Source organism: Dama dama, chromosome 20 (assembly GCF_033118175.1).
Source record: "Dama dama isolate Ldn47 chromosome 20, ASM3311817v1, whole genome shotgun sequence".
Taxonomy (NCBI): Eukaryota; Metazoa; Chordata; class Mammalia; order Artiodactyla; family Cervidae; genus Dama; species Dama dama.
Window position 1 is genome coordinate 51,122,386 of NC_083700.1, and position 288,358 is coordinate 51,410,743.

General features: G+C 41.1%; 1 protein-coding gene, 1 long non-coding RNA gene and 1 other non-coding gene across 5 annotated transcripts; 1 reads left to right on the plus strand and 2 right to left on the minus strand.

The window, feature by feature from the left end:
• Positions 1 to 25,424: 25,424 nt before the first annotated feature.
• LOC133041054 (uncharacterized) lies at positions 25,425 to 29,846 on the minus strand. Its single transcript, XR_009689114.1, has 3 exons — positions 29,605 to 29,846; positions 27,553 to 27,731; positions 25,425 to 26,722 (listed from the first exon to the last, which is right to left on the minus strand). It is a non-coding gene; the product is annotated as an uncharacterized LOC133041054 (long non-coding RNA).
• A 94-nt stretch (positions 29,847 to 29,940) lies between these two features.
• TGFBR3 (transforming growth factor beta receptor 3) lies at positions 29,941 to 223,778 on the plus strand. Of its 3 annotated transcripts, none has more exons than XM_061121401.1 (17): positions 29,941 to 30,156; positions 53,357 to 53,536; positions 105,381 to 105,565; positions 149,109 to 149,246; positions 172,375 to 172,558; positions 177,316 to 177,484; positions 180,392 to 180,539; positions 186,239 to 186,428; positions 188,078 to 188,412; positions 188,822 to 188,974; positions 191,853 to 191,993; positions 192,152 to 192,310; positions 197,129 to 197,428; positions 200,305 to 200,425; positions 209,523 to 209,558; positions 211,917 to 212,024; positions 220,346 to 223,778. In XM_061121401.1, exons 2-17 carry the CDS (start codon positions 53,476 to 53,478, stop codon positions 220,459 to 220,461), a joined length of 2,544 nt encoding a protein of 847 aa, XP_060977384.1. In that variant the 5' UTR covers positions 29,941 to 30,156; positions 53,357 to 53,475; the 3' UTR covers positions 220,462 to 223,778. The 3 variants fall into 3 exon arrangements, with proteins under 3 accessions (XP_060977384.1, XP_060977382.1, XP_060977383.1); XM_061121399.1 differs by having other exon boundaries at positions 29,942 to 30,156; positions 209,517 to 209,558; XM_061121400.1 differs by lacking the exon at positions 29,941 to 30,156 and adding an exon at positions 31,877 to 31,891 and having other exon boundaries at positions 209,517 to 209,558.
• Positions 87,814 to 87,886, minus strand: TRNAG-ACC (transfer RNA glycine (anticodon ACC)). Its single transcript has one exon. It is a non-coding gene; the product is annotated as a tRNA-Gly (tRNA).
• Positions 223,779 to 288,358: the final 64,580 nt, after the last annotated feature.

A 288,358-nucleotide genomic window follows, 5' to 3' on the forward strand; every position in this document is an offset into this window, starting at 1 on the left:
CACCTCTCCTGGACCTTGCCCCTACCCTGCTTCCCCTGCCTCAGTTCCCACTTGGCGTGTGTCCTCCTGTGGCTCACACATGAACACAGCCTCTTCCTCCAAACGCTGTGGCTTTGGCTCCAGCTCTCCTGCATTTGTGTATTACCTTGTGTTACCTTTTTATGTGCATGCATTTTATCTCCTCAGATATATCTTAAGTGCTTTTAAGGTTAGAGTCCTGACTTGTAACCCATAGCGAACTTTTCAGGTCACCTGCCTATAGTGGACATTCAGTAAATATTTCTTCTTTGAAGAGTGTCTTGAGAATTTATGTACCATTGTCATAAAAGCATTTTTTTTTTTTTTTGAGACAATCAAATAAAAATAGCATAGCTTTGGCTTGCCTGACTTAACTTGTTTCCGTATACAGATGCTATGCATTCTTCCTCTATAACCCTTCTTGTGAGTTCCCTTAAAAGAGCTGTTTTTATAAACTTTTTGAAAAATTTATGTTCTTATGGGAAACATTTCTCTCCAGGCATTCCATTAAACCTGTCTGTCAGGTTATTTGGAATTTTATGTTGTTAGAGAGTTACTCAGAATTATTAGGTCATTCCACTACTTAAAACCCTCCAATGCCTTCCCGTCTCACTCAGAGATCCCAATGCCAAGTGTGAATTCCTATGCTGAACTGGCATCCTTACCATCTCTCTGACCCTGACCCCTACCTTCTCCTTACTCTCTGCTCCATGGGCCTGCTTGCTGTTCTTCAATCACATCAGGTATCTTCCACCTCTAGGATTTTGCACTATTCTCTTGGCCTGAAACACTCTTGACCCCCAGATATTAGTTTGATTTTTCCCTCCACCTTTTTCAGGTTTTGTTGTTTTGTTTTGTTTTAATTGAGAGGTCTTCCTTGACAACCCTATCTGAAGTGGAGCACATACTGCCTTTCTGGTCACTCTTAAGTCCCCCATTCTGTTTTGTTTCTCTTCATAGAATTCATCATCAACTAACATATTCCATATTCATCCACTGGTTGCCTTTCTCCCTCACTATAGTGTAGGCTCTGCTGGCAGCTGGCACTTGGCTTGGTTCTAGGCTGTACCTCTGGCAAAAAGTGGCACACAGCAATTACTCTCAGGGTAAATGACTATGTGCTGGGGAAAAACAAACAAACAAACAGATTTGACTTGAAAAATTGTGTTAGATAACAAATTTAGTTCCAGTAAATAACAGTTATGTAATTATGTTGCTGGTGAGTTTTTTCTGTTGTATCAGTAATATAACATTGATCAAGTCAGTAAAAGCTGATAAAATTTTGATATACTGAGAAGACTGATTCAAAAAATTTAAAAATATTAACAAAATTTATTTTGTTAATTTTATCTTAATATCAATAATGGTAAGTTAAAATAATTTCTTTGTGTGGCCACTAGGTGGCAGAATATACACACATACTTTGAAAATGGACGTTTGTCTCAGGTTCACCTTTTTGGAGCAGAGATCCTAATCTCTCATGGTTGAAGAATGCTTTATAGTAGACAGAACACTTTCACAAAAACTATCTCATGAACCCCCTGTGAAATAGAGAAGACAGGTATTTGTGTTGTTGTTGTTCTTGTTTATTTTTAATCCATTTTCATTTTTATAGGAAAACTAAGGCTCAGAATTTAAGGGATTTGCCCAAGGGAGAAAAGAAAGCCTAGAACCCATATCATGGGCCTTCTAGTCCAGGGCTCTTCTTATAATTCCACTCAAAGAGGGGGAAGGTGACCCTCCTGAAAATTTGCTATTGAGTCTCCACTTGCTGTGATGACAGAGCCTGAAAATACAAATCCTTTTAAGCTTTTAAAAAGTAAATGAGAACTGTGGATAAGAATCTGCCTGCCAATGCAGAGGGCGCAGGTGTGATCAGTGATTCGGGAAGATTCCATGCGCCTTGGAACAATGAAGCCTGTGCCCCACAACTCCTGAAGCCTGCGTGCTCTAGGGCCCGCCAGCTACAGTTACTGGGCCCTCATGCTGCAGTTACTGAAGCCCATACACCTAGAGCCGGTGCGCCACCAACAAGAGAAGCCAGTGCAATGAAAAGCCTGTAACTAGAGAGTAGATCCTGCTCTCTGAAACGAGAGAAAGCCTGAAGACAGCAAAGAAAGACCCAGCACAAACAAAAATAAAACAAACAAATAAATAAATGAAGTACACATATATAGGTTTCCCAGGTGGTGCTAGTAGTAAAGAACCCCCCCGCTGATGCAGGATACCAAAGAGACTCCAGTTTGATCCCGGGTCAGGAAGACACCCTGGAGCAGGGCACGGCAACCAACTATAGTATTCTTGCCTGGAGAATCCCGTGAACAGAGGAGCCTTGCGGGCTACAATCCATAAGGTTGCAAAGAGTCAGACATGACTTAGCACTCATAAGTCAATGAGAAAGCTTCCTAACCTTCCCTTTTGACTTGGGATAGATCCTAAAATGTATCTCTATTTTGGAGGGAAGTCTCCCCAGACTTAAAAATATGTTTGGGGGGAAAATAGTTTAAGTTATGAAGCTTTCACACTGTGTCAGCAGATAGTCTCAGTGGGTAGCAGGGTGCCAAGGCACGTGACAACATGAACCTGATTCTTGGAAGTTTCCACCTCCGAAATGGTTGGTGGTTTGGGGTGTGTTTTCTGTGAACGGTTGGGGTGTGTGATCCCCATTAGTATCAACGGGAACTGCCTGTGTGCTGAATGGATCTGGAAAAACATTCAAGGGATATCGCCTGCACCAAAAACTATCACTTAAACTCATTAAATATTGCCTTAGGTTTTCTTTGGTGTATTTTTAGCACAGGTAAAAATATTTTCTATTGGCACAATTGTGATGTAACAAAATGAACTTTACTAATTGCACCTTGCTACAGTACCATGAGCCATGTGGCGTTTTAGAAATAACAGGTTTTAAGGCTAAATTCTGGGCTTCCCTGGTGGCTCAGTGGTAAAGAATCTGCCTGACAATGCAGGAGACTTGGGAAAATCCCTGGAAAAGGACATAGCAACCCACTCCAGTATTCTTGCCTGGGAAATCCCATAAACAGAGGAGCCTGGTGGGCTATAGTCCATAGTGTCACAAAAGAGTCGGACATGACTTAGCGACTAAACAACAAGGCTAAACTGTGGATTGTGGTTCTAGTTTAGCCACTTGGTGGTTGTGTAATCTTTAGAGAGTGATTCAGTCTCTCTGAACCTCACTCTCCTTGTTTGGGAAATGAGTAAAATAATACCTGCTTCACTGAGTTGGTATGAAGATGAAATGAGATAGTAATTATGCAAAATATTTGTAAAACTAAAATCCTTGTACGTAAAGTGATTGCTTTTATCAGCGAGATTGAGTGGGGGAGTATGCTTTTTTTGTTGTTGTTTTGTTTTGTTTTGTTTTTTAAAGCTAGAGGTCTTGGGCTTTGTCATTACTAGCTGCTGAACTTGAGTGGTTACTTTATTCAAATCGCTGAACCTCTGCTTTTGTGGGGAGGGGTGAAGTAATCAGTAACTAATTTATTGAGGAATTCCAAAGTGTCCAGCACTTGTCTAAGTTCCTTACATACTAACTGACTTAATCTCTACATTCACTTCTAAAGTAGATTTGCTAAAATTGATTGATTATTAACATCTTGGTACTTTAGAGCTAGAGGAGACTTTAACTAACGTGCTCTACCCTTTTGTTTATCCATGAAGAAAACAAACTCGAGAGATGAGGTAAAGTGTTCCAGGGCACATGGCTGGTTGTAGGTGGAACTGAGACTAGAAAAATAGCCAGTGGCTGGTTTCCAGGACATTCTGTTGTCTCAGTTCCTATAACGTCAATTCAAAAAAGTGAAAAACAGAGAATTATTCTTGTATCTTTTAGTCAGGTTGGAGGAATGAGTGGCAGTGAACTTGTGGAAGAGAGCAGAGGGGTGAGAGAACAACAGCGGTGGAGGTGGTGTCAGAGGGCTTCCTGGAGGAGAAGAGATTTGATTGGTTGTAGAAAAACAACTAAGATGTGGGAAACAGAAGACGGGAATAGATATTGCAGAAGGAGAAAATGGTATAAATCAAAGAGGGGAGGAAGATAAAAATATGGAATATGGAACTTCCCTGGTGGTCCAGTGGTTAAGAATCCACCTGCCAAAGCAGAGGACACAGGTTTGATTTCTGGTTCAGGAAGATCCCACATGCCTCAGCACAACTAAGCCCCGGATCCACAACTTCTGAGCCCTTGCGGTAGAGCCCACAAGGTGCTACTACTGAAGCCCGAGCGCCCTGCAGCCTGAGCTCAGCAACAAGAGAAACGACCGTAATGAGAAGCCTGAGCACCACAAAGAGAGTAGCCCCCACTCGCCACAAGTAGAGAAAGCCTAGGCATAGCAACAAAGACTCAGCACAGTCATAAATAAATACATAGAGTATGGAATTTGCAGGTACCAAAGCTTCCCCTTTAGGAGAAGTTGCAAATGAGGGTGGATGGATGATATATGGGAACTGGAGGCCAGGGATCTGGGATACCAATCAAGTTATGTTCTTAATTCTACAACCAAGGAGAACCATTAATTAAGCAATTCAATTGTTTAACAAAGGTTTATTGGGCATCTATTGCATATGTGTTCAGTTGGGCACTGGACATACAGTGCTGATCAAAAGGGGCTTGGTCCTCCTTCTGGCAAGCGGAGGGGGGATTCAGTCTAGTTTGGAGAGATGGATGATAAACAGGTAAATCAATACAAACTGAGAAATGCTAATGGAAGTCCTGGACAGGGTGCTGTGTCAGCAGTGGAGAAGGCCTCCTTAGGGAGGACAGACTCTGAGCAATGAAAGAGTCCCATGTGGCTCGGACACTTAGTATGGGGGCTGGAGGACAGATTGGGGAAGGGGGCTGGGGTTAAGTAATGCTGGATTTTGTTCTAAGTGCAAAGGGAGTTTTAAAAATTTTAGAAATTTTAAAGCAGGTTACTGATATGGTCTGACATGAAAATTTTGTCATTCTTGGGTGCTCTATAGGGAATAAACTATGGAAGAGTTGGGGGAAGAGACAAGAATGGAAACAAGGGGACCAGTGCTGGTAGGGGACCATGGCAGAAATTCTCAAGAAAGACAAAGGTACCTTGAATTGGGGTCATAGCAATGAGGCCATGAAGTATGACATCTTCAAAGCAATGAAGACAGATGGACTTGGCTGAGTGAGAAGATTTGAAGTTAGGATCTCCAGAACTTGTTGATGAATTGGCTATGAGGGAGTATAGTGGGAGTATAGTGGTTGAATGAGGGCCCTTGAAAAGTTTTGATGTTGTTCAGTTGCTCAGTCAACACTTTGCAACCCCATGGACTGCAGCACGCCAGTCTTCCCTGTCCTTCACTATCTTCCAGACTTTGCTCAAATTCATATCCATTGAATCGGTGATGCCATCCAACCATCTCATCCTCTGACATCACCTTCTCCTCCCATCTTCAATCTTTCCCAGCATCAGGGTCTTTTCCACTGAGTCAGTTCTTTGCATCAGGTGGCCAAAGTATTGGAGCTTCAACTTCAGCATCAGTCCTTCCAATGAATATTCAGGATTGACTTCCTTTAGGATTGACTGGTTTGATCCCCTTGCAGTCCAACGGACTCTCAAGAATCTTCTCCAGCACCACAGTTCAAAAGCATGAATTCTTCGGTGCACAGCCTTTTTTATTGTTCTACTCTCACATCTGTACATGACTACTGGAAAAACCACAGCTTTGACTATACGGCCCTTTGTCAGCAAAGGAATGTCTCTGCTTTTTAGTATGCTGTCTAGGTTGGTCATAGCTTTTCTTCCAAGAAGCTAGTGTGTTTTAATTTCATGGCTGCAGTCACCATCTGCAGTGATTTTGGAGACCAAAAAAATAAAGTCTGCCACTGTTTCCATTGTTTCCCATCTATTTGCCATAAAGTGATGGGACTGCATGCCATGATCTTTGTTTTTTGAATGTTGAGTTTTAAACCAGCTTTCTCACTCTCCTCTTTCTCTTTCATCAAGAGGCTCTTTAGTTCCTCTTTGGTTTGTGCCATAAGGGTGGTGTCATCTGCATATCTGAGGTTATTGATATTTTCCCCAGCAATCTTGATTCCAGCTTGTGCTTCATCCAGTCTGGCATTTTGCATGATGTACTCTACATATAAGTTAAATAAGCAGGGTGACAATATACAGCCTTGACTACTCTTTTCCCAATTTGAACCAGTTCATTGTTCCATGTCCAGTCCTAACTGTTGCTTCTTAACCTGCAAACAGATTTCTCAGGAGGTAGGTCAGGTGGTCTGGTATTCCCATCTCTTGGAAAAATTTTCCACAGTTTGTTTAATCTCTGTAGCCTGAGATTGTGACCTTATTTGGGAAAAAAAGATCTTTGCAGATGTAATTAAGGATCTCCAAATGCCAACATCCTGGATTATCTGCATGGGCCCTAAATCCAATGACAAGTGATTTTATAGTAAACACAGAAAAAAGAGGAGAAGGAAACATGAAGACAGTCATAGGGACTGGAGTGATGCCGCCACAAGGAATGTCTGGAACCACTAGATGCTGGACCAGGCAAGGAAGGATTCTCACTGGAGCCTCCAGAGGGAGAGCAGCTCTGTTGACACCTTGTTTTCAGATTTCTGGCCACCAGGGTAGTAAGAAACTAAGTTTGTTGTTTTAAGCCATCAGGTTTGTGGCAATTTGTTAAGACAGCCACAGGAAACTAATACAGAAAGGGAGGCATCCAGGATGACCCTCAGGTTTCCGGGTGTTTGATGTTGTCATTTACTGAGTTGAGGAAGTGTGGGCTTGCAGGTTGTTCGAGGGGCATCAAAATTTCTAGTTTGGTAAAACAGATCAACAAGTTCTTTCAACAAGGTCTAGCACAGGGAACTATATTCAATATCTCATAATAACCTATAATGGAAATGTATCTGAAAAAGAATATATGTATATATAACTGAATCACTTTGCTATACACCTGAAACTAACACAACTTTGTAAATCAACTATACTTCAATTTAAATTAAAAAGAAAAGAAAAGAAAAAATAGCTAGTGTTGGCAAAGATGTAGAAAATTGGGACCCTGTGCACTGTTGATGGAAATGTAAAGTTGGTGCAGCTATTATGGAAACAGTATGGTACCTACTCAATTAAAAATAGAATTATCATATGATCAAAAAAAGTTTTAATTTGGATGTATTCAATTTGAAGTGCTTGCAAGATGTCCAGGCAGAGAAAGGTCAGTACGCAGATGGGGGGAGAAGTCTGGAGCTCAGAGAAGGGATCAAGAGGGAAGGTATAAACTCATTGTCAGCATACAGATTAAATTTAAACCACAGGAATTGATGCCTTGTCTTAAAGAGCGACCATAGAATCTTGGAAGATTTGTGAACGGCTGTGTGTGATAGTTCAGTCCACTTGTGGGAAATTCCTCAATCCTTTGCCTCAAGTTTTTGTTTTTGTTTTTTTTATTTTTTCCCTCACCTCTGCTGCCCACTTGTTGGAAGAGAGGCAAATGATAGAAAGAGCAGGGTTGACTGGGAAGGCAGTGTAACTTCAGGGCAAAACAATGCCATTGTACCTTCCCAGATAATTTATCTGTTGGCTGATGGGGGGCTTTTCATTATTAGAGATGTTTTTAGGTTTTGAAATGAAAAGAATCTTTGGTAGAAGTCCTGTGCCATCTTTTTCTTTATATCCACCTCAGTGAGCATTTGTTTATCAGATGCTTTACTCAGAGCAGGTTATGATCTGGTAGCGACAGGAGTGTGAGAGAACAAAAGCATAAAGCCTGGGGCTTAAGCTGGGCTAGCTAAGTAGAAGCAGGCAACCAGAAAAGGGAAACCCCGAAGCCTGGCCGTGCCTGCTCCATTGCATTGCCAGGAAGGGGGAGAGCAGTGAAAGAAAATTCTTTCTCTGCCCCCAGACTCACATTCAGACTTCCTTCCTTCACCCCTTGGTGTACCGCTGGTGGAATCTGAGCTGACGTCTCCTTCTCCAGAAAGAAGAGAAAAGTCAGAGAAACACCAGTGGCACACAGCAGATGGTTTCCCACAATTACAAGAGGAAATCTATTGCATGGGCTCCGCAGCCTTCTGATAAGGACTGTTCTGATGTTTCTGTTCTCTCCAAGGTGAAGGTGACATCCACGGGCCTGTTGATGTTATCTTCTCTTGTCTCCATGGCTACCATCTTCTGTCCAACATCAGCCTGCGGGGACCTCCAAGGTGCTCAGGCCTGGCTGGACTCCCTGCAGACCCTCCACCTGCCCCAGAACTTCCTGCTAGTTCTGCTGTCAGAGGGAGGTATTAACACAAAGCTCGCTCCTCAGCCTTCAGCGTCTTCCCACTGCTCCTTGCAGAAAGACTGTAAAGCCTCTACTTATGGCTTCATACCTCCTCCCACTCCTACCCATTCTGCTGTCTGAGATCCAGCCGCAGGGACCTCCATTCAGTTTTTTCAGCTCCATAGCTCTCTCCTTGCCCCATGAGTCTGGAATGTTCTCCCTACCTCTACCTCCTCTCTCCCCCTCCCCCACCAATCTCCCACCCCCACCCTCAGTACATAGCATCACCACTTCATTAGGGAAACTGTCTTGACCTCCCCCTCTACCATAGCAAATCCCCCTATTTTTGGCTTTAAAGCACTGTATACCTTTTCTGCCTAGTCCGTCTGATAGTTGTAATTGTGTAGATAATAATTTTTATAATATATCTGTATTTTTGTTAGTGAGATGATTTGATTAATGCCTCTCCCTACTGGACTTAAAATCTTCACGAGGGCAGATCTGCTGTCCTGTTCTTGGTGGCCTGCCTGGTATCAAGTCACCCTTGGCCTGTGACATAGTCATGTTGTGTGTTGGCTGAAGAGAAATGAATGGACATGTATTACGACTAATGGTTGAGCTGCCAGATGAATTCTAAGAATGATCAGGTTAGGTCCTTCCTATGTGGCTCTTTAGAGTTTGAAAAGTGATTAGTAATGATGTTGAGTCTGATTCTCTGCTCTTGGAGAATGCTCATTCCCAGAGCGCAGGAAGGAGAATAATGTTACCTATCAGTTTTCACTTATGAGCAGTTCCTACCCCCAAAGGGAAGAAGAGAAATTCTTGATAGCAACCAGCAATCATTTATGAATGAAAAGAAAGCCCCAGTGAAGGGTAATATCCCTCCACTCTGGAGGCACCCCCACCCCCCTCACACCTTAACAATTACCTGAGAATATATTTGGCCTCTCTGAAAGAAGAAAGAAGATGATAACCAAACTCAATCACTTTAAATAAAAAGAACATAGGGACTAAGCTTGATAAAACTACCAAAAGCCATTAATTTAGGGGGAAAAAGTCAGTTATGTCTCAAATGTGGTTTAAACGTTTTCTCTTTTGAATATTAAGTCTCCAGTACGTGGCTCTAGTCCACAGAGTGATGAAAGTATGGTGTACATCTGTACATTTGTTTTCTCATGGCTTGTGTTTAATTATCCACAAAGAAAAAGGATTCACAAAATGTTTCGTGTTCTTCTTTTAACTGCCAAAACAGGAACTTCTGAAGCTGCGACAGAATTGGTTGCAATCCTTTGAAAGTTTTATTAATGTAGCCAGAGTATGTTTTTAATCTTCTGTATTTTGATCACTAAAATATGTTTTCTGTGATTCGTTCATTCTTGTCTCAGCCATATTTTAAGTAAACAAGAGGCAAGCAGTTCTTTACTTGTAAAATATATTGGACTTTTAAAAAAAAATGCAGAACTGTGATGATTAATGAACAAACTAAGTATTAAATCAGAGGATTCTTCTTTGTCTAGGACATAAAGGAAGTCTTGAGAACCTTTGAGAGATCAGTATCTGCACTCATTTTAATGTAAACATCAGAGACATTCCTCTGTGAACATATTTCTTTCCTCTAAAAAATTCTGTATATAGATGCTGTATTTTCTATGTATTTGTGAATATATAAATGTAAATAAATGAAAGTGCTTATTTTTGTGTCTCAATTGATAGTTTTGAATCAGCAGCTGAAACTTCAAGCACGTGTTTTTGGTAGAGTACTTTAAAAAGTAAAAGTGTGCATGAGAAAACATTGAATGCTTACTAGAGGGTCTCTAGTAAGAGTCAGAATTGAATGAGCAACTGAACAACAAGAAAGAGGGACTCTATTATCATAATTGTCTTTATTATTCACATTTTTAAAAGGCTTATTCCAGTTTCATAGATCTCATTGTTTGGGGCCTAAGTGTTTGGAAGATAAATAGCAGGCTACTTATCAGTGGTTGCCTGAACAGAAAAACAGAAAAGAAATATGTCTTGTCTTCTGGATGAATTTGTAAGGAGAGTTTAACTCAAACAAAATAGAATTCTTGGGTTAACAGTCTCAAAAAGACATAACTAAGGTAGTTTTGATGCAGCCCAAACAAAAAGTGTCTAGTGGAACTAAAAGTCAAAACACTTGATTGAAATAACGTAATTACATCTTTTAAAACTAAAAGTTTTTTTTGGCATGCCATGTAGAATCTTAGTTTCCTGACCAGGAACCGAACCCATGCCCCGTGTTTTAGAAGTGCAGAGTCTTAACCACTGGACTGCCAGAAAGTGAAAGTGAAGTTGCTTAGTCGTGTCCGACTCATTACGACCCCGTGGACTGTAGCCTACCAGGCTCCTCCGTCCATGGGATTTTCCAAGCAAGAATACTGAAGTGGATTGCCATTTTCTTCTCCAGGAGAGCTTCCCGACCCAGGGATTGAACCCAGGTCTCCTGCATTGTAGGTAGACACTTTACCGTCTGAGCCACCAGGGAAGTCCCTAAAAGTATTAATATATTTTTTATTTAGTTATTTTTGACTTTCCAGAGTCAAAGTCTCAGACTTTGTTTCTTGTTAAAATCATACTATAATCTGCACATACAGAAGTTTTGTGTTTTTTGATGTACTTGAACAGATCTCACCTGTACTACTTAGGTTTATAGCAACATAGACCCTAACAGACATAGACCCTAACATTTAAGGATTGAAGAGAATGCCTAGAAATGGAAAGATAACAACTTCAAACATCAGGCAATCTGAAATAGAAGTCCATGTTATAAAGGACCATTTTTCATCCCTCTTTTATTCACTAATTGAACAAATACTTAAGGGCTTCCTACATATCAACCACCATTCAAGCTGTTGAGAATACAGAAATGAATGAACTGAGGAGATAAATCTAGCCTTAGGGATCTTCTATTCTGGTAGGTAGAAGTGAAATACTTCAATTTAATCACATCTTAATCTAATAATCAATCACATGCTATGAAAATATCTCTAGATTTCATCATGGATTAAGTTCAAGAACACCTATGGAATAAATATACCATAGTATATTACTCTTCTCATTAAAAAACTGAGATTCACCCTGTTAACTCACTTAAAGGTTACTATATAGTTGATAACTTTATAACTGAATTTGTCTACATCTTGGAAATTTATGCTTTTCTCTGTAGTTTACAAAGGAAAGCCAAAAAGTTTGTTACCCAATTAGTTAGTGGCAGAGCTAGTAATAGATTTTGATGTTTCTCTGCTACTCTTTGATCTTATTAGTCCTTTTAAATTTAGAATCCTGTTACAGTGATCTGTATTGAATTGGAGAGTGAGAACTGACATTTACTTAGTATCTACTATGAGCTGGGTACTTGACATATGTGGAGAAGCAGCTATGATCAGACACAATTCTTAAAGGAGGAGATTTTTCTGAATACAAATAGATAATAGGTAATAAGACTGATCCCCAGTAGGATGCACAGTGAGGTGAACTGTTCCTTTCTTTCCAGCCCTTGGATTCGTTCATCTGATTCAAGGAGATTTAAAGAAAGGAAGCTTCAGCTGGAGACTGGCTGTGGTAGATTGGGTGGATGAAGTGAGGATCTATAATGTGTTTTGTTGTTGTTTCCAACTCTTTTGTAACCCTACGGGCTGTCGCCTGCCAGGCTCCTCTGTCCATGGGATTTCCCAGGCAAGAATGCTGCGGTGGGTTGTCATTTCCTTCTCCATGGGATCTTCCCGACCCAGGGATTGAACCCATGTTCCTGCCTTGGAGGGTGGATTCTTTACCACTCAGCCATTAGGGAAGGCCAACGATGTGTTTACCTCAAAGGTAACAGAAAGGAGTAGTTCTCTGTGTACGTCATGAGCATTTCCTAAATGTTCCAGTGAAAGAACAAGACATAGTTTCCTCACATTTGCACAGCAAGATGGGAGTTAGCGGCAGTGTAAGTGCTAGCTGAAAATATGTGTTGGGGACAGTATCTTCTCTTTTTTGGTACCTTTTCAGGGCTTTTAGTCATTTGCTGAAGGAATACTTTTTGAACGCCTAGTGTAGAAGTGGCCCTGTGCTACAAATTGGAGGACATAAAGGTAGACTTTGCAAGAAACTGGAAGTGAAAAAAGGCTACAACAGATCGAATCTTAGTCCGAATTTAAGTGAAGTAAAAAGTCTAAATAAAAAATGAAACAGGGAGTTTACAATGAAATTAGAATTAGAGAAGAAACTTGATAATTCAAACAACAGATTTAACATAGAATTATCTAGGATAGAATAAATATCTAACTTAAATACATTGACTGAATAGATTGCACAGTCAACTTTTCTTATTATTTCTTTTAGATAACATCACTGAAAGATATTACATTTATGCCCTATTGTGGTAATTTAGGATGGCATTGGTAAGTTACTGAAATTCTCATGTTAGAGCTTAGTAAATACTTTGAAATACTAGAGGAAAAACTAGATTTTAATAAAGTGATTCTAGTAAACTACCACATATAATACAACATACAATGTCCATTCTCCTTTCAAAGGGCTCTGGATATAAACCAAAAAAATCTTGACAATATTTCATTTCTTGAATGCCAATGTATTATATATTAATTAATTAGTTAATGTTTGAATTTAATGCCTTCCAGATGAGATTTTTTTGTCATTGTTAAGGCAAAATATAAACATAGACTTTGTTAAATGCTGCTCAATTTTCCAAAGAAGATCTTTCATTACATAACAGTTTTCAACACAACTGCAAATTAAGAGATTGGCATCAGATGAGGTTTTTTACACAATATCCTGGTGATTTAGGAATATACTCTAATGTTATCAGGAATAAATTTTCAAATTTTGGGTGTGTCGCTCTTGGGAAAATATCTTCAGATGGCTCATCTCATTCTTTTTTGTGCTTACATTGCAAAAGATGTCTTTGCTTTTTTCTAACTCCCTGTATTCTGTGACGATTCCCTATTTGGATTGTTTACCCCTATATGTGAAGTTCAGAGAGTACATATATAAATATAGTGTGGATTTCTTCAGGGTTTTAAAAAAGTTGTATTATGGAGCTTATGTAAATATTTTCCTTTTTCTCCTCCCTGATCATAAACTTGCCCTCACTCCTGGATTTGAAACATGACCAAGCTGAAAGATGAGATCATGTTTGTAGTGCACACTGAGGTCTCAGCAAGAATCTTCTAATTTGAGAGGCATCAGTATTTTACCCACTCATGTGCTGAAAAACTAAAGAATGAAATCAGGAGTTTAAAAGTTATTTTCAGCATCTGGACTAAATAAAGGAGATAGAGTTTTCATTTTTTTTTTAATAAAAATAACAATTTCAGTTGCAAACATAATTCTGTTTCACTTAGAAAAATTGACTCAATAGTCATTTGGTGATGCAAATAATGCTAATGTCTTCCTTTTATTTTGTTTTTAGTATTACATAAATTGCTTAGAGAATGTTATTTTGACACTGGCAAGTTTTCAGACTATTATTTAATAGTTGTCTGATTTGCATTTTTAATACAGTGAAATTTTTTTCCTTTTCTCTTTTTTGCATAACTGTACATGATTATTATTTGTTAATGGTCTTATTTACTTTTTCAATATGGAAAGGTAAATTTCCCCTCTTGTTTCATGTAATTACACATACTATACCACTTAGGATGGAGAACATGTGCGGATAACTATCCCCCCCCTTTTTTTTTTTTTGCAGATGTTTACCACATGTGGAGCTTAGCAAGAAGAATGAGCATGAATCAAGAATGCCCCACCCCAATGCCCCCTTTGAAACATTTTTAAGTGGTTCCATGAAATAACATGTATTTTAATAGTTGCTATGATGGCCATGCTGAAGTCTTTAGTCTCAGACAACCCAACTCAAACTCTCTGCTGTGGGCATCTATTGTTTTTACCTACTCATTCTACCACCTTCATCTGTCAGGTCTTGATTTTCTTTTGGAAATCACATCTCCCTAGGCCATGTGGTCCTAGTGAAAAGACTACTGTGCCCCACCTGCTCTGAAACAAGAAGAATCTTCTCCAAGATTTGTTTCTATAAGATTTATAGCTGCTAGGAGAGAGAGGAGTTCTTTTTCTCTGGGTTCTCAAGCTGAAAGAATCACATATGCCTGAAGCTTACGGTCTTAACCCCAGGCTTCATGGAAGAAGATCTCTGCAGAATGCTTGCCAGCACACAGAGAGAACTAGAGCTCTGGTAGCACTTAGCACCATCTGAAGCTAGATCAACCCTTAAAGTGTCCAGTTACTGGAGCCAGTACATTCGCTTTGGCTTAAGCTAGTTTGAGTTGTATTTCTATTATTTTCAACCAAAAGAGCTTTGGATATTGTTATCTATCTAAAGGTGGGAATGATCAACTTGGTACAAGCAAAAGGAACTTGCCAGCAGTTCTAATAGAAAATCCTATCAAAATCTCTTTTGGATAAGTAGTAAGTGTTTGTTGGTTTGGGATCCTAAATTTAGAAAGCTCAAATAACTAACATTTTCTTGTACCCTAGAGACAAGTGTTAAATAAACTAACTGATCCCAAGGATTATTCAAAGATGTAATTTCAGGGTATGTCAGAGTGCCATTATAGATTCAACTTAATCACCTACATTTTCAACATTAATAGGATTATTTTATAGGAATTGATGCCATGAAAAATGATCCAAGATTTGGTGCTAATAATAGCTACAACATACTGGGACATTTTATGTGCCAAGAAGTGTGCAAAGCCTGTCATTATTTTTTGTTTAATTCTCACAGAAATTCTAAAAGGTAGGTGTTATTGTTTTCCTTTTACAGATAAGAAATCTTAGAGAAGCTCAACAATGTGCTCAAGCCCAGGTCTGTCTAACTTCAAAGACTGTGCTTTTAACCACTGTTTTCTCTTTAAGTTTCCAAAGTTCATAAGTTCATTGTTGATTTTTTCAACACATTTTGGAGATACACCTGGCTAATGATAGACATTATATCTGTATAGATATATAATATATAATATATATATAAGTTCTTATGAATACACACACACACACACACACACACACACACACAAATATATGGGCTTCCCCGATGGCTTAGCAGGTCAAGAATCCACCTATACAATGCAGGAGACACAGGAGACGCAGCTTTGATCCCTGAGTTGGGGAGATCACCTTGAGGAGGAATTGGCAACCCACTCCAGTATTCTTGCCTGAAAAATCCCATGGACAGAAAAGCCTGGCGGGCTACAGTCCAAGGGTCACAGTCGGACACAACTGAACATGTATAAAACATATGTGTAGTCTACCTTGAGCCAGGTATAAGAATTACTAATTCACATGGCAGTCTTATTTCAAAACTCTATGAATAAATCATAATTTGCCATCAAAAATTCAATATCTGAATTTTAAATTCTTCCTGTTATGAGAGAAAGAGGCCCAGAGAGGCATTTAAAAAAAAAGTCAGGCAACCAATCTAGTAGATTGCTGTCAGAATGTGGGGTTGCTGCTTCTTCCCAGAAAGCACAAACCTTTGGTAGTTTTGAAAGACTTGGAGGGCCTCTCTGCCGGTCTGATGGGATCCGAGGCATAGGAGGCAGGGACGGAGTGGAGAGCCTGGCCTGGCCCTGTTCAGAACCTTCTTGGCTGGTCCAAGTCCCATGTGGGGATGTATGCTTCTGACCTGCGTGTGGACGTGTGACAGTGCCTTGTTTTCATGTTGACTCTCACAACTGGGAGCTGTATTGGCACCACATGTTTGTTTTAACTTTCCACCCAGTCCAAAATGTAATTAATTGAGCCCTTACTTGAAGAAAAGATGTGTTTTGTGTATTTAGAGACCCCAAGATTATATAAAAAGAAATTTCAAAATTGAACTAATTCAAACAAAATTATGTTTTCTAATAGGGGAATGAGAAGAAGTAGGGATTTGGAGAGAGAACATCTAGCTTTGACCACTTATTAAATATATATCTTCGCTCAGATTGTTGTATCTCAGCTTTCCAATTATGATATTTAGCCCATAAAGATGCTGGAAAAATCAAGTTAATATTGACAGGAAAACTTCCTAGAAATCCCTGGAGTATTAGGGAACACACACACACACACACACACACACCACTCATTATGATATGTTTATTTCCATAAAGTCTCATGAACAGTTTAAAAAATCAGTTTAAAATTTAATATCTTTAAACACATTACATGGCTCAATCAGTAAACAATATGCTTTCAATGCAGGAGATTCAGGTTCAATTCCTGGGCCAGGAAGATCCCCTGGAGGAGGAAATGGCAGCCCACTCCAGTATTCTTGCCTGGAGAATCCCATGGACAGAGGAGCCTGGCAGGCTATAGTCCATAGGGTTGCAAAGAGTCGGACACAACTGAAGTGACTTAGCACAAACATATTACAATGCAGAATACAATAGTGTTTGCAGTGTTAAAATATACAATGCTATTGTTTAAATATCTAAGTAAAAACATTTAAATCCTTGTCATCTTAAACATATGGCAATTGCAAAAATCATCCTGATTTTTGGGTGTAGATTCCCTTGATTACATATTTGTAGATATTGGTTCTTACTGTGCTTTTCTTTCATGCTGGAGAAATAACTTACTTCTCTTTAGAGACTACTTGTTTGTGTTCCAGGTAATTAAATATTTAGATTAAAGAAGAGCTATTAAATATTTTTCTCAGAATTAGAACCAATAAAAATACACCTAATAAAACTATATATGACTATCAAAAAAAAAAAGCCAGAAAATAAGTGCTGTGATCATGTGGAGAAAATTGGAACCCTTGTGTACAGTTGGTGGAAATGTAAAATGGTACAGCTGCTATGGAAAACAGTGTAGAGGTTTTTTTCAAAAAATAAAAAATAGAATTACTGCATAGGCCAGCAATTCCACTTTTGGGTATACATCCAAAAGAATTGAAAGCAGAATCTCAGAGAAATAGTTGTACACTCATGTTCATTGCAGCCAAACGGTGGAAACAACTCAAATGTACATTAGTTGAATGAATGAATTAAAAAACTGTAGTCCACACAATGGAATATTAGTCTTAAAACAGAATGAAATCCTGTCACATACTACAACATATATGGACCTGAAATAAGCCAGTCATGAAAAGACAAACACTGTATGATTTCATTTTTGTGAAGAACATAGAGTAGTCAAATTAATTGAAACAGAAAGTAAGATGGTGATTGTCAGAGGCTGGGGGGAGGGAGAAATGGGGAGATGTTATTCAGTGGGTAGAGAATTTCAGTTTTGCAAGATGAAAAAAGGTCTGGAGAGCTGTTGCACAACAAAGTGAATGCACTTTACACTACTGAACTGTAAACTTAAACGTGGTTAGGACGGCAAATTTTGTGTGAAGTGTTTTTTACCACATACACACACACTGTGTGTATGCACACAGTGCATATGTATATGCATATAACTGTATATGAATGCAGTTTAATGTAGGAGGTGATTCAGAATGCTCCTTTATTATCTTTTCAGGCCTGATGGTAATGCATGTTCACATGGGGGCCCAGGAGAAGCAGCTCAGATATTTGTGTCAGATTACAAGGGACAGAAGATTCTCTGGAGGAGGAAATGACAATGCACTCCAGTATTCTTGCCTGGGGAATCCATGGGCAGAGGAGCCTGCAGTTTTAGTATTTGTTGTTTTGAGATACGGTAAAGCTATATGGTGATTCAACTTTTCTTTAACTCTGGCTGTTTTCCAAACAGAGCATTAATATTGGACAACCTTGCAAGGGTGTCAACAGAAAAGAGTGAGCAAGAAGAATACATATTGCAAGGTGAAAATGGTCAAAGTGTGTAGTTTCTTCAGTGGGATACTTTTTTGTTTTATAGGAAAAAGCTAGCTACTGCATTAGGAAGTTATAGTTGGCTTATTTTGAATTCTCATTCCAGAGATTTTAAATGTGACTCTTACTAAAATGATGATAGCTCAGAAGTGGTCCACTTAACAGTCAACAGATTAATTAAAACTGAGTTTAATATGAATGGACTAATCTCTAGAGGGAGGATATTCAAAAATCTCTTTTTTTTTTTTTTTCCCTCCAAAATCTTAAAGAAACAACCACTACCAGTATCTGCATATAAAATCCAAGTCAACTGAGCAAGAAGAGAGTCAAAGCAGTTTCTTGATATTATCAGAGTCCTTACATGTGTTACTTTTTCAGCTGAAAACTCAGAGTTGCTATAACTACACTCAACGTTCTTTGTTTTATCTGTAAGCAAAGCCAGGACACGCCATCAGAGGCCAGGCAAGGAAGCCTTGTGTGTAAAACTTTGATGATAAGTCCATGTAAGTCATCTTGGCTAAGACATTAGCATTAGAAGCATTTGATTTTGAACCTGAAAAGTGGAACCATGAATTTAAGTGATTACAAGAGATAATGTGATTAGTAGAAAGAAGTATAAACTGTGTATTTTTTATTCTTTTTTAAGTGTATAGTTTTATCTTTACTAGAGCACTAGTTCTGAAATACTCCTTCTAAAATTACCTCTTGCCCTACTCCTTTTATTTTTCAATTTAGCAGATGTTTATTGAGCACCTACTATTTGCCAAACATTGGGTGGAGCACTGAAGATATTTGTTTTGCTACCATATCTAAGAAGCATATTTTTATTTGTATTAAGAAAAATTAAATCACCTTATTCCCCATGATGTAATAAAATGAAGACAAATATGTTAAATGCCAGTTTAAACAATAACTACCTATATATCAAAGTTTTAGTATGATATCTTTTCGAGAATCTAGTTTTCAAATTCTTTTGAAATTTGCCTTGTCTAGAAAATGAACATATATCTCAGTGGAGGAAAACTAGTAGTTAAACATATGAACCCATGTTCAATTTTACTAGGAGTCAGAGCGAAACAAATCACTTTTCAGATTGAAAGAAATTGGAAAGTTTAATAGTATTAACTATTGGCAAAATTTTGGACAAGCAGCATGGCTCATTCCATCAGTGGGAATCTAAATTAACATACTCCCTGTGGGGTACACAAAGTAATACTTATAAAATTTTAATTGTTCATACTCTTCAGCCTAACAATTACACTTATGCATCATAGACTAGAGAAGTTGTCACATGTGTGAAGTGGGAGGCAGATACAACAATCCTTGTTTGTTGAAATCTTGTAATAACAGAAAGTAGAAACAGTTCCAATAATCATCTTCAAGGAAACTTGAAACTTAAATTTAAAATGGTATAATAATTCTGTGGACTACTATTATCTTATCTATGGATATTCTATTAGAGAGACTATTCTATTATCCATCAACTAGAAGAAATGCTTCAAAGATAGATTTAATGATCATAATGTTGAATAAAAAAGGCAAGTTGTAGATTATATGCTACTTATGTAACATTTTAAAGTGGACAAATATGTTCCCTCATATTATGAGGAATTGCTTTCTATCTATGTATATATATATGCATGCTAGTGTGCATGCTAAGTTGCTTCAGGTGTGTTTGACTCTTTGCGACCCTATGGACTGTAGCCTACCAGTTTCCGCTGTCCGTGAGATTTCCCAGGCAAGAGTACTGGAGTGGGTTGCCACGCCCTCCTCCAAGGAATCTTCTGGACCCAGGGGTTAAATTCAAATTTCTTGCATTGTCTCCTGCATTGCAGGCAGATTCTTTACCGCTGAGCCACCAGGGAAGCCTACATAGACGCATATGACTATACAAATACACATACACATATATGTATATGCAATGTACATTTCAGCCCACACAATGGTTATGAATGAGTCTTGCAATAAAACGTGTGTAGTCCTCTGCATAGCAGCCCAGCACATTTTTACCAGCCTAAAAATAACTGAAGAATAAAAGTAGGGTTGGATAGAGGGTCCCTTTGTTGACCTTCAGGACTTTTGGATTGTCCATCAATTAATCTTGTCACAATCACATAATTATGAGGCTGCTTTGAATTGATGAACCAACATATACAAGGAAAATATACTGTAACCAGAATTATGCCATGTCAAAGCCCTTGGGGAAACGATGCTTCTCTGGTGTTTCTATGTGAGGTTTTCCTAAAGATAACAAAGGCTTTAAAAACTTGCTTTTCAGGCATATCAGCCTTTCCAATGAAACACCTCTTCTCCAAGCCAAGTTGTATATCCCCCCTACCCAATACTGATGCTGCATGTCCATCACATAAATACCCAAATGTCACATCATATCTTAGCAGGCTACAGGTGGATAGTACAATACCTTTTAAAGCAGTAGGGTTGTAGAATTCTGTTAAAATGACCATTATATTCTCCTCTGAAAGGGAATCTCGTAAGTTGAAATACCAGTTAGTAAAAAACACAGGAAAGAGAAAACTAACTGGGCAAAGACACAAGTGCACTCAAGCGATACTCAAAATTCCAGCTGAGTTGAACTGAAGAGTTATTTAAGAAAAGTCAAATGTTTGAAGAACTAGTTTGGGAGTCTCAGTGTGGCCCCCACCTTTTTTTTAAGGTGCATACTACTTTGCTCTCTGAAAAAAAAAAAAAAAAGTTGAGAGGGGTTTCTATCCAAGAGAATGAAATCTGAGACTGACGTCTCAGGTCAAATGCAAAGTTATAACTCAGCATTCCCAAGTTAAGCTTTCTTCCCTCCTAACTTTGTATTTTGAAAAACTTCAGGCTTGAGAAAAGTTGAAAGAATACCCACTGAAATTCTGAAGGCACAACAAAAGACTGGAAAATAATTTATATGAAGGAAAAACATCTATAAAATTTATTAATTTGTATGTTTATTTTTACAAATGTGCACAAAATATACATACATTTATTTATTTGATGGGAGTATAATTGCTTTACAATGTGTTAATTTCTGCTGTACAAAGAAGTGAATTAGCTTCGTGTATACAAAATGTGTCCCCTCCCTCTTGAACCTCCGTCCCACTCATGCTTGGCATTTAAATTTAGTAAAATTACGTTTAAGGAAAAGTAGGAGAAAATTTGGTCAAGAGAAGAAACAGGATTGAGGAACAAAAGTCATGTAGAATGCACAAAACCTGTGAAGCTTTTGATTTTCAAACAGGGCCTGAACAACTGGTTTACTTGATTTTTAAAACAGAGTTGAAATTGTTTCTACAGAGAAAGCTGAAGGGGATCCTGGTGGGACTGTGTAGTGTCAGAGACCAGAGGCAAAGAAGGAAATGTGTTGTCCTTTCTCAAAGGGAAAAGTGAGTGGGAAGGGAGGAGACTGTTTAAGTTAATGAATGCTTCCTTCCTTTCTCTCTCACTTCAGGAGCAGCCAAAGACCAAAGATCTGTTTCATTATCCTTTAGTATCCACGCCTTTGGCATTTCAAGAGGGCCAGCATTTTCCAGCAATGATAATGGTAGTGTGGATATGATTTTTTAAAAGTCTCTATCAACATAGTATAAAATACGAGTGACACGCAAAGGCATTGCTTATTATTTCTGCTCTTAGTGGCTCCTGGCTCTTTCCCTCCCTTCAGCTAACTGGATTCAGCAGGCTTATTTGCTTCAGTCGGGGCACCTGGTTTACCTACACCTTGCTAACAGGTCTGGCCGAGATCAGGAAGCCCCTTCCTTATGCTAAACCTGTGGCTTCCAGGTGAAGCTTCATCCGTGCTGCTTATACCACAACCTTGCTTCCTGCCTGGGCAAGTTGGTGCTGGTTCTTCCAAGTCAGATGTACTCTGCTGCTTTCTGAGTCAGCGCCTTGTTGAGTCTCTAGAGTGGCATCTATCTCAGTGGTTGTTATAAAACTTCACTGTTCTTGGTCTCTAGCTGTGGATATCTATCTGGAAGCCATCCATTAATGTTTATTGGATACTTGTTAGAGGCAAGGAGCATTGTGCTCTGCTAGGAGCTGGGAACACAATGTTGGTTAAAACAGCCGTGATCCCCGCCCTCCTGGTTCTTGTAGTCTAATGTGAACTCTGACAGCCTGCTCTAAAGAGGGGCTGGGTTTTAGTCACCAACATGAATTGTACATGGAAAGCACTGAGTAAATATGTGTGTGCACGTCTGTATATTAGTGGGTGGGAAGCAAGATGACAAATGTAAGAAGACTAGAGCTATCATACTTGTATAAGAGAAAAAACTGTATAGGTTAGATAGTATAGGTAGTCAATTTTTTTAAAAAGCAAATTTATTCGTTTGGCTGTGTTGGGTCTTAGCTGCTGAACCCGGGATCTGGGTTGAGGTGTGTGGCTTTAGTTGCTCTGCGGTGTGTGGGATCTTGGGTTTCCGTGATAGTTTGATGGTAAAAAATCCACCTGCCAATGCAGGAGATGCAGGTTCAATCCCTGGGTCAAGAATATCCCCTGGAGAAGGAAAGGGCACTCCAGTATTCTTGCCTGAGAAATCCCGTGGACAGAGGAGCCTGGTGGGCTATTGTCCACGGAGTCACAAAGAGTCGGACATGATTTAGTGACTAAACAACAACAACTGATTGACTGAGATGAGGGGATAGAAGATGTGTTCATGGGAATCAAGAGTTCAGTTTTTCACATGTAACTTTCAGTTTTCCTACTGGACACATCGAGTAAAGATGCTGAGAGGTCAACTAAATACACAAGTTTGGAGTTAGGGGAGAGGTCCAGGCTGGAGACAGAATTTTGAGGATTGTCAATGTGTGCTTGTGTGTATGCTGAGTTGCTTCAGTCGTGTCCCACTCTTTGTGACCCCATGGACTGTAGCCCGCCAGGCTCCTCTCTCCATAGGATTCTGCAGGCAAGAATACTGGACTGGGTTGCCATGCCGTCCTCCAGGGGATCTTCCCGACCCGGGGATCGAACTCATGTCTCCTGCGGCTCCTGCATTGCAGGCAGATTCTTTACTGCTGTGTCACCAGGGGAGCTTTATCAATGTGTAGATACATTTAAAGAAAGAGGTCTGTGTGATAACACCTTGCGAGTCTTAATAGAGAAGGGGACCAAAGACACTGCCCCAGGACAAGCCAACATTTAAATTCTGGGAGCAGGAAGAGGAGCTAGCATCGATAACTTAGAAGGTTCAGCTAGGAGGAAGGAAAGAAATATTATTAGTGCTCTGTATTCCTGTAGCCAAAGAAAATGTCTCAGTGAGGAGAGAGTGAGTTCCTGTGTCATAAGTTACTGAGTGACTAAATAAGATGAAGACAGAATTGGTGACTGGTTTGGCCACAAGGTGACCTTGACAAGTGTGGTCTGATTAGATCTGGTTGAGGAGAAAGTGATGGGTGAAGAGGCATGGGCAACAAAGGTAGACATCTTTTTTGGAGTTTTATTATGAAAGGAATAGAGAAATTGAAGTGAGACGGGTGTGTGAAGTCAAGTAAAATTTTCTAAGGTGAGAAACATTATAGTATGTTTATAAGTTGACTGGAATGATCTAATAGAGAGAGGGAAAGGGGGAGAGAGAGGAAGAAAGACATCTGAGGATGCAAGTGAAAAAGGAATTACTACAATGTAAAAGTCCTTGAGTAGTTAAAGAAATAATCCAGGACACAGGAGGGAGAAGGGCCAAGAAGAGAGAACTTCAGAGCAGAGAACAGACACAGATACACTGGCAGAGGTGTTGGGGAGCTGGGGATATTTTCTTCAGAGGCCTCTGATATTCTTAGTAAAAAAGAAATAAGAAACAACGTCATTAGGTAAGGGGTAGAAGGTACTGAAGATTTGAGGAAAGAGAAAGAGAAGTAAAATAAACCTCCTGGAGAATAAGAGAGTGAGCTGATAAGGAAAATATAGTGGGATTGCTGAACAGTGCTAAGAATCTATTGAGGATTGTGGTCATAATTTAAAGTGAGAGCAATCATGGTTGCGGATGGTAAAAAAAAGTAGTAGGGATGATGGATTAGAGATCCTGATGGGCTTAAATCATGTTTGAAATCAAGGTACAAAAGGCAATGATTTGAAACAATAGAGACTGAAGGTTAGAGAAGAATCCTTGGAATTGAGATTTGGGAGGTGGAGCACTTATTTCTGATGGAAACGACCTGGACAAGATCATGTTTCTAGGCTACTGAAGTGGGATGGAAGAACAGATCCCGGGAGGGGAGAAAGTCAAATAACTTTCATTTTTGGTGACTAAATTTTCCAGAGGTGAATATACAAGGGATTTTGCTGGTAATTTGTCATAAGTTCCAGATGCAAACTGGAAAGATCTGGAAGGTTGAGAAAATGAGAAAGATAGAATAAGTTAGGAAATGTTCAAAGCCATGTGGTGGTAAGAATCCAGGTGATGAGCAATGACTAAGGAGGCTTGGATTTCTTATTGACACTGAAGGAAACGGGATTTTCAGACTATGAGAGGTCCTCTTAGTCTCTTTAGGGGAGGTGAATAGGCTGTTCTTACTTTAGCGTCTTTCTTGGGACCAGTCTCTTAGGTGCTTCTGCTTTATAGCCTTAGCATCCCTTTGCCATTGTTCAGAATGTTCCTTCCCTCTTCTGCATCTGCTGCATCCTTGGCTCCCTTCTCATATTCTCAGATCAACCCAGACCAAGGATCATCTCAGTTCTTTAGTACATAAAGTCACAGTTGATACTTCACATATAATACTTTCCTATTCCTTAGTTATCTTTTTATTGTATTTTGTATCACTTCTATATGTATCTTTCGACCCTTTATGTGGCTTAACAAATGTCAGTGAATATTGGTTGGTTTTTCATGAGAGAGTATAACATCTTCCAGAAATTATATGGGTAAACTGGGGAAATGGTAAAGGAAAATTTAATTTAAAATTCTGTAGCAAATTTTTGAAATGTTAAGAAGTTAAGGACCCTTAAAAAAAAATTCTTAGGCACCTCCAGAAAAGAATTTCCACTTCAAAAGAGAAAAAACATTGACCTGAAAAATAAGAATCTTTTATTATGGGAAAGTCTATTGTTTTTTAATTATCCCTGTCCCCCTTCCCCCAAAAGAGGATTGACACAGCTTTTTAAGATTATCATTAAAACAAAAAATGCAAAATGAAAGCAAATTTCTTACTCAACTTATTACTAAATTCTAAAGACTATGTCTCCAGGACTCAGTTGAGAAACTCTCCTCCTTAGATTGCATGAAAACAAACAAACATTGTGAGAGTAACCTAAAAAAATGTTATAACAGGTAATTTAAACAAATACATGGAGTTATTCATTTTCAAAGTATGTTAGGAAATAAATTTTATAAGGCTAAACTTGTAACAAGGGCTTACACAGAGTGAGTGCTCAGTAAAGGGTAATGATAACAATGAGAACAGAGGAACAATAGCAATGGAAATATTAAATTTTGGTATTTTTACAAGTGGTGTTTCAGCATTTCTCATATTCATTAAATGAAAGTAATAAGATTTGTAACATTCACAGATATTAATATATGTGCACGGGGCTCTTGGTCTTTTTTTGGTCCCCCTGTCACAAAATAAGATGTTTGTGATTTTTTCTCTTCTCTAGGCCAAAACGAAAGTTCTCTGCAGGGCACCTATGGAGGTGGGGGCCGGGGAGAAGCCTTCCCTCTGGAGTCTCCGCACCTGAGGCAGGGGGAGCAGAAGCTCGGCCTCATCCCCTAGGGAGCTAAGACCACAGGGATCTCAGTGGGGTTTGCTATTCCTTTGAAATGGTGTGAGGTTTCCTGCTTTTTCAGAAGACCCGCTGAGAGGGAAATTGAAGGTGCATTGTGGAAACTGCCATTGGAGGCTCCGCACAGGCACAGGAAATGACAAGTTTGCAGGAACTTGGGCTTACTGGAAGGGAATTTGCTTTGGATTTTTATTTCCAAATTCTCTGAGGAATCCACCAGGCCTGAATCAGGTGTCTGTTTTGGGCTCTGCTCTGCAAACAGGCTCATCTGAGAGTATTTTTTTCCTCATTAATTTGAAATTTGCCAGCTGCAAATTTTATCAGTGAAAATCATATTCTAATCTTGGATATAGATATAGAAAATGTGGCTTTAGATTATGGCTTTTAGGTTATGGTGATATATAAAACACCTACAGGTATGAATTGGAATCTTTATGGGCAAATTTTAGAAATAAGGTCGTAAATCTTGCTGTAATAATAGGTCAGCCGAGCAGAAAATAGGAGCAGAGACTGTAGTTTGTAGACCAGTCTCCTGTCACAACAATTTTGGAACAGTTGGTTCATGTTCTGTCACACATTCTTAAGAGGAGTTATGCAATTGCTTCCAAGATCTTGGCTATTTCAGACAAACTTTAAAGTTAGTGTCTCTTCTCCTCTTTCCTGGGTGAAAGGAATTGATTTTTATGTGGTGGTGGAGGGTAATATTTCTCAACAAACTTTATCTTTTGAAACTTTTAAATAATTGAGCTTTAAAAAAAAAAAGAATTGAGCTTTAAGAATATGACTCTTGCTTTGATGGATGGGGCTCTATTTTCACCTGTAGCAGCATAAAGTGGAGGTTCAGAGCACACTCTGGGTCAATCAGCCAAGTTACACTTGCTGGTTGTTTGACTTTGTGCAAGTTTCTTCACTCTCTGCATCATTTTCTAATCTGTAATGAGGATGACAGAGTGTCATAAGGATTGAATGAGCTATGATTTGTAAAGTGCAAAGCATATGCTAAATACTAAAGGAGGACTTAGAAAAGAAAAACAACCAAATGATTTTCTAATGATACAGTCTTTTAGCATTTCGAGTTGTTGACTTCTGCAAGGAACACAAGCAGGTTATTTTGAATTTGTTCAGTTGTCTGTTAAACAACAGAATCTGGGGACATGCCACCGTTGTAAAGAAGTGGGTCCACATCTATAGGAAGGGTGGTTCCTTGCAAGAAACACAGTCTCAGTAAATTTCGACGCTCTGCTGTCAAACCTTTTTTCTTTGCAAGTAAGATAGAGTGCACCTCTTTATCTCACCCCTCTGCTTGCAATTCTTTTTGAAAAAATTTGGAACAAATGACTAAGACACCACCTTGAAACAAAGGAAGTTTGTATCTTATGGGAATAAATCCTGTAACTTGAACAAAGTCCTAATTTGTAAGAGACCAATCAAAAGGAGAGGATTTATTCCCTCTAGAAATCAGTGAATATTGTATTATTAAAATGTAAGGGAACTCCTTTTCTGGAGAACCCCTTGGCTGGGGAACCAGAATTTTGTTTAAAACCTTTGCTCTATGCTTCAGGTGTCTGTATTTCTGCAAATAATATCAAATTATTAGCATAAAGATTGAGAGAAAACACCTATGTAGACATTGTTAGTTTTGCAAATACTGACATAATTTTTTGGATTTTTCCATATCAGCTAGAGAAACTAATTAAATAGCCTTAAATTTTAAAGATGTTTTGAGGAAAAAAAAATCCCAATGGAATAAACTCCTCAAACCTTTGTTAATTTCGCCAATAATGTAAAGCTTCTGATGACAGGTAGTACATCCAAGGAGATCAAACCAGTCAATCCTGAAGGATATCGACCCTGAATATTCATTGGAAGGGCTGATGCTGAAGTTCCAACCCTTTGGTCACTTGATGCAAAGAACCGACTCATTGGAAAAGATCCTGAGGCTGGGAAAGATTGAAGGCAAAAGGAGAAGAGGGGACAGAGGATGAGATCTTTAGATAGCATCACCAACTCACTGGACATGAATCTGAGCAAACTCCGACAGAGAGAGTGAAGGACAGGTAAGCCTGGCGTACTGCAGTCCATGGGGTCACAAATAGTTGGACACGACTTAGTGACTGAAGTGCAACAACAACAACAATGTCCTGGTGGTTGAGGACTTGGGCTCTGAGCTAGACGGATGTGGATTTGAATTCTGACTCTCTCATTTAATATATGTACTGTCTTAGCAAATTCTAAGGCCTTAAGGTTGGTTTGCACATAGGCCTCAGTTTGTATACAGCTTTATAGGGCTTGAGAAGTAAATGTGTTTAGGTACATAGAATGTTTAGAACTCTGCCTGGCACAGAATAATTGTCCAGTATTGAGTTACACATAATTGGTTACACTATTGAGAATCTGATTATTGTGAACAGTTACTTCATCACTCTCTGAAGACAAGACTGTTATCTAGGACTTGGTTTTTCTCTCTCTACTTCTACGTCATTTTATTTAGAAATTAAAAAGCTTTAACATGATTGATATGTTTAAAGGTAGGATTAAATATTCAAACCCAGTTTAAGTGTTCATGTCTGCTCTGGAAGCTAAAACTTGACAGTTTGAGGCACGAATGCTGTGTAATTTGAGTCTATGAGAAGTCTAAGTCCTTGAATCTAGAGAGACTCTATCACAGCTGAGATAACTCTACCTAGACTGTTGGCTCCAACAAGGCATTAGCCCTATATATTTCTCCAAGGCTTCACTCAAGCCTCTCAAACAATAGGTGTTCAATAAATATTGGTAAGGAATGAATTGTTCATTTTAGAGATTTTTGCAGTAATCCAGGTGATTCAATAATGATTTGGCTTTTGTGGAAATATCTCCAATTGAGTGAGTTCTCTATGTATAGGTACAAGAGAAAAAAGAGGAGAAACACTTCCTCTTCTCTCAAAGCAGGAAAACCCAGTAACTTTCCAAATAATAATATTGCAGAAGTAATAATATAAGAAACTTTCCCATTCTAGTCTCTAGCGATTAAAAGCCTAGGACCATAACCTTTTAGGACCTGAAGAAGTCTCCTAGGCCAAGCTCCTCATTTAACAGAGGAGAAAACAGACGTGGAGAGTTTAAGCCGATAGTCCAAGGTTCCACATCTAGTCACAGGGCAGAATCAAGACAGGACGTCTGGTCTCTGAAACCTGTCAGCCTAGAGTTACTTTACCAGCCTCTTGGTAAAACAGTGTCCTTTGGTTTAAGAAATCTTTTAACAGAAAAACCAGGTGTAAAAATGGAGTATCAAAGTGGTGTTCTGATGACAGCGTTCATCAACCCCTGCAGCAGTCAGTCCACCCGGACTTGAACGCAGGAAGCAGCGTCAACACCTTCACTTACATCGCGCCCATCTGGAGATAATGCCAGTAATGCTGACCAAGCTCCTTCATTTGTATCATCTAGTGAGCAGGGGGTAATGGCTGGGTTATGCACTCTCAGCTGTTAGGAGCAGGCAAGACCCACCATCAGAACGCATCTTGCTATACAGCAAGCAGGACTGCAGGTGGGAAAAACAAGCAGGGACAGAATGAATGTGCGCGTGGGGGCCTTTGCTAGGGTGTAGGCAAGAGGGTGTGATCAGATTACCCGAGGTTTTAGAAATTTTTTATCAAGACGGAGGGAACCAAATAACCCAACTCTTCCAGAGAGCTCTGAAAAGTTGGAAACACCTAGTTGGAGGATGGGAATCCCTGCCGCTCGCGTCCACGTTCCACCCCTGCCCCCTGTTCCCTTCCCCAATGCGGCTCTTCTCCGAGGACCCCCTCCCCCACGGCCGACCGTCCCAACCTGGGCGCGCAGCACCCCAGACGTCCCCAGTACTCCTTTCCTCTCCCTCCCTCCTCGGTCCGAAGGGAAACGCAGGCTCCGGCCGCGCTCGGGGTTCATCCATCAGCCCGAGAGGAAAAGGGGGAGGAGAGCGGGGAGACGGGCGGCGGGAGGAGGAGTTTCTCGGCGGCCCGGAGCTCCGGTGGGGACCGCGGAGGAGGAGCGCCCTTCCCCCCGCGCGCTGATTGCTGTGGCGTCCTGCCCATCCCCGCCCGCGTGTGTGAGGGGGAGCGAGTGCGCTGGGTCGGCCCGATGGGGGTAATCGAGGGTTTCGGGGACGCCGAGTGGCGCTTTCCTCTTCCTAGTGAGTGAGGGAGGGAAGTCGGAGGCTCTCGTGCTCGGCCACTTTCCCTGCGCGATTCCCCGAGCTCCCTGCAGGAGGAGAAAGTCCCCGGCGGGTCGGGATGGCGTAGTTGCGGAGCTCGCGGCCGCCGGGCGCTGGGCGGGGAAACTTTGCTCTCCTTTCCTGCAACTTGCGGCGGGTGGATCTCCGTTTGACACACCGCCTCCGAGGTACGTGCGGGCTCAGCCTAGCGGCGCTGCAGCCCGCGCCGGGACGCCCTTGGCCGCCAGGCTAGCCCAGCACCCGTGCCGGCCGAGGGCTCTCCAGGCTGCGCGGTGGCTGTTGGCGTTGCGCTGGGTTCCGCGCCTGTTTCCCGGCCGGGATCGCTCCGGCCGCCCGGACCCCTGGGCTTCTTGGGGGCGGTGTTGGTCGGCTGGTGTTTACGCTGTGAGGTGCACAGGGGAGCGGCCGTCCCGGGTGGGCAGCGCTCCGGGCGATGCGGTGTGCTGGGGAGGACATCTGCTCCGCGCCTGCCCTCACTCTTCCTTTCCGCGGTTTCTTCTGACCTCCGCGGGGCGCGCTGGCCACTTCCCACTGGGCGCGTGACAGCGTCGGTGGGAAAGACTTGTTGTGGGTTTATACTCAGTTGCCATTGCAGAGGCTGCGGCCCCGGTACCCGCGCACCAACAGGAGCTTCACTCCCCGCGGGCCGCGCCCTCAGGGTGCACCGCGGGTGGCGCCGAGCGCTGCAGCCCACAGCCCCGCAGAGAATCCTCCCTCCCGCTTTAACTTATAGCCACCTTTCCCGGTTTATTTTGAAGGATTCCCTTAGCATGTTCATTTGGTTAGAATAATCTGGAAACTCTTGGACTGTTGCTAGGAGAATCTTCTTGCAGTCTTGTTCTTATTAGGGCATTTGCTTCACTTTCCAGAATCATTTGGTGTAGGGAACCAGCTTGTCAAACGTGAATTACCTTGACAGTGTGTGTGTGTTAGATGCTCATTTATGACCGACTCTGCGACCCCATGGACTGTAATGGACCGTGGCTAGCTCCCCAGGCTCCTCTGTCCATGGAATTCTCCAGGCAAGAATACTGGAGTGGGTTGCCATTCCCTTCTCCAGGGGATCTTCCCGATCCAAGGATGGAACCTGGATTTCCTGCTTGGCAGGCAGTTTCTTTACCATCTGAGCCACCAATACTGGCTCCCACCTTGACCGAGTAGAACTTAATGGATTTAGTGTCTACAAAAAAGAGCTGAGAGAAGAAAATCACTCCATTTCCTTAGCTGTGAAATGGGAGTGATAATAGTATTGGCCTCAATGTTACTGTGAGGATTGAATGATTTAAAATATGTAAAGTACTAGAGCAGTGTCTGTGCCCCGCTGTTAGCTGTGGTTGTCCTGAGCCTCGTGGAGACTGGAGAGGAGCGTGGGGGGTAAGGATGGTAGGCATGACAGACTGAGATGCGGAACCAGACTTTTTCTGAACTCTGCATCCCTTCCAAGAGAAATAAGCGATCGGTTTGGGAGGAGATAAGTCTCCCACAAGTAGCAAAGCACATGTCAAGACCTTTTAATTTTCCTGGAACAGTACTTCAGGTTGCAAACAGGTACTTCAGTGTGAAATTAGCTACTTTCTTTCCGGAAATAATAAAAGTTAACGTTTATTGGGCCCAAACTCTGTGCCAGACACTCTCCTAAATGCCTTATGGACACTTAATCGTTACACCAACCCTCTGGAAAAAACACTATTAATAGCCCTAATTTGCAGATAAGACACTAGAGGTTAGTTACTTGCCCAGGCTATTACACAACTGTTAGTTCTGTCTGAGTCCAGAGCTAGCTTAGCCACTCAGCAGAGAGCAGCAAGTGCAGTCAGATTTGTGTGCGCTGAGTCCGGGCAGCTTTTCCCATCCTTCAACTTCCCGCTGAGTTCAACACACATCTCTTGAAACACAAATCAGGTATCCGTGATTAATTTAGGTGATCTACCCATGGGGGTGCCAAATTTCAGCTTCTCTGAAGCTGGCTCCAAATAATTATAAATAGAACTCTGATTTATATTAATTAATTCTGATCTTTAAACTTCATTTCTCATATTAATTCTCCAGACATTGTTGGTCAGTGTTAACTTGGCTTCCTTAGGAAACAGCTTGGGGTTGGCACAGGAGGCAGGGAAATAATTCTTACCCCCTTAAGGGCTATTAAAATGAAATGGATTTCATGCCATTGTGTCAGTTAGAGGATGTTGCTCTGTTTCTTGATGTTCTCGGCTTTTGGCTTCAATTCTGCATTGTTTAGTGTTTCAAGGCTTCAGCATGTTTTCAGCCCTTCGGTTTGTCTTTGTCATTTGTCAACTTTAATTTTTCCTGTTTTGATGGAATCTGACCATTACATGGCACCTTTGCTTAACAACTGCTGACCCACCTCTTGTTTTTAAACATAAAAATCACCAACTTACTATTGAACCCCAGCACTTCAAAGGCACCCCCTGGGGAATTCATTGTTATTTTGAATATTAGCCAATAGGGGGAGCATAGCACACTGTGTATTGATGTCTGTTAGGCACCTAAACCAGTTTTTTTAGAGTATTCATACATTTCAGGAATGGAAAATGTTGTGGCTTTATCTAGCAAAATAACCAAGTTGCTTTCTGACTTGACTATGGAGAACTGGGTTTAATTTCAACTGATGAGTGTAAGAATAACTTTGAGGACAGGGCCTATATATTGGATATATGTCTAGAACTCTGTGGTGTGTGGACAGATATTAAATACACACACAGTTTATTTCCATTTGTTTTCGTTAAGAGGCATATGTAAAATAATTTTGTGTAATAATATTTCAAACTATCTAGGAGAACTGGGAGTCCAGAGAGATGCATTGTGAATTCTTTTGTAATGAAGCTCATTTGTCTCTTGTAGAAGAGTGGATATAGTGAATTTGTTCTCAGGAAGGCTGGTGTTCTCACAATCCTGTCATTATCATTTTTCATTAACATCTGAGTGCCAGACAATAAGGAATTGTTATGTTGAATAGCAGCATTTCTATTCCAGTGCATTCTTCAGAGGCTTATATTTTAGTATGATAATAGTCCAGAAATAACATGTTTGTTTAGTATAGATGCAATGTGTCTATAGATAAATATATAAGCAATATTTAGGAATTAACATGCTTGGAAAAGCAGTTAAACTAAGTTTTTAAGAAAGTTTTTCATCTCTGCAGTTTTGTAGGTCAGTTTCCTTTCTTGCTTCTTGAGTATCAGGTACTTTATTTCATTTACCAAGTTAGGGTCAAGTGGATTTTATTTTAAAGTAACTTTCAAACTTAGTCCTTTCTTTCTAAATCTCAGTACTACAGTTACACTTCAGAGTAGCATTTTATTTAGTCTAATTTAGTTTTCCATGGTCTTTTAGTTTACTTATTTAGCAAACATGTAGCAACCCCCAACTCCCTAATAGGCTTAAGGTTCCTGGTGTTGGAGTTAGCCATCCTCTTTCAGTCCTCTGATAGCAGGATGCCTTAAGGCTTCCTAGGGTTTAGGAAAGCCTGTTTTTTTTTTTTTTTTTTAAACCACCATTATTGACAAAATTGGTTTGCTTAAAGAGAAGTATTGTCCCATTCTTTTGAAGCCTCAAAGGAATTAATCTTTCTTTTTGCATGCAAACTTGATTGTATCTTGTAAAAGTCAAGTGATTCTTGCTTTTCTGAGGGCCTGCTCTGGGCCTAAGCACAGGGAGAACTCAAATGTCCTTTGAGTACTGAGAAGATGGTCTCTGCAGACTCTTTAATATCTAACTGTTGACCAACTTCCCAGGATCATAAATTTGTGGAAATTTCTGACTTTACGTTTTAAGCTTAACAGGCAGAACCGTTAACATTTAGAGGATCACTGGTAAATATCAACTTATTTTTTTACATAATTTACATTGCTGTAATATTTTTCCTGGATGAATTTGATCTGTGGTCATTTTAAATTACCCCTGTTCTTGATAATCCATTTTGAAAATGTATTTTTTTCTTCCCTCATTGCTGTTGGACAAAAATTAATTATAATTGTCAGGTTCATTAGTTAATGAGGACACTCTGGCTTTTCTTCTTCTTTTTCTTTTAATTCAACAGTTATTTTATAATTGATTTTATCTCTGTTTCAGTCTCTCCCCTGGAGCGTTTTGCTTATATTTTTAAACTTCTTTTGAAATTTTGAAACTTAAAATGTTAACTACTTTTTGAACTTTGCATGATTCAAGTTAGATAGTGATTTGGGGGTCTTTAACTTAGGAGCAATCTTGTATTGCCTTTAGGAACATGGATAGTTTGGAATATAAAAGAGTGAATCTAGGGCATTTGAGGCTTCCTCATCTTCAGAGTAACACTTGGAATGATAGCATTGTCTTTTTGTAGCATTTCGTAAAACACAAGCTATTGCTGATTTGTTCGGTTTCTAGTCAAGCTGAAATAAATCACAACTTGGAAGTGCCTTACAAAAAAGGATTTGGGTCCATTTCCTGGGCTCTGTCCATTTCTAGATTTCTTGTTTTATTTCTTTTGAAATAGCACATTTGTTTGTTAACGGACATTGAGATTTATTTTCTCTGTTTGCAAAGTTTTAAGATTTAGCACAGATTTCCGAGCCTCTTGCCTTCTTTTAGGAGGAAATTGTTTTTATTTCTCCACCAAGACATGCAGTATTTAATGTCTGAAGCAACATTCTTAAATTTTCTGCATGGGCCCCCTCTCATTTGGACCTTCTTCTGCATGTTTTACTCTTCAGTTTTCTGGGTCAAACAACAAGACTTAGTAGGCTGACAACTAGAGGTATAAGGGATGGAGACCATAGTTAAAATTGAGATTATCCCCCAAGGTCTGAAACATGGTCTCCAGTAGCACACCCTTAGGCTACCTTGATAGTTCCTGCTTAAGATAATTATAGGAGAAAAAATGTTAAGTCTGTTGCTAGTGCTGGTGATTCCTTTAGCCTGACAAAGTTCATTTTTAGGGTTTAATTTTAAATTGTTGCCACAGTAATAATTTAGAATCTAGTCTGAAGTGTCAGTCCTGTCTTCACTTTAAGAAAAAGGATGGTGATCCGGAGGCATATACTTTCCCTTATTTCTTGGACACCGGGCTCTGGGAGAAAGGGGACTTCAGGGTTGGGTACTTTTTGCAGAAGAAGGAAGAAGCACCTGCTTGTTTGTGCTTCCAAGCTCATAATTCATTTTCCTGGTACAGGCTGAAGGTCAGCTTTTTGTTTGAATTTGCCGATGGACCATTTGTACAAACACATTTAAGTTGATTAGTCCCTGAAAAAAAAATGATCTTTAGAAAACAGTCTTTACAGATACTGGTCCTTGAGCTCTCCTGTGATCAGATTGCCTGGGGAAAAGGTCTGGGGTTTACAGGTGTGATGACTAAGCACCAGTGATGGGTAAGAACACCAAGTGGACCAGGTGGAGGGCCCAGCAGAACTTAGGGTTTCTTTTTTTAAATTCTGATTATCCTATTTGATTAATGGAAACTTGATGAATACTTAATTCCATTTGGTGTGTGAAAAGATTCCCTTTTGGGAGTATAATTCTGTTAGCATTTTTAGTGATTTATGTGTTTTGACATATGAAATTGTTCATTGGATGCAAAAATACACTGGTGGCTATTTGCAAATTTCATTTTAGAATTAACTGCATGATGATTGCTGGGATAGAATGTTGCTTTTTTTTTTTTTTTTTAATACTTGGCAGGTTATTTGAGGTGAAATATTTAGATTCCAATCTCAAAACCTTGTGTTCATGTGGTACCCTAAATATTTTTGTGTGATACTCCCCTATGTTGTTTTGAGTTATCTCTTTTCTGGTATTTTTCTTTAAAACAAAACATACTCAAACACAAAACTCTCCTTCTGAATGTCCATAAAGAATAAATATCTCATTTTATTATATGACACTTTGTGCAATTGACTGGCAAATGAAATTCAACTTTGAGGGAAAGCACCATTGACTCATTACATACATTTTGCATCACTGCATGTAAGGTCTTCCCTATATGTGTGGGAGAAGTTTCTGATCTTCCAAATGGGTATGTTTACTATTGTTGGTCTCTATTTGTCAAAGCCTTTCTGAGCAGACATTCCTCTTAGTTTCTTATTTTTGTGCCTTTATAGAGATAGTTAGGGCTTCCTGGGTGGCTCAGTGGTAAAGAATCTGTCTGCCAGTGCAGGAGACATCGGTTTGATCCCTGGGTCGGAGAGATCCCTTGGAGAAGGAAATGGCAACCCACTCCAGTATTCTTGCCTTGTGAACCCCACAGACAGAGGAGCCTGGCGAACTACAGTCCATGGCGTCACAAAAAGAGTCAGAAATGACTTAACGACTAACCAACAACACAGCTATTTGCCGTATATTTATAATGTGCCCTCTGAATCATGAAAAAATACATAGCAGCTGCTTTTTTTGTTTTGAATCCATCATACTCATCCATTACAAAGCTTTGCAGCCATTGGATGCATCATGTTTTTGACACAGTAGCCAGGGGAACAATGACCTACTTGAAACATTTCATATTTTTGGGGGGTACATTTGCTTTTTTCAGTTTGTGGCCTCTTTATATTTCATTTCTAGAATGGCTGCTAAGATATTGAAGGTTTTAATTTTATTCAGTGTGTGGGCAAACAGGGAGATTTCCCGTAGAAGCAGTTCTACCAAATTAAAAAAAAATGCTTCCAGAAAGTATCCTATATAGATACCTTGTTAGATAAGGCTTTGATGATGTTCAGATGGGAGATAACTGAACACAAAGCAGGATTCCACTTAGCTTCATTGAGTAGGGAGGCTAGGAGAGAGGGGGGAGTGTCTAATTTGTCAGGAGAAAATTCACTTTTGCATAATATAAGGCATTTAAATTTAACTTTTTTGGGGGGAATTAATATATATTTCTAATAGTTACATAGGTAATAGGTTTGCAAAAGAAATTTTGCTAAGGTTGAGATTCTGTAGTTGGCAACTCTTATAACCCTGAAGATCCTGTTCCCTGAAGCCAGGAGAAAGCAGTCTGTTTCCAATTATAAATCACAAAAATAGGGAAATTAGGCCAAGAAAAATGATCATTTTGGGGGTTGGGTTGATTTTTTTCAGAGGGTAAAGGAGAAAGGACCATAGGCGCACAGTAAAAAAAAAAAAAAAAGAAAGAAAATCTGCTAGTTATTCTGTTGGCTTTCAATTTTTTTTTCAAGCATTCTGTATTGGAAATTAAGAATAATTTTAGGTTTAAAGACACTTCCTCCTTCAGCTCCTTTTTGTTTCTCAGAGTGCAAATAGAGGAGCAGTTAGGCGGCTTCTGCTGATACTGAGGGGCTTGGTCCCAGTGTTTTGGGACCCAGCTGGTATTACTGGTAAAGCCTTTTCCTGTCTGAATGGTGCCAGATTATGGCTTTCCAGCATCATCCCAGCTAGTTGGGGCTATGGTTTATTTATTACACTTTATACTATGCTTTGTGGGCTTCCCTCCTGTCTCAAACCGTAAAGAATCTGCCTGCAATGGAGGAGATCCAAGTTCGACCCCTGGATGAGGAAGATCCCCTGGAGGAGGGAATGGCAACCCACTTCGGTATTCTTACCTGGAGTATCCCTGGACAGAGAAGCCTGGCCAGCTACAGTGCAAGGGGTCGCAAAGAGTTTAACAGGACTGAGCCACTAACACTTTCACTTCTTTCTTTTCCCCATACTATACTTTGAATGAAGATGTAGTCCCTGTGGATTAGTATAAAGCTGCTCTGGGAGAAAGACTAGGTTTGCTAGTGTGAGAACAATCGGAGGTGAGAAGCCTAGCTGGGAGTTGGGTGACGTGTGAGTGAATCTATTGTCCTCAGCACTTGTCAGAAGCAACTAGCCTTTCTTAAATAAAGCCTGCTGCTAGTTTCAGGATTAGTGGTCCCATGAGACCCAGGTGTTAACTAAGAAATCTCCTTTCTACCGCCAGAAGATCACCACCAACAGATCTTAGTTCCTGTTTCTCACACCTTAAGCCTCCAGAGTGTTGAATAAAACTTTCCTGATGGTACAGAATCTTTCATAACAACGTCGTCCTTCGGGGCTAGTGGTGTTCAGCGATTGGCTCCTTTCTTCTCACCTCTGGCAAACTCCTCGGCCTTCAGCGGGTGGGCTCCCACGCCCACTGCACCGCCACCCAAGATGGGCGGGTGCCAGAGAAGGTGCGAGGTGCAAAATTCCCAGCCTGTTTTCAGTCAGCATCTGAAGTGTCCTCTCTCTGGTGCCTTACTCTCTCCCACGTTTTGTTACCTTGGTTTCCTGGAACTACGTTGCCCTGGTTTCCCCCACTCCCTGCCCGATCTCTTCAGGTTTCCTTCTCAGTGCTTGTTCTGTGTAGGTCGTTTTCCAGCTTCCATCTGCCCGTTTCCCTCCACTCCTCGGCCGTTCAATGACTCATATTTCTATGTCTCCGTGGTCACCTAACTCCCGGTTTCATGCATCTGTCTCCTTATTTCCAGCAACTACCTGGCTATTCTGTCGGTTTTTCTGTTAAAGCTAAGATCCATGGCGGTCCAGTGGTTGAGACTTCCTGCTTCCGTTGCAGAGGATGTGGGTTCCATCCCTGTTTGGGGAACTAAGATGCCAGATGCCCCTGGTTATGTGCGCAGTTGCTCAGTCGGGTCCGACCCTTTGCAGCTCCATGGGACTGTAGCCCGCCAGGCTCCTCTGTCCATGGAATTTCCCAGGCAAGAATACTGGAGTGGGTTGCCACTTCCTACTTCAGGGCATCTTCCCAACCCAGGGACTGAGCCTGTGACTCTTTGCATTTCCTGTTTTGGCAGGCAGATTATTTACCACTGTGCCATCTGGGAAGACGCTACATGCCCCTGGAGCGGGCTGAAAAACCAAACAACAACAATAAAACCAAAAAACGAAGTCCCAGTCCCAGTATACGATTTCTCTGTGGTCTCCAGCCCCCAACTCCTGTATTTCCCCTGTCAGTAAGTGGCACCAGTGCCAAGCTAGGATCCTCAGGCATACTCAATTTCCTTTTGTTTACCTCCTCCAGCCGACTCACACCAATCTCATGGTGTCTTACTTTTAGCAGATCTCAGTTGGTGTTTTCTTTATTTTCCCTGAGTTCCAGGAAACTTTATTTATGGACACAGAAATTGGAATTTCATATAATTTCCAATGTATCATGATGTTTTATCATTCCTTTAACTTTTCTCCATCATTTTAACATGTAAACACCAATCTTAGCTCTACAAGAGAGATTGGCTAACTAGGTCTATAGGTCAAGCCCTGAAATTGGCATGTTCTTCTCAATTTCCAAATCATCACCTCACCTGGACTATTGCGGATGTATTCCAGTTGGTTTTCCTGGTTTCAGTATCTCTCTCTCAAATTGTTCATCCATTATGCGTGGTACCTTCTAAAATACAGATCTGTGTTTTCCTTTCTTTTATTTACAATGTCTGCTGTTCCATTATCCTTGGCGTGGGATGTCTGGTCACTCACAATGCGGCTCAGCCTACTCTTTAGCTGTTTTCCTTCACTTCTCCCATGAACCTCACTGTGCTCCTACAAGACTCCTTCTGTTTCCGGAGCACACCCTGGGCTGTCATGCCCTGCTCCTTTAGGATTGGGCTTTTCTCTAGCATCCCCTCCTTTTCCTTCTTTCTGGTGGCCCCCCGTTTAACTCTATCATCACCTTCTCTGCTGAAGTTTCACGTGGCTCTTCCTGGCAGGTGGTTGATTGCTTCCTCCCTTTATTTCTCTTTGAGTCTTTCTCCTGCTGCCTCCTGAGAATTTACTTTCTTCCTCTCCAGACTTCCCTAGAGCAGGATTGAGTCTTACCATCTTTGTAACCTGGGTGTGTGGCATGGGCATGGCCATATATGTTGTCAAGTGGAATTCTTCAACTTGCTTCCACTTCTGTTAAAGCTTGAGGGAAAGGTCAAGTTTGCAGTTGATATGAATTGTAACTGTAGAGAAAACAAAGGAAATCAACTCAGAATCATATAGTTTAGGATTAGATTGGGGCTTAGAAATAATCCTTTCCAAGCCCCTCTAAAGATGAGGACAGCCAGGTACAGAGAGCTTGGATGGTTGCCCCAGATTTCAGGGCGAGGAGCAGAGCTTCAAGATTGCAGGGTGGGGAGCAGTGCTTCCCTCTGCCCCTCTCCAGTAGTCTCCCCCCAGTAGCCAGAATGGCCCTGATAAAACCTAAGTCAGATGCTGTCATTTCTCTTATTAAAACACTCTTCTTGTTCCTGTCTTTCTCAGAGTAAAAACCCAAATCCTCATAAGGATCCATAAAGCCTTAACCAGCCCATGACTCCCTTGCCTGTTACCTCTTTGACTTCACCCTCCATTTTCTGGCTTGCTTACTCTACTCTAGCTACTTGACCTGCTTTTCCTTTCCCATTCCAGACACACTCTGTCTCAGGGCCTTTGCATGTGCTGTTTTCTTTGCTTGTAATGTTTTTCTCCCAGGTATCTACACTGTTCACTTCTTAGGGTTAGGGTTAGGGTTAGGTCCTTACTTGAAACAAACAAACATGCACATAAACAAACCTTCCTGCCTTGCTTCTCTGTTTTATTAATTTTCTCAGCATTTACCTCTGTCTCATGTATAATTATATACCTTGTTTATAGTTTTGGTCTCCCCCAACTAGAATGTAAGCTGCATAAGGTCAGGGATTTTTGTATATTTTATTCCCTTTTGAATCTCCACACAGACCTGGCACTGACTGAGCAGGCAAATAGATAAATATTTGTTGGATGAATATATAAATGAGAGGAAGCAAGATTTGTGGTTTCTTGTAGATCCAGTTAAATGTACACTTATGGCATTGAAAAGGGAACACTATCAGGTATGTCTGGAGGGAGAATCTGATTTTTTTAAAATCCCCATTCATGACCTGTCAGACTAGAACACTGACCTTTTTAATTGTCTGACTTGAAGCAGTGATAGTGGGTTCTGCTCAGCCTTAAAGTGGTTTGGGAAGACTCCCATTTTACCTCTGACAGGCTAGGGCTTGCTGTGGTTTCTCTCTGCCTCTGGTTTGCCCTTTAACCCATGGGACTACGAAGATGAAAAGTAAACACGGCATTAAACAGAAGAGCTGGGGGAGACGGTATGGGGCAGAGGAGCAGAATTTCCTTGTGGCCCTGACATCTTCCCTTGGCTCTGGGCCCATGCACAGGGCCGCTCACTGAGCCTTCTAGGGTTGCTTCGGGGCTATGCCCTAAGGAATGGTCTTGAGACTGCCAGGCCAAACTCCTGAGTTTTGCTTTGATGTTCTAATTTCTTTGAAAAGAATTCTTTAGTTTAGACAAAAAGGACATTGGAGTATGGATTTTTTAAAAATTAAATTACTGTCTTAATTTTGAAGAGAGGTTTTAACCCTTTGCAAGACAGCAGTTGAAATTACCATTTGCACACTTCCCTAGTGGTCCAGTGGTTAAGACTGCGCTTCTACTGCAGAGGGCACCAGTTCGATCCCTCATTAGGGAAGTTCTGCATGCTGTGCAGTGTGGCCAAGAAGAAAAAACAAAAAAGAAATTACTACTTGCTTTTGTCAGTAGTGCTGGTGGGGGTATAGTCCTTTGAAACTAATGACTTAAACCCAAGGGGTAGTAAATTATACTTCTGAAGAAGCATCCAATTCTTGTGGTAGGGGGTTGGGTTGAGTATAGAGCTAATTTATATTAGTGTAACCGTCCTTTTAGAGTTACTTACCTCTCTCTCTTTTTGTGATAACATCAGCATGGTTTCTACAGAGCCCGCCTCATCAGGACAGGAAGCTCAGCCAAGGAAGTCAAAGGCTTAGGAGGATGTTATTGGCCCTATACAAAGCTGTAGCATTATTTAACCCTGGGATTCAAAACCATCAAATTGAAAGTAAATTGTCTTGAATGGAGCTGTTGTCAGTGACCTAGTTAAAAATCAAAGCTACCGTTTCCTGAACACTAAAAATGTATGAGCTGTCTGAACAGTCTCTAGTACATGGTGGTTGTTTAGTTGCTAAGGCACATCCAACTCTTTGCGACCCATGGACTGTAGCCCGCCAGGCTTGTCTGTCCATGGGATTTCCCAGGCAAAAATACTGGAGTGGGTTGCCATTTCTTTCTCCAGGGGGTCTTTCCAACCCAGGGATTGAACTTGCGTCTCCTGTGTCTCCTGCATTGGCAGGTGAATTCTTTACCACTGAGCCACCAGGGAAACTCTCTGGTACATGGTGCTGCTGCTAAGTTGCCTCAGTCGTGTCCGTCTCTGTGCGACCCCATGGACTGTAGCCCACCAGGCTCCTCTGTCCATGGGATTCTCCTGGCAAGAATACTGCCCTCCTCCAGTGGATCTTCCCAATCCAAGGATTGAACCTGCATAAGACCTAAGACCATTGGCAGGCGGGTTTACCACTAGCGCCATCTGGTACTTGGTAGGTGGTAATAAATAATGAATGAATGAAATAAAATAAAACTGCTGTGATTGAGCATGGTTACAAAACAAAGTAACTTCTCCCTATGTCAGATCTAATCAGGCTGCCACTATCAGAAAGTGACTGTGTGGGGCTTGGTTGGTGTTCACAGTAGACAAGTTCCTGTTTGTAGTAGTTAAGATCATAGACTGTGGAATCAGACAGACCTGGGCTCAAATCCTGGTGCTAGGATATACTAGCTTGGGGGTGGTTTAACATCTTAAGCCTCACTTTTCTCACTATAAAATGAAGTTAAAGAAATCTGTCTCCTTGGGTTTTTGAGAGGTTGAAATGAGAAATTGTGAAAAACAGAGATGGTGCCCCAGAGATGGTAACTGAGACATTTTGTGGGGTCCAAAGAAGGTGGCAGGGTGTTAGCCTCTAAAAGGAAGGCGAATGTTGTAGAAACACATGAACGGCCCCAGAATAATTACAAAGCAGCCTGTGGACAAGTCTTGGCTGTGCTACTAACTAGCTGTGTATCAGTGGACCAGTCATTGAGCCTTTTTAATTCTTGGTTTGCTAATCTGCAAAATTAAAGGGTTGGAGTAAATGTTATCTATTTCTAACATTCTGAGTTGTCTCTAAGTAGAGGATAACATGGAACAAATTATACACAAAATGTTAAGGAAACAGTGTTTACAGAGGAATGGGAGTAATCAGAAGTGACTTTTGAAATGAGGTGAGGAGAACAAGTAGAATTCATGGCGTTTGAGGAGTAAAATAAAAATGGCAATTTTGATAAAATAGGCAGATCTGACAAAATTCAGCTTTTGTGATTTCTTTTCTTGCTTATAAGATAATTTGTTTAAATATTTTTTGTTTATATAAGTTGTACGTTAAAAAATGTAGTATTAATACTTTATTTACACTTACATTGTCAAGTTGAATGTTTTTCTAGGATAATACTTTGCAATTTTGTTGTCATTCCAGCTAGCTACTCCATGATCATGTGTTTCACATTTCCACAAGTGTATTTGAAGTCTCATTTTATAGGAGAGATTCAGGATTAGTTTTTAGCTCTTATAATGACAATTATAAGTAAGGTAGAGAATAAAAGATTTTCTTGCTTAATCTCTTCATATTAGAGATGAAAAAATTAAAGCCCAGAATGAAGTGACTTGTCTGAGCTTGTGAAATGTGTTGATACCCAAATTCTTGTCTCTGCTGTTCCTTTGAGGCTGCCTGAGGTATAGGGTCTTTCTTAAATACAATTCTTAATTGTTGGAAAGTGAAAGAAAGTGTGAAAGTGTTAGTTGCTCACTCATGTCCTACTCTTTGCGACCCCCTGGACTGTAGCCCACTAGACTCCTCTGTCCATGTAATACTTCAGTCAAGAATACTGGATGCAAAGCCATTCCCTTCTCCAGGGGATCTTCCCAACCCAGGGATCAAACTCAGGGCTCCTGCACTGTAGACAGATTCTTTACCGTCTGAGCCACCAGGGAAACCATTCATTTATTATTGAGAGATGTTCTGATAACTCACCGTCTTTTCATACTACTTTTAATGTAATGTACAAGATAGTATTTTATACTTGAGATCCATATGGTACCTTCACTGGTTGCCGTCTATATGCTGAGTGAGCCAGGGCAACTGTCATCTCTGTTTCTGAAATGGACAGATGAGTAGGAAAGCCACACCTGGAAGGAAGTAATTGCATGGAGATTTACTTTGGGGGTGGACTGCACCATATTCTAGGTGTCCAAGTTTAATTTCAAGAGACTCAGAGGAGGCTTCCTTAAAGAAGTAATGCTTATACAGAGACCTGAAGCCTTGAAGATGTTAGAAATTGGCTATGTTAGGGGAACCATGGCGGGTCATTGAATTCCAACACAGTGAAGGTCACTTCTGGAAGCAAGGACTTGACCCTTTTGTAGAACTGAATTAAGGTGAGCATGGATGGAGCATGCAGAGGATGAGGTGAGACTAAGTTGGCAACATCCAGCAACCACGCAAAATATTTTGGTCTTTATCCTGATAGCAGTGGGCAACCATCAAAGGGTTTTAATTCTGAATGTTTCACAAGCCTGGGTGGCTGAACCCTTTCTTTACCAAATAATATCTGTTAAGTGATCAAAATGTATCTGTTGAGCGATTATCCCCACCCAAGAGAAAGAATTTTATCTTGGAAGTCAGTGAGAGGAATAAAAAAACGTGCTTAATTGTGATTAGCAAAATAGCCTTATTGCTGGAGTGTTTATCCTGAATTCATATATTTGCAGAATCCCTGCATATAAAGATGTGAATCAAATGTTTTGGTAAATTAGTATATGTTGTACAAAATAGTCTGTTGGAGGTCTAGGAGATGTAGCACTTTTTATTTATTTTTTGGCCATGCCACACAGCATGTGAAATGTTAGTTCCCTGACTAGGGATCAAACCCATCCCCCCTGCAGTGGAAGTGTAGAGTCTTAGCCCTTCAACTGCCAGAGAAGTCCCACCCCAAAGCTTTTTTAAATGACTTGGTGCAAGCTAGGACCTGAGAATATTCAGCTGTGCTGCTTTGGCTGGAATGATTGCTGCTTTGTGATTTAATAAAGCCTTTTGGTGATAGCTGATTCTTCCCTCTAGGCATCTGGGTTAGTTTGGTGCCAGGCTGAGCTCCGAAGCCCCCTGGCTAAACCCCTGAGGCTAATTGAGAAGGGCCATGCAGCCAGATCTTTGTAACTTATACAAGAGCTGTTGAGGCAGTAGCTTTACTGCCTTTTTGGAACAGCATTGCAATATTATAACTGTCTTTAGGACTTTTGTATTAGGTTTGGAATCATTACTTTTTGGTGATAGAGGGAATTTCTGAAATTCTAGGTGACAAAGTCTAATCCAAAAATAAATATAAACTTTGATGTAAACTGCTGTTTATATTATACTGTGACTGGTAGTTTGCCTTTTTTTTTTTTTAAAGACTATATATTTTAACCATAGAAACTTCGATGACTATTATTTTTTTAAAACGTACTGGATGGAAAAAAAAATGTACTATGTGGGCCAGGTATTGTTTTAGGTATCATGCCCATATTCTGTCTCATATATTACAATCAAAATATCATTACTATTTTGCAGATGAGGGGTTGATGGAGGCTAAATGACTGGTCCAATGTAAGACATCTGGGTAAGCCAGATTTGGAACCCCCAAGAATAGTTCTCTGTGAATTCTAGCTTAAAATTAAAAAGCAACTGAAATCTTTAGATAAAGAAATATTAAATGTGAAAGGTGGTTCTTGGAATACTGCAAGGGTGAGTTAAAAATATCAGTCCTAGTTTGTTTGAACTTGAACAAAACCTGATCTTTTACAACCTTGTGAGATGTATTCAGGCCCACCCTCCTCTTTATGCTGTATTTTGCTTGGGCAGTGAGATCTCTTGTGCTTGGGATAGACAGAGGGCTCTTAAGGACTGACTGAAGGTCAGCCCCTAGGAAATTAAGGTTGCTGGGGCCAGAGATGTGTTGGTTACACTCTTAACCAAGAGTGAGGGTGGACCAGGCCCTGGAGGGGTATAGGAGAACAGAGCCCAGCTTCTCTGTACTTCTTGTGCCCTCTCTGCATCCTGCCTTCTTTTACTGGGTCTTCATGTAGAATTCCTACCTACAAGTATAGGTAGCTCAAGAGTGAAGTGAAAAGTAAAAGTGTTAGTTGCTCAGTTGTGTCCAACTCTTTAGGACCCCATGGACTGTAGCCCACCAGGCTCCTCTGTCCATGGAATTCTCCAGGCAAGAATACTGGATTGGGTAGCCATTCCTTGTCCAGGGGATCTTCCTGACCCAGGGGTCGAACCTGCATCTCCTGCAATTGTCAGGCAGGTTCTATACTGTCTGAACCACGTGAAGCCCAGGTAGCTCAAGAGTGGTCTTCCTTTTTTCCTTTCCACTGGCAGGCACAGAATATTGAAACTTAATCTTTAGGCTTCAGGATAATAATTCCCTGTGATAGAGACAGGCTGCTAATGATAAGTAATACAGCTTTTGGGCTGTTACATGTACAATTTCATTTGATTCCTTGTTACCACACTGTGATGTAGGTAAGGTTAGTTTCAGTTCAGTTCAGTCGCTCAGTCATAGCTGACTCTTTGTGACCCCATGGACTGCAGCATGCCAGACTTCCCTGTCTATCACCAACTCCTGGAACTTGCTCAAACTCATGTCCTTTGAGTCAGTGATGCCATCCAACCATCTCATTCTCTGTCATCCTCTTCTCTTCCTGCCTTCAATCTTTCTCAGCATCAGGGTCTTTTCCAATGAGTCAGTTCTTTGCATCAGGTGGCCGAAGTATTAAAGTTTCAGCTTCAGCATCAGTCCTTCCAATGAATATTCAGGACTGATTTCCTTTAGGATTGATTGGTTTAATCTCCTTGCATTCCAAGGGACTCTTAAGAGTCTTCTCCAACACCACAGTTCAAAAGCGTCATTTCTTCAGCGCTCAGCTTTCTTTAGTTTATTTTCTTACAAATGAAGAAACTGAGGTTCCATTCTAATCTAAACCACCTTTCTTGTCTGACTGCTGTCAAGAGTTTTAACTGATCATCTTAGCACTCTGGGCTCCCTTGGTGTGTTCCCCACATGGTACCCAGAGAAGTCTTTATTTATTTTTAATTAATTTTTTTCAGTTTTATTGAGATTTAATTCACACGTAACATTGCATAAAATACAGCATAATGATTTGTATATTGCAAAATGATTACCACAGTAAGTTAACATCCATTACCTCATATAGTTAACAGCTTTTTTATAACTTGTGTTAACTTTTAAGATTGATTCTCACTGACTTTGAAATGTACAATACAGTATTGTTAACTATAGTCATCATGTTGTACATGCCATCCCCAGAAATTATTTAGATAACTGGAAGTTTGTACCTTTGGTCTACATTCACCCGTTTCCTCTACCGTTCACTCCCACTTCTGGCAATACCAATCTGGTCTCTGTTCCTGAGTTCAGTTTTTTAGATTTCACAGATAAGTGAGCTCATATAGTATTTGTCTTTCTCTGACTTACTTCATTTAGCATATTGACTATGAGATCTGTCAGTTTTGTTGCAAATGGCAGGATTTCCTTCTTTTTTTGGCTGAGTAATATTCCTTTATAAACACACCACATTTTCTTTATCCAGTCATCCATCAGTGGCCATGTAGTTTGTTTCCATGTCTTGGCTACTGTAAATAATGCTGCAGTGAACATGGGGTTGCAAATATCTCTTTTGCAGTGATTTAACTTCCTTTAGATATATAGCCAGAAGTGAAATTGCTGGATCATATGGTAGTTCTATTTTTAGTTTTTTGAGAAACCTCCAGCTGTTTTCCACCTGGGCTTCCCTGGTGGCTCAGTGGGAAAGAATCTACTAGCAATGTGGGAGGTGTAGGAGACCACCTGCAATGCAGGAGATGCAGGTTCAATCCCTGGGTCAGGAAGATTACCTGGAGAAGGAAATGGCAACCCATTCCAGTATTCTTGCTGGGAAAATTCCATGGCCAGAGGAGCTTGGCAGACTAGAGTCCGTGGGGTCACAAAGAGTTGATACAACTGAGCAACTAAACCACCCCCATACTGTTTTCCTCATTGCCCGTACCAGGGACACTTTAAAAACCTACTGGGCTCATGCCACTTTCCTGCTTAAACTCCTTCTTGACCCTGTTCCTTTCCCTTCCTGTTGACTCTGCAGCCAACCCTTCAGCATCAGTGACTTGTAATGGTTCCTGTATCTGTAATGTTATCCTTCACCAGAGCTTTTAAATCTTTACTTATCCTTCAAGTGGTGATACTTTTTTAAAGAGCTCTTAAAAAAAAAAAAGAGTTCTTATCATAGCCTATAATTACATTTTTTTGGTGATTATTTGCTGGTTATCCCACCACACTTTAAGACTACAAGGGCAAAAGAATATGTCTCTTTTTGTGGCCATTATATTCCTATTGCCTCTCATGGAATAAGCAATAAAGATTTACTGAAGGGAGAAATGAGGCTCAGGAAATTAAATTCTTGCTTAATGTAGTAGATGGTGTTACTTTTACTAGAATATAAGCACCATGAAGGCAGGATTTTTGGCTCCTTTTTCCCCTGCTATATCTTTGATATCTTTAACAGTGCCTGGCTCCTCATAGTAAATATTTATCGAATATTGATTATACTTGGATGCAATTCCAAAGATTTCTTATCCACATCCAGGACTTTTCCCCTCTTTGTGCCAAGTCTGTCTGAAAACAGGGATTTGGGATTAGCCAGTTTCTCTGTGTTGTAGAGAAATGGGAGAATTGCTGTTGTGACTCAGTAAGGTGGTTTTGCTGTCTCTGTGTACAGATCTCAAAGGGCATCCAAATGTCATCAAACAATAGTATCTGTTCTGTATCCTGTACACACCTTTTTTCAGGCTGCCAAGCTATATATTGATGTCATCCATCCTGCCTTTTTTTAAAATCCCCTGAATAACATGTTTAATATCCATCAGAGTAATTCTTCTACCAGCTTTTATTTAACCATTTGCAGACTTAACAGTATACCTTTCTCCAAAAAAATCACTTAAATGGCAGACTAGAAACATTTTAATGATCTGCTAGAAAACCTTTTCATGCTGAAGGACCAGAAAATCAGGTGTTCTTACCTATTTGGGTTTAGGGAATGGGTCATTTTTTATTCCACTCAATATACACATCTTTAAGATCTTCACATTTGATGAATATTTTCCATATTGGGGGCTGAACAGTCATAGTGTTAAGATACGACGATGCAAAGATTTGTGCTTTATCTTCAGAGAACTTAGTCATACAGCATCACCAAGGATTGTTTATCTATCATGACTACCACCTGCAGTCCGGAAGTCAAGTCTTAGTTTGTGATCAGTAATGATTTGTGCAAAGTGCACAAGTCAACATGGAAGTACCGATGTCTGATGGCAGCTATGGCAGGCTTCCCTCTCTCTTGGAGAAAACATTCTGTTTCTAGAGGTTGAGCACTGAGGGAGAGAAAACGGTTCCTAGTTTGTGGCAACAGACCTCGAACTGCAAGGTGGAGTGCTGTCATGGGAAGACCCGGTTTCTAGTCTTGACTCTGCCTTATTGTTAATATTTTGGGCAAGGGCTGGTCTTGGAGATTGGGCTCCTCTTCATCTATGAATTCTGTTGAGCTCGTCTAAGTTTAAAAGCTGTTCATGTTATCTTTAGCAGGCTAATTCTTTTAATTGAGAAACTGATTGGGTGGAAGCTAATTGTAGGTTCTGATTTTGAATAATCTCATGTTCATAGCCACTGTGTTAGCTATCTAAGGGGAAGTTACCAATTTTTTTTGCTGGCTGTAAGCTTATTGCCAGGCGTTGTTTCACCACGTTTTCCCTCTAAGATAGAGCAAGGTTTGCTCTTAAAAAAATCCTGATCAACCCAGGAAATACCAATTGTTCCCAACCAATTCCTTTTGGCTATTAGTTCAGAAAACTATGATGTATTTCAGGACTCATTTGGGTAGGGGTTTTCAGCTTATCCTGGTCTTTCCCTGTGAACTCCTTGTATCACTAGAGAATGTGGGGCAATGCTCTAAGTTTAATGACCTTAGAAATAGACTCAGGGGAAATTAGAAGAATTAGTATCACATTCATTTTTTAAAAACTCCATTAAGGTCTCACTCAGAATTATTTTTTGTTCATTTGTGGATACTGTAAGTTTTGGTACCCTTTGGATGGAATACATTACTTTGAAATATGGGCAAAATGACTGTTTCACAGTATCTTTCAAATTGTTCTTTTAAGATTTCGAGCACCCTATTTATATTTCTAAAGAAAGCTATTTGTTCTTAAAGTCCAAAGAGATACAGAGAGGTCAGAAAACCAGGGTTGAGTCCCTGGTCTGTGCAGATTGAGTGTGATATAACCTCAGAGAAGGAAAAGAATTGGTATTTCCCTAGTTTTGTTCCAGATCTGTGACTTTTTCGAAGCTTTTGATCATCCTGTGTTCTAGTTAGGGAACTGATCCCCAGGTTGTGTGTTCAGCTGCTGATATGTGCAAGTCTTGGCCAAAACTGGAGTTCCAGTGAATGGAACGACACACTTCCCTTTTTATTCTCCTCTGCCTTAGGATCCTGTCACCACATTGGGAAGATTAGACAAAAACTCTCTGCAGTTTATTTTCTCTTTTGAACAAGTTACATTGTGGAGGGACTTTTAAGCTAAAAGAAGAAAAGCTCCTTCTTTGTTCCAAGCAGCAGTGTGTAAGTTTCAACTTGTCTTGGACTTCCTCGGAGATGTTTTAAGATCCGGTGTAAACTTGCTGTGGTTTGCCTTTGGGCATCAAACTGTTTAGCTTGGCTCTATTATATCTGTAATTGCTGCATTTTAATAATTACCCAATATTCTTGTCAGCAATTTGCAGTCTATATTTTTAATAGAACCGTTTGCCTTTCTTGTCCAGGTTCATTCAGACTTGGTTTAAGCCCTGGATTAAGGTGCACAGCCCCATAGACCCTCTGCAGCTGCGGGCAGGGGGTGACACAAGTTCATTAAATATCCCTACAAGCCTCGTGCTGGTTATGTGGTTTGTGTGCACCATAAAAATCCTCTGGGAAGTCATCTTCTGAGGTCTCCTTATAGGGTTTTGCTTTATAAAAGTTGCCTTTTTAGTATTTATTGAAATGGTATGTTCTTCTAGAGTTTTCCTTATCCATCCATTCAGGAAATCTAATTTTTTGAAGGGAAAAAAATAGGGACAGATTCCCTTTGCTGGCATTGATTTTTTTTTTTTTTTTTTGGTCATTGATTTTTCAGATAACCGAGGAGACTTCCATTACATCTGAGGTGATGTGGAATTATGGTGACAATCACTTTAAGCAGTGATTGGAAACAATTTTATGGTGTCCAGAGTTATGTCAGTTTTGGAGATAAGACCATTGTGCCACCAATGAACTGTGCCTCAATTTTGTCGATAACTTTGTTTTCTTAGTGATCTGCTCTTTAGCTTATCTCCTTTTGGTGTCCATTGTAATGTTTATTTTGTAGTATTTTTCAGTAGCTAAAAATTATGTAAATAGCTATACCCTAATTTTTCTGCTTTCTTGGTGTAAATATACCTCAAAGGGAATGGACCAGTAATGATAATAATAGCTAACATTTATTCATTGCTTATTATGAGCTAGGCACTGTTCTTTTTTTGTTTTTTTTGGCTAGGCACTGTTCTAAACAATGTATCTATGTTAACTCATTTAATCCTCACAATAGTTTGTAGGATAGTTTCATCCATGCAGAATATCCAGTCAACATCACCCATTTGGGAGGTGGCAGAGTGGATTCACACCTGTGCAGACCTTTTACTGCCACTCTAGCCTGTATTTTACTCATACTAGGCTTTTAAAACCATTTTCCTACCAAGACTGGACCACAGTGCCTCCTGCATATGTAATAGTTTAGTTTTAAGGCATATATAAAAATTATCTTTGAAATTCGAACTTTATTGTTATTATTGCTGGGTAGGTAATACTTGTAAAACCCAAATGGGAGTTCACTGAAAAGGTTCCCTCCCTCTCCTACCTCTGTACCCCAATCACCCTATTGTTTTTCCTTCTCCAAGGCCATTAGTATTACTCCTACAGAGATGCATTTTAAATATCTTTCTCTTCACACTTGATGCAGTGAACTAAAACCATTTAATTCAAACTCATTTTGCCATTGTTTTTATATATTTGTACTGTGTCTGCAAGTGCCCAAACTAGCTTTGTGTCTGAAGGTAGCATGCTTTTTCTGGGGATGCATTTATCTGACTCTGGGTAACAGGGCTGCAGTCTCTAGCTGTTTGAGGTGGATCCTAGAAACGCGCGATCCTGCCTTGCCTGAAGCTTAGATCAGGCAGGGTCTTCATACTTTTATCCGGTTGTCAGATAATTTTTATTCCTGACACCAGGAATCATGTCCTAATGCAACACCTGGAACACAGTAGGTGGTCAATAAATGTTTGTTGAATTGCAGCTTCTGTGAGTTGTGCTAGACTCAGGGAGATAAGGTAGGAAAATTTATCAATACGTTGCAGTGTCTAAATGAGGTAATTTTTAGGGTCATCGGAGAATATTCCAGTTAATCCCACCTTCACAAAACTTGTCATTTCAAGGCTCTAGATAGGAAAAGTCTTAAAAAAGCCTCTTGGATCCTCTAGTCAAGTAACCAGATAGTCTCAGATGGAGTTGAGAGACAAGTTTTCACATGTTAAAATGTTGGCAAACAGTTGAAATAAGAATTTTGCTTTTTAATGGTTCCTTATGTTTTCAGATTGATTCTAAATTAATATTTTAATTTGATCCTTGTGATAGGTCTGTCACTATAACATTAGATTGAGTTCTTTTTAAAAAATTTTATTGAACTATAATTGATTTACAATTTTATGTTAAATTCTGCTGTATAGCAAAGTGATTTGGTTATACACATATATATTCTTTTTCACATTCTTTTCTGTTATGCTTTATCATAGGATATTGATAAAAAATATAAAAAAATAAAATAAAAATATTAAAAAATTTATAAAATAAAAATAAAAATATAAAAAATATTTTTATATGTGCTTTATCATAGGATGTTGTTGTTTATCTATGCTATATATAATAGTTTGCATCTTAGATTGAGTTCTAATCAGAGTTGGTCTTTTTTTTTTTTCCTGAAGTTCACTTATTAAGTGTCATTGCTTAGTGTTCCAACATAACTGATGATGTTATGTTTAGGTGTACCTTGAGTTTATTCTATACTCTTGAAACTTTAATATAAAACCAAAGATTTAAAACATCAAAGCAAACATGTATTTGCAAAAGTATTTGCTGTAAAAATCTTTATTTGGTCATTACTGCCTGCCCCCCCCCTCCCCCCCACAGTTTGCTTGAGTGCTATCTAGGCATCTTTTAAGGTAAATTTCTTATACTTTTTAGGAATTCTTCATTTCACTTTAATATGTATTTATGAACAGAAATTCCTGCATTAAGTTTTCTTCTTAAAATGTGTATTTTTACAGGCAATTTGAAAATTGGAAAGAAGGATTTTAAAGCCACTTTTGACTTGCAAAGATTGTCTATAACCTGAAGCACTACAGGCTGAGGTGACTGAACAGGACACACTTTTGGAGAAATAAAGATGACTTCTCACTGTGTGATTGTCTTGTTTGCCTTAATGAGTTCCTGCTTAGCAACTGCAGGTAAGTTGCATAATACAAATTGCATGTTCATTGTGTTCTTTGGATATATTTTTCTTCATTCTAGAAAAATTTAGAATATGTGATGTTTATGCAGAGCTTGAGTATTTACATTCTTCAAGGAATAAAATACTTGACTCCTCTACAGATACATAATGTGTTTGCCTATATTATATCTTACTACACTAGTGCTAGATATTCGAATGTTGGCGACGCAGATACTTCAGTGTGGAGGTGGCTAGGGAACAAATATGCTGTTTAAACCCACTTAAGTTTGTTACATGCAGAGATTACATTTACTTTCTTGTCCTAAATAAGAATTTCAAGAAAGCCCTTTGGTTCTTTATTGTAAAATAAATAGATCTTTTGTATAGAGGTGACACTGCTAGCACAGGCTACTTAGGAGATATTTAATTTTGCCTATTTCAGGTATTTTAGGATGTGATTTTTAAAAAACTACAGAGGGGATTCCCTAGCAGTCCAGTGGTTAGGACTCTATAATTTCATTGCCAAGGGCCTGGGTTGGGGAGCTGAGATCCCACAACTTACATGGTGTGGTGAGAAACAGAACAAAACAAAATATAAAAATGAAAAAATACGGAAATATACTGTGCTTCCTAGAGGCCATCAGAATGTGAGATTGTAGATGAGCAGAAGCAAATGGTTTGGTTGGAACACTGTTCCTTAAATAAGAGTATAGGATCCCTCACATCAACATCTTAGTGTAGGCAGTCAGGGTTACTTAACAAGTTTAGAAACTTAATTTGCTCTATTTTGTTATAATTTGCTTTGTGTCTCTTTTGTAATGAGCTATATTAGAGCTAATTTGTTGGGCCAGTTTTGAAAACTGGCTGGCCTTAAGAAGACACACATTGACTTAAAAAATGATTAGCTTCTTGGTTTTGACTGTTGAAGTGCACATACAGGTGACATGAGAGTGATAATAATAAGCATGCATTGAGTGTGCAATACAGCCAAGTACTGTGACAAACAATTATAGATTAACAATGAATATTGTTAGAAGGGTATTCTTAGTTTATGAGCTCACTTAGTCACAACTCTACTATTCACCTCTGTGGTATACTGAAGAAGCTGGACCACCATTAAGGCTTCAGTTGACTCAGACCAGGAGTCATATGTAGGCAGAATGAGTGGAAGTCACTTTGCAGAACTTGGTTTATGAGATTGGAAAGCAGAAAGAATGACACTCTTGTTGCAAATATCTTGAGGGAAAGTTTTTTTTGAATGCTGGTGTGTGAATTTGAACTGCCCATTCTCTCTACCAGCAGTTTCACTTTGTCTCATGATTGCAAAGTTATTTTCCTTTTAGCTGGTACATTAAAAGTGATCTTAATTAAAATCTCATTGAAAAGTAGTAGGAAAACAAAAGAGAGAAATATCTTCTGCTTCTGTTAGGTCCATACCATTTCTGTTCTTTATTGTGCCCATGTTTGCATGAAATGTTCCCTTGGTATCTCTCATTTTCTTAAAGAGATCTCTAGTCTTTCCCGTTCTATTGTTTTCCTCAATTTCTTTGCACTGATCACTGAGGAAGGCTTTCTTATCTCTCTTGCTATTCCTTGGAACTCTGCATTCAGATGGGTATATCTTTCCTTTTCTCCTTTGCCTCTGGTGTCTCTTCTTTTCATAGCTATTTGTAAGGCCTCCTCAGACAACCATTTTGCCTTTTTGCATTTGTTTTTCTTGGCAATGGTCTTGATCACTTCCTCCTGCACAGTGTCATGAACCTCCATCCATAGTTCTTCAGGCACTCTGTCTATCAGATCTAATCCTTTGAATCTGTTTGTCACTTCCACTGCATAATCATAAGGGATTTGATTTAGGTCATACCTGAATGGTTTAGTGGTTTTCCCTACTTTCTTCAATTTAAGCCTGAATTTGGCAATAAGGAGTTCATGATTTGAGCCACAGTCAGCTCCCTGTCTTGTTTTTGCTGACTGTATAGAGCTTCTCCATCTTTGGCTGCAAAGAATATAATCACTCTGATTTTGGTATTGACCATCTGGTGATGTCCATCTGTAGCGTCTTCTCTTGTGGTATTGGAAGAGGGTGTTTGCTATGACCAGTGTGTTCTCTTGGCAAAACTCTTATTAGCCTTTGCCCTGCTTCATTCTGTACTCCAAGGCCAAATTTGCCTGTTATTCCTGGTATTTCTTGACTTCCTACTTTTGCATTCCAGTCCCCTATAATGAAAAGGATATCTTTTTTGGGTGTTAGTTCTGGAAGGTCTTGTAGGTCTTCATAGAACTGTTCAGCTTCTTCAGCATTACTAGTCGGGGCATAGACTTGGGTTTCTGTGATATTGAATGGTTTACAGAGACAGAGCACTTAGGGATATACAAAGAGATATAAGATTCATCATTTTTAGTTGCTTGTACTTTAGTTAGGCATATAGAATATAACCATGTAACAAAATAATCAATGCATGGTGAATAAAAGCCAAATGACCCTGGTTAGAGCAGCTTGGGAAGGCTCTGTAGAAGTCTATGTCTTGAGCTATGTTTTGAAGACCAGGATGACTTAAGAAAGGGGAAGACATTGAGGGTGAGCAGAGGGCAGAACAGTGGCACTTAGGTGTCTGATGTTGTTTTTTTCTGTTTGTCTGTTTTTGCCTTTTTTGACTGTTCCATACAGCATATGGGATCTTAGTTCTCTGATTAGGGATCAAACCTACTCCCTTTGCAATAAAAGTGTGGAGTCTTAACCATTAGACTGCCAGGAAGACTCTTGATGTTGTTTTAAGAAACAGATGCCCCAGACAGCTGCTTGGGGATGTAGAGGATGTCTGGGGGTGTCTGAGGATGTCTTGGGGATGTTAGAAGGAAGGATGGGGGTGCATTTTAGAGGACCTTAAATGTCAGAACAAAGCTGTGGATTTCATTCTGAGGTTTGGATTCTCTCTCTTTCCATCCCCCCTGTAGTCAAAAGCATGCATTGTTAAATCTTAGTATTCAAACTGCAGCCTCAGAAAGTAAGGCTAAGAATGTGGCCTCCTTGGCCACAAAGGCCACAGTGCCTGGCACGTAGGCTGACATTTAGCTCAGGCTTGCTCTCTGCCAGCTAATTTTGTCTTTATAAAAGAACACTGTGAGGTGGTATTAGTATTATTATCGTCATCTGCATTTTTCCTCACAAGAAAACTGAGACTCAATAACTAATAAGTGGCAGAGTGAGGACTTGAACCCAGGCAGTTTGGCTGTAGAATCCAGCCCATCCACCAGTCCACTAGAGCCTCTATGTAGGAGACCTTCCGTGTGGAATGAATGAACCTCTTCACTTGATTGATTCAACACCAGATGAGTAGCCACCAATGAGGCATCCGGGAACCAGTTAAACCCCTTTGTTCTTAGGGGAGACGTATGTAAGTCATCAGAGTGAAAGGACCCTCAAGTAATGAGCCTTCTTTGTTTGTATTCTTATTCCGCGGACACGGCTGTGAAGCTCTATTATAGAGTTCTTGCCAGCAGAAGTGGTGAAGGCTTCCTTCAGATATGTAGCCAGGGAGCAGACGAGCCCAGCACAGCACATAAAATGAGCCTGAGATGGAATAGTAGATGCCTGCGTGTGGGCCTTCATTGAAAGCCTTCCTTCTCTGCTTGTGGCTGAGGGTGAAGGAAGCAAGCCACATCCCGGCGTTAGTGGTTGCTTTGACAGAACTCACACTTTTCCTTCCCTCCCTTGTTCCTTGGTTATTATACACCATTGTGCAGAGGGAGGGCCATGGACTTGAACAAGAGCTGTGTAGGGACCCTAATGCCTCCTGAGTATAAATTACCTTAGGCTTTTATCATGAATTTTATCTTCTCTTCAATCCTAGAATGTATCTGAAGAAAATGGGAAGTTAAAAAAAGTTAATGCTTGCTCCTGAGGGCTTAAGCTTCACTAAGTTTTCACTTGAAAAACTGTTCCACTACACATCTTTAAAAATTATTAACTGCTGCCTCCGTGGCTGGCCAGCGTTAGGTAGGGCTGTGTTCCCAGGAGCCTTGGTAACGAGAAAAAGAGGCATGCAGGGAGAACTCAGGGAAATCGGTTTGGGAGAAAGAGATGGACTTGTCTGTGTTTTACCGGTCCCTTGTGTCAGGACAAAGGGGTGCTGTTGAGGGGAGCTCTGCGGAGACACTGCTGGCCTCTGTGCCAGCGGAGTGTGGTGGGGGTTTGGCTATCTTCCTCATTCCGCAGTTGCCATTTGGTGCCTAGATGTATCCTTTTGGAGGCTTGCCTGTGACCCAAACACATATTTCTATTGAGCAAACACATTTCTTTTCATCTTTATTGGATGTACCTGGAATTCCAGGTATAGTCCACAGGAGAATAGAGATGTTTTTAGTTGGAGCTATTTTCCTGCTAAGAAAGCTTTGAACTCTTTGGGTTCATAGGACAGCAAGCAGAGGTTTTAATACTAGCTGGTTAATACTTGGTTTGGAATGGACAGGCAGACAGCCTTGGGTGGAGGCTAAACATAATAATACCACTTTATTTTTATTGTTTTCAAATGCCTTCATGCCTGGTGTTTCATTTGATTCTCATAGCAGTCCCTGGATGGGCAGGGTTGTTTTTTCATTTATGGAATGAGAGTAAGGAGCTTGAGAGCAAGTAATTAGTTTAGAAAGCTGGTCTGCCTCTTGACTGAACCTGAACCCAGCACACTTCTGCAGACAGACTGCACCGATGAGTCAGGGTGATTTTCCTGCAGCACGCCCCTCAGCACCTCTTGAAACCATGCTGCCAGGCGCTCTGCTGGGTACTCTGCACCAGTCAGTTCATTTAATCTTCACGGAAACCCAGTGAAGTAGGTGTTCGTTATTATCACTGTTTTTATAATTATTACTACTGCCACCACTCCTAACACTATTATTAGAATACTAATTTTACAAATGATGCAACTGAGGCTTAAGGAAGAAAAATGTCATATATAATGAGAGTTAATTTTTAAAAGGTTGAAATGGTCCTTTGTGTAATAATAGTCATATGACAATTAAGTGCGGCAGCATGGCAGCAGACCCAGAGTTCATGTTCTTTCCGTTGTGCTGCCCAACGGGAACTGGCACTCTTTCTCTTGGGCTTGAGATCAATGGCCTGAGGACCGCAGAGGTGGTTCTGCCACAGTTTTCCCTTCTCTGCCAACTAAGGGCTCAGCGGCTGTAACTCATAATGGCAGGAGGGTAGGGAGGGTGCCAGTGGGGGCTGCCACCAGGGAAAGTAAACGTAGGAGGAATAGACTTCAAGGTTCAAAACAAATACCAAAAAGATCTCTTGCTAACCCCTAAGTCTTTGGACACAGCTAGTTGATTTGGCTGGTGATTATTATAGTTTTCAGGTGGTTATTATAACCACCTTTGTGTTTAATTCTACTTGTGGATACATAGGGAAAAGATACTGTCAGTTGTGATGCCAGCTATCACCAGGGTGCCAGTTTTCTATTTATTTTAAGGAGCAAAGAACTATTATTAAAAGACCCAGAGTGAATACAATGGCCTTCATTTTAGGTAGTGATCCCTCTGGAGATACCATGCACACCCAAGTGTAATGAGGTCCCTGTTTCCCTTTCTTTAGGTTTTTGCACAGAAACAACACACACACACACACACACACACACACACACACACACACACACACACACACACAGAGTTGGGGCAGTTAGCTAGTCAAGAAAGATGAGTTCATTTCTCAAAGATTACCTTGCCTTGCATAATCTACCAGTAGGGGTGGGATATGATATGATATCAAATAAAAGGCCTTTTTCTTTTTTATGTGCAAGGAGAATAGATAGTTGGGTAACCAGATGTGCATATAGATTAAGAAAGATACATACCAAGAGGGTGCTACCTGCAGTGTAGGAGACCTGGGTTTGATTCTTGGTTCGGGAAGATCCCCTGGAGAGGGAAATGGCTACCCACTCCAGTATTCTTGCTGGAAGAATCCCATGGACAGAGGAGCCTGATGGGATATAGTCCATGGGGTTGCAAAGAGCTGGACATGACTGAGTGACTAACATTTTCACTTTGATGTCACAAGTTCATAGAACCCAGATTTCTCTCCTTTGCCTCCTTATCTTAGACTGTATAATTGCCACCCAGTTTTCTGGATTCTTGATCTGGGTTATTTTAGGATACCAGTCACGGTGCATTTTTGTAAATGCTGATCCACTTTCCCATCAGGACAGAGCTATCTGTGTGTGACCACGTAGCAGTTTAATTACACAAGGCTTATATTCTCACACACTGTGGATATGGGAAATTAGGCATTCTCAGCTTATTTGCTTTGATAGCTAAATCCTCCTATTCTTGGGCCACCTTGAATCATTGCTAGAGCTCCAAGTGCTGGTTTTGGAAGTGTTTTAGAACACGGAGTATTCTGGGCAGTGTCACTGTGAGGCCTTCCCTTAGGACCAGCTCTGCATGTAGGGGCATCAGGGCGCGGAGGTGCTTGCCTGCCTCAGGAGATTGGCCCACCTTACACTGCATTCACATGAACTGCTGACTTTCATTTTCTTTGAAACGTTCTCTGCCAGAGCGACTTAAAAAAGATTTACCCTGAAGTCTAATGTGGTCTTATTTTTGTTCTCTGAGAGGACACTGTAAATCAGGTGGCATTCTAGAGAGCTTACCAGTGTGCTTGCCCTCAGAACATTCCTTCCAAAGACCAGGCAGCAGGTGCTCTGGGGACAGAGGCCCAGCTCTTCTGCCCTGTCCTGCCAACACTTAGAAATCTTAAGGAAAAAAAAGAAACCAAACTAGTTTAAACTAGAATAGAATGTGGAAAAGCTTACTGCCTTTAAAGGAAAATGTTGATTAAAAAAAAAAAAGATATTCTCCGTTGGCAGTGAAAGGAATCCTATAGTTATAAGTGGTGTGGTTATGGCAGAAGGAAAAGGTTCCATTAAGACTGCCCTGAGTTCTTTGTGTTGCTTCTTCCCTCTGTCCTTGCATGCCTGAATAACTTCATTCTGGTCTAGACGATAGACTAGCCACCAGGAGTAACACCTCCTGTCCTCCTGCCCTCTGGCCCCATCCACAAGGATGCTCAGGTAGCAAAGGCCTCAGGAGAGAGCAGAGCCCCCACTTCTGGAGTCAGTTCCTTCTCTGTTGTTTTCATCAGGGGTGCCACTGAGCTGCTGGGCACTTTGCTGCAACGAGCGTTTCCAGCAGGACACATCTGTGCGGCCCTCTTTGGCATTGTGTTGTTGCATGGTGAAGCAAAATGCCGCAGTGCTCCCATTTGCCCCTTTATCCCATTTATCATTTCACCGTTTCTTTCAGTGTTTAAATCCTGCTGTGGTTAGATGGGCGCTTGTAGTCTGGTGAATTAGTTTTGAGTGTATACTAGGGCTCAGGTACTTTGCTAGCTTCTGTGGCACAGAAAGGGGAGACTTTGTAGTGTGAACAATGAGTTTTTGCCACCTTCTTACATGGTTAAGTTTCCTAAAACGTTGATTGATTTATTCAGCAAGCATCTCCTGAGCATTCTAGACACCATTCCAGCTGTTGCAGATATAGCAGTGAGTAAAACAGTCAAAAATCCTTGTGCACCTGAAGTTTACATTTTAGTGAAGAGAGACAGAAACCAGAAACAAACGAAAACTATGAGCATTTTAGCAGGGTTAGTGGAGAAAAGGCAACAGGGCTAGGGATTATTAGTGGGGAAGTACAGTTTAAAGTAAGGTGATCCAGGAAGGACTTCACTGGGAAGATGAATTTTGAGCAAAGATTGGAAGGAGGTGCGCTAAGTGGATATCTGGGGAAATGAGCATTCCAGGCAGGAGGAAGAGCATGTGCAAAGGTCCTGAGGTGGGAGCTTGTCTGAAGTATTTGAGCCTTAGTAAACAGGCCAGGCGGCTGCTGGAGTGGAAAGTCAGAGAGTTCCTTGGGGACAGATGTAGGGCTGCATATAACCTTGTAGACCACTGCAGAGTTTTTACTTTAGTGAGACAGAGCCATTAAGCAGCAGAATGATGTGATCTGAAGGATATTTTAGCAAGATCACCCTGGCTGCAGTGTTGAGAATAGACTGTTGGGCAAGGGTGAATTTGGGAATACTGGTTGGTGGCAATTGTAATAATTGAGGCAAGAGATGATGGTAGTCAGGATCAGATTGTAGAAGGAAAGAACCTTGGAAGTGAAATGCTTGTGAAATTAAGAATGACTTTGTGGTTTGCTTTCAATTTGTTCCCTTTGAGGGGGAAAAGGACAAAGACCAATATCTCATATCAGTGGAATACTAGGCTGTAGCCTAATAGTAAAGATAGTTACTTTTATGTAACAGTGAAAACTGAATATTAAAAAACAGAACAACCTTCCAAACTGTCTAAAGAAAATTTCTTTGCACTGTGAATGACTTTCCTTGAAAAATCACTGTCTGAAAAGCCTTGACCCTCCCTTCCCAACTTATTTACTGTCCTGATTTCTAAATCTCATCCTTTTCATTCCCCATGTGGTCTGTTTTTCAGGAATATGAATTTTTGAGGGTCTTAATCACATTTTGCAAAGTTGCCTCTCATAGCAAAACTAGTGTTTCAGAGAAATAGAATTGAATCCAGTTTTACATAGTAAATAAGTGCATAAATACATTTTATAAATTTAAATTACGTGCTAGATGTCAGCAAGGAGCTGGATAATTATAGCATACTTTCTTTTGTTCTAGTTTTTAGCTCTGGCTTCCTCACTGATTCCTATTTTATTCCTGTAATCAGATTCCAGGCTAGAACTTTTAAAAAATTAACATTTTTTAGAAGGGAAAAAAAAATTCCCCAAAGTTGTTGTTGATATTTATTAAGTACCCAACATCATATTTATTAAAAATTGAGATAAGACACCAAGAAGGTTTAACCTCTGTGCTTGAAAAGTTGTCTTTTAGAATAATTTCTATTTATTTATTTTACCACTGAGTAGTTTATGAAGTTTTCTGATTTGCTTTCTCAGATCTCATCACTGTCATTGGGGGGTGGGGGGCGGGCATTGGGCAGCTTGAATCCGGCCCTGTGCTCACCAAGCCCCAGGTGGTGGTCTTTCTGTTTTTGAAACTAGAACAGGAAAGTCCAGAGGAATGCAACTACAGTTTTACTTCTTGCCTCCTGCAGGGTTTTTTCTAGGCCTCCCCAAAGTGTGTTTATCTTGCTGACCGTGCATGTAGAGCAGCCTGGAATTCTGTGGGGCATTAGTGAAAAAAATAGAAAGATTTCCCACATGGCTGAGGTTATGGGAGTGGGAAATCTTGGATTATGCAGGACTCTTTGATTGAAAGAAGATCATTTGGGGGTGAAATTTATTTTAATATATACGTTTAAAAACTATTATTCATCCCTCTCTTTTAAAAAATGAAAACCCATATTTTTGGGGGTAGAGGTATGGTCTTCCCTGGCGGCTCAGTCAGTAAAGGATCTGCCCAAGATGTGGGAGACCCAGGCTTGATCCCTGGGTTGGAAAGATCCCCTGGAGAAGGAAACGGCGACCCACTCCAGTATACTTGCCTGGAAAATTCCATGGACAGAGGAACCTGGCGGGCTACAGTCCATAGGGTCACAAAGAGTCAGACACAACTGAGCAACTAACAGAAGTGTGGAGGTATAGACTAGAAGCAATAAAAACCTTCTAAGTATCAAATTAAGAATTTCCAGTCATTAGAAGGAAAAAATATCTTTAGGGTGGAAAAATAATTTGAACTTTAAGAACCTGATAATGATATAATTTGAGGGCAGGGTCTGACATATTGTGAGGACCCTGAGGGCTTGACTCCAGCAGCCCCCCACTTTGTCACTGCAGGATCGTTTTGCATGGGTGGCCTCACTGCCACCAGCCAGGTCTTTGCCTGGCTCTCTTGAGTGTTTGGGGAGTCTGTCCTCTGGTTTGTCACAGTTAATTAGCTCTGGAAATATGTTATCAAAGGCTGTCTGGCAGTGTTTCATTGATGGTACAGGGTGAATTCGAAAGCATAATTAATTGTTTTAGATTATTTGCAAAGTCCATGCTGAAAAACCTAATGACTGTAGGAGAAAGTTGGCAGAGAGGCTGTTTAGAGATTAGCCTGGACCTTACCCAGCTCAATTGCCTTTTGGAGTTGGGCCAAGAGAGGAGTTGTTTTTCTTTTTGGAGAAGTGTTTGTGGCCACATTGTTCCCTAAATTCCTAGTTTACTGCTCCAGGCTCGTGGCTGATGGAGATCATATGGACCTTGCAGAGCTAGGGAGCTCAGAGAGCATCTTCTAAAAGTTTTTGTTTGTTTTTTGTCTTGTGAGAAAAACACAATTACTTAACTCTCATTAACTAAATAAATACTTCCCAAGGGCCTCTTCTTGGAGGGAGGAAAGGGAGCTCTAGTTTGTTATGAAACAATTCAGGTTCTGAGTGTTAAATGTTCAAAGGCACCAGGATCAGGCCTTAAGTAGTTTTTTTTTCTTCCTTTTAAAATAAAACAAATCAGATTCCTCATTTCCTCCGTTGGGCTGGCTCAGAGTAGCAAATAGCCACTGCATTTGGAAAATAGTGTTCAAAAATCTCAATTTGAAATCAAAATCAAGTGCACACAGTATAATTTCAGAGTATACTGTATGTATGAAGGGGGAAAATAGACTTGCATTATTTTGTTAATTTGACATATGTTATAGAATAAGAATACCTAGAATTAGCTCAGCCTGATGAATTATAGAAAAATAATGGAGAGAAATAATGGAAGTCGCTGCCCTTTAAAGATGAGAGAGATTTGAGGCTTACCGAGTCAAGTGCCGGTTCTGACTCTGAGAACAGTGTAGGCAGTTGAAGATGAAAGCAGAGAAGAGTGTTTCAGTCTTATCTCAGAGCCAGTCAAATATAAAGGAGCACTTTTCTAAGCAATATATAGCTTCGTTGGAAAACATCTATCTAGAAACCTTGCGATTCCTGGGCCTGGGTCTGGCCCTGCCTCTTACTCATAGGCTTTAGCGTCTTTTCCCATCCTTCTGGGCTTGAACTGCTTGTGAGTAAGTAGTTACGCGTGAATCTGAGGCCAAATTGTACTTTATTAACATGATTCAGGAGAAAAGAATTCTAATGAAAAATTTCAGAGAACTGTGCTGAGCTATTTCATGATATTGTCAGATCTTCCTGAATTCAAGGAGGGCCCAAGAAAATGTATTATGCCTGTTTATTACTCAACTTGGAATCTATTGGAAAAAACTTACATGAAAACCTCAGGAGAGTATGTGCTGGTTGAGGAATTTATTACTGAGTGCACAGCGGCCTGTGTTTACTCTGTGTGAGGCTGGCTGTCCTGAGGTTCTGGGCAACCTGCCTCCTCCTCAGCCAGCAAGCCTGAAGTAGCTACTTTGACTTTTAACACTTTCTACAGATGGTCCCCAGGCAACTTGATGGAGTTGATAAGAATTCTGGTCTCAGAGCTGTGAGGAGTCATGAAAGATATTTTAAAAAGTTGAGAATAAAGACTTTAAACCAATAAATGATTGATTTTTCTTTGCTGCTCTGTTTTTCTCAATCTCATTACATTTTTATTTTAGAAAGTAATGTCATACTACAGTGTCAAGACTTACTGTATATCCCATTTAAGTTGTAAGAGATCATGAATAATGTTACAACTAAGAGTTAAATTGATGACTTTAAAGGGTGATTTTACTTTATAAAGACAGAATTCATGTTTACCCTAACCATGGTTATTTGCATTTAAATATATTTGAGTGTGAGAGAGAGGGGTTAGGATTGCCATTGATAGAATGAAAAGAACACATAATCTGTAGCATGTCATATCTGTTTTGCCATCCATGAACATGGTATGCCCCTCAGTTTGTTTAATTTCTTTCAGTACTCCTTTAGAGTTTTCAGGAATTTATTTTGAAGACTGTGTAGTGTATTCAAATGTGAACAGTGTTCATTAAGCGTGTCTGTTTCATTAGGATTAAGTTTGAGAACCTCTGTTTTAGAGAGATAATTCTGTCTTCTTTAAGCTACTCTTGATGAACAGTGATAAGAACTAGTACTCCTGGCCATCTGGAGAGTGAACTCAGTCCCCAAAGCTAAGGCCAGCTGATAAAGAATTATTGGCTTGCTAGCTTTGCTCTTTGTTGTAGGAATTCAGAGCTCAGTGCATACTATAAGAACTATGTTCTTTAGCTGAGGCTCAGACTGGTGTTGCTGAGCAGAGGAAAAGCCACTGCATCTCTTCACTATGGTAAAGCGAGCATACTTGTTCCTTCAGACAGTCTCAGGACCCAAAGATTTAAAGTTGTGCCCTTTTTCCAAGCCCTTGGGTTTTCCAGCAGGTTTTTTGCTGGGGCATAATCACCAATGAGGGCTTCTGTGGTGGCTCAGATGGTAAAGAATCCAATTACAGTGGAGGAGACCCAGGTTCGGTCCCTGGGTAGGGAGGATCCTCTGGAGAAGGGAATGCTACTCACGCCAGTATTCTAGCCATGGAGAATCCCATGGACAGAGGAGCCTGGCATTAAGTCCATGGGGTTGCAAAGAGTCAGACACAACTGAGGGACTGAGCACAGTCACCAGTGAAGCTTTACTTTAAGTAAAGGGTTTTGTAGAAGTGAAAGTGAAAGTCACTCAGTCACATCAGACTCTTTGTGACCCCATAGATTATACAGTCCATGTAATTCTCTAGGCCAGAATACTGGAGTGGGTAACCTTTCCCTTCATCAGGGGATCTTCCCAACCCAGGGATCGAACCCAGGTCTTCCATATTGCAGGCGGATTCTTTACTAGCTGAGCCACTAGGGACACCCAAGAATACTGGAGTGGGTAGCCTATCCCTTCTCCAGTGGATCTTTCCGATCCAGGAATTGAACCAGGGTCTCCTGCATTGCAGGCAGATTCTTTACCGGCTGAACTACCAGGAATACTTGAGCAATGCCTGAGGATTCCTGTTATACTTTTATGTAGGAAAAGTAATTTTGTACCACAATGTCCTATCTTGACAGAGATGTATTAAAGTCAGAGTCAGGATCTTAGTTGTGACATTGGACTTTGGATTCAGACACAGATTCAGGCCCCGGCTTTTCTATTTGTAGGCTGTATGACCATATACTCGGTGTCCCCATATATAAAATAGATATTGATTATACTCATTGTACTGTGTCCTCATTATAGATGATATAATGCATGCAAATCAGAGGGTCATGTTTATTTAAGTGAAACTATTGAAAATAATGTTTTACCTGTCAGTAATTTTCCCCATCCATGTAGCACTCTGAGCTCAGTCCCACCCTAATCACCTTATTTAAAATTGTAATCCCAACTCCTGGTATTCCCATTCTTCTAATCTTGCTTCATTTTTTCCCTCATAGCATGTATCACCTTAAAACATGTTTATGATTTATTTTTGTTTATTACTTATCTTCCTCCATGGAAGTGTAAGCTCCATGAAAGTACTCAGGTTAGTTTGCCTTTGCTCTGGTACAGCTTTTCCATCTATATGAAAATTCTCAAGTGGAGGAGTTTCTATGTCTTTGTCTGACTCTACTTGAATGTGATCATTGAGTGAGAAGATGGGGACAGTTGAGTGATAAATCCTCGGTTCCCAGCACCTAGCGGGTGCCTAATGTTTATTGAATAAATTAAAACTTAGAACTCATGTTCATAAAGTACAATAAAGAGAAACAAGTTTGCTAAAATAATAAATTGGAATCTTACTGTGCATATTATGCTTTTGGGGAAAGAGGCAATGGTGGAATGAAGGTTACTCCATGAAGACTGGGCGAGGGTCACTATCTTTTCAGATTAAACAGTGTCTGAGTGACCTGTGGGCATTGATTTAAAAATAGATGCTGGATCTGTCACTAGATTGTTATATGAGTCTTTGGCATCAAGAAGCTATTATTTCTTGGTAAAACTTCTGTAACTCTTAGCATATAATTCTTTTTAGTACTTTAGTGTTGGCTAAAGTAGTAGTGGTATATTTCATTCAGGAGCTGAAATTTAACTCTTTAAATCAATGCTACTCAAAGTGTGAATTATGGATCTGGGATCTTTTCAGGATGTCTGTGAAGTCAGGACTATTTTTATAATTCTAAGATACCTTTTTCTCTGGGTTAATATTGTAGAAAAGGAAAAGAAAGATAGTGCTAAGTCGTGTCTGATTCTTACGATCCCACAAACTGTAGCCTGCCAGGCTCCTCTGTCCATGGGATTCTCCAGGCAAGAATACTGGAGTGGGTTGCCATTTCCTTCTTCAGGGGATCTTCCCAACCCAGGAATTGAACCCAGGCCTCCCACATTGCAGGCAGATGCTTTTTACCGACTGAGTGGTATAAAAGCAATATTGGATAAAACTGCTGGCGCCTCATCAGGAATTGAGGCAGTACTTCAGTACCACACACCTGCTTTACTTAAGGATATTCTTGATGAAGCAGTAAAACCCTTCAAATACCTTTTTCATATTCTGTATGATGAAATGGGAAGTAAGTAAGGAGCACTCCAACACTCCAAAGTGCAGTGGTTGTCCTGAGGAGAAGCAGTTGTGCAGTTGCTTCAGCTGTGAGCTGAACTAGTCTGTTTTTCATCAGATACCATTTTGCTTGAAAGAACGAGTGACAGACAAATGGTGGTTATCTAACCATAGGTATTTGGCAGACATTATTAAAAAATAAACAGAGGGAGCGTATTGTTTCAAGGAGAACAACTGACAATATTTGTTACCAATGATACAATTTTATTTTTCAAGCAAAAACTAAAATTTTGGTAATTTGCATCTATCACTGTGACCATGGCAGTTTCTCAATAATTAAATGCTTTTCTTATAAGGTCGATGGAGAAATTAACAAATGTGATATTTTGATATCATGTAAGACATACCTCAACATTTGGCATTTTTGCATAACTCAGTGAACCATTATTTTCCAAATGACCAATACAAGATGTTATAAAATCATGTGTGAGTAAAGGATCCCACATCTTGATAGTATAAGATAGAGCAATTGATTTTTTAAAAAAACTTTATATCTTGAGATAATTTTAAACTTACAGAAAAGTTGTATATACTACTGAGAGTTCCCATAAGCCCTTCACCCACCTTCATCTTATAACATCTTCTGTACCCATGGAGCAGTTATCAAAACTAAGAAGTTAATCTTGATATCATATTGTTAACTGAAGTATAGAATTTATTTGAGTTTCACCAGTTTTCCCACTGATGTACTTTTTATGTTTCAGGACCCAAGTCAAAATCTCACATTTCATTTAATTGTCATGTCTCCTTAGTCTCCTCCAATCTATGATGGTTCTCTGTCTTTCAAGTGGCCTTGACAGTTTTGCAAAAGTACTGGTCAGTTTTAGACAACGTCCCCTGATTTGGGTTAATATGATTATGATTGCATTGAGGTTGTGTGCTCTTGGGAAGTTTGCAACAGAGGTAAAGGTTCCCTCTCAAGGCCTCAAGTCAGTGTTACATTACGTTGGTGTGTCTTATTACTGGTGATGTTAGTCTTGATCACTTGACTAAAGTGGTGTCTACTAGAATTCTCTGCTGTAAAGTTATTATTTTTCCCTTTATAATTACTCAGTATTTTGGGGAACAACATGGATTTTATTGTAACAAGGTATGAGAAGTTCATTTTATGATTCAGATTACACTTTGAAATTAATCTCTAAGAAATGACTGTTTATGTGTTGCATTTAGGTTTAAAGTAAAAGAAGAGGTAGCCACAAGTATGTGAAGAGACTAATAAGATTTGCATCTCCTTTCCAACTACATATCAGTGTGAGGCCGGATTTCTTCATCTCCTCCAACCAGAGCAATATATCACAATAAATTGAATGCGAAAGTAGATCTGAAAACCCAGCTGTCTTCTATTAAGCCAGACATTAAAGAGATTTGCAAAAATGTAAAACAATGCCACTCTGCTCACTACATTATGTTTTATTATGGAAAATAGTTATTTTTCATAAATGATACCACTTATGTTCACATGCGGTGGGTTTATTATTATTGGTTTTAAATGAATTAATAGATATTTAATATTTTCTTTTTTAAAAAACTTATTTATTTTAATTGGAGGCTAATTACTTTACAATATTGTAGTGGTTTTCCCATACATTGACATGAGTCAGCCATGGGTGCACATGTGTTCCCCATCCTGAACCCCGCTCCCACCTCCCTCCCCACTTCTGTTGTGGTCACTGTTGATAGGTAGAATTCATATCAGCAAAATCTCTTTGGAGCCCTCAGTAATTGTGAAGCATAAATAAATCCTATGGCCAAAAAATTTCAGAATTGCTGTTGACTGAATACTAAAGGGGTGCTCTCTTGGGGTGAGGGTGTGTAGTGCCTGGCAGATCATATCTTCTGGCCCAGATGAATATTCACAGGAGACCTGAGGGAAGTCACTTAGCTAGTATCTGTGTAACCAGTTTCCTCACCTGTCAGATGAGGGAGATTGACCTGAGGATCTCCAGGTTTCTTTCAGCTCCCAAACTATGATTCTAAATCACTGTCGCTGTTAAGGAAGCCATGCTGGCAGCATGAGCATTATGGAGCAACACAGGTAATTTTTAAATATTCACAGAGCTAAAGATAAAGATCTCATTTGCAGGATGTGGTCTAGAAATATTTGTGAGGACCTTGTTCTGACTTTTTTGGCCCATAAAATTCTTTCGTCGTCCCCTGCAAAAAGTTTTAGTTGTAATTATTACTGAATTTTCCTAGAATGAGTGAAGGAGAGATTTAAGTTATTGCTGAATATTTTTGTCAGTTTATGTATATCACCAATTAAGAAGTGCATGATTTTCTAGAATTTTTCTGCTATAATGTTCTTTCTCTCTCTGTATATGTGTAACTTATTTTGTGTAAATATTTATAAGTATGCATGAATCATTTTTATTTGTTTTGGGTTCTTGATGTACCACTGGTATCTATATTGAAGCAGACTCAAGTTGTATATCCATGATAAACTTACTGGTAGTCTTCATGAAGTTGGTTACTTTAATACTTTGGTTTTTAAAAATATGATTATTCAGACTCTTTAGACATCATGATATTTATAAATACAGACTTAGAAAAATGCCAAGTGGAATATACTAAGAATCCCAAACTTTGGAACTAACACTTTCCTTTTTTAGTTTAAATGGAAGGAAACTTGATGGCTTAGTTTTTCAAGATGAGGAAACAAAAGGGAAGGAGAAACCAATAGTAAATTGTCATATTAAGAATAGTGTAAGTCAGTTTTTAAACAGGATCCTGCATTCCTGTGAAGTGGATTTTGTAATGGAAACTGCCACATTTGAGGGCCAGCTCTGTCATAATCACCAATTTGGGCATCTCTGATGTTTAGCAGAAATATAAATATATCTAATTCAGTGTGTGTTTGTTACACAGTCATAGGAAAACTTTGTGACTGATTTTGAGCCAGAATCTTCTCGTGTTTAAGTTACTACTTGGAAATAAGATATGGAAGCTGAGCTAACTTTCTGAGCACTTTTACAAGTTAGTAAATCATAGTAAGGTGAATTTCGTATGTATTATATATGGAACAGAAATTTATGATTATCTTATATCAGAAAAGTTTCATTCACCAAATTTCAAAGATTCCTTTAAGTAATTAACTATTTTAGAATATTCATGTCTCTCTGTCTAAGAGGAAAACGCTCCCCAGCTCCCAACAAGACAGTGTAGGAGAGTACAGTGCTTCACATCACAGACCTGAGAGCCAGCTGCCTGGGTACAAATCTCAGGTCTGCCGTTAAGTAGCTGTGTAGGCTTGTTTGCTTCAATGTTCACCTGTAAAATGGAGCTAATAATAGTATCCATCTCAATGGGTTGTTTTGAATATTTCATGAGATAATATGCTTCAAGTGCTCAAAACACTGCCTCGCATTTACTAAGCGCCAACAAGAAGGCTGAAGCTATTAGTCTTTGTCTGCTTTTGAAATTATTGCTTAGTTAATACATGGTATATTTTTAGTTACTTATTTCTTCATGACATCTGAATTTTTATTTCATTAGTGACATTATCCTCAAGAAATGTTTTAGGATAAGTTACACCTGGAAAGGTTTTACATTTATAGGGCACACCAGAGTTCTAGATTTGTGGTATGTTGCTGGTATTTTAAGGATCCTTGGGGAATACCTGGTCTAACTCAGCTTGATGTATAAATCACCTTTCTAATATCCTGTTGACTGAGCCCCCAGCCTTTGCTTGAATTTAAAATATCTCTGATTCTTAGGAAATTCTTCCTTGTGTTATGCAGTCCACCTGGCTATAACCTCCACTTTCAGCTCAAGTTCTGCGCAGTAGAGCTGCATAGAATTTAGCTAACAAATAACCCACCCAAATAGTGACTGTGAAACAAATGGGTTCTGTATGATTCAGGGTTGTCTAGAAGTGACAAGATAGTGTAATTCAAAGTTGAGGGGGCTCAATGGATTTATTTGTAGGTGGAGTTGCCCTGAGTTAGTTGGGAACATATTTGGTGTAGAAGTTTGTCCCATTGATCCTGTGGTGGGCTCTGAACCAGAGAGGAAAGCAGTGCCAGGGTCTCTGGCCCCCGCTGGTACAAAATACTCCCATGAATTGTTGTACATGACCTTTCCTGGAGGTGGAACTTCTTTGTGTTTTAAAAACCTGATCTTCCATATTTAAAAACTTATGTCTGTTCCTCCTCTAATGTATAATGGAAGCACCATGAAAGCAGAAGAGAAACTGCTTACTTTGTTCACTGCTCTATCTCTAGCAGTTCCAAGAACTGGGAATATAGTGGGTGTTCAATATTCAAATGATGGAAGCAAAGATTGAACACACAAATGTGAATTTATTTTCAATTTAACACAGTTAACTAAATGTCATATTCTCTTTACTGTCATGGGCCATTCTTTGGGCCTGAGCTGAAGGAGAAACTGTTAGAGGATAGGATTGAGATCTCATGAGGGGAAGATAAGATATCTGTTATTATTATTTGCAACTTTCAAATTGCAAATTTCAAATTGCAACTTTCAAAAAGTATCTTTTATGTTTTGATATGTGAGGATTTTCTAGAAACAAAATAGAGGTTTCTAATGTTATCAAAGCCAGAGGTATACCACGCCATGAGAATTGGGTTTTTAAATCAGCCCAGCTGGATAGCAACTTCATAGTGTAGCCTGGGCAATGTTATATGAACTTAGCTCTACTCTGAGTGCTAATGAAACAAGTTTGCCAGACATATGAATTGTAAAAAGCCATCAAAACATTACAATGTAGAAGAAAAATGTAGTGAAAATTCCAACATATAATATTTAAGTAGTTCCTTTTTCTGAAGACTTTTAAGTTTTTTCTTAGGTAATTTGCAAAGCCTATCTGAAGTTGTAGAAAATATATGTAAAATTAAAATAATATTAGTTGAAAACTTTGAACAGATAATTTAAGGAAATCTGAGTGTCCTCCTTGCATTTTGGGTGTAATGGTGGCTCAGAGGGTAAAGCATCTGCCTGCAATGCGGGAGACCTGGGTTCGATCCTTGGGTCGGGAAGTTACCCCTCAAGAAGGAAATGGCAACCCACTCCGGTACTCTTGCCTGGAAAATCCCATGGATGGAGAAGCCTGGTAGGGTACAGTCCATGCAGTTTCGAAGAGTTGGACACAACTGAGTGACTTTCACTTCACTTCAGCATATTAAAGAGAAGAGAAAGTGAAGTCACTCAGTCGTGTCCGACTCTTTGTGACCCCATGGACTACACAGTCCATGGAATTCTCCAGGCCAGAATACTGGAGTGGGTAGCCTTTCCCTTTTCCAGGAGATTTTCCCAACCGAGGGATCAAACCCAGGTCGCCCTCATTTACCAGCTGAGCCACTAGGGAAGCCCAAGAATATTGGAGTGGGAAGCCTATCCCTTCTCCAGGGGATCTTCCGGGCCCAGGAATCAAACTGGGGTCTCCTGCATTGCAGGCACATTCTTTACCAGCTGAACCACCAGGGAGCAGCTGGATTTTCTATAGTTTGAGGATACATATTTAGGTCAAAACTCATTGGCATGTTCCTTGGTGTATCTTGAGTTTGCATCCTCTCTGGGAAGAAACACTCTTTGATTTTGGATCCAGAAGGCTACTTCGTGCATTCTAATCCAGGTTCCCTGCCCTCATGCTGGTCTTGGTTTATTTATTTGACTAAGTCTGTAACTTATGAAGTCAATAACTTTGTGACATTGAGTGAGTTACTTAACATGATTCTACCTCAAATTTTTCATCTGTAAAATGGAGGTAATACTACTATGTCTCAAGGTTGTTATAAGGAATAAATACATAAACACATGTAAAGTGTTTAGAAGAGAGTGTGGGATATTGTAATGTAATATTGTTGTCTAGTGTGGATATTTTGAAGGTAATACAGTGGAAAATAGATAAAAGAGCTTTGGAAATTTAAAATATCTATACAGATAGAAAGGAGTATTGATTAGTATTCACAAAGTTATTTCACACTTAGGGCCACTCACTGTGGTTCCATTCACATGTCTCTCTTCAGGGTGTGGAATTAATTCCTAGGGTGCTTCCTTAGGAACCAGGAGTGCTCTGAGGAAAAGAAGTTTAAGTACCGACTAGTTAGAAAATGAAGGGACTGAATTTTCTAAGCTATATCTTTACTTGGAATTTTAACTTTGTGAATTTCTAAGTAAGGGGATAAAAAAGACTATTAGAATCACAATGTTCATAGCCAAAATGGAAAAAAAATAGACAACTCAAGGAGAAATTTTTTTTTGGCCATGCCACACGGCTTCTAGGATCTTAGTTCAGTGCCCAGGGCTTGAACCCAGACTCTTGGCAATGAAAGCGTGGAGTTCCTAACAACTGGGCCACCAGGGAAGTCCTGAAGGACAAAAGTTATGAAGGGAAAAGTTTAAAAAATAATTGTCTACGTTAATCAAATTCCATGCATTTTGAATCTTAATTATCACTTTGTCTTTGCAGAGAATGGAGCAAATTTTGAACATGCCTTTTTTCCCCCTTAAAATATATCAGCATTATATTTAACAGGATTTATGTATTTTTTAAAAATAGAGGTAATTAATTGTGAAATATTTTGATGTTCAGCAGGCAAAGGAAACACATTACTTTGTGTAAACAGAGGTTAATATGGAGTCTTTGAAGTCTAAATTATTGAACTATTTGCCTAAGGACAAGCTTCTTAACTGTTTAGGTTTCCTCTGGCCTGTAATAAACTATAGGGGTGGGAATACACAAAAACATTCTATGTGTAAAACGTTTGGGTTCTGTTTGCAAAGCATGTTTGTATCCAAATTTGTATCCAAATTTTCAGGTTTCTCTTTGAGTTATGCTGATGAATTAGGGAACTTTCATCCCATTTCCCTCTCCTTGTACCAGTCAATTGGCTCTTGGTTGATAAAGACAGAATCATGTGTTTCTGGGAAAGGTAAGCTGTCATTTGTTTAAGTTTTAAATGATCACTTGCCTCTGGAACTGGCACAGGGACCAAAGAATGTTTATTACTTTCATGTTGTTAACATGGGAGTGGATCTGAAAGATGTTAAGTGAGGTTTATGTCCAATTCTATTCTATAGCTTCCTTGGGCCCTGGCCAAGGTGACTTGTGTTTGTATGGGCCAAGGAGGCTGTGCTTAAAGAGAAGACTCTTTTTCTATAGCTGTTTTTAATCTGAAAATATCTACCTTGAAGACAGGGCTCTGCTTTGGAGAGTAAAAAATAGCTGTCACTGATCTTAGCCCATGGACAGCCTCCAGGGAGGTGGGCAGGAGCACACGTGTTTCTGGACACAGGTTGTGCCTCACTCTTGCTCTGCTTATGTTACTGGTCAAGCAGATCTTGTGGCCTTTGGACAGGGTTGCCTTGGGAAGGTGGAAACACAGCAGTATTGGTTTCTAAATTAGACCTCTGGGACTCCAGTCTAGAAGTTCTTTGATCTGTGTGTGCCAGGTGGGAAGTAGGATGTGTGTCCTGCTGTGGGGGTGGGGGGAACGGTGTCCCACCCTCATCGGGAAGGGTGAAAGCTCTGATTGGCACGTGTGATTCAGAAAACTCACTTCTCAAGTCCGCATGTACTTTTCCAAGATCCTTCCCTTTACCCTGAGCTCTGGCCCTGCCTCCTTTCTTGGCTCTGGGGACCGTGGGAGCTGCCGGGAGGAAGTCACCATTCTTGATTTTCTTTATTCTTTTTGTGCCCCCCAGGCTGACATCTGTCAGGACCCCACCCCAAATCACATTTGTATTTTGCAGCCTGCTTGGCAGTTTGCTCCCAGGACCTGGACTCCTGTCTGAAATCCTGGCTGGCGTGACTGCAGCTCCTGTTGACCCTCTGTTCACAGAGGCCTAGGAACTGATAGCCCCAGACTGGAGAACCCAAAGAAAGCTCTGGGTGACCTCTGCTATTTAGCAGCTGCTCCTAGCACCAGTCACTGTGGCAACTGGGCTCTGTTTATGAAAATGAATGAAGGCCTCAAGCCTGGGGCATCCACACCATGGACAGAGCTCCCCCTGGAAATACATCGCCTGCCAGATTGCCAGGGCTAAACCAAAACAAAGATGAACCAAACAAAAGTAGCCAGGGAAGTGTTCTGCCCTCGGGGGACATACTCCATGGCTTGATTGCCTAATTATCCTCCCTTACCAAGCAGAACCAGCCAGAGTGAGCTTATCTTGGTTATGCTAGAGGAAGACTAAGGCTAAGACCCTGGAACTGGTCTGGGCAGTTTTCTGAACTTATCCTTGCATTGCACTGGCCTGGCCTCTAGCTGTGGATTTAGAAGGAATCAGTGTTTAGAACTAAGGATCTGACTTTTCGAAAAACTTATTTTAGGTCCTGCCTTTATGTAAACTGTAAAGCTATTTTTGGGGTCTGCACCTTTGGAATGGACCTTTATCTGGAACAACTGAGATTGGAGTCTGTTCTCTTTGAGTCCTTGCTTTCATAGAGTCCAAAGCACCCTTTGTAGTTATAACTCTCCATGGGAAATGGAGAGTTCACCGTGGACATCTTTGAGAACATTTTGAAACTGGAGCTTCCTTTGAGGGGACTGTTATGTTCTGCGTGGTGCTAGCATTCTTAGATTTTATGATTCCATGGCTGGACCCATCCAGCATATGTGTCCTTTGGCCTCACTTAGATGCTCACTGGGGTACTTCACTGAAGCATAGATAGATATGGAGCTGGGAGGACCTGTAGAAATCGTCAAACCACACTCCCTTATTTTAAAGGTATTAAACCAAGGCTATAGTTCACCTGGTTAGTTAGGCAGATCCAGAGCCAGTGCGTGGGTCTTCTGATGCTGTTCCAAAGCCTCCTTCTCTGTACTGGACTTTGTCATGGTGAGGATGTGCATGGGCTGTAGCTGAGGTGTCCTAGTGGAGGAAAAAGAGTGGGGAAGTTTGAGAGGGCTGGCATCAATGGTTCTCCAACAGAGCAGAGATGCTTAGAAACGTGGTCAGAGAAACAGGGACTCCTCCACATCCTTGTAAGTCAGCTTTAGCTCTAAATTTTGAAACACACATTTGCTGCATTGAGGAGGCCTTGAGATCCCCACCTGCTCTTCTTGATGACAAAGAGTTGGGGATAAAGAGGGAGAGGGACCTGGGAGGGGGTGCTACAGATTTTGATGGCAGCGAGAAGAACATGGACTTGAACCAGAGCTCCATCCTAGAATTCAGGTCTGCCTCTGCCCCAGCAGCCCTTTACCCCTAACTTCAGCTGCATGTCATGGGGTTTGAACAGTTCTGCCCCTGGTGAAGATGACCCATCCAGAGAGACCCTTGCCTCCTGGGAAGGGAGTGAAGTCCTTGAGTTCTCAGGCCTGTGCAGTTACTGGGAGGCTGCTGCTGTTTGCCAAAGATAATCCCTCATGAACTCTGCTGTTGATAAACCAAACCAAATCAGTGGTCGTTTTCCTTTAACTGAGTATTTAAGTTAACGTATAACTACAAGTATCCAGTTGGTTTTCATTCATGTCAGCACTGAACATTTGTCCACTGAGCTGTGGATTTGATGTTTCTGAGCTGTCCTGGCTGAGATACATATGTGAATTGTGAGTTTGCAGTTGGCAAACTCTTTTCTCCTCTGGCTGGTCAATGAAGCTAAAATAGGTTGATTGGTTATGTCTGAGAGATCATCACGGTCATGAAGACTGGTACAGGTGAATCCTGTGTTTCATTCTGAGTAATTGTAATCAGGGGAAGAAGGAAACTTTTCTAGGTTTGTTCTGTAATTATCATGACATTCAGGTTCCTTGAGGAAAGGATAACAAAGGGGATTGTTAGAGGCTGTCCTGCACTTGTGCTGTCAACACCAGCAGACCTCAGGCTGAGCTGAAAAGCCAGCACCCTGGACCAGACGAAGTCATCATTAACCAAAATGATGTTCTGGACAGTCTGAAGTTGAACAGGTTTCTCCAGTGTCTATTCACAGTTAACCAGTGAGGTTAATAGCAAGGTAGCTGGGAGTCAATGCCTGCACTGGTCATAACCCACTTGTATTCTGGGTGGGGGTCAGAGAAACTGAATAGATGTATTCATTCAGCAAGCAGTGAGTAACAGCAGCCTTAGCTACAGAACCAGCTCTTTTCAGCTTCTTGATGACATGTACTATTATTGCTGTTAACAGGTTGGCTAAAAAAGCCAACCTGGAAGAGTCAAAGCTTTGTTTCTTTCTGTCCCACACTCAGATGTTTTCTCCTAGTATCCTGCAGTTATTCAGTAAACATTTACCAAGTACCTACTGTGTGCCAGGGGCTGTGTTATCACAACCAGTAACTTATTCTTAGTTAATGAATGACCTCATGCAGCAAGCAAACAAAGAAGCCTTAAGGAGAGGAGGATAATTGGGATCTTGTGTGTCTCTTCCTGCCGTCCTTTGGTGCCTTCCCACCAGGGAGAGGAAGCGGAAGTCAATGTAAATTAGTTTACTTTGGTCATGACAGTTTTAGAAGAGTTTGGAGAAGGAGATTGAAACTGTTGAGACATAGGAGGTTTGGGGATTACTGTTGGAGTTTTCTTTCTTATTCCTTCTAGCCCAGGAACTCTGTCCCAGTTACCACTGATAATGGACCTTTTTTATGTTTAACCATCTTGTCAGTAAGTCAGTAACACATGCTGAGAATAGAAACTAGTGCCGTTCCATGTTGTAATCGCCAGTCCATACATGCCCCACGGGTTCTGTTGTTGTGATTGTTGCTATGATGCTTCACATCAAATGCCAACCATTAGTCCTCCACTTTATAGCACATCTGCAGGGTCCCTATTCCAAGCAGCTTACCTCCTCCAGAAGCCCAAGACTTTCCCACATTGGCACACAGGAGGTGGTTGAGGGGATGGGACAGGAACCTTCCCTTTGTGAAATGTGGTCCTTGCTTGAATCAATAAAGGGAATTGTGTTCATCTATTTTAATAGGGAAGGCTTTTATTTAGGTTAAATTTTTTCATATTAAATTCTGCCTTTTAAAATGTCTAGGGTTGAGTGTAACAAGAACAGAATAACAATTCTGTTCATCGTTTCTGTTCTCTCAGAAGATGTGACTTGCAGTGGTTGACTACATGCTAGATTCTGCAGGAGGAAATGAAACAAGAGATGTCACCTCTAGTCTCTGCTCTGTAGGTGCTTCCTGAGCAGTAAGGGAAGAAAAAGCATCAGGTGGTGTTTTCAGGAGCATCTTAAGTGGACAGGAGAAAATGGAAACTTGACTAATTTCACTGTTTTGTCTCCATTGTCCTGGCCAAAGGGTTATTGTAACTCAAGATGGATCTGCTGGTGGATGTAGGGATCGCTGGCAGTAGGTATTTAGGGCTGTGGGCTTGTTTATAGTTCAAGGAAGAGTGATGCTGCCTTCAGCTTTCTTAATAATGTGAGAGCCTTTTCCCCTAAACTCCCAGTGTGCCTCTTTTTGCATTCTGTGGCTGAATTGACTTAGCTCCACCCGTCTGTGAACCAGTCACTGGCAAAGAGTCATGGAGTTGCTGTGATTGGCTTAGACCGATAAACTGGAGAGTCAATCACACTGCTGGCCACAGTGGCCTCCTACCAAAATAAATATGGTGGTACCTTGCAATAGAGGAAATGTGAATTCAGTAGGACCCTGACAGAGAAATAAGAGGTCAAGGACAAAGTAATGGAGAGAAGATCCTGGCCCTAATCTGTGTTCCCTCAGTTCCCTAGACATGCTTCTATGGGGCCCTCTAATGTGGTGCTATAATGTAGACCTGCCTATCTTCCCTCTCTTAGAGTATAGTTTCTTAAGACTAAGTCCGTCTTAATAATTGTGGTCCCATACCTGGCACATTGCAGGGACTTAGTACAGGGTTTGAATATCCTGAATGAAAAGGGATGCTTCAGATTCCTTTGTATTTGTTGTCATTCAGTTGCTAAGTCTCTGCGACCCCATGGACTCCATCACGCCATTCTCCTTTGTCCTTCCCTGTCTCCCAGAATTTGCTCAAATTCATGTCCATTGAGTTGGTGGTACTAACTAACCATCTCATCCTCTGCTGCTCCCTTCTCCTTTTGCTCAATCTTTCCCAGCATCAGGGGCTTTTCCAGTGAGTTGTCTCTTCACATCAGATGGCCAAAGTATTGAAGCTTCAGCATCAGTTTGTCCAATGAATATTGTATTTAACTTTTATTAAACATTCCTTGAGATAAGTGGTCCACTGACATCTTACTGTTCTTTATTTTATAACAGCTTTATTAAGATGTAATTCACATACCATACAATTCACTTGTTTAAAGTGTATAATTCAATGGTTTTTAGTATATTCACAGAATTGCCCAACCACCAGCACAATCAATTTTAAAACATTTTCATTACCCCCAGAAGTAACTCTATACTCATTAACTATCACTCCCTACTCTCACCTTCTCCCAGACCTGGCAACCACTAATCTGCCTTCTGTTTCTATTTTGGACGTCCCACATAAGTGGAACTAAGCAGTATGTAACTTCTTGTGTTTGGCTTCTTTTACTCAGCATGTTTTCAAGATTTATCATGTATCAGTATTTCATCCCTTTTTTATGGCCAAATCATATTCTGTTGTATGTATATACAACATTTCATTAATCCATCATCAAATGATGAACATTTGTGTTGTGTCTAGTTTCTGGCTATTATGAATAACGCTGCTGTGCACATTTGTGTACAAGTTTTTGTGTGAACATATATTTTTATTTCCCTTGGGTATGTATATACTTAGGAATAGCTGAATCATTTGGTAACTCGATGTTGAACCTTTTGAGGAACTGCCAAACTGTTTTCCAAAATGTGCTCTTTTTCATTCCTCACAGCAATATTTGAGGGTTCCAGTTTCTCCACATCCTGGCCAACCCTTGTTATTGTTTGGTTTTTCATTATAACCATCCAAGTGGATGTCAAGTGGTATCTCAGTATTTGTTCATCAATTGAAAAAAAATAAACAATTTGCATTTTCAGAAACTCTCTGTTAGGTAAGAAGACTGAGTAACCTTTGGCCCTTTCCACCTCCTTTCTGGTCTCATCTCTTTCATGTATTTTTCTCTTAATTCATATTCCAAAGACATTAAATTGTTTTACAGTCTCCACACTACTGCACTGTTTCTTACCTGTAGGTGTTTGCTGGTGCTTTTCCTTGTGCCTGGAATGGGGATGCTAATGCTAAAGCTAATAGGGCCTCCCCGGTGGCTCAGATGGTAAAGAATCTGCCTGCAGTGCAGGAGACCCAGGTTCAATCCCTGGGTTGGGAAGATCCCCTGACAAAGGGAATGACTACCCACTCAAGTATTCTTGCCTGGAGAATCCCATGGACAGAGGAGCCTGGAGGGCTACAGTCCATGGAGTCGCAAAGAGACACAACTGAGCAACTAACACTTTCAAATAATGCTAATACTAATAATGATACTGCACGGTTCTTACACAGCCAGTAAGTCATAGAGCCAGCAGTCTGGCTCCAAATCTGTGTTCTTTTTAATTAAATTAATTAATTAAAAATATTATGTATTTATTTATTTGGCTGTGCCAGGTCTTAGTTGAGGTGTGCGGGATGTTCGATCTTCATTGTGGCATGCAGGATCTTTAGTTGTGCATGTGGGATTTCATTCCCTGACCAGGAATGGAACCCGGGCTTCACAGAGTATTAGCTGCTGGACCTCCAGGGAAATCTCTAGGGAGTTAATAAATTCTCTCATTCTTTACATTTTTTTTTTTTCAGTTTTTATAGAAATTTCACAATGTGATATTAAGATATTTTATCAGTACTAATAGACTATTTTAACTGCAGCATATGTATTTCTTGGTACAGATGTACCCTCATGAATGTTTACATTATTTCTAGTATGTCTCTGGTGTATTTACAATTATACCAATTATAATTGGTGTGATCTCATTACAGTTATGGTATAATGCCTTTACAGGGATGTTGGGCACTTCAGTTACTCCACAATCCTATCTGAGAAGGTTGTAACAGGTTCAAAATGTTCCTATTGGCCTTTTTGAAATTGAATGATCAACTCTTTGAAAGTATTAATTGAGCATTATCATCATTTTATAGGCAAAATTTAGTAAACTTTTTAACAAGTGCTTGCTGCTGCTGCTGCTAAGTCGCTTCAGTCATGTCCGACTCTGTGCGACCCCATAGACGGCAGCCCACCAGGCTCCCCCATCCCTGGGATTCTCCAGGCAAGAACACTGGAGTGGGTTGCCATTTCCTTCTCCACAGTGCTTGGTACGTTCTTATGTATTATCTCACTAAAATCTTTTATTAATCCCGTGAAAAATGTGCTACTATTTACTATTTTCTGAAACTAAAACTTAGAAAGATTGTGACTTGCAAAAAAGTGACATGGCTTTAAGAAACCAGTTCAAATTTGCACCCTCATCTTCTGATTACCAATTCAGTGTCTGTTTCCCCATTGTTCTGAAGCTGGTCTATTCCCTCCTAAGAGACTTAAAGGAGAAAAATTACAGAAGGTAAAATGTCTATGAAATAATGTATTATAGCATGAAGAGAGCAAGGAAGAGCAAGCATCTCTAGATTAAGGGTTGGAGTTGGTGGGGAAACCTCTGCCCCTGTCATCAGGCTTGGAAGTGAGATTCATGACTTCAGGGAGGACTCCTAAGAGGCCTTGGTGCTCTGACAGCAATGTCCTGCTATTGTGAACTGTGGATTTACTATCATGCTGAGAAAAATCAATCACCACCAGGAAAGGCTGTGTGCTTAGATGCAGCCGACTCCTGGAGGCCCTCTCCCAACTGGAGAACGGCCCTCAGTGGATGAATTGTCTCAACTTCCTTTGAGTTTTAATTTCTATATAGATCAAAGGGTTTGCCTGTGGGATGGCCTGGCTCTTTGAAAGTGGCCCCTTTTATAGGGACTAGAGTGAGGTGATGGTCAGGGTTGAAGGGTTGTTTCAAGCTCTTCCTAGACCCTGCGTTTGCAGGTCCCCTGAAGTACAGAGGTAGAATTTGAGCAGTTTGGGTTAGGGGAATCAGTTCTGTTCTCCGGCAAAGTGACTTATGTCCATCAAGCCTATTGGCAATGAAAAAAAATCGAAAATAAATCCTCAAAGTTATTTGAGGAAGAAAACTTAGAAGTCTGAAAACGAAGCACAGTATAACAGAACACAAACCCATAATAGAGTAAATGACATTCTTAGAATGAATGTGTCAGCACATTTAACAGACACATAGTCAAGTAGGTGGTGATGCAGTATGTGTATAAAAGTCAAAAGCACAAATGTAGTCAGTGTTTACATTCAGCCTCCCACCTCCAAAACACAGCCATGAAAGGTCCCGCTTGTGGATGTGGAATTACATCTCTGAATAATCCCTTGGTCCACTTTCCCCCCTCCTTTCCTCAAACACATATTTTGGTTTACTTCCCTAAAGATACATGATATATATGAGGAAACATAGTCTCACACCTCTCTGAGTAGTGTGAAAATATAATGTTTTGAAATACCAGGGACTCAGGTCCACCAGGAATCCGAAACGCTGGTTTCCAGCCACAACTGTGCTGGAATGAAAATAGAAAACAATGAGGCATGTGCAGAGTCAGCTTTACTTTCTGTCTCAGCTCAGCAGTTTTCCCGCTGTCCTAAACTTTCCTTAAAAAAAGGGGGAAAAAGAGGAAATGATCTGGCTTAAAAATAATCTTAATTGTGAAAAGTGAAAATATCAGATAGCAGCTCAGACTGTGAGGACATTTATTTTTTAAAACAATCAAAACTGAATCAATGGTGAAAAATCTCACTGTTCTTTGCTGGGTTGCACGACATGGTACACACCTCACCACACATGTAAATACAAATGCAGTCATGGATTTTCATGGCGGGGTGGTACAAGCTGTATTTGGTCATCATGAAGCACTAGTTTTATTTTTGCTTCTGCTGCCTGCTTGCTGTGGAATCTTGGAAATGTCACTTTTATTCATTAATCAAGTAGTTCCACTTAACAAGTATTTCTTGTATGCTGATTATATTTGAGGCTGTGACTATGTGCTGTGAGGATTAGATCAGTTAGATCAATTTTCTGACTTTAATATACTTAGATGCTCGGGCAATCATGAAGAAATGCTCAGTGTTGCAGCTTGCTGTGATGGTGTGTGTCCATCTGGGAAGAAGCAGCTTGCCGTAGGAATCCAGAGGAAATGTCTAGTGAAAGAGGCTTCTTAGAGGCTGTGAAAGCCACTGAGGTAGTCTTGAAAGGCCAGATGGCTTCTAGACAGTGGGGAGTAAAGATTAGGTGCCAGAGCTGGGGAAGCACTTGGCCTTTTGGATGACCAGAACCTAGGAGAATGTGGGACTCTGTTTTGATAGAAGCTGACTGCCAAGTGAAACTGTCTTTTAATTTCTCTGGGTCTCAGTTTCCTCCTCTGAAAGAAAAGACAGTTGAAAAAAAATTTTTTTTAAAGAAGGATTTATTTATTTATTTTCTTTTCTGGCTGTGGTGGGTCTTTGTTGTTGCACACAGGCTTTGTCTAGTTGCAGTGAGTGATGGGTACTCTTTCTTGCAATACACAGACTTCTCATTGTGGTGGCTTCTCTTGTTGCAGAGCATGGGCTTTAGGCACCTGGGCTTCAGTAGCTGTAGCTCATGGGCTCAGTAGTTGCAGCGCGTGGACTCTAGAGCACTGGCTCAATGGCTGTCGCGCACAGGCTGGGTTACTATGAGGCATGTGGGATCTTCCCAGACCAGGAATTGATCCAGTGTCCCCTGCACTGCAACAGGGAGTCTTAGCCACTGGACCACCAGGGAAGCCCCTGAAATTTCTTTCTGTTTCAGTGTGCCAAAGAAAGATGGGATTAAAAAGAAAAAGAAAGAAAGAAAGATAGGATTATGTTTGTGGCCAGGTATGCCAATTGCCACTGGTCTTAGGCAGTTAGTGCTTGAAAACAAATAGGATTTGTCCTTTATAAAAAGTAGACATCAAAAGGCTTTCTCCTCCCCACCCCGTTCTTATTTTCTCATTTTAGCACTTTTATCACTCTTTACTGTAGGATGGACTTGTAGAAACTTACTTGGTAAATAGGGGAAAAAAGCCTAAGTGATGTTTCAAGTCTTTTTCATGAATGGTACAGATATCCAAATTTATTAATAGTTTAAAGATAGTAATTTAAGTTGAAAGATTTGTTAGTAAAGTATTATTTCGAACATTCATATACGCATCTGTAAAAGGATAGAAGCTGAGGTAGAGGAAGATGTAAACATCAAGTACATTCAGATTTTTTTCCCTGTTATCAGTAGCATCCTTCAGAAAATACTGATTAAAACTGAAGGCTGTTTCCAGCTCTTGGTTTACTTGCCTCATAGCACACCAAGTCAAGGCTGAGCTGGTGCTTCCAGAAAGCACAGACTTCCTTTCTGGTTGGACATAATCCCATATTTTGTTTGACCTTCAGAATACTCATAGCCTTGATGGAATATATGGGCCAGCATTTGTCCTGGCAAGGCCAGGACAGTGTAAGTTTGGTGTCCTCAGGGATTGCTTTATAGGTTGTTAAAAGCAATGGGAGGAAGGTGACTATAGTAACTCAGACATTTGCGTCCTTTCCGGCTTAAAAATCAAGGGGGTGATTTAAAACAGGTGGTATTTGAAAACAAACAAGCAAAAAACTTCTTGCAGTTCCTATTTGTCTAAACCTCTGAGAACTCTGCCAAGGTCAGACTGTTCTTTTGCGAATGACCTTGTCATGAAGAGGGGATTGCATCTCATTTATTACACTGTGTTAAAATCTGCAATCCTCTTCTGACTGTCAAATACAGACCTTGGAAAGAGCACAAGTTCCATGCTTTTTGTACAATATGTTCTTTATGATGCTTTGTGTGTAAAAATATTGTCAGAGGGTTAGGACTTGTGTTAGCATACTAATAATTAGCTGGGGTTAGGCCTCATGGTACCTTTTTTTGATTAGGCCAGAGTCCAAAATCTAAGACAGAGTTAAAAATTATTGTTCTTTTTATTTTTTCACTTTAATAGATGTATTATTAAATGTATGTATGTATTATTTTTTTCCTCTTCCAATTTTATTGAGATATAAGTTGACATATAATGCTGTGTGTGTTTAAGGTGAACGGCATAATGATTTGACTTAAATATATTAGGAAGCGATTACCACAATGTTAGTGAACATCCATCATTTTATAAAGATACAAAATAAAAGAAAAAGAAAAAATTTTTCTTGTGATGAAATTTACTCTCAACTTTCACATATACAACAGTGTAAACTATATTAATCATATTATAGATAACATCTTAGTTCTTATTTGTCTTGTAACTAGAAGTTTGTACCTTTTGTCTTCATCCAATTTCCTCTCCTACCACCCCTCTTATTATTCTCACAGAAAATACATAACTAGAGTTATTTCATATACTGGGTTTTTGAGTACTTAGTGAGGTCAGTGATTCTCACTATTTAGGGCCAATTTGATTTTGTCAGATGTGTAATTGCAAAGACATAAGTGATAAGATAATCAGGGATTAGATGGCTTCATATGTGGGAACATGAAGATGTTTTCTTTAATAGGAATACCCATTATATGGGTGTAATTACTGGTGCTTGGTGGTAGAGAATCCGCCTGCAATGCAGGAGACCTGGGTTCGATCCCTGGGTCGGGAAGATCCTCCGGAGGAGAAAATGACAACCCACTCCAGTATTCTTGCCTGGGAAATCCCATGGACAAAGGAGCCTGGTGGGTTACAGTCCATGGGGTCATAGAAGAATTGGACATGACTTAGCAACTAAACAATGATGGAAAATAATCATATCCTAATCTAGTTGAAATCCTGTATTAATTTAGGGGAAAAAAGTAAAATAAGTGCTTTTTATTCTGCTTATTTAAAGAGATAGGAAAGAATGTATGTAACTTAGTTTCTTAACGCTTCAGTTTGCTTTTGATGTGCGCATACTAGGTAAAGTTATACTTGCATGTTAACGCTTATAGCTTGAGTCTAAAGTTCAATTGTGGCCCATAGATGGGAACCATCTCTAGTGGTTTCCAAAATACAATCCCCTAAAGATGAAGAGACCCCACAACTGAAATAGGTGGTGTGTTCAATTTAAGTAAACATTTGGGAGTTCAGAAAGTATCCAGCATTATCTCATCACTGTCAGAAGTAATTGCAACATCACTGCTGTGCACCAGCCCATGTTGTTGACCGTATGGATGTTTGCTGTTCACTCAATGACATAAGCAAAATATTTTTTTAAAAGATACAAAAGAATATGTTAGACACAGTCTATAAGTCCAAATAATATCTATTTGCTTTTTGCAGTTGAGAAAGCAGGAGTGGTAAGTGAAGCTCAAAGGGTTAAGTGTGAAAAATAAATGAGAAAAATGAGAAGAAAAATTGATCTTTTGATAATCTTTGTCAAGTGTGTTCTCGAAGACCAGCCTCGGATTTAAATTATTATATGCCTGGAGGCTTTAGCTTCCAGTAGTTCTTCATTAGGAATTCAGCCTTGAGTCGAACTTTGAGATAGGTTTTTTTTTTTTTTCTTTTTAATTACCAAGAGACCAATCTGTTGTAGTTTGTTGATCTATTTTCTCCTCTTACTGTCTTTCTGTTGCTTTCTGCATGAGCTGCTGTTTATTCTGAAACACTGGGCGTCCACATGTAGAATTAGGGTTTGCCTGCTTCTGTCTTAACTAAGAATGGAGACAATCTGACCTGATATCTCAGTTTGCAAGTTTAAGTGGACTCGGAGGGGTTCAAAGCCAGTTCTTTGCTCTAAGTTCCAATTTCTAAAGCCCTCTTTTCTTTCTTTCTTTCTTTTTTTAATATTTGTTTGTTTGGCTCTGTCAGGTGTTAGTTATGGCACGCAGGATCTTTTAGTTGTGGCAATTGAACTCTTAGTTGCAGCATGTGGGATCTAGTTTCCCTGACCAGGGATCGAACCTGGGCCCCCTGCATTGGTAGCACAGAGTCTTAGCCACTGGACCACCAGGAAAGGTCCCCGCCCCACCATTTCTTGATGTAATAAATACACGAGTTTCCACTGTGAAGGCTTCTGCACTCGTCTGTCTTTGCTTAGCCTTCTGGCGTCAGCTGTTTCGAAGTCTGATCACAGTCAGCTTTTTTGCTTGTGAGTTGATTTTATAACAGAGCTATTAAAGTCCAAACTCTTTGTTAGGCAAATCTAAGTCATTATTTTTTATATAGATATCTCACTTTATAGAATTCTTAAAGAATTATAAGCTTATGGAATTCTTTGCTACCCATTATGTTTGTTCATTTTGGCAAGATAGGCAGTATTAGCCCCAGTTTACAGGGAAGGAAACTAAGTAAGATGGCCCAGGTCAGGGAGCTTGTTAGTCACGGATTTTAGAGTAGAACCCAAGTCCTCTAAATCCAAGTCCAGTCTTCTGTTTTCTATGTTTCTATGTCCATATTGTATGTTGTGAGCTTCTTTTTTGAAAGGAAAAGATAAGATGGTAAGGAGAAAGGAGATTCAATTCTATTGATTTTTCTTGCGTTTGTTAGTCATCTCTTTGTTTTTGTATAGAGCTTCCTGATTTAGTTAGGAAAAAAAACACCCTTTCATTTGTTTTGCTAACAGTTCTGGAGATTAGCTAGGACAAGTATTATCCTTACTTTAAAGCTGAGAACACCTGAAGCTCAAGGAAGTGATAGGTTATTAACAGACTTAGAGCCATAGAACAGAGAGGGTTGGACTAAGACTAAAGTGAAGGAGAATTAAATGTGAGCCTTTTCTTTCTGTAACATACATGGAGCCTCTATTATGTGTCAGTTGCCATGTTAGATGTCATGGATTCAAAAACTGTTTTTAAGAGTTTGAGAGTAACAATGTACATACGACTGTATATTAAATAGATAAACAACAAGGACCTATTGTATAGCACAGGGAACTAAACTCAGTATTTTGTAATAACCTATATAGGAAAAGAATCTGAAAAAGAGTGAATATTTATATAACTGAATCACTTTGTGGTACACCTGAAACTAACACAACACTAACTCAAGTATACTTCAATTTTTAAAAAGACTGAAAAAAAAGAAAAAAATACCTGTTTTAAAAATTGTCTCAGTATGTCAGAGATTTTTAGAGTTTGTGGGGTGGTGCCGGGAATTAATTTTGTTTAAGCAAATCATTTCTCTAGTATGGAGGAGGGTGTAAATTTGGAAGATGTTATGTTATAGAACTGCAGCCAGATATAGATTTACTTTTGTGTTTGTTTTATTTGCTGGTTTATTCATTCCTATGCATTAGGATAGAAAAATAAATATAGTTCTGGTTTGGCTCCCTGAAATAGTTTTTATATTTTCTGGAATTTCCTCACTTATTGTCTTTAATATTCCAAAGTTTTATTATGACTCATTTTGGCCACCCAATAATAGAAGAAGTTGGTGTCGGCCTGTTGGAAGAGGCTCATTAAGTAATTTGGAGGAAATATGTTTTTGAAGTCTATAAATACTAATTTTGGTATTGAGATTGGTGTCATGGGTGTCAGTTTTGTATGTTTGTGTATGTTTTGGATGGGAGAGGATAAAATGTTATGCTAAAAGAGCTTAGTTTAATTTTTCACTTTGGCTCAAATATGTGGTTTTACCATAAACTACTAAAAGTTTCCTGTTCTTATTTGATGAAAAGGTCACTTCCATTCATTGTTTCCATGGAACTTCCTATACTTTTTACAGTAAAAAAGGTTGAAATGGAGGATAAATTATGAGTTATCTCTAGGAGCAAAGAAACTCTATTTCATTTCAGAAAAAGCTTTAAAAAGTGAGCCTCCCTGAGTCTGAAACTGCAGTAGCCCTCAATATATGCCTTTCCTTATGTAAGCATGTCTTGAAAGGAATTCAGCCTGACCTGTAACTCAAACTAACATGGGAAGGTAGGGAAGAGTCATGTCATGACTTGATCTGAGAAAGCTGCAGGATGATACCGTGTACTGTAGAGAGGCTATTGGAGTGGCTTTGTTGTGTGTTTTCTTTCTGAAATGGCACTGTCCAGCACATAGCCTCCCCTGCACTGTATTTATACCGGGGATCATTTGTACTGGCTGGGAACAGGGATCGCTGGTAGGAGTGTCTGATCTCCCTAATGGTGCCTGAAGGAATGGTGATGCCATGTCCCATTGAGGAATGAGTGACATATGTGCAAATGATGCTAAAATTGTGATTAATTGGGGACATGTAGGTTTTATATCTTCATCGTGAAAACCGAACAGAAGAGGCTCTATCCTGAGACCTTTATGTAATACACATGAGATCTCACCATATATTTGCTTTCTCCTCTTCTTGAATATAAAATTCTTCTTGAAGATAAAATTTGAATCCCTGGAGCAATGGGAGAGTAGGGCTTTTAGCACAGTTTTTGTGAGAGCTAAATTCCCAATGATTCACCCTTAGTGCATAAGCTTCATTTTTTATGAAGCTTGCCATTCAATTAGATCTTTGTGGTCACTGTCTGTAATATTGTTAATATTTTTATACCTTCATATTATTATACAATGTCAGTTTTACAGCAGGTGTGTGTATCTGGAGCACATGAAGAAAGCCAGTATGTTTCGTGAGTTATCAGGAAAATAGCTGTCAAAAGTCATGGAAGTTCCTCTGGAAGTGGGATGGCCTTCATCCAGAGCTTGCTGACTTAGAATCGAGTGTAAAAGATGGTAGTCATGGGCTTGAGGCAAAGACACAAGCTTTCAGCTAGAGCTGGGAGAAACAGAAGTGTAAAAAGTATAAGCAGAATTATAAAACAGAGAAATATGGGACCATTTGGTGTAGAGATAAAAACTAAAACACCATACCAAGTTTAATAAATTGTCATTAGTATTTGTACTGATGACCCTGTGTCCTCAAGAAATAAAAAAAAAATTAGTGATATTTAGGATGTATAAGATGGCCAGGAAATAATTATGTATGCAGTATATTTTAGGTAGATTTATCTTAGAAATGACTAAAGTTACTTTCTTTCTTGAAAGGAGTAAAGCCTAGTTATTTGGAAGATTTGCTTATGTGGGCTATCTCATTGCTAGTCAGTGCTGAATCAATGAGGCATTGATGGTGGGGTGGTGCGGTCGTTCTTTGGGCCAGATGCGATAGGTGGGAAGAAGGGAGGGGGAATGATATAAAATACTGAGAGAAGGAATTAATTACTACTGTAAATAATGGATTAGTGTAGTTTTGGTACACTTTTCTGTGCAGATTTTGAAACAAAGCTATTTTTGTCTTAGGAATTGGCATGCAAAGGATTTTATTTTCAGATTGACCATTTGAAAGTATTAGAACTTGTCTCCACGTGAGAAAAGGTGAATTCCTTCTGGTAGAGTAGTTTCCTTAGGTTCACTTGAGAGGAAGAGGGGAGCAAGTTGATCCAGAGTGGAAAAACACCGGAGAAAAGTTTTCCCCGAAGTAACACACAGATTTCAGGAAAACAAAAATTGCTTTGATTGAATGTGACAAACTAAAAAAAAAAAAAAAGCTGAGCTTTGAAACATCATATGACACGTCTGTTTTGAAAGGTTGCTTTGTCAGATACGGCTGTGTGTTTCACAGTACTTTGCTGTGTGTGAAGTTTTGTCATGAGCATGCTCAGTAGATGTTTTTCTGAACAGGTATCTCATTTATCCTAGTTTTAAAATTGGGGGAGGGTGTGGAGAGTTTATTAAACAACAGAACATTATTTTATACCTATCTTTAGGTTAAATGCACTATGGTTGAATCAAATCCCTCTCTTTTAGTCTTTTATTAAATTGATACCTCTGTTTAGATTTTATCTTTATAGAAGTTGCTTATCACGGGAAAACCCAAAACTTCTGATTTATTGCATGGCATGGTAGGGGCTTCCCTGGTGGGTCAGACGGTAAAGAATCTGCCCTCCAATGTGGGAGATCTGGGTTTGATCCCTGGGTCAGGAAGATCCCCTGGAGAAGGAAATACTCCAGTATTCTTGCCTGGAGTATCCCATAGACAGAGGAGGGCTTCAGTCCATGGGGTTGCAAAGAGTTGAACATGACTGAACAACTAACACAGAAACACATGGTCTTAAAAATTGAGATCACAAAATTCCCTGAATACCTTTAGCAAACCAATGTCACTTGTTTTTGCCTTCATACCTACATTAATGTGAATTATTATTGATTTAAAAGTAAAAGAACCAAGCAAATTCCCAATTCCAGAAGAGGAATTTTTGTGTGCGCTAAGAGTTCCCAGATCCCTGAATGAAATTCATTATGGAGTGTATTTCCTCTATTTATAATGAAGCTATATAAGAAAGGGTTTCTTTTGTGGCTCAGCTGGTAAAGAATCCGCCTACAATGCAGGAGACCTGGTTCGATCCCTGGGTTGGGAAGATCCCCTGTGGAGAAGGGAAAAGCTACCAGCCCTCCAGTATTCTGGCCTGGAGAATTCTATGGACTGTATAGTCCAGGGGGTTGCAAAGAGTCGGACATGACTGAGTGACTTTCACTACTTTCTATATAAGAAAAATTATGTGCCTATGCTGTTTGTGAAGTAACTCTTGCAATCACTGATCTTTGCTTTATAAGCCTCTTAAATTCAGACTTAGGAAGAATATTTTCTTATCCAAAGAACTGATTTGTTTCCTTTTTTGAGATCTTGTAAACGTCACATTTTCTTTTTTTTAACCTTGACTGGTGGGAAGCTCAGAATTAGGTTTGGTGTGCAAATAAAGTTGTTTCCGAAGTTCTTCAATAAAGTTTTTTTCTTTTTTTTTTTAAATAGCCATTTTAAATTGATTGCCAGTTTAAGTTTTCTGGGCCTGTTTTTTTGGTATGTTTCTATTTTTTTTTAATTACAAGCCCCTCAGTTTCCTTTCTAGAAGTGGTTGAGTATATGAATAATAAAGGACTATTTTGCATGGCATTTTGGTTGGATCAGGAATTTTCTAGGAATGGAACTTATTAAAGCTGGGGGATTCTGTATCAGACCTATCTTGGTACCTTAATTTTGCATAATTTGGGACCAGAAGCTTGGAAAAACTTGTCTGAAATTCAGGAAGAAGAGGCGAAGGTCTTTTTACCAACCACTGTGGGTGATAGTGAGGTGATTGAACTACATAGCCCCACAGTTCCTTTAGCTCTATGATTCCTAATGCGAAAGGAGGTTGAGACAGGTTAAATAGTACCTTTTTAGGACATATTCTATAGTTGGAGAGTTGGTAATAATAATTATAGTTAAATGATAATAAAAATGAGTGAATCCTAAGAACTGGTTGTTTGACTGAAGAATTCATTACCCAAAAAGTGTTTGTGAACACCTGCCTCATGCTAAGCGCTGTGCCAAGCACTTGGGTAGATAGAAGGTGCGCAAAAGAAGCATGGTCCCTGCCTTCATGGTGTTTCCAGCTAAGTAGAAGACACCCAGACACAAGCTAGGAGAAATGAAACAATAGGTTCATAACTAAAAGCTGTCACTAGCCATAAGGAAAAAAAATGTAATAAGAGGCTTATGGAGTCTCCGAATTTAATAAGATATGAAAATGTGGTTCCAGTCCAGGGCTGCTTAGCACAAATATCCATCTGTCTTTCGAAGGTCTGTTGTCCCTCTGTCTACACTGAGAAGTCCTGTCAATGGCTTTGTTTAACTGAACCCTGGAAATTCTAGCTTCATCTATACTCCTGAGCCTTTTAGCTTCACTGTGAAAGGAGAAAGAGCACATTATTTTTTATAGATTTCTTTGCAAACTATCAGCTGTTTCTTAACAGAAGCACCTGAGCAGCAGCGAGCTACCTTGTTTGAAGAGGAAGAACTATGATTTAGTATTATAATTGGATTTGATATATCATTGATGCAGCATTTCCTGCATTCCTTTAACTACCAATTGTTGAATGCCCTGTCTATATATAAAATCCTTAAAGTCAATGTATTTTAGTTCATGGCCCAGTTTGTACACGTGGCTGTAATTAGTAATATTTTTCATGGCCAAACCAATAGTTGGCAGATTTTCCTTTTTTAGTCTCTTGCCTTCTATTTATAATTAGGACCAGCAGTTATAGCCTGTGATTCACCTCCCCAGCAGTTGTGGTTTCCCCCTTCCGTCCTTTCTACCATCCCCCCACTTACAGCTTCTTGTCTTGCCACTAACCCAGACCCTGCACCCCAGCCCTAACGGAGGGCTCAGCCGTCCCTGAGAAGCATGTTATAATTCTGTTGCAGCAGGTTATAATTCTGTGTTCGTGTGCATGTCTTTACTTGTATTTCTCCCATTTTTTCCTTTCTCATCAGACACCAATTTGCTAGAGATTAAAAAAAGAAATTACTTTAGTGATTATCTTAAGTGGGAGTCGAAATCTGAGAGACAAATTTGGTGATGTTATCCCTCAGGGTTAATGAGGAGTGGCTTTTCAGCCCTGCAAATTTCACTTTACTGTAAAATATTGCCTTAGTAGGAATTAAATTATAATTTTTATTGGTTGCATGCCTAAATTGAATTTAATATTTTGATTCCAGATCAATTATTTTCCTTTTAATAAGGAAGTATACTTAAAAAATTATTTTGTGTATCTCAAAAACACAGTAGGAGGAAACAGATTCCATTTTCTTCCATCCTCCAAATCTTCCAATTTGTTCTTGGTCCCTGTGCTGAATCATTTAGGCAATAACATTCCATAAATTCTAATCTCCTCATAAATGAATTTTGTAGCCAATGTTCCCTTCAGTCCCAGGTACCTTTAGATCTTGTCAGAAAAACAGGAACAAGTGTACCATCTTATCGATGGAAAGTAAACAGTAAGAAAGTTGGCCAAGATGGTGCCTGATTATTCTCTTTCTGGATTGTGGGAATCCCTGGAGGCAGAAACATGACCTATTCTCACCTTTGGGAGTTGTACTTCCAGATTGTGCTCTGAGAACTGGAATTTTTACTCTAATTCTGAATATAGTTTTATTTTAAATCTTCTGAGTGCAGTTCTTAGAAATAATTTTTGGGGAGTAATGGCTAGGGAATAGTATAAGAACATCTTATCTTGGATATTTTATTAATATCATTCTAAAAGTTCATAAAGAAAACATTTTTTTTTTCAGTTGGAGAAAATGTTTTCATTCATTTATTTCTCCTCTCCCTAGAGGATTTTATGTTTCTAACAGTAATTGAAATTTGTAAAGTATCTGCATGTATAGGGTCTCATTTGATCTATGAATTGAGCCTGTCATAATGTAAAAGAAAGGGAGATTATGGGAAACTTAAAGACAAGGCCAAACAACTATAAGTGGCAGACCTGGATTTAGAATGCAGCTCTCGGAGCTCCTGGTCTAGTGTTCTTCCTGTACCACTAGGTCTCTAATGCAAGGCTCTTTGCAGTGGCCAGTGGTGACTTCTGGGACATGCTTCTTCTGCTACCTTTTCTCTTCAGGTTATTAAAAAAAAACAACAACAAAACACAAAATGAAACAACCCCCCAGAGCTGGGTAAATCCCCCGATACTTCTAGGTTGTATAGTGGTGTTTTGCTTAGATGGAAGAGTAGGTGGCTTGGCACTTGCCAACACTTTGAGAATTTAGATTCTTAAAGAAGCTCTGCCCATTGTTTCCTTTTGAACATTTAAAAACACAGCTTGAACACAGGAAATTCTTCAACATGGATGCACCATGATTTCAACCCAACAGTGTGCAACTAACTATGCACTGGCTCTTGGCCCAAGAAGTTGGCGGGTTGACTTCTTGGAAGAGTGTTGGTTTGTCAAGAGAAAGGTTTGGATTTAGATATTCACTTGGAGAATGAATGAAACTATGATAAGATATGCCTGAGGAGCTGTTCTCTTAAAAAAAAACAACAAAAAAACTGGCTGTTTTTTCCTGAGAAATCCGTAGTACAGGATTTAGAAAATTATATGCTCTTCTGCCTATCTTTTTCCTATCAAGGATAAGCTTCAGCTGTAAGCCAAGTTTTACTGTTGAAAAAACCCAGGTGGGGGCTGTGGTAGAAAGGTCCCTCTTTGAATTTTAATGGTGGTGCATTCCACAGCCCCATCCCCAAGGGGCTGTAGCTCCAAAGAGTTGTAATTTGAGAAGGTATAAACACGAACATATGTTGTGTACACTGGAGCTTGGAGCCTTCCAGGTGTTTTTTCTTGGAACTTTGTTTTTGCATCATATCCTGATGCTTGTCACGTACCCTCTCATAAAGTTCCATTCTAGCCAGGCTGTGCCTTTGACTGAAATCACCTTGGGTGCTCTTTCTTACAGATTCTTGCATCCTGTGGGGGTAGAGGGATTTTTAGCTCAGGGGCAGAATAGATCCTGCAGTGCCCAGTCCCACAATCTGTGGGAGTTTGTCCCTCTGCGAAGCTGACGGCATTGCGGAATTCCCTGTGGGACCATAACAGAAACCTTTATTAGCCAATGGTGGTGTTGGAATAAAATCTCTCCACTGCAATGTCTTGGTCCCAGGCTATAATGTTACCCGCTGATTCCCTCTGCGTCTTTACCACTTTTATTATTGCTGAACACACGCTCCTCATTAGTACTCTGGGTGATATGGGGAATCAGTGTGTTGGAAATTATGTGGAATAGGTACCAGATGTTTGTGTCAACTTGGTATGTATTGGTATTTAAAATGCTTAAGGATCACATTTATTAAATGTGAAAATTACTTACTGTCCCTTCCCCCAAACAATCACTATCCCCCTCCCCAACCCCCAATATTGTACTCTGTGTTGCATGAGGTGTGATATTAATTTCTTTGGGGACAGATTAAATTTAAAGTGTGTGCAGCAAATGGGTCTGTTCCCAAATGCTTTGTCTGCATTCTGTCAAATCTGAGGGCTGGCCTGCAGCCAGTGGGGATGTGGGGGTTCTGTAACTGAGATTGGAATGCTGTGTTGTAGCTAAGGATATAATGAAAGGGTGAGTCCGTTTGCATTTTTTTCTTTAAGTGGAACTGGGAATTTAGACATTCATGTTATAGCCAGACCTAGGAACATTTCCCATGTGTGCAGATAAGCAGGCATTAGTGAGAAAGAGGAAGACGTTTGGTAAAATGAGAAATGAGCTTATGCTTTCTCATTAAATGTATGGCCTTTTAAGTCAACCGAAAGGTTGCAAGTGTGATCCAAGCAATTCTTTTATTGTATTTTATTTTATCAGACATGAGTTATGTTTATGTTTGGCCATGGCGTTGGCCTGTTCATCACGTCCAGAGGTGAAGGACTGGAGGATGCAGGCAGTGGCTTGTCATGGGAAGAACTTGGCTCTGGAGTCTGAGAGTAGTGGGTTTGAATCCTACCCTACTGCTTACTGGTGGTGTGTGACCTTTGGCAAGTTGCTTAACCTCTCTGAGTTCCAGTTTCCACCACTCTGAAGTGGGGGGGTTTTAGCAGAATCTTTGCAGTTGTGCTATGAGGATTAGAAACTATATGTATGTAGCATGCAGCTCAGAGAAGGTGCATAATAACTCTACACATGAAGAATTAAACCCTGGCTTATCTCAGGAGCTGGAGGCTGCGGGGTCTCACCATATGCTTCACAGCACTGCTCCAGGTGGCCCAGCTGCCGCACAGAGGGCCCCGCCTGCTGAAGGAGGCCGCTTGGTCCGGGCCACCTGGAGAGTTTCTTACCACAGGGTTTACATGAATCTGTGTTGCCTTCGGGTCGGTAAATGTTTTTACTCAGTACAAGTAGCATTTTGTGGGTGAATAGGGCCTGTGTGTCTGTCCTGGTTGCCCAGGAGGGTGTACTGAGCAGGAAAAACAGAGTCTGGCTTAATTAGATTCTTTTGGGAATTATCCCCAAAGACTTCTGGACGGGCTATGCACTAGATGTCCGGAAGAAACAGAAATACCCAGATTGGGAGGCAACAGGCAGAAGCATCTCTGGGGGTGTGTTACTGTCAGGAAGCAGTTTACTGAAATCTGCACCCAGTGCTGTGGCTTATAGCAGTATACTTACAGTGGGAATGATATCTGTTCTACCCACTTTATAGAATTTCCATAAAATGCCTTTTAACTATAAAGTACAATGCACGGTTAACAGGATTGTTGTTTGTGAACAGCATTTCTTTCCGCTGTGATCTGGGCCCTGCTGGATCTCACTGCAGTAAGGTAGCTTTTGGTGAGCCGCTCAGCAGCACCACTAGGGCATGTGCTCACTTGCTCACTTGGGCTTTGGGGAAGAGATGGCTCGGGGAGGGAAGGGCTGTGGGTTCCCAGCAGTGGCCGCAAGGGAAACTGCCAGGCCTCTGAGGCGGCCCCTGAGAGCCGACAGTAGCAGAGCTCACGGGTCACCACAAAAGTGAGTCTGTGAGTCAGACACGGTTTTGGAGCATGTTTTCCTAGTTTCCGAGCCTTTGTGACTGTGAGGTGCTTGGGCCCCATGGTGGTCATGTGAGAATCATGGCCACCTTCCTACTCCAGGCTCCTGTGGTAGAGTCTGGGGAGGGGATTAGCACTTCCCAGGTGGAAACTCTTCTAACTGGAGATGAGCCTGGCATCATGTGGGCAGCCTGGTGGGGAAGGATGGAAAGCCAGTTGCTGGAGGCAGGCTGTGGCTGCAGGAGAGGGGCAGGAAGGCCTGGAGGCTGACGCAGGAGGTGGCAGGATGAGGCTGGGGGTGTGCCTTACTGATGGGAAGGGGGGATTGTTATGCCTCCTCGGAGAGAAGGGTCTTGCCAGTGCATGTTGGGGAAGAGAGGACAAAAACAGGTTTGCGTTTCCTGCCTTCTGTGACATTTGAGGGTGGGGAAGCCCTGATGGGGACTTGATTCTTCGCAACCAAAAAGGTCCTGCTCAATTTTTTTTCCCCTTTAGCATAAGATTGAAGCTTTGTGGGGGGAAGGGATGATTAGAGGGTTTGGGATGGACATGTCCATCCGCACTGCTGTATTTAAAATGGATAACCAACAAGGACCTCCAGGGCAGCACGTGGAACTCTGCTCAATGTTATATGGCAGCCTGGATGGGAGGGGAGTTGGGGAAGAATGGATACATGTATATGTGTGGCTGAGTCCCTTCACTGTTTACCTGAAACTATCACAACATTGTTAATCAGCTATACCCCAATACAAAACAAAAATTAAAAAAAAAAAAAAGACTGAAGCTGTGGCTACTGGGTAGAGTCAAAGAAAGACTCTAAGATAGAGTCTCCTATTTGATATGATCCTTTGTGCATTGATCACCTCATTGTTCCTTCCCTTTTCCTCTCCTACCCTCTTCCTCATTAATATTTGAATGCATACCATGTGATGGACTTTATGCTGGTATAAGGGATACAGCAGAAACGGAATGATTGGATCCCACATTTTAGTGGTATTTGTAGTCCTAGAATGTATGCAGATGTTGAACAGATAATTGCACAAAAAAATATTGCTTGCTTCTTGGAAGAAAAGCTATGACTAACCTAGACAGCATGTTAAGAAGCAGAGACATTACTTTGCTGACAAAGGTTCATCTAGTCAAAGCTTTGGTTTTTTCAGTAGTCATGTATGGATGTGAGAGTTGGACTATAAGGAAAGTTGAGCACCAAAGAATTGATGCCTTTGAACTGTGGTGTTGGAAAAGACTCTTGAGAGTCCTTTGGACTGCAAGGAGATCCAACCAGTCCATCCTAAAGGAAATCTGTCCTGAATATTTATTGGAAGGACTGATGCTGAAGCTGAAACTCCAATACTTTGGCCACCTGATGCGAAGGACTGACTCATTTTGAAAGATCCTGATGCTGGGAAAGATTGAAGGTGGGAGGAGAAGGGCATGACAGAGGATGAGATGGTCAGATGGTATCACTGACTCGATGGACATGAGTTTGAGCAAGCTCTGGGATTTGGTGATGGAGAGGGAAGTCTGGTGTGCTGCAGGTCGCAAAGAGTTGGACATGACTGAGTAACTGAACTGAACTGAACTGAACCACATGAAATGCAGTGAAGAGAAATAGTACCGTGAGAGTACCAAAAAATGTATATCTAATGTAAAAGAGCAAAGAGAAGATTCCTTGAGAGATCTGAAGAATGAGTAGGGGTTCATCACACCAAGGCAGGGGTAAGTGATAGGAATGGTGGGAAAGTGTTGCTGAAAGAAACCTTGTACATGCAGGCTCTGGTGGGAAGAAGGTTGGTATTTTTGATGAAGTAAAATAAAGCCAGTATATTAATTAAGGTAGGTCGAGCTATAAATGGCAGAAAACTCAAAATAATATTGGTTTGAAATAGAGAAAAGCTACATGTATTTCATATAAAAAAAAAAGCAGTCCAGAGCTGAAGCAACAGCACCATGTTCATCAGTGACCCAGGCAACATCTGTCTTAATGATTTGTTAGACTCATCATGTTGCTACCATCTTATGGCCCAAGATGAATGTTTTAGCTCTGTCCATCACAGTCTGTATTCCAGCTAGCAGGAAGGAGGAGAGGGCAGAAGAACACAACTCCTTCCTCTCTTAAGAAACTTCTGAGAAATTGTATATATCACCTCAGGCTGTATCTAGCCAGAATTTCATCATATGACCATACATTAGCATTAGCTAGCACTTCCAGTATAATGTTGAAAACAAGTGGTGAGAGGGGATGTTCTTGTCTTGTTGATCTTAGTGAGAAAGCTTTTGGTTCCCACCATTAAGTACAGTATTAACTATGAGATCTTTTGATATAGGTTCTTTATCCAGTTAAGGGAGTTCCCATCTATTCCTACTTTGCTGGGAGTCCTAATCATGAGTGACTGTTAGATTTTGTAAAATGCTTTTTCTGCCTTTATTGATATGTGATTTTTCTCCTCATTTTTCTTTTTTAGCTAGTTGGTGAGATGGATATATTAATTGATTTTCAAATGTTGCATACTTGGGATAAATGCCACTTGATTGTGGTGTGTAATCCCTTGTATCCATTGCTGGATTTGACTTGCCAGTATTTTGTTGAGAATTTTTGCATCTGTGTTCACGAGAGATACAGGTCTGTAGTTTTCTTGCAAGGTCTTTGTCTGGCTTTGGTATTAGGGTAATGAGTTAGAAAGTATCCCCTCTGCTGCTGTCTTCTAAAACAGATTGTAGAGAATTGGTGTAATTTCTTAAATGTTTGGTAGAATTCACCAATGAGCCCATGTGAGCCCACTGTGTTTTAATGAAAACTTTCACTTTACAGAGATAGTAACTTGGGAGGCAGGTGTGAATTTGAGGCCTTGAGTGACTGGGGTAGGCTTAGAAGAGTTACTTAAGTTCATTGAACTTACATTCCTGTTCTTTAAAATGGTGATAATACCACTTGCTTATGGTGGTATTGGAATGATATACAGCACCTAGCATTGTCCAGCCTATAGTGAGCAATTACTGGGAGCTACTTATTTATTTACTTATTACTTACTTACTAACTAGACCAGACTGACATTGTGTGTTGAACTGTTGAAGATACCATTTCTTACATACCCTTGGAGGATGGGATAGATAGTTTCTGATTTTTCTTTTCTTTTATCTCTCTCTTTCACAATCTCTGTCTCCCTCCATCCCTCACTTCCTTCCTTAAGGAAGGAAGGATTAATATATCCATATTTTGGATTAATATAGCCACATATATGGATTAATGCTGCTGCTGCTGCTAAGTCACTTCAGTCGTGTCTGACTCTGTGCGACCCCATAGACGGCAGCCCACCAGGCTCCCCCGTCCCTGAGATTCTCCAGGCAAGAACACTGGAGTGGGTTGCCATTTCCTTCTCCAGTGCATGAAAGTGAAAAGTGAAAGTGAAGTCGCTCAGTCATGTCCGACTCTTCGCGACTCCATGGACTGCAGCCTACCAGGCTCCTCCGTCCATGGGATTTTCCAGGCAAGAATACTGGAGTGGGGTACCATTGCCTTCTCCGATATGGATTAATATATCCATATTAATCATTGTTGTTCAGTTGCTAAGTTGTGCTAACTCTTTGCAATCCCATGGACTGTAGCATGCCAGGCTTCCCTGTCCTTCAGTCTCCTGGAGTTTGCTCAAACTCATGTCCATTGAGTTGGTGATACTATCCAACCGTCTCATCCTCTGCTGTCCCCTTCTCTTGCACTCAATCTTTCCCAGCACTAGAGTCTTTTCCAATGAAAAATATATTAATCATATGTTGTAGCTATTTTTCCTTTTTAAACTTGGAGGAAAAAAATTCATTATGGGACTTCAATAACCAACACAACTTTCGTATGTCTGATGGTCAGGGATACTGTATACTGAGTGTATTTAAATGTTGACCCCAGTGGGTCTCTGTAGAGTGCAGCTATCCCGTCAGTTGATCAGAGTGTGTGCCCTGTGCATTGCTTTCTCTCTTCTTTGACCTTGGGCTGATTTGTATAACTCATGACTGGAGCTGCAGCCTATATTGTGGGGGCGTGCCTTGTTTTGGACTCTGTTAGGACAGGGAACAGACACTCTTAAGGTGAAGCAGACTCGTCTTCTGTACAGACAGTTAGTCGTTCAGTCGTGTCTGACTCTTTGCTGACCCCATGAACTGTAGCCTGCTAGGCTCCTCTGGTCTATGGGATCCTCCAGGCAAGAATACTGGAGTGGGTAGCTATTCCCTTCTCCAGGGGATCTTCCCAACCCAGGGTTCAAACCTGGGTCTCCCCAATTTCAGGCAGATTCTTTACCATTTGAGCCACCGGGGAAGCCTGGAGCTGGGGGCATTCCTCTTCTGATTCCCTTCCTCTCTGGGCAAGGCCTTATCCTTTCATTTGTTGCCAGTGAGTTTTTTGTGAAGATGCGCAGTGTGGTGACTGAAGGAAGATCTTAATGGGTGATGGTGGTGTGTAAGGAGGAGGGTGGTAAGGAGAAGGGCGAATCAAGCAGACTGCAAGCCTTTTGCGGTTGTGTTCTGGGTGGAATTGCAGCTCAGTCAGAGCTTTACACATACATACAAAAATGGAACCGAGAAGTATTTTCATTTGTACTTCATTTGTGATAACGGGACATTCATGGCAGGAGGCCGTGAAATCGATTCAGAAGGGTAGCAGGTATGGGTAGCGATAGCGGCTGCAAGCCCTCAGGGTTAAGTGGGAGTAGGAGACTTTCTGGAGCTCTGGGGTGTGAAAGGCACCTGATAATCCCATTGTGGCTGGTAAGGGCTGGAGGAGGGGTGGGGGCACCCGCTCACACCCTTTGCCTTGCTCAGGGACTTCAGGGAGTCGCACGTCCAATACCTCCTGACTTTGCTGCTATGACGTCTTCCTTCACCACCTCTCTTTCTCAGAAAACGGCTGGGCTCAGGAGAGCAATACAGACGGTGGCAGTGATTATTTGAGAAGGTACATACTTCACTTCAGACCAGATAACCGTTATCCACCTAGATAACTTCTGTGAGTTCTGAAATAGACTTGGCATAGCAGGCAGGGTGTCTGCTTATAGCATAGCAGGAGGGATGAAGGATTGCCTGGCTTTGCATTTTAGCCGGGGGCTGTAATCCTGGAGAGTATTTTTATTGTATGGAAGTCGGGAAGAACTCCTGAAGTGCATGCAGGTCTTTTATCTGGTTCCGTTTGGAAGGTGGTGATTTAGAATGCTTTATGTTCAAGTCCCAGTCTCCTCAGCTCATTGAGGACAACACCAACCTTACGGAGGTATGTGAGGTCTAAGTGTCACTGACTCCTTATTTCTGGATGTCCCTCCCTATCGATTCAGTTAATGCGTGTCCCATCAGTGTAGCAGTCTCTTTCCCATGTTAGCTCCATACAGAAAGGTGCCCTAATCACTGATCAGGGAGGGGACAGTTTTTTTCCTGTAAGCTTAATGATTCATCTAAGAAATATTTTTTTGCATCTTATACATGTAAGGCACTGTGATGGGTGCTGAGGATGCAAGGTTGATAATCCACAGCTGTCAGGGAGGTCCCACTGGACTGGCAAAGACAGACTTATACACTGGTGGTTACAGCATAGAAAAGAAACAGCAGAAATGGGCAGAAAATTTTTGAGAGGAAAGAGGAAGTGTCTGAGGATCTTCCTCAGTTTGGGGTGTTTCTTATAGGGATGGAGATAGCATGGAAGAGGAATTTGGGAAAAGGAAACAAGCTTGAATGAAGACTTGAGAAGTTGAGAAACATTCTGTTTGGAGAAACATTCTGTTTGGAGACCTTTAAGCCATTTGGGGTTCTTGGATGGGGGAGGGGTAAGGCTGGAGAAATAGGAAGGGGCTAGATCCAGAAAGGCCTTGCATGCCAGTTTAAGGAACACAGGCTTTATTCACAGGCCAGCAGTTCTCTAAGGGATGGGACATGCCTACAGGGATGAGAGGGGCAGGTCTTTGCATTTGGAATGACCATTTGGTTGAGGACTGCCTGCCAATGCAGGAGACATAAGAGATGCAAGTTCAGTCACTGGGTCAGGAAGATCCCCTGGAGAAGGAAATGGCAACCCATTCTAGTATTCTTGCCTGGAAAATTCCATGGACAGAGGAGCCTGGTGGGCTACAGTCCGTGTGGTTGCAGAGTCAAACACCATTGACTGCACACACAGTGCAATGCAATGAGGACCACGCTGGGTTAGGTGAACCATGCTTGTGTGGAAGGCAGCTTGGAAAGCTTGAGACCAGAGGCTCCTTCTAGGAATATCCACAATTGTCTAGGGACAGAGACAGTGAAGGCTACAGGAAGTAAAGGTAGGAAGGAATGGATGGATTTCAGATTTAAGTTCTGATCAATTAGAGGAAGGGAGAATGAGGAAGCAGGAGCCACGTATGATCAGGCCTTTACTTTTTCTTTCAGAGGCTCTGCTCGTACCCCACTTCTCTTGGGAGGGTCTTTCTGACCTCTCCCAAACTTTGCTGTATAACTCTGGCCTCAACTGTCTCTGCTTGTTCCTTCTTGGTTTTGTATGTTCTTAAGTTTGTTTTGCTTTCTCTAAGAAAAGGAAGCACTTAAAAGGTAGAATCTGCCTTTTATACTTTTTTGGGTGCAATTTTAGGTGTTTAATATGTATTAAACACCTATTAAATATTGGACTTTATAGAATTCATTTATCTCTGGTTTTCTTCTAAGAGGGGAAGAAAGAATTGAACACAGATGTCAGATGGGAGGTTTCCTCCATCCAGAAGAAAACATTTGTGACTTGTGTGTCTAAAAGGGAATTTAATCAAATACACGTCAAAATCATCCAAAAGGAGTTTAAGATTGGGGTTTTAGAAGAGTAGACTAGCTTTTTTTTGCCATTTAGTTCTAGAAACAACTTGGGCTTCCCTGGTGACTCAGATGGTAAAGAATCTGCGTACAATGCAGGAGACCCAGGTTCTATCCCAGGTTCTATCAGGAAGACCCCCCTGGAGAAGGAAATGGCAACCCACTCCAGTATTCTTGTCTGGAGATCCTATGGACAGAGGAGCCTGGAGGGCTACAGTTCATGGTGTCGCAAAAGAGTTGGACACGACTAGCGACTAACAGTGTCACTTTTCACTTTTAGAAACAACTTACCTGGAAAGGCACCTCTGGTGGGCTGGCCGTGGCTCATACATCCAGAACAATTCATTTAGTCGTACCACAGTGTCTCTGAAGGGTTTGTGTTTGTGATTCCCTCTGCAGGTCCAGAGCCCGGTGCCCAGTGTGAGCTGTCGCCCGTCAACGCGTCCCACCCGGTCCAGGCCTTGATGGAGAGCTTCACCGCCTTGTCGGGGTGTGCCAGCAGGGGCACGGTGGGGCTGCCCCAGGAGGTGCACGTCCTAAACCTCCGTGCCGCCGACCAGGGGCCCGGCCAGCCGCAGAGGGAGGTAGGTGCGGTGCCGGCTTGCTGCCCACTGCCCCTTGGAATCTGTCTTTACACTTCTCTGGATGTGGCGTCCTCTTCTTCCATTCTGGGTTTAATGAGGATGCTTGTTTATGAACATAAGTGGGGAGGAGGACACAGGTACATGAGAGAGAGAGAAGGACTTCAATTAATTCAGAAGGATTGCTCTCTGAATTGGGCAACTCTAGGACTTCTCTCTAGAGAGCTTTCTCGGCTTTTCACTTTTCCTGCCCGCCCCCCGCCCCCATATTGGAAAGAATGTTTTTGAGAATTTTACTTTTAAAACATGGTTGTGAAAACATAATGTTGCCCTTTTTCTGTTACTGTAGAATGTCTTTCTCATCTTTCTGTGCTTTCTTCTTTCTTTGCTTTGTCTTGTGGGCCTACTGCTCCTGCAGGATGTGTCAGGGGAAATGGAAACTCTCTGAGATGAGGATGGCAGTACCTTGTATTAATATTCACATGAAAGCCCTGGAGTGGGTAGCTCCTTATGTTATCCAGGCAGCTTCTTGAAGATGAAGATGGTCTTGGTGGTGGTGGTGATGACCCAAGCTCATAGTGACTCAGTATTTCCTCTGTCCTCAGCACTGTTTGAACCACTCACACACTTCTTCCAAGAAGTCCTATTACTGCCCTCAATTTATAGGTTATAGACAGGTGCAATGATAACTCACTTGCCCAAGGTCATTATCGTAAGAGTGAAATCACCTCCTCTGTCTTGTGGCTCTGAAATGACCCGCCTTGTGGATAATGGTCCTGCCGCTTCTTTGAGGATAACACGCAGCTCTCATTGTTTCTGTTTTTAAGCTTCTGTGTCAGAAATGTTATCACTAGGGTATTATTTCTCTGGGAAGAGAGAAACCACAATAAACCCCAATCCCAGTGAAATGTAGAAAAACTCCTGCAGAGCAGAATTTATCATTGAGCTTGTTTCTGATCAAGAAAGTTAATTTCCAGAACCATTTGTTTATGTGCCTTAACCACTCTTCATTCTGCAGGGGGGGTGGGGGGGGGGGGAGAGTAGGAATAGGGGAGGTGAGGTGTCCAGAAGGGAAAGCAAACTGATTTTAATCTTGTGAAAGTGTGTGGAGTTGGCTCATTTCAAAGACAAATCATCTAGCCTTCCCAGCTACATTGGAAATTATTGTTAATACTCTTGGTTGCTTGCCATTGTTGCTGCAGCACATATTTCAGGTCAGATTTCTTTATCCCAGTAATGCGCCTTTAATTTTTAACTTATGGGGGAGAATTTGTGGTGGGAGGGGAAGAAGGGGAGGAGGAAGTCAGCTCATATGAGGTACTGCTGACTCCAGCAGTTCTTTAGCAGCGATAATTACTCATGTTATATATGCTGTCTCAGAAGAACCAAGAAAGAAAAAACAAGTCCGAGCTATTACAAACGCAGCAACAGCAGAAATTCTGCATGTTAAATTGTGCGGTACTATTGTTGATTCTGAAAATAGATTCACATAAGACTATTGAAGCAAAAGAAAAATACCTCAAGGAATGACAGCAGAGCTCTCCCACACTTGTATTTACTGTGTTAGATAAAAATAGACATGGTTGTCCTGAAGATACGTAAAATGAGCTGGCATCAAGGGACATCATATGCTCAGTGAGGAAGTAAAGAAAGAGGGCCTGTGGGGATAGTCTCTAAAACTTGGTTAAAAAATGTTTACTGTATGTATGATTTAAGATTAGTGATTTGAAGATATTACTGAGACTAGGCAGCTGAGGGAAATTGCATTCTTCCCTTCTTTGGGGGACTTTAAGGAATTAGATGGTTGTGTTCTATCTTGTTAGAAGACAAAATGTTGGGACATGTGATCTTTGGAAATTCTCTCTGGCTTTGAACTGCTCTCATAGGGTAGACCTGGAGTATTTTATGTCTACAGAGTGAGTGTCAAGGTTAATCCAGAGCAGTAAGGCCCTGACAAAGAGGCAACGAAGGAGAGTTTGTTTATGGACGGAAAGATGCAGGAGGAAAAATAAGTATCTCTTACCTTCTCCATGTGTGACTCTGGAAATTCATTACTGCAGCCATGCCAATAGCTTTTAAAGATCATTTAGACCCAGCAATTCCATTCCTAAGTGTATATACTAGAGAAAAGAAAACATACGTCCATGTGAAAACTTGTCCATGAATGTTCATAGCAATATTATTCATAATAGCCAAAAAATGGGAACAATCTGCATGCCTGAATGCCCGTCAAAAGTGTTAACAACCTGAATGCCTGTCAATGGATGAATGGATAAATGAAATGTGATATGTATATATCCATATGATGGAATGTTATTCAGCAATAAAAATGAATGAAGTACTGATACATGCCACAACGTGGATGAACCTTAAAAACATTATGCTAAGTGAAAGACACAAAAGACATATACTGTCTAATTCCATACATATGAAATGTCCATGGTAGACAAAATTTATAGAGATAGAAAGTAAATTGGTGGTTGTTTAGGGCTGAAGGCAAAAGAGAGAAATCAGGTACTGACTATGAGTACAGAGTTTCTTTGAGGGGGAGAAAATGTTCCGAAATTGAATTGTAGTGATGGCTCCACAATTGTATATGAATATTACTAAACGCTATTGATAAATGTGAACATACTAAAAGCCATGGAGTTGTACTTTAAATGGGTGAATTTTATGGCATGTGGATTTTATTTCAGTAAAGCTGTTAAAAAAATAATAATTTAGCCTGTCAGTATTCTAATTGCCTTAAATAAAAGTTACCTTAACTGTATCTATTTTTTTTTAACACCAAGATTGCTTCCTCCTCCAACCTAAGCCCTTCCAACTCTTTCTGATGTTTTTAAAGATAACTTGATTTTTATACATATGCTATTTTATATGGTCTGTCCTAAAAATAACAGCCAGTTGATTCTGGTGGTAATAATGGGAGGGAGGATCAGAGACAGCCTTTGTGCACGTTTCTACCAAATATTAAGGGCAAATATTTTTCAAGATGAAATGATAAATGTTGTTGCTTGTAAATTAGAAAAGAATGCCCTACTGGCTCCAAGCCATCATTACTTTGACTCCTATGACCGAGGTAGTTGTTTTTCATGCTGTCCTCCTTAAATGCAAGGGAATTACTAAATCAACCCCATCCCACCCGCCTCCTCCTGGCTTGTTATTGGTGCAGGATAAGCATTAAGATCTAGTATAAATCATCCGTTCTCTAACATTTTACTAAATTCCTATCTCCCAGGCACCTTAAGTTTCCTCAACTGAGGAGAGCCTTCTGCTTTTCCTCTGTGGAGGATAAAACAGCCCACACCTGAAAGTAATAACTGCAGCAGGTTGACAAGATTTGGGGAAACAGCTATACTTAAGTTAGATAAACAGTTTTATAGGCCAGCAGAGAATTTGTATCAGAAGCATGCTTGCTACAGTGATTAATACAAAGTTGTCTGTGGTAAAGCATGGTTTTGCTATTGACTTCCCTGCTGGATTCTCATCAGGACAACACAGACCTGTAGTTGTATTTTTCATCTGAAACCACACCTCTCATTTGTAATCATCGATTTTGGAAATAGCAGTCCTGGAAGTGAACAGGAAATTGGGAAAAGACTCTTTGGTGACAGAGGTGGGCAGAAGAAGGTAAACAGTTCTGAGAGATCAGTTTGTCTTTTAGAATAAGTGGAATATATCATAGGTTTTGGGCTTCCCTGGTGTCTCAGTGGTGAAGAATCCGCCTGCCAGTGCAGGAGACGTGGGTTGGATCCCTGGGTCAGGAAGATTTGCTGGAGGAGGAGATGGCAACCCCCTCCAGTATTCTTGCCTGGGAAATCCTGTGGACAGAGGAGCGTGGTAGGCTGCTGTCCATGGGGTTGCAAAAGAGTTGGACATGACTTAGCAACTAAACAACAACAAATCATAGGTTTCATCCTCCTGTGCCCTTTAACCTCAAAGTAAAATCTGCCCCCTGCACGCCTCCCTCCCCCCCCATTCTTTCCCGATGACCCCATTCACCTGCCCCTAAGTTTGGTCCCTCTGGGTGTTTCCTGATTCCCAAGAAGGGTTGTAGCACTACTAAGAGGCTGCTTGTTGACAGTGATATACTTTCATTAGTTGCTGGAATGGCAACAATTTGCTCCCTATCATCTGATTTTTATTGTGACCTGCTTTTTTTGTGGCAGTGCTTCTTTTCTACTTCCCATTTGTCTAACTGCTTGCTTATTATGAAAAGCCCTTAGTTAGCAGTATGTATGTGTATAACAGATTCTGGGGGCAATTATGGGTGTTTAAATTTATGTATGTGTTTTGACATTAAAGAAGCAACTGCTAATGGGCATGCCATGCGAGTGGGATGGCTGTAGGGTGGAGTAAGGATCTGGGAGGATCCATTGTCGTGGGAAAGGGGCCAAGTTTAATAAATTTATCCTCATCCATCAGAGGGTTTCCCTGTTGGTTCAGACAATAAAGAATCCACCTGCAATGCAGTAGACTGGGTTTGATCCTTGGGTTAGGAAGTTCCCCTGGAGGAGGGCATGGCAACCCACTCCACTGTTCTTGCCTGAAGAATCCCATGGACAGAGGAGCCTGGCAGCCTACAGTCCATGGGGTTGCAAAGAGTCAGACACGACTGAGCGACTAAGCGCACACACCTGTCAGAAAGCTCAGAACCCTACATTCTTTTATGTATTATTCTCTGTTTCATTCCAAAAGGGATTTGAGATGGGCTTACAACAGACATACCAACAGTGTAAGCAGAATTGCAAAATGAGGACAAAGAAGTGTAATTTGTTAGAAAGATATAGTTTGATAGCCATGAGGGTAAATGTGATTGGCATGATTGAGTTTGAAATTTGGCTCCAGGCTTCTAGGCAGGCAGGGCCAAATGGGATGTGTGGTTAATCATACATGTGGCTCCAAGTCACTTTTATTTTGGACCTTCTCTGAGGACTGTGGCATAAAGTTTTTCCTTTCCTGTTTTTTTTTGAGGGCAGGAAAAGACCATAGTTGAGAGAAAGAGAAGGAAGTGAACCTGTCTAAAATTCGAACTGTTCTGCTTGCCTCTTAATAGCTCCCTTCTGTGTGTCTATGCTTAGTCAAGTTTGATTCTTTGTGACCCTGTGGACTATAGCCCGCCAGGCTCCTCTGTTCGTGGCATTTTCCAGGCAAGAATACTGGAGTGGGTTGCCATTTCTTTCTCTGGGGGGATTCTTCCCGACCCAGGGATTGAACCTGAGTCTCTTGCATCTCCTGCATTGGCAGGTGATTTCTTTACCACTGTGCCACCTGGGAAACCTTTCTAATTCATTACCCTTAGCTCCCTAAGGCCCCAGATAACAGTAAAAGTGATGATCGTGGTGATGGTGAAGTGCCTGCTGTGGGCCAGCCACCTGCCCGGCAGCTGTGTTGTCTCTGTCCGTTCTCACTGTCAGCCCAAAGGGAGGTTACACAGCAGACCCTGGATATGCAGCCTCGCTCTGTTGGAGTCTACAGTCCAGGCTTTCCCCACAGTCCAGTTTCCTTTCACATTTAGCTCTGACCTAGCTCTGGCTATGAAACCGGCTATCCTGTCGCACTTACACCTGTCCCATGAGCCAGCAGATCTCCCACGGAAAGTTTGCGTTTCCTGCATAGGCTTCTGATAGCTCTTTCCAATGCTCAGAGCTGCTTTTCTTCCCCTTCCTTGTGTCTTTGGGGGCAGTTCTGAGGGTGGTTTTGTGTGTAGCATTGTCTCCCTTTTCCTTTCTGGCTTAAAAGATTATCATGTCAAGTGTCAGTAATTAGAAAATGCGGGACTGGGCTTAGGAGCCCTTGCACTCTATGTGGCTGTTAATCCTGCACTAAATGCCAACCTCCCATCTGTTTTTCACAGTTGATCATTTTCCTGCCCCCAAATAAAGCTTTTAACTGCCTCCACAACAGTAACTCACCTGTCTTCTGCTAGTAATCCATGACTTGTAACCAAACTTGCTTGAATTGTGTGGGGAGAAAACAAAACATTCAGGCACCCTTCCTGCTCTGAGTGAAGTACAGGAGCTTCAGTATGTGGACTTTGCCATCTGATTTGACATCTTTTTCCTCTGAGGAATCTGGCAGTTTAGGAATTAAATTGGACATCCCAGCAGCAACCTACTTACCCATCTGTCTGTCTGTCATCGTTCCCCTGTTTCTGCAATATTAGGTGGACAACTTCTTTCTTTTTGGCCCCCACCTCCAGTTATTAAAATATGAACAGAACAGTGCAGGGGTTGGGGGAGCGGTTGGGTTTCTTACCTTCACCTATCACCACTGAAAGAATTGATAGAAAATTTCAAGACTGTTTTTTGGAGAGTACACATGTCGGAGCAGAAATATCAAATGAACACTTGCAAGCACATTAGGTACACTCCTACTCTTGTGAGGGGCATTTTTCCCTCTGCTGTTATTTGTGAGTGACTTCCCAGTGCTACTCCTGTGTATATGCTGGGGGAAAAACCTCAAACAAACTCAAGGCTATTTATGTTTCAGAGATCTTATATGTAGCATGTGCTAAAATAAGCAGGCATCAAAGTAAACCCTTCACACACAGACACTGTATATTGGTGAAATTCAGTTACTAAACAAACACTTTCCATGTGTAAACACTGCCTGGTGTTTGTTTAAATGGAAGTTGTTTTGGAAGCCACCCCAGCCTAACAGGTAAAGTCATCTCTGAACTGGCCATTTCGTCACAGACCAACAGCAGATCTGTCAGAGAGTTACCCTGACCACAGTGGTCATGTGTCTCAAAAGACATTCCTTTTCCTCTTTCTTTTTTTTTTTTAAATCTCTTTCCCTCTCCCTTTCTTCTCTCCTCTGTCCCTTCTTCTTTCCCTCTTTTCCCTCCTCCTTTCTTCCCCCATTCATTTGAGCCTTGCTGTGAAAATTATTTCATTAAGTTGAAAGACGACCGAACCTGGCTTTCACATAGAATTGGAGGCCCTAACTGAATAGGACGGCCACATTATTTAAAATGAGTTGCCCCTTCCCTTGAAGACACTCAGTGCCGGTTACATGATGACACCCTGCTGGGCAGTATGAAGGTGCCAGGCCAGGACTGGACAGAGGAGCAGGGGTGGGGCCAGCCAGGCAGCCAGGCGCCTGGCTGCTATTTCAGCAGAAGACAATGCAGGCCAGGTAGACCTGGCCTCGCTAGTCAACGATGGTTTCTAACACATTGCGGCAAGATGTTCAGTCTCAAGCTACAGCTAACTCTCAAATGAGAACTCTCCAGAAACCCAATCTTGGAATTTTAGAAAAAGGGAAAGCAGATTCAGAGCGATAATAGTGTTAATAAGTATCAGGATTTAGCAAACCGATTAGGACACAAGAAGTGAAGAAGTTATAAGACACACTGGCTAGCTGCATGGCTTAAACCCCGCCGTTAACCACAGTGATGTCCAGATGCAGTAACGTAGCCCTCAAAAGGCACGCTCCCTGCCCCACAGAGGGACTGAGGCTGGTTGGATGCTGCCATTTTAGCATGAGGTAATGCCGGTTGTGTTTTTTGCTGGCTGGGAGCTGACAGATTGAAAAATCCTCTCTTGTTATTGCCTCTTCCCCAGTCTGGAGGAGAGGCTGCCTTGACTCCTGAAATTTGTCCAGCAGCAGCATTTTCCAACTGGTGCAGTCTTGGGCTTTATGGAGGTTAGGGTTACGACCTCAACCCATACCCTTGTTGCCATGGTGACTGCTCTTGACTTTTAAAAAATTGTGTAATTTCCCCAAAATATTGTTAGGAAATGTTTCTAACGTTTTCTGGGAGTACCCTCCACATTTGAAAATGTGACTTTTTGCTTTTAGAACTCTTTGGGGAGTATTTTAAAAAAGCAATAGACCAAAGTAAAGAGCAGGTTTGCAAATCTGAGACCCAGATGTGCTGGTTGGGCAAATGCCCAGTTTGTGTGTGTTGACGAGTGTCCAGATATCCAACTTGTATTTTTTTCTTTCCATTGCTGATTTGCTCTCTTGACATTTTGTTTGAAAATGTCAATTTACTGGCTAATACCTCTGACTGAAATACCCAAATTCTGCAGAAGTGTTCATTACTTTCAAGAGTCCCACTCTCCACTGTGTTTTTTTTAAATATCTCTGTGAAAATGAGACACATGTTTAATTACTCTCCTTTCCTTTCTCTCTCGGTGAAGAGGCTGTGTATGAACCTGGCCCTGCTGATTGCCTCTCTGCAGCATCTTGTTTCTTTTCCTTGTATATCCCACACTTTGAATGAGTGAGTTGGTGTTTCCTGCGTTCCCCTTCTTTCCTCTCTGTAGCCTGACTTCTGCTCTCCTGAATTTGTCTCTGGTGATTCCCTTTTGACCACCTCATGGGATGCTAGGACTGGAGAGATGCCCTCAAGACAGCCTAGTTTTAACCACCTTCCAGGGCCAGGGAGTGAAGCCATGGCTTATTCACTGTCAAACAAGAATTTGGTGTCAGGGCTGGACTGGACCCCAGGGACCCCAACTCCTGTTGCAGAGTTCTTTCTACCACCTCCCCTTTCCACACTCTTTACCCCACCTCAGCTCCTTTTTCTGTGCCCCTTCTTCTAGCATCTTTCTTTGGGTTTCAGGATATTACCTTGGCTTGGTTCTCCTTCTACCTTTTCATCTGTTTTTCTGTTTCTTTCCCAGCTTCTCGTTCTTTTTTCTCAGTGGTTTTGACTGAACTGTAGTCCTTGGCCCTGGTTTTCCCCTGTCTACTCTCCCTGAGGTGGCTTGTCTGTTCTCAGGATTTGGATTGTCACCTCCATGCCAACGACTCCCCAGATTCATGGCTTCTCAAGTGGAGCTCCAGTCTGCTCTCCAAAGCACTGTAGCTCTCACGTCTCACCTCAGACTCTCAGGTGCCTGAGGTGAGCTGTGGAGCAGTGGCTATCACTGTGATTCTACCTGGTGTCAGACAGAGGGCTGAGCTCAGCTCTGTCACTTTCCAAGCATGTGACTCTGGGTGAGTCACTTAATTCTCTGAGCCCCAGTTTCCTCTTCGGTAAAATAGAGATGATAGTGGCAATTCTTTAGAAGATTCACTGAGGATGGAGAGATGTCTCTATGGCCCCCTTAGGGCTCGCATGTATGCTTAGCACACAAGAAACAATCAAATGCTAGCTATTTATCTTTAAAATTGACTGTAAGTACCTTCCAAAGCTGGTCTTCTCCTTACCCCCATGCTGGTTTATCAGTCTAACTTCCTTGTCCCGTCAATGGTACCACTACCATCTTGTCTTGGGACACTTTTTTTCCACCCCCCTTTTTTTTTTTTCAAATCACCTGTGTGTGTTTTCAGTGTATTTTTGTTTCATTTTGTTTTTTTTTCCCCTTGGCCACTCTGCACAGCATGTGGGATCTTAGTTCCCCAAACAGGGATTGAACCCAGGACCCCTGCAATGGCTGCATGGAGTCTTAATCACTGGACCACCAGGGAAATCCTATGTCTTGGGACTTTTGAACCATCTTGGACTTACCTATTCACTGAAACCCTATATTTGTTCATTCACGAAGTTTTATTGATTTTCCTCTGAAATTTCCCGAGTTTCTATGTTCCTCTCCACTGCCTTGCAGCTCCTTAACCAGTCTGCTGGGACTGGCCTAATCAGCTTTCAGTTCAGTTCAGTTTAGTTCAGTTCAGTTGTTCAGTCATGTCCGACTCTTTGCTTTAGGCCCTGATTATTTCAGTCCAGCTTGTGGGCCTCTTCATTAAAATGATTTTTCTCTAAATAATGTTCTTATAATTGATTCATTTGTTCATTCATTTATAGACTTATTCAATGAGTTATTCATTGAGAACCTACTGTGTACTAGATAGACTCTCTGCTGAATTCCTCCTCATCGTTATGTCTTGAGCATTGCTTCGGGTTGAGGGAAAATCAGCTTAATACTATGTGACAAATAATATGACCATTATTTGTCCCCAGCAGCAGGAGTGGTAATTCTATATGCAGGAGAGGGAGGGATTCTCAGAAGAGAGCATTTGATGAAAGACTTCAAAGTCAAGTAGAAGTTACTGGGCTGAGGGGAAGAAAGGCTTCAACACGTGCAGAAGGAAGAGCAAAACCACGTGTGGAGGAAATTTCTTCCCTGTGCATGGTGTGGCTGATGTACATACAGATCAGGCAGTGGCAAGCTATGGGCTTTGGGCTCAATCCTTACTGTTGCCTATTTTTGTATGTATGTAATTTACACACTGTAAAATTCACCTGTTTAAAGCATGCAAGTCAATGACTTTCAGTATATTTATATATTTATAGTGCAACTATCATGACAACTGAAGTTTAAAACATTTTTAGTACCCCCGAAAGGAAATTTGGTGCCCATTAGCAATCATTCCTCATTCCCCATGCTCCCACCCACTAATCTACTTTCTTTATAGATTTGAAATTCTGGGCATTTTTCAAATAAATAGAATCACATAATATGGGTGACATTTACGACTCTTACTTAATGTAATGCACTTGAGGTTCATCCATGCTGTGCATGTATTGGTTATTTCATTCCTTTTTATTTATGAACAGCATTCTGTTATATGGCTATACCACACCTTACTTATCCATTCATCAATCTGAAACCTATTTTTGTAAGTAAAGTTTTTTTGGGGGGGAATAAATAAAGTTTTATTGGCACATGTGAAGTGAAGTCGCTCAGTCGTGTCCGACTCTGCGACCCCATGGACTGTAGCCTACCAGGCTCCTCCATCCATGGGATTCTCCAGGCAAGAATACTGGAGTGGGTTACCATTTCCTTCTCCAGGGGATCTTCCCAACCCAGGGATCGAACCCAGGTTTGTTAATCTTGTGTAGTCGGCTGGTGAGTGGACTTCTTAAGGTCAGGAACCAAGCTGGACTCTTTTGCATGGATTCTTTTTTTTTTTTTCTAACTTTTTATTTTGTATTGGGGTATAGCTGGTTAACAATGTTGTGATAGTTTCAGGTGGACAGCAAAGGGACTCAGCCATGCATATATATGTATCCATTCTCCCCCAAACTCCCCTCCCATCCAAGCCTTGCAGGGACTCTGGGTTTTTGCATGCTGCTGAGGACATTATTTAAAGTATCATCATAAGTCTGCTTAAATTCTTCCCTTTTTCCACTGTGTACTTTGGTTTGATTTAATTATATCAGTGGACTTGGTGTTTTGTCCCCAGTCCTTAACTGCTATAGCAGAGCAGGTATCTTCTGCTTTGTATTACTGCATCGATTTATTTTTCCTAATTAAATCTTGTGCATACATGCTGCATGCTCAGTTGTGTCTGATTCTTTGCAGCCTCATGGACTGTAGCCTTCCAGGCCTGTCTGTCCATGGAATTTTCCATGGCAAGAATACTGGAGTGGATTGCTATTTCCTTCTCCATGGGATCTTCTCCACCCAGGGATCGAACCCACGTCTCTTGTAATTCCTGCATTGGCAGGCAGATTCTTTACCACTGAGCCACCTGGGCTAGTGCAATTTACTGTATTTTCTCCCGGTCTCTGTTTTAGACTTTTCTAGCCTGTTTCTGAGTTTTTTTTTTTCTTTACTGTTATAGATTTTAGTCCTCTATTAGTACACCAGCTAGTCTTTTCCCTCAGCTGGGTAAAAGCTATAAATGGCTTTCGACTCCATGCTGCTCCCTTGGGTAGCTCATTTGATCTGAGTCGGGTTTGAAGTTGGGCCATTGAGAACGATCTGTCCTGATGCAGGGGGATGATTCCCAGCCAATTCTTCATGTTGCTGGAATTAATTAACCTTGATTCCTCCAATTGAAAGAAGGCATTTTACTTTGCCCTATATCATTACTTAATAACTTGATTTTTTTTATTTTGTTTTTTTGCTCAGTGAGCACTTAAAATATCCCTGCCTGTATAGTAATTTGTTCCCTGTTTAATGTGGCTTTTTCCTTTGTTTACTCTGGACTCAAGTCTTTGTAGCTTGTTTTCTAAGTCAGCTCAAAAGTTGCTGGTCATTGGATTTGGCAGCCTTTTCCAGCTTTACCCACCAGAACCCTACAGGAAGTTGTGTGTCGGCCAGAAGAGTCTGTTTATTTAGAGCATGGTGTCCAGCAGAAGCAATCCATTTATGAGGGTCTGGTCTTAAAGACACAGGAATCTGAATCTGTTTGAAAGACCTGCTGCTTTGGCTTCCATTGCCATTCTGTGCTCTGTGCTTTCCTTTCCAGGCCGCTTGGATGCCTCAGCTAGACGGTTGGTTAATTGAAATAGTTCTTTGCCTGAAACTCCTTGGCCTTGTGTGACATGCTAAAACATCAATGCCCAGATACTAGATAGCCTTTTAAACTCACAGGAAAAAGATTAATTTTTAAAATTGTCTTTTCTTAGTTTAGCATTATTTCCTAGTATCCTGATGGCATTTTGCTCCAAATGCACTCCTGATTTAGGATGCTAAAACTAAGGTAAAATGGCTGTACTTTTAACTCCTGGGTATGGTTCTTTGCCTGCAATCATCTGGCATTATCTGGGTTCTAGTCCCAGACACCCTACAATAGTGTTTAGTATTTATGGCATTTTCCACCTGAACTACAGAGTCCTTTGACTGCATTTAGAATTTTTACATCCTTGGGTAAAAGAGAGGTAAATTTTAGCTAAGATTTGGCTTCTTTTGAAGATAGAAAGACTAAATTAGATGTCTCTGGGTCTAGTATAAGCCAAGGAGAGCCAGCTGTAGGATCCAGGATGGGTTTAGGCAGGCGGACGGGTTTACTTGCTCTGCAGCATGTGGGATCTTAGTTCCCTGACCAGGGTTCGAATCCACACCCCCTGCATTGCAAGGAGGATTCTTTAAGCTCTGGATCTCCAGGGAAGTCCCTCATCTGATTCTTTTTGATTTGCTACAGCAGGTTGGTGATGTGGCTGTAGGTATTATTTGCCTAGCACCTATGCACTGATTTAAAGGGAAGCTGCCTTCATATTTTAAGAGGTGAGCCCCTCACAAGGCCTCACTTCTAGGGACATGAGTGCATATGCAGGTGCCTTGGGAGAGAGGACTAAAGAGATGTGGCAGGTGCTGAGAGGGCTGAGAAAAGAGAGGCAGAGGAAAGTGAGGCTTACATTTTCCACCTCTAGTCACGCTCCTGTTGTCTTTTCTGGTCGTCTGCAGTTGGATTTTTTTGTGAGGTGGGAATTATATGAGATTCCTACCTCACGATAGCTCCTAAAGAATACTGACTTTTCTTAGTCTTCAGTAAATTTAAAACTTAATGAAGTTAAAAAAAACCAAACACATTTCTTGCATACTCCTGGTCCACCTCAAGGGGATAGGTATGAAGGCAAGGCTTTCCTGGGGAGAGAGTAGTTTCTGAAGATAAAGGAGAAGGCTGAAGTCCAGTGAAGCCCAAGGTCCACGTGGACATGGACATGTGTGCTTTGCTGTGAGACATATGTCTCCTTTGCTTGCCATGCTGAGTCTCAAATCTGGGGGTCTTCCAAAATCCAAGGCGACTGAAGAACTTAATTTCCAGTGGAGTCATGTGTGGGCATTTTGCCTCTACCATCTGTCCCAGAGGAATTTTGGGGGCCAATTACCCTGCCTTGTTCTCTGAACACCCCCCAGACTGTCATCTGGTGCAGCTGGCCAGAGGGTTCTGCCTGTTCCCTAGTGTGAGCTCTTTCTGCCAAGCCGAGAGGCTATTAGAGGGTTTTCTGCTAGCCTTTGTTGCTTTTGCTGTGTTCTTAATGCGTGTATTTCCTGCTTTCATAGGGAATGAAGATTCCACTCTTTTCCCCCTTATCATCACTGGTTGTTAAGATAGTAAGAATCTAAATGAAATGGTAATATCACCATTGAAAATAAGTATTCCTCTGAAAAGATTTCTTTTTGTTCAGTTTTAATGCTGTTAATATCTAATTCCCAGTGTTTTCATTGGAAGCTGTTCAAATTTCCCAAATCATAAAATCTTTCAAAGCCTACTCCAAGTTACTTTTTCTTGATTCAATTCTCCTTTTTGCTTGGGAAAAAAAAAAAAAAAAAAAGCTTAGTTCCAAGGAGGGAAATGACCTGTTTATTAGAGACCAGAGTGATATGGACCCCTGATATGCTGTGAGGGTTTTGTTTTTTTTTTTTTTAATGTTTTTGGAGTCGTGTACAGAGGTAATTTTTAGTTCTCTTTTTGCCATGTGTTCTTACACGCATTTCCTAAACACTTTCCCTGGCTTGGTACTATTACTGTGTATATGTCCTACATGTGTTTCCTATTTTTTATGACTCATACTTACGGTACTCATAAAGATTTATCCTTTATCTTGGCTCTGAGTAATGAGCCTACTTGCACATTTCCAGCAAAGATGTGGGTTGGGACTTCTGTGTCTAATCCTGGAGGATAGGCCTCTTGAAGGCATAGTGCAGGAAGCATGACATACTCATCTAAGGTTCTATTCACTTCTCCTCCCTGAGGAAGCAGTCAAGTTAGTTTCTGTGTGTTTATTAATTTGTGTTTTCCAGGTTTTGCTTTTCCTTGCTCCTTTTAGTCATTTTACAGCTTATGAGCGAGACCACCAGAGGGTGACTGGATGGAACAAATGTGCTGCTCCTTTTCCCTGCTGGCAACTATGTTAGAGAGTCTGGTGGAGGAAGGAATGGAAATAATTAAACTGAAATGATATCTGTATTACATGTGGCAGCAAACATCCAGGGGGTCTTCTTGGGTTCAAACATTCAGACCCAAGAAATTATCACAGGCCACAGGTGGCTTCAATCTGCTAAAGGACACAGGGAAGGGGCTGCAGCATAGAGCAGAGCAGCATGGCCTTCCTCTTCATTCGGATGCCTGTGGCTTTGGATGCAGGAGTTCATACAGCCATCTGGAGTTCTCCAATCGATGGCTCCAAAGCTAGATCTACATGGGGTGTGTGTGTATGTGTGTGTTGCTCTGGTTTAGAAGCCTCATACCTCCCAGGAACTAATAGGCAACTATGCTCTATAGGAATAGTTTCCATGATGCCCATGAAAAACATACCTGGTTTGCTAGGGTCTCTGCTCTCAGGGAAGCCTCCAAATATCTTTCTCATCAGAGATTTAAATTTTTTCCAATCCCCATACAATTTACCAATCCCAGGGATAATTTTTATCATAAGCAAGTTACCTTTTATTATAGTTGACATACTGTTTTACAGTACCAGGATTATAGAGATAAGAGAATTAACAGAAGATCCAATTCTCATGTGAAAAAGGAATAAACTTTGCCAACTCTTTGTCCACACCTGTTGACTTTTATTATTTTTCTTATACATATTCCTGATTATGGTAGGTTAAATAATGGCTCCCATAGATATGCCCATATCCTAATCCCCCAAACTTGTGAATGTTACCATATTAATATTGTATGGAAAAAGTCTGTGCAGATGTGATTAACTGAAGAATTTTAAGGTGAGAACATTCTCCTGAGTCATCCGGGTGGCCTCTGAATGCAATCACATGTGTCCTTATAAGACAGAGATTTGACGTAGACAGAAGAGGAGAAGGTGATGTGACCATGGAGAGAGAGGTTGGAGTGATGGGACCACAAGCCAAGGAATATCAACAGCTGTGAGAAGCTAGAAGAAGCAAGCAATGGTTTCTCCCTTAGAGCCTCTGGAGACTCTGGTGTATCTGCTGACACTTTGAGAATGATAACAGAATAAATTTTTTGTTGTTTTAAGCCATCAAGTTTTTAGTTACCGCAGCCACAGGAAATTAACACACTCCCTATCTCACCTTAACTTGGGAGCTTATCTTGAGTTCCATGCAGCCCTCCTATCGCCATTTTGTTCACTGCTTGTGTTCTCCATCTCCATAAGGGACACTACTACCTAGTTATCAAGGCCAAAATCCTTGTCATTATCCATTGACTTTCTATGTTTATGAGATGTCACATGCAATCCTATTTATTGTACCATAAAAATATACTTTGACTCTGCACACCTTTGACCCCCACCCCGACACTTCTCTCACTCCTCTGCCCCCACCACCACATTTGGTTTGAATCACCTGAGGCTCAGTGGACCCCTAACCCAAGTCCCAGGTGCCTGTGTTAGAATCCTGATTCCACTGTTTATGAGCTGACTTTGGGCAAGTTATCTAACTTCTCTATACCTCATTTTCGTCCTATGGAGATAATAATAGTATCTACTTTATAAGTTGGGCTTCCCAGATGGCACTAGTGGTAAAGAACTGCTTGCCAATGCAAGAGATTTAAGAGATGTGGGTCCATTCCCTGGGTTGGGAAAATCCCCTGGAGAAGGGAATGGCAACCCACTCCAGTATTCTTGTCTGGAGAATTCCATGGACAGAGGAGCCTGGCAGGCTGTAGTCCATAGGGTCAAACAGAGTGGGACAGGACTGAAGGGACTTAGCATGCACACACTTTATAAGTTGCTCTGACAGTTAAATAGTTAAAATGTGACAAGTGCTTAGAACAGTACTTGGAATATAATAAGCACTTAGAAAATGTTAGCTACTGTCATTATTAGCCAATATATAGCAGCTTGAATGATCCTTTAAAAACTTAAGTCCAGTCACAAAATTCACCAGCTCAACATGCCACAGTGGCTTCCCATTATATTTAGAGTAAAATCCAAAATCCCAGTGTAACTCTCACACTCTCCCCACTGCTCTCACCGTTTTCACCATACTGTAGTTGTTAGTCCAGATGTCCTTCAAAAGTGCAGAGCATGTTCCTTCCTCTTATCCTTTGCTTGGAGCACTTCTCCTGTTTACTCACTGGACTTGTTCCTTTCTTTCCTCCAGTCTCTGCCCAGCCATGACCTCTACAGAGAGATCTTCATCAGTTCAGTTCACTTCAGTTGCTCAGTCGTGTCTAACTCTGCAACCCCATGGACTGCAGCACGCCAGACTTCCCTGTCCATCACCAACTCCTGGAGCTCACTCAAACTCATGTCCATTAAGTCGGTGATGCCATCCAACCACATCATCCTCTGTCATCCCCTTCTCCTCCTGCCTTCAATCATTCCCAGCATCAGGGTCTTTTCCAATGAATCAGTTCTTTGCATCAGGTGGCCAAATTATTGGAGTTTCAGCTTCAACATCAGTCCTTCCAATGAATATTCAGGACTGATTTCCTTTAGGATGGACTGGGTGAATCTCCTTGCTGTCCAAGGGACTCTCAAGAGTCTTTCCAACACCACAGTTCAAAAGCATCAATTCTTGGGCACTCAGCTTTCTTTCTAGTCCAACTGTCACATCCATACATGACTACTGGAAAAACCAAAGCTTTGCCTAGACAGACCTTTGTTGACAAAGTAATGTCTCTGCTTTTTAATAAGCTGTCTAGGTTGGTTGTATCTTTTCTTCCAAGGAGCAAGCATCTTTTAATATCATGCCTGCAGTCACTGTCTGCAGTGATTTTGGAGCCCCCCAAAATAAAGTCAGCCACTGTTTACACGGTTTCCCCATCTATTTGCTGTGAAGTGATGGGACCGGATGCCATGATCTTAGTTTTCTGAATGTTGAGTTTTAAGCCAACTTTTTCACTCTGCTCTTTCACTTTCATCAAGAGGCTCTTTAGTTCTTCTTCACTTTCTGCCATAAAAGTGGTGTCTTGCATATCCGAGGTCATTGATATTTCTCCCAGCAATCTTGATTACAGCTTGGGCTTCCTCCAGTCCAGCTTTCTCATGATGTACTCAGCATATGAGTTAAATAGGGTGACAATATACAGCCTTGATGTACTCTTTTCCCTATTTGGAACCAGTCTGTTATTCCATGTCCAGTTCTAATTGTTGCTTCTTGACCTACATACAGATTTCTCAGGAGGCAAGTCAGGAGGTCTGGTATACCTGCCTCTTGAAGAATTTTCCACAATTTGTTGTGATCTACACAGTCAAAGGCTTTGGCATAGTCAATAAAGCAGAAATAGATGTTTTTCTGGAACTCTTGTTTTTTCGATGATCCAATGGATGTTGGCAATTTGATCTCTGGTTCCTCTGCCTTTTCTAAATCCAGCTTGAATATCTGGAAGTCCTCGGTTCAAGTACTATTGAAGACTGGCTTGGAGAATTTTGAGTATTACTTTGCTAAGCGTGTGAGATGAGTGCAACTGTGTGGTAGTTTGAGCATTCTTTGGCATTGCCTTTCTTTGGGATTGGAATGAAAACTGACCTTTTCCAGTCCTGTGGCCATTGCTGAGTTTTCCAAATTTGTTGGCATATTGAGTGCAGCACTTTACAGCATCACCTTTTAGGATTTGAAATAGCTCAACTGGAATTCCATCACCTCCACTAGCTTTGTTCATAGTGATGCTTCCTAATAGGACTCACTTGACTTTGCATTCTAGGATGTCTGGCTCTAGGTGAATGATCACACCATTGTGATTATCTGGGTCATGAAGATCTTTTTTGTATAGTTCTTCTGTGTATTCTTATCATCTCTTCTTAATATCTTCTGCTTCTGTTAGGTCTATACCATTTCTATCCTTTATTGTGCCCATCTTTGCATGAAATGTTCCCTTGATATCTCTGATTTTCTTGAAAAGCTCTCTAGTCTTTCCTATTCTATTGTTTTCCTCTATTTCTTTGCAATGATCACTGAGGAAGGCTTTCTTATCTCTCCTTGCTATTCTTTGGAACTCTGCATTCAGATGGGTATATCTGTCCTTTTCTCCTTTGCCTTTCACTTCTGTTCATTTCACAGCTATTTGTAAGGCCTCCTCAGACAACCATTTTGCCTTTTTGCATTTCTTTTTCTTGGGGATGGTCTTGATCCCTGTCTCCTGTACAACGTCACAAACCTTTGTCCATAGTTCTTCAGGCACTCTGTCTATCAGATTTAGTTCTTTAAATCTACTTCTCACTTCCCCTGTATAATCATTAGGGATTTGATTTAGGTCATAGCTGAATGGTCTAGTGGCTTTCCCTACTTTCTTCAATTTAAGTCTGAATTTGGGAATAAGGATTCCATGATCTGAGTCACAGTCTGCTCCTGGTCTTGTTTTTGCTGACTGTATAGAGCTTCTTCATCTTTGGCTGCAAAGAACATAATCAGTCTGATTTAGGTATTGATCATCTGGTGATGTCCATGTGTAGAGTCTTCTCTTATGTTGTTGGAAGAAGGTGTTTGCTATGACCAGTGCGTTCTCTAGGCAAAACTCTACTAGCCTTTGCCCTGCTTCATTCTGTACTCCAAGGCCAAATTTGCTTGTTACTCTAGGTATTTCTTGACTTCCTAGTTTTGCATTCCAGTCCCCTATAATGAAAAGGACATCTTTTTTGGGTGTTAGTTTTAGAAGGTCTTGTAGTTCTTCTTAGAACTGTTCAAATTCAATTTCTTTAGCATTACTGGTTGGGGCATAGACTTGGATTACTGTGGTATTGAATGATTTGCCTTGGAAACGAACAGAGATCATTCTGTTGTTTCTGAGATTGCATCCAAGTACTGCATTTCAGGTCTTTTGTTGCGTATGATGTCAACTCCATTTCTTTTAAGGGATTCTTGCCCACAGTAGTAGATATAATGGCCATCTGATTTAAATTTACCCATTCCAGTCCATTTTGGCTCGATGATTTCTAAAATGTTGATGTTTACTCTTGCCATTTTCTGTTTGACCACTTCTAATTTGCCTTGATTCATGGACCTAACATTCCAAGTTCCTATGCAGTATTGCTCTTTACAACATCTGACTTCTATCACCACCAGTCATATCCACAACTGGATCTTCGTAGACCACCCCATTTAAAATAACCACACCCCTTGCCCTCACTATCTCCAAACCCTTTTTTACTTTTTAATAATAACTCATATTTATATTTAAATGTGTTTATATTCATATTTAAATTTATATTTATATGTTTATTGTCTGTCACCACCCTTATGGCAAAAGTGAGGAAGAACTAAAGACCCTCTTGATGAAAGTGAAAGAGGAGAGTGAAAAAGTTGGCTTAAAGCTCAACATTCAGAAAACTAAGATCATGGCATCTCGTCCCATCACTTCATGGCAAATAGATGGGGAAACAGTTGAAACAGTGACTGACTTTATTTTTGGGGGCTCCAAAATCACTGCAGATGGTGATTGCAGTCATGAAATTAAAAGACGTTTCCTCCTTGGAAGCAAAGTTATGACCAACCTAGACAGTTTATTAAAAAGCAGAGACATTACTTTGTCAACAAAGATCCGTCTAGTCAAGGCTATGGTTTTTCCAGTAGTCATGTCTGGATGTGAGAGTTGGACTAGAAAGAAAGCTGAGTGCCCAAGAATTGATGCTTTTGAACTGGGGTGTGGGAGAAGACTCTTGAGAGTCTCTTGGACTGCAAGGAGATCCAACCAGGCCACAAAGGAGATCAGTCTTGGGTGTTCATTGGAAGGACTGATGTTGAAGCTGAAATTCCAATACTTTGGCCACCTGATGTGAAGAGCTGACTCATTTGAAAAGACCCTGATGCTGGGAAAGATTGATGGCAGGAGGAGAAGGGGACGACAGAGGATGATGAGATGTTTGGATGGCATCACCAACTCAATGGACATGGGTTTGGGTGAACTTCAGGAGTTGGTGATGGACATGGAGGCCTGGCGTGCTGCGGTTCATGGGGTCCCAAAGAGTCGGACACTACTGAGTGACTGAACTTATTAACTAACTTCCATTAGAATATCCATGAGGTGTTTTACTTTGTGCACTATCTTCACTAATTAGAACATATCTAGCACACAGTAAGCATTCAATAAATATATGTGAGATAAATGCTTGAATCAACAAGTGAATATGATGATTGTAACAGCTTAGCTTTATTAAATGGACTGAGTTAGAAATGTTTTATTTAGAAATTTCTTATATTTTCTGTAAAGTCTGGTTATTGGTATATAGGCTCAATCATAAAGTAATTTGTGTGTGTGTGTGTGTGTGTGTGTGTGTGTGTGTGTGTGTGTGTGTTTTGGGGGCTGCATCACAGCTTGTGGAATCTTAGTTCCCAGACTAGGGATTGAACTCAGGCCACTGCAGTGAAAGCACCAAGTCATAACCACTGAACTGTCAGGAAACTCCTTAAAGTAATGTTTCTTAATCCAGGTTTCAAGGTGTAAAAGATGGATCACTGGATTGTGCGTCTTAATGATTGCTTCTTCATTTATCAAGATTTTATTTAAACTTGAGCAAATCTGTAAACCCATGGGAATCAGTTTCTTCATTTGTTGATATGAAGAGGTTGGGAAAATTGAGATATATTTCTTTCAGTGCTTTTTTTTTTTTTTTTTTGAGTGTACATTGAGAGTTAAGCGCTTTTTTTTTTTTTTAAATACCTTAGTCCAGTCCTCCAAATTAAAAGTAAAAAAGCTTAATTTGCATTTAGTGAAAAATACCAATTGAAAACTAGGATAGAAAGTGGGTTTCTGGAATTGTTAAAACTAGAAAATATCCTTAAAGAAACCCTCAGTGTGCAGTGGGTTAGGAACCAACTAATAACTGAAATGTAAAGGAATAATATTTGGTGTCTTCTTGTGTGTGTGTGCGCGCGCGCGCGTGTGTGTGTTTTAAACCTGGATTAAGAAGGATTTCCAGATCCGGGAGGCAAATCTGGCCTCCAAATGCTTGGGATAATGCTTCTCAGTTTCACTGCTTAGGTCTTACTGCCTCTCACTGTAGAAATTTCTTGATTTTCCAAACAGTTAACTGTTTCATCAGGACAGAGTACACACAAAGAATCTTTCTGCCTCTCTATTTATTGAAAAACAGAAGATTAGAGGAACTAATCATTTCGGTTTACTCGAGTGAAGGCCCCTCCCTCCCCACGTAATTAGAACCAGCAACGGGACAGGCTGGGCCGCAAGCCTTCGGGACTGCGCCCCCAGCGCAGAGCATTGTGGGAGTGACGAAGGCAGCAGTCCGCGCACCGCCGCGCGCACCCCGGCAGAGCATGACACCTGTGAGCTTAAGGGCCGGAGACGTAGGAATAGTATTGCCCCAAACACCCGTGATCAAAACGTAACCAGATAGATTTAATCAGCTGCAGCTGGGCCGAGGTAAACACAGAAGTGCTAAGGAATCAGGCGTGTTGGAAGGGACTGGGCCGGGGGAGGCGCCTCGCCGGAGTAATTGGAGCCAGGTGTGCTAGCCTGGCAGTGCTACTTGGAGGTGAGAATTTGGAGAGGTCTGAAATAGGGATGTGGTTTGGCTGAGGGCTGGAGGCAAAATTTTCCAAGACTGGGGGAGGAGGCTGGTAAATAAAACACAGCCGAACTGAGGAGTATGAAATACGTTAGGACAGCAAGTACCTTGGCAACTCTAAGAGCTTGTCTCTGATGGCGCTGCCTGTTGGTGTTTACCATGGGAGAATGAGTGCTCATCTGTATTGATGCAGATCTTCAGAGCCTGATGGATTGAGTCTATCTTCAACGCAGAAAGGGGCAATTTAGGTAGACCTCTAAAGATAAATGTTTGTCCCCAAACTTCCCAGCCACACACAGATTGGGAGAAACCTGTGGCTTTACCTCATCCAGTGACTTCAGCTGTCTTGGAAGAAGTTCATGGCTTTAGCACTTCCTGTATTCCTGTTTCTCTGGAAAGCATACTCCAGGATGGAAAGGCAGGTTGATGGAGTTTCAGAAATTTCCCATGGTTCGGAAATTTGGGGTCTCCTCAGAGCAGATGTGGTGTTGGGGTCAGGCATAGAATAGATGTGGCATTCTCAGGACTGTTCTTTGTTGGATTCTGAACAAAATTCCCCCAAATTGCAATGTAATTTGGAGAGCAAGACTTGAGCCTGCCCATTCGACCCTTTTCTGAACAGGAGTAAACTGGTGAAGATGACCATTAACCTTTGTGCTGCTTGTGCTGTATCTTTCCCACCTGGTTTCTGATGAGACCCAAATCCCAGAGGTTGAGGGGAAAGCTGGGAAATAGCAGAAAAGCCACTAATTCTTTATTGGGAAGCCTGGAGAATTCCATGGACAGAGGAGCCTGGCAGGCTACAGTCCATGGGGTTGCAAAGAGTCAGACATGATTGAGCGAGTTTCACATCATTAAGGATTGTGTTTGCAGCTGTAATCAGTTTGTCATCCTGCTTCAAAATCCAGGGACCTATCGGCAGGAGGTAATGGTACCACATTGATTGGAGCCACAGTCAAACAAAAAACAGGTAAACTGCTTTCTTGGGGGATGAAGAAAGGCAGCATTCTGGTCAGTCTCATCAATGCCCCTTCCAGGGGCATTAACACTAGTTTACAGACATCGAAGCTGAGGCTAAATATTCTCCCCCAAATAATGAGCTAGGAAGTAATTGGTAGAGCCCAAGCTTGAATCTGCAGCATACATCTCCTATAGATGGGGTTGATATGCAGTTGAGTGGCTGTGGGCAAGGTGGACTTTCCCAAGGTTTTGACACTTGTTTGATCATTAAATCACTATTTATTAAGCACCTGTTACTAGGCAGTCTTTGACGCCGCTTGAGACTACCAAAGGTAGCAAAGATAGAGTGGACAGCAAATTCTCCCTCTGTTCCTGCTCCCATTTAGATGATCTCACCTCCTTGCTCTCCTTAACTGTGGGCTTAAGTATGGCTCCCGAAATTGTTTGTTAACTTTAATCATATTGGAGATAAGTCTTTGAGCTTCAATAAAATAGCCACCTGGTAAGAATTATATGTGACTAGGTGGGTTGCCATCTATAGGTTAAGCCCTCAGAAAGGGGCAGGTTGGGGCATCCTATTACTCCCCATAGCTCTGTTCTATACAAACAGCTTTCTTTGCTGGATTATCTGTGCCAAAATATTACCAAATAGCTTGGAAACAGGTTAGAATTTTGCCCTTTAGGGGAAAAAAAAGACCATGGAGTTGAATTTGGAAGGGAATCTTGGAAAATATTTCAGTAAAACAATGTATCATTCACATGCTCAAAAATTTAGTACTGCAGGACTCCTGCTGGCAGAATCAGGTGAACTTTGAGATATATTATGACTTGATCTTGAATTCTTGCTTATCTGAAGTAGGCTGAAAGTTGGTTATTTTTGTTTTCTTGGCCATGGCCTTTTATCAGAAATGCCTTTCAGATATGGTTTAGATAGATGCCAAAAGGCTTTCTGGTAACTTTTCTATATCCACAGCTACCTTTTTTTCCCTTCAGTTTTATAAAAACATAAATGCAAAGATTTCCCAGCACCATGTTGTAAAGTCGCCCCATATGTTGGTTCATCTTTCCTTTGTCTTTCATACATTCATTCATTTATTCGTTCTAAAAATATGTGAGTGTTCACCATGTATGGACATTTTCCTAGGATTGGGGATATAGTTGTGAAGAAGACAGAGTTTCAGCCTTTGTAATGCTTGTGTTGTTTTGAACATGAGGTATTCAAGTACTTGAAGGAGTGGTCATTAGGGTGGATAGGGAAGTCTTCCTTGAGGAGGTACACTTCAACAGACATACTAATGATGAAAAGGAGTGAACCATGGGAAGTGATCCATGGGAAGACTATGCCAGATACAAGATCTGCTTTTGTCAAGGCCCGGAGCTTGGAAGTGACTTATGGAGGTGAATGAGAAGGCCAGCATGACTAGAATCTAGTGAGCAAGGAGGAAAGCATAAGAGATGGGATTAGCTAGTCAAGGGTCAGATCATATGATGCTTTGCAGGGAGAGAAGTTGCTTCTTGGCATTCTTTATGTTTCTGTGTTCTTATCCAGTGGTTAAAGAGGCTGACCTTGAACTCTCAAGATTCAGGGAGATCTTTTTCAGTATCAGAGAACTGGTTCTGTAAGGAGAGGCATGGAAAGTTCCACTAGCAGGATAAGTAGAAGCTGGATCACTGGGATGGATATTTGGGTTCTAGCCCCAATGATGCCATAACCAGCTGTGGAATTGGGGCATGCCATCACCTCTTTGGGCTTCAATTTCCTCTGCAATAAATATTTCTTCTACAAAAAATAGACTGTGTCTAAAATCTCCTGTATCACTAAAGGTCAGTGATTTTATTGTGCACAAGTTTCATTTTGTGTTTTATCCTCTTCTTTCAGGTTTTTATCACTGCTTACAGTAACTAAGTCCACTGGTTCTAATTTTACCCTTTTCCCTATTCTTTTGCTTCTTGAACAGCCAGCGAAGTACTAGGGGAACAAAAAGGTGGCAGGAAAAAGGAAGAGTGGGGGGGAATGAGAGAACTTCATAACTTCACACCTTGGATCTAGAGCTGGTCATAGACACTGAATGAGTCAATTGTAGTGACTAAGATTTGTTCTCAGCCTATTGATTTATGGTTTAACCAAGAGCAACCATTGTCTTTATTAAGGGAGATTATCCCATCAAAATAGTGGCTTTAGAACCTGACAGCATAATAAAGTTATTGTTGATTCTTGTTTTTAAATTATATTTTGATTTACTAGAAAGATAGAAAATAGAAAAATCTTCCAGTCTTCCTGAAATTCAGTATAAATCATGCACCTCTCTTATTCAAAAGTATATCTAAAAGAAATTAGCAAAACCAAATAAATTAACTTGTCCTAGGACTATTATCTTGTCAACACTATGTATTTTAAAAGACACTGTAAATCTTGATTTACCTTTAGGATTAGCCTTGAGTATTTTACGATTTATTTTGCTTCTGTCAAGCATAAAAGACTATAAGGCACACACTGACCCAGAGTTAAAGTGAAAAAGAAAAGAATAAGATTCTCTAAAAATGCTCTCATTGGTCTGAAAAGTTCAATAAATTCATTTTGGAATATTTTCAGTTCTTAAATAAAAATCTTCTGTTTTACTCTCTACATTCACTTTGGCAAGTTTAAACTTTTGTCACTCTTTCCTTTTAATTGAGTGCACAAATCGCTTAGCGTGACCTGGAATTTGTGAGTTGATGACTCAGTCACATCAGCCCATTCTTTTTCATCAGCTACGTCTATTCCTAGGGCTCTGTCTTGAAGACTTACTGATTCTACCGGTTGCTCAAAGAACGGTAGGCTTTGGCTTAGTCCCTTCATTTATGGGGAACTTGAATCCCAGAGAAAGATACTAAAGCAGAAGTTTTTTCCCTTAAATGAGTGATATGTCTAGAATCTTATACCAGGAAGAAGACAAGTTTGAGAAGCAACTGTGTTTGTGGTTTATAGTGAAAGTACTTTTTCCCTGTTTCTCAGGCAAGGATAATTAACTTCTCCACAAGGGCAGGCAATAAGTCATTTTCTGTAGATCAGGCAGTCTTGTCTTCATTCCAAAATTGCTGACCAACTGTTTACTTGCTTTCTCTTTTGAAAAGAATACCATATGAGAAATTATTAACCAAATTTGTTTCAGGTGTTTACTGGAAGCTTATTGCTAGGTCTTGCGAAGATTTAGGAGTTCATCTCAGGAAGACAATGGATAGAGAATAGACACTTGTTTTCACTTTAGGAGTAAATGATCTGGTTCATTTCTTACAGAGTAGAGAACTAAGGGTGGGATTTAAAGATTCTTGCATAGAATATTATAAATAGGACTGAATTACCAGGCTCATGACTTATTGCTTGTAAAAATGCTTGAGGCTTGTAACTCATACTAGTTGTCTAGTTTATTCATTGTTCATGGTTAAAATATATCCCAAACTCCACAAGTGTTTATTGAGGGCCTATAAGCTGGGGATAAAGCAAGGGAACAAACCCCTCAGGTCTAGGATACTTGGAGCTGAGGATTAAGATTTATTTTTCTCCATTGCAAGATACTCCTTGATAATTCCTTAATAATGATACTGGATAAGATTTTCTCCATTGCAAGATACTCCTTGATAATTCCTTAATAATGATACTGGATAAGATTTTCTCCATTGCAAGATACTCCTTGATAATTCCTTAATAATGATACTGGATAAGATTTAAAACCCTGTACAAAAAGGGTTTTAAAAACATTTCTATTACTGATATATATTCTATTGGGCAAATAACTGAGGTGATTGAAGGGCATTTAGTAAATTAATGTAGTAATATGCTTAACTCAGTCACACTTGATATGCCAGAAGTTGACGTACCCACTGTTTGTCAGGAGGCAAACCATGGTCACATCTCAGTGAATTACATTACACGCTCTTCTTTCAATTGCCTTCACTGATTAGTTAAGCTTGGCTTTCACGGCTCATTGAGATCTGGCCCCAGTCTACCTTTCCAACTTTATTTTTCTATATTCTTTTGTATATTTCCTCAGCTCTGAATTAAATGCTCTCCAAGCCTACCCCCACTACCTTCCCTGTCTTGACATTTCTCTCAAGGTTCTCCCGGCCCTCCTGCCTCTCCGCTTAGTTCAGCCTGTTCTGCTCTGTTCACTCTCAGGGCCTCCCACCAGAGCTCCCTTTCTGTTCCCCACAGACCCACTTACATCTGAGCATCCTGCTCAAACCCCAGAACTTGTGCAAGTGGACCCCTTCTTCACAGTAGATTCAGGGAGCCGTACTATGCATGGGATGCATCTAGAGAAGAGGAATGTGATGTGTGTGTACACATCACATTGTTCTAATCAGATTTCTAAACGTTCTGTTCAGGGTAATTTGAATTAAGATATCTCCCTATTAATAAGTTTTTTTTTTCATTAATTCATTATGTACCACCAATATAATTGAGATTCTGAGAATTTCTTCCATAAATTATTGCTAATGGGAATTGTATATTTTTCTTACCTAACTTTTGAGGCTGCTGTAGGGCTGCTCAGGTACATCACTTTGAGTTCCTTAAAATAAAAATGTTCTGTGTATTAAAGCTGTAGTAAACATAGTTAATAATTAACTTTGATCATGTTAATAAAAATTGAAGACTTTTATAAGTTTATGAAGAAATTTGTTTCTAAGTTCCTATACTTTATGGTTGCTGCTTCTATGTAGTATAGATATAATATATACTATATTTTTATTCTTATATAGTTTCTTATTTGCTGTTTAAAGTATAGCATAAATTGATGGTAGTGGATCAGAGACCCTGGAACAGGTCATTTTCTTCGTTAGTGTTAAATGAAGGTTAGAAAAATTTCCCTTAAATTTATTGGAATTAGTCCCGGTAAGGTCAGTATGAAATAAAGTCTATTTAAGATTTTATCAGAACATCACCTTCTGAGGCTTCCCTCGTGGTCCAGTGGTTAAGACTCTGTGCTTCCAACGCATGGGGCAAGGGTTCATTCCCTGGTGAGGGAACTAAGATCCCATATGCAGGGCAGTGTGGCCAAAAAAAGGAAAATCACCTTCTCTCTTTTTTTAAATCCAGGGTTGGGATCAACAGCTGTTCTAGCTTGGGCAGGGTAACTTGATATAATGGTGTACATTTTTACCCTGGTCTGCTCTTAGAGCAAATTTGAAATGGTTGTTTTGGAAAATGTGCTATAAACTTATCTCTAGACCTTCGCACCAGAGCAGTTAGTTCAGCCGAGCAAATCCTTGGCACTTGACGTGCATCTTTCATAACAGAACTTTGATGCTGTGACTTGATGCCTTGAAATCAGCACAACAGAATGGTGCTTGAAGAGCAGTGTTTACTTTGATCATTTTTCAACTTCTGTGCCCTAGCCTTTTCACGGAGTACAAATTGCTTTACCAGAGTTATGGGGCTGCAGCCCACGGACTGTTTTTGTAGTCTGGTTGCTGTGGTGATTCTTAGCCTTCCATGAAACTCCATCTCCAGGGAAACAGAAACCTTTACAGCTGTCTCAACCTTTTTGGTGTTGTATCTGGTGGAGGTCTTCATCAAGCTTGTAGCAAGCCTGAGAGTGGTTGATTTGTGTCAGGGTAAACAAATACATGGAAACAAGGCATCTCATTCTGGACACGTTGTATTTAAAAACAAACAGCTTCCCTATCCTTCTCCCAAATCATATGGGGACTTTGAAGTATCTCCAAGTCTGGCTGAAGCCCAGAGTTTAGTGAGCCATGGAGATGCTGTTGGTCATGATAATGATATGAGCAAGAGCTTTGGGAGAATGACTGAAGTCTGTGGAGTTGCCAGGTGAAGTGAAGGTGGTGGCAGTGGAGAAGCTTAATGGGGCTTGTGTGTGCCCAGACAGGAGGAGCTGGTTTAGGAAGAGAGGCGGGCTGAGTCTAGGGAGGCCAGCAGTTTGATGTTTAGGGAACTGTGAAAAAAAACTGTTTTGACTTTAAACTTCAGTGGAGGACAATAAAGACAAAACCTTCCTTCCATAGGAACCAAGGGAATGGAGAAAAATTATTAATAAACTATGACCTTAGAGGGTGGAAGTAATGATAGTGAATACCTAAACAGCACTTACTATGTGCCAGTCACTGTTCTAAGTGCTTCATACACAAGACATGTTTAATCCTTTGACATCTGATGGAGTAAGCATATGTATTATACCCATGTTATATAGTTGGTGAAACTGAAGCCCATGGAGTTTTAACAGGCTCAAGGCCCTAAGGCTGGTAAGTGGAAAGCCCAGAGTCCAACTGGTTCTGAGTCACTGTTCTTAACCACTAAGTCAAACTGCCTGTAATTTAGGAAGGAAGGCAGAATGACCTGAAGGATTGGATTACAGGAGACACTAGCCAACTTGCTTGGAAGAAAATGTAGATCTTGGAAGAAATTAAATTATGCTCTAGAATATGTTTATTGATTCATTCGCTTGTCCATTCATTCATCGTTAAGTATTATGTAGTGCTTTCCAAGTACAGGGTACTTCACTAGGCTCCAGGGTGATAAGAAAAAAGTCCCATTCCCTCCTCTCAGATAATTTGTATATTAACTTAACACAAGGCAGCAGGTGCTAGATACTGTAAGAAGGGTTAACTGGACAGAGGTCAGGAGCACCCATGGGAAGAGCTGCCTTCTTCCTTCTTGGGGCACCGATGACATGAAGCTTTCTTCAGGAGTGTGGTATTTTTTCTGTGAGGTGAACAAAATTGATCCCAGGTGAAAATATGAAGCTGTAGTTAAATTCAGTGTGTTAATACATACCTCTGCCTCTGTCTAAGGGCTTCCTTGGTGGCTGAGTGGTAAAGAATCCTTCTGCCCATGCAGGAGACACAGGTTTGATTCCTGGGTTGGGAAAATACCCTGGAGAGGGAAATGGCAACTGACTATAGTATTCTTTGCCTCGGAAATCCCATATACAGAGGAGCCTGGTGGGCTACAGTCCATAGGGGTCTCAAAAGGGTCAGACATGACTTAGTGACTAAACAACAACCTCTTTCTGAACATAATTGACAGGTCTAATCTTATGAGTTTGCATATAGTTTGTCCTTGAGAATTTCCAAACCATAGTAGATCAATATGTCTAATTTGTGAACAGTGCTGGTAGGCATGAGTTGCAGGGTAGTGATGGAGAGCACTTTACAAGAAGGAAAATGTGGAGAAGGCCTGGGAGATCCATCTCTATGTGGAATAAGTTCCTATGACGTCTCAGGTGATGACTGTGCCAAGTTCCCGAGATATATTGAGGGCCTGTCTATAACTAATATGTAATTTTAAACTATGGGACAAGCGTGTTTCTAGTGCTTACAAGTATTAATTTATTTATTCCTCATAAAAAGTAGTCACTAATTCTGTTTTTTAGATGAAGAAATAGCAGCACTGAGAGGTCAAGCAGTTTGCTTGACCTGGCTAAGGAGTTAGTGGAGCTGGAACTGAACACAAGGAGTTAGCTGCAAGTGTCCATGCTCTCAATCATGTGATTCTGATTAGTCATATTTCACTTAATGGGTTTCATTTTAAGTCATAAAGTATTCATCAAAACAGTCTGTTAGATGCTAAGGCATTCTTAAGTTTAGCTTGAGGCTAATGTCAGACCCCCTCCTTCCCATGAAACGTCTGGTCGTTCACTGTTCTGTAAGGGACTATATTCACATTGTACATCATGCTTTATGTCTCAGTGCTGACTGGGAAACTTTCATGGTAAGTGGATAATTAATAGAAAAAAGAAACAAAAATCATAGAGTTTAGCTACTTGTTAAACTCTGGTTTGAAAAGTTTGTTTGCTTAAGGATGTGGAATCTGATGGTGACTTTGACTTTAGTAGGTTTCCTTGTTTTAAAAACAAAGTTATTTTAGAATTTTATCCCCCAAAAATAGGTCTGAAAATTTTAACTTTTCATCATCTTTCTTCCAGAGAATAATAAAATTTCCCTCACATGTTGGAGTTTACAGAGAATTATATTTGTCATAATATAAATTATTTAACCTTCTCAACTCTCCTGTGTGACTACTCTGATTTCTTTTGAGGTAAGAGGAGATTTAATTTAGTATATCTCAGGAAGAATAATGGCTTGTTCAAAGCTAGTTCTAATTTTAGAACCTGGGCTTATAAGCAAGAGACAGCAAGCTCCCACAGACTCAAATATACTAAGACATGGACAGATGGGACCTGAACCTACCAGGATAGTATTCTGAGCTCTTTATGAGATACTAATGGACTGTCATCACTTCCCTATTAGATTTGCTTTATCCTAGTATCATTTTCTTTTGAAATAATTACTGTTGAGAAGTGTTCTCAAGTATTTTACTGTATTGCTTGCTAAATATATAGACTTTAAAAAAATATCTAGCAGACTTCTTTAGAGAGTAAATGAAATAAATGAGTGAAGTGATTCTGAAAGTCTTAAGAAAAGTGTTCAGTAATGAAGTTACAGAAGTCCTAGATTCTAGGATCAGAAGGGGGTCTTAGTGGTCATTCAATCCAGTTTATCCTTGGGTGTTAGTTTTGTTTCTAAAATATCTCTGACAAACACTCACCCAGCCAATACAAGTTGTTCATAAAATTGGGAAGGAGTAGAAGAAACAAGAAAATGTATCACATTGACAGATTTTGCCAGTTTCTTTCAGACACCTTTAGGTCTGATCTGTCCTGCTTCGGAACCCTGCCTAGCCAAGCTGCCATCGCCTCCCCCAACCCTTGACATCTTCTCTCCCCACACACCCTGGACATATCACAGTCTTGGTTGGTTTTATATTGAATATTATTATCACCTCCAGGAGTTGGTGATGGACAGGGAAGCCTGGCACGCTGCAGGCCATGGGGTTGCAAAGAGTCAGTCAGATGCGACTAAGTAACTGAACTGGACTGACTGATCATCACCTCTTCATGTAGCTGTCTTTCTCTGGACTGTGGTGACCACCTTGGGGAAAGATAGGCTGCATCTTATTCCATTTTTGTGTTCAGGAATGGGTGTGGTGCCTGGCTCATCATAGGTACTGAATTAATGCTGCTTGAATAAATGAAAAGCATGCAGAGGAAGCACAGGTACCATCTGAAGCCCGCTTTGTGTGTTCCTGAGCCTTGACTGCCTTAGGTCTGGAGGCATGAGGGTTGGTGGGAGCATTCAGCCTGCTAGGATACATTGAGTTCCTTGTACTATCATGTAAAGCTCTTTCTAGAAGAGATTTGAAACTCAAGAATTGGTCAGGTTTATCCTGCATGAAAGCTCAAATCACATTTTTTTTTTTAATTGTGTGGTAAAAAAGAGCCACATAATATAATATTTACCATTTTAACCATTTTAAAGTACACAGTTGGGTGACATTTGTACATTCATGATGTAGTGCAAATACCACCACTCTTTTGTTCCAGAGCATTTTCATCACTCCAAAAAGAAGCTCTGTGCCACTTAGCAGTCAGTCCCAGTCCTGGCAATGACTTCCTATCTCTATGGATTCACCTGCTCTGAACATTTCAAATAAATGGAATCATACAACATATGGCCTTTTGTGCTGACTTTTTTCACTTTGCGTGTTTTCAGGGTTCATCTGTGTTGTAGTGTATGTCAGAACTTTATTCTTTTTATTGGTGAATAAGATTTTGTTGTATGGATATACCATATTTTGTTTATTTCATATCATGTTTTTATGGAGAGATTTGTCACTGAGTCAGATTTCTTATTTCTGGTCAAATATCATGAATGGTAGAGAATCTTAATTATTTCTTCAAGATCCTGGTTATTTTGGAATATTTAAATTTATAATCTAAGCCTGAATATTTTGTAATGCAAGCACCCCACCCTTTTCCCATTTTGGCTCTATTTACTGCTTAGTGGTGGTATTTTCAAAGGATGAGTCAAAGACAGAATGGTAGACTATAGTAGTTTTGCTGAAAATGAGAAGTAGAAGACTAGTGGCTGTTGACTTAATAGGTGCATTTTGATCGTCACTGAATTATGAACCAGAGCTTAAGCTGTCTGATTCTGATATTTTTTTGAGAACCTCCAAGACTTTGGTCAGGATTAAAACTTTCTTCATAGATGTGTTATGGAAGAGTTGCTTTTACCTTCTTCATTTGCATGGGAAGCGAAGTCTTTGCAAATACCGTCAGTGCTCTAGCTGTGCCTCCTATGTTTTTAAAATACTCAGTAAAATTCAGAGATTATAAGCTTTTTAAAAAGTCATTTTATGTATAAAAATGAGACTATGCATAAATAGTTAAGACAATATTTCTAGATATTAAGGTAAAACCTCATATTTCCTAATGTCAAATATGGGAAACAATTTTAATTATTCACTTGGAAAAGAATGTCCTTTTCTCTGTTGCTCTGTAACTCACTGATTCCCAGTGAGTGACTTATCAGGGTTTCAATTGGTTGACTGTATGTATGATATTGACATTATTATTGAATCTTCATTATTGGGAAATGAATGTGTTTAAGTTATGATTTGAAAGTCAAATGGTTTGTGTTAGAATTTGCACTTGTTTCATTTTGAGGTAAAATTTATTCCTCGTCCCTGCTGTGACACTCAATTCTGATTTACCTGTAAATAAATGTCAAGAGGATCATTCTTGATCTAAATAAGGAATGTTGTTCAGGTTTCTTACAACTTAGTCTTCTGCTTCTTTCTTTTACTTTTTATTTTCCTTTTTCCTTCAGGTTATTAATAAGTGCTGAAATGATATCTAAGAGTATAGCATAACTATAATGAATTTGATACCAGGTACAGCTCTTTACTGTAGCTTGTCCCTTTCCAGTTAGAGCAAATGTAATAAACTACTTTTAATGGTGCCTGAAGAAAATAGGAAATTCAACCCCTTTAATATTGGCTTTAGGAAGATGTGATTCCATCTTAGACACTTATCAACTACAGCATGCCAAATTCTGTATGCATATTTTGACAACCTTCCCTCTGCTTTCTGTGATCATAGATCTTACCCTGAAAACTCATTGCACGGCTTAGGGAAAACTTAACTCTGAGAAGGGAGACAGTACTGAACTCTAGTTTAAACACTTTAAACCGCATTTGCTCTATTGTACATTAGCCTGTTTTGACATAGTTCATTGCCTGAATTAAAAGCATTTAAAATTCTGTGCCTCTAAGAGACAGTAGAACATATGATCAAAAAATAATGCTTTTTCAGGAAAAATACTCCCAAGGCATAGATAACATGTTTCTCACCTTTGACGTCTGAGTTATTTGTTCCCCCTTTCTCAAGGATGGGTCATGTAATGTTGAAGCTAAAGTTCCTCTAAAACATTTCCGTTTAAAATTATAACCTGGCTGGATGAAACCAGAATCCCTTAGGGGGCTGGTACTATGACTTTCAGGAGTTCTTTTGTTAGAGCTTTCAAAGGAAACCAGACTTTACAAAATTCCCAGGATTTTCCTACTGTGACCAGAATTTAGTTTCCTTAGAGAATGCTTTGGTCTAATCCATATATCAACTGGGAGGCCCTGGAGCTCAAGGAATGATTGGCTCATACCTCTGTCTGCTAATTCTGATTGTAGAAACCCAGAGGAGGGTATATTTCTGCAGATTTCCAGAGCCTTAGCATTCTCGTGGCCCTCTCCACTTCCTGGGTATACAACTTTACTCATGGCATATCTGAGATACACTTGATTCACTTGGATTTGAAAGGCAACCAACACCATCTTGACTGCCATAGTGCATTCGTTCATGGGAATGGTGAGCATTATTAAAGCTTTTGTAGAGGAGATAGAAGGAGATAGTATTCATAAAAATACTTGTTGACCCATCTCTCTGGATTTCACTGACCTCTCAGCTTGTACTGGCCTTCTGTTGTCTTGCTCACAACTTAATCCTCTTCCTTTCTTCTCTATCTTTCTCTCTTTTCCAGAAGCAAAATAATTCCTGCCTTTTACTTCTTTAGAGCAATTCCCCATCACCCCCTCTGCCCTATGGCCAACACCCAAGATTAAGAATGAAGTGGGAATCAAAAGACATAGATTGGCTGGGTGGATGAGAAACATGTTCATGTATTCACTTCCACCTACCACATTACTTAACCCTCCAAGTTGTATATAATTATTTTATATTCTTAGGTTAATCATGGTTCCATTATGGCTTGCAACTATAATTACCTTCTATTTTTGTCTGGCTATTGATTATGAAGACTGATAAACATCTTTTACTATTGTGAAAAAAAATAATGAGATGGGAAGGTAGGGAGAAGGAAAGAGACAGACATTCCATTCTGTTCTTATGAATAGACTATGAATATTTTTAAGAATAAAACAAGTTCATTCTATTCTTAGCACTGCCACTTTCTAGCCATATGTCTTTGGCTAGAAATTATCTAGCCAAAATTTTCTCTAAGCACAAGTTTCTTTCTTCATCTTTAAAATGGGAATAACTCTATAATTATGCAAAGTAACTCTTGATAAGAGTAGCAAATCTTAACCCAGTAGATGAACTGATGAATCTGCTTATTGTCTTTGAGAGATGATACCAGTGCCTCTCACTACTATTCCTATTAACACGGCAACCAAGTATAGCGATTTTGAACATCTGTATCTTAGTAATTACTCCTCTCTAGATTTCTCTTTTGTGTTAGAAAGGAAACACTGTATGCCCATTCAGAATTCCTTAGCAGCTTCAGGTTAATGTACTAGTCCAGGGGAATCCAAATGCCATCCTTTAACATTTAGAGCATCAAATTAAATTTAATCACTAGTTGCACACTGAGTGGTACATTTGCTAACTTTAAGAGGGTGTGTAAACAGCAATCTTTATTGAGGTTCATAACTGCAGTTTGCAGATGGAAGTGATTGATCCAGTACTCACATCATGTCGACATTGGGTTCTTGGTGTGCCTACCTTTTAAGTTGGCTTCTACTGGTCACCCCATGATTCTCTATTGTACAGGTCTGTTTATCATAGTAATGACAAGCAAGCTATCCTGACATCCTGTTGTTATAGACATATACATGTCAAAGGAGTGGCTTACTAAACAGGTAGCAAAAACAATTTTAAGCCCATTGTAAAAAGCAGACATTGAAAGGAAATAAATGAACACAGTACATATTACAGGAAGCTTTGGTTGTATATTAGTGTTAGGTACAATAATAAAGTGGAATCAATCTGTTTATTAAGTATGACCAGGAATATGAAAAAATAAAAGCAAACATTTTTTTCATGTTTAATCACTTTGTCAGTATTAAGTTCCTTCAGTTTTTCTAGAAGTTTAATTTCTAACTGTTCTAATACACTTCACTTGCCTGAATCAAAAATCACTTAAAATTCTATGCCTCTAAAAGATAGTAGAACTTTTGGTCAGATTTTTGTCTTTGTTATCTATCCCTGAGAAGGAAAACATGCTCCAGGGTTTTCTTCATGTTTCATGTATTTGTATTCGCATAACTGTAAAAAATAATAAGTAAAATCATTCTGTTTTCTTGGCAGGCATTCACTGTTTGCCTAGTGTGATTCCCCTCTGTGGCTCAGGTGGTGATCTGCCCTGTCCTATACACACAACAGAGGAGGATAATCAGGGTGTTTATTCTCACAAAGCCTAGGCATGGCCTCGAAATTCTGTCCAGCACACGTTCCAGGCAGCCCCTGCCATTTGTTTTGGGAGCATGAGTTGGAATCTGTTTGCTTTTCTTGACTGTGTTTTAAAGTTCAAATAGAACTTGGTAGTGAAATTAATGTTCTCCTTACCGATGCATCGCCCCTCCCCACCCCCATCACTTTCTGGCCGGGAAAATGCAACTATCTGACTCTGTAACCATTACTTGCATCACATTTCATGAATAGCTGTTATTGGTGCTTCCTTTTACTCATCTTTCAGAAACCATGTTGCCTGCTTACTAGATATCTAGTCCTGTGCTAGCCCCAATGATGCAGAAATGAGTGTGACTTAGTTTCTGCCCTTGAAGAGCACCCTGAGGGTTTCACAGTGTAAGGCGGGGAGTCAGTGCCTTGCAGAGTAGAAACTGGAGCATGGTCTGTGGGCATAGCCCCCTGGCTCTGTCTGTGGGGCAGGGAGGATTTCACTGGAGGCTGCATTTTGAGCTGGGTGCACTTGTTGGTCCAGGGGCTGGCTGGAGGGTGCTGCAGGCGAGAATCCTGAAAGACTGGTGTGTTAGTTACAGAGACAGTTTGATTTTCAGATGGCAGATGCTTAGTGCTCAAGGACAATGGGAAAGTGGACTATCCGTGTCCCCAGACTTGCTGTCAGCCCCATCCATACCTCAGGACACACCGACATCTGGAACCTCCCCTTTCTCAGCCTCTTTTTCCCATAGTGACTAAGCAGTGGGCTACTCTGGGAGGCAGGGCTGGGGTCCCTGGAATCCCCTTGCAACTCTCCCAACTAAGACTCCTTTAGAGGGTCATGACCTGTAGCTTCAGAAATATTCCTCCGTTTATACGAGCTCTTGTCTCTCAACCCCCAATGCAAATTTAGTTCCGAGTATTTTTCCAGGGTATTCAAAATATAGACAGAGAAGCAGTCTTATTTCTGCATTATATTTCAGACTTTCATTTGCGGGCCTTTCTTCCCTATTTTGTGGTTTTATTAGATTATTTTCACAGGCTCCTGGGGAATCCTGAATCCTGTCCTTGTTGAGGGGAGGAGGACTTAGTTTCAGAATTGACTGGCTGTGTCCCTCTCATCATGTTAAGTGTCTCAAGACAAAACCATTGAGAAGGAGCATGATATCATTTGTCATAGAGGTGAAGTCAAAAGAACTCAAAACTTTAATGCCAGTGAGGCTAAGGTGAATGGTCAATTGACTTCTTAGGTAGGGTGGAAACAGTAGGAGTCAAAATTCCTTGAATTTAACATTTAACTGATTGATGTTCTAGAAATTCAGAGAAATGTAAAAATAAAATCATAAGGAAAATTTTTTAAAGTTCCGGATCTACTCCTCCAAGAATATTTTAAGGGAGTCTTTTTATACCAATTCCCAGATGGCAAAAGACAGCAATGGTAAATAAGATGTCAGCTGTAGGGGCTCCTCAGATTGAAACAGCCTTTAAAACACGGCAGAGCGACTAACTACTGTTCCCCACTTCCAGCAACTGGTTGCATATTTCAAGTGCATCTGGGTCAGATTTGAGTTCCTAAAAGTCCCATTGCCCAAATGTAAGGGAAATTTGAGTTCAGCTATGGTTACCCTGGTGTCCTGAAGTAGGTTCATGTCTCACTGTCCGGCTGTGTAAATTATGAGTGCTATGAGAATCAGATTTAGGATGTTTTCAGTTACTGCCAACACTGTTGCTAAGTGGTTGTCTGCTTACTTCTGAAGAGGGCATAGATATGGCTATACACACACCAGGGTGGGAGTTTATGGGTCTTGTTTATAGACACAGTGCTGGAGTGCTTCTCTTATCTGTCTTCGTGTAAACTGATTGTTGGATCATTCATTTCAGACCAGTATTTGGTCTGATTTTAGAGAACAGAAGTCCCTTTGGTAATGTTTTGGATGACTTCACTGTTTCATGGGTCCATTGGGGCTCTTACAAGAATCAGAAATGTTGAAATGGAACTTCACTGACACGTTAGCAAAATTAGACAACTATTAGACTTTTGTATCAGTTTTTTCACTTGCTTTGCTTTTGTTTGTTTTAACAAACCCCAAGAGGAGGGGATCTAACTAATAAGAAATTTTTGAAATCACTGTGGTAGAAATAATCTTGCATCTTTGCCATGAATCCTGGAAAATTCAAAACAGTTTTCATATGGCATCTTTCCATCAAGAGAGTGGTGTTCTTTTCTGTAAGAAAGTACATAATTCATTTAGATAAAGTGATTTGCAGGGTTTGCTGCAATGTATAGTTTTTGCTTATCACAGATAATCTGTAGAGAACTGAGTCTTCACCCAGACAAGGTCCAAAGAAAACGCTTCCTGTTGTTTTCTGGTGATAACGTGGCAAGGACACGCTTCCTAAATGGGAGACAGGGAGGCTTTATGCTCCTGAGAGTTGGCCTTGACTTTGGTCAAAACTGTGTTCAGATTCCCCAGAAGAGTACTCAAAGAAGATTTACTTTGAATTTCTTTGTAAAATAGAACTACATTAATTACATCTAATAGTTTGTTGAAGTGCACAGATAGCCTCATAAGACCTAATATCAACAGATGTCATGGAGCAGATTAGACCAAATGGTTTTCCTGTATTTTCAGCAGTGTATGAGGAACAGCGTCTACATCTGAGATGTGACAGATAAGATTTACTTGTATTTTCTCATGACATGAGACATTATATTGTCTCATGACAATATTCATGAGACTGAATATTCAGCACTGTTTGAGACAAACGACATTAGTGCTGAAACTCTTGGACAGGGCTTTTTGGACTGCTGTGTGATCAAGTATGGTTTTAAGAAGTCACTGAAATTCCAGAAGGTACATGTGAAAATTTTTTAGTTCTGCATGTGTACTAAGTCGCTTTCAGTCATGTCTGACTCTGTGTGACCCTCTGGACTATAGCCTTCCAGGCTCCTCTGTCCATGGGATTCTCCAGGCAAGAATACTGGAGTGGGTTGCCATGACCTTCTCCAGGGGATCTTCCTGACCCAGGGATTGAACCCGTGTCTCTTATGTCTCCTGCATTGGCAGGCAAGTTCTTTACTGCTAGCACCACCTGGGAAGCCTCTTTTAGTTCTGAGCTGTCATCTATTATGTTCTTTCCCTGAGGGGATAATATTTTAAAAGTAGAGGTGTAATTTCTAGTTTAATTAGAGGGAATAATTTTGTTTCTGTTTCTGTGATTAGAATTTTCGTGCTCTTCTATAGTATATTCTTTGACATGGGTTAATGGTTACTTAACTTGGAGTTCATGGGTCCTGCAATGGATGTATTTCCCTGACACGGTCAGAAAGTTTTGTGTATCTGTGGGGTATTTTGGTGCATGTATGTGGTGGAGGGTGGGGGTGGGGGTTTCATAACTTGCATTAAGCTCTCAAGTGCTCTATAACTCCCAGAGGTTAAGAAAGAGGCCACTAATACAGAGATTTGTCACTGTTCCCTCATTTGAGATGCAACCCCTGTAAGCTTACCTCCATTTGCCTTCACCACCACATGGCCTCTGGGTTCAGTTTGTTATTCCTTACACACGCACACGCACACATGTGAAACCTGTGGACTAAGAGATGACCCTTATTTTTATGTGTGAATTTGATGTAGGGTTGAGAGTCAACTCTCTAAACTTTTGTTTGGATGTCCAGGTTGGAAATTATTGGATATACTCTTTGTATCACTTCTCCATGGGCTGTTTCTTTGCTGCAGCCTGTCTCATCTCTGATCTTCCCACTGTAATCCCTGGACAGTTTACCCAGGGGGGAAAAAAGCTTTAGCACAATGTTCTTATCTTTGGAACTATAGTCTATCCTGATCTATAGTTGATTCTAAAGAGGATTTTCTTTTTCTCATTCTTTTTCTTCTTCTCCTTCTTTCCCCTTTTTTTCAGCCTGAGAGAAATTAGGCACCTTAGCCAGGAATTCTTTAAGAGCTAGCTATTCTCGGTATGTTCTCCCCACATTTCTGGGAGCTTTTTTACCTTCATTCTTTGTTGGTTGTTTTTGGTTGTCCTCTATCTTCCCTTCAGTATGATTTATTCAAGTGGAGGAAGGTTGCTGAGGGGTTAGGTGAGCAGGTGCTTGGGTGGGGGGACTCTCTGTTGCTGCCAACTGATCTTTTTAAAAAGTATTGAGTATTTTTCTTTTAATTTCCCAATTGTAGTGTCAATTCTTCTTTGCCAAATGGTTTTTGGGGCTTTGCCTGGGCCCCATGTGCCAGAGTCGGAGATTCATCTTGGCCAGACACTGCCACATATTGAAGAGGGAGCCGATTCCAGGAAAGCTCAGAGAGCCATGGCTCCTAGAAATCTCTCCTTGATGGTGTGAGCCAGGCCTCGACACTTTGGACCATCTGGAAAATTTTGGACTTGAGCACCAGTATCTGTCTCGTACATATTTTTCTTTTCATTTCCTAAGGTTTTTTTTTTTCCCCTAAATTCTTGTTCATTGGAGATATATATTTATTACTGTTTTATCTGTGAGCTCCAAGAAGAATTGTCTGCCTGAGGACTGCAACTATTCTTTGTGCTCAACAAACAGTTTTGTAATGAATAAATCTGGAAACTTTCACACATTAGTAGTGACAGAGTGTTTCTTTGCGATTGTCAGGTACTCTTAGACAAGTAATGGTTTCATCTCTCCTTTCCCCACTCTCCATAGTGTGTGCTTTCTGTCGTGGGTGTCTCTCTCTTCAGTTAGTGTAGCAATATGAATCTTTGCCCCTGCTCTGTTTCTGCCGCCTCTCCTGTTTGTGGGGGTGATCAATCTGACTGTTTCTAGACGTGGACACATCTCCAAAATTCTGTGAAGTTGATTCTGTACAATCAGAAAACATGTTATTTTGCTGTAGCTGTATCTGACATCACTGTTCACTAGTACTCTGCTCTTAATACTATGTTTATGCCAATACTAAACTGATCCTAGCAGTGTTGCTGAAATAGCTCATGATGGAGTCTTGCTCCTGTGTTTTTTCACTTTTCTGTAAATTAGTTAGCTAAATACCTTTGAGTCTATTCAGATTAAAAAAACTTTTTAGGTAACATAAATTGATGAATTTATTGTGATAAATTAGTCATTAAAAATTATGTACTCTGTATTAAGCACAGTATTAAATGTAAGACATATCTTTGCCTACTGGATATTTGCAGTCTGTTTTGAAAATCAAGGCACATATTCTCAGTAGTAAATGAACCAGATGGCAATATATACCATAATGCAAATTATTCATAGAATAAGATACTTTTGTGTCCTTGAAAAGTAGAGAATTTAACATCCAATTGGCATTTACCGAGTGCCTACCCTGTGCTAAGGTATGGAGATTGATAGTTTAGTGTCTATTATCAGTGACCTGAGGATACACTATAATAAGTTACACTGCTGTCCTAGGCAGTTCTGCACTGAAAGGCAGAGATACAGTGAGATCACAGTGGTCCAGTAGCCACTGGGACGACATCGAGTAAAGTAATCCAGCTTTGAGAGCTCTATGCCTAATGACGGTACAGATTCAGATCATAGATCTAGCCCATTTAATCCTCATAGGATTGTGGCTGAGATGTAAAATTATTTCCAGTGTATCTCTCAGTCTCTCTTTCAAGTTAAAGTTCATTTTTGTTTTTTGCCTAATCAGTTTAGGGTGCTTTTTGGTGAGTTTAACTTGTTTGTGTGTGTGTGTGTGTACTCACTCCAGTACTCTTGCCTGGAGAATCCCATGGACAGAGGAGCCTGGTGGGCTCCAGTCCATGGGGTTACCAACAGACACAACTAAAGTGACCTAACACACATGCACGCGCTCATGCTAAATTGTTTTAGCTGTGTCTGACTCTGGGATCCTATGAACTGTAGCCCACCAGGCTTCTCTGTCCATGGGATTCTCCAGGCTAGAATACTGGAGTCAGTTGCCTTGCCCTCCTCTAGGGGATCTTCCTGACCCAGGGATGCATCTCTTACATCTCGTGCATTGGCAGGCGGGTTCTTTACCGCTAGCACCACCTCAGTTTGTTTAAATACAAGTAATTCTTGGGTCTTGCCTTGCCCCTCTGGACAGAAAGCCAGTGGAGACATACTTATATGAAAGTGTCTGTTCAGTATTTATTTATCCATCCTTTTGCTTTTCCATGTTCGTGTTGACTGACCTTGGTTGATGTGCTCTGGGAGGGTGTTGTTGAACCCTCTGTGTCCAGATCTCCTCACAGGCGCTTTTGGGTGATGCTGATAATGACAGTGTAACCCTACGGTAGTCCTTGATCTGCTGTCAGAACTGGCCACAGGTTTCCTACCCAGGCTCATGGTTTTCTTCTCTTTTTTCTTTTTGGGGATTGGAACTGTATACAGTCCATTTTAATTCTGTGTGTTCTCTGTGCCTCATTTCTTTGGAAAACCCCTTCAGGCTAATAGCTGGGATGATGAAAGCACTGGCAGCTCCGTTTGGCAGCCCCTCTCCTCTAGCTTTCGGCGCTTTTCTTTGGCAGAACTCGCTTGACTTTATAGAGAGAGACTGGAGCTTACCTGGAAGAGAACAAAGTCATTTCTTTGACGATTCAGAGGAATGACCTGCCCCCAGGTGATTCTATTCTCCACTTTTAAATTTAGTCATTTATTTGAAGGATAAGGCAGCCCTGAGGGAAGGTAACTTTTATTTTGCCTTTGCCAACTCTGAAAAAAAAAAAAAAGTGTTGTGTTTACTTGTATTCTGCTTTTACTGGGAGGTGATTCATGTTTTGGTTGAGATTAGTATGGATTGAACCACATGATATAGCTGTTTTTTGTAGTTGAAAAAGGTCAAATATTGGCAGAATCATCTAGTTCAACCTAATATCTTATCTATAGAATCTGAACTAGCTTATAGCCTGTTTCTGTTCATGGTGAGCTGTGAAACAGTATGCGATGTGCTGTGCTGAGTGGTTTTAATGGAAAGCTAGTGCTAAGACTTCTCTTTCTGTTTCTTCCCAGGTCACTCTGCACCTGAATCCCATCTCCTCGGTCCACATTCACCACAAGCCTGTCGTGTTCCTGCTCAATTCCCCACAGCCCCTGGTTTGGCATCTGAAGACAGAGAGACTGGCAGTTGGGGTCTCCAGACTTTTCTTGGTAAGTGCTTCAAACCATCCCAACGTGATCCTTGAGCATAAGGATATAATGACCCTAAATTTTTCAAGGCTTTTAAAAAGGCTTATTTCACTGAAATGTTAATAATAGCAGAGTCCACAGTGTATTAAAGTTGGATTTTGCTCTTAGTGGTATTTGGGTGGCATTGATAAGCATTCACAGAAAACAAATAACACTCACATGTCCTCTTCTATGCATGAAGAGTCTGGTCTTGCTTGTATGTTTGAGCAGGATCTATAGTCATACTCTGTGTGGCCTGAGCTTTGGTCTCAGTCTCCCCCTTCTTCCTCCCCATAGTACCAGGAGATTGTAAATATTGTAAGTAGCCATTAGATGTGTGGTCTCTGACCACAAAATAAATACATACAGACCCATTTATTCATATATAACATGGGCCTAACTACAGGAAACTGACAGTGCTTTTGAGTATGAAGGGAGCCAGTTTAGTATAAGTGCTTGTAGGATCTGTTTGTTGAGAAAGTGACACAGTGAGCTCCAAAATGAAAACATTTGTATTTTATAAAATAGCTGGAACCCAGCTCTTGTGGAAGGATCCAAATATTACCTACTATTTGTAAATCATGTCCTTTTGAGTTTGCCAGAAACATCCAAGCTCGCTAGTTGTGGAGAAATTGACGGGTTGTTTGGATAGAATTTTTGGGCTATGATATCATGTCTGATGATGAGCAACACTGCACGGTGATAACTCACATTGTCTATCGCTGGGGATACATGCTAATGTCCTCAACTGCGGAGCCTCGGACTCCCAAACCTCTTCTTGCCTACGAGCGATCAAAACGAGAAGAGTCCACAGTTAATTGTGTTCATCTTGCACAATGAATACATTTTGCCTAATTAATGATTCTTAATTCAGATCTGTAGTTTCTTATCACTTGTATTTGAAGTGTACTTTTAAAAACTCAGAGGTACCCACTGAATAAAATAAGACTCCATAGACAATACAATTAAAAAGTAGATAATTAAATGAGTAAAAAGGGAGGAAGGGAAAGCTTTTTATAGAAGAATACCAATGAATAGCTATAGAAGGAATGATGGAATTAGAAAATCATCAATTTGTAACTGTTGTAGTAAAAGTTGATTTGGCAAGAGTCATCAGTAGATGCTGAATCTAGTGGTGGTGGAGGGTATTTGAGGAACAGTATATTTACATAGTCTTAAATTAGTTATTATTCTAGCCAAAATCCATATAACCTGAGTCTCAGTTCAGTTCAGCTGCTCAGTCGTGTCCGACTCTTTGCGACCTCATGAATCGCAGCATGCCAGGCCTCCCTGTCCATCACCAACTCCCAGAGTTTACTCAAACTCATGTCCATCGAGTCGGTGACACCATCCAGCCATCTCATCCTCTGTCGTCCCCTTCTCCTCCTGCCCCCAATCCCTCCCAGCATCAGGGTCTTTTCCAATGAGTCAACTCTTCGCATGAGGTGGCCAAAGTACTGGAGCTTCAGCTTCAGCATCAGTCCTTCCAATGAACACCCAGGACTAATCTCCTTCAGGATGGACTGGTTGGATCTCCTTGCAGTCCAAGGGACTCTCAAGAGTCTTCTCCAACACCACAGTTCAAAAGCATCAATTCTTCGGCACTCAGCTTTCTTCACAGTCCAACTCTCACATCCATACATGACCACTGGAAAAACCATAGCCTTGACTAGACTCATGAGCAAATACTGAATAAAACTAAATTGGGTGACATTCTATAGAATAACTGGCCTGTACTCTGCAAAAATGTTAGTCTTCGAAGAAAGGTTGAAGAGCCATTCCAGATTGAAGGAGGCTAAAAAGACATCTGTGGTCCCTGGGTACGGAGTGGCACTGTCACTGTGAGGAACATTATGGTGACAATAGGAGGAATTGAAATTGAGCCTGTAGATTGATACTATGTTATATTTCATGAATTTAATAATAGTACTTTTCTTATTCAAGAGAATATCCTTCTTAGTAAACATAATACACTTAAACATTAAGAGTTAAAAGGCCAAATAGTTCAGAGAAAAATTAATATATAGATAGAATATAAACCAAATATGGCAAGATATTGAAAACTGACAAATCTAGTTAAAGAGTATACATGAGTTCTTTGTACTGTATTTGCAACTTTGTAAGTGTGAATTATTTTCAAAATAAAACATTTTAAACCCCAAAGTACATTTACAAGATAGGAGTTACTAGTAAGTTAAATTATAGCCTTTTCTGAGAATTTAAACTCTAATTACTTCTAAATTTAAAAGGCCAAAAGTCAGAATTAGTTGTTATTGGGCTTCCCGGGTGGCTCAGTGGTAAAGAATCCGCCTGCCAATGCAAAAGACACAAGAGATGTAGGTTCAGTCCCTGGGTTGGAAAGATCCCCTGGAGGAGGAAATGGCAACCCCCTCCAGTATTCTTGCCTGAATTCCTTGGACAGAGAAGTCCATGGTGTCGCAAAGAGTCAGACACAAATGAGCACACGTACATGCGCACACACCTAATTGTTACCGGCACATTTATTTAGCACTTAGTATGTTCCAGATATTGCATAAATGCTTTAATGTTTTCTCTTATTTAATTCTCACAATAACCCCATGATGATGGGGATAGTTCCAGATGCATTTCCAGATGAGGAACTAAAATTTAGAGAGGTTAAGTAGTGACCCAAATCACTTGGCTAGTTACTGGCAGAGTTGAGATTCAAATCCAGAAAGGACTTAACTCTACAAGCACTTATACTAAATTGGCTCCCTTCATACTCAAGAGCACTGTCAGTCTCCTATAGTTAAAGGCATTTCTGATAGTAATATTAATGGTCTTTACTATAAAATCCTATACTCATTTTGCCTTTATTGCGCAGAGTTGCGCTGTCCAATTCTGTAGGTTCTAGTTGTGTATATCTATTTAAATGAAGTAAAGTCAGAAATACAATTCCTTAAGCACCCTAACCATTTCAGGAGCTCAGTTTCAGGAGCTACTACATTGGGCAGGTTATGAGCAAAGACTTTTGCTTACACTGGTTTGAATCCAAGCAGTAACAAGGGAAAAGTATTTAATTTCTCTAAGCTTGACTTTCCTCAGTTGTAATATGGGAGTGATAATAGTCACTACATCATGAGGTGGTTCTCTTGATTAAATGCAAAATTTAATTAATTTGATTAAATGTAAAATGTTTAATGTGGGACATGGCATGGATAATTTCATAAACATTACTACCATTTTTGTTGCTATTTATTATTAGTTATTAGTAAAGACCACTTGGAAAGGATGTTGAATTTACATTTCTAATTATAAAATGTCTAGCTTGGCCAGGGATGCCTGGCGTGCTGCAGTCCTTGGGGTTGCAAAGAGTCGAAACGGCTGAGTGGCTGAACAATAACAACAACTAACTTGGCCGGCCCCAGACTGAAAGGAGTTCCTGTTTCTTTGGGCTGTAGGTCCAGATGAAAAGTGGGGGTCACATATATTGTAGTTGCACCCATTGCTTTCTGGATTCTTTCTTCAAACTGCCTCTCTGTGACTTTTAAGGGAAAGTATCTTACTCCTAGTTATTATTTATTTGCTTTAATTTTGTTTAACATGTTCTTCGCCATCAGCTCATGACACACTAACAGTGAACCGCAGGAGATGATTTTAGTAAACAATTGAACATCAGCCCTATCTGGAGTTTATCCCATGTAAGGAGATTGTAGATCAAGTGATGAAACTCAAATTACCAACACATGGGAGGCAGCATTGGGAAAAGTCAAGGATTCAAATTCTGGGGCACCTCAACTCTGCCTTGCTGTCCAGCAGGCTTTCTTTGGGGAAAATGGTTTTCTCTATCTGTGCATTTCCTCATGACCTGGAAGAGATGGTGGAGCATCTGTTGTTCATTCCGGTTCTTAGAGCATTAGACAACGAGGGGTATAAGTTCTCTCACAAGCTGGACAACTCTCCCTTACAGAGATGGTGCTGAAGGGAAGGAGGCAAGGCGAGCTCTTCCCGTGTTCTCTGTAACGAAATGAATGACTTGACAGCCACTGGGGCAGAGGGATCTGGATAGATAATCGCAGGTGTGTTTCCTTTATTCATTCATTGTAGTTAGAGGTAAGGGATAAGATAACTAAATTATTTTACATAAAGTGTTTCATCCTAACACTTCAGAAGGTCCCTGGAATCTTTGGAAAATGAGGCTTAGCCATCTCCTTCAGTGTCTTTTCCCAGGTTACCTGGAGAGCTTCAAGCGAGCTGAGGAGAGAGGCTTGGTCCCATGATTCTCAGTCTAAGATGTGCATGTCCTTTGCTCATGGATTTGTATTATTGTCCTAAAGTTGTCTTTACTTTAGAGTTGTAATACTTTAAAAGTTTTGTGTGTGTGTGTGTGTGTGTTTTGTTTGCATTATGTGACTTGCAAGATCTTAGTTCCCTGATCAGGGATGGTGGCACCGTCAGCAGTGAAAGCACGGAGTCCTAATCACTGGAATGCTAGAGAATTCCCAACAGTTATTATTTTTAAGTAGGATTGTGTTGTGCTTAGCTGCTCAGTCGTGTCTGACTGTCTGCGACCCCATGGACTATAGCTCGCCAGGCTCCTCTGTTCATGAGGATTCTCCAGGCAAGAATACTGGAGTGGGTTGCCATGCCCTCCTCCAGGGTATCTTCCCAACCCAGGAATCAAACCCAGGTCTCCCACATTGCATGTGGATTCTTTCCATCTGAGCCACCAGGGAAGTCCAAGAATACTGGAGTGGGTAGCTTATCCCTTCTCCAGGGGATCTTCCTGACCCAGGAATTCCACTGGGGTCTCCTGCATTGCAGGCAGATTCTTTTCCAACTGAGCTATGGGGGAAGCCCAGGGTTGTGAGAGAAGTTCAAGTAATGATATTTAGTCATCTATGATCAGGGTGACCTTTTAAGTTGTCAAGTTTGCATTATTATAACTGCCCAATTTACAAAAGGAAACCTTTCATAATTAGTTAGCAGGATCTTATGTTACACAGACTGTCTCAGCCACCTACGAGGGTGACTGAAAACATTATATTTTAATGCCATCTTAAGAAGGTATCTGTTATCTGTTTTCTACTATCAAATCTTTTCAGTCCTTCTCTTGATTCCACTGTGCAGACAAGAGGGAGTGTGTCAGGTAGGGAGAAAGTGGGATTGAGTTTCCTCTGCAAGTGCAGTTCTTTTATCTGGTTGTTCTGGTTACCTCGGAAATGGGCGTGGATGAGAGTGATTATTTCAGGCTGAGTGTCAAGTAGTAGATCTTTGAGTATGTCACACATACACACACACGATTGGGTTGTCACAGCCTTATAGGTTTTCTTTTGCAAGGTGTAGGGATATCCCAGAGAAAATTGGGTTGGTTAGAGTTATCCTTCAGTGCAACCAGAAACAAAAATAATCCTACTCTCTCAATCTGTCACAGTGAAACTACAAGTAAAAACTCTCTTAGAAGGATCATCTAAGCTTATATTTATTTATGCAATTATTTCTGCATTAAAGACAAAATAGTGCAATAAATGTCTGAACTTTTAACCTTAGTTTGCTAAAAATGATTGAGCAGAGCCACAATGCCGGATTATCTTTAAAAACATGCTACAATTTGAATAGGCATTTCTCCAAAGAAAAAACACAAATGGCCTATAAACATGTGAAAAAATGCTCAATATCATTAGTCATTAGGAAAATGCAAATTTAAAACCACAGTGAGAATCCACTTCACACTAGAATGGCTTTAATAAAAGTGGCAGATAGTAACAAGTGGTGTTGAGGATTTAGGGGAACTGGAATTCTCAAACATTGTTGGTGGGACAGTAATAGTGCTTTGGAAGACAGTTGGGCAAAATGTATGTGCATGGAAAAACTTGTCCACAATTGTTCATAGCAGCATAATTCATAACAATAAAAATGTGAAAACAACCCAAATGTCCATCAGCTGGTGATGGGTTAAAAAGTGGTATATCTATACCCTGAGATATTATTTGACCAAAGGAATGAAGTACTGATACATATGACAATATGGATGAACCTTGAAAACATAAATAAAAGAAGTCAGACACAAAAATCTACAGTGCACGATTCCATTTATATGAAATGTCCAAAACAGGCAAATCCATAGAGAGGGAAAGACAATCAGTAGTTGCCAGAGGCTAGTGGGAGAAGAGGATGGGAAATGGCTACTAATGGTATGGAATTTCTTCGGGGTGAAAAATGTTCTGAAATTAGATAATGGTGATTATTACCACAGTTGTGAATATACTTAAAACACTGACTTGTACAGTTTAAAAGGAGGAATATTATGATATCTCAATAAAGTGAATTATAAGGGTAAATTATATAATTTTGTTTATGTAATTTATATAATAGAATTATAATAAGGTTGAATTATATCTTAATAAAGCTGTTAGAAAAAAAAAAAACTTGCTGCAGAATTCTTTTCAAAATGATGTTGTAAAATCAGTGAACCCAACTTTAAAATCATTTTACTTTATTCTGTGAGTTTTATTTAAAAAGAGAAACAAAAAACCTTGCTTTATTTGTATTATAAACCTGAGCATTCTCTCCTGTAAGGTCTGTAGATTTAGAACTCTGGAACAAGCAGACGTTCTTGAATGCCTGGTTTCTAGTAACATGAAATGTCTAATCCAGGGGTCTTTGCAGCCTTTATTTTGTTTTGTTTTTTATTTTATTTTGGCTGCACTGGGTCTTCATTGCTGCACAGTCTTTCTCTAGTTGTGGCAAGTCGGGGCTCCTCTTTGTTGGGGTGCTTGAGAGAGATGAGCAGCAACTTCTTCCAACCTCATTCACTCTTGGGATTACAGTGCTGTGATTTATTTTTTCCAGCCATTTATCAGTAAAATCAGGAAAGAAATGCCTGTAAATATGTGTGTTTGAACGAAGGTGGTGAGTCAAAGGGGCCCCCTTAAAGGTAGTTTCCAGTATTTGGGGCATACTTAACACCAAAATATTATTCATTGTTTGTCTGAAATTCAGATTTAACTCGGTGTCCTGATTTTATCTGTCAGTTCTATCCAGAGGTAACTCAGATTTTTGTTTCTAGTTCACACTCTGGCCTGGGAGTCAGGAGGCCCAAGTGCTAATCTTTGGTTCCATCACTAACTAGTTATACATCAAGCACTACACAAAATCACTTAACTACCCAGGTCTCAGTTTCCTCATCTCTAAAATTAGGAGGTGGTACTAGTCAATCTCTGAAGTTCCTCCCAGTTTTCAAACTCTCCAAGAATGATAGTACAAGGGCTACATATTAATATTACATCCCAGTTTAACTGGAAACAGAAAATGGTAATCTGAACATTGCCTCTTCAGCAAATCCAAGTAAATATCAGGGCAGGGCAATTGAAATAAATGAGAGAAACCAAATTCTATGCTCTTTGGATTAAAAACAAATAAAAATTTAACCCTAATGAAAAATGTAAATTAATACCAGGACCATGCTTAATATTTAAAACCTAGTTTTGTGTTTCTGACGGGGGTTGGGGATTGGGTGAAGAGGCTGAGGTTGCCAAAATCGGTTTATCCCTGTCACTTAAACTTGGCGGGGGGGGATGAGGTCCAAATATGTTGGGGCTCTGCCACCAAACCACAGGCAGTTCTCTGGTCTGCGCGGCAGTTTGGATGACTGACAAGGCTGAGTGAAAAACAAGTGCTATTTGTTTTCCTGTGCCCAGTATTTAACTGGAAATCAGAAGGCGAAATTTCCAATCAGTTGTTAAATAGCCCCAGATGTGTGCTTAGCATTGCTCTAGGAAGGGGCATGCACAGCCTGTAGCGTAGCGCATGTCCAGAAATTCCTCTTCTGAATCCGAGTGATGTGTAACTGAGCCCTGAGCATCCAAAAATACCCTCTGAATAGCTCAGACATTCAAGTTTGCTTGTGGAGGAGGGAACTTTTTAAAAATTTCTATATTCTCTACTATGTTGCAGTAAAAAAAACCTGGACATGATTTCTTTTTTTCTTTTTGAATTTCCTCCTTTCTCTTGTTTGGCAGTTCTCCCCACCTTTAGAAAAACATGGCGTTAGCATACTTGGTGTGACGGTTTCTGTAGCTACTTGTTCATTCATCCAACACCCAGTTTTCAGTGCCTGCAGGTCATTGGGAACTGTGCCAAGTGTGGAGGCTCCAGAGTGAAATGGGGTGGATTGCCTGCCCTCAAGTAAGATGGGAAAGACGGTTATGAGACTGGGAAGTACCGTTGTCTGAAAACTGGAGAATATGCGAATCCTCTTATTTCAAGTGCAGTTACGGCAGCTCCCTCTGTGAGGCTGACCCAGGAGCAGTGTGTGGTTGAGGGCTTAGGGGTGCCGACCTGAGCACCAGAAGTGCTTAACAGGAAGTGTCACCCCTATATACTAGGGGTCCACATATGCCAGTTTGGATTTTCCAGTGAGGTCTTTCCCCAAATAAATTTCCTCTTAAAGGCAGATTAAATAGCTAAATGTTTCAAGATTGGTTCTTCCTTTTTCTTTTTTAAAAATATCTCTTGTGGAATGACTCACTGTGTCCTGTGGGATATTCCAAGTGGTTGTGTACCAGGCACTTTTGTTCCAGAGGCTGCTTATCTCCTGGTTTTGTGGCTTGTCCATAAGAGCCTTAATTATAAGGGGTTTGGTCCTTTCATGAACCGGAGTCGGTCAACTACCATATTTCCTAGGAACGAGTTTCTGACCCTTTTGTGGCGAGAGAGCTCTTCCTAAATGTCACGGAGGTAATTAAGAGCATTGGAAAGAGTCCAGTTTCAGCTAGTAACCTTGGTCCAGAAAGAGTTCTTGAAAGACTTCCTAGGATTTACCCTAACTCGTTGTGTGAAAACTGGTGAATGCTGCCAGTGAGTGGCCCCTTGGCCTTCTGAGGTTTGCCTGGGTGTATTCTTCCTGATCAAGACATCCTGTCCTGAAGGGTTCACGCAAACATAGACTTTTCCTGCCTCTGCTGGACGTGCTGTGCCATATCTGCGTGGGAGAGGGCTGGTGTTTCTTTGTGTAGAATCCCATGGTGTCCTTTAAAGCTTTACTGTTTCAGGCTGATCTGGTAATGTGAGGAATTTGCCCTTCCCAAGCATTGGGCAATTGTATCAAATGTTACATCTCCAGTGCCCTTGGTGAATGTGGTAGACAGCCTCCAGAGAGCTGTTTGGTAGAAAAAGCAAATATTTTGTTAAGGGAGATTGAAGAATATTCTTTTCATGTCATGAGATGGGGGAACTCTGTCTCCTGGGAAGTACTAGTGAGGCTGACTTGAAAGCTCATTGGTGTTGCATTGGTCCTCTCATGAACTGCAGACATTGAGGTCCTTGGTAAGTGTTTCCCACAGGGAGCTGATATTCACTGTTTCTCAAAAGGACCACAGGACACCCTGACTCCTTCTTAGGCAGAGTCGTTGGAGTTGTTTGAGGCAGCCAAACATAGGATAAATGGTTTTCCCCAAGACCTAATTGCAAGAGGTTGTCCTGACTGTGTCTGACTGTACATAACAACAATATCCTCAGAGGCTGTGTGAAGCTTCTGAGAATGTGCTTCCGGTGCTCTACCCGTGGCTGGAAGTTAGCTATAGTGGCTGCCACCTTAAAAGTAGCAAAGCCTTCTAAAAGGGATTGAAACCCATTTTTTTTTTTAAAGTCCTTATTGAATTTGTTACAAAATTATTTGGTTTTTTTGGCCCAGAAGCATGTGGGATCTTAGCTCCTCAACCAGGGACAGAACCCGCACCCCCTACATTGGAAGGGGAAGTCTTAACTGCTAGACCACCAGGGAAGTCCCCCCTACTGGTGTTTTGAGCCCTTCTTTCTGTGATATTTTCCCCTTTGTTTGGAGCCTTCGCCATTGTCCCTCAGTCATAGGGCAAGGCAAGTGACTCTCCTGAGGGATATCATTCAGGTAACAATTTAAAAACTGCTTCTTGACCGCTTTTCCAGCAACATTAAGTCCGTGGGGTTCCTCTGCTTGTTCTCTCTCGGTCAACCCCACCAGGATGCCCGGCTTTAGTATCTGCCTCTGTCCTTAGCCCTCTGGGGATCATTTCTTCATTGACGTTCAATGTGCTCAGTTCAGCCTTACCAGCTTTGGCCTAGGAGATCACCTTAGTCTTCTCCAGAGACTGTGAACCTTACACTGGAAAACTATGTATGCAGCCTGCCTTTGGTTGGAAGCTAAGCTGAAGGAAGTTCAAGAGGGCTCCAGCCAGTGGTTGGATTGAAGGCCCCGCTCCATCCTGGCACCCAAGGACATGTCCCTTTAGAACCCCTTTCCCCAAAGTGTTCTTAGGTCTGTGGTTTCTGGGTCAGAATATGCAGCTCCATTCTCTTGGAGCTTGCATCAGCCCTTCACAGAAGCTGTATCAGTCAGGAGTTATCCAGAAAGGAAACCAGTAGGAGGTATATACGGGGAGAGATTTATTGCAAGAAATTGGCTTGTACCACTGTGGGTACAGGCAAAGCAAGTCAGACATCCATAGGGCTGGCAGTCGGGTAGGGTGGCTGGAACTCTCCAGCAGGAGTGGAGCTGCTGTCCACAGATGGAATTCCTTCTTCATTAGGGAAGCCTCAGTGCCGCTGTTAAGGCCTTTCAACGGATTGAATCAGACCCGCACAGATTAGCTAAAAGAGCCCCTTCTTAGAGCCGCCTGGTTATGGACTTTAATTACATCTACAGAATACCTTCACAGCACATCTAGATTACTGTTTGATTGAATAAGTGGAGACTATAGCCGAGCCAAACTGACATATAAAACTGAATGTCACAGAGGCTTTTATATTTAACATTTTTACAGCCTGATATTCTTATCATCCTAGATCTACTATAGTCTCTTTTCAGTCATTTTCAGATATTGTGGCAGTTTTTGCCACTGTTGTTTACCATAACAAATCTCTCTTCTTTCAGCCAAGCAGTTTTTTGCTTCCATATCAGTCATTATGATTTTCTGTCTGCCCCTTTCATTCTGTTTCTCCTCCACTGCTGCCAGCACGACTCCTCCAGCTGCTAGGAAATGGGAGAGAGAGACAGAGACAGAGAGACGGACAGAGAGAGAAGCAAAAAACCAGACAGGGAGACTGTGCAAGAGGCAGAGAAGGCATGAGCCCCAGCTCTGCCTCACTGCTTTCCTTTGTCACTCTTGTACAAACCTGGGTTTGTATTGCATAGCTTTTGGAGTCCTGCAGATGAAGTTTGAGCATGCACTTGTCCCTTGCTAAATTTCTGTAAGCTGGGGCTTTACCTAACCTTTCAGTAGAAGCTCTGACAACAGAGCTGTCAGATGTGAGGATTCAGAATCTATGAAATGTGCACTGAATGACCTGTAATTGCTTTTATGATTTTCTCTCCCAGTGTTCTATTGATGCGAGTCCAGGGGGCTCCTATCTACCTTACCTTACTAATTTCTTGAGCTTAGTAGCTACTACTCCATGGAGGTGGAATAGAAAGAGCTCTAGAGTGAGAAGAGAGGTGTTTGCAACCCTACTTTCTACCAACTTTGTGCCCCAGGCATATTCTTTAGCTTCTTTGAACCCTAGTTTCCTTGTTTGGAACTTAGATTGTCGGACTTAATAAAGAAAAACTCTGTAGAGGGAGTTACACGTGCCTGTTTGGAGCCAGGTGTTTGAAAAATTCAGTTTGTGCCCTTGAACCTGCGTTGGCAGATTGGATATAACTTAGAAGAAAGATCGAAGAAACAATCCTTCTTAGTGAGGAATTTCCCAGAAACACATTTGGCGGGCCACAGTATATTGTGGATCATGGCAAGGACTGGTAATGATGCCAGCATTTTGTTTACTTCCTGGAAAACACTCTAGATGATAAATACACTTTAAATTTTGGGTCACACTCCTTCTGACATCATGCTATATTGGAAGATGGGAAAAGGTAAATATGAGTCTTGAGAGATGATTTTATAAGGTCATCGAGGATCCCTATGTGGCCTGGGGCTTTATTTCGGAAAACTCTGCAGCTTACACCTCATTAATTTGGTAACCTGTGGGGACTGAGTTCGTCTTTCAGATGCAGTGAGTTATTTTGCTTGTCTTTGTGTATATGCGTATTCATATATACTCTCATTTTTGTAACATTTCCATGGGAGATTAGAGTATTGCTTTTGTACTGGCTCATGTTCAAGTTTGTGCGTGTTTCTATTCTGTGGGTAGCACCTCAGAGCTTTCCTCTTGGACATGTGTAAATATGTAGGGCGTTAAGAACAGAGGGCATTTTCAATCCTTTAGTTCTTTATACTTCAACAGAAATAAAAATTAAAAGCAGAGGGTGATGTTTTGAGAAAAATTGTTGAGTATGTTTTAAGTCATTTTGTTGGACAGAGTAATCTGGTTGTGGATACAAAATTAAAGCATCCAAAAATTTTTAAATGGTCACATGGATTCATGTTTCTTGAGTGCACTGTTGGCAGAGACCACAATCACATGGCTCATGAATATTTAGCTTTGCAAATTATGCCTGTAGGTTCCATGGGCATGGAAGTTATTATTTCTTTAAAAAAAAAAACTGAAAAAAAACACAAAGTTATGATATATGGTTAATAGAAAACAGGTTTCAAATCACATGACTGGAGGAAATAGGCAAGCACAGTCCTTCCAGGAATTGGGGTAGGGAGAATGTGTGATTTTCCTCTTTCAGAATGTAGGGTTCTGTCCTCATTTGGGAGGTAAATATTTCAATACTGTTCCAGCACTTTATGTAAGTTTGTTTTTGCTGGACTTGGTGCATGAAATACATCAAAGCATCATCTCCTCAGTGCCTTTCTGTGTGGCACTGTTGTGAGTTCTAGGGCAGATCAGATCTGCATAGATCTTACTTATGCAAAAGCCTAAACTCTAGAGAAATGCCTCTCCTCTTTACCATAAGTCTTTTTCTCCCTCCTAGAATTGAACTAGCAAATTCTTGGCATGGCAGGTGTTTCTGAAATGACTGTGTATTTTTCTTTGCTTTATTTGTTTTCCTTATTTTACTTCTTCTGTTCTCTTAAGCAGGCATCTCCAGAAAGAGCTGTGTTGGTGCAAGTGTCAGGAAAAAGGAATAGGAGTAGTAAAGATTGGGTGTAAGGCAGGTCAGAAGAGGGAGAGGAGCTGACCCTGATTGTGCAAGTGCTGAACTTTCAGCAATGCCAAAGTCATGTAAATGTATGAAGTTGGGTGTGTGCCTTAGAGCAGCTTCATGGAGCTGTAACCTGAATAGCATAGCAGGCACTCACCCAAGTGATAACTCAAGCTTCAAATGGACCACAGCCCAGCTATTGGGCCTGTGTGTGTGTGTGTGAGACACACAGAGAGAGGTTGATTGATTGATTGATTCTTGAAACAGATTTTCCTCTGACATTTCAGCAGGCATTTCTTTATCATTGGGGAGCTATGGCTCCTCATTTCACAGGGCACATTTCTATCTTCTTTGATAGATAAGAAGATGACTCCCAAAATGACTTGCTTTACTCTATCCCTCTTGGCTTTTTTAAAACTAGTGTGCAGGAGAAAATTCTTGCTTGTTCTCCAAGCAATCCTATTCATGCTTTACAAAGATTACATAATGTTTTTATCTGTGGCCTAGAGCAGTGATCCTCAAGTATGCCTGGCCATCATGGGGGGGGGGGCAGGCAGATGATTATAAAGCAGTCTCCTGGACCCTACATTCCCACCCCACCCCAGAATCTGCATGTTAACGTACTTCTGCGGTGATATGTTGGTTTGAGGATCACATTTCTGAAAGAGGTGGATGTCTTCTTCCTTTTTTAAAAAATTAATTAATTAGACTGTGTTGCGTTGGGTCTTCATTGCTGCAGTTTCCTCTAGTTGTGGCGAGCCAGGGCGCCTCTTCATTGTGGTGCGTGGGCTTCTCATTGTGGTGACTTCTCTAGTTGCAGAGGACAGGCTCTAGGGCACGCAGGCTTCAATAGTTGCGACAGTTGGGGTCAGTAGTTGTGGCTTACAGGCTTAGCTGCTCCTCGGCATGTGTAATCTTCCCTGACCAGGAATGGAACCCGTGGCAGGCAGATTCTTATCCACTGTACCACCAGGGAATTCTGAGACATCTTCTTATCACTGGTTTTACTATATCTTCAAAATCTGGTGTGTATTTCACATTTATGACACTGATCAATTAGGTACATTTCAGGCTCTCACTGGCTAGTGGCTACTGTACTGAACAGCCATAGAGCACGGAGGGCCTACCCTGACCCTCTGGCAGACGCAGAATTGACCATGGCACTCTTTCCCCTCTCTCCCCTGCTCCTAAATATGATCTCAGAATACTTTCCAGCACAGAGCTTCAGGCAGCTGCTGCCAGTTAATGGGACCTCAGGATTCATGTATTCATCAAATAGTTATTGAGTGTCTTTTTTATATCCAGCACTGTGCTTTGGATATGCCCATAAGTAAAGCAGTCTAAAATCCCAGCCTCTGAAGGAGCTTACATACTAGTGGGAGGAGATGGGCTATAGGCATAATATATAGGTAAATTACATGGTAGTTTAGAAGCTGACTATATTATACTCTAGAAATAAGAATATGTAGCTCAGGTTTGAGTGCTAGAGTCGGTGGGGGGGCTGCAGGGTGGTTGGATTGTGATTTTAAATAAGCCCCATTGAGAAGGTAATGTGAGTAGACTTGAAGGGGGAAACTTCAGAGAAAACTTAACTGCACCCAGGCAGTTAAGCGCAGCCTGCATTTTCATCTGGGAGCATGCTTGAGGTGGGAAAAGGCAGGTTGGAGTAGGTGAGGACTTAAAAGACGGCATTATCTTCAGCAACAATTCTGTCTCCCTCCACGCTGAAGAGACCACACCAGCTTGGGGGAGGCCAGAGAGAGACTGTGAGGCAACCGCCAGGCCTCTGAGTCAGCTGATGTGCTGAGATAAGTGCTAAGATGAGGAGCCCCAGTTCCAGGAAAATAGCGTCTACACCCATTAACCAGCATTGCTTCCCTTCACTGGGCCTGGAGAGATCCATCTTGAGGCTTCAGTGGGTCTGCTTAGGACTGTAAGAGTTAAAGCTTAAACACAGGTGTGGAAACAAAAGGGCTGGTTGCCTCTCTTGCTTTTTTTCTTGCTCTTTGGACAAGGTTGTTGAATCGGATCCAGAAAAAATAACAAACTTGGCTCTTGTTGCCTAGCCGTAAGTTCTTGTAATAAAACTCCCAGCACTGGCAGAGAGAGTAATGTTCTTTAAAAAAAAAAAAAAAGTCTGGTAGCATAATCAGAATTTAAAATACAAATGGTGCGCGTGGTTTCAGTAGGGAAGAGCAGTCAGGAGAGGGGGTGGTTCTGTGCATTTCAAAGCCTGGGGCCTGTTGGACAGTCCGGTGCTTCATATTTGTCCCTTCAGTGGACACTTGCTAAGATTCAGGATTCTCAGAGCTTGGGGCTCTGTTCGTTCCCACAGGAAGACGTTTGTCATGTTGGAATGTCAGAGGACTGGGTTTTAATTAGTAAGCAGGAGAAAAGTTCAGTGGTTTCTTCAGGAAGGCACGGAACTACTAAATGATTTAATAATTGGTTTTTAGAGGAGTTAGTAGGTGAAAAATCAAATACTAGTTTTAAAGCCTGGCAAGAGATCATTTCCTGGGCAGTGAGGGAAGCAAGGTTTGTAAGAATAAAGATATTATGGCTTAGCCTTTCCTGTAAGTAACATCATTGAGCTTTCATTCAGCAAGTGGTTACTGAGTCTCTACTTTGTGCCAAGCACCTTGCCAGGCCCAGGAGATGATTCAGAACGAGCCACTTGCTTTCTTGGCCCTCATGGTGCTTGTCAGGTGGGATGGCAGCAGGTTTGCTGGTAAATGGTAGCAGTTCATGTGAGAGATGGGCTCATGGTGTGCACACGGCAGCTCCATCTCCAGGAAAGGAGGGAGTCTGAGAGGTTTTACAGAGAAGGTGATACCTGTGGAGGACAAGGAGCAGTTACAAGGTGAGCCCGGGGTAGGGGATGAGCAAGCCAGGTGGGGAGCAGAATGTAAAAAGGCCCAGGAGATCTTAAGCAGAATGATGTGTTGCGCCACTGTGAGTGATTTCATAGGGCAGGTGCTGGGGGAGTTTTGGGAAGGGGGTGAGCAGAAGCCCTCTCTGATCGTGTGCCAGTTAAGATGCTTAGATGCTGTCCTCCATCATCGTGTGTTTTGCTTTTTAGAACGATCTCCTTGGTGATGGTGTGATGAGGAGTGGAGCGAGATAGGATTGGCAGCTTACAGCAGGAGGTTACTGTAATGGTTGAGATGTGAGGTTGGTTGAGATGTAAGAACCAGCAGTGGGGTGGGTAGTAGGGCAAGGACCTGCAAATAAGGTGGAGGGTGGAATGAATTGCCTTGAAAAGTTTCTGCTGTTTTATCCAAATGTAAAACCCTTGCTCTTAGCATTTTTAAAAACAATTCCATATTTAGTCATGTAGTAATTATCCTTGTAATAGTGATTGTAACCCCTCCTCATGTTAGAAACATACTGTTTTCCCTCTCTTTTTTTTTTTTTTTTGGCTATTCTCTTTACATCTCTTTTCTTCCACAAACTTTAGCCCAAGCCAGACTCTAGCAAAGACTCCACTCTAGGGAGATCAGGCAGGGATTGGAGTGTTGACTGATAGAGAAGTGGTACTGGCCTGTCATGTCTTTATTTCAGGAGAGCTCTTGATGGGTCCTAGGATAACACCCTTGCAGACGAGATGAGGACTATTCCATGAGATCATGTTGTAGTTGGTGAACAGCCTGCATGCACGCTAAGTCACTTCAGTGGTGTCTTGACTCTTTGCGACCCTATGGACTGTAGCCTACCAGGCTCTTGTGTCCATGGGATTCTCCAGGCAAGAATACTGGAGTGGGTTGCCATGCCATCCTCCAGGGGATCTTCCCATCCCAGGGATCAAACACACATCTCCTTCAGCTTCTGCACTGTAAGTGGATTCTTTACCACTACACCACTGGGGAAGTCCTGGTAAACAGCCTGGGCTCCCACAAGTTCTGTTTCATGTGCTCAGGTCAGCGTGGGAGTGTGCCTGCAAGTCAACAGACCTCAGCCTTGTCTGGTTCAGCATCTCAGGGATTTAGAGGAGTGTGGAGATGGCACACACATGAAGTTTAGGGATTTTTGACAACCAACAGAATAGATTTTTATATGGTCTCTACAGAATTGAAATGAGTCTAAAGACTTTGATTTATATTAAAGATACACCAGTGCAGGGGAAGGAGAAGAGCCTTGAGCTGTAAAATCAAGACCTGAGACTTTAGGTACTATTATCCCTATCTCCACCTCCCTGGTGTGAGCTGCCATTCTTTCTCCCCTGGATTATTCCAGAAGTCTACTCCTAGTCTCCTGCTCCTTCTCTCTTTTCAGTCTAGACTGGCCATAGCAGCCAGAGTAGTTTGTTGGATGTTTTCATGAATCCTCAGTGACGGCCCATCTCACCCAGACTAAACACAGTCCCTTCCAGTGGTCTGTAAGGTCCTATTGGACCTACTGGTCTCCTCTGTGACCTCCTGCTCATCTCCGCCTCACCTCTGTGTTCCAGCCACTCCAGCCTCCTTGCTGTCTCTTTTCTGTGCCAGACCTATACACTTGCTGCTGTCTCCTCCCCAGCACTCTTCCCCTGATGTCCACATGTCTGCCTCTATCATCTCCTTCAGTTCTTGACCTGCCCAGTGACTTTCTCAGTCAGATTTTACACTTAAAAGTAGAGTGCCCCTCTTCTCTTCTCTCAATTTATATCATTCCTTCACAGTTGTTAACATGTATTTTAATTGTTTATTTTGTTCCTCTGACTTCCTTGTTAGACTGTAAGCTTCACAAAGCAGGGAATTTTGTCTGTTGCCTTCTCCACTACATTCCCAGCACTTTGAACAATGCTTGGCTCTCAATAAATATTTGTTGGATGTTTGTTTAAAGCATAAACGAATGGATATGAGATTATAGTAGGGTTCGGCTGATACAAAAACTGATGTGATCTTGGGCCTCCTGCAGTGTCCATAGAAAGATATTTCGTAAAGAATTGGCTCACGTGATTATGAAGGCTGCAAATTCTGCAGACTCAGCATCTCAGTTTGATGCTGAGGACAGCAGACTGCTGAAGGACAGAAGACTGCTGTAGGCCCAGGAAGAGCTGATGTCCCAATTCAAAGGCTGTCAGCTGGAGAATTCTCTCTTACTCAGGGGAAGGGTCAACCTTTTGCTCTATTTAGGCCTTCGACTGATTGGGTGAGGCCCACATCCATTGGGAAGGGCAATTTGTTTTAGTTGGTCTACTGATCTAAATGTTAATTCTGAACTTCCCTGGTAGTCAGGTGATTGGGAATTCTCCTACCAGTGCAGGGGACATGGATTCGATCCCTGGATTGGGAAGATTCCATGTGCCACAAATTCCGAGCCTGCCCTGTGAGCTGCAGCTGCTGAGCCCGAGTACCACGACGAGGAGAGCCTGTGCTCTGCAACAAGAGAAGCCGCCACAACAAGAAGCCTGTGCACCACAACAAATGGTAGCCCCTGATTGCTGCAGCTAAAGTCCACGTGCCGCAGTGAAGACCCAGCAAAGCCAAAAATAGATGAAATTAAGAAGAAATGTTGATCTCATCCAAAAACCCCCTCACAGAAATGCCCATAGTAATGTTTGACCAAATAACTGGTATCCTGTAGCCCAGTCACATTGACACCTGAAGCTAGCCTTCACAGTACTCTCGTCAGACCACACCCCAAACCCTGGGTCTCGTCCCAGGCACCACATTCCAGAGATTATGCTGATGAAGATATGACAACTGTGGTGTCTGGGAAGGAGTCCAGGGATTTGGGACTGTTGCCGTCAAGAAGTGAAGCGGTGGTCGGGGTTGAGTGATATCTACAAACATTTGAAGGTTTGTCTCATGGAAGAAAGAGGAAGGGATTCTTTGGTCTGGAAAGCCCAGCTCAGACAAGTGGGTGGAAGGCAAATCTTACAGGCAAGTAAAAGTAAGAAGGGACATCTCCTGCTTTGAGAGCCAGTGAAGTCTCCTTTCTGGAAGGGTGCAGGCAGGGCCAGCTGTGACCAGGAGTCAGAAGTGGCCTGTTCTGATCCGGCCTGGGTCCTGACCTTGGGTAGGCCTTTAGCTTCTCTGAGGTTCTCTCCGTGGAAATCAGAGTAGCCTGCATCAGAGGTCATCCTGAAGATCAGGTGGAAATAACCATACCTTGTAAAACTTGGTGGGGCTCAGGGGAGGCCTTTGTGTGTGTCAAGTCAGAGAATGGGTGGTCAGGAGGAGCGCTGACTAACCCCTTGCTGCGGCAGAAAATTTCCACTGACCTGCAGTCAGGGACGCTTCACTGCCCCTGGCAGCTTTGCTTTCTTCTCGTTGGAATTTGCCTGAGGAGTGGCAGTTGACTCCTTTTCCAAATTCCTCAGCCCTGAGTGTGTGATCTGTGCTGCTGCTGGCCCTGGAGAAGCCAGACGAGTGGGGCAGATGGTGAGTGAAGGGCGCTCCCCCTTCTTGAGGAGTCAGCTCCACGATGGCATCGCTTTTAATGACTTCAGGACACATTCCCAGGTTGCTCCCCATTTCTTTTCTTATTTACACTGCTCACATTCTTGCCTCTGGAATGCACCAGGGTGATCTATCCCACCTTCTACTCTGAAGAAATGTACTCTCTGCATAATATATTTAAAGCCCTAGTGTTTTATTTTATGGTTGTAACATGAATGAGAAAAAAGGAAAGAACGGAACATCCAGGGAGGCTTGCCTAAACATTCAGAACTGTGCTGGCAGTGGGACAAAGGCCTCTGCACTGTTGTGGGTTTTTGCGGTGACAGGCTTGATAAAAGTGACTTTTTAGTACAAGTGCTTTTCAGTGAAAAGATGATTTTACTACAGTGCTTAAGTCAGAAAATCAGATAAGTGTTGTCTGAAGTTCAGTGTTGATGAGTAGCTAAGCTTCAGAGGATTTATGAATAGGTTGGCATGGTTATTGTTGGCAGGTAGATGGCTCAGGAGCTTTTTCTTATGCAGGCGATGTCAAAACAAGGTCAGTGCTAAATGCTCCCCCACTGGTTTTGTTTATAACTGGCATTGGGACGTGTAACAAATGTCATTGCCACATTTGGTAGCGCTCTGTAGTGCCTGATACATAGTAGGTGTAATAAGTGGTCACTGTTATAGGTGGCCATAGTTTACACCCAGCTTCTTAATGATTAGTTCTGGGTTTCCCGAGCCAATACAAACCAGAAAGTTTTTATTATTCTTTGTAAAGTACATAGCGGCCCAATTTTTAGGATAGAAAAAGCTGTCAATTTGGTGATCCGATTTGAGAATCCAGTAGCTCTTCAAGTAGCAGTAACATTCGGTCAGTCCAAAGCATACATAGGCCAAGATTTCTCAGTTGTGGTGCTGTTGACATTTAGGATAATTCTTTGTCATGGGGGCCATCCTGTGCATTTTAGGATGTTTAGCAGCGTCCCTGGCCTCTATTCACTAGATGCCAGTAGCTCTTCCCTCCTGTTTGTGACAATCAAAACTGTTTTCAGACGTTGCCGCATGTTCCCTGGTGGGCAGGATAACCCCTGGTAAGAACCACTGGTGTAGAGAAAGCTGTGAGGTGCCCATAATGGGCTTTTCAAACTGTGGAACACTCAGTGCCCATTAAGGCCAGGCTTCTCAACTGTGGTTGAACATTGAAATTGTCCAGGAAGCTTTAAAGAATGCTGATGCCTGGCTCCCACTCCCAAATTCTAGTTGATTGGGGAGTGTGGCCTGGGTCTCAGGATATTTAGAAACTCCTCAGATGCTTCTGGTTTTCAGCCAAGAGGGAGACCACAGCATGAGTCGGTGATGGAGTCAATGGGGTGAAGTACTTCTTTGCTAGCATTTAAAAAGTATAAGTATATATAGTTGAAGAGAAAATATTAATGCCTAGCACAGTATTTAAGGGTAAGAACTATTTTATATGGGGTTTCCCAGGTGGCTCAGTGGTAAAGAATCTGCCTGCCAAGCAGGAGACAAGGGTTCTATCCCTGGGTCAGGAAGATACCCTGGAGGAAGACATGGCAACCCACTCCAGTATTCTTGCCTGGGAAATCCCATGGAAAAAGGAGCCTGGAAGGCTATATAGTCCATGGGGTGGCAAAGTCATGTTCAGCCAGACATGACTGAATGACTAAACACAACAACAACAACTATTTTGTATGTGTGTTGAGGTTGAAAACACTGCTGGCAAGGGTAGAGCCATAAGCATAATCCCTGCCCTCAACTTGCTTTTAACCTGGCTGTAACCACTTCAGAAACTGCTTGCTTTTTGTTAATGATAGTTAACATGAAAACATTTTTTATTGAAGTATAATTGACATATAACATTATACTAGTTTTAGGTGTTCAACATAATCTTCAGTATTTGTATATATTGTAAAATGATCATCACAATAAGTCTAGTTAACATCTGTCACCATATGTAGAGAAGTTTTTATCTTATAGTGAGAACTTTTAATATCTATGGTCTTTAGCAGCTTTCAAATATGCAATAAATATTACTAACCATAGTCACTATGCTGTACATTAAATCCCCATAATGTATTTTTTTAATAACATGAAGTTTGTACCTTTTATGTACATATGTATTTTTAAATTATTTTATTTATTTATTTGGCTGCATTGGGCCTTAGTTGTGGCAATTGGGATCTTTCGTTGCAGCACATGGGCTGTCTAGTTATGGCGCTTGGGCTTAGTTTCTCCACAGCCTGTAGGATCTTAGTTCCCCAATCAGGGATGGAATTCATGTCCCCTGCACTGCAAGACAGACTGTTAACCACTGAACCACCAGGGAAGTCCTAAAGTTTGTACCTTTTGACCCCCTTCACCCATCTCACTCATCCCCTGTCTCCCGCCTCTGGCAACCACCAGTCTCTTCTTAGTATCTGTGAATCTGGATTTTTGTCTTGTTTTTAGATTCCAAATATAAATGAGATCATTTGGCATTTGTCTTTCTCCATCTGACTTATTTCACTTAGCATAATGTCCTTGAGGTCCATTAATGTTGTTTGCAAATGGCAAGATTTTATTCTTTTTCATAGCTGAAGATATTCCATCGTGTATATATACCACATCTTTATTCATTCATCGGTGAACATTTAGGTCATTTCCATATCTTGGCTATTGTAAATAATGCTGCAAGGTTCATATATCTTTTCAAGTTAGTGTTTTCATTTTCTTCGGATAAATACCCAAAAGTGGAATGGCTGTATCACATGGTAGTTCTGTTGTTAATGTGAAATTCAATACAAAACGTGTCTAGTTCTGTGACTTGGGAGGTTTTGAGCCTTTCTGCTCACATTTTGAGGTTCCACCTTGACAATGATAAAATCAGTTGCTGGACAATAAAGATGACATGGATACTTTCACCAGCAAATGAATTTAATTATAGTGTAGCAGCTAGATGAGAATTTCCCCCCTTTGTCTGTGTTAATTATATATACCGTGATATGCTAGGTCAGCAGTCTTAATACATCCAAGCAAATATTGAGTCTTGCATAAATCATCCCAGACATTTAATGAGGATCAGTCTAACAGCCTCTTGACTTCATTATCTATGGGAATTTGGGGGTCTTACAAAATAAACTGTAATACACATTCATCTCACTGCGAGGAAACAGTGTAAAGTGGTAGAAGACTGGCCAGCTCTGGTCATATTTTATCTCAGTGCTCAGGAGCCAGTAAACCAACGGGACTCTTGCTGTGTTCCCATGGTGGTGACTGTCGGCAGAGGCTGCAGCTATGGCAGATGTGGACATCGAGGTCAAGCCTTTGGGATCACTTTTCCTAATCCATTACAAGTCCATGAAAACACTCACCAAGGCTTCCTATTTGACTTCAAACACATTATTTGAAAGGTTGGCCTTCAATTTAGATATCTGGAAAATAGCGCTGAGAAGTCTTAAGATTCCTCACAATGCACTCTGTCATCTCTCATCACAAAGTTCTTTAAGAATTCAAAGGGACGTCCTGCATTATTTGCAGTTTTGTCATTACCTGGAAGAAGGTAGGCATGAACTGCTAAAGAAAGATGTTGCCATTGTGTAAGAAAAGGAAGAAGTTAGATTGACAGATGTTTATTCATTGTCTGACAAGAGCTTTTTCTGATAATGATTTAGCTCCAGGTGACTGCACCACATTAAATATGCAACTCTGTTTCTTCTAGGTGTCTGAAGGTTCTCTGGTCCATTTTTCATCAAGGAACTTCTCCTTGTCAGCAGAAACAGAAGAAAGGAGCTTCCCCCATGGAAACGAACATCTGTTAAATTGGGCCCGAAAGGAATACGGAGCGGTCACTTCATTCACTGAACTCAAGATAGCAAGAAACATTTATATTAAAGTGGGGGAAGGTAAATTCTATGTGGTCTTAACTAATGACTGATTTATGACAGTCAGTTGTTTTCTTTACGGAGACCAGGTGGCTAGGGCAAGGAATCAGAGAATTACAGATTGTTGGAGCTGGCAGGGACCTGAGGGATCGCTGGGGCCCGCTCCCCACCGCATCCTCTTCTTCCCTTTTTCCTTCTGAGGAGATAGGCCTGGTAAAGTGGGGAGTAGCCTGGTTGAGAGAGGAGGAGGAGGTTGTTGTATAGAATTTAGAAGACACCCAGGCACAGAAGTCAGAAGTGCGTGGAGGCTGACAAGCTGAGGTGTGGGGAAGGAAGGGCTAACTGATGGAGTGCAGGAGAGTTAGCATGGTGAGTCAGCAGTTAGAGCTTCCTCCTGCCTGTTATTCTGCAAACATTTAAAGCCAATGTCAGTGTTGGCCTCGAGACATCAGTTAAATTTTGGACAATAGCAGAGGAAAAGTGTTTGAATATATTTTTAATACGAATGCTTGTTACAAGGACAAATTATTGGAGGAGCTGTTTAGCCTTGATAAGAAATGGCCTATTTTAATTTCCTTGCCTTGCAGTGGGATATAAATATCTGGTGACTCAATTTTGAAAGTATATTATTTCTCAAATAACTTCTTTATCATTATTTTTAGTTGAGTATATTTGGAACTCCCAAATAAGTTACTAGAAATAACAACTCTTGTGAATGGGCCCTTGTTTCAGTCAGGTGATTTTGTGAAAATGGCGCTTCAGGTCCTCTGGGTCCATCTGCTTTCTTCTGAATTCTACAGCAGTTGTCTCCTCTATCATAGACTGTGTGGAAGCATGAGTAAGTTACTGAATGCTTATTCCCAGCCCTTTTCCGGATCTGGGATGTTTGATAGATTCAGGACACTGATGTTGAGTGTGTGCTGTGCGCAGAGGCTGTATCAGGGGATTTCTACATGCACCCTCATTTAACCCTGCCAGTAATCCTAGGAGGAAACCATTATTTCGACCATTTTGCAGAGGGGTCAATGGAGGGTTAAGCTAACTTGCTCAAATCCACATTATTATTAGCAAGTGACAAAACTAGAACTCAAACTCAGGTTTTCTGACCTTTGAGTCTAATGCTTATTGCCCTACGATGCATTTTAAGTCTTAGCCCAGTGAGATGATGGGAAATATTGAAGGCAAAATGAGAAGAGAGAAGCAGAGGATAAGATGGTTAGATAGTATCACTGACTCAGTAGACATGAATCTGAGCAAACTCCAGGAGGTAGGAGCCTGGCACGCTGCAGTCCATGAAGTCACAAGGAGTCAGACATGGCTTAGCGACTGAACAACAACAACAAACATAAAAGTAGGTTACCTAGATGAAAAGGCTTGTTTAGTTGAATAGAGGGAGGAGGAGTTTAAAGGAGAGCAAGTTTCAAAAACTTGAAGTTTGTTATTAAACTCTCATGGTATTCAGGTCGCTAATCATAGAGGTCAAGCCCCACTGGGACAAAACAAAAAGTCTCTTTTAATAAAGGTTCTAAGCCCTGACCACTGTCTCTTTTTGAAGTAGGATTCTAATGCATTTTGAGTAGATATTGATTACCTCCCTGGAATTTGTTAGAATAAGAACATGTGTTATGGTAACATGTAGAAGGTTGGGCTCTATTCTGTTCTCTTAAGAGGGCATGATCTTCAATGAAGAAGAGTGAGGGGTTCCATGATTTCCCCAAGGCTGCACAGTGGACCAGGGAAGAACTTTAAGGACCTTGTGTCCTGCCCAGTGAAAACTTTAACTTCTTGTCAACACCTTTGGAGATCCTAAAACTTGACTACAGACACCAGTCAGGTGTAATACTGACCCACATCATGGAGAGGAGCAGTTGGGGAAGTGAGGGTCCTTGGCTAGGTTGGTGGACCACAAGGCTCTGTTGTCTATCACCAAGGATTAGACTCTGCTGAGCAGACCTCATCTGCCGGTTTCCCAGAACCTGACCTGTCTCTACCCAGCTGAGTTAGGGATCCTAGGCCATGGGCCTCTTCTTGTTCTATACAAAGTGTGGTCCCCATCCTAGCAGCATCCTCATCACCTGGGAACTTTTAGAAATGCTGGTTCTCGGGCCCACCCCAGACCAATTGACTTAAAAACTCTGGTGGTAGGGTCCAGCCATCTGTGTTTTAGCAGGCACTCTAGAGTGATTCTGAGTGCTCAGTCACTCAGTTGTGTCTGACTCTTTACAACCCTATGAACTGAAGCCAGGCTCCTCTGTCCATGGGATTTTCCCAGCAGAAACAGTGGAGTGTTGCCACTTCCTCCTCCAGGGGATCTTCCTGACCCAGGGATCGAACCTCCGTCTCCTGTGTCTCTAGCAATGCAGGTAGATTCTTTACCACTGTACTACCTGGGAAGCCCGTGGTGCTTCTATTACTTGGTAAAGTTTGAGAACTACTGCTCTGACCTATATGCTTAGAGTGAAAGAACTAAGGGCTTTCAGTTCTTATCCCAGCTGGGCTTATTATCTGCGAGGCTTCGAGCAACATTCTGATTTACCTACCACCAGAGCCTCAGTTTCCATAGCAGGAAAATGAGGTCTTTACATTACCTCTCAGGTTCTTCGAGTATGTTATTCTAGCTCTCACAGTGGTTTGTCAATCCTTTCCTAAAATACAAATAAGCATGTGACTTCCCCCCTCCCCCAAACTTGCCAGGTTTCTACCCGGGGATTCCCCTTTGTGGTTTCCTCTCTGCTTGGCAGTTGGTATAAGTTTTGATGCCAGGCATGCAGAAGGTCATTTGGGGGCAAAAAAAAAAACCACATACACGCATGCACACATAACAAAAAGTGATCAGCTTACTCAACTTAGTTACAATGGCATCTGGGACTTAAGCCCTTAATAGCAGCAACTTTTAAACAATTAAACCTTTCCTGGTGGCTTTGGAGAGTCACAGTGTGGGTGAGCTTTTTGTTACTTGTCTCAAATCTCACACCAGTATTTGTTAATTCCGAAAACCTATGCCACGTGCCAGATGCACCCCAGGCTCATCTGTGAACTAGGAATACAGGCCAGAGTCCCAGGAGGAGGTCCTTGTCTCTTGAGTTGCAGCCGGGCCTGTCCCTGGCCCATGCCTCCCTCCTCTGACGCTTGATGAAGGTTCAGCCTTGCCACCCCAATAGCACTTTCTGTCCTGTGATCTGGGGGAGGCGCTCGCAGGGCTGCAGCTGCAGGGTGTGCATTCCTCTTCTGCTCATCTGGCAAAACCCTTAGCAGATGTGGAGGGGGTGCTGCTCCAGCAGCCAGAGTCAGCAGAGCCTGGGCCTCTTTAAGGGGGTTCTTTAGGGAAGAATACAGAATGCACAGCCAACACTTTCTTGAAGTGAACCTTTAAGCAGGGGCCCTGTGAACTCCCCTGGCCCCCCCTGTTCTAGGGGTGACAGTGGGGGATGCCCTGGTGCCCGGAGCCAGAATGCCACGATGTGTGTTGTAGACTTCAGCACAGAGGGCGTTGCACAGTTGGGTGGGCAGTATCAACCCAATCTGGGGAACTCCTGGGCTGAGGTCTCACTGCTAAGTGAGACTTGCATATGAATTTGAACCCTGGCATCCTGTCCATTAAATGAAAAAGGCAGAAGTCTGTTTCATTAAAGTGCCAGGTCTCTGATTAATTACCCCTTCTGAAAAAAGCTTGCTGCACCTAGAACTTCCTTGACACTGGTCCCAGCTGTCACACTGCCAGTAGTTTCAAGTTCTGTTTAAACATTTAAGCCGCTCGATGGAAATCCTATCAGCCATGGTGCTGCGTAAGCAGCATGTGCTTTGGGGGAGTATCTTAGGACTCTTCGTAAGTGCATCACTTTCCCTGGTGGAGGTGATGAACAGTCCTCAATGTTCACAATGAGATAATGTTTGTGAAAGCACCTTGTAAACTGTAAAGTGCCATATAAACGTTCGGGGTCTGGGTCAAGATTATGAGAAAGGGTGGAAGTCTGCCCTCACTCTAACAGTCTTTAGAGTATAAATGACTCTGAGGAAGGAATATGAAGGAATGATTACTTCTACAGCGTGGGCCAGAGAAGTATCTAGGTTTCTGGTTCTTCTGTTAATTGAAATAGCAAATATCCAAAGAGGAGCATCCTTGGGGATAGGATAGATAGGTCATTGGATTCATTGTTGAGTATGCTGAGTGACATAGCTGTTGGGTTTTTAGGTGGGAGGTGCTTGGTAGGCAGATGACCGTGGCGTGCAGCTTAGGAGTCATGGTCTAGGTATAAGTTGAAGCTGTGGGAGTGATTGAGATCATCTAGGAAGAAGATGAAGTAAAAAGAGTTGAGGAAGGAACTGATATTCTTAGCCTTGGTTTATATCAGGGTTAACTGTGGAGCTTTTCAAAACGAAAGCCTTCTAGGTCCCACCTAGATCTGAGTTGGACTCTCCAGGGTGGAGTCCACACAGGTGGCTTCTGATGTGCACTAAAGATTGAGGACCACAGATGTTTAAAGGATGAGCAGAGGAAGAGCCCGTGAGAGACTGAAAGACAGGTCAGAGGAAATGGGTGAGGACAAAGCAGAATCAGAGAAAACAGGAAGGGAGAGGATTTAGACCAGAAGAGCCACTAGAGTTGGTCAGTAGGAGCCCACTGATGACCACAGAGGAAGCATTTCAGGGCAGAAGCTTGAGGTCCCTGTGTCCTGCACTTGCCCAGGGTCCCCCTTACCTTCTGTCCTTTGAGTCTGGTTACCACATAGCTCATTGTGTGTGTTTCTTTTTTTTTTTTTTTTTTTTTTTACTTTCAGATCAAGTGTTCCCTCCCACGTGCAACATAGGGAAGAATTTTCTCTCCCTCAATTATCTTGCTGAGTACCTTCAGCCCAAAGCTGCAGAAGGGTGTGTGATGTCCAGCCAGCCCCAGGATAAGGAAGTACATATCATTGAGTTAATCACCCCCAACTCTAACCCCTACAGGTGAGTGAGTGTGAGTATGTGTGTATTTTCTGAACCAAGAGATAAAAACAGACATGATGTGACTTGACATGATTCTGACTTGAGGCAGAGAGAGGCTCAGCCCTCCCTCGTGTGAGAGGGAGGGAGTGACTCATACTTTGGGTGATATTCACAGAATCTTTGAAGAAAGCAATAAAGGTACCAGGGTCATATTATATTTTCTGATTTCTCTCTAGATTCCATATATCCCAGATGAGTTCTGAAGCATAATCTGAACTTCTTGGTATAGTCATCCATTGGTATTGGCAGGAGACTGTCTTCAGATCCCCCTTGGATACCAAAATCCATAGATGCTCAAATCTTTTATAAAAATGGCATAATATTTGCATATAACCTACATGCATTCTCCTGTATACTTTAAATTGTCTCTAGATTACTTATCATACCTATTATAATGTAAATACTATCTAATTAGTTGTAAATACAATATTTGTTGTTGTGCAGTTGCTCAGTCGTGACTGACTCTTTGTGACCATGGACTGAAGCAAACCAGGCTTCCCTGTCCTTCACCATCTCCCAGAGCTTGCTCAAACTCATGTCCATTGAGTCAGTGATGCCATCCAACCATCTCATCCTCTGTCATCCCCTTCTCCTCCTGCCTTCAATCTTTCCCAGTATCAGGTCTTTTCTAATGGGTCGACTCTTCATATCAGGTGGCCAAAGTATTGGAGTTTCAGCTTCAGCATCAGTCCTTCCAATGAATAATCAGGTTTGATTTCCTTTAGAATTGACTGGTTTGATCTCCTTGGAGTCCAAGGGACTCTTGAAAGTCTTCTCCAACACCACAGTTCAAAAGCATCAATTCTTTGGCACTCAGCCCTCTTTATGGTCCAACTCTCACATCCATACAAGACTACTGGAAAAAATCACAGCTTGCACTATACCGACCTTTGTTGGCAAAACAGTGTCTCTGCTTTTTAATATGCTGTCTAGGTTGGTCATAGCTGTTCTTCCAAGGAGCAAATGTCTTTTAATTTCATGGCTGCAATCACCATCTGCAGTGATTTTGGAGCCCAAGAAAATAAAATCTGTCACTGTTTCCATTGTTTCCCCATCTATTTGCCATGGAGTGATGGGACCAGATGCCATGATCTTATTTTTTTTAATGTTGAGTTTTAAGCCAACTTTTTCACTCTCCTCTTTCACCTTCATCAAGAGGCTCTTTAGTTCTTCTTCACTTTCTGCCATAAGGGTAGTGTCATCTACATATCTGAGGTTATTGACATTTCTCCCAGCAATCTTGACTCCAGCTTGTGCTTCATCCAGCTTGTGCTTATATTAAATACAATATAAATGCTATGTAAATAGTTGCCTACAAGGAGCAAATTCAAATTTTACTTTTTGGAATTTCCTGGAATTTTTTCCCTCAATATTTTCCACCTGTGGTTGGTTAAATCTGCAAATGTGGAACCTGGAGACACAGAAGATGGACTGTACTAGTTATAGAACAGACACCCTTACTCCATTATTATCACCTATGAGTGAGGTTATCCCTGATAAGAAAATTACAAAGTGTGCCTTATTAGCATAGTTATCGTTTTAACAATATGTATATTTTTTAACAAATCTCTGTTTGTAGTGTCCTCAGAGCAGTTTAGGCGCTCCTAACTGTTTGAAGCTGCGTGTGACTGTGTATGTGTGAGTGAGTGTGTGTATGTGTGTCAGAGGAGTCGCCCTTTATGGAGACACATCAGAGAGCTATTAGATACTTGCTGAATCCTTGCAACCCTCAGCATCCTGCCCAGGACTGGAAATTTAACTCTCTTTATCAAGAATGATTAGGGAATTTATGTAAGAAGGAAAAGGGAGAAAGTAGGCCTTTCTCCCACTCTCACTTGCATTTCATAGGGACTAGTGAATTAAACTGTTAATTTATATTATAGAAGGATTTTGCAGTTAAAATTCTAATCAAACTTTGATTTCAAAAGTGAATAAACTACAGATTGGTTTTGGTAAGACTGAAAATGGAAATTTTGTCCCATGTGAAGAATTGTGGAAAATTAAAAGGGAATGGGAATAGAAGCAATAGAAGTATGTATACTTAGGTATTAGGCCTAAGGCTTCATTTGAGTACTATATATCACTCATTTTTTGCTTTCCATGTGTGTAAAACCAAGATGGAAATAAAGACTTTCCTCTAAATCCAGAATGCCAGAGATGTTATTATTTGGTAAGAATTCTCTTTTGTACTGGATTCTTAGAAGTTTGGATTGTGTTCATTAATTTTCCAATAATCACTTGGTTGACCATCTGTTTTTTTTATTTTAATAGCTATCTCCAGAAGTTTGGGGAAGTTAATGCAGATATGATTTTGTAACAAATGTTAATGGCTTAAGCAAACCTTATATAAGTCAAGAAATGCTCTAGCCTTTTGCCTCTTATTTTATTCTGAAGTTTTCTAAATTTTTTTTTACTGCCTCCCTCTTGCATCCACCCTGCCACCCTCCACTCATCAAATTGCCACCCACTCCTGGTTTGAAGGATTTTGAGGATATAACAAATTAGAATGTTACATATCAAAGGTGTTGAGCCTCAAGAAGCAACAATTCTGCTTCAAAAGTAAACTCTTCTGGTTGGTTCAAGTCCAGTTTCAAACAGTGGCCACATGAAGTAACCACCTTTTTTTTCCCCCAGTGAAGAGAAAAAGTTTAGTGGCTAATTAACCACAGCCGTATTTTTCTATTGTTATGTAAAATCATTTTGTTATGTGTGCACTAAACAATCTGTTTTGCACATGTCATTTGCCTGGGATCCACTCCAGCTTTTTAATCAACTGGCCAGACACTGGAAACATGAAGACTTTGGAAGAGGGGAGTTGCAACTTTCTGGCATTTGGGTCCTAACTCTGCCTTTGTTTTCCACTCACAGTGCTTTCCAGGTGGATATCATAATTGACATAAGACCTTCTCGGAAGGATCCTGAGGTGGTAAAAAATCTGATCCTGATCTTGAAATGCAAAAAGTCTGTCAACTGGGTGATCAAATCTTTCGATATTAAGGGAAACCTGAAAGCTATTGTAAGTTGGTTAAGCATTTCTTTGTTTTGATGAATGGCGGTAATTTAAGCTGTGTTTGTATGTGTTATTTTTGTGAAGTTTTTCTCTGTTATTTTTCACTTTATAAAATAGGCTGCTCCTTGGCTTCTCCTGTCAAGGACAGGCTGTGTGGTAGTTAAAAAAGGTTTTTGGGGTCAGTATAGACCTGGATTCAAGTTCAGACTCTGCCACTTATGAACTGTGACCTTGGGCAAGTCCCTTCACCTCTCTGGATCCCACGAGCCTCATTTGTGAAATTCCTGAAATGTATTAGTGTGCTTTCCAGTCTTCTTTCTGTTGTTGTTTAGTTGCTAAGTCGTATCGTACTCTGTGACCCCTTGGACTGTAGCCTGCCAGGTTCCTCTGTCCCTGGGATTTCCAATCTTAGTAAGTATAAAACAGTGAGCACAAGTATTTCATGGCTGAGAATCCTGTGGGGGCCCCAGTGTCATGGCTGTGAATATCAACTCTTACTGTAGGGTTGGGTCTTTATGAAGGATGTGGGAAATGAGCTAACTCCAGCTTATTTTTCTTTTCGAGACAAATACTTGGTATTGGCTTGTGTTTTTGCTTGCTCCTAAGGATAAAACCCTGATAAAAGAACTACAGCTGTGCACAGGTTAGTGAGATGATGCTGGAAAAGTATCCCCAGCCTGTTCCTAAGCATTCTATTTCATGAAGGAAATATACGCAAGAAGTTTAACTGGGTGGCATGATGGGCAGACAGCAGCTCACTTCTGGAAAAGTTAAATGTTGAAATTTGGTGGAATACATTTTTTCCAAGTATATTTAGGGAGATAGCTATTTGACAGAATATTGCAGCAAATTATATTAAAAGTTAAAGAAGAATTCCCCTTCTTCATTTTTAAAAAGATAATTACCTCTTTGCATGCATGCGTGCATGCTAAGTTGCTTCAGCGGTGTTCAACTCTTTGGGACCCTATGGACAGTAGACCGCCAGGCCCCTCTGCCCATGGGATTCTCCAGGCAAGAACACTGGAGTGGGTTACCATGCCCTCCTCTGGGGGATCTCCCTGACCCAGAGATCAAACCCTTGTCTCTTATGTCGCCTGCATTGGCAAGCGGGTTCTTTACCACTAGCACCACCTGGGAAGCCCAATTACATCTTTAGCATCTCTTTTTGTGGGCTTAAATGTTAGTGCATTGTCTTAAAAAATCTTTTTAAAATTAAATTTAAATTTAAATTAGAATTTAAAAATTGGAAGATAATTGCTTTACAATGTTGGTTTCTGCCATACAACAACATGAATTAGCCGCCAGTATACCTACATCCCCTCCCCCTTGAGCCTCCCTTCCACTCCGCCATTCCGCCCCTCTAGGTCATCACAGATCACCGGGCTAAGCTCTCTGTATTATAGGGAAACTTCCCACTAGCTATCTATCTTACTTGTTGGTAGTGTATATGTGTCAGTGCTACTTTCGCAATTCATCCCACCATCTCCTTCCCCTACTGTATCCACAAGTCTGTTCTGTACATCTGCGTCTCTATTCCTGCCCCGTATGTTGTCTTTTTTAAAAACTGTGGCCAGTTCTTCTTTCAGTGCCTGCACTGAATCAGTTGGAGTGGGGTTTATGTTTTCAGTGGGTTTATGTTTTGGGAGAGGGATGCCTTTGGCATTGGTATTGTTCATTCAGGGCACCTTCTATGTGACAACACAGTGAACAGAGCCAACAGTCCCCTAGGCGACATCCTATACGAGCATTTGCCAGAGGCAGTGGGTAAAGCCATGAGCACACACATCTTAATTTTAAAGTAATCATTTCTGGTTCCTGTGGGTTTTTTTTTTTTTTTAAACTTTTAGGGGATCCCAATAAATCATCATGTGTAGTGGTGATACATCAATTTGGTATTGAGCACAAAGCCCAGCAGTGATTTTCTAAAGTCAGAGCTGTTGTGATTGCTTTCCCTGGCGTGGCATGAGCAGTGTTGGTGACCTGGGCTGTTTGCAGCCTTTGCTGCCTGGCACACCAGCCAAATGTTTTTAATTTCAGAATAACAAAAACAGGAAAGGGAATCATGCTTTGAAAGGCAAAAACATACGGTACACTTTAATTCCCTGCTGGAGTTTTTGTGTAAATGTTCTCTTGGCCCTGACCCCTCGATGGCTCTTTCTCTCCCTGAGCATGTGTGCCTGGTCCAGGGCAGTCCTGGAGTTCACTCCAAAGGTCCCCACTTCTCCTATGAATCAGAGAGGCTAGAGAAAGAGATTGCTCATCTCAGTGCAAGATCTGTTTATACTGCTCTCCTTGGCTGTACTCCTGTTCCAGGCCAATTTTGGACAATGCATGACAACATTACTAAACAATTAGGTAATGTTTCACGATGTTCCTTTTTATTCTCCCAATCAGTTTCATGCTTTGTGATTTTTTAACTCCCGTCTCAGATGTGAGTTCTGACTGTGCTGGGACGGAAAGTTACCTGCTAATAAAAAAGGTAGAGTGGAGAGAGTGCTGGCTTTGGGGCCAGCCAGGTCTGGATTCAAATCCTATTTCCAATTGCTGTTATCCCAGTTGATCCTGGGCAATCTCATTGAACTTTGAGTCTGTTTCCTTACCTGTGAAATGTATACAATGATAATACTCACCTTGAGAGTTCTTGTGAGGTTTAGCAGAGTCCATTCATTCATTCAACAAATATTTGTTAAGTATGCCCTGGGTATTTATTTCATCTAAAGCAGTCAGCATACTGCCTGCACATGGTGAGTTCTCAGCTACATGTACTACTTAACTTCTGTGAGCCTCAGGTTCCTCTTCTCTAGAAAAGAGTAGTGCCTACTTCTTACATTTTGGAGTAGAATTAAATAAGAAAACACATATTAAGCACTTAGCACAGTGCCTGCCATAAAAGATCGTGGTAGGGAGTGGGTTTCTATCTTCCTTCTATTAGCAATTCTTTAAGAGTTTGTAGGGACAATTGACAAAGTGAAGACGAAGACAAATGTCTACTAAAGGAATTGTGTGGAACTTGATGGGGCAAATTTAAAGAAAAGCACACCATTAAACATAGGTGGGGTGTGTATGTGTGTGTGTGATATGATGTGGGCAGAATGAACCCTCTAAAAGACAGGATGGCCCAAAGAGACACAGAAGGTTGTGCTGGGGCCAGATGGGATTACTAGAAGTGTCCATATTACATCATCATGCCCAGCTCTGGCTTTTAATTCAGGGCCTTTATGGACCATGCATAATCACATTTTGGAAAAGACTCCAAAACATAAAAGAATAGATGGAGATAACTTGTTAGAAATTTTCTGTTGTATGATTTCATAGGGCCTCAGGGCTTAAAGTTTGCAAATAGTGAGTTTATTCTTAGAAGAGATATTTTTTAATCCCATTGGGAATATGGACTGCACCCTCTGCCTAACTTTTCCTTCAGCCCCCACCCTCCCAGATACCAGCAGTTTTGATGCAGGTGTGTGGATGGTGGGGAGAGGGGAAGGTACCCAGACTCTACTTAACTCATTGTCCTTCATGAAGATATGGCTGGGAAAGATGGCGGTGGTATTTGAGACCTCCTTGAATACTCTCTAATGGAGTAGCTATACTGAGGCCTTGGGAGCCTGGGGACTCCCAGAAATACAGGATAAGGAACCCATTCATTGCTGGGAACCAACTTGCCTGCCATTGTCCCAAACCTTGTTGCTTTACAAATGCATAGATAGATTTCTAGCCTTGTAAATCCTGAGGTGTAATCAATATGAGTTGTGCTGACAGCTCCTAGTGTTCATGTGGAAAGGTGTAAACAACTCATTCCATATTGCTACAAAAAGAACAGGTGGCAGTTATGATGATAGTATTCTGGAAATACAGTATTTTCTCAGCTGTCCAACAACATGAAAGACTAGGGCAGATGAGGCCAAGCAGTATTGTTTAGGTCAGTGTTGCAACTCCAGCCAATCAAAACGACAGGCTGCCTTGAAAGCCCGGAAGAAGCTGTGCTGAAAAAACTGCTGTTGACTCAATGAGTAACAAGGTCTAGGAACTAATTGGATCCTTCTTTACTTTATTTTAGTTTCCTTCCGTCCTCCTCCTCTCCCTCTCCTCTTTCTTCTTTCCCTTTCCCTGAGGAATGTTTTCTGAACCCCAGTAAGAGCAGAATAATCCAAATCTGTGGAACTGAGTTTTTTTTTTTTTTTTTTTTTTTGCTAATGGGTACAGAACTTGGTTAAAGCTCTTTCTGGTCCCTTTGCGTGCATTATTGTGACTTGCTTATCTGATAAGCATTTCGGGTAGTAGAAAAATATACTGGGTGAGATTCTTTCAGCTTTGAATTGAAAATGTGTGTCCTCAGCCAGTATCCCACAACCAGAGAGGCCAAGAGAACTTAGAGGCTACGAATCTTCTATGGTTTTATAGTGGGAAAGGATTAATATTTAGTCATGTTAGGGGCAAACAGAATGGGAAACAAATGGGGAATTTAGGAAAAATGCTGCATGTATGCAGAAGAAAATAATTGGGCATGGAAATTAAAGTGATTTTTATACGGCATGAAATGGCGTAATCCACTTGCTAGAAGGGCCTTCCAGCCCTGTAGGAACAGATGTTGAAAATGTGGTGACTTCCCTTTAGCTGTTCCCTGCAGCATTCAGCTCCCTCACCATCTGAGAAGATCACTGCAGTAGGATCAGAGTGTAATGTGAAATTTACCTTCCATGTTCTTATTACTCAGAGTCCTTCAATATTCTTTCCTGGAAAGATTTCTGTCACTCAGTTTTAATTTTTAACTGACTACCAAATTAAAGTTAATTTTAAGAGTTACTTGTATTGTGGGATAAAAGTATTGGTACTTAGAGGCATGGTGGCTTAATTAATATTTTAGACCATAAAATCTAACCATATTCCATTAATAGAACTGGCAAATGTCTATAGTTACAGGATTGCTAAATTGATCATAAGTTATAAGTGAAATATCGACTTTGGTTGTTTCACCCTGTGGCATTCATAGTTTACAAAGATAGGATAGTCTCCACAGTGAAGTAACTAGGTTGTGCCTTCTTTCGTTTAACTATAGGATATAGGAAGTAGAGGGTTCCTTGGTGGCTCAGCAGTAAAGAATCTACCTGCCAATGCAGGAGATGCAGGTTCGATCCCTGGGTGGGGGAGATCCCCTGGAGAAGGAAATAGCAACCCACTTCAGTATTCTTGCTAGGAATATCCCATGGACAGAGGAGCCTGACGGGTATTGCAAAAGGGTTGGATGTGACTTAGCATCAACATAGAAATAACAACAACAACATAGAAAGCAGAACACAGGCATGTTCAGATAATATAGCATACACATTTCTGTATACTTAATATATAATTTTAAATAAAAATAATAAAAGTTTTGTATCATATTTGATGTGTGTGTTAATAATTTAAACATTAACACTAGTGACATGCTAATCATGCTTATGATAATTAGATTATCCACTAATGACAAAAATGATTATGTTATTTGTATCAACATAAGCAACCCAAATGATGTGACCAGTCAGCATGAATAGATATTTCTTAATCTGCTGTTACAAGTTTTCACATTAGTGTTCTTAGCCCAAGGAAAGTAGGGATCAAAAGAATAAATAGTTTGCTTATACACAATAGAGAATCTATTTGTTTCAGGTATTAAGGCACTGTTTAATTTTATAGACTCATGAGTGAAATTTTATTATTATCTTCAGGCTCCTAATAGTATTGGCTTTGGGAAAGAAAGTGAAAGATCTATGATAATGACCAAATCAAAAAGAGATGACATTCCTTCAACCCAAGGGAGTCTGGTCAAGTGGGCTTTGGACAATGGCTATAGTCCAGTAACATCATACACGGTGGCTCCTATGGCTAATAGATTCCATCTTCGGCTTGAAAGCAGTGGTAAGTATGATTTTTTTTTTTTTGTTGCTGTTTGTATAAAAAACATCCCCCCAAATGTGCTTTCCAATGAGGAACTTTCATTTCAACTCATAGGGTGCTGTTTTTCTGTTGCTAATTTTAACAATTCATTTGACTACTTTTTACTGTAAAGCTTAAAGTTACATAGAATTGTGCTAGATTATTTTGGGGAAACTATCTTGAATACAGACTTTTTACTAACGCAGAGTCAGTTGCGTTCTGGAAAACTTTGTTATAGATCACTTTCTCTCTGCATATATTAAGGATAAATTAGTCTGGGTTCTTTTCTCAGAGGAGCCCAGTGATCACTTTGGGCTGAGATACAGGGACAGCAGGAGAGAAGTCTTAGGTCAGGCCAGATCTCACAGGAAGTCACGAGGACTCATACTTGTGCTTTCTCATGCTCACCCAGAGGGAATAATATAGGAGTTACTACCCCACTTAGATGGAGGAGAAAGCAGAGGCTTAATAAGTTCTTTGAAGTTCTCTTATAGCAACTAAGACTTGAACCCCAGGTTTTCTGATCCCTAGATCTTTTGCTCATTGCATGGTACCACAACTGAGTGCAGGGTTGGTAGAATGAAGGTTGGGAGTCCAGGTTTAAGTCCCAGCCCTGGTATTTGATCACTGTTTTTGGAAGTTGCTTAACTCCTGAGCCTCTGATTCTTCCTCGGCCATATGGGGGAAACAATAGGACCCATCTCACAGGGTGGTTGTGAAGGTTTTTTGTTAACAAATTAAAAACCTCCAAACCTCTTCCTTCTTTTGGACCCATACAACTAACTGTGCCATCCTTAAAAAAAAAAAAAAAGGTATTGAAGGAGCACTGATGTCTACTGCCATCCTCTTTTCCAATTCCCATTGCAGGATGGATTAACCTTAAGTATATATCAGTTGACTTTGAAGGAATAATTGAAGCTAAGCAGCTTTTTCTTTTTATGGGGGGGACTAGGTTCTAAAAGGCCAAGGTACCTAGATATCTGTTAGAATTTAGCAGTGAAATAGGAGGTAGCAAAATAATTTCAAAATAGAAGTATTATTTCAAGAAATCTTTAGAGAGACTGTCCTAAAGAATCTCTAGATTCAAGGAAAGTATTTCATTGGCATTTGAATGGAATAATATCATCCCACATAACTTATTCAAATAGTAGATTTTTTTTATAGTTTGAAGGGCCTTAGAAATCATCTAATGCAGCAGTTCTTAATCTTGGCTGCACCTTGGGATCACATGGGGAGCTTTAAAACGTAATGATTTAAAGAGAGTTCAGTCCTTAATTGGGCCGGGCTACAGCCTGAGCATAGGGGTGCTTTTTTTTCAGCTCCCAGAGCGATTCAGTATGCAGCCAGAGTTGAGAACCACTGGTATAATCCAACCTCTTAATTTAAAAAATTGGGAAACCAAAGCACAGAGAAGTAAGCTACTTACCCAAAGCCATCAGACCAGTTAGAAAGAACATCAGGATTAGAATTCAGGCTTCGAGACAGACTCCACATCTTTATACATTGCTCGTTAAGGATAATTTTACATATGCCCATTCTTTGCTCTTTCCTCCCATTCTCACTTCTCATGATAATGATTGTGACCTGCCATCAAACACTGATGATGTTCTGTCTTCTTCTCTTACCATCAGAGGAGATGAGAGATGAGGAGGTCCATACCATCCCTCCTGAGCTACGGATCCTGCTGGGCCCTGGCACTCTGCCTGCCCTGGACAACCCACCCATTCGGGGAGGGGGAGGCCGAAATGGAGGTTTCCCTTTTCCCTTCCCTGACATCTCCAGGAGAGGCCGGAAGGAAGGGGGTGAAGATGGGATCCCTCGGCCAAAGGACCCTGTCATCCCCAGCATCCATCTGTCCCCTGGTCCCAGAGAGCCAGAGGAGGTGCAGGGCAGCACAGATGTTGCCCTGTCTGTCAAGTGTGACAATGAGAAGATGACTGTGGCTGTAGACAAAGACTCTTTTCAGGTTGGTGCAGTTTCTTAAAGGAGAGAAGGGGAGGTTACCTCCCTGTCCATCTCCCCTCAGTCTGTGTGAGTTATTTCCAGCTCTTTCACTTTTGCACTCTGGAGATTTGATGCTGTTTTCTCAGTTGGATGGGCTCACTTCCCCTTGGCTCTGAGTCTCCCCCGGTTCCTGTTCTCGTGAGGGGGGGTTCCAGATCCTTGTGTGTCAATATTTTGCTATTGAATTTCCAAGGCCAACAAACACAATTCTGGGGCTGTTGAGAGATGGTAGGTTGAAAGGAGGTAAGCGGGGGAGAGGGAGTGCAGGCTTCCAGTGACCTTTATTTGGAAGACCAGGCAAAATGTGTTAACTGCATGCTGTAGAATGGCCTGTGGGCCCCACTTTATGTCTTTGGTGGTGGTTGTTTCAGGCCAGCGGCTACTCTGGGATGGAGCTCAGCTTGTTGGATCCCACCTGCAAGGCCAAGACAAATGACACCCACTTCATTTTGGAGTCTCCCCTGAATGGCTGTGGGACTCGGCTCCGGCGAGCAGCCCCTGATGGTGTGGTTTACTACAACTCCGTGAGTGTTCTCCAGGACAAAGCTTTCCCTTTGCCTGAGCCTTGCTGGGTGTTACCTTAAAATTAGTCTTAAGATTTCTATGAAAGTGAGGAGGGCCATATGCCCCAGACTTGAATGAAGCCCAGTGTTGGTTCTTAACAAAATTGGAGGTACTCTGACCCTGAACACTTTTGTTTTGTTGGTGAGTCTGTGGGAGTTGGGAGGCCCTGCCTTCTCGGCTGGAACATTTGTGATGATCTTTCCCACCCTTACTTCCATCTCCTGGTGGCAAAGCGTTCACTGGCAAGGTGATTATGGCCTTTTCTGGCTCAGCTGCAGGCTCCGATGGCCTGGTTCACATGAGGACAAACTCCAAGGCTGTGAATGAGCACCTCTGTACAGCTGAGCTAACCAGATCCATGGTTCATCTGAGATCCATGGCCTCATCTGAGGCATGTCTAGAAGTAGGAGAACTTTTCCCTCCCTCATGAACAAAAGAACCAAAAGAGAGAAGTCTGAAAAGGTCCTTGGAGAAATTGTTAAATCTCTCTCCATCCTTAGAAAAGACCCTAAATTAAAGAACATCTACTTTCGAAGTTACCCAGAGATTCCCCAATGATAGTCATTGCAGTAGCTATCCTTCACTTTCCAGACATCATTCTTGGCAGTTCACCTTAATCTTTTCAGATTAAATCTGTTTATGTAGAGGTGGACACTACACAGTGAATGTTACAAGAATTTGAACATGAAATTTCAAAAGGACTTTAAAGTGGTAATTTTGCAATTTGAGTTGTACTTTTGATGACGAAAACAGGGCTCAAAGATCCCCGTGTCCAGCTTTGATGTGTGTGTATGTGTCTGCGCTCAGTGCCTACCTGGCTTTGGCATGAGCTGGGGAGGCCCCAACGACTATGTTTATTCACTGCTGGTCCACACATAGGACCCAGCCAGAGAAGAGACTGGCTTTCTGGTCAGCATGGCTCATGTGGGGACTGACTCTCCTGTGAGCCAAGTTTATTGTTCCTCAGATAATTTTAGAATGTTTGAGCTGGAAAGAACCCTAAGATGATCTCATTCAGCGTCCTCATTTCACAGGTGAGGAAATTGAACTCCGGGGAGTTAAGAGACTTGTTTGGATTTGAGAGACAAGTTAGCGGTAGAGCCAGGACTGAATCCAGCTTCCCGACCTCTCATCCACTGATCTACCCCCAGCCCTAGGCTGGAGCAGCTACTCCGCTTTGTTACTGAAATTATTTATTAACCTTTGACTTCTATGATGAACACTCTTCTGCCAATTCCAACACTCATTTTCTTGCAATTATCCAGTTTTTCCAGATGTAATGAGTGTCATATATTACTGGTATACTTGATTTTGGAATTTTAAACTTTTAAAAAAATATTTCTATGTATTTTTGGCCGTGCTAGGTCTTTGTGGCTGTGCAGGCTTCCCCTAGTTGCAGTGCACGGGCTTCTCACTGCAGGGGCCTCCCTTGTTGCGGAGCACGGGCTGTAGGGCACATGAGCTTCAGCGGTTGCAGCTCCCAGGCTCTGAGCACAGGCTCAGTAGTTATGGCTCCCGGGCTTAGTGGCTCTGAGGCAAGTAGGATCTTCCCAGATCACGGATCAAACCTATGTCTCCTACATTGGCAGGCGGATTCTTTACCACTGAGACCCCAGGGAAGCCCTGGAATTTTAAACTTTGATTTGAATTAACGCCAATAAGAGGCCATGGTAGCTGGTTAAGTTAAAAAAAAAAAAAGTGCCATCTACCTCAGGAGAGAAAAGTATATTGCTTCTTCTTCTTTTTTAAAAAAATTATTATAGGGTAAGTAATAACCTACCTTGCTTCAGTTGCATCACTGCTTTCTTTGAGGACCTGGGAAAGAATAGAGAGGCAGTTTTCCTTCATTTCTTTCCCATTCTGCTCTCCTCTCAGTGGCTATTTTAACCATTTCTTCCAGTTGTAATTGTTTGTAGTAGTTTTCAGACTTAATATCTATTTTCATTTTACAACATATTCAAAATCTAAGGAGGTGGAGCATAAAATCAAACAAATATTATAACTATCCCATGTATGCAAATAAATTAGGAGTTAATTTATGGAGTCCTAATCCCTGGGTGAATTTTTTCATTTTACATAGAACTAACCTTCTACCAATGTTAAGATAGGCTTTCATGGCATAGAACTTGATGTTCTTTCCTGCATCTATACCTCATACAGGAGATAGTGGGGGAGATGGATGCATATAGGAGAATTCTGGGTGAGGAGAGAATGGCTCAATAGTGAACATCAGGTTCTTTGCTTCTGACTCAAACCAAACTTTACCAAATCTTCTTCTTTTTTTTTTTAATATTTATTTATTTGGCTGTGTGGGCCCTTGGCATGCAAATTCTTAGTTGCAGCATGTGGAATATGGTTCCCTGACCAGGGATGAAACACAGGCCCCTTGCATTGTGGAGCTCAGAGTCTTAAGCCACTGGACCACCAGGGAAGTCCCTATCAAATCTTGACAGACACAACTTACAGGAACTCCTTGGATTAGCCAAATCAGTGTTTCTTAGAGTTTTCAGTATAAAGGTCCCTAAGGAGAAACTCCCCCACCCCCTACAGTACAGGTGGGCCTGTTGAAAACTCCACCCAACCCCATTTCAGTGTCTGGTGTTTTCACACTATTTGAAATACATATTTTATTTTAAATCTTAATTTATCATGCATTGGGCTTCTTCTTTTTCATTTCTTTCAGGATAAAATCCTAAAAAAACTTGGAGGCTTTTTTTTTTTAAATCAAGTCAGATTTTCAGTTCACCTCAGAATTTATTACATGGGTGTTTATGTGAGGTGGAACCAAAGGTATGTGATTGGGTGTTTTCATAACATTGTGCTTTCCTTGCCTTTTAGATTGTGATTCAGGTTCCACCCTCTGGGGATAGTAGTGGCTGGCCAGATGGTTATGAAGATTTGGAGTCTGGTGATAATGGATTTCCGGGAGATATGGATGAAGGGGACACTTCCTTCTTCAGCCGACCTGAAATTGTGGTGGTATGTGTTTGTAGGAGGTAGTTTATAGAGGTAGTTTTTGGTTGGCTTTAGTCGGGGACCATTGGAAAATAAAATCAGATGTTAAAGGCTAAAGCTCCTAAAGCTACAAGCTTCATTTGACTGTGATTTATTTCCATCTGTTTTCTTCTTTTCTCCAGTTTAATTGTAGCCTGCGGCAGGTGGGGAATCCCCGTAGCTTCCAGGACGAACCCAACAGAAACGTCACCTTCAACATGGAGCTGTACAACACTGACCTCTTTCTTGTGCCCTCCCAGGGGGTCTTCTCTGTGGCAGAGAATGGACACGTTTATGTTGAGGTGAGACCCATATGTTAGATGTTAGCCTTGGACTGTTAGGTTAGCCGAGATTTGAGATTCGTAGCGGTTCCAGAGCATGAGTGGAAGCCCCTGGGGGCAGACCTCTTACTGCCTTCCTTAGCCTTAACCAGCTCTGGGTGAAGGCTTCACTCCGAAGACGCTTCCACATTGATTTCTGACCAAAGCAGGAAATTTCAGGGTTCATTGCATTATGCTAAATGGAGAGAGCATTTTATAGATGAATGGATGAAATGTTTTGTTTTTTTTAATCAGGGCGTAAATTCTAATAAAACCTTGTCTTTACTTTGTCCTTTGTATTTTTGCCAAAGGCATTCATTCAGTAGTTGCAATATCAGAGTTAACAAAGGAATATTTCAAACCCCCTCAGAGACTATCTTTTAAATTGTGCATACTTTTGAGTGAAATATTGTATGTCACCATAGCTCATGAAAATTGTTTTTTTTCCCCTAGATCATTATCTAAATGTATCTATGGTGGTGGTTTGGTGGTTTAGTTGCTAAGTCCTGTCTGACTCTTTTGACCCCATGGACTGTAGCCTGCTAGGCTCCTCTGTCCATGGGATTCTCCAGGCAAGAATACTGAAATGGGTTGCCATTTCCTTCTCCAGGGGATCTTCCCGACTGAGGGATCAAACCCAGGTCCCCTGCATTGCAGGCAGATTCTTTACCAACTAAGTTATGAGGGAAGCCCCAATGTATCTATAAATTTGTTAAAATTATTTCCTATATATAACAGTAATAACCACACATAGTGTAAATCTGTGGAGTGACTACAGAACTATTAGGTAGTGGTGGTAATAATGAAATAACAACAGCTAAAGTTTATTGTAGATTTATTTTGTGCCAAGCTCAGTTATAAGTTCTCGTATTCTTCTGAGCAGTTCTATGACACGGGACTGTTAATATCCCCATTTTGTGGGTGAGGAAATTGAGGCCCAAATTTGTCTGAGGTCACACAGTTAGTACCTAGTAGAGTTCAGAGTCAGAGTTCATACTCAGTCCATCGGGCTCCAGAGACCACACTGTTGTCCACAGGATGCCATCATTTATCCTCAAAGTGCCATTTTAAAGGGGGAGAAAATGTAACCTCTTTGCAGTGCAAATACCCGAGTTCACAGACTGGATTCTAGAGCAGAGAATTATCCTCATGGCCCCAGATGTCTGCTGGTCTTACAGGAAAGTCGTCCTCTATCGAGCTGGTTTTGGTGCTAAGATGTAGGCTGGTGTCCTCCACTATGGGAGGAGGGAGAAGCTTAAGGGGCCAAAATGGGATACTTCCATATATTAAAAGTGACTTCAGTACACATATTTCTATTTAAGAAAGACAAATAACTCACATTTGTACTGATTCTGGGACGGAGCCCATAGGCTCTAGACATTTTCTTGGATCATCTCCTCCTTTCTGATTTCCCTCTTCTGAGAGATCGTCTCTTTCATTGGGTACTCCTTTTTCTATTAGGGAAGATATACTGCTCTCTATGTGCTGTCCCTAATCAGAGCTCTCTCCTAATCCAACATTGGTGTTTTCGTCTTGCTAGTCCAGCTGCTCCATCCACATGTGTGGTTGGTTAGTGATGCACTATTGTGCTGTAGGTTTTAGGGGCGCTGCTTAACTGCAGTTTGTTCTTTTCCAGATGTGTGCCTGACTTTGCCAATTTATGGCTTTGCTGCCTTAAATCTTCCTCATACATCCAACTCTGGATGTTTTGGGTTTTCTCCCTCCTCCCCAACTGCCTCCCCCAACCCCCAGTGCTGGCTTACTTGAAATACATTTTCTTTTTCATTCTTATTTTCCCATTTATATATCATCTAATATTGTTCATAATTGAATTGAATCAAAGACATTGTGAAAGTGATGGAAAAAAATGAACCAAGTCTTTTTGCTATGCCATTTTAAACATCATTAAATGATATGTGAAAGTCGCTCAGTCGTGTCCAACTCTTTGCGACCCCATGGACTATACAGTCCATGGAGTTCTCCAGGCCAGAATTCTGGAGTGGGTAGCTGTTTCCCTCCCCAGGGGATCTTCCCAGGTCTCCCACATTGCAGGCGGATTCTTTACCAGCTGAGCCACCAGGGAAAATACATAATAATATACTGAAGAGAATTTGGGGGAAGGGGGAAATGTTATAAACTACTTTATTTTAAAATTGTTTTAAACCACATAAAATATGAGAGCAAATTGGCGTATATTTTGCTAAATAGGATAGTAGCCATGCCTAGTCTTTTTTTTCTCAGTTTGGACTCTACCACTGATAAAATCTTTTATTTGGGGAAAGTAAGTAAAACTTAATCATTGACTTGCTCTAAAGAGCTATTTCCATGTTTCCTCTTGTGGCCATCCTTATCACATCCCCTCCCAGAATCTCTTATTTTCTCTAGATTATAGTCTCTTCCTTTAATCCAAGACGTTATCAGTTTTGCCACTTGGTCTTTGGTCATCTTTGGGTGGTAGTTGGTCACACTGTTGGCAGATTTTCTTTCAGTTCATTTGTCTTGGGAAATTAAAAATATAAGTCTATATATTGTTTTCGTTGTTCTGTAGATAAGTTGTGTCCAGCTCTTTGCAGCCTCATGAACTGCAGCACACCAGGCTTCTCTGTCCATCACTGTCTCCCTGAGTTTCCTCAAACTCATGTCCATTGAGTCAGTGATGCCAGCCAACCATCTCATCCTCTGACGCCCCCTTCTCCATTGCCCTCAGTCTTTCCCAGCATCAGGGGCTTTTCCAGTGAGTCAGCTCTTCACATCAGGTGGCCAAAGTACTGGAGCTTCAGCTTCAGCATCAGTCCTTCCGGTGAATATTCAGGGTTGATGTCTGATAGAACCCCCCAAATTTAAATCTAGATTAGTGCTACTAGTGTCAGCTGGCATTTCCTAACTACCAGAGAGCCGTGTTGTGTGCATGTAATTTTGAGTTTACAGATTGTCACAGTCGCCGTATCTAGTCAGTGTCAGTACCCTCATTCTGCGGGGGAGAAACCAGCGGTCAATGCCCATGGCGAGTGAGCAGCAGAGTCCTGCCGCTACTCACTTGCGGTCCATTTCAGAGTAAAAGATTTATTGACCACAAATAGTCTTTTTTTCCTCTCAAACAACTTTTTGGAGTACCTTAGATGTTCTGCCATTGTATGCTTTCTTTGAGATAAAAGGTTTGCATTTCTTCTATCACACATTTTTGCATTGTGGGTTCTGAGTTCATGTTAAAGGGCACTTTTGAGTAAATAGAGTATATGTAGTTTGCCATTTTTCCAAGATTAAATATCTCATTTTTCAGAAATACTGTAAAAATAATGAAGTGTGAATATTTTCAGACTACTAAGTACTACTTCCTGGAAAGATGTCTTACTAAGCACCCTCCCCGACCACATCATGGGCAGCTTGAACGGACCCTGTAGCTATAGTAAAATAGTGAAGAGATAATGGACTTGGGTTCAGAAGACCTGGGCTCAAGCCTTGGTTTTCCCCAGTATTTGCTAGCTCTGATTTTGAACAAGTCATCTATCCTGTGTGTTCAGTTTTTCCTCCATTTATAAAATGAAGATGAAAATACTTATAAGATTATTCTCAAGGATTAAACTTTAAGGCACAACAAAATGTCATTATCATCTTCATCATCTTCACTGTTGAGTGTCTTGCAGTTAACCACACAGGGATCTTTCAAAATAGTGTCGTGGGCTAAAAGCCCCATGTGATGTCAGGGATTTCCCGTGGGTATCTCAGAATGCAAAGTGTGTTTATATCTTCATGCCTTTGAAAGGATTCTGGGGCTATTGGCTTATGGTTAAGGACCAACTTTATTTCTAAAGTGTTTAAGTTTATTTTGATTCTTAGTTTAGTCAAGAAATGAGGCAATAGTGGGGAGAGGCAGTTCACACAGTGATCCATGTGTCGCCAGATGGAGAATCCAATCTGGTTCGGAGATTTTAGCTGACTTCAGGATGGTTGAGATTTGAATTCTGTTTACACTTGGCCACACACTACTTCCTGTTTCTAAAGAAAAGAACCTTAACAAGGTTTGGACATAGCCCATACAAATATTTTGTAAGAGGGAAGTGTTAATGAGTCGGAAACGTTTCCAGATTAGATTTCCCTTAAAATACCCTTGGGCTTAAAGAGTGAAGGGAGAGTACTTGGCAAGGTCTGGTTTGGACCTCTGAAGAACTGGGACACTTTGCCAGGCCCGTGATCGCCACCAGATTGCACTATGCCCAACATCTAGCCCCAGAAGCCAGCTCTGCTTGCTCACCGTGAATCAGTAGCTTTACTGCAGTGTTTAGGCTCCTTCTCACTTGCTACAGTTTAGAAGTTTGGTCTTCCCTGCCTGGTTTAAGTACATCTACCTCTGTCCTTTATTTTTTGAGTAATTTTTTAAAAGAGGTTGCCTTACAAGTGATAACACTATAATGACATTAAGGTTTTTACCTGTTGGTGTTTTATTTATTTTGGAAAGTCTACTCTAGGTGCATGTTGTACTTTTATTTTTATTTCCCAGAGGACTTATAGGAGGTCAAAGAGACTTATTTATCTTGTATTAGAATCTTAGAATATTAGAATCCAGGCTGGCACTTAAACTAAGCAATTCACTGTCATCATCCATACCAAATTTAAATGGAAAATATCTCTTTCTTCGATGAGTCTGTTACTCTTGTGATTAGAAAGAAGACTATATAGGTGTGTTACACAAATCAAGCAATGTCTCTCATCAGAAGGGCCGCGTTGATATGTTGTCCTTGTGCCTGCAGTGAGAGTGAGATGCTAACTTGTTTCTGAATTGCGCTTTCTGTTCTGTTGTAGGTGTCTGTTACCAAGGCCGACCAAGAACTGGGATTTGCCATCCAAACGTGCTTTATCTCTCCATATTCAAACCCTGATAGGATGTCTGATTATACTATCATTGAGAACATTTGTCCTAAGGATGAATCTGTGAAATTCTACAGTCCCAAGAGAGTGCACTTCCCTATCCCACAAGCCGAGATAGATAAGAAACGGTTCAGCTTTGTTTTTAAGCCCGTCTTCAATACCTCCCTGCTCTTTCTCCAGTGTGAGCTCACATTGTGTACCAAAAAGGAAAAGGACCCCCAGAAGCTACCTAAGGTTAGTGGGCCTTCATCTGTTTTCTCTTGTTATTTTGACATCTTTAGGTGAGGCAGTGACCTACGAGAAAGGTTTAATCACAGCTTACTGCAGGTTGAGGTTTTTGGTTTGAGAACTGCCCAGTCAAAGTCATAAAGTTCATGTTAGCAGGGAACTGTGAGTTTTATGGAGTCTTAGAGAGTAAATCCTGACCATATGCTTTTTTTTTTCCATGCGTGCTATTCAGTAGTATCTTATGAACGATAAATCAAGACTGTTTTCCATTGAAGGAGAGGTCTGGCTTTATCTTTGCTATTCAGATAGTACGCAGTGCCAAGAGTACAGAGAGCCGAAGGACAAGTTCAACGTGAGGATTAATTTTTCCAGGTCCCGCTGAGATTTGTATTGCAGTTGTTTTTTGACCTTCTCTGTGTGAGTTATAAGGCTGACTTGTCTCATGAGGACTTCTAAGGGAAACTAACAAATATTTTAATTTTTCTTGGTTTCATATTGTGGTTCGTCATGTTTGCCTCATGTTGCTCCCCACATAGAACCAGTACATGCTGTTGCCACAACAGAAATCGGAACCCTTTGACCTTGTTGGTGTGGCTATGGTAGGGGGCATCCGCAAGGGTAATGACCTCATTGTTTTGGCTTTTCGCACAAAGGGTATCTTCTGTCTAGTTTTGTTTCTGTGATCTGCCGTAATTATGTATAACTTCGTATGTGTGTTTATTTTAGTTAGATATCTCACACAGTGTAAGCTGACTTCTCATCCTTTTACAGTTGCATATCAGTCAATGTCTAAAAGTCCAATAATTGAGCTGTGTCATTAACAATGTATTATAGGGACAGAATTTTCTCACCTGGTACATAGATTGTGAGAGATGGGCGTAAAAGGAGAAGGAAAAATTATTGTTAGGAGACGGATTGTCATTTATCTGAATCCTTTGCACCATTATATTCTCCTGGGCATCAATTTCTCCATTAGACCACAGGAAATTTTATAATACATTTGAAAATATAGTGAATCTGATCTCTTAGTCCTCAGGGAGCACACACACACACATACATATACATACATACATACATACATATATATATAAAAGGTGATTTAGACTGTGTTCTTTAGGTTGCCTTAGGAAACGTTGGTGCCCTAGCCTTGTGGGCCTCCACCTTCCAGTGGCCATCAAGCTTGGGCCATAGCGGACAGTGGTCGAGAGCCATGCAGAACTTCCTGTGTGGCTCTGGGACCCAGAGAATAACTTTTAGGAGTTGGGGATCTCGGAGGGGAGGCCTGGCTGTTACCCCTGCCTTTACTATAGCTGTGGCTCTCACCTTTCAGTGAGCCTGGTCTATAGCAACCCAGCTTCATAGTGTATCAGTCTGTGAAATTTAGTCCTAATATTTCCTTCTAGAACATTTAAAGGAGAGTTCTAAGTACCTGAGGTTGACATGGGATGTGACCCTAAGCCTAAGGTTATATCCAAGGCAGGATAGAGTGGAAGGAGCATGGGGGCCAAGAAGGAAGGCCTGATTCTTACTAACAGGACATTAGCAAGTTCCTGACCTCTCAGGACCTCCGTGTCCTTGTCTGTACCAGTGAAGTAATAATGTAGCCTTCCTTCCTGGTAGGAGAGCAGGTGAGACAGTGGAGGTGAGGACAGCAGACCATTTCTAGAGCTGTTACCACTCTTCCTCTGTTTACGGCCTATGGTTAATCTTGCCACACTCCTATGACTTCTTTCTATGACAATAGACCGAGCCAAAGATTCTTCTAGGAAGAATTCTCAAAGACTGTTGAGTCCAACCCTCCCTATTGCTGATGAAATTGAGAGCAGAGGGTTCAGTGACTTGCCCGGGATCTTGCAGTGAATTTGTTGTAGACTCTTGCTCAACCAAGGAACTAGAAGGAAAGTAAGAAGGCTCTTCCTAAAACGCAAATCTCTCCATTAAAAACCCATTGTTTCCCTTTACAGGAGGGTTGTGTAAAGACTTTTCTTGTTTGGGGCAGGGGTTGGAGGAGAGGGGAATTGTCTTCAACATGTATCTGACTTACAGGTTGCTCAGAGCGGCAATGACAATGAAGCCACAATTCTCTGCTCTTTTGTGACTGGAAGATCTGGAAGCTAGTTAACTTTTCTGGGTGCCTTGCTGTATATAGATTTTTTAAAATAATTGATATGTTTCCCCTTCCAACAAAAGTGATTGGATGTCACTGACATTAGCATTTCACCTATTGATGGGCGTAGACAAGGAGCCAAAATTATTTTAAAGGAAAAGGTAATGGAAACAGATACACCAGGCTCGGGCATGCTGGTTCTAAGTTTGGAGCCTGAAAATAGCTGGAAACAGCTGATCTCATGGCCTCCACCCCTAGGCACAACTCCCTAGGACTTCATTTTGGAACATTAAAAGCAGATGACCCTGGAAAGCTTCATTTTGCATGAGCCTATACTGTAATTAAAAAAATCAAATGCACTCGACAACATGATTATCTTTTTGGACAACAAATGTAAAATCTGTCACCCTCATAATGCAATACATGAAATTTCCTACCATCACAAATCACAAACATGAACCAGTTATGTGTAAGCCAGCTTGGTGAAGGGCCAATGTTCGTCATATAGTTATTTTATTTTTCAGACTAAATAACACTAAAACCTCCAGTTGTTTTGTGGGAACCCGTCCAGCAATGTTTGGATCTTCAGGTGCAGCTGAGAATACGCTGAGCCTGCTCCCATAGCTCTCAGATTATTGGTGGTTCTTTGAAAACCATCCTGGTGGTTTCAAAACCATTTCTGGGGTAAACAGCTGTGAGCTGTCTGATAAGGGGCCACAGGACGACCATGCTGGCCCTTTTGAGTGACCCCCTGACTCTGTTCTCCTCTCTGCAGTGTGTGCTTCCTGATGAAGCCTGCACCTCGCTGGATGCCTCAATGATCTGGGCCATGATGCAGAATAAGAAGACGTTCACCAGGCCCCTCGCTGTTATCCACCACGAAGTACCATTTAAAGGTGCGTTCTGGGGAGGCTCGGTCAGAGAACAGTGGCCTGTGTGCTACTCGTAAAAAAGCTGCAATACTGTATATCAAAGCCCAGTTTTATTTGAAAGATAAATTAATGACCATTTAGTAGCTTTAGAAAAGAATTCTTTGCCCACAGAATCTTTTGTTTAGTTGGTTCTCCTGCTGCTGTGCATTAATGATACCTTTGCCAGTTACTTCCTCTTTAAATATTAGATGAAAGTCTCGGTTGTCTGTCATGATGTCACTCGCCCTGCATGCAGATATACTTCCTCGAGCGTGTTGGAGAGGGTTAGAGGTCCTTCTGGAATTGCACGCAGTCCACAGCCCATCTTTCTTTGACCTCCTGGTAAAGGCTGTGCTGCCTACAAGCTATTAGAGTGCTTTGTCAGGGATCGCAGGTGCCTTTGGGGAGGGTACCATGTATGTGAACACCATCTGTCTTAGGTATCACGGCAGAAAGACATTGAAAACCACTGTTCAAATGTGTTTTTATCGTTTCATTTTTAGAATTTTATGCACAGCTCTAGGCTTTCCCTGCTAGCTGGCTGTGGGACTCTGGAGCTCTCCTGTCAGGTCCTTGGGTTTCATTTTCTTTATCTGGACAAAGAGGGGGTTGGACCAGATGACTCCCAGAGGCCTTCTCAGCCATAACACTCAGCTGTACTGTTTGAAGAGGCAAAACAATTTTTCATTCATTTCCCAGCCGTCCTCAAGTTGGTGGGAGATGTACGCATTAGATGTTTATTGGTTCCTCATCAGTGTTTTTGTTGTTGTTTGTTTAACTTTATTCATTGATTTTTAGCCATTTGAAACAGTTATAATAGCTGCAGTCTTTCCATAAATGGATTGCCCAAGTAGTTCCTTGTCTATTAGGTCCAAGGGAAAAGAAATAAGAATAAATTAATTGTGTTGCAAAGTGTATCATAATCAGGCAACAGCTGGCTCTGTTTTGTACTGTGAAAGTGGTGTAACAGCAGCAACAGCCTCCCCACACTCTCGCATCTGTTACTCTTACCTATTTTGGGAGAGGTAGTTCTGCCGGTAATTGAAGGCAGCAGCTTGCTTTTTCTTGTGCCAGACAATAATTAGGCATTAATATTGCAGCAGTATAACTTCCAGTAATTCATTCATTCATTCCTTAAGTCTGGTGGTATTTTTTTAAGTAATTCCTCTTGTAAATTAGGTAATTACCTTTATTTAAACTTGGTGTATAATTATCCTGAAAGTTCAGAGTTTTCTTTACATAAAAGTCCAAAAGGAAAGTTTTACCAAATATCAAAGCGATTTCATGAGATTTGCTAATTGAGACTAGGTTTTAGTGGAGAAGCACGTGGTGAAGAAAGTTTATTGCTTAGGTTTGTTAAACAAATTGAGAAGGTTAGGCTGTAGGCTGGCTTCCCGGGGGCTGTATGTAAATGCTCTTTCTAACTTTCCACTGAATGGGGTAGGTATCCTGGCAGTTTTTAGCCTTTTTGAGAGACTCCTCTCATCTTTTATGTTTATTTTCCTTTGACTCTAGAAGCATTTCTCCTCAGTGCAGGCCATTGGAGTCTGTGCTCTCCTTCTACCTCTCAGGGAATTGGAATAATCATTTATAAGAGAAATGTGACTATTTGCCTGATAGTATTGGTTTCTTTGAAAAATAACAGGATCATGAGTGTTCTTCCTGCTAGACAGTCTTATGCATTACTGTATTAAGATAACAAATACCCCCGTATCCGTGGGCTTCCCAGGTGGTGCTAGTGGTAAAGAACCCGCCTGCCAAGACAGGAGACATAGGTTCGATCCCTGGGTCAGGAAGATCACCCGGATGAGGGCATAGCAAACCACTCCAGTATTCTTGCCTGGAGAATCCCATGGACAAAGGAACCTGGTGGGCTACAGCCCGTGGGGTTGCACAGAGTTGGACACAACTAAAGCAACTTAGCACACACAGTATCTCTGGAAGTGGGCAGATCTCTTGTTGGGAATAACTTTGGGGGTAAAAATTTCCTAGTGGGACAGTTTACTGTCCTTTTACTACATGGATACTCTTTGGAGACCTGGCCAAAGTTCCAGCTCTCCCTGGCCATTTGGTCCACCTTATTTCCCAACACTTGGGTTTTCTGGGGCAGCAGATAGAGGTTGTCTACTTCACAGTCAGCCAGAGAGCTACTCTGTGGCAACCACTGCCAGTAGCAAGGGCACATTTCAGGTGATGTTTCTTTCTTCACTGGGCAAGCAGAATAGGCCATCAAAACTAAATAAGTAATTCTGAGTCCTTCCTCTGGGCCACTGTTTTTTTTGGGGGGCGGGGGAGGCACTGTTATTAATGGAGTTTTCCTAAGTTTCACAGCACATCTTTGCCACCTTTGATCTCTCAGTTCCTTGGGAACCAACTCTGGGATTAGAATTCTTTTGCTTAAATTTTCAATACTGATGATGCTAGTGGTAATGATGAAGATGGAGATGATGACAATGTTGATCTGACATTTATTGAGCATTTACTTAGTACAAGGCTTCATGCTAAATGTTTTTTGTGGGTAATAGTATTTAATCCACGTGGCTCCTCTGTGAGGCAAGTCTATTACAGAGTAAGGGTAAGTAACTTGGCCAAGGTCACACCACATGAATAAATGGTGGTTCTGGGATTCAAATCAAGGAACTTTGAGCCTGTGCTCTTAAATCTTTATGCCTTATCCTAGGTGGAGGTTGATTCTCAGTTCAGTTCAGTCACTCAGTTGTGTCCGACTCTTTGCAACCCCAGGGACTATAGCACGCCAGGTCTGCCTGTCCATCACCAACTCCTGGAGCTTACTCAAACTCATGTCCATTGAGTTGGTGATGCCATCCAACCATCTCATCCTCTGTCATCCCCTTCTCCTCCCACCTTTAATCATTCCCAACATCAGGGTCTTTTCCAATGAGGCAGTTCTTCGCATCAGGTGGCCAAATTGATTCACAAATATTGAAGTTTCAACTTCAGCATCAGTGCTTCTAATGAATATCAGGACTGATTTCCTTTAGGTTGATTCTAGTTTTTAACAAAATCTGCAAGCAACACAGTCATCTGTCCTTTCATATGCCTCTTTCTGGCCTCTTCCCCAGTTCATGTCATATCACATTGGTATGCAGGTTAGCACCCAAATGCTCTAATAATTATGAAATGAAAAGAAGGTGAAGAGTTTTAGGGAAAAAAGTCTGTTCCACCAAAGGGTTAAGATATTAGGAAACACGTAAACTATTTAAGAGTCTTAAAGTTTAGGACAAGTTCTGTGAGTTTGAATTGTAACTCAAAGAAAAGCCCAGGAAACGTGAATAGTTTATGCATATTATGGTTTATGGCAAAACAATTAAAATAGTTGAGGTGGTGCCATCCTACCATATTTTCTGAAATATCTTGAAATATAGGCATGTTAGTGCTGTTTGCTTTGGACGCTGTGACTGCTTTTTACAGCATTTGAGAACACTTGGGCTTACATAATAAAAGTGATTACACCACGTCAGCGATGATTTTTTTTTTAATGGTGAATCATTTCTCTGAAGTTTAGGGCATATATATATATATGTATATATTCATATATATGGGGGGGAAATGGGCACAAAGGAACATCTCCAAATTTGCCATGCTTTATGTACAGTCTATAATTCTTAGCAAGTTAAGTGTCTAAAATACTGAATTTTCTCCATATTTCCACCACGTAACTTTTTAAAGATTAAAGTATGCTCAGGACAGCACCTGGCATATCATGGGCACTCAGTAAATGTTAATTTCCTTTCCTTCCTCTTAACATCTCAGCCAAACTAGGCTTTCTGGGGGGATTAGAGGGGAGTGAAAGGGCAAGTTGTGAATGTCGGTTGGAAATTAATCCAAGAGAGGCGTTGCTTTTTGGAACACATTTGATTTTTCCAGAACAAAAATACTTTAAAGCCCCAGCCAGGTTTTGTCCTCAGGCAGAGGTAAATATGAGGGGAAGCTGAGGAGAAAGATGGTAGAAATGCTTAGTTAGCAGATCAAGACATTCAGTCTCTATTCAGTAAGGGAGAGGTATCATAGGTTCTTTTTTTTTTTTAATTTTATTCAGTGTGCTTCACATTTTAAAAACCTTCTAGTTTCAAAAATTTCAAATCTAAACAAAAACAAGAAATAGTAGAATGAACTCATACAAACCATTCATCTGGTTTCCACAATTACCAATTCATAGCCAATTTTGTTTTATTACTTCCTGTCTCTGGATTGTTTAGAAGGAAACCCAGACATTTCATTTGATTCACAAATATTCCAGTATGCACCTCTAAAGTCTGAGATCCATCAAAAGATGTTGAGTAGAGAAACGAGCATCAGATCGTTTAGGAAGAGTACTCTGAAAGCAGCATGGAGGTTAAGTTGCTAGGGCTTGTATGCAGTAATAAAATATATATGATTTTTTGTGAAAGTCGCTCAGTCGTGTCTGACTCTTTTCAATCTCATGGACTATACTGTCCATGGAATTCTCCAGGCCATAATACTGGAGTGGGTAGCCTTTCCCTTCTCCAGGGGATCTTCCCAACCCAGGGATCGAACCTAGGTCTCGCACATTGCAGGTGGATTCTTTACCAGCTGAGCTGCATATTTATGGTTATTTATTCCAAAAATGTTTATTGAGGATCTACTATATGCTTGGGCTTCCCTGGTGGCTTAGAGGTTAAAGTGTCCGCCTGCAATGCAGGAGACCCGGGTTCGATCCCTGAGTCCGGAAGATCCCCTGGAGACGGAAATGGCAACCCACTCCAGTATTCTTGCCTGGAGAATCCCATGGAGGGAAGAGCCTGGTAGACTACAGTCCAAGGGGCCGCAAAGAGTCGGACACGACTGAGCGACTTCACTCACTCACTCACTCACTCATTCACTATATGCTTGGCATATAGTATACAAATTTTCCTATGTTTGATGCCTTTACAATCTAATGCATGGAGAAAGGAATGGCTACCCATTCCAGTATTCTTGCCTGGAGAATTTCATGGACAGAGAATCCTGGCAGGCGAGGGGTCAAAAAGAGCCAGACACGACTGAGCAACTAACGCTTTCCCTACTTTCATTATAGCTTAAAACAAGTGTGAAGATACAATCTAATGCACTACTGATGTTTTGGGCTGGATAACTCTTTGCTGTGGGGTGTTGACTTTTGAATTGTGGAATGTTAAGCAGCACCCCTGGCCTCTGCCTACTGGATGTCCTTAACAAACCCTTCCACCACCAGTTGTGACAACCCAAAATGTGTCTGGATGTTTCCAGATGTCCCCTGGAGAGCCTAGTGGGCAAAAATCACTCCCGGGTGAGAACCACTGATCTAGTAGAAGGATACAGATAAGTGAGAAGGCAATTACAGTGAATGCCATAAATATTGAAAGAAGCCAGAGAAGGGATTGATTTACAGTGTGGTAAAGTTAGTAAAAACTGTATCTTAGTGGTCTGCACAAGTTCTTTATCTCCCCTTCCTTCTCTATGTGCCAAATACTAATAGATGTGGGTACCAGTTAGACACCTCATTTCCCTATGGGCCTGCCCAGTCCTGCCATGTTTAGGAGAACTGAATTGAAAGTGGGAGGACAGAAGTTGTGGTCAGTTACTCATGCATAACCCGAGAAATATCTTTTTTATGAAAACCATGACTAAACAATCTGAGGAGGGAAGTTTTGGTTCTAGAGGCAGACCAGAGTTTGCTCAGAGTATATGAGAAGATTTAATTCATAATGTTGCTTATAGTTTGTTCTTTCTGTGCAGAAATCTTTATTGTTAAAATTTCTCTTTACAGCAATGGCTAGGATTCCTTTCTTGCAATCGTACCCTTAAACCAAAAGTAAATATTGTTGTGTCCACTCTTTTCCTTTCAGCATGCCAACTCAATTATAGGGTTCCAGTGGAGATCAAACTATTTTAGTTATACTCAGGCTTTATTGGGAATTTTGGAACACAAAAGTAAGAGGATAAAATCCTTGAACCTTGGTTCTGCAGCCTGTGCTTGTTATTGTTTATGCGCAGAAAGCATGGAGGAACTTCAGCCCTTGGAAACGAGCAACAACTGTTTGTGCTTAGCTGTGTGAGAAGGCCCCTATTTGGGGTGGGGTAATAATTTGAGGATTAGGTAATAATGTAAATCCATTAAGAATTTTCAAATAGTGTCATCTGTCACACAGGCTTTACTGTAAAACCTACATTCTCACATACGAGGTCTCCTTAGGGGAGAATCATTATTTGAAACCTTTTGGGGATTCTGAGTGACAAAGTTTAACCATGGGTGGTTGATTGGATGGAACTCTTCCCAGAAGTGTGTATATTTCTCGCATGATGAACCCTATAGAGACCTTTAAATGCCTTTGGGCTTAGTTCAGCATATCAAACCACTACTTTTTACAAATGGGAGAATTTTGTGGTTAGATGCCCCTACTTCATAGGACCCTTGGGAATTTAAAATGAGAAAATATAAGTGAAGGCTTTTTTGTCGACTGTAAAACCCTATACAATGTACAAATGTTAAGGCATCATTGTTGTTGCTTCATTGCTGCCAATAAGGCTGGTGGGGCCAACCTCTCAGGAGACAGCCTCTTATGTGCCTTGTGTAGTTGGTATGTGTTCTGCACACTGAGATACATTTTCTTAACAACACAGAATTATTTTAGTTTTCTTAGTAATTTTATTTAAGTATAACTTTCTCATATGTCCTCATCCCAGGGGCACTGTGCTGCAGAGCTCAAGGGGGTGCCCTTCAATTGTAGTGGCTTTGTTTCATCACATAGCATTCCTCCCCGTGGAGCTAGACTGTAATACCCCATGCTTCACCAATGTTCTCAACCAGCTGAGATGGTTAATCCTGAGAATTTAACAATCCTGTCTAGCTTCTCTATTTTATAAACATCAACTCAAATGCTGCTTGTTTTGGTCAATGTTTCACAATTTTTTTTTTTTCCTTTACTTTGGATTCCAGAACAAGGTGTGTGTTCCTTTTTTATTGAATAAAGATGGAGATGAGGAGAGGCACTAAACATGTTACTTTTAAACTCTCGAGAACAGGGTAGAGTCTGTGTGCCAGGACTTAACACACTTTTTCTATAAAGGGCCAGATGGTGAATATGTCCAGTTTGTGGCTTATGGAGTCCCTGCCTCAACTACTTAACTGCTGTTGCAGCCTAAGAGTGGCCATGGACAGTATATAAATGAATGAGCCTCATTATGTTCAAATAAAACTTTACTAATAGGTTTGTATTGTGTATAATTTTCACATGTCATGAAATATTTTTATTTTTTTTCAATGACTTACAAATATAAAATTCATCTTTAGTTCACTTGTACAAAAATAAATGGTGGACTGTGATATGCTGCCCTGTGGCCAATGATACTCTGACTATTGAGAAGAGCACATAGCTATTCACAAGCAGCTGCTTAATCAGTGCTTCTCTAGCTAAGGATAGAGCCCCGCTCACCAGTCATTTAGCCTGCTAGGCAGAATGTGGAATCCTGGGTCAGCCCCTACCCTGATGCTTTCCAGCTGTGACCTTGGGCTGGTCACATGATAAAGAATCTCAGGCTGCTTTTTTGTAAGATAGTGATAAAAATTCTGTTTCTGCCTCCCTTATGGGGCTGGTTGAAACCTCAAATGAGATCAGGCTCTATAGCACTCTCTGAACATGAAGGCATTGTATAGAAATGTCAAAGTGTATATGCATTTTCATACAGTCTTATTCCAAAATTCCTCTATTGCATCCATTTAGAAAAAAGTGTGTACGTGCTAAGTCGCTTCAGTTGTGTCCAACTCTTTGCAACTCCATGGACTGCAGCCCTCCAGGCCCCTCTGTCCATGGAATTCTTCAGGCAAGAATAATGGAGTGGGTTGCCGTTCCCTTCTCCAGAGGATCTTCCCGACCCAGGAATCAAAAACAAGTCTCCTGCATTGCAGGCAGATTCTTTACCGTCTGAGCCATCAGGGAAGCCTGATGCATCAAAAAGCACAGCAGCATTATAACTGTCCTTCACTAAGCTCTCTGGTAAAGACTCTTCTATTCCTGGCTGAGCCCTGAGGGTCTGCAGATGAATAAGATCCAGGCTCTGCCCTGGAGGTGGAAAAAATTAAGATAATTTAGATGTGATGTGGCACCTTTATAACAAAAGAGGGAGAGGATGAGCAAAAGTGGGAGAGATTTGCCCTGCTGGGGTGGGTATGGGGCTGTGAGAGAGTCAGAGAACGAACGCCTTCCCTGAAAATGCCAGCAGAGCAGGTCGTTCGGGGAGGGTACTTGAGGGAATGGCTTGCAACTTGTGATGACAATGGAACCACCTGGAGAAGTGGGGGAACTTAACTTCAAGGAGCCCAGCATGGGTGAGGAACCATTAGGAAAGGAGGCTGGAGAGAGGTGGGGAGAGGAAGGCAGATCACTCCGTTCCATGCTCGAGAGTTTGGACTTTTTTCCTGTAAATGAAGGGAAACCATTGAGTGGTTTAATCAGGGCAATAACATAATCAGCCCTGGACTCTGCAAAAGTCATTCTGGGGGCATGTATGGGGGAGGAAACATTTGGGTTGGGTGCAGTAGTGGAGACAGGAGACCAGTTAGAGAAGCTTTGTAATAATGCGGATGCATGAAGAGGAGCTGAACTATAGGATGATGATGTTAGGAGGAGGAATAAAGATGCTTTTTATAATATGTGTGTATGTTAAAAGACTTTTTGAAAGTGGAATAATATTAAATACACTGGAGAAACATGATACTTAAAGATACTGCATCCTTTTGTAAATAAAGAGAAAGGTATATACACATGTGTGCGTGCACGCATGCGTGCACACACACGCATGAATTATCAGACTCAAATTCCTTAAGTTTAGGTGTTTGCTTTCAGTTTTTCTTCAGGTTAGAGACGGTATACAATTGATCATTAACAAAGTACAGTGCTTAAAATTTCTGAGTAATCCATGTTACAGTCTTGATATCTAAATAGAATAATTGACAGACTTTTCACAAAATAGGTATTCACAAATAGAATGTCAGTCTCTACTGAGATTTTGATAACCTTTTGCTTAGAACTTGGTTTCTCTGTAGAATGCATCATGATTTATGTTTTTGTTTCAGAAACAGGTCCAAGTATCAAGGAACCGATTCCAATTTCTCCACGTAAGTCTTTATTCAACTGTTTTGAAATAAAGCCTCCTGGGCTTTTATAAGAATGAGTTGGTTATGGAACATTTGCCAGACCCTGAGTTTTGATAAGGAGACTTCTGCTCTCATTCTCCCTCACCCTTTTTTTCTCTTATTTTCTTTTTCCCTTCCTGCATTCCCTTTCTTTTTTCCTGTCTACCGTTGCCATTTTTAAATATGAATTTGTTGACCCATTGGTATGTATCGCCTTAAAGGAATGTAGTAGCTTCTTAGTTTTGGAGAAGTTCATCAGTTACCTGCCTTGAGTGGTTGCGATCTGAAAGACTTAACATGTAGCTATGGGAGTGGTTTGCTTTTTGTATCATCAACTGTATCTTTCTGCTCAGAGAAGCAGCGCTGAAGGAACTAGATGCTATACCATTAAAGCAATCACTAGTCCAAGGGGTGTTGAGAACACTTGGAAGACAGAGAGAGAGACCAACTGCTACAAAATGATAATGTTGAAAATCATCTGGGGCAATTTCATTGCTTATACAGAAGAAAACTCTGACCCAGAAGTGTTTCTGTGACTTCCCCACGGTTATAATTGGCACTGAAGCAGGACTAGAGCCTGGGCTTTCTGGCTGTGCACCCAGAACTCATCTAGATAATGTTGCCTGTGGGGAGAAGCTTTACTTTTTTTCCTCCTTAAGACATTCCAGATTTAGTCTCCATGGCTAATTCCATCACGTATACATAAGAATTAGCCTGGAGAGTTTCTTTATGCTAAATACTTTATAGACCATTCTATTAAGAGTATTTATTTTAACAATATCACAGAACAGTATTATGAACCCAGAAAGAGACACAGATGGACACATTCTCCTGTACTCCCCTAGTGTAATTCTCATAAATGACACCTCCATCTTTAGAGCTTTAGAGTGTTTTCACTCAAAACTTTTAATCACGCCCTACTTTTCATCTGTAGGCATGAAAAAACAAGTCATCTTTTAATATCTGTCCTACAGACTAAATTAAATTAGGTTGATGGCTTGGTTTGTCCTAACCTTCATAATGTCCTTCCCAGTTCTTATTCCTCCTAGGGAATCCCCAGCCCCTTTGCAAACTCCTTTTGTTTACCCCCTGCCTTCAGAAGATAAGATAGTGCTGTCCCATTTTTTTAGAAGTTAAATGAACACTATGGGGCACATGGCTAGAGGAATAGGAACCAGAACTTGGGAATTTGGATCCTTCAGAATCTTCTCCACAATGTCACACTTTTCCTGAGCCCTTTTGAGTGCTGGGGCTGCTCCAGGGTCACATTTATCTACACCTGTATCTTACACTGAAGTGAGTTGAAAGGCAAAGTGATTGAATTTATGAAGAGATCAGCTGGAGTCACTTCTGACTGGAGAGGAACACAGAAACGGTATTGAAGTAACGGAGAGATCCTGTACTTTAATTTATTTTTTTAAAAACAGAGAGAAAAACTTTAGAAATTTTATTCCACTGAAAACCTCTCTCTCTTAGAAACTGGTCTTTACTTTTTATAAGTGATTCAAAGAAGGTAATTCTCTTAAATGAAAGGAAATGTTCTATTTCTGTGGCCTGGAATTAATTTCAAATGTAAAAATCTTTGCCAGATTGGTTCTATTTATATGTTTTGCTGACCATAAAATTGACATCACTCCCCACTGAGGAGTACTTCTATTCCCCTCATAGAAAGGTCATGGTTGGAAAAGTGTTAAAAAGTAGGTTGTGTTAAATGACACAATAGGTAATTATTGCGATGGAGGGTTTAAATGTGAGGTCAGTGAAAGTTATGTTCTACAGAAACAGTTTATTCTTATTCTGTGTTTTCTCCTTCTCACCACTTTCCTTCCTATTATCTTTCATGTCTTAAATGTTCATGGAAGTATGTTTGTAAAGTATTTGGCTTGTGGTTTTTGTGTAGTGTCTCATTGTATTTTGCGTAGGGTCTCAATGTTCAATGATTAGAGAAGCCAGATTTTGATAATGGATATTTCCCTTATTTTCCCAAGCATCTTGAGCTTTGACTTTCAAGCCCCTTTACTGTTCAAATAGTGTGTCAGACTGAGGTAATGAACCACAGGCCTAAAGTTTTACAGAGTTGACAAATCTGACTTTTTAGTAAGTTTAATGCTCAAAGTAAGTTGCAAACGAAAGTATCTTGGAAATCTGAGAATTTCATTTTTCTTTTGAGAAAATATTTGCAAGTTACAAATATAGTGTATTTTGTTGGAATCCACTTTTTATCCTCAGAGTTTGTTAGTTGGTTCTCAGCCTTTCTGATGATACTTGTGAAACGAACATAAAATTGCAGCATGTGATGCCGACTCACTCAAAGTATGCACTGGTTTCTTATCATTACAGAGATTTTCCACGGTCTGGACACCCTCACCGTGATGGGCATCGCGTTTGCAGCATTTGTGATTGGAGCGCTGCTGACAGGGGCCTTGTGGTACATATATTCTCACACAGGTTGGTGTGACTGTTGCCTGTCAGCTGGTACACATCCGGTGTGCCTGCCATACTGTGGACACTTGGTGTTTCTCTGCATGGATGAATGGACGAAGTAATGAACGGAAGAGAGAGAAAAGTTCATTCCCACCATTTTCACATTTACGTATTTGGCATGAACTGGGTTTTGCAAAACTGTAATTTGTTTTAAGCAGTTTTAGAAAAGGAATGTTTAAACTATGTTAATTGTATTTGAGATGTTGCTGAAGTTTAGCTTCTAATAAAACTATTTTGTGGTTAGGACTTAATTAAAGAAAGTTAATGTAGACAAACTGGAAACATAAACCATTCACCCAAAGCTGAGAACTTCAGAATAGACATATAAATGGACAGGAAGTAAGCGGGGAAGCCAAGATTTTATTACCACATCTGCTAAGATGCTGAGTGCTGTCCACCAGAGGCCCTAATCAATGGCTTAAACCAGCATTTCTCAACCTTTTTAAACCCATACCATGTCTTCTTTGATAAACACTGAATTCTCTTCTCTTCTCTTGAAAGTTATTTAAAATTTTAAAGTATTTTTTCATGAATTGTAAATAGAAGTAGTAAAACAAAGCAGTTTGTTTTCAAGTTATGTTCTTCCACTCCTACAAATTATGATGTGCTTTTCTTCCTGCCCCTTACCCCCTAGTCCCAAGGTAGAAACATTCTGGCCTGAACAGAAAGAAAACTTGTTCTGACCCCAAGACAGAATGCAAGCCAGGCTTGGGGTATCTGTAGTGCAAGAGGAAGGAGCAAATAGATTGCTGTTTCATAACATCTTTCTTAGGTTCCTTGTAAATATGGGAAGGAAAGACATGCATTTTGAGACATGTCTAGCAAGCTAGCTGGTATTGTGTTTTTATATTTTTAGGAATGTCTGTTTTTATATGCTTATTTACACTGTGAACCTGGATAAGGTGCTGAGTTGATCAGTCAGATAGTGGCAGGCACATACTTCTGTCTAGAGTTTCATTTATTTTCCATTGAACCAGTGCATGCCATGATCTTTGGCCTTACCTTGGGCTGTCTAACTGGCCAAGCTGAAGCAATGACTGCTTTCAAGGAAAGAGAAGTATGGAAGGGTGTTTTGAGAAGTCATATCTTAATCCTCATCAGAATCTTCCCTTCAAATACTGCATTCTCTGAGTTATTTTAAATTATGGCAGAAGGAGCAGAATGAACCCTATGGTGCCAAGCACAGGAAAGTCACACAGTCCAAAGCAAATTTTAGGAGTTTAACAGTAGGGCTTTAAGTCCTTAGATTATTGTTCCTAATCAACAACATTTGAGTGAAGCCAGTTACTCTTAAACAGTATGGGTTACATGCAATAGTTTTTAAAGAGTAAATACTACTGTCATGGTCCATGGTTGGTAGAATCTGCGGATGCAGAAGAACTTTGTATGCAGAAGATGGACTATCAGTCATATGCAGATTAAGCCCCACATTTTCCAAGGGTCGACTGTTTCATGTGAGCAAAAGGAAATAAGTCTGTTAAGTGTTAGATCAAGGATATATGGACATCTGTGAATCCATTTAGGAATGTTGTTCTTCATGAACAGCTTACACAAGCACTGGAAGGGACAATGTTTAGCAGAGGAGCATCTTTGAGTGAATAATTCTGTTACAGGAGTACTACCACATCCAAATCTCAGACTCACAGTTCTTTGCAACTTTCCCCAATCTCCTGCATGGCTGTAAAGTTCTAGAGCTCTTGGCAGCTTATGCTGTATTTATTAGGAATGAACTTGAAAGTACTCCAAGAAGACTCTGTAGCCCTGAAGATTTCTACAAGGTAGTCACCCACAGATGCTTACCACATACCTGCTGATCATGAGTGGCCTTGCTACTAGAGCTACACTCCCAAACTCTGAAATCTGATCTCAGGCCAGGAGGGCCACGAAGCCAGCTAGAGGCAAAAAAGGGCAACCAAATGGTGTCACTGTGGGAACAAACCCCACTGAATTCCCTCTGATAATCCCAGACTCTCATCCACAGATACACTGACAAACCTGGGAAAGAGCAAAACCTGGCTTTATGACATGCATTGCTGCTCGTTAAATTCTGAGATGTGTTGTTACTGTTCCCTTCTCCCCGAAAACAGAGACTTAAGGAGTTTTTAGGTTTTGTTAATATAGAAATAGATTTATAAGTAGATTTAAAAACAAAAACCCAAAGCCCTTCCTGTGATGGTTTCCAGCAAAATAAATTAGGCTCATTTGGAAGCTGAAAGGCTTTATAGACACGTGGACTCTAAACTCTAGTCATTTGGATTCTAAACCTGTTAGCATCACAGCTTGAAATGACTTTATTAAAAGCTGTAGCCTCTGGTTCACTTTAAAGACCAGTCCTAAGGAATACCAGCATTGTGCAAGAAAGAAAAAGACTTACTGCAGGACCAAGTGGTAGCTTCCTGTTGAGAACCCCCTCCGTTTCTTAGCTGGATCAGCCGCAGCAAGTTTAGATGAAAAGATCATAATGCTGTGGCCAATGGAAAGAGGTGTCTATACAGACACTGACTCAGTCCATTCAGTTTCCGCAATAATCTAAACTGTGGAACTCAGACCTTATATGGTATATTTGGGGGTTCAGGCAACATCTGCCTCTGTAGCTACAATAGTCCTCAGTTTAGATATTTCTCTTTGTGCTTTCCACTCTATCTGCAGCACAGAGCGCAGAACCAAGCCTTAGGTTTGAACTGTGGAGATCTCCTAAAACTTACATTCTCCACTAAGATAGTGCAGAGAGGAGGGGCAGTGAGGGTGGAAGTGGTACTGGAATGGAGTCACAGAATCTTCATGCTCAGAGTCCCTAAACTGACTCAGGAAGGTCCCAAAAGTTGTGTGCAATATTATATCTGGGTTGTTTTTTTAAGGAGAGGAGCAAAAGCATTTATTTATATTTTTCAGTAAACTTTTTAGCTTTATCACAATATGTACATAGCTTAAAGGCCGAAATCATCCTCTAAATAGAAGTATACTGGTATACAACTTAGCAACTAAACCATCACCATGAATTCATCTGTTGACTCTTCCAGTTGTCTCAATCTCCTTTTACACATACACGTTCAAACATCAGGTATTCCGCTGACTCATTTTCCTCAGTACTTTTGAGTTGTAGATGTCCTGTGTCATGGATCCTGTGTGGTCCTCCTCTTCATTTAAAGGGAACATAAGAGAGAAATGTTTTTCACATGTATGAAAATATCATTTGTATGTCTGAAAATAGCCTCATTTTATATAAACACTAATAGATAGTTTGCCATGGTATAGAATTTTAGACTTCAAGTGTTTTTTCTTCAGAATTTTGAAAGCGTACCTCACTGACTTTTAGATCTGAAGATTGCTTTTGGGAAATTCAGTCCTTCAGATTCCTAATCTGTTTCTTTCTTTTTCTCTCTGGAAGAAAATTTACAATGATAGTGCTTGATGTAGGAGTATTTTCATTCATTATGCTGGGCATTAATTGAGGCCTTTCAGTCTGGAAACTATGTCCTTTATTGTTGAGATTTTTTAGAATTATTTATTTTTTCTTGCCCATGTTTTTTCTATTCTCTCATTCTAGAAATCTTATTTGAAAGTTAAACTTCTTGAATTGTGCTGTAATTCTCCTTTTCTGTTTTCCATATTTTTCCTTTCTTTTCTAGGAGATTTTTTCATTTTTATCTTTCAGTTTCTTATTGCATTTTTAATATTGCCTTCAAGTTTGTTAATTCCAAGAAGTTTTTCCCATGAATTAAAGAAACATGTCCTACTCTTATCTTACGGGTACAATATCTTATCTCTCTGAGAATATTAATATAGAATTATTTTAAAATAGGGAAGTTCTGAGCTTGTGGGTGGAAACATATTGATTTTGAACTTCACTTAGGGTGATCTAGCTGGGCCTTTTATTGACGAACTCCTGATATCACATCTTTGTATCTTTCCTCTTGAGTTCATCATGTTTTCTGTGAAACAGGTTTTCCTATTTCCTTCTTGGAGGTTATAGATCAGGCTGTCAACATTCTAGGGGTCATAACATTCAACATGTAGGCATTAATTTTGTTCTCCTCTGTCATTGTGTTTCTTTAACCTCAATTGTGCTGGTGTTGGTCATTCCCAGAACCACAGTTTCATTCTCTTCAGAGAGTAAACTTCTGTTTAACAGGCTTCTGTTGAACAATCCTTAGTTGAATACACAGTGTGTTCTTAAAGCAGAAGTCAAGCACATACCCAGATCCACCTGAATCATGTCTTTTAATCAGGAGTGTGTCTGGAGGCTTCAGATGTTTCTAGAAGTCTGAAGTTTCTCCATGCTCCCAAATGTAATCCAGAAACAGCAAGAAGATCAGCTAAAGTGTGACTAAAGTTGGAGGCAAGAGACTAAGTTACAGGGATCAGAATGATGCAGGTGGAATAGATGGAAACCCTTGTATGACTGGAAAGAAGGCAGGATCCACTTTTTTCACCCAAGTGCTCAGGTTGAGTTCAAATAAGATGCCCATGGAAAACCAAAGTGCAAGTGTGAAACAGGCTGGTCACATTGCAGTAATATTGAAAGAAAGTGGGAAGCAGAATATTTTGAAAGATCTTGCTTCCTTCCTTGGAACATTTCTCCCTTTCTCCATAGCTTATAACAACATCTAATTCACCCCTCCTGCAAAGTTTTGCCTGCACAAGGAAAGTCTTTTAGCTTGAAAAGTGAGGAGGGGCAATTTTTGAAAATGGTGAATAGTGATGGAAAGCTTCTCTAAAGGTGGTCTAGTTCACTATCCTTACAAGAGTGAGTTTGTGAAATAGTTGCAATTAGTATATCAAGAGATTGAGACAATTAGTACAAAATTGCAACCAACACATAGGCCTAAGAGGGAAATATCTTTGTTTTCTCTGCAGTGTCAAGTAATGTTGAGTATGAATCACCCCCAGGCACATGGTTTTCAATCCAATGCTTAAATATCTCCCAAGAAAGAAATTCCGCAAATTCCCACTATAACTAACCAATCCTCATAATGAGCAAGTTCCCTTCCTTGTGACCTAAATCTCTATCACTGCCATTTGAACTCATTTCCTCATGTTCTGCCCTCCAGGGAGATAAAGAACACCTGTCTGCTCCTCCCTGTAATAATTCTCTGTGGCCAGTATTTGCAAAACTATCTGCTTTGGGCTAAATAATTGAGATTCCTCTCACTTTTCTTTAAAATTCTTCTATTCTTATTTCCCCATAGAGCTTCTCCATGTTATTCACATCTTAAAGTTTCTTCCCTAGGACCTGCCATGCTAAAAAAACAGGGATAAGAATCCAGTTGTAAACTGCCAAAAAGTGGCAGGAAATCAGATCTGAACAGCTCCATGCTAAACTAAAGAAAGGAAACAGGTTGTCCCTTAAAATAGGTTTTTTTCTGTTTCTAAGGGCATCTCTGGCAATATCGAGGCTTAGCTGCAGGCTAATACATGAGCTGAGTGGGATGAATCCTTGTTGTAACACACCCTTTTCCTGAGGACAACATGTGCCAGATGCGTCTTTTCCCTACTCATTCTCCTTCCCAAGGGTCTCTTCCTTCGTGGTTTGAGATTTTAGGAGCAAAGCAAGAAGACTAAACACATTTCTTCTGATGGCTGAGTTTGAAATCCATGGTCAGAGGGCCTTCCTTGAACTTGCATTCACTAAGTGGGCCTGCTCTGCGTAGCCCTGCGGTCCTCACTGCCCATCTTCTCCAGAAGGAGGCTGGTTGTATTTGTCACCCAAGGGATATTTTGAAGAAAGTCAGTGCTCTAAGACATCAGAGGTCACTGTGCTAGAGAGCAGAAAACCAAAGGACACATCTCAGAAAACCTAAGGGACTCTGTTGGCTTTTTAAGCAGAAACATCTGCACATTAAACTTTTGTTTCTCATGGTGAATTTTTCTGTAGTGCCACTTGCATCTGACAGTGAGAAAACTTTTCTTGATTTCTCAAAAGGTAAAAGTTTTTTTAACAGCTTGATTATAATGAGAACTTTCACATCTTACATGTGAAAATAGACCCAGGGCTAGAAGGGATAGTCTAAAAAGGATGTTTTCAACATTTCCAAGCAGATTCTCAGACAAAGATTCTCCTTGGCACACTGTTGGCTCAAAGCCAGGGGATTATTGGGTTAAGTTGACTTGTCCACCCTGGTGAAATGGATCCTGCAATCTTGAGTATAGGGGACTTCTTTGTTTTGTTTTGCTTGGGGTTTCATTTTGGACAGTGTTTTGTATCAGCAGCACAAGAGTTTCCAAAACTCTGGAAGTTGAAAGACCTTTTTAATGGGTAATGATTAAAATAAACTGACATGGCAACAAATTATATTTGGCAAATAGACATCGGAAAGCAAATATTCAGACTTCCTGGGCAGGGCGTAGTACTGGCACTCTTCCTGAATATGACTAATCATGCACATGTCGCATTCGGGATGAGACAGACTTGTTCACTGTCAGTAGGACAAGCCAAGGCCTTCTTGCTGATTTAGCCGCTATCAGGCCAGAAGCCCAGGTGAGCCAAAGTGGGGAGGGTGGTGTGTTGACTTACCTCCTGCTTTTCTGATGTATCCCTTATTTAAATGGGGAAGAGGTATTTTTTAAATGTCCTTCACAACAGTCACATTAGTCCTGCTAATTGATAACAATGAGAATGGGTGTGGATCCACATGTGGGTTGGCGGGGGGCTGAATTTTTCAAGTTGATCACGAGTTGTTCCAGTCTCCAGAGGTTTGGGGCTTTTTTTTTTTTTTTTTGATAGACATAAGAATTCAGAATAGCTAACAGATTTAATTTCCTTTTAGAAAGAAAGTTCCCACTCTGGGGAAAGTGGATTTCTGGCAGAAACTCACTGTCATTGAGGCAAACATCCCCGCCTTTAATTAAATGCACATATGAAGGGCAGAGGGCAGCGCTGGAAAGGGTCCAAAATATAGATTGCCCCCAAAAAAGAAGAATGAAAATACAGTGTTTCTCTGCCTCTGAGAAATATTGACCCACAATTCCCTCTCCATCCCTCCAATCCCAGAAGAACAGATAATCAGAGAAAGTACAGCCTGGGCCACATACTGCAACAAGACCCTGAGGTTGAAGCCTGAATGTGTGTTGTTCCCTGGGTGGTTCCTAAATGGGTGACAGGGAAAGCTGTACCACACAAGCCGCTTCTCTGTTTTGTGGAACTGCTGTTTTGGCAGAGGTGTTTGAGGAGTGACGGGCCGAGTTCCTGCGCTTGGAGGGCAGAGCCTTTGCTGGTGTGTTTTGTTTTAACGAAGAGGCCAGAGGGTTGCTTATCTCCGGCAAAGAGCTGTGTATTTCAGGCCGACAGGAAAGAGGAGGCTCACTCATAAACAGACCTGGCCCTCTGGGGCTTCCCACATTGGAGCGGGGAGACCACTGACCAGAAGTTTATGAAGTTTATGCTTTGACTTTTCAAAGAAAATGCTGTGTTTGTCATCGGAGAGCCTTGATTGCTTTTCCCTACCTAGAGCCATTTTTTTGAGGGCTGCTCTGAGGCCAGTTTTGTTGAAGAAAAGATAGCTCTAGAGCTCTTTGCTGTGCTAAATGCAAACCATGTGTGTGACCCAAGGTCTCCTCCCTCCCCACAGTCCCGCGCACTTGGCGCAAGGAATGGGCTTAGCTAAAATGCAGTGGGGTGTGTGATGAAAAGTAGGGTACTTGATGTGTGAGGAGATACTCAGGCTGCAAACCTCAGGGTGGAGGGGGTGTTCCTGACTGACCGCAGTCCCTTGCGTGACAGCTAAACCCCTTCTTCTAAAGGTTTTTCTGAGCACCGGGCCCTCCCACCTCCATTTCTCAGGTGTGGGTCCTGGGCTCGTCACATAGCACTCTCTGCTACAGCTAGGGCGAAATCTCGGCATCACCACCCCTATTTTGACCAGGTGTATTCAGAAAAAGGCCTCCAAATTGCCAAGGTGATCTCATTACAGTTTAACGGTCTCATTCTCCAAACCCTCTGACACCTTTATGAGAGGAGATGTTCTCTGAATACAGGTGCTGGTCAGTTGGACCACACAGTTCAGATGACAGGTTGTAGGCGCTGAAATCCTGGGCATTCATCCTCAACTACTAGAGGGTCTTTGCCCCTATTAACTGTCTGTCAGTCACCTTGAAAACATTCTCTTTTCCCTGTGCAAGGGGCTTTAAAAACAAAACAAAACGGCAACAAGCAGAAACGGCATCGGGATGGGAGGCCTTCTGATTTAGCTGCTTCTGCCCATGGTTGAGAAGAGCCCCAGATGAAATGGTCTTTTCAGAAGTGCACACATGTAACACGCGTCTGTCCCCTTCTGTCCTGACTGCAGGGGAGACCGCAGGAAGGCAGCCGGTGCCCACGTCCCCGCCGGCGTCCGAGAATAGCAGCGCGGCCCACAGCATCGGCAGCACGCAGAGCACGCCCTGTTCCAGCAGCACGGCCTAGCCTGCCCGCCGCCACCGGGGCAGGCCGGGGGCCCGCGCCGCCGCCCGACTCCAGGCCCAGAAGGCTCAGCTGCGGTTCCCTTGTAAAGAGAGTGGATTTCAGTGTAACCATCACCTGTTGTGTTCACCCCCCACCCAGGGCTGACATAATCGGGCCCCCTGGACTTCTGTAACACACTAGATTCATGTGAGAAAGCTAAGGTGGTGGCCTTCTCCACCAGCCCCTCACAGGCCTGGGGGTTCTCAATGTGAAACACACGCCAGTTTGTAAAATGCTGCTCTGTCCAGGTAAGAACACCCGTAATCTGAAGCCCTGCCTTTTACCCAGATACAAGGAGCTGGTAAAAGTAATAGCCAGATAGTAGAGCCAGTGAGGAGATGTGGCCAAAGATTATTTTCTCACCGAACCAAGATGTAAAACAACAACAAAAAAATGCTTCAGGACTTTCTAAGTGCGTTCCTCCATGTCTAATTTGCACCTTCAGGATGCACACTTCTCACCTTGCTGCCACACTTGTGGGACTACTGGGTCAGCTTGATGGGTGCTCCCCCCACAGAATGCATCCTGACACATATCAAGGCAACATTCCTTTCTTGTGCCCTGGGCCAAATCCAGTGCTGAGTTCCTTATCAGCTGCCTCCTCCTCCCCACACTCACACACCAACTGCAAAAATGTCTTAACGCAAAGTTTGTATTTCTTTATAGGCATATAGAAATTGAAAATGGCCAAAATCTGGGACTGCAGATTTCTGCCCATTTATGACACTGTGCTCTACTAAATTAATGTGTAAACAGGGGCAAAATTCTCTTGTAAAGCTGAGGAGGAATTTGCACAGTGATATATATACCAGTACACGTATGTTATATGTCATTTGGCACTTTTGTTTTTTCAGTTGAAGAAGAGAAAATTCATTCCCATTTAGAAAATGTCCTACACCTTCAGAGCTGTTTATTCTTAAACATTGTTGGGAGAATTAGTGTTTCCATGCAAAACATGTCAGCCTTTTTAAAAGACTCTTTTGTAAGCACCAAGCTCTTATATGTTGCAAATGTATGGCAGATTCTTTTGGTTTTCTGTTGGTTATCTGAACAGTGTCACCAATTCTGCCAAGAACTTGATGAGATATGGGAAAAGGCACTCATTTGGATGCTTTAGTTTTCTTGCCTTAAATATATCACCAAACTCGAAAAGAATTTGAGGTAAATTTTATTAAAATGGAGTATCAATAATATGCCACTTTGCAGCTAAAATAAGCTCAACTGATACCTCTATGTTAAAAAATAAAAAAACAATGCCAGAGGAAAGCGTCCATGCCAAATCACTTACTACTGAAGATAACTTGATTGCCAGTAAATATTATTCTTTTACCAGAATTCTCCCAAACAACTCAGAACTCTACAAATAGAACAGGCTAGATTCTACATCTAAAATACTCACAAGCAAATTTAAATGCTCTTAAAATAAGGAAGCTGTGCCTGATTTTCTGTGAATGGAGCCTTAGGTAGGAAATGTTGGTGTTGCCCGATACTGGAGGGCAGTGTCTACAAGGCAAATAGGAGGAGATTGACAGTCATTGTTGCCCCACTATAGAGTCCTGCTCCGATTGACTTGATAGTTATAAACATTCAATCAAGATGATTTTAACCAAAACAGATTGAGGGTTAAGATTTCCAGGCTATCCGCATTGATAATCTTGCAGATTTCTACAAATAAGGATAGGGTATTAGAAAAAAAAATTGCCTTTGGTTAACTATATTTTTAACATAAAGGTATCAGCATGGAGGACTTAGATTACGCTACCTGTGTTTGAAAATAATGCGCTTTGCCTAACCTTCAGCAGAATGTATTGTTTTAGCATATTCTATGTATAAGAAAGTTTAAAGATGTCTTCAAAGAAGACTAGAGTCTTTAAGTCACTTATAGCTATATTTTACTACAAAAATCTGTGTATAAAGATATATTTAAGTGTTTTAGATAAATTTAAGTTACTCCATATGAAATGTTTAATTTCAGTTACTGTGAATTCTTTTGATCAGTTCTTTGCTTTTTAAAAATCCCTATCCATCCTGTTAAAAAGAAAATTAACTATTAAGAGGTATTGAAAGATTCAATTCTTAGATTGACAGGGTTTAAAACCTTTTGTAATATATTCAAATGTATATTTTTGAGAGAGATGCTGCATTGCCAATGATTTTATAAATAATTTTAAATTAATTTACAAATTTATGGATGTAAGCCAAGAGATTTTAAAAGAGAAGAAGAAGTCAACTTTTATGTATTTGGGTCTTACTATCCAGAAGTATTATTCAGATCAAGAAATTCATGTTGATGAAACCTGATCCTGTGTTATTGGAGAGTGAATGTCATTAAGTATTTCTGAAATGTTTCTAAAAAGTGGACATTTAAAAAATACTGTGTTTTCTCCCTAGCTTCCTGTTATAGCATTTCCAATTGCTTCATACTTCACAGTTTTAATGAATACAAAGTATAAGCTCTACTTTATAACACATCCTATAAGTTTCTTTAAAACTGTTTTTATATTCCAGTTAAATTTCTCTATCTGAAAACTCTTTTGTTACTGCTGCAGGTTACACCCTTCATTTGCAGAGGCCGTTTTGTTTTGTTTGTTTTATGCTAAAGCTATTGTTGAAATGCTCTAAATTCCAAGGCAGATTGTCTGCGTAGTACCCTGCAGCTTTTTACTATGTGGTGTGTACCAGCCGTTACTCTGTATCTGAAAAGTCGGGATTCCTTCTGTCAAAGCTGTTTCTATAGCATTTTCTAAACAAAACAGAAGATCTTTTCCTTGTCTGTAATGAGATTGTAAACCTGTTTCCTGTGTGTGTTCTGCAGTGGGCGTGGTTGTGAGTGTGTGTGGGGGTGCGCACCTGCGTGCCGGCTTTTTTGTACGGTAACTACCTCATGGTTTGAGTGATGGTTGTACTGCTGATTGTGTTAACAGAGCACATTTTGTTGGGTGACTAGTGCGTGTGATTGTTTTCCTGTTTGTTTTAGCTGGGGGTTGTTCATGAAACCGACAGATGTTTTTCTAAAAAGGACTATTATCAGTTTCCAAATACAATACTTCTCTCTTCTGGTTTTTCCTGAATGAGCCTGATTTTGTTGCTGTTTTTCATCTATGAGGGTAAAAAGAGTACCCTGAAAATCCCTGTGGCCAGTTTGAGCACCCCTGTTGTACTCTTTTTCTCTGTTCAATGTGTCAACAATTTTGTGAACATGCTTAGATGTATAGTTTTGATAACCACAGTTTTAAATCCTTTATCTGTGCGTAATAAAAAGATATATCAATTATTAATCTGTGTCTTGCTTGGTTATCATTAAATCCTCCCCTCGGGCTGATATAACCCTTGTTCATGGCCTTTCTCCTAAATTTATCATCTGCTACAACTGTGTGGGGGCTTCCCAGGTGGCTCAGTGGTAAAGAACCCACTTGCCAATGCAGGAGATGCAAGAGATTTGGGTTTGATCCCTGGATCAGGAAGATCCCCTGAAGGAAGAAATGTCTACCCACTCCAGTACTCTTGCCTGGAAAATCCCATGGACAGAAGAGGCTGCAAGTTGATGAGGAGGAGGGAGGGGAAGGCTAAAGGCTCACACAGCAGAGGGGAGGGGTGACAGGCCAGAGTGGGGCATGGTGGAGCTTCCACTCTTTTCAGAAAAACGTGGCAGGAGACCTGGAAGTGGGTGTCAGCCCTGGCGTCCGTCCAGGGGCTTTCTGTCAATCTCCTGGAGGCATGGAAAGAGAAATAATATGTATTTCGGGTCTACTATTTCCATCCCCTCCAAATATCCCAGTGCTGCTTCCAGCATCCTCTATCAATATGCCATCACCATCTACCAGCTGCCCAAGCCAGAAACCTGGGAATCTCTCTAGACTCTTTTTGGCTACCACACCCCCAAATTAATAAATCCAAGCTTATTCTACCTTTGGAATACCTCTTTCTCCAAACCACTGACTCATTTCTGCTCCTTCTGCTGTTACCCAGCATCTAAGACGCATGATCTCTTAAACTGAATCACTGCACAAGCCCACTCCCTAGCCTGTTCCCCTCTAACCCTCTCTCCCCACCATGCAGCCAAAGGAGTCTTGAGCTGTCTCAAGTCATATCACTTTCCAGCTTGGAGCCTTTAAGTAATTCCTCTATTTGCCTTCAGAACAAATTTCAACCTCCTTAGCATGGTTGAAAGAGAATAATCCGCTTACTTTCCCACCTACTTCTCTCAGCTCTCTAGAACTCAAGTCCTATGTGGCATATCCCCGACCAGACAACGTCTATACTATGAAAAGACTAGCTTTCTTTCACTATCAGAGGTGAAATGATAACATTGGATATATGTTTACAAACTGCACTCCCACATCCCTGCCTTCTCTCCTTTAAAGAATTAGTGATCTCCTGGACGGTTAGAAACGGGCTTCCTGGCTGACTCAGCAGTAAAGAATCCACCAGCAATGCAGGAGCCACAGGAGCCGTTTTGCACTAAACTTTCCTTAAATTGCCAAAGTAAAAGGTGGCCATTAGAGGAAGTGAAATAAAGATATATATACATACACTGAAACTTTCCTTTCTCATTTAATGTGGACCTCCTTCTAGTTAGTAGATATAGAACAAATTCATGCTTTTTAATGGTTATAGAATGTCATGCAATGAATTCAGCCAATTCAATGTGATCAACATTTTAGAAGTATTGTTTTCAGAGTTTTGCTGAGATACTCTGCTGCAGTTAATATCCTTGTATATGTGTGTGCTGGCATTCTAGCACTTTAAAGGAAAAAAAAAAAGTGACAAAATTGCAAAGAGAAACTGACAAATTCATCATCACAGTAGATGACTTTACTATATCATTCTCATGTGTGCATGCTCAGACACTTCAATCATGTCTAACTCTTGGCTACCCTTTAGCCCACCAGGCTCCTCTGTCCATGGGATTCTCTAGGCAAGAATACTGGAGTGGGTTGTCATGCCCTACTCCAGGGGATCTTCCCAACCTGGGGATTGAACCTGAGTCTCCTGCATCTCCTGCATTGCAGGCAGATTCTTTACTGCTGAGCCACCAGAGAAACCCATATCATTCTCAGAAGCAGATAAGTAAAAAAGATTTGGATATAGATGATTTGAACAATGAAATTAAGCTTGATCTACTGGGCGTACAAAGAATATGTGACCCCAAACTTGAGAACTTTGTACATATGGAATAGTTAATAAAAATTGACCATTAATAGACCATAATGAAATTCTCAGCAAATATCATAGTACTTAGTCATACTGGTCAAGTTCTTTTTCCATAATGCAAATAATTTAGAAATCAATAAACAAAGAGTAATTTTTAAATACTAAATATATTTGGAAATTTAAAAAAACTTATTCCTGCTTCAAAGGAGTACCTAGAAATCAGAAAATATATAGACTTGAAGAATTAAAATACTAAATTCATACATGCAGCTAAAGTAGTATTTTATGAGAAATTTTTAACTGTAAAATGTTTATATTGGGAAATAATGAAAGATTGAAAGTGAAAGAGTATTCAGTATTCAAATTAGGAAAAATGCCAAAAAATGAATTATTTTAAAAGACTACCAGAAATAGACAAAAATTAAGTAAAAATAAAAGCATGAATTAGGAGTAGAAAAGGACAAATCAGCAGAAACTGCAGAGATTTTAATAAATAAGGGTCCACCATAATTTTCTTCTAATAAATTTGAAAATTTAGGTAACTTGGATTATATATCAGTTAGGGTCCTGTGGGTGAACAGAAACCACACTGGGTATTTCAACAGAGAGATGTCAATAACAGGAATTGGTTAAGCAGGTGTTGGATGACTGAAAGGTGAAGAGAAGACACTCAGGTAACACAGAGTTAGTAAATGTAGAAATAGTTGCATCCCTGGGACTGGGGATTGTCAGAAGGTGAAGTTAGGGGTGATTTGCAGAGTCCTAGTACCCAGGCAGGTAGAGAGGGAAGATGGGAATCTGGGAAACAAAAACTTAGTAAATGGCACAGATGATTTCCTGGAAAAATACAATTTTCTAAAACTACTTCAAGCAGCAACAGAAAATTGAAAATGCATCTTCATCCATTAAGAAAATCAGATTTTAAAATCTACTCACAACAAAACAAAATTTTAAAAAAAAATTTTTAAATACTGCTAAGCCCAGATGTTTTTATATAGGTTATACCAAGTAGTAAATTGATCATGGATAATGCCAGGATCATAATGGTTATTTTGGGGATGGCATGTCAAAGAGAAAGAGGTTTTAACTATTAGTGTCTATTACATTTCTTTTTCTAAAGGTTATAACAAATCACATTGCTATAGATTTCCCCATCAGCATGGGGCATTCTGAAACAGAGCTTGGCCACCCAGACTGCACAGATTTGAATCTAGACTCTGCCATTTGCTTAGCTGAGCTATATCCTTAATTTAAATAAATCTACTTCTTAGCATTATCATGAGTATTAAATGAGATAATCCACATAAAGTGTTTAGCATATACTAATCACTTAATATCATCTACTATTATTGTTACCAGCATTAGGTTACATGTTTTAAATTTTGTCAGTCTGATGGTTGATAAATTGTATCTCCTTATTTGAATTTGTATTATCATGGTAATCAGTGAGTTTTAAGTTGTTATAAATTATTGGCCTTTTCCAGATTCTCCTGTACATTTTCATTTCCTTTGCCACTTTTCTACTCAGTTGTATGTTTCTTAATAATTTCCATATTAGGGACATTATATGTCATATGTTGTGTATGACAAATATTTTTTTCCTAATCCATGATGATCTTTTCTTTCATTCTGTTTATAATGGATGTCACCAAGATAAAATATTTAATTTTTGTGTAGTTGAATATGTCTACCTTTTCCTCTTGGGTTCTGGGCTTCCTCTCTTACTTAGGGTTTCTCTAACTCTAGACATATACTATTACTTTTATTAATTTGCTTTTCAAATTTAGATCTTTATTATTTTTTGATGGTACGAGGGTAGGGGTCTATTTTGTTCTCTTCCAGATGATTACTAAATTTTACCAGAGCATTTATTTAAAAGTTCATCCTTTCCCCACTGAATTAAGATTTTTGAAAAAGAATGATGACTATGATTTGCCCTTAGCAGATATTAGAATTTAGCATAAAATCTTATAATAAAAATAGTATGACATTAGCATAGGAATAGTTAAATAGATTTCTCAAACAGGCAAAGCATTCAGAAAGAGATCTAATTCATTAACATATGACAACTAGTCACAGTTTTCATTTGATTCTTTGGATTTTTAAATATTTATTTATTTGGCTGCATGGGGTCTTCGGTGCGGCACATGGGATCTTTAGTTGCAGCATGTGAGATCTAGTTCCCTGACCGGGGACCAAACCCGGGCCCCCTCCACTGGGATTGTGGAGTCTTAGCCACTGGACCACTAGAGAAGTCCCATTTGATTCTTAAAGGATTCCATGACCCCAAAATGGTTACAAATTCAAGACCCAAAGTATGAGATATAGGTTGTCCCATTTTCATTGTATGTAACCAGATCTGATTTTATTCCCCTGTTATTTAAAAAATCTAGAGAAAAATTTATCTGAAAAAGAAAAATTTAATTAATGTTAGGTCTACTCTAAGCTTTCTGTGGGAGTGAGGTTGCCAGGGCAGAACATCAATCCAAAAGGGATTGTTTTGGATCCTTAAGATCCCATGGAGTTTGGTTTTTCTTTTAGACTTTGGACTTGCTTGGGTCCTGTCACGCTGTTTTCTTATTTTTCCTTTTTGGAATGAGAATTGTGGGGGAGGGAAAAAATTTTCCCTCTACCCTTCTAAGTTCTTAGCTGAGATCTCTAATAAAAGACAGATTAACAAAAGAAAAACAAACAGAAGTTTATTAACATGTATGCCTCATACGTACATGGGAGACTCCCAGGGAAAAATGAGTAATGCAAGGAGGCGGCTTGAATTCTGATTAGATACCATCTTGGGGAAAGAGGAGGGGAAATGTAGGCCTTTTAGTGAAGAAAACTAATTAAATAATTTTTAAGGAAGATAAATGGGCCCTTAGAAGAATATTTGAGAGTCTGTGATAACGGTTGAGTTTGATATTGACCTCTATTCTCCTTCCCTGTGATGAGTCATCACCCCTGGTTGATAAAACTCCTAGAGAGAAGATTTACAACAGTTGAGTTCCTTTTTGGAGAGTCTGTCTTCAGGCAGATAAGAGGGAGAGCAGAGTAAACTTTTCCGCTATTTTTCAAGTGCTTATAGATCAAAATAGTCAATATACCAAAATTGCATAACTTGGGGTAGTATGACTCCTGAACTTCAACAGTCATATATTGGGGTGGCATATTCTGCTGCCCTTCAGCAAGTCTCTCCTATGCCTGTCCCACTGTTGTATTTTGGAAGCACTTATCTTATCTGGCTTCACAGGTTCACAGTTGAAGAGGAAGTTACCTCAGGATGAAGTGTACTTACCTCAATTCTCATTGATGATCAGATAATAATTAGATAAGACTTTGTTCATCAGTTAAAGGTGATGTGGGAATGAGTTAAGACTTTAACGACTGTTGGAGTGGTAGAATGTATTTGGGATGCAATAAAGATGTGATGGGGGAGGCTGGGGGCTGAGTGAAATGCTATGGCCTGAATGTTTGTGTCCTCCCACAATTCATATGTTGAGGCCCTAACTCCTAGGGTGATACTATTTGGAAAGGGGCCTTTAGGACATGATTAGGTCTTGAGGGTGGAGCCCTCATGATGGAATTAGTGCCCATAGAAGAGACAGGAGAGAAATTGCCTCTTCTCTCAGTCCTGTGAAGGATATCATGGAAGACAGCCATCTACCAACCAGGAAGTAGGCTCTTACCAAACACCAGATCTTCTAGTACCTGGTTCTTGGACTTCCAGCTTCCCAGAACTGTGAGAAATAAATGTGTGTTGTTTAAGCCATTTATTCTATGGTAGTTGTTGTAGCAGCCCAAGATAAGAGAGAAATCAATGATTTGCATGATGATTTACTGCTACTCCTCCTCTTCCTCCTTACACATAAATGTTTATAGGAAAATTAATATTAGCTAATCAAATGCCTTTGATAAAATATTTATAAAATGGTTTCTTCCAGCCATTTGTGAATGTTACAGTAATTTTGTAAAGAAATATTACCAGATGCCAATTTCAAGGAAAATTTAGACACTCTTTGATGTCAAAGCAAGCCAAACCTATAACATTGCTCTTCCCTAACACAGTATGTTTGAAAATGGACAAGTGGCTGTTTTAAGATTTACAGATGTCATTGATAATCTACAGTTTGAGTTTCTGCATATTTTTTGCCTTCATGTCTAAATTTCAATCTCAGCTCTTTCAGAGGAACTGAATACTGCACTTTATGTAGATTTTATTTCACTCTTAAAATAAAGGTCATATGACATCATCTCTCCTTCTGCAGAAGGTCACAGCTTGAATTGATTTTTAATGACCTTCTCCGTTTATTGCCTCTAAGATTTCATTAAAAAAGGAGAAGAAAAACTTTCAAAGTAGAACTACATGACTGAAGTTAACTCTACCTTGACTTAAAGAGAAACGAGGGTCGTGAGCATGTACACACATGCAGACACACACACAGAGGCTTACATCTCAACCATTTTCCAATTTTTTTAAAAACAGTTAACATGTTCTCAATATTTTTTTCCAGCTCAAACACCTCAGAACTGATCCTTTCATAGACCACACCACACCATCTATACAAGAAGGATGAGCAAGGAGAACAAGAATTTCTCAGTTTTAAAAACCAACTGGGTTCCTTCCATTTGACCAACCTAAGATCCAGAGCTGAAAGTCTTCATAAGTAACTTGGGTGGAGCAGTTTTTGCTGGTCTGTTACTCGTCCCAGTTCATAAACTGTGTATGACATAGTTCCTGCAAAGAACACAGTGCACTTGATGAGAATGTTGAAATAGTACTGAATTTTAAAAGGGGAAAAACACATGGATTCTGTTTGGTGGAGATGAAGAGTAGAAAGAGAGAAAACTGGATTGTTGATGGTAAAACCCAACCCAGATATTAACAATCGGCCCCCGAAATTAAAAACCAGAGCTTCAGGTATCTTCTCCTTTAGAAACACAAATTTCTGAGGCCACTAGGCTTTCAAGATAAGTACAGAATCTGCAGAGGAATCTCTCCTTTGAGGAGTCTAGATCAAATCCTTTCCTTAAATGGAGTGGAGAGGTGAAAACAAAAAGTTTCTTAGCCTATCGGTTAACCATAAAAGTAGAAGCATCTGTTGGAGTGTCTAAGTGGGACTCTAGAGAAATGCACCATACTTCACCATTTCACTACAGTTTACAATTACATTCCAAGAGAAGGTAATTCAGTTATTATGCCAGCAAAGGGAAAACTGGCAAATTTTTAACCCAGCCAGGCAGTCCCCATTTTGGCTGGCTGATTTTCCCCTTTCAGTATATTTCTCAGAATGTCAATGTGTGTGATAGAAACTCCTCAGTTACTGCAAGGAAACAGTCACAGCAAGTGTAGAAAGCAGTTGAAAGAAGCATGTAATGAAAATGGAGGATTTGGTTTCAAGTCCTTCCACGTCTGTGGGTCTGAGCTGAGCCACAATGGAGAAAACCAGAGGAACAGTTAGGAGAGAGATCTAACCCCGCCTCCCACCCCACCCCCTGTCTTGTGCCCTGGGCTGCTTGATTTCCTCCTATTCATCTGCATTGCCTTCTCACCATCTCCTCTGATCCTAACATCCTTCACAGTTCTGCTGGTACTTCTCTCTGGAACATTAGGAGCTGCCCCATCTGTGAGTTACTTTATCACTTTTGGAGCTCTAGTAGCACCATCTTGTTACCTATTGGTCAAGACATAAAACTCTTATTTTCTCCCACCCCTATCAGCAGCAGGTCCTGTTGACTTTACTTCCAAAACATATTCTGCTTCTCCCCAACCGCACCACCTCATCCTAGTCTAAGTCATCCTGGTCTCTGACATAAACTACCACATCTATTCTACTTGTCTCACACACAAAAATTTGTTCCCTACTTGGCTGCTGGAGCAACTCTCTTCAGTTCTTGTCAAGCCTGTTTAAAGCTCTACAACTTCCCATCACACTTAGAATAAGTTCCAAATGTTTCCTACTGCATTTAGAAAAATTTCCAAATTCCTTTATTTTTTCTTAGCTCAATCAATAGGTTTTATTACTTATTCATTTTTGTCTTTAACTTTTTATTTTTACAATTTTGAATAAAAATGTAGTTTACATTATTTGAAAATCTAAATGATATAAGAAAGAAAATATATGTTATTAAGTCTTGCGTCTACTCCTGTTTCTATCCATTCTATTCTCCTCACAGGTAACCACTTTTACAAATTTGTCCTGTTTCTTACAGTAAATGCTAGTGAGTAAGAATTGCTTCTTATTTTCTTCTTTATTATACAATGGTAGCATACTATATGTGCTCTGAATTTTGCTTTTCTCACCTAATGTATTTTGTTTCCATATCAGAATGTAAGGCAGTTTCTCTTTACTTTTTTCTTTTTTTAAAAATGGCTCTGTAAGTTTCTAAAAGCTTCCCCAGCGGCTCAGCAGTAAAGAATCTGCCTGCCGATTGCAGAAGGCACAAGATATGAGAATTCAGTCCCTGGGTCAGGAAGATCCCCTGGAACAGGGAAGGGCAACCCTCTCTAGTATTCTTGCCTGGAGAATCCCATGGACAGAGGAGCCTGGCGAGCTACAGTCCATGGGGTTGCAAAAGAGTCGGACACAACTTAGTGGCTAAACAAAAATAGGGTTCTACTAAGGGAATATACCACGATCGAGTCAACCTGCCCCTTTCAGTGCACAAATGATTTGTTTCTCTCTCTTAGTGTTCAAGCAAACTGCATTGTGTAGGCTCATATGTAGGTTTTTTAGTTTGTGTACAGGCAAATCTCAAAGATAAAGTCCCAGAAGTAGGAATACCAGGCCAAAGAATAAATGCACTTATATTTCTAATAAATATTACCAAGTTGTATTCTATTGATATTGTACCATTTTACACTTCTGGTGTTTTTTCCAATTTGGTGGGTTAAAAATGGTATCTCAATATTAATTTGATTTGCATTTTTCTTATAATGAATGAAATTGCACTGCTGCTGCTGCTAAGTCGCTTATATGGATTATTTATTGTTTTCTTTCTGTGAACTGTCTGTTCTGTTTTTTGCTTGTTTGTCTATTGGGTTGTTTTCCTTTACTTTCTCAACTTTTAAGAATTCTTTATACATCAGGGAGATTAATTCTTTGTCTGTGATTATCTTGGCATTTAAAGCCCAGGGATCTGACCTCATCTCTGACCTCAGCTAATGTAAATCTCCTTCCCACCTGTTACGCTCCAACCTCAATGTTCTGTGATCTCTTTCTTGCCGGAAGGCCTTCAAATTTGCTGTCCCTCTGCCTGGCATGCTGTTTTCCAGGTCACTGCACAGCTGTCTCCTGCTTATTACTCGGAGCTCTGCTGAAATATTGACGGGCAAGGCTTTCCTGGACCATGGTCTATGATAGACACCCAGGTCTGCTCCATCGCGCCATTTAGGTTGACTTCTTGACATAGCTCTTACTTGTCTCGAGTATTTTTTTCTTATTTGCTTTAGTTTTTCATCAGTGTCTCCCAATCCAGAATGGAAGCTCCGAGAGAAATAGGTCTGTCTTGCTCATCACACTATCCCTAGAGCTTAAAACATAGCAGGCATGTTTCAGACAGGTTGTGTGAATAATGAATCCTTTCATCCTCTCTCCAGGCATCTTCACATGTTTTTACAATGTGCATCACCTGCCATATTCCCTAGAAAGAAGATTGATAGCAATATGTGCCGAACACGGGACTTAGTTTCATTATACATGTCATCTCATCCTTCTGGTCACTCTGAGCTAGTCAGCATTATGTTCACTTTTATTAATAAAGCTAAGACTCTAATAAGCCCCAAAGAAGCCTCCAAGAACCTGTGGATTATATATGCTACTCCAAATGAGGCCAGTTGGTTTTAATGTCCATTCTCTTCTAATTACACCATACCTAGGACATTACTTTACTTGTTAAATTTCTGCATGGTATCTACTTGTTACTGGCACATTGTCCATGTTCAATAAGTCAAAGAATTAAAATATGTCAGAGGCTGATAGGGTCTTAACAGTCACCTGCACTTAACTAAGTGATACAGTAAGTCAGCAGTAGGTCCAGGATGCACATCTATAATCTCTGAGTCTTTATTGCTAGTTTCCTTCCTACTCCCTGTTTTCTTGGTAATGCCAAGCTCAGTCTCACCACAGGGCCCTTGCACTTGCTATTCCTTCTGTCTGGAATTATTTCCGTCTAGATTTTCACACGACCAGCTCTTTGTCATCACTCAGACCTCAGGGCACATGACCTCCTTAGAGAAGCCTTTTCTGACCACACAAACCAAATTAGGCATCTCTCTTACCCCAACAACTCTCTATTGTGTTTTTCTGCTTTTATTTTCTTCTGAGTACTTCTCCCAATTTGAAATTCTTAGTTTTCTTGCTTGTTGCATGCGTTTCACACTAGAATGTGAGCTCCATGAGAAAGGAGCCTTATCTAGCGTGTTCATGGCTATATGTCCAGTGTCTAGAATAGCAGAACTATAATAAATACTGTGAGATTTAAAAATTAACAAGATGGCTCAAGAGGCAGCATGGGAAAAATGTAGGCCTGGGAAACTAATCATCTGGCTACATCATAGCGAGTCACTGGGCTTTGGTTTTCTCACCTTTCAAGTAAGGAAATGGGTATTTTGTGGCATCTTACAGTACGGTAATTCTACAAAGTTGTAAATTAGTCATATAATTCAAGAGTGATTTTTCAAAGAGATGAAGTTTACCTCAGTGCAAACTCTTTCCCTGTTTTTTTTTTTTTTTTTCCATTTGGGATGGGCATAAATCCTAAAAAGTACAATACACTTTTTAATTTTTAAGCAAAATAAACAGGCCACCATTTGCTTTCTTATTGAACTAAAGTTCTCATTCATAAAAGTGAATATTGTACCATGTTGCAAGGAAAACATTGGTAATGTTAGTTTCTATTAATTGATAGTTCTCCTTATTATGGTTCACACTTTCCTGCTTCTTCACATATTAACAGTCTTTGATCAGATGTTGTACATCATGAATGTTATATTGTTGAATTCTGGATCTTGTTGTCTTCTTTGATAGAGGGTTGAATTTTGTTCTAACAGGCCGTTAATTTATTTGTAGATAAGCGTGGTCTTTTCAAGAGATGATTTTGATCCTTGTTAGGAAGGATCTTTACTCAAGCCTTTTCTCAATGTAATGTAGCCTTTACTCAAGGTTAGACTCCCCCTTCTCCTACGATGTGACCTTCCTGGATCTCTACCGACTGCCCGCCTGGAGTGTTTTGGGAGAGTGCTCCATCTGGCTGGTCAGAACTGTAACATCTCACAGTCCCATTAGAGTTTCAGTAGTTGTTTAGTTCACAGCACCCCAGTGGTTGTTCTTGCTCTAATAGTTGTTCTTTGCCCAGCCTTGTGGAATCTTACCCCACACAAAAAAATAGCTTAATAATCAGCCAGAGATTCATGAAGACCCCTAAGCATGTGTCTAGACTTCTTTGTCTGCAGGGTTCCTTTCTCTCCAGGGCTTTGCCCCATGAATTCTATTCACTTCCGTAGCCCTGAACTCTGATCACTGTTTTGTCAGCTCAACAAGAGGACTGTGCTCCGAGTGCCCCCTCCCCGTACCTCAGTGGGTAAAGGACCTTCAGGCAGAAAGAGGACAACTGAGGCATTTATCTCATTTGTTTTCCTTCTCTTGAGGATCACAGTCCTGTCTCGTATCTGAGAACAGTTATTTTATACATTTTTGCCAGTTTAAGAGTTGTTTACAGTGGGAGGCTAATATGGTATGACAATGGCTAGAAATGGAAGTTGCCTCTTTTAGTGCATTCAAGGTATATAAAATCTATCTGTCACCAAACAAAATGACCCCAATGTGCTATATCTTTAAAAATTTTTTTTTTTTTTGGGGAAAAATATGATGGCTTATAAAGTTCAAAGAAATTCAAAAGATACAAACTGATGTAATAACTAGATATATACCTGGTATAAGTCACTAAGTCCCAGAGTATCAGGATTAAATAAAATAATGAACAACGGTGCAGGCCCAGTGACTGGAACATAAATGAGTGTTTGATAACTGTGTTCTTCTCTATCTTATGGGAGATGGTTAAAGTCAAGTCCTATTTTAAAATCATTTGGTGAACTAGTTATTTAAAGAATTCCTGTGGTGAATCTTTTTCCAAAGCAAAAGGTCCTTTTGTGAAATGTGTAAACTCCTCCTAATCTTTCTGTAAATATAGACTTTTATATATTTGGTTGGCTTAATGTGTTCTGTGAGGAATTTGTTTGCTAAGGCTCAATGTGGGTGTGGATATGGATGTATGTTTGGGAAATGGGTAAGAAAGAAGAGATTTTGTTGTACTGTGTTACAAACCTTGTTGGTTTGGGTAGAAGCCATGAGGTTTTAGAACTGTGTTTTGAATGAGCTGATTAGACAATAACAAATGCAGGATGGGAAATCCCTAGATTGCACAAATGTGGAGCTGGTATACCAGTTTCTGTTGCTTGGATTTTCACAGATCATTTTTCCAAGAACCTGAAAAGAATCTTGCCAGGTCAAGTCTTGTCCGTGGCAGTTCACTCACCTATTCATTTATTCATGTAGCTAGTATGTATTGTATGTTGGGTACTATTCTATATGCTGGCGACACATCAGTGGACAGCATACCTGCTTTCAGAGAACTTATGTTCTAAGGGGAAGCTATCAAATAAACAAGAAAGATAGAGAGCGATAGAGCAAGGTAAGAGTATTAGGGAATAGGCTAGGCTAGTAAGAAATGCCCTTTTGACACTGGGAGGGGCCACCCAGAAAGACACACTTGAGCTGAGACCAAGAGAAAGAAGGAGGGGAGCCTATGAAACATCTGTGAGGAAACAAGGAATGCAAAGGCTTGAGGTGGGAGCAGCATCACATGGGTGTGGAGGATGAGCAAGGAGGCCATAATGTTGAGAGTGAAGTAGAAAAACGGTGAGATATAAGGAGAGGAAGGTAAGGGATGAGGACTGAGGTTGGAGAGCACCAGATTGGGTATCTTATAGGCCAGGGCAAGGGCTTTGGATTTTATTCTGGATGAGACAGGAAGCATTGGAGAGCGAACTGCAGAAGGAGAGGATCTCATGTTTTTAAAGGATCACTCTGGCTGTAGAGAAGAAACAGGTGAGAAGACCAGTGATGTCACTCTTGCAGTAGTACTGATGAGAGCTGTCAATGGTTTAGACCAGAATGACAGCAGTAAAGCTGGCAAGAAAGTGTCAGACTCTGCATACATTGCAAAGGAGAATCTGACAATGTGTGTTAATGGATTGGATGTGGGATAAGAGAGAAAATGCAAAATCAAGGCTGACATCTGAGCAATTGGAAGAATGGCAGGGCCATTTCTTGGTAGGAATGGATGGAATGGGGGTAGTGAGATCTGGAAGAGAAAGTCAAGAATTCTATTTTGAATATCAGGTTCATTTCTACATATCCAAGTGGAGATGCTGAGAAGGCAAATAAACATCTAGGGCTGGAGTTCTGGAAAGCATTTTGAGCTGGCGATGCAAATTTAGAACCTCAACATGAAGATGGTATGGAAAGCCATAGAATGGGACAAGGCTCCCTAGTAAGTGAGTTATTCCAGTATTTAGGGTCAGGATAAAGAGGATGTGACAGGGATTGCAGACATGAAATTAAAAGACATTTGCTCCTTAGAAGGAAAACTATGACAAACCTACACAGCCTATTAAAAGACAGAGACACATCACTTTACCGACAAAGGTCCATATAGTCAAAGCTATGGTTTTCCCAGTAGTCATGTATGCATGTGAGAGTTGGACCATAAAGAAGGCTGAGCACTAAAGAATTGATACTTTTGAATTGTGCTGGATAAGACTCTTGGAAGTCCCTTGGACTGCAAGGAGATTAAACCAGTCAATCCTAAAGGAAATCAACCCTGAGTATTCATTGGAAGGACTGTTGCTGAAGCAAAGCTGTAATACTTTGGTTATGTGATGTGAAAAGCCAACTCACTGGAAAAGACCCTGATGCTGGAAAAGATTGAAGGCAAAAGGAGAAGAAGGCAGCAGAGGATGAGAGGATTAGAATAGCATCACTGACTCAGTGGACATGAATTTGAGCAAACTCCAGGAGATAGTGGAGGATAGAGGAGCTTGGCATGCTGCAGTCCATGGGGGTCAGAAAGAGTTGGGGACAACTTAGCAAATGAACAGCAATGAAAAAAGGGGGATGCAGCAAGTAGACCAAGATGGAGCAGTTACTCCAGAGAGACTAACACTCATGTTACTGATTGTCTCTGATCCCCAGGCTCTTCTTCTTTAGAGAAGAGATAACTCTCAGCTGTGATGGTTAAATGAGTTAAAGTTTGGTCTGGCTATGTGCAGCCCACTGAGAAAGAAATTTTCTCTTTTCCCAGTGGCTACTTCCCCCATGTTCTCAGCCCTGAATATCATGGATCCAGATGCAATCATTTCTCAAGCTGCTCTGAGTGGTGAGTATCAGTCTATGGCCAAGAGAGCTGGTTATCTTGCTAGCTCATAGGGACACCCAAAGCCTAATTTCACAGAGCTGACAACAGAACTGTCCTGAGGATATGAGAGCCTGGTATCTGTGTGGGATGGCTGAAGAAGTGTGAGGTAGGAGGGAAATAGGTTAAGGAGGACCACTAGGGAGAATGTAGTGGTACAGGAATGTGTCTCCACCCAGGCACCCATCTCCCAGCCACTTTGCCTCTCAGTGACTGTGCCCTTAACTAACTTCCTCTGAGGGAATTTCCCTCACCAACTGCCAAGGTCGTGCACCATTCCTGGGAGTAGTCTGCAATCAAAGATTGGAAGAAGTATAGTATAAGGTCCTGGGTCCTGGCCCCCAGACAGTACAGCTCTGAAGGGCCATCTGGGTGTGGTTCTCTATAGGAACTGCTGAAAGATTTGTTATAGCTACAGGAGTCCCCTACATGTGAACCTTCAAGTTGCGAGCTTTCAAAGATACAAACGTGTGTTTGCAGGTCCACTCACGTAAGTTAGTTCATGTGTCTGGTGTACATTGTCACGTGCATGCATCCTCTACTTTTGTGAGCTTTTGTGAACTGCATACAGTAGTACAGTACCTTTATTCCAAGCCCAGAATGTCCAGAAACAAGAGTAAAAGTGATATAGCTGGTACTGCTAAGAAGTGCCAAATGATAACCATGGGAAAAAAAGTGAAAATAATTGAGAGAGTGGAGCAAAAAGAGGAAGGAGTAACTAAAGAACTGAAGAGGTTCATGATGCAGGAAATAGCAAGGGGCTTTTCTTTATTTCAGGAGGCACTGTTAGTTTTTGAGGCACAAGACCCGAATGTAGAATAGTACATGAAAATTGCAGTAGCCGTTCAGAGTGCTACTGTCACTGATGATGAAAAAGCTACTACTCAGATGTCACTGGATCTTTTTTTTTCAAGAGGGTAGCTAGAATTGAATCCGGCAAGGAAGCAGAACCTGTGCCGTCAATGTAAAGGCATAAGTAAAGTTGCGTTTTGCCCTCCGTCTTCTATTGCTGACGATCGTTCAACTCTGCCACCTTCCACATCCTCTCTGTCCTCCAGGCAGTAACTCTTCTTGCTGCTCTCTCGATGCCAGTCCCTATATGCCAGCTATTGGACTGTACTGTACTTTTCAAGGCACTGTACTGTAAAATTAAAAATGATTTCTGTATTTATTGTGTTGTTTGTTTATGTATTATTTGTGTGAAAAGTATTATAAACCTATTACAGGGTAGTGCTATTACAGTGTGGTACTCGCTGCTGGTTCAGTGGTAAAGAATCCATCTGCCAATGCAGGAGGTATGTGTTCGATCCCTGGGTGGGAAAGATCCCCTGGAAAAGGAAATGGCAACCCACTCCAGTATTCTTGCCTGAGAAATCCCATGGACAGAGGACCCTGGCAGGCTACTGTCCATGGGGTTGCAAAAAGAGTCAGTCACAGCTTCTAAACAACAACTACCTATTTACAGCACAGTGCTATATAGCCAGTTGTGTTAGTTGAGTGAAAGAAAGTGAAGTTACTCAGTCGTGTCCAACTCTTTGGGACCCCATGGACTGTAGCCTACCAGGCTCCTCCATGCATGGAATTTTCCAGGCAAGAATAGTGGAGTGGGTTGCCATTTCCTTCTCCAGGGGATCTCCCTAACCCAGGGATCGAGCCTGGGTCTCCCGAATTGAGGGCAGACGCTTTACCATCTGAGCCACCAGGGAGGCCCTGGTGAGTTGAGTACCTAGGCTAACTCTGTCAGACTTATGAACACTCTCAGAATGGAACTCACTCGTGTGTAGGGGGCTTACCGTACATGGCAGCTCAACTCCTGTCAGTCCTGCCTCCCTCACTCCCAGCTGTTTGGTCTGAGAGTGCTCCTTAATTAACCTCCTGCCTGCAAATCTCCGCATCTCGGACGCTGTTTCTCAGCGTACCTGAGCTATGAGAGTTGCAGTAGAAAGTAGTCTTAGGAAGCAGGCTCTAAAATGGGATTTTGAACTGACTCATTCATTGGCAGGTTGGCTATGAAGCTCCAGCAATGGTGGTAGACGAAGTACTCGTAGCCTCTGGCAATATGTAGCCCCCATCACTAGTGGTAGATGAAATACTCATAGCCTCTGGCAATACATAGCAGTCAATTGTTAAAATCAGGGTCAAGCTGGAATAAATCCCAGCTGGGGAAGTGCTGGGCCTGCTAAGAGAAGAAAGGCACTTCAGGACCTGGCCAGTCTGTGCTGATAGAAACTGAGAGAGTGTGGATGGGGCTGAATTCTGAACCTCCTAGATCAGGGCGTGGGAGGGCAGGGGGCTGGGCAGAACAGAATGTTGGATAAAAGAATGTATATTACTTATCTATTGTTGTATGATAATACTCCCATGGGCTTAGTGGCTTAAAACAATATACATTTCTTTTTCTTACAGTTTCTGTAGCTCAGGAGTTCTAGCACAGCTTAGCTGGGTCCTCTGCAAGGCTGCAGTCAAGGTGTCAGCCAGGAGTGGGATTTTATCTGAAAACTTGACCGGGAAATGATCCACATGGTTGTCAGCAGGATTCAGGTCCTTTCTGACTGTCTGACTGAGGGCTTCAGTTGCTCCTGGATGTCTGCCTCATTTCTTTGCTGTGGCTGCTTCCTGGGCACAGCTCATGACATGGCAGCTTGCTTCTTCAAAGTCAGCAAGGGAGAGAGACTCCTAGCAAGACAGATGTCACAATATTGTGTAAAGTAATCACACGTATCTCAGCACGCAGATTACACCCAGGGGAGGGATTACACAAGTGTGTGAGCACCAGAAATCAGGATCGTGGAGGTCACTGCAAGTCTTTTGCCACAGAGAGTTTATTGATAGCCTTCTCCCATGATACAGGATGGAGCACCCTGGCAAGGACCCTGGGAAGCAGTGCTAACGTGCTGCTCAGAGAAAGCAATGTTCCACATTAAGTGAAGGTTAAATGTCACACTGCTGTGGCAGATGGTGGAAGAAGACTGGAAAGCATGCAGGAGGGGCTGCTTCATATGAGTTGGGAAAACCCAACAGCTCTGTTCTTCAAGGGGGCCTAGAGGACTCTGTGTTTACCAAAGTGATAAGTAATGCACGAAGGAGAAAGATGCTGGGTGTGTGCTACAGAGGCTGTGGCCTGACAAGGGAGAGAGGGGCAGAAGTGGTGAGGAGTAGCTGGATTCTGGACAAGATTTGTTGACAGGCTGAATGTGGGGTGTGAAAAAAGGAGAGGAGTAAGGGCTGACTCTAAGGTTTTGGGGCCGAACAACAGAAGAATAAGGGTACTGAACTGAAGAAAACTGTAAGAAATACAGCTTTGTGGGTGTTAAAAAACCAAATTTAGCTGAGTAAATTTTAAGGATAATGTTGGCTTATTTAATGATTCATGAGTCAAAAAGCATCCGATCCAGCTGATATTAATAGAATAACTCTGAGAAGCTGTATAAAAGGAGAGACTTTTACAAGCAGAAGGGAGCAGGAACAAGTTTTTCTAGGCAAGAGAGCAGATTGGTTATCACAGGGTTACTTTCCTTTAGGGGATGGCAGGGGTCTAGCAGGCAGATTACCTAACTAGTGTTGATCAGGGGATTCTTGATTGACTGATTTTAAAATTCCACTTCTGGGAGAGCTGAAATTGCAATTAAGTCTCTGTTTGGTGATGTGTGGCTTAGCATAAGTAACCCCAGTTTGGGTCTGTTGTCTTGTTTTTAACATGGGGAAATCAAGAGTTCTGTTAAGAGTGGAACGTCTGTTAGACATTCATATAGAGACATGAATAGGCAGTTGGATATATGAGTCTGGAGTTCAGGAGAGGTCAAAGAAAGAGATAGAAACTTGGAAGTTATCAGCTTATGGATGTACAGACCATCCATATGGGATTGGATGACATCACTTAGAGAGGAAGTATAGATAAAGAAGGGGTTAGAGAAATTGAGCCCCAGAGCATTCCAACATTTGGAGACTGAGGACTGAGGAGATGAGAAAGCCAGGGTCTATCATAGGACTAATGTGGGGAAGGAGAGAGAGAGAGCTGCAAGAAATGAGGGGGAGGGACTAGACTGCAAGAAGGAATGCTGGTTGGGGGTATCATCTAATGTCAAGAGCTTCAGAGTGGAGGGTTTTGAACAAGGCTGAGCGCTGAAGCTCTGTGGAACAGGTTGTGGCAGGACCAACAACCCAGGAGGGGCAGTGCTCAGGGTGCAGCCAGGGTTCCGAAGTAGCAAGTCATGACGGGAGAGACCAGAGAAGAGGCTGGGCAGGCAGGGATTCTATTGACGATGGATTAGAGAGATTCCTCCTCTCTCCCCTTGCCCCCTCCCTAGGCCACCAGAGAGCTTTCAGTTAATTTCCAGATTATTGCTTTCCTACCTCTACCCCCATCTTCCCAATAGAATGACTCAGACTTTCGTAGAGACTGTTGTGTTTAGAAGTTCTGAAGACCAGGGGATTGAAGGAAGGAAAAGATTTTGAAAGAGATTAGATCCTAACAATAGCTGGGCTGGTTGGGGCGGGGGGGAACATGGGAATGTGGTAGGGGTGGGCTTGGGAAAGAAGGGAAGTGAGGAAGGTGGTAAAGAAATGTCTAGATTGATCTAGATTCTTGTGGAGCTGGATAGAATTGGGGTAGACAAAGGAGAGTATGAAAAGTCCTGCTGGGTTTATGAATTGGACTCCCTTGAAGGTCAAGATGTGAGGAACAAATGAAAGTCCTTTTCAATAATTTCTTCATTTATTTCTTCAATTTTTTCAATAATTTCTTGAATACAGCAGTGCTTTGGGGTGGAGCTTGTGGGTACTGACTAGGGTAGGATTTAAAATGGATAAAGATAATTGGACCCCATCACGAGCCAAGGTTCTGGTCCCTGAAAGAGGTAAAAATCAGGTAAGATAATTCCTATAGAATATTATCATGAAAGACTTACCCAAGCTTATTCATTCATTCATCAATCCATACATCAATCAATCAACCAACCAATCAACCAATCCCGATAATATCAGCTCCAGGGGTCTGGGATTTTTATCTCATTTTCTCTTATGTCTCCAACACCTGGAGGAGTGCTTATTCATCCTAAAATGTGCATTGCCTCCTGGCTATGCTATCCTCTGTGTCAGGTACTGCTTTATGCTGGTGTACAAAGCAGGCCTCTTCCTGTGCTGCCCTTATGTTCTAACTCTCTATGGGTATCACAAATGAACAAATACATTTGTAATTATAAGATGTGGTTTTGTTAAGTGCTATAAAGGAAATGCATATATCGATGGGCTAAAGAGTAATGAGTGTCTTGAATTAGAGGTCAAAATAGGCCTCTCAGCTCAAGCCTGAAGGAGATGTAGCCGTCCATGGTGGTAGGAGAAGGAATGGTTATTTTCTAAACAAAGACAACAGCAAGTGTGAAGTATGTAAGGACTGAAAGGATGGGCATATCATTTTATTGCACTGTGCTTTATTGCACTTTGCAGATACTGCATTTTACAAATTGAAGGGTTTGTGACAAGCTCACATTGAGCAAGTCTATCAGTGTTATTTTTCCAACAGCATGTGTTCAGTTTGTGTCTATGTCGCATTTTGGTAACTCTTGAAATATTTCATGCTTTTTCATTTTTATAATATTTGTTTTGGAGATCTGTGCTGTTACTATTGTAACTGTTTTTAAGTGCAACAAATCATGTCCTTTTAAGATGGAGAACTTAATTGATAAGTGTGGTGTGTATTCTAGGGCTTCCCAGGTGGCACTAGTGGCAAAGAACTCACCTGCTAATGCAGGAGACACAAGAGATGTGGGCTCAGGGTTCGATTCCTGGGTTGGGCTAGAGCATGGCAACCCACTCCAGTGTTCTTGCCTGGAGAATTCCATGGATAGAGGAACCTGGTGGGCTATAGTCTATAGGGTCATAAAGAGTTAGACATGACTGAACGTTTGTGTTGTAAGTGCTCCACCATCCGGCCCTTTCCCCCATTTTCTCCCCTCTTGTGCCTCCCTATTCCTTGAGATACAACAATGTTGAAATTAGGCTAATTAACGCCCCTACAGTGGCCTCTAAGTGTTTAAGTGAAAGTAAAAGTTGCACGTCACTCACTTTAAGTCAAAAGATAGACATGATTAAGCTTAGTGAGGAAGGCAGGTCAAAAGCTGAGACAGGCTGAAAGTTAGACCTCTTGTGCCAAACAGTCAGTCAAGTTGTGAATGTGAAGAAAATGTTCCTGGAGGAAATTAAAAGTGCTACTCCAGTGAACACTCAAATGGTAATTGAGTGAAACAGTGTTTTTGCTGATAAATGGGGAAAGGTTTTAGTGGTTTGGATAGAAGATGATCCAGTCACAACATTTCCTTAAGCCAAAACCTCATCTAGAGCCAGGGCCTCACTCTCTTCAATCCCATGAAGACAGAGAAGTGTGGAATCTGCCGAAAAAAAGTGTGAAGCTAACAGAAGTTGGTTCATGTTGTTTAAGAAGCCATTTCTGTAACATGAAATTGCAAGGCGAAGCAGCAAGTGCTGATACAGAGCTGCAGCAGGTTATCCATATTTAGCTAAGATAGTTAATGAACATGGCTATGTTAAACAACAGATTTTCCTTTTTTTTTGGCTAAACTGTGTGGCTTGTGGGATCTTAGTTCCTTGACCAGGGATTGAACCCTGGGCTCTCGGGAGTGAGAAGGCAGAGTCCTAACCATTGGACTGCCAGAGAATTCCTAGATTTTCAATGTAAATGAAACAGCCTTTGTTAGAGGAAGATGCCATCCACGACATTGATAACTAGAGAGAAGAAGTCAATGCCTGGCTTCAAAGGTCAGCCCAACTTTTTTGCTAGGGGTAAAGTAGCTGGTGAATTGAAGTTGAAGCCAATGCTCATTTACCATAGGGCCTTTGAATTACGCTAAATCTATTCTGCCTGTGCTCTCTCTAAATGAAATAACAAAGCCTGAATGAAAGCACATCTGTTTACAACATGGTTTACTGAATATTCAAATCCCATTGTTGATTTGAAAGAAAAGATTCCTTTCAAAATATTATTGCTCTTTGACAACACACCTGGTCACCCAAGAGCTCTGATGGAGATGTACAATGAGATTAAGGTTGCTTTCCTGCCTGCCAACACTATGTCCATTCTGCAGCCCATGAATCATGGAGTAATTTTGACGTTCAAGTCTTATTTAAGAACTATGTTTCATAAAGCTATAGCTGCCATAGAGAGTGATTCCTGTGATGGGCCTGGGCCAAGGAAATTGAAAGCCTTCTGGAAAGGATTCACCATCCTAGATGCTATTAAGAACCTTTATGATTCACAGAAAGAGGTCAAAATATCAACATTCATAAGGATTTGAAAGAAGTTGATTTCAACCCTCATGGATGACTTGGAGGGCTCCAAGTCTTCAGTGGAGGAAGTGACTGCAAATGTGGTGGAAAGAGCAAGAGAATTAGAATTAGAACTGGAGCCTGAAGATGGAACTGAATTGCTGCAATCTCATGGTAACACTTTAACAGATGAGGAGTTGTTTCTTACGCAGAAGCAAAGAAAGTGGTTTCTTGAAATGGAATCTACTCCTGGTGAAGATGCTATAAAGACTGTTGAAATGAGAACAAAAGATGTAGAATATTACATACTCTGAGTTGAGAAAACAGTGGCAGGGTTTGAGAGGATTGACTCCAATTTTGAAAAAGAGTTTTACTGTGGGGAAAATCCCATCAAACAGGGTTGCATGGTACAGAGAAATCATTCATGAAAGGAAGAGTCAATCTATGTGGCAATCATTGTCTTATTTTAAGAAATTGCCACAGCCACCCCCACCTTCAGTAACCATCACTCTGATCAGTTAGCAGCCATCAACATCAAGGCAAGACCTCCACTGGCAAAAAATTTTATGACTCACCGAAGTCTCAGATCATGGTTAGCAGTTTTAGCAATAAAGTATTTTTTAATTAAAATGTATACATTACTTTTTTAGACATAATGCTGTTGTACACTGAATGTAAACATAACTTTATATGCACTGGGAAACTGAAAAATTCCTATGACTCACTTTATTGTGATATTCACTTTATTGCAGTGGTCTGGAATTGAACCCACACTATCTCCAAGATATGCCTGTATATTTATACTTTTTAATGAGAAGGTTGTGACCAGTCTCTGGACTGAGGTTTCAGTTCTGCATCTTCCAGTTGTCTCTCTCTGGCTTTCCAATAGTTAACATTTATGAATGACAGTATTTCTTTCAATCCTTTCCAATCTGAAGGACACAACATGGTCCTTCACTGTTTTAATTGCATTTCTTTGGCAATATTGGGGCGGGTGGTAAACATCTTTTCAGGTGTTTATTGGGTGTTTGTTTTCCTTTCATGAACTGCCAGTTCATCTCCCCTGCTAATCTATTTGGGATTTGTCATATTTTTATTGATCATTAAAAGTATTTTAAATTCATTCCACTTCAAAAGTAAATATTTTTACATTACTTCTGCCAAGAAAGAAAGAGTCACCAAATGTCACATGTCAGTATTAGGATGTGAGCCCTCTGGAAAGGTTGAGGATCACTGCTGGAGGCTACATGTCTGCAAATTGACTATTTGTTCCCTCAGTCCTTAAACTCCAGTGGGAGAGTGGGGAGGTGACCAACAAACCCCAGTTCAGTAAGAAATGTGCAATTCCAATTCAGCAGCCACCAGCCTAGGTTGGCCCCAGACTCCCCGCTTCCCACCCCTCCTCCCCTCCCGCCTTCCAACTGCCCCCCACTTCACACTGGGTGGTCTCCCCCTGCCAAGTTTGAAGGGATTATCCGGGATCAATATTTGAAATAGTTGTATTTTTTTTCTAACTGGAGTTAAGTTTATAAGCTTTTTTTATTTAACCACCAAACACCAGAAATAAAAACCTGGAAGGGAGCCAGTTTGACTCAGAGCCAGTATACTTCCTCGTAGCCAAGGAACTCACCCTTCTTGTTTTTCCCCAGAAGTTACTGACATTTCCTTTCAAAGGCTGATTCTTCTACTTCTCAAATTCTTTGTTGTCCAGACCCCAACTGATTCCCAGAGATCCAGCTTTCCTAGTCTAGCCCCTAGCCTAATCCTGATACCTGAGCTGTACCTGGAGCCGAAGCCAAGTGACCCGGGTTCTAACTCTGGGGGAGCTTTAACCACCAGTTATGCAAACGCGAAGTAGGGCCCTAGTCAGCGCGGGAGGGGCCCAAGAGAGTCTGAACCCTCTGAAAGCTGGGCCCTGCAAAGAGGTGTGGGGAGGGTTTTGCTCATACTAATCCCCAAGGACTGGAATAAGTCCATGTACTTATTTACATTCATCATCGTCATTATTATTAATACTGCAGTGGGTAGCCATTTCCTTCTCCAGGGGATCTTCCCAACCCAGGGATCAAACCCAGGTCTCCTGCATTGCAGGCAGATTCTTTACTATCTGAGCCACCAGAGAAGCCCTATTAATATATTATCAATCATTAAACATGTATTGAGCACCAACTGTGTAGGAGGCACTCTCCTAGGTACTAGTGAACAAGACTAAATGAACTCTGGTGAAATTTGCTGCTCAGGGGGAAAGACAGACATGGAATAAATAATTCCACAAAGTCAATAATTACAAGTGTGAAAATTCTGCTTAGTCAAGTGGGAATGATTTCATGGCCTCCTTTCTGAATCCTTTGGAAGGATTCAGGGAGCAGTAAGGAGACTGCCCCAGGGGCTTGTGACGGCAGTCCTTTCCTTCTGCCTCCCACATGTAGAGGCGGACTGTTCTGGGAAAACAGACATCCCTGACATGAGTAAAAGACCTAGAGGAGGGCACGGGCAGGAGCTGGGCAACCCTGGAGCTGTTTTTTCTTTCCCTGGTTGGGAAACTCCTCTCGAAGTCCAGCTTCACGACGCTCATGAGCACTCTCGGTGCTCTGGGACTTGTCCTGAGACATGGCAGGATCATCCCGGCTGGCCTTCAAAGTCATCTCTGAGTCAGCTCTCACTGACCAGCATATTCAGGCCTCCTCCCCTCTGCTCCCCGCTCCTGCTCTTTCATGCTCAGAACTCATGTTCCAGATGGACTCAGCTGGCAAGTGTTTGAGACGTGTCTCAGCATCTTGTGATGTGTTCCTGGATCTCTGAGCCCCTGTGTGGGGTGAGTCACTGGCTACGACTTGATCCCTGCCGCATGTGGGCCCTCTCTTCCTGGGTCCGTAAACCAAAGTCCATCATCTGAAAGCAAACCCCCAGGTCCCTGCGATAAGGCCCGGAGGGGACAGCTCTGCACAAGACACAGCCAGTTGGCCCTGCCTTCCGAGGATTCTTTTTTTCTCCTTTTTCTTCTACACTGATTGTTTCTCAGATTTCCTTTCTCAAGGGATGGGGATAAAAGCACCATCCCACTGGGTCTTTTTTCCCTCCCAGCTCCCTTTCTTTACTTAACGTTTGTTAAAACTTTTTTACACCTGGGCTATGAGACTGAACACAGTTGGGAATGCTGCCAAAGCAGAAATATTGCTGTTCCATCCAAAAGGGTGAATTTCCTTTTTAGCAATTTGGGGGAGGAGGTGAATTGGTGAGATGGGGAAATGCGAGGAAAGGGAGGTATTGTCTTTGGTTAAGAGTCTGCCAGGATTCAAAGCCTGGCGCTGTCACTTCCTAGCTGAATAGCTGTGGGCAAATTTTCTGTTGCAGTTTTCTCATCAATAAAATATAAATAAGCACCCAATTCATAAGACTGTTGTGAAGATAAAATTGGTTAAAACACATACAGATCTTTTAAAAAATCCCTAAAATATGTGTTAGTAATAGTGCTCTTATTGATATTACAGGCACTTAGGGAGGTTCCCTTTTGTAGATTTTTGCAATTTCAGGCTGGTAATAATGATTTTTGTGCATTGCCACCCCCCCCTTTCTGTATTTTCTGGGTTAGTACTACAAAACAGCCAGTCTGGTATGTTTTCTCCCATTTTTCCGTCAACTCAGATCAATAGTGCTTGGCTGGAATGTTTCCTTTGCTCCAGTATCTCTGGGATCTTCTTCACTTAAGGTTTGGGTGAGATCTGAGCAGGGGAAACCCACTCCTCACTGAACAATTCTTTTCTCCCCAAGCCTGAAGTCCCCCCTCGTCCATGGCTGACCATCAGGAGAGCCTATTTGAATCATCCATCTATTTCGGCATTTATTCCACACACACTATTGGGTATCAGCTATCTGTTAGGTAGTGTGAGAGATACTGGCCTAAAAAGATGAAAAATAGTTTCTATGCTCAAGAGGTCAAAGTCACTGACAAATATAATCCTCGTGTATTAAGTGCTTTATAAAGGTAAGTGTGAGGTACCTGACCTGATCTGAGTGTGGGGGTTTGATGGTGTTCTGTGCTGGGTTCTGGGAAATGAGGAGGATTTGGCCAAGTGAAATGAAGGGGATGACATTCCTGGCAAGAAAGCAGCTGGTACAAATGCCGAGAGAGACAAAAGAGAGCTGGCTCATAGCTGGGTGTGGATTTCTTGGGAGGCATGTGCCAGGAGAGGGTAAGAGTTCCTCCCAATTTTTCTGATGATGATCAGGATCTGTCATATTTACTTTATGTTTTCTTATTTTTTTAATTATTATTTGGCTGCTCAGGATCTTAGTTGCTGCTTTCTTATTTCTTTATATTCTATTTCAAATGGTGCTCAAACAATGGTGTGAATTTTAATAATTTTCACTTGACCTATATGAAATCAGGGGAGTCATTATATATATATGTTCTGCAATAGTATGTATGTTTTCACACTTCTGGTTAAACACAACAGATTAAACACATGTATTTATCTCAGATACCTTGCAAAGATATCACTGAAATGAGAGGAGACAAAAATAGGTATAAATTCATAAAGCCAAAGAGAGGAGACAATAGCAGATGAGAAAAGCCAATAAATATTTGGAATATGAAAATCAGATAAAAGAGAGCTAGAGAGCTATGAAGGGCCTTACACTGAGCTCCTTGTGAAATAGACCGTGAGACAGAGATCTGATGCAGGAGGTTTATTGGGCAGAGCTCTTGGGAACCACACCTGCTGGGGAGTGAAAGATTCAGGGCTGGGCAGAGAGAGAAATGGAACTGGGATGCTGTCATGCCAGTCTGGTCTCACAGGAAGCTCTTCAGAGTTCTCCCAAATTGAAGAAAGAGGTTTAGGCCCTTGTGTGCCTCCATGGACCAGTCATTGGATGTGGTTGCCCCTGGAAGGGAGATAATCTTGGGAGAGGCAGGTTCCTTCATCCAGGGCCAATTCTTGGGAAGGAACTCAGCTGTGAGCCTTCAAGAGAAAATACTTCCAGCTACTGGGAAATGAGTCTCCATCAAAAAGAGAGCATCTGGGCTTCCCTGGTGGCTTAGTGGCAAAGAATCTGCCTGCCAGTGTAGGAGACATGGGTTCCATCCCTGGTCCAGGAAGATCCCACTTGCCCTGGGACAACTAAGCCTGTGTGCCACAAAAACTGTTAGCCTGTGCTCTAGAGCCCAGGTGCTGTAACTACTGAAGCGCCAAAGCTCTTAGAGCCCATACTCTACAATAAGAGAAACCACTGAAATTAGAAGCCTGTACACGGCAACTAGAGAATAGCCCCTGCCATTCACCACCCAAGCATACCAAATAAAGCAACAAAGACCCAGAACACCAAATAAATAAAAATATTTATTTATTAAAAAAAAAAAAAAAGAGCCAGGGGGAGCATCCCAACATTCATTACCAAGAGATTCAAAGAGGAAGCAAACCCATTCAGGCCATAGAGCCCTGGAAAGGATCAGGAACTAGCGATGTGGGAGCCTCTGAGGGCAAGGAGGAGGCATGGGGCTGAAAACAGAGATACCCTCTGAAAGGTTGTAAGAGGAGAACGCTTTCTTCCCCCAGCCAGGCAGAGGGCCGAAGCTTCAGTGTGGGAAGGTCTTTTACCAGAGTGGTTCGCGACCTCGAGACAAGGGAGGCACCTGAAAATGGACGAGCTGGGGACAGTCTTTGAAAAACAGGGAATTCCGCATTCTAATCGGTGAGACCTCCAACCCCGTCCCCCACTTAACTTACGGAACTTGAACAATCAGGTTCATAGAGACTAGGCAGGAGTCTAGACAGGAAATTCTTCTCTAGGGAGACTGGAGAGCCCACAAGAAAAGATGCATCATACTGAGCTTTGGGGGTTCTTGAATAAAAAAACCAGTCTCCTTATTACCCTAATGAAGATTACCAAGCAATAAACTTCATCCACGGTCACATAGCTTTTAATTAGTTTTTAATGCTTCGGTTTCAAATATGGTAAAAGAGTCAATGATTATATTCGTATATTCAGGGGAACACTCAACATAAAAACAGTTACAAAACTGATGGCAAAGAGAACTCAAAGGAAAGAGAGACAATGCAGGAAGCAAAAGAAAACTGAAAGCAAAACAGCAAAAACCCTTCAGAGTCTTCAAAGTAAATCAGATGATGTTACATTATTGAAATAAGAACTGATGCTCTACAAAGGAACAACTACAGCATAAGAAAATTATTTCTCAATCATGAGTCCAACAAGTGGTAAAAAAGAAGGCAGAATGCAGTGAGACTCCTACTTCACAAAGTTATTTAGAGCTCAGCTGACAAAGTCTGTGCCATGCTTGCCATGGAGCTTCCAATGTCACCCTGGGGAAGAGAAAGAGGATCTCTTAGAGGGTTTTATGGGTCAGGTCTGTAAGTGGCAAGCATCACATTTTGTCAGCTAAAAGGGACACAGCCTAGCTTTGTGGTCAGGGAGAAGGATCTGTTTGGGTGAATACATTGTAATGTCTGCCACAAGAAGTGTTGGAAGTCAAATCAGGGAATTATCACAGCAGGCCTGGAAGTTAGCTAGTCCAGATTAAAGCAGGTGATGGAAGGCTCCTGGAAGGAATGTCTTTAGGAAAAAATGGAACTGAAATTGTATAAGATGCTTAACTGAAAACAAAAGTTGAGTTTGGGGTTTTTACAATGTTCTTGTCAGTGTATGAAGAAATTATGACAGTGAAAAATGGCAGATGATAAAAGGGAGGAAATTATTCCCTATAGAAAAAACAGTGAAGGAAAGAAAGGTAATCACTAAGTAGTGATTTAACCAAACATGGTAACATATATGTTTTGAAAGTGTGACATAGGGTGAGGGATAATGAGAAGCAATAGTGCTACATTCTCATTTTCTGTATAGAAAGTCAATGGATAATATATAAAAGTATTGACCTAAAAAGTAGCTGTATAACCCTGTTGGTTAGAAATACAGACATAAATATCATACAAAGTAGCAGAAAATACTTAAAAGGAAGATAAAGGAGATGGGGAGGAGTTAGTGGGAATTTTGTGGTTATTGTTTATAAACCTTATATGTTTTGACTCTTGAAACCTTGTCTATGTGTCACTTCAAAATAATAATGATACATGTAAATCAACTATACTTCTACAAAAAAATAATAATGACATAAAAAGTCCATGCATAGGACCTGCTTCAGGGGTGACTGGATCCAGGAACTCATACAAAGTAATCATGGCTTGATTTCTCAGCTCTGCTTTCTGTTTTGAATTCATTTTTAGTGAGGCCCTTTTCGTGGGGCATAGGACCTCCTGGCTGTGTTTTTCTTTCCTCCTCCCACTTCTCTCTTTTTCTTTCTTTCTTATTCAGAAAGATTTAATTGCGGCTACAAAACACGTGAGGCTTCCATCTTAACCATTTTTAAGTGCACAGTTTAGGAGTGTTAGGTATGTTTACATTGCTGTGCGGCAGATCTCCAAAAGTTTATATCCATGACACAAGTCTTCCTTCTCCCATCCCCGGTTCTGGTAACCACCCTTCTACTTTCTGGTATTTTCTTATAGCTATTAATGGCAGCAGAAGGAAACCTCACTTTCCTGATAAATCTGACAGAAGTCCCAGGATTGTTCCACTAGAGTGACCAGGGATTGGCCAGCATCCCCCAAACAAATGGCCTGAGAGTCAAGGATGAGTGGTTGCCCAAGAAGTGCTGACAGAAGAAGGGGCCCATACTCCAGGCAAACAAAAGCAGCAGAGGCCCACAGTGAACAGAGGGAGGGCCAGGCTATGAGAGAGCGGCCCCCACCAACCCTCCCATCCCCCACCCCGCTCCCCCCTCTTCTGCCCCACCCCTCCCCCACACCCTCCCACCCCAATACACCCCTTTCATAAACCCCCCTCACCTGATTTAGAACTTACTCTCATCTCCATGATCTATCAAGCAAGCAACTTTATTTCAACGCTCCAACAGACTTAAAAATCTCTTTAGTACAAATGTTTTTCTTTTAAGAGTTATTATTCAGATAAGTAGAAAATTCTGATTATTAGTAACTTTAACCTTCTTTGGAAATATTCATTATTTTGTTTTTTCTTTATGAATTGTCTGTTCATGCTCTTTGCCCATCTATGGTATTAATAAATGCATTTATCAGCCTTCCCAATTCTAATAAACATGCAAAAATATGTTTAAAACTATATCTCACAGAACTTTGTACAAGACTTTAGAAATTACCTAGTAGCTTACTCTCATTTTACAACAAAGAAAAATAAAGGATGGAGAAGTGAAGTGTGAAGCCAGCTCGAGAACCCTGTTGGTAATGGATGAAGGAACAGAAAACCTCATTTGATTCTCTACCTGTTAGATTATGCAGCCCCTTCAATAACTCCTGAATTTGGTTCCCCTCAAAGTCACATTTTCTGCTCAGTCACCACTTTCAGGGTTTACAGAGAGCCATCTTTATTTTCCCACAGTTTGCAGCATTTTAAAAAGATTGGGGATAAACAGCTGAGAAGATTTGTAAGCTAACTTGAGGCCCCTTGTGATTTTATGCATGAGAGCAATCCCCCCTCCTCACCTTACAAATTTCCACTCCAGCTAGCATTGGACTGTATTTTGCCAGTTAAATAATACAAGTTACAGGGGGAAAAAAGATTAATCTTGTAACTCTGTCAAAGAATGAGAGTGAAATGATTTTTTTGCGGGGGAGGGAATGCAAAGGATAGAGCAACCATCTGGCCTAGGTGCCTTTCTGCTTTGCACTCCCGGAGTTTCCCGTATTGCAGCCGGATTCTTTACCAGCTGAACCACCAGGGAAGCCCACTCATGAAGCTTGGGACCACAAAGAGACTGAAAATATCCCCTGGTTGGAATGAAGCATTCGGTGCTCCTCCTGCTGTTCTCACTTAGCGTCAGTGATACGGCTGCTGTGTGGGCCACAGCAGATGTAATTTGTAGAAGAGTGACTGGAGGGTTTAGTGTTTCAAAATGTAAACTGAACTCTAAAGAACACGAGGCATTGGGCAGGATTTTCTCTCGATGAGGAAATCTCTTTGTCCAGAGTAAACTTGAAGCAATTGTGTTTTGTTGACTCTAAGTTTCAAGACTAATCAAGTGTCTACTGCAGTTTGGAAAGCTAACTGCTGAACTCTATTTTTATCTGTTAACTTCGTGTTTCCTTTTTCCCTGACAGTGTGGACCAGTCAAGTGATAATAAGTTAGACAGCTGCCTCAGTTAGACTGCTGTTGGGAGAGTAGATGAATTCTCTTCAGTAGATAACAGAGAGGTTTAGAATTATTGAGAGATGGGATTGGAGCTTCAGATGGACAAATCTTCAATAGTAAAAGCAGGAGGGCAGGGTTAGAACGAATAATAATGGCTAGAGCACTTAGTAGGTATCAGTCATTGCAGGAAACCTTCACAAGTATTATCCCATTTAATGTTAATAACAATCTATGAGGTAGGTACTGCTATCTTTACTTCACAGATGAATAAGCGGAAGTTCACAGTAGTGAAGTTACTTGCCCAAAGTAACACAACTAGACTTCTTGGGGCCAAAGCAGGCAGTCTGATTCCAGCACCCTGGGCTCTTAGTCTTTCTCTTTAAAGCTCCATGATTGCCCTGAAGGTTGTATCCCCTGCTCCTGAAATAGTGCATGGCAAATAGCAGGTGCCCCTCAACTATTAACCAGCTGAATGTATGAATACTCCATGCTGCCTTGTTCAGGATTAGTGTTCTCTGCAAGCCAGGGAGAACTGAAAGCTGCATTCAGATGACCTTTCAAACTTCTCAGAGCTTTCTGTTCAAATTTAGAACTTGGACAATTGTCACAGTCAGAAGCCCTTTTTGTTTCAGCAGAATGAAAATACATATTTAAAATTAGTGGTTATTATGATTATCACAGTTAAAGTAGAAAAACGTAATGACTGAATGTTCAATGGCAGAGGGTTGGTTAAATAAACCATGGAATGCAATGATGGAATACTTAACAGCTGTTAAATATCAAGTTGTAGACTACCACATGACATAAAATGCATTCTTGATACATTGTTCAAGGGAAAAACCAGGTTACAAAACACTATGTAGAGCATTAGCTCAATACTGAAAGAAAATAAAGTATTGATAGTAATTTCTGTGTGACCAGAGTATGGATGGTTTTAGTTTTCTTCTCTGTGATGTTTAAATATTTTTTCAAAATTTAGACAATAACTATGAATTTTATATTCAGAAAAAAGCAACACCATGCTGTTCTTTAAAAAGCAGTTGTAATCAGATTTTGATTCTTGCTTTCATATTTAAGATATGAAGTTAGAATTTAATGAAAGACAACATAGTGTAGCTGGTAAGAACATGGTCAGTGGAGCCAGACTGCAGTGTTCAAATCCCAGCTATAACGTTTATAAACTGTGTGACTTTGGTGAAATTAGTTAACTTATCTGTGATTCAGCTTCTATATGTGTAAAATGGAGAAGGTATTACTTCCTACCTCAGAGAATTGTTATGAGGATTGAATGAATGAATATAGCTAGAGTATTTGGAACAGTCTGTATGAGTTCATTATTAGTTTATCATTAAAAATTCTCCCAAATTCTCTTATCCCACCTTTAAAAATGCACAAGCAGAGGACTTAGCTGGTGGTCCAGTAGTTATGACTCTGTGCTACCAAGGCAGGGGGCCCAGGTTGGATCCCTGGTCAGGGGACTAGTTCCCACATGCCACAACTAAAGACTGAAGATCCCACGTGCTGCAATTAAGATCCTGTACAGCAAAATAAATAAATAAATATTTTTTAATATGCACAGGCAGAGATGCACCTAGGTCAGGAATTTTAAAGCCTATGTATTTGTAATTCTAGTTCAAATGTGTGACTAGGATATGCCAAAGAGGACCCCAGGAAGAGGTCCAACTGAACCTCCCAGGGCTCATGATCACCATGAAAATAAGTAGATTTTGCAAAAATTCAGATTTATTATGCCCTCACTTATTAGCTGAATTAGCCAAAATATATTAATAGTTAAAACTGGGGGAAAATTAAAATATAAGGGAGAGATAAGTCATCTCAACTCTCAAATCACCTTCTACCATGACTCTTGACCTCCCTATGTTCCCCAAATATAAGCCACCTTATATTGTGAACATTCAAATTCATGTCTTCTGTCTCATTCCTCATCCTTCACCCTCTTCATACCCCTCCCCTCAGCCAGCACCCCACTCCCACTCCCTCTCTCTGGCCCGGCTTTAATGACTGACCGCCACACGGAAGAGGCTGAATTCCACGCCAGCCGGCAATAGCCTCTGACCTCTCCAACTTCTCAGGTCCTGGGAAAGGGAGCCTGAACATGACCCTGTCAGGAGAGTGGGAAGTGGCAGTGAGATGCCCCCAGAGGACCTGCTCCCAGGCTGGCCTTATCCTGGTGTGCAGGCTGGGATTTCCTGCCCGGAAGCACCAGGCCTGCACACAATGGGAGTTATCAGTAACCATCGGGGGATCAGGACCATGGTGGGAGCCCTTCACTTAGCTATGGGTTTTCCAGGCCTTTCCTGTGTGAATCTTTACTTCCGTGGAAGCTCTTGTTTTGATCTTTTTCAAGATGGAGGCCCTTCCCCCAGCTTCCCACCCTCTGTCGCTTTGGGTCAGCTGCCTTTCACTTCTCATCCTTCAGGTCCTCCTTTGGATCTAAGTCAACGGAAGATGGTGATGAGCACAGTCTGGATAAGGAAAGTGTTTCCACTTTTTTCAGATCTTTTTTTCTTTTTAAAATTATAGGTGAAATTGATGTATTAATTGTTTTCCATGATGATAATAGTATCATCCATCAACTGAGAAAATTAATAAGTTATACCTGTATTGAGGTTTACATTCTTAATCTAAGAGATTATTTGGCTTATTTAACAGTATTCATAAGAGGGTCTTTTTATATTAAAAACAAAGGATTTTTTTTTTCTAAACTCAATAGTTTACTTACGAGAAAACATTTTAGAGGAAACAATTTATTATGTTGCAAGTCTTAATGGCACAAACAGCAGGTTTGCTTTAAAAATTTATGTTGCAAAAGAATAGCTCTCATTTACTGCATTCTTAAGTTATGTATCAAGTGGTTTGCTCATGTTAGCTTGTTCAGTCCCCAGGACAACCTATTTTATGAATGACAAAACCACTCCTCAGAGAGGCTGAATAACTCACTGAGATCACTTAGGGTGTAAATGTCAGAGCTGAGTTTTGAACTCGGACTGTGTGACCACAAGGTTGTTGCTTTTAACCCTACACTCTACTGCTGCCTCCAAAGTAGCTGAGATCACTCATATCCACCAGTGATCTCAGATATTATTGTTTTATTGTATGTGGCTTTAGGTCTGAAAACTTGTCTTCTCAGCCATACCCGCGCCATACTAACCCCAGTCAGTTTAAAACTTACCTCACCCACAGGGCTTCAGCATCTCTAAGCTCGGAAAAGAAGAAAAGGTGATGGCATTTGTTCCCACAGACTCCCTGTATTTCAAAAGATAAAATAAATTAAACCAACCCACAAAGAAAGTGTCAACAAGTGAAACAGAGGTATGATTTTTCCGATGTGTATATCTGTATATGTGATAACATGTATGTATATGATATAATAGCAGATACTTTCCAAATAATTCTTAGGATGTTCCTATCTTTCCAGACTTTTCTATGCTCATCTAGCTATAAGGTCATTGAGTGTTGCCAATTTCTACTTCCCAAGTTGGATGTGGGAAAAGAGAAAGCAAAGCAAAGGAAAAGAAAGGAGGAGACAAGGAGAACGAGGAAGAAAGTGCTGCTTAGAAATAGAGGTGTGGGGTTAAGACTGCCCAAGGACAATACACTGTCCCTTCCTTTAGGCCCTGGATTCCTCAGCAGGTGTCCCTCTGTCCTCTCCTGCAAGAAGGTGAGCTGCTGTGGGCAGTGAGCCCCACACCCAGGGAGGCAGCGGGGTCTGGGGGACTCCTAGCGGGAGGTCTGTTCTGACTCAGAGGGGATGGGCCAGACCCACGCCTCTGCGTTTGCACTTGGATTCCACTGGGACCCATTGTCCAATGACTCAGATCAGTGCTCGCTGTCCCGTGAAGCCTGAGGGATGGATGTCAGTGCCTGCTCTGGGTTAACACCCCAACAGTCAATTTAATGTACTTAATTAATTTTTGTGATATCCAGCCAGCCGCCTGAGGGGTGGATCTCTGAGATCATCATGACACATGTGCCTGCAGCTCCTTGGGCTCTGCAGTCACTGTGGTTTCCACGGGACCCTGAGTCACACGAAAGGCCACTGGTGCACTTAGAGGAGCCTGCCCTGGAATGTGGCCCTTGTGAGAACCGGGGAGGGAGGAAATCGGGCACTTCCCAGGGGAGGATGGTGCTGTGCCCTCAGAAGAGCCATCTTGCTGCACCCCCTAGGTTAAGCGACCTCATGCAAGTGGGTGCCTCTGTGGCCTCCACAGAAAAAAGCAACCGTGGGTCCTTTGAGGGGGTGCTGTGTAAGTCATGTGCCTTGAGGGAGCTTGGAGATTTTTCAGGGAAATCAAAATTTATTGACCAAGGGCCCTAAGATTTCCTGGAGAGTTCTGAGTTTTGGTCAGGTAGCCTTCTTCCCAGGTCTCAGATAGTCTGCCCAGGGTTTTATGAAATTCGTGGTCTAGAAGCTCTGGGCTGACTCTGTATATTGGGAAATCACTGCTATCCAGCAAGTCCTTGGAGGCCTTGTGACCTGGATAAGGAAAAAGTCTAGTGCTAGACTCAAGTGCTGCTTCATTCAAGTAAATGGCCTCAATTCAACCATGATGAGGAAATTCAGCTTTCTCTGTGGGAACGGCTCCCATTAGCCGGATTCAGAAAAGTTGGATGACCAATGATACCAATTCATGCACGTCTAAGGTCCAAGGTGGGGGTGGAGGGTGAGATCTGAGGAAGGGTTGTTCCCATTTACCAGGAGCACCACTGCCCCAGCTTGCTCCCTTTGCTCTCCCACTCCTGTCTCCTAGCACCCTCTCAGAGGCAAGCCAACACCATCTTCCCCTGCCTGAGGTGACAGTAAGGGCATTCTCCCTGGGTCAGCTGGATCAGCCCAACCTACCATCTCCAAGTTCAACACATGCTTTATTCAACACCAGGCCCAGTTCTTGTGGCTGAGAGGACAGAGCTCCCTGCCTCCCTCCATGACCTCCTGACTCAAACACCCACTCACACCAGACAGTGGGTGAAAGTTGCTCTTTCCCACAATTAGCTCTTGAGGTCTTTGGTTCCTTATGCCCAGTTCTCAATACAGTAAATTCCAGCTGTGCTTAAAAATGAAACAGGAGAAAATGGCTTGGAAGACAAAGGATATTTTTCCCCTGTTCTTCAGATGAAGAATGATTGTAAGGACAGAGCCTGGTCTCTAAGGATTCTTTGGTTTAGGTAATATGTGCTTGGGGAAGTCATAATCTTTTCAAGGGGCTTTTCCACTGCCTTGAAGAAAGTGCCGTAGCTCCATTTAGGAAACAGGGGCCCTGGAAAATAAAGAAGTACAGTCATTTCACAGCTTCGAATAGGAAATAAAGACTGGACTTGAAATTCTTTCAAGTTTTTAATTCTGTTCTACCATGTTCCTCAAGGAGGAGGCCTGGAGACCCAAGGGGTCTTCAGTTGTAAAAATCTGTGTCTGGACCATCAATATTAAGTTGGTAGCACCATGTAACAAAAGTTTTAAGAATGCACTTGTACCCAGCATCTCCACTTCCAGGAAGCTCTTCTGTGAAATTGTGAAGTGTGAAAGTCGCTCAGTTGTGTCCGACTCTTTGCGACCCCATGGGCTATAGAGTCCATGGAATTCTCCAGGCCAGAATATTGGAGTGGGTAGCTGTTCCCTTCTCCAGGGGATCTTCCCAACCCAAGGATCAAACCCAGGTCTCCCACATTGCAGGTGGATTCTTTACCATCTGAGCCACCAGGAGCTATGCAAAAAAAATAGCTGGGTTCAAACCCTGGGTTGGTAAGATCCCCGGGAGGAAGGCATGGCAATCCACTCCAGTATTCTTGCCTGGAGAATCCCATGGAGAGAGGAGCCTGGCGGGCTGCAGTCCATGGGGTTCCCAAGACCTGGACACACCTGAAGTGACAGCACACACGCAAGGAAATAGTTAGTGACGTTCCTCACGGGGTTGTCTGTAACGTCAGAAACTAGAAATGGCCTAAACATCAAACAATAGGGAACACATGATTGCAATGTATTCATTACTCATTACGTACTGTTGAAAGTGGTGAGAAAAGCACTGGCAAAGAAACAATGTATTGTTAAATGAATAGGCAGGCTTCAAGACAGTAGGTATAGTATTATACCAGTTTTAATTTAAAAATATGTATATGTCTCAGAAAACTATTAGTGATATTATTTATGGGTAGTTTAAATTTTTTTCTTTATGTTTCTAAATTCTCTGCATTGAATATGCATTTGTTTTTTAGTAAAAATACATGTACAATAAATGTTACAAAAAGAGTACTCAAGAAATTAACTAAGGGGAATTCCCTGCTGGTCCAGGTGGTTAGGCACTTTCACAGCGGAAGGCCTGGGTTCAGTCGCTGGTTGGGGAACTAAGATCCCACAAGCTGTACAGTGTAACAACAACAAAAAAGTAAGATTCTAAGTACTGGAAAACAAAGTGTGGCTACTTGTTGATCTTGTTTAACAGCCTTAGCAAGGACCTGGATAAGTCATTTAATTAACCTCTGAGGTTTGAAGTTTTCTTACCTGTCCATCACTGAGGTTTGGGGAGAGACACAATTACTGTTGGGACGAATCTCTCAAAGTTTAATAGTTTTATAAATAACTTATTCTCGATAATATGTATAGGATCCATACTTTACCTTCCATAACTCTCATAACAGGAAGTAGTAATAATAATAATAGCTGAAATTGAGTCATTAATTTCTATTAACCAGGCTCTATGGCTCAGATGGTAAAGAATCTCCCTGCAATGCAGGAAACGGATTTGATCCCTGGGTTGGGAAGATCTCCTGGAGAAGGGTATGGCAATCCACTCCAGTATTCTTGCCTATAGAATTCTGTGAACAGAATCCTGGCAGGCTGAAGTCCATGGAGTCGCAAAGAGTCAGACACAACTGAGTGACTAACACACACACATGGTTAAGTAAACATTTTACATATATAAACCCATTTTTATTTCTCCTTTATTGACTTCCTTCTTTCTGTCATATGTCCCATGGGATCTGTCAGCAAATTCTGTCAGTTCCTACTTACAACCTATGCAGATGCTAAGTCTATTAAAATGTAAATCAGATAATTTAATTAATCAGCTCACTTATAGCTCCCCTTCCGGCTTAGAAGAAAAGCCATAATATAAAAATCTGTAAGATTCCACATGCCTCTACATGCGATACTCTTCCTTTGTACTCCCCTAAAACACCTTAAAGAATCTGCTTGAAAATAAAAAAAGAACCTGCCTGTCTTATGGGAGACCTGGGTTCGACCCCTGGGTTGGGAAGATCCCCTGGAGAAGGGAAAGGCTACCTACTCCAGTAATCTGGCCTGGAGAATTCAGGGGGTTGCAAAGAGTCGGACATGACTGACTTACTTTCAAAACACCTTACCCTCTGACCATGTCATCTTTTATCCTCAGCTCCATCGCTAAGTTTTGCTGAACTGGCTTTCTTTTTTATCCAATTTATATTAATGTATTTTAAAATAAAAATTGTATACATCTAAGGTATATACCATGGTGATTTGATATCTTGTATTCCTAGTGAAATAATTACTACAGGCAAGGAATTAATGTAGCATCTCCTTACAGCTGCCTTTTTTTGTGGATGTGATGTCTGCACCTGAAATCTACTCTCTCAGCCTATTTACAGTGATTGATACGATATTATTAGTATAGTCCTATGCCTGTACAGTAGGGCTCTAGACTTAATTCAATTCATCCTACCTGATTGCAACTTTGTACCCTTGACTAGCATCTCCCAATTCCCAACCCCACCCTTCCAGTCCTTTTGTACCCTCTGCTTCTGTAAGTGTCACAATTTTTTTTTTTTTAGATACCACATCTAAAGTTAGATCATACAGCATTTGTCTTTATCTGTCTTATTTCACTTAGCATAATGTCCTCCAGGTTCATCTATGTTGCAGCACATGGCAGCATTTCCTCCTTTCTCAGAGTTAAATTTTACTTCTATATAAAAATATACATATATAACATCTTGTTTATCCATTTATTTGTCAATGGATGCTTGGGTTGTTGCCAAGTCTTGCCTTTGTGAATAGTGGTGCAATGAACATGGGAGTGCAGATAGCTCTGTAAGATCCCAGTTTCATTTTCTTTGGCTATGTACTTAAAAGTGGGATTGCTGGATCACAAGGTCGTTCTTCTTCTTCTTCTTCTTTTTTTTTAAAAAGAAACCTACACACTGTTTTCCATAATGGTCATACAAATTTGTATTCTTACCAGAACTGGTGAGAGTGTGGAACATCCTCACCAACACTTGCTGTTTGTTGTCTGCTTGATAACAGCCATCCCTAACAGGTGTGAGATGATCTCTCACTGTGGTTTTGCTTTGCATTTGTCTGATGAATAATGATAGTGAATATTTTTTCATATACCTTTGGCCATTTGTATGTTTACTTTGGAAAAATATCTACTTGGGTCCTTTATTTTAAAATTAGGTTGTTTTCTTGCTATGAGGTTTTTGAGTTCCTTATATATTTTGGATATTAACCCCTTATCAGATGTATGATTCCCAAATATTTTCTCCCATTCTGTAGGTTGTTGCTTCACACTGTTTTATGTTTCCTTTGCTGTGCAGAAGGTTTTTAGTTGGATGCATTCCAACTAAATGCATCCCCAACTACTAAAAACTAGTTTGGAAGTGTTTTTTCCTCTTCAATTTTTTGAAAAAGTTTGAGAAGCATTGGTATCAATTCTTTGTCAACAGTTTGGCAGAAATCACCAGTGAAGCCATCAGGTCCTGGGCTTTTATTTGCTGGGAGGTTTTTTTGGTTGGTTTGTTTGTTTTTACTGATTCAATCTTCTTACTCATTATTGACTTGTTCAGATTTTTTCTTTCTTCATTATTCAGTTTCTTCATAACCTCAGTGATAGGTTATATGTTTCTAGGAACTCATCCATTTCTTTTCAGTTGTTCAATTTGTTGGTGTGTAAATGTTCATAGTAGTCTCTTATGAGCCTTTGTATTTCTGTGGTATTGGTTGTAATGTCTACTCTTTCATTTATTTGGGCTTTCCTGGTGGCTCAGATGGTAAAGTGTCTGCCCACAATGCAGGAGACCTGGGATCGATCCCTGGGTTGGGAAGATCCCCTGGAGAAGGAAATGGCAACCCTGTCCAGTATTCTTTCCTGGAGAATCCCACAGACAGAGGACCCTGGTAGGCTACAGTACATGGGGTTGCAAAGAGTTGGAGATGACTGAGCAACTTCACTTTCTTTTTTCTTTCATTTATAATTTTATTCATTTGAGCCTTCTTTTTCTTTTTCTTAATATAGCTAAAAGTTTATCTATTTTAGTTTTTTTTAAAGACCCAACTCTTGAGATTCCCCAGTAGCTCAGTGGTAAAGAATCTGCCTGCCAATGCAGACATGAGTTTGATCCCCGGTCTGGGAAGATCCCCCATGCCAAAGAGCAAATACACCTATATGCCACAACTACTGAGCCTGTGTTCTAGAGCCGGGGTCCCCAACTACTGAGTCCATGCACCACAGTGACTGAAGCCCATGCATCCTAGAGTCTGTGTTCCACAACTAGAGGAGTCATTGCAATGAGAAGCCTTCACCACAGCCAGACAGTAGCCCCGACTTGCTGCAACTAGAGAAGAGCCCGCATGGTAACAAAGACCCAGCAAAGCCAAAAACAAACAAACAAACAAACAAAAAACACCTCTTAGTTTCATTGATCTTTTCTATTGTTTTTTCCTATTTCATTTCTTTCTTTTCTGTTCTTTGTTATTTCCTTCCATACACTAAATTTAGGTTAGTTTGCTTTTCTTTTTCTAGTTCCTTGAGGTGTGAAGTTAGGCTACTTATTTGAGATCTTTCCCCCCACTTAATATAGGCATTTATTGCTATAAACTTCCCACTTAGAACTGTGCTGCAATCCATAAATTTTAGTATGTTGTGTTTCCATTCTCATTTGTCTCAAGGTATTTTAAAAATTTCTCTCTTGGTTTATTCTTTGACCATTGGTTGTTCAGGGGTATATTGTTTAATTTCCACATGGTTATGACTTTTCTATTTCCTCTTGTGGTTGATTTCTAATTTCATTCCACTGTGGTCAGAAAAGATACTTAGGATGATTTCAATATTCTTAAATTGGCTAAGACTTGTTTGGTTGCCTAACATACGATTTATTCTGAAGAATATTTCATGTGTGCTTGAAAAGAATTTGTTTGATGAAATGTTCTATTATGTCTGTTAGGCCCATTTGGTCTAAAGTATAGTTCATGTACAATATTTTCTTGTTGATTTTCTGTCTGGATGTTCTATCCATGGTTGAACATAGGGTATTGAAGTCCTCTACTATTACTGTGTTGCTATCTATTTCTGCCTTCAGTTCCATTAATATTTGCTTTATGTATTTAAGTATTCTGATGTTGGGTACATGTATATATTTACAATTGTTATATCCTCTTGCTAAATTGACCCCTGTATCATTGCATAGTGACTCTATTTGTCTCATGACAGTTTCTGACTTATAGTCTATTTGTCTGATATAAGTATAGCCACCCCGCTCTCTTTCAGTTGCCATTTGCATGGAATATCTTTTATCAGCTCTACACTTTCAGTCTATGTATATCCTTAAAGCTAAAGTGAGTCTTTTGTGGGCAACATATTATTCAGTCTTTTTTTTTTTTTTTCATCCATCCGGCTACTCTATATCTTTTGACTGGAGAGTTTAATCCATTTAAAGTATTATTGATAGGTAAGGATTTACAATTGTCATTTAAAAAATTGTTTTCTGGCTATTTTATAGTTTTCCTTGTTCTTTTCTTTCTTGCTTGCTGTCTTCCTTTGTGACTTGATGAATTTTTTCATAGTGGTAAGCTTTGATTCCTTTCTTCCTCTTTTTCTAAGCCTGAGCATTTCTTTAAGAAAAGTTTTAAAATTACCAATTTTATCTCTTTACTTGGTATAAGTCTATTCAGATTTTGTATTTATTCTTGAGTCAGTTTCTATAGTCTGTGTCTTTCTAGGAATTTGTACATTTCACCTAAGTTGTCTACTTTTGTTGACATACAGTTGTTCATAGTATTCCCTTATAATCCTTTTGTTTGTCTAAGATGTCCCCTCTTTCATTCCTGATTGTAGCTGTAATTGCATTTCAAAGAAAGATGATGTATAACTATGGAAACAAGATATTTTTATTCAATAAAACAAATGTCTTTGTAAGATTTCAAAAAGAATAATGTAAACTAAAAAACCAATAATATTACCTATCTTAATGACCGTTCGTTCCAGCAGTGCTGGAACACAGTGCTTAGGAATTGTCTTGTAGACCAGGAAAATTAGAAGGAACATCTCTGTGTATTGGAATTGCTACCACTGGAGTCTCATGGCATTACCAAAAAAGTCATGTCTCTGCTTACAGAGCAGCTAAGAGTTATCTGATAATGAATGGGAATATTTTATGGGCAGAAACAATTTGAAAAGAAGATTAAAACTGTCATAATATTAACCACCATTGTTCACTTACCTGATAAAATCATGAAGGGCAGAATTCACTAACTCTTCATTGCTCTCTTGAGTTGTTTTCAGAAAGGCAGTTAAGAAGAAGAAAGGGAAAATCATGACTTCCCAGTTCACACAAATCATGTAGCATCTGCTACATGCAGATGTGCTAATCATTGAATGTTAAGCTATGGGCTTAATAAGCTGTTATTTGGAAATGAGCTAGAATATTTAGGAGAATGATAATATAGGTTTAGGATTTTTATTGACTATGGGATATTCTAGGACATTCAAACTATAACCAGTTGAGGTATCTCCTATTTTTCATACAATTTTACAAATGAAAATTGTTTACTTCTTTTAAATATGGTAAAATCAGATCCTAAATCAGATACCACTCTGAGCTCTGCCATAATACTAAAAATCAAATGTTTGTCCCAAAACAGCAGGAGTTTTGGTTGTCTCATTTCATAGTTGTGTCTCAATCATAATTCTTTGGGCCATACCAGCTTCCAATGAAGAGTTGCAGAATAAGTAAATGATTAATAGTAGCTGTCTGTCACTAGAGTTCCAATGTAAATAATAATAATGGAAACCTCCTTTTTGTTGAAGAGGTATCATAGTTCAAAGGCAAAATAACCTCTCCCAGCAACTATCCAAATCCCCTGAAGGATTAGTCCCCTGAGTGATGAAGCACCCCAATTCAAGGTTCCAAAAACTCAGCCTGTCGGAAATATCAGAGCCTTAAAACAATCACGTTTAAAACACTGTTGTTGTAAGGATTTTCTTTGATTTAAATGTTGTTTCTTTTGGAAAGGGCTTGTTATTTTTCTAAGCAAGTTGGGTCATTGAACTGGGCAAACCGGGGAAAGGGAAGATTAAAGAAGACATTTTAAAAACAGAAACTATGTTCACTATTTTGTATATGGCTTGACTGAGTTTCTGTTGCCTTACATTTAATTTAACCAATAAATGCTTTTTATTAAAAAGAGACTGCAAATATAATTCAATGTAAAGAATTTTAATAAGCTACTTAGCAAAATGTTGACAACTGCAAACTGGATGATGGGCTTTGGGGGTTTCATTATTCTTTCTCTATTATTAACCATTTATATTATAGCTATTATAAAACTAAGCTAATGAATAGTGAAGACAAAAGCCAAATAGTTATATCAAGAGTTGCCATTAGGTAGGGTCCTAGGTGGCCATGATAAACTAAAGGTATTTCAAAGTTATGAGGGATTTGAAAGTAGGGGTAAGAAGAAGAAGCTGACCAGCTTAGGTAGAAGAATGGAACAGTCATTCAGAAAGAGGCAGATGCCTTGCCCAAGGAGAGTGGCCTCTTTTCCTTGTAGATTTTCAGCTCCTGGTTCCTTTCCCCATGGGCCCAGCTATATAATAGCTTCTGCCCTTGAATCCCTGTGCCATTGCTGATCCCTTTTTGCTTCACGTTTATCTTTAAAAGTTGATTCCCTTTTTCTTTCAACTGGCTTGAGTCAAACTTCTGTTCCTTCACATCAAAATATGCATCCTCAAAATAAATGATTATTTGTACCTGTTACAGTCAGAATCTGCCCAGGTGGAGTGGCCCTGCTGATCTTGGGATCAAACGGTGTTCAGCATCTCATGGAGCGTTAGGAGAGACCCTTGTAGGAACTAAATATCAGCCAATCAAAGCCAATTCTATCTCCACCCAAGGTACAAGTGCACCAGGAGAGAATTAAATGCATTTTCTTAGGAGATCTTAAGAGATCTAGACAGTAAATAGAGAAAGCTAACAGGTAATTCACTGTGGTAGTTTTCTAGGGACCATGTTGATCAAAGAAGTCACTGAAGAGTCAAATTGACCTCCAGGTTGTGTGCTGGACAAATGATCTTGCCTGAAGTGTTTTACATTCTGAGTGTTCAGTTCAGTTCAGTCACTCAGTTGTGTCTGACTCATTGCAACCCCAGGGACTGCAGCATGCCAGGCTTCCCTGCCCATCACCAACTCCTGAAGCTTGTTCAAACTCACGTCCATTGAATTGGTGATGCCATCTAATCATATCATCCTCTGTTGTTCCCTTCTCCTCCTGCTTTCAATCTTTCCCAGCATCAGGGTCTTTTCAAATGAGGCAGTTCTTCGCATCAGGTGGCCAAAGTATTGGAGCTTCAAATTCAGCATCAGTCCTTCCAATGAATATTCAGTACTGCTTACCTTTAGGATTGACTGGTTTGATCTCCTTGCAGTACAAGGGACTCTTAAGACTCTTTTGCAATACTGTAGTTCAAAAGCATCACTTCTTTGGCGCTAAGCTTTCTTTATGGTTCAACTCTCACATCTGTACATGACTACTGGAAAAACCATAGCTTTGATTAGATGGACATTTTCCAGCAAGTAATGTCTCTGCTTCTTAATAAGCTGTCTAGGTTGGTCATAACTTTTCTTCCAAGGAGTAAGTGTCTTTTAATTTCATGGCTGCAGTCACCATCTGCAGTGATTTTGGAGCCCAAGAAAAGAAAGTCTGTCACTGCTTCCATTGTTTCCCCATCTATATGCCATGAAGTGATGGGACCAGATGCCATGATCTTAGTTTTTTGATTGTTGAGTTTTAGGCCAACTTTTTCACTCTCCTCTTTCACTTTCATCAAGAGGCTCTTTAGTTCTTCACTTTCTGCCATAAGGGTGGTGTCATCTGCACATCAGAGGTTATTGATATTTCTTCTGGCAATCTTGATTCCAGCTTGTGCTTCATCCAGCCTGGCATTTCTTATAATGTACTCTGTCTATAAGTTAAGTAATCAGGGTGACAATTTACAGCTTTGACTTATTCCTTTCCCAATTTGGAAACAGTCTATTGTTCCATGTCTGGTTCTAACTGTTGCTTCTTGACCTGCATACAGATTTCTCGGGACGCAGGTAAGGTGATCTGATATTCTCATCTCTTGAAGAGTTTTCCACAGATTTTTTTGATCCACACAGTCAAAGGCTTTGGTGTATTCAATAAAGGAGAAGTAGATGTTTTTCTGGAACTTTCTTGCTTATTCTATGATCCCCTGGATGTTGACAATTTGATCTCTGGTTCCTCTGCCTTTTCTAAAACCAGCTTGAACATCTGGAAGTTCTTGGTTCAGGTACTGTTGAAGCCTGGCTTGGAGAATTTTGAGTATTACTTTGCTAGTGTGTGAGATGAGTGCAATTGTGTGGTAGTTTGAGCATTCTTTGGCATTGCCTTTCTTTGGGGTTGGAATGAAAACTGACATTTTAATTCCTGTGACCACTGCTGAGTTTTCCAAATTTGCTGGCATATTGAGTGTGGCACTTTCACAGCATCATCTTTTAGGATTTGAAATTTAAGTCTGAAGAACTATGGACAGACTCCAATTTAAGTCTGAATTTGGCAATGAGGATTTCATTATATGAGCCACAGTCAGCTTCCAGTCTTGTTTTTGCTGATTCTATAGAGCTTCTCTATCTTTGGCTGCAAAGAAAATAATCAATCTGATATCAGTATCAACCATCTGGTGATGTCCTTGTGTAGAGTCGTCTCTTGTGTTGTTGGAAGAGGGCATTTGCTATGACCAGTGCATTCTCTTGGCATAACTCTGTTAACCTTTGCCCTATTTCATTTTGTACTCTAAGACCAAACTTGCCTGTTACTCCAGGTATCTCTTGACTTCCTACTTTTGCATTCCAGTCCCCTAATATGAAAAGGACATCTTTTTTGGGTGTTGGCTCTAGAAAGTCTTTAGGTCTTCTTAGAACCATTCAACTTCAGCTTCTTCAGCATTACTGGTCAGGGCATAGACTTGGATTCATGTGATATTGAATGGTTTGCCTTGGAAACCAACAGAGATCATTTTGTTGTTTTTGAATTGCATCCAAGTACTACATTTTGGACTCTTTTGTTGACTGTGAGGACTACTCCACTTATTCTAAGGGATTCTTGCCTACAATAGTAGATATATAATGGCCATCTAAATTAAATTTGCCCATTCCTGTCCATTTTAGCTGGCTGATTCCTAAAATGTCGATGTTCACTTTTGCTGTCTCCTGTTTAACCACTGCCAATTTACCTTGGAATTACCTTATTCATGGACCTAACATTCCAGGTTCCTACACAATATTGTTCTCTACAGCATCTGACTTTACTTCCATCACCAGTCACATCCACAAGTGGGCATTATTTTCCCTTTGGCTCTGTCTCTTCATTCTTTCTGGAGTTATTTCTCCAGTCTTCTCCAGTAGCATATTGGGCACCTACCAACCTGGGGAGTTCATCTTTCACTGTTATTTATTTTTGTCTTTACATGTTGTTCATGGGGGTGTCAAGGCAAGAATACTGAAGTGGTTTGCCATTCCCTTCTCCAGTGGACCACATTCTGTCAGAACCATCCAGAACTCTGAGTGCTACCAATGCAAGGTAATGTCCCACTTGGATAAAGATGAAAGGCTTGGAGAATGCCTCCATTTCTTTGCTTTTCAATTTTTGCCACAAACAATAAACAGTTTCTGTGGCTGCTAAGTCATTTCAGTCGTGTCTGACTCTTTGTGACTCCAGGGACTGTATCCTGCCCATCTCCTCTGTTCATGGAATTCTGCAGGCAAGAATCCTGGAGTGGGTTGCCATGCCATCCTCCAGAGTAACTTCCTGACCTAGCATTTCTAGTCAGGTTGCAATCCAGGAAAGGAGCCAGGAAAAGAATTCCAAAGGGGAATGGTAAGAAACCAGTTATTGGAGGCAGTTAGAGCAGAGGTGAAATGTAGGACTTAGTGTTCATGGTAGTACAATCCTCAGAGTTATGGGTGCATCAAGGGTACCAAGGGAGAGAGGCCAAATCCACAGCCTTGAGGTAGATCTTGCTTGAGCTTGAAGATGGAAACCTAATCCAGGGAAATCTGAATTGGGAAAGAATACATAATTGTTCTTTGGAGCTGAGAGGAGGGAGAATCCCCCATTTGCTCCACAAAAGTGAGGGGCTTCCATGTACCTCTTTGGTGAAGGAAGATCATGTACTCACAAAGGAAGGAAGAGATATGACAAAAGTGAATACAAGTACCTGTAAGTTTAAAGGAGAAAATAACAATCAAGTATGCCCCAACATGCAGAAAGGGTCATCCTAAAGAATTTATTTTCTTTGTTTCTATGCATTTACTGAGTTGAGATAATATATGTTGATTTTTAAGTGTCATTTAATACAGGAATATTCACAAATCACATAATTTAGGAAGAGACATGAGATGATATATAATGTCTGTCCTCAGATGATTTATTGCTTTTCTTCATTAAAAAAGTTCCAATGAGTTAGGTCATTTAACACGAGGCTTAAAGATGCATTAAAATCATTTCTCAAGTTCTTTAGCAATGAAAAAGTTCATTATGTCATTCTATGCAATGCTGCTTTTGTGAAGAGGGAGAGAAAAGACCTTTTGTTTAGTAATTTCCTTGGCACAGGGTCTTCATTATGTAATAAACTTAGCCATTGTTAGAAAAATCTGGACAAGAACAGCACCAGTTATTGTTATAAGTGATCATCAAATAAAGTAAGAAATTCCATAGGAACCATAGGTTAAAGGATATGGCTCAAGAAATACGCTTCTTGGTATTGAGAGAAGAGTGGGAGCAGTAGCGGACTAGCTAAGCTAACACTTCAGGGTCGTGTCACTTGGGATGCTTTTCACTTGAAGTGACCAAAAAAATCTGACCAAAAAATTTATTTGTACTAAATAATAAACACATCTAGTATTACATTGCAGGCCCAGGTGTGGTTAACTCAGCTAATCAGTGACGTCAGCGAGAACATAGGTTCTTTTCCTCTTCCAACTCTGCCATCCTCCGTATTTTGGCCTGGTCCTCCGGCCAGTTCCTCTCAGTGCTGCGTTATGGCTGCAGCAGTTTCCAGACATGGCACATCCAGACATGGCAATGACCAAGGAAGATGAGCCTGTCTTCTATGAGGTGTCTCTTTTCAAAAGTGTGGAAAGGTTTCCAGAACTTTCTACCTACAGACTTCCATTATGTCTTATTGACCGGGATTATGCTGTATGTCCATATTTAAATCAATCACAGACTCGAAGTAGCCCAATCACAGTTTATACCCTGTGTCTGGGAGAGGCTAGCTTTCTCTGAATACCATGGTTATGTAAAGGGATGGATACAAACAAAATTGGGGTGGTGCTGGAAAGGGAGAAAGAAGATGTTGGGTGGCAACCAATAATATCTCTCACAAAGGCCAAGTCGTCTCAGAACTACACAATGTCCCAGACAACACACGCAATCTTCTGAATTCCCAAAGTGTGGTTCCAAACTGTGGAAGGGAAGCCCTACTCCTCTATACATGTGTTGTTAATTTGGATTATTTCATCAGTTGGTCAGTATCTGTCTTCAAATAATGCCTAAGAAAAGATCACTGGCTGATCTATTTTCTGAATCCTTGACTATCTGACCATGTCTTTGACTAATATAGGCAACAGTAATCAATAACAACATGGTTAGATACGAATTTCATAGATCACAATCCTTTTCCATCGAAAGTTTGTACATAGAGTTGCACTGTTTTCTGGCAGTTAGCATTGCAAAGAAGTCAGAGGTTAGACTAATTTCTGCACCTTTGTAAGTAAATTATTATTTTTTTAACCTGAGTGCCTGAAAGATTCTTGTTTTTATTCTCTTAATTCACAAATGTGCTCAGGATGCATCTAGATCAATTTTTAAAATTTTACCCAGCACATCATGAGTCTTGTCAGTCTGCATACTCAAATATTTCTCATAACAAGAAAGCAATTTTCAGTTATGTCTTTGATTTGTCTCAGTTCCTATTGTTCTTGTTCTTATCATACTTTTTAGGTTGAATCATGTTTCCTGCCCTCTGAGTCTACCATCTTCTTGCCCATTATTTTATTTCCTCATTTTTCTTTATATTATAGAAGAATATCTCAGGTGTGATTTCCAGAATACTAACTTACTTTTCCACAGGGCTAGTGCTGCTCTTTACTCATTCCAATGTATATACTCATGATATATACATATTTAACATGAAACAGTGTATTTTTGGTATTGTTAATTTTCTTATTCACCCATCCTAGCTCTCATTGCTGTTCACCTCACTCCTGTCTTTGAATCCCATCTTTTGTCTCTTTGTGACTATCTGCCCCTCTTTCCTAGAAGCCATTTCTTCTTGAATCTTTTTGGAGGATATTACACAGTTTTCTGAAAAATGTTTTCTGGTTCCCCTGCAGGAGGCCATTTTCGGAGGAATGTTCTTCATCTGATCTTCTTCTGTGTAATGGTTCTTCATGTTTCCAATGACAGTTTTTTTCTTCTTCTGATTACTCATTTTTGAATGAAAAGAGAAAGAATTAGTTTCAGATTCACCCACAGACATGATGTGTAGGCTTTATTTGGTTCTATTGATTGGACACTGGTGTAATGATGGAATCTTCTCAGACCTGTGAGTTGATGAGAATCGGGTGACTGCTCAGTTCTGATAATTTAACTAGCATGCCTATAGTCAGGTTCTGCTGAGCAGAGTTTCTACCTCCAAGTCTGGGTCTTTGATACCTTCCTTATTGTGTGTTGCTACTGGGATGCTTGTTTATATCACCAGGCACAGCATTTTATCTCTCAGGATTATTCCTTCGAGAACTCAATGAGTCCAACACCCCCAGTCTCATACACTTAGAAACAGTCTCTGAATGAATGGTGAAAGATGGAGGAGGCAAAAAATGTTTGTATCAGTTCAAAATGTCACACCCACATAAAGGAATAGCTGCCAGGTTTCTTGGGACATGGACCCCAGGTCTCTAATTAGGGTGACGGAGCAGCCAAGAGGAACAAAACCTCATCCTGCCTTCTTTTAAATGGTCAGAGGTCCTCTGCTTCTTGAGCAGAAAGGTCAGACTGACAGCCAGTTATTTCCCCTGGTCATTTAAAATTAAGTGCAAATTCCTTCTAGACTTTGGTGACCGGTTTTCTGTTGGTCTTAGCCTTTGGTGGTAAATGGGATTTTTATCTTTCTGTGGCTTCACAAGTACTTTAGAAGAAACTGAGGCAAATTCTACCAGGGCAGTTAGTCTGGAGCTGTTTAACGTCAGAAGTAAAACCCAACAGTTTTAGTTGACCCAAACTGGATATGAGCCAACAATGTGCTTGCTGCTAAAAAAAAAAAAAAAAAAAAAAGGCTACATTAATATGCAGATCAATGTTGGCAGTACTCTTATTACACTCTGCCTTATATGAGCTGCATCTGGGAGTATTGGGTTCACTTATGGCCCCTAATGTTGATAAAATCTCAAAAGGTTCTTTTGTTACTGAATCCAATCATGTACTGCTTGCCGCATGACAGGCAATAAACTGAGAGATGAGTTTGTGGCAAGGAATAGTGACTTTATTTGGAAAGCAAGCAAACCAAGAAGATGGTAGACTCACACCCCAAAGAAGCATCTTGCTTCAGTTAGAATTCAGGCTTCTTTTATACTAAAAGGGGAGGGAGAAAAGTCAAATATTTCCTGGTTCTGATCAGCCTCCAGAGTCATTCATAGGCCGGCCTGGTCAGGAATTTTCCTGTGAGCTAAGCAAAGGTATTTTAGCTTAATGCTTGTTACCTGGCAGACAGGCTTCTCAGAGATGGGCCATTATGTATAACGTAAGCTTATAGGCAACATCTCTTTAGTGATTAACTTGTAATAGAATACAAAAGGTTCTTCCCCATTACAGCTTGATGAATAAGAGCAAGTTCAAAAGTAAATGAATAGGATGCTAAAAGTCTATGTATCATGTTGAGTGGGTGTCTGTGCTTAGTCGCTCAGTTAACTTTGAAAATAGGTGATATGGATGGGGAATGGGGAAGACCTGATAACTGCAATAAGATATTTCAACAGTGGTCATGTGGACAAGGGATTATATTTATTCTGGTTTGCTCCAAAAATGCAGAACAAGGGTCAGCTGGAAGAAGTTACAAAATGGTGAGTTTGGCTCAACATAAGGTTGATTGGAAGTGAAGTGGACACCACATAAGTTAGGCTGGGAAACACCTGGCGGGTTCACAGGTGGTTTCACAGCCAAAATCCTGGCTGACCACCCAATAGAGGAGGCTGTGGGAGATGCTCTGATATAGGGCGGGATGTTGGATAGTTGGGTGAACCTGTGATCCATATTTTAATGATCTTGGTTTTGGAGTTTTGCCCTTGAGGTTTCTGTTTCTTGGGTTGGTTGAGTGAGTCTGCTTCTCCCACAAGGAAAATATTGAACTGTGAGAACTCAGCTGCTCCAAATATTGGGCTCCATCCAGACAAGTCAAGGGCCCAGGAGAGGCAAGGTCCACTTTCTCCTGTCTCTACAGCTCCCAGCACACACAGTAGCAGAGGCTGGGGACCAAGCTTCTGTCAGGAAAAGTGGGGAGTGGAAGCAAACAGGTGGTTCCTCTGTCATCTCATGCAGTCCTCACCACTGCCCTGGGAGGTCGCCTCCTGGACAAAGGACTGGAGACCAAGGAGTCTAGACAACTCACCAAGAAAAAGAAGACATTCATTCATGGAGCCAATGGAGGCCTCAGAGTTTTGACATAAGAGGGGCTCAGGGGTAACAACCATGTTGAATGAACACCTGGAGACTTACCCTAAAGCTGCGTTTGCCTCTTTTGCATTTTCTAGTGGTGCATTTAGTCACATTTTGCAGGGTGGATACATGTGTCACTATTTTCATTTTGTCTCTGGAGTGGCTTGCGGGGGGCAGATGGCAGTAAGGATAGAGCCCCTGCGTCCCACCCTTGGGCAATCCTTGGCATCATGTGGGGCAAGTCAAGACTGGAATCCTGGTCTGATTCCAAAGCTCAGGCTGACCTCATGGTGAGCAGAAAACCTCTTTAAATGTTCCTGGGGATTTGTTTTGTTTTGTTTTTGTATTTCATTTAAACTAATATAACTAAATAAGGCAGGCGAAAGCAGACCACACAGTTTGGCCTGTTTTCCTGAAGACTCCCCAAATACAGAAAGCCAGCTGGAGGCTGGGCTGTCTTCACTCCTGCTCAGCACTGGCCCCTGCCCCCACTGGCCCCTGCCTCTGACCTGCAGGTGCTACACACCCCCCTCCTCCCCGGTTGCAACACATGCACGAGGACCCCCACCTGCTGCTTCCCAGGTGGGACACTGCAGTCAGTCTGGGTCAAGGCTGGAATTCTTTCTTTCCTTTCCTCTTACAAAAAAATTTCCTCCCGTTTGTCCTGTTGGGCTTGCAGTCCCAGATGCGTCCCAGGAGTTGGTTCCTGTAAAGCAGCCCAGTCGAGGGGCTCTTCTACCGCATTACATAATGGCAGGGTTCGCGTCACTTTTCCATTGGCTTTGGACTGTGCTCCGCAGTCCTTTGGGGCTATTCTGAAGTTCATGCTCCTTCAGAGCCAGGAGAGAGAAGCCCAACAGCAAAGCAAGTGGAAAGAAAGAGAATACTGGCCACGTGATCTCGGGTCTTCTCTGAAATGCCTGCCTGTGTCTGTAATTTGTTTCTGGAAGGTTGTGAACAGTCTTCTTAATGCTAGGTCTGATGTTTTTTGCCCTCCTTATCAATCCTCCTCTCCTGCCGTTTGACATTTAACACCCCTGACACTTTTCTGCTCAAGGTTGCTCCTCCCCTGGTTTCTCTAACGCTGTGTTTTGGGAGTTGGCCTTCTATTTCTCTAATCACTTGTCTTCTTTCCTTAGCTGAATATTTTACTTCTCTATCCCCTTTGCCCTGACAGTCCCTGAGAGCCCTTGTTGTTGGCTAACCTTCAATAACAAAATAGTTCCAAAAACTATAATGGCCCAGTCACAAAAGAAGCCTATCTCTTACTCACATTTTAGTCTACAATGGCTTTTCCTATTGGCAGGTGGATTTCCCCAACCGAAGGACCCAGGATCTTTCCATTCGATGACCTCACCGTCACCCTCAATGTTACCTGCATCCCACCAGCCACAGGGGAAAAAGAGAATGGAGAATGCCTATCTGTTTTAAGACTTTGGCTTGGAAGTGACTTCTGCTCATTCTCTGTAGGAGAGAACTAATCATATGGACAGTTCTAGATGCAAGGGGAGTTGGAAAATATAGTTCATGGCTGGGAAGCCCCTTCCCCAGCAACAACTCTATGCCATGAAGGAGAAATGGATTGGGGAGGAATATTGCCATCTCTGCCAAAAGACTTTTGTTTTCTCACAAGACTCTCACCCTTGATGAACTCATCCATTTTCAGGGTTTCCATCTTTATCTCAGCATTAGTGACTTCTAAATCTTTGTTTCCAGTATCAATCACACCTAGAAGTCTAGACTTGTATCTCCAACTTCCTCCTAAACTTCAGCCTCCCTTCCCTAAACTTAACATCTTTCCCATCCAGAGCTGGCTCTCATTCTGGTCCTCCTTAGTTCTGTCCATGGGTCACCACTCTTCTTGCATCACCTATAATTCTTGCCTTTTCTCCAGACCCCAAATCTAGTGCACCTCTGAAGTGTCACTGATTTGTCCTTTTTCCTAACTCTAGTCTCTCCCTCTTTTCTGATCTATTTAGAATGCTAAATAGGCTAATCTTTCTAAAACACTTTTATTATATCACTGCCAAGAAATTCTCCTTAAGAACCTATGATTCCTTGCTGCCACTTTAGAAATGTGGAAGAGTTTTAAATAGTAACAGACTATAAATAAGACAGCTTGTTAGGCAAAACAGTTATTTCTTAATCTGAAGGGCAAGTTGAGTTCAATGTGATGAGGTTTAACAAGTAACAGACAAGGAAGCAAGAAATCATGATTCTAGCTCACCCTCCATCTCTAACCAAATCTCTGAGCTTCAGTTATTTGTTTCATAAAATTAAGAAAGTATTACAGAAGTGAAGTCGCTCAGTCATGTCTGACTCTTTGTGACCCCATGGACTGTAGCCTACCAGGCTTCTCTGTCCATGGGATTTTCCAGGCAAGAGTACTTGGAGTGGGTTGCCATTGCCTTCTCCAAAGAAAAGTATTATAACATCTCCCAATTCATCCCACTTTCTCCTTCTCCCCATCCCCCATCCCCATGCCCATTCTCTTACATCTGCATTTCTATTCCTGCCCAGGAAGATTAGAATTGACATGTATATGTACACTTACATGTGTTAAATAGATAGCTAGTGGGAACCTGCTATAAAGCACAGGAAGCTCAGCTTGATGCTCTGTGATGACCTAGAGGGGTGGGATGGGGGTGGATGGGAGGGAGGTCCGAGAGAGTGGGGATACATGCATATATGTCACTAATTCACTCTGTTGTACAGCAGAAACTAACATAACACTGTAAAGTAATCATCCGCCAATTAAAAAAAAAACAAGGAATCATCTTTCTCGTCTAAAATGTGGGCTAGGATGGATGATCTCTTTCGGTTCCTTCCAGCATTAGGATTACACTAGGACTGATGATTTTAAAAATGCAAATTTTGCTGCCTATTTTTTAAGACCCTCCAAAATTTGACCCTGCTTTCTCTCTCCAACCCACACTGCCTAGATGCTTCATCGACTCCATCAGGTTGTTTTCTCTCACTGTCCCAGGAATGCTAAGTGGAGCTGGCCCCAGTGTGTGTGCCACGCTGCTCTATCCAGAATCTCTTTCCCTTCCCCTCTGCCCATCCAAGTCCCACCCATTCTCCAGGCTCCATCAGGAGCCAACTGGGCTGCCAACTGGAGGAAGAGAGGCATTTAGAAGGACATGGTCACCACACCTGGCTCTTCCACTTGAGAGTTTAGTGACCTCAGTAACACATGTAAAGTTTGCTTTGTACAATGCCATCACTACATACCTTAGTCCTATTAATATAATTGCTTCACGAGTTAGTTTTGTTTCCCTGGCTAACTATCCAGCTGGTTAGATTAATTGATGATTAATATATTGATTCAATCAGCAAGATTTGCATAAAGTTGAACAATATTAAGTTGCTGATACTGGACTCCTTTTGACCTACAAAAAAACAGCAATTTTTCCATGTAAACTGAATTAAGCACTCTAAAAATATTTGTTATTCTTTCCACTCAACTTAGTCAAATCCTCCAAGGCAGACAAGCCAACATATGAGAGTAAGAGTTGAAATCACCGTGGACTTAATTGGCACGTTTTCCTTCAGTGGCCATTGTCTGTGCTGTGATTTAGGGAAAAGATACCCGTAGCTGGGAAAGATTGAAGTCAGGAGGAGAAGGGGGAGGCAGAGGATAAGATGGTTAGATAGCATTACCGATTTAATGGACATGAAGTTGAGCAAATTCCAGGAGACAGTGGAGGACAGAGGAGCCTGGCATGCTGCCGTCCATGGGGTCGCAAAGAGTAAGAGATGACTTAGCAACTGAACAACAACAAAAAGCTACCCCCAGAGGGATGGCACATTGTAAGCAGCGGCTGTCCACCTTGGAAAGTTGGTCCTGAGGGTACAGAGCAGCAGGTGACTCCAAATTGCGTGAAAGGATTAGAGTTCACACTGTAGCTCTGTCTGAGGTGGGCCCCTGTCCTATCTGCACCAGACTGATGGCTCATGGTATTTGAGCATCCCTACCTTAACTTTCCGTAAGGAAACCAGAGTCCCTGGAGCCAAGACCTTAGGAATCCAGGTCCTTCCATTGTTTCCTTTCTGTCCCTAGAATTCAGTCTTTGTCAGAACTACAACATGACCACTGTACAGTGCATGAAGGGTTTTGGAGGCAAAGACAGCATGAGTTTTGGAGTCAAGCAGACTTGGCTTAAAATCCATTCTTCGCCACTTACTAGATAAATAAATCTGGACAAATTATTTGATTTGTGTTCTCTTATTTGGCTGTACCACACGGCTTTATGGATCTCAGTCCCCTGACTGGGGATTGAACTCGGGCTCTTGGCAATGAAAGCCTGGAATCCCAATCATTGGACTGCCAGAGAATTCCCTACTTGATTTCTTTTTTTTTTTTTTAATTTTTTTATTAGTTGGAGGCCTACTTGATTTCTTGACTCCTCAATTTTGTCATCTGAAAGGGGGGGGATAAAGATGGGATAAAACAACATGAGGATTAAATGAGGATTAAATGAGCTAAGACATGCAAAATGACTAGATATTGTCTGATGCATAGTAAGCCTTATATTATTATTATTCTGAGGGTGAGTACCCTGGCCTTAACTCTTTGTATATAAGTTTTTCAAATAATGGACGCTTTACTTGAAGATTCTGGTGATGTCACTCCAGGCCAGGTTGCTCAAAAGGGGACACACCCCAGATGGTCATGCATGTCAGAGATGAGCCCTACTTGTGAGGGTTTGAGCCAGGTTAACAATTCTGTTTAACAATTGTTCAGTTAAACAATCAGCCCCCTTTTTACTCAACCATGTCCTTCATTTCCAGACTGGGTCTGGGATGCCATCACCAGACAGGCTTAAGATCCATGAAAAGTCAACCTGGCTGTCTCTCTGATCTGCTTCTCTGACCATGGACCACAAGGCTGGGGCATCATACTTGCTACTGACCAGCCCCATCAAGACAAAAGAACCCCAGCTTGGCCCCTTCTGTGTACCCTGTGGAACAGCTATTCAGGCTCCAGTGGGAGTCTGATATCTGGCTTTCCCTCTGTTTCCTCATCTTCACTTCTGCATGGTGGGAGGAGAGGGATTGGGGGTTGCAGAGGGGATGCATGGACAGGAGGATAGGAAGTATGCTTGGCACAGGTTGTCCTCACTTATCTCCAGAGGAAGGAGTTTTGTTGGCCCCATCGCACTCTTCCCTCCTGGCCCCCATCCATCAGGAAGGATGTTTTTCTGAGCAGCTTTGCCTGATGAGCTCCTGGGCTGCTGTGTCTATGAGCCCCTCTAGGCAGCCCTCAGGGAATGGTGGCCCCACACATGTGGTCACTAACAACAGCACACTAGAAGTGAGGGGACTCTGGACCAAGTCCATCTGCTTTGTCTCTCAAGATCCAAAAACAGACAATCCAACAATCTGGCAATAACATGGTGCTTCGAAGAGACTGTAAGTCCCGAGCAGGAGGGGTGGGGGCGGGGCGAGGGGGTAGGGGTGCCTTGGGATGTGCCATGACCATGAGTTAGGGGACCACTCCTGCTTACTTGCAGATCCCCTGGGAGTCAGAGCACAGTGACCTCTGAAGCTCTGGAATCCCACAACACATGCAGCCACTTCCCACCATATACCTTCACCAAACATAACAGGCATGCAAAACCTCCTTCCCTACTCCATTTAAATTCAGAGCCTGAGAGGGGGTTGCTATGGGGTCAGGATTTTAGAGTCTTGCCTTTTTATCTTTTTTTCAGGAGGATTTTGTTTTCTGGCAAAGATCTTAAGGCCAGAGAGTTCAAAGCCAGGATCCACATTTGCAGGTAACAATAGAAACGACAAGGCCTAAAAACGACAAATGTTAGAAGTGGAGCAAGTAATGTCATTACATATATTAGGAAAAAGCAAATGTTAGATATGACTTTGTAATGCATGGAATAATCTGCTAATTTTGGATGACAACACCACTCATCCTTATACTCCCTTCCTAGGAAGTAATAATTGCAAATGTTTTTGAGGACTACTATGTCTCAGGGTCTGTTCTAAGTACTTTTCAACATTAGATCACTTATTCCCCACAATGACCTAATGAAAGAACTACTATCATTTTTGTCTTATCAATGAGAGAACTGAAGTTCAGAGAGACTAAGTAACTTGCCCAGTGTCACGGAGCTAGTAAACAGCAGATTTGAACCCAGGCAGTTGTCACCTCAGTGCACTGTCTCATTTACCAGCCATACTGCATCTCTAAAAAAAGGCCTTCAAGGCCTTGGCCAAGTACTCCAAAACCCTGCTTTCTGTTTCTCTTCTCCCACCACTCAAGCAAGAGTAGCAGGGTCTGCATATAAAAAATACCTATGAGTGAGCCAATAAATTAATGAAAGACTTACCAGCAGAGGCAAGCTTTTTCTAAGAACCCCTTTGATGTTATATCTAAAATATTTGCCCTTCTTACTGCAATAGCCCAAAGCCAGTGACTCATTCAAGACTTCAGTTCTCTCCTTTCCTCTCATGGACATACTCCTTACACTTCCCATCTTAATTTCTTTCTGAGCTCCTGCACAAAAATTGGATTTCAACCTAATTTTTATATGATTTTGTTGCTCACATAGATCACACCAACCACAATTACACTGGGAAAGGCTACTCACCAGCCCCCAAGTCAGCAGGGAGGACTGAAGTTGTGGGTTACAACTTACAGTTGTAACTTACTGTTACAACATAACAGTTTCTGGGTGAAAATGTTTTAGATCTTTATTGTTTTATAAACAATGTGTGGGAGTTGTGGCTCTTCTTCCCACTGCTGAGGTAGGGAAACTGAGGAACACGGGTGTGGCTGCTATGGGTTGAGCCTGGGGGTCTCCTGAATCTGGTTCAGGATGCTGACTGCAGGCCATTGTCTCCCTGCTGTGGGTGTCCTCAGGACTTCCTGGACATCTTGTTGCTGTTCAGTCACTAAGTCATGTCTAGCTCTTTGTGACCTCATGAACTGCAGCCTGCCAGGCTCCTTTGCTATCTCCTGGAGTTTGCTCAAATTCATGTCTTTTGAGTCGGTGATGCCATCTAACCATCTCATCCTCTGCTGCCCTCTTCTCCTTTTGCCTTCAATCTTTCCCAGCATCAGGGTCTTTTCCAATGAGTCAGTTCTTGGCATCAGATGGCCAAGGCATTGGAGTTTTAGCTTCAGAATCAATCCTATCAATGAATATACAGGGTTTATTTCCTTTAGGATTGACTGGTTTGATCTCCTCGCTGTCCAAGGGACTCTCAAGAGTCTTCTAAAACACCACAATTTGAAAGCATCAATTCTTTGATGCACAGAATTCTCTATGGTCCAACGCTCACATCTGTACCTTCCCCTTAAGTCCTGCAAGCCATCATTTGCCCTGCAGAGGGACACAGCCAAGTTCTGCTATGGCAGAGGAAGGGAGGCAATGATTTCCTCGTTCATGAACTCCTTCATTCATCCTGATCTTTTGGCTGTGTGGTGGGGCCAGAAAGTGAGGCCAGTCCAAGGTGGTGCTGGAGTTTCTTGAGCCTCTGAGATTCCCTTATGGGCTCAGAAGTAGAGCAATCCACTAGGTCAAAAGCTTGTCTACCAAGCGCCTACAACTGGGGCCTAGCCCAGATGACATGAGCCTCTGCCAGGTCCCTCGGATGCTTAGGGTGGTTCCAAGGAACACTGAAAAGGAGCCGGTGATTTCCCAGTCAGGTCCACACCCATAATTCCCGGAGTCGAGTGACTCAGGGTGTCAGAAGATACCTCAGGATTAACTCACCCCTCCCCCGTTCCACCGCCCCACCAAGGAAAGGGTGTTTCACGTGAAGGGCTCTGTCACCTGTGAGCTGGAAACAAACTTTCACCTTCATCCTGGGGTCTGCAATAGGAACTCGCATTCTGCTACCCTCTTTACAACCAGAATATAGTGACGTTACCACATTCATGAAGACTCCTTTGTGGGGAGGAGGGGGCCATGGTATCCTTGACCACTCTCTCCTCTCAGCCAACTTTTGACTTATTAACCAAAGAAGAGAGAAGGGTAGTATGTGGGATCTGGGGTAAAAGGCATGTCTACACAGCCCAGAGGTGTGCCAGTGGGAGATGGTGGACACGGTTTTTGGTCACATACTATAGGTGCGTGCACTCGGCTGATCCTCAGTCCAGGGGCCTTTCCTGATTTCAGTCTCTTGTGCTCTGATACAGGTGAGCTCTGGAACTTTAAGCTGAACAGTGAATTCTGTTCCAGCCCACATGTCACACAGCCCCTGAATGAGAAACTGCCTTCCTTAGGGGGTGATTTAGCAACAGGGTATCTTCTGAAGCCCTGAGTCAAAATTCTACTCCAAGCCTCAGCCATGGGGATCTTAGAAGATGTGCTTTTAGATTCAGCTGAGATCAGGCTGAGTGTAAATGAGAACAAGAGGGTAGACCATTTGTTCAGAGCACATGCTGATGTTCACAGACATTCCCCGTAGGAACTTCTCAAGTGGAGGAACAAAGGCTGAGTGCCAGCAGGACCCCAGCAGTTCCATGCTCTCCAAAACTATCATTATTTATGCAGGCATGCTAAGTCACTTCAGTCATGTCCAACTCTTTGTGACCACATGGACTGGAGCCTACCAGGCTCCTCTGTCCATGGGATTCTCCAGGCAAAAATACTGGAGTGGGTTCCCATGCCCTCCTCCAGGGGATCTTCCCAGCACAAGGATCGAACCCACATCGCCTGAGTCTCCTGCATTGCAGGAGGATTCTTTATCACTGAGCCACCAGGGAAGCCCTCATTATTTATATATTTATATATAAAATTAAAGATGGTTACCCATAAATTCTGCAGGTTCTGAGGTGGGTACTGCAGGGCACAAATTTGAGAAACAAGCCCACAACTTTTAAGCAGCTACTCGTCTTTCATATATAAGTGCCTATCCTTGATTCACAGTATAAGTTTACTGCTGCATTTTTATTACATTATTAGATCATGAGTTAATGGAAATATCCATCTCTAGGGAAAATGATCGGGACAGAGTAAAGGGACAGAGTAGGTGTTTAAATAGTTAATCCTACTAGGGGATTGTAAAAAGGAAAATATGGAAGACTCCTGTAAGTTAATGATTACCCAAGAGAACAGGTTGGCTTAACCACAAAACCAAGCAGGCCTGCTTAGCAACAAAGCCACACAATAGAAGCACGGGACATGCCCCCAAACAATAAAACAATGGTGGCATGAGACCCAACATCCTGCCCAGTGAGTTCAGTAAGTTAGGACATGCTCTCTGCACACATAAAAAACCATAATTTGTGGACCTAGCTTGATCTTGTAGGGACAAGAAAACTCCCCTGCCCAACCTGGAGGAGGAACAGATGATGGAAACATGATGTCTACTCAAGAAAGACAAAGAAGATCTACCCCCCTTCCCCACTTGTCCTTTGATTATAAAACTGGAGCCCAGTAAATTCTTGGAGCATGGCATCCTCTCACCTGCCCACTTGTAAGCCTCACAAACATCTTTTTCTAATAAATCGGTTTTAATCTATCACTTTGCCTCTCACTGAATTCTTTTTGCGCTGAGACATAAAGGAGGATTGGGAGCTCTTCAGAGCCCCGCAAAACACTGCCCCATGGATCCAAAATGATAAGGTAAACTATGGTACACCCATACAATGAGACAGTCTGTAGCCACTAACGGATTTCTCTGGTGGTTCAGATGGTAAAGAGTCTGCCTGCAATGGAGGAGACCCAGGTTCAATCCCTGGGTCAGGAAGATCCCCTAGAGCAGAGAATGGCAACTCACTCCAGTATTCTTGCCTGGAGAATTCCATGGACAGAGGAGCCTGGCAGGCTAATCAGACTAATAACATAGAGAAGTACTTATGGTATTTTGCTAAGTAAGAAAAGCAGACTAAAATTCTATATGAAGTAAATTTTGAACCCCTCTCTTATAACCCAATAAAAAGCAATGTTTTATATAAATATATGTATATATTGAAAAATATTAAACTCTTATATACCAGGATTTATGTTATCTTTCTTATTTTTTTTTCCTACATTGGTTATATAATAATTTGAAAATTTTTTAAATGTCCAGCCTGATGAACTCATGTTTGAGCTTTCCGGAGAGATGGGCTGCAGACTAAAGCAAGAAAGACTTCTATCACCAAGGACGCTGAGCAGTCCTGACTGTGTATGGTTATATGCGTTTGTGTCTCATATACTAAATGCTCAATTATGCTAACTATTTTAATGACAAAATCTGAGACAGAGTTAGGAAGGGGGACATTTTATTTTCAGACATGACTTATTGCTGAGGCTCTGGGGCAAATGGAAAACCTGTACCCTCTGTGCAGACCTCAGCGTTCTTACAGGTGAGCCATGCTAAGAACCCAGGAGGGCAGCCGGGTGGGGACGGTCACCTTGCCAGAAAGGCAAGAGGAAGATGTAGAAGGAAAAAGAAACAGGGGCTAAACCATAGTTCCTTTTCTTTTCATTTCTTCTTACTCATCAGAAAGCTGAAGGCAGAGAGTGTCGGTAGAACATGTGCACAGTAAGATGTGAAATCAAAACAACTGCATTAGTTTCGTTCAGTATCTTCATTGTTCTGATAAGAATGAAATACATAGGGACATACAAACTATGAACTAAAACTATAATTTCAGTGATTCTACATATGAATTAAGTGCTCTGATGTTTGCACTTAAAACAGGTATCATACAATATAGGGAGTAATGGTAATACTCCCATTTGTGATAATAATTTAAAATGTTAATTTTTCTGTACTAAGAACAACATTATATAAAATATATTTTTAAAAAAACACCAATGCAAACAGAGATAATGGATGAAATAAAATTTTTTATATTTAATACCTTTAGAGGTACTTCTTTTCCTGCTTTTTTAACAAGGGACTCCATATTTCTATTTTGCATTGGGTCCCACAATTTATGTACCTGGCCCTGGCAAGAAGTTTACATGTTACAGGTTTAAATTTCTTTTCCTTGTCATCATCACTGAACGCCAGGGGAGCCTTAAGACTCCTCCCCACCTCCCCCTCATGAGAAAGAGATGCCCGGACCACGGAATGAAGGAAAGATGCAGCGAAGCTGTGTTGTCAGAGGGAGCCTGAATGGGCCAAACAGCCTCCCCGGTTTGTTTCTTTGACTTTTCTTTTTCTCAAGAATGCTAAAGTCTAGAGGGCTTGTGAAGGTGCTGGCTACACTCAGCCAGATTTTCACTAAGGTTCCAGACCTGCAAGACTATAAGGAACTTGGCTCCTCCTAGCTCACCAGGAGGAATATAAAATCCGCCCCCCGCCTCAAGCCACTGTCCCGGGGCCTAGTATCCATATTTGTGTGTGTAGCTCCTTCAAGGCTTATCTTCACTGTAGGGACTGGGTCAAAGAGGTGGGGTTCTTGGTTGGGACCCCAAACTGATCATCTCAGTGTAAATAACCATGGAGTCAGCTCCTAGAATCCATCCCACGCATCTTCCTCTGTCAATGCTCGGGGACTGTGTAGAAGAGCCGTGAGGCTGATGAACTGGTGAGAGGTCCTGGGAGAGAAGGCGCTGGGAAGCCGGACCGCCAGGGAGGGCGCCTCCCCCGGAGGAAGGCAGCGGATGTGGGGACGCGAGGAGCCTTCTGCTGCACGGTGAGTGAGGACAGGGGAATCGATCACCGCCGGCCGGTGGGTCACACCACTGCAGCTCCTCTTGTCAGCGGTACTGGCCCCGCTTCTCATCTCCTCACCTATGCTGGGAGCGGCGAGGCTGGCGGCACCCTGAGCGGGCGGGAGGCATGTCTGTGTTGGGGCGGGGCCTTGCCAAGGCTGCTAACTGCTCGCTGCCAAGGCCTCTTGAGCGCACTTGGGGCTTTTTAAGTTGATTTGCCTATGTCCAGAGAATCAACTGGGGCTCTCCTGGTGGTTCAGACAGTACAGAATCTTCCTGCACTGCAGGAGACCTGGGTTCCATCCCTGGGTTGGGAAGATCCCCTGGAGGAGGGCATGGCAACTCACTCCAGTATTCTTCCCTGGAAAATCTCACGGACAGAGGAGCCTGGCGGGCTACAGCCCTTGGGGTCACAAAGAACCGGATAGGATTTAGCGACAAACACTTTCACTTTTTCAAAGAATCCACCAGAGTAGAACAAAATCCTTACAGATGACAGAAGCGGGCAGAGTTGCAGGTTTATTTTTCCTTGGCACCATTTTGGATCAATGGCAAATCAAGGAATATTACTGGGAAAATTCATTCGTTCATTCACAGAGTGTTCATTACCTACCTATTTTGTAAAAGGATATTCCACAGAGAGACAGCCTGAGAAAAGGGGAAAACCCAAGGTATGTTTCCATGACGGCAACATGTAGCTGGCATTTAAAGAAAATGAAGAGTAGAAATGATTAGAAATGGTAGCGGTGGGGGCGGGGGGGTCGGTGGGGGGGGGGCTGGTATTTGGACTTTGATTCCTTGGACAAATGGGAGCAATTAAACTTTTTTTTTGCTGTCATCTTTTTTTTTTTTTTTTTTGAAGTACAATTGACGTGCAGTAAATTTCATCCTTTTTAGCATTCTGAGTTTTGGAAATGTATGTCATGATGTAAACACAGCCACAAACAAGCTGTGGAACATTCCATCATCCACAAAATTCCTTATGTCTCTTTGCAGTCAGTCCTTCCCCTACCCCAGCCCCTCATAGCCACTGGTCTCGCGTCTGTCTCTACAGTTTTGCCCTTTCCAAAATGTCGCATGTTTTTCTGTCCACAGTTTGTTCTTTCTTTTGCTCAATAGTATTCCGCTGTTGGACTACCTCATGGTCTGTTCCTTCTTTCATCA

What these genes read in the sequence shown, in the direction of transcription:
- TGFBR3 (XM_061121399.1), top strand. Translation starts at nt 53,476, where the DNA reads ATGACTTCTCACTGTGTGATTGTCTTGTTTGCCTTAATGAGTTCCTGC. An exon ending in TTCCTGCTTAGCAACTGCAG is followed by an intron (nt 53,537 to 105,380) that starts GTAAGTTGCATA and finishes TTCCCTCTGCAG; the next exon opens with GTCCAGAGCCCGGTGCCCAG. An exon ending in GCCGACCTGAAATTGTGGTG is followed by an intron (nt 191,994 to 192,151) that starts GTATGTGTTTGT and finishes TCTTTTCTCCAG; the next exon opens with TTTAATTGTAGCCTGCGGCA.